Consider the following 202500-nt stretch of genomic DNA (forward strand, 5'->3'; position numbering starts at 1 on the left):
AAAAACCGAATGATCACTTGGCTCGCTGTATATATAACTACTTCTTGCAACAATCTACGTGCTCTCTTCTTTTCACCTTTTCCCTTCGCTTGTAGACTGCAGTGCACAACTAAACAGATGTCGGTGACTAGGCGAAAAAAAAGTTAGAAACTTACATATCATGACCGCTGACCGTTACGCACAGCCTACATCGTTATCACATCATAGTCAACATAGCTGGCTACTAGAACTAATGCCTTAGTAAACCCGCTACAATCATGCAGTACAGTGTACAGTCAGAAAGCAGTTTAGCAGTTACACCAGTGGGACACGGTGGCATTAATGAAACAAAAGCTTACCTTGACTTGGAAGAGTTTTAGTGTAGGATAGCCATAGCCAGTTAGCTAACATAGAATCCCTCTCTGTTTGAGCCGGGTGTTTGAGTAGGATAAACTAGCTAGCTGTGATCGCTAGCTAAGTGAAAGTTTTAAAAAATACAACCAAATATAGTTACCTCTCTCTCTCCTGCTTGTTCTTCATTTTTGAAGGAATGAATTTGTTCAAAACTGTTCAAATATGGTCTTTCTCTGTCTTTGAGTCAGCTGCTCATCACATTTTATGCACTGCAGTGCTAGCCAGCTGTTGCTTATGCTTTCAGTACTAGATTAATTATCTGATCCTTTGATTGGGTGAACAACATGTCAGTTTATGCTTCAAGAGCTCTGATAGGTTGGAGGTCGTCCTCTGGAAGTTGTCATAATTACTGTGTAAGTCTATGGAAGGGGGTGAGAACCATGAGCCTCTTAGTTTTGTATTGTAGACCTTCATTGCAAAACAGTGTGTTTTAATCAGTTATTTGTTGACGTGAATATATTTAGTATAGTTTTTATCTAACAAGGATCAGTTTTTTAATGTTTCTCTATTTTTATGAAATTCACTGAGGAGGATGGTTCTCCCCTTCCTCCTCTGAGGAGCCTCCCCTGCTGGCAATACAGATTATGCATCTGTTGGTCACAGATACCTTTTTTTTAAAGCAGGGGCGTGGATCAGAAAACCAGTCAGTATCTGGTGTCCACCATTTGCCTCATGCAACGCGACATCTCGTTCACATAGAGTTGATCAGACTGTTAATTGTGGCCTGTTGAATGTTGTCCCACTCCTCTTTAATGGCTGTGCAACGTTGCTGGATATTGGCTAGAACTGCAACACGCTGTCGTACATGTTGATACAGAGCATCCCAAACATGCTCAATGGGGACAAGCCTGGTGTGTATGCAGGCCATGAAAGATTTAAGACATTTTCAGCTTCCAGTAATTGTGTACAGATCCTTGCGACATGGGGCCGTGCATTATCGTGCTGAAAAATGAGGTGATGAATGGCATGAGAATGGATCTCGTCAAGGTAATTCTGTGCATTGAAACCGTAATTAATCCGTGAAGAGCACACTTCTCCAGCGTACCAGTGGCCATCGAAGGTGAGCATTTGCCCACTGAAGTCGGTTACGACGCAGAATTGCCGTTAGGTCTAGACCCTGGTGAGGACAAGGAGCACACAGATGAACTTCCCTTAGACGGTGTCTGACTGTTTGTACCAAAATTCTTCTGTTGTGAAAACTCACAGTTTCATTAGCTGTCCGGATGTCTGGTCTCAGGTGATCCCGTAGGGGAAAAATCCGGATGTGGAGGTCCTGGGCTGGCATGATTACACGTGGTCTGCGGGTGTGAGTCCAGTTGGATATACGTTGGAGGTGGTTTATGGTAGAGAAATTAACATTAAATTCTCTGGCTAAAGCTCTGGTGGACATTCCTGCAGTCAGCATGCCAATTGCACACTCCCTCACACTCCCTCCCTCCTGAGACATCTGTGGCATTGTGTTGTGACAAAACTGCATATTTTAGAGTGGCCTTTTATTGTCCCCAGCAGAAGGTGCACTTGCGTAATGAGCATGCTGTTTAATCAGCTTCTTGATATGACACACCTGTCAGGTGAATAGATGATCTTGTCAAAGGAGAAATGCTCACTAACAGGGATGTAAACACTTTTCTGCACAGAATTTGAGATAAATATATATTTTTTGAGAATAGAACGTAAAACATGTGACCAACACTTTACATGTTGCATTTATATTTGTGTTCAGTAAATGTACAGGTGGACTACAGATTTCCAAAGGCCAATGCTGTCCAACCAGCATCAGTGAGGGATGGACCGTGACAATAGAGAGCTTCTCACAGCAAAACGTTTGGCCTTGCTCCATCATCTACTGTATGCCCCTAAATCATGATGAAGAGGCATGACCTTTGACCAAATGAATTATACACATTGGAATCATGCATGGTGATGTGTGTCTTTGTGCATCAGTGCCAAGCAAATCATTTAGCTGAAATTACTTGTATCATTGTCACGTTCTGACCTTAGTTCCTTTATTATGTCTTTGTGTTAGTTTGGTCAGCGCGTGAGTTGGAGTGGGTAGTCTATGTTCTTTTTTCTATGTTGTATTTCTGTGTTTGGCCTGGTATGTTCTCAATCAGAGGCAGCTGTCGATTGTTGTCTCTGATTGAGAATCATACTTAGGTAGCCTGTTTTCCCCATTTTGGTTGTGGGTGATTGTTTTATGTGTCTGTGTTTTCCCACACAGAACTGTTTCGGTTTCAGTTTGTGGTGTGTTCAGTTTTGATAAAAAAAATATGACAAACACTTACCACGCTGCGTATTGGTCCGATCCTTCCTACTCCTCCTCAGAAGAGGAGGACGAAAACCGTTACAGAATCACCCACCACAACCGGACTAAGCAGCGTGGTAACCAGGAGCAGAGGGTTCTGGACTCCTGGACATGGGAGGAGATTTTGGACGGAAAGGGACCCTGGGCACAGGCTGGGGAATATTGCCGCCCCAGGGCAGAGCTGGAGGCAGCCAAAGCAGAGCGGCGGCATTATGAGGAGTTAGAACGGTAGCGCAACAGGGACGAGAGGCAGCCCCAAAAATGTATGGGGGGGGGGGGGGGGCACACGGGGCGTGTGGCTAAGTCAGGTAGGAGACCTGAGCCAACTCCCCGTGCTTACCGTGGAGAGAGGTGGACCAAGCAGGCACCGTGTTATGCCGTGAAGCGCTCGGTGTCCCCAGTGCGCAGGTATCGCAGGCTAGAGTGGGCATCGAGCCAGGAGCGCATCTGGTCTCCAGTGCGTCTACTCGGCCCGGGTTATATGGCACCAGCCCTACACATGGTGTCCCGGTTCGCCAGCACGCTTACCACGCTGCGTATTGGTCCGATCCTTCCTACTCCTCCTCAGAAGAGGAGGACGAAAACCGCTACAATCATAGGGGGGGAAACGGCAGGTTTTATAACATTATAAAATAGAGAATTTGTGGACATGAGCTGAGTATATTGTTTCATTTACACATTATCTGAACTCATAAGGACTGAGTGGTGTGAACTGTTGATCCCTGAACTGCAATGGGTGAGATGTGAGTTGGAACGTTATTAGGGAAAGTGTTTTTGTGTGTATCAAAGTTAAGATTTTATTAATCAAGTCTATATAAAATCACAACTTTCAAAAAGACCAACCTGAATTCCAGCACAATGCATTTGGTCTGAAAGGTAAATGAGAGACCTTTCATGACAAGGCAGATTCCAGCCCTACCAATCAAACAGCGTGAAATACAAGCCCATAGGAAATTCATCCCCATCATCTCTCCTCTCCTCTCCTCTCCTCTCCCTCCCTCTCGTTGGATCATTGAGACTGGGTGATGTCATGCTCGTGCCGTGGCACTCAGATGACTGTATTTACAAACAGGCCCCGGGGACTGGAGACTCTCATCAATCACGTCTGGTGCTCTTTAGCCCAGTGCTGTCTGAGTGGGACAAACATGGTCATTGTGGTGTGGGGGATAAATTTTGTTTTTGTTTTTAAACGCCTCCTCATAGAGACAAACTGGTGAATTCCATTGATATTAACCACACTTTAATCCCTCCCAACCAATCCTCCCACCCAATCAATCACTAGCGCGCTATGTCAGCGACCCCCCCCCCCCTCACAGCAGACAGGCAAGACCACATTCACTCCCCTTTCCACTGAGGTGCGTCAAAGCTCCACTCAACAACGCACGTACCTGGCTTAGATTTGGATTTCATTGGTGGTGGAACCGTCCTTACATTTGATTGCTGTTCCGTGATCATGTTTTTTTGTTGTTGTGGTACCATGCCACCTCCCGTTCCCATTTAGATCTACTGTACGTCATTTTGTTCCCCTGCAATTGACCCCCGACACAAACAAACACACTGCGCCAGTCTGAGGCGACTCTGTTGTTTTCAGTGGTTAAGCTGTCCGTGTTGAATTACTATGCCACATACTGTGCAGTGTGTGTCCAGACCACATGTGAGAGCGTTACATCCATGCCACTACAGTCCTTCTCCCTATGTCATTGGAGAGGGTCAGTGTGACGCCCCCGCCAGTCTAGTGACAGATATGTCACAGGACCCCGTTGACTTATTGATCAGTATCGGGAAATGCCCATTACCTTGAAACGCAAGGTCACAAACAATGATGGGGGTTCACTGGGCAGTGACCGCCACCACTGCATTGATCAATTCCCATCAAAGTGACCCGAGAGGAGCTATCATGATTACATACAAAAGTATTAATTTACACTAGATGAAGGGAGAATGCTGGCCTCTACTGATTCTGTACTGGCAATACAGATGGCAGCTATATAAATGCATTTTCCTCAGCGTAGGCCCCCTAACAGGCGTAATTGCTGAACTCATTTGTTTACTGGAGACAACAACAGATTCTAGCCACTGTAATCAAAGGCATGTTTAGAGAGCCAGCTTTGTGCAGATTTTTTTTGTATGCTGTAATTTACATAATTGAGGGATTTGAAAAGGAATATGAATGTCTTCTGCTTCTCGTCGTCTCCTCCAGATTGCCGGATCTAAGGAAGGAGGGGTTTGAGAATAACTGCAGGAAGCATAAGCCACGCTGGGCAAGGGGGAGGGGGAGGGGAAGAGAGGTGGCCGAGGAGGAAAGAGAGGTCCCGGAAGAGGAAGACAGCTCACAGATGACAGAGAGGAGCATCAGCACTGCCAGTATTTCAGTCATAGACTGTCTGTTACCCAGAGCTCTTCCGTTCCGTTTGACGTAGTTGCCCGATCCTCAGTGTATTGTGGTCAAATTATAATAAGGACAACTATCATAGCAACATTGATGATGAGGTTAAATTTAATGAGTGTGACAGAGTTCAGTTTAGTCAGCGCACTCTGCTCCGTTTCCACTATAACCAGATGTGTGCTGGTGCGTCGTGTGTGTGCCTGTGTTCCAGTGATTCTGACATTACCCCCCCCCCCCCGACACTCTGTCCCTGGTCTCCGTGGTGACACGGACTCATTTCCTGCTAACAAGGATTAGAGAAATTAAGCTAAATAATTTCCCCTGCTGGGATTGCCTTAATGAACTCTGACTATGCATGGGCACAGCTCTCAGGGAGGGTACAGTTGGCTGGGATATGGTATAGCTCTTGCTGCATGGTGTAGCACCACTGCCATGGGACCTGTTGGTGCCATGGAATGGCGTCATTATTTGTTGTGCTGGTCCTTTGAGGTCATTTTCTGGTGCCTAGTCTTCTATCACGGTCCCTGTTTTGGTCCTGTATTCACTTCAACTTCCCCCATGAGCCCTTGCCCCTCAATGTGGTGGATGACATCATAGGTTACAGTAATAACCTGCCCAAAACCCTAACCACAGTGGCTGCACCGGGGACACCAAACAATGGAGCCGAGAGCCCAGAGAGACTTGGGGAAAAGTCCTGCTGTAATTATGAGATTGGGGGTGACCTAACTCTAAGGTTTTCCCCTTTCACTGTGCACAAAAGTGCAGTACAGGTCAATACTTTGCTCTTTTTGGCAGATGTAAATTACCTCATGCATTATAGACCGCTATCGGGATCACTGGCCAGCCAATCATTAGAGACCTTGCCTGGTGGATGTAGGAGACAGAGGCTTAGAGACAGGAAGGCTATTGTATCCACTTACTGTAGGCCCACAGTCATGTACCCTTTCGACCACATCTCTAGCCCAAGCTCTCACAGTCATACAATGTACTCTACCCTCGGATGTTAGCAGGACTGGATGAATAGGTTCTGTAAAGAAGAAGTTTTCCCATGCAGCAAATGTTTATACGTGATACTGCGTTGGTGTATGTATTTGCATACAGTAACCCTGCATGTGTTCATATTAACTGAATTTGTTTAACAGACCATGTGATATTAGGACTGAGAGAATTAGACGTTCTGGCCCAGCTCCCACAATGCACTGTGCCAGCTGTGTTGGCTGACCTTCTGGTGGACTCACATTAAGTGGGAGTTTGAACTTGACGGAGCCAGCAGTCAGCGGGACTGAAGCACTCCCCCACCCAGTGCTAAATTATACCAAATTACCCGGGGTTAACAAGGCATCTAATGGAGGGGTTACTGTAGTCTAGTCCTCCTCCATGTGTCCCATGTGTGTGTTTATCCGTATACCTATGCGTGTGTACTTGTTTGTGGGCGCCTGTCCTCACTGTCTCCTCAATGTTTTTGGAAGTCTCCTGCGCTGGGAGTATCACATTGTCTGGCTCTGCTGGTTCAGCGCACGCTTGACAGTTTTATAGGAAAACACAGTGCAGACAGGGATGCTGGCGGCAGGGTGGGGCGGAGAGGGGGTGTCTGTCTGATTGTCTGGCTTTAGACAGGCGGATATGAGGAACGTGTGTGTGTCTGATCACCGCTCGGTGTATCTGCGGAGCATTAGATAGATGCTGGCTGGCGGGGTGTGTGTGTGTGTGTGTGTGTGGGGAGGGGGGGGGTAGTATTAAAAGCTCTATGTCTATTGCTGCAGGTTGAGGTTATGGCAGATGTGGCCAATTCCTTTGGCTCAGAGAAGCAGATCTGCCGGAGGCAGGCGGGTGAGGGGGTGGGGGGGTGGGGGGGGCTGATTATAGAGTCACGGCGGCTGTGAGAGTGCTGCGTCTACATCCCTGTGAATACGAAGCGGCAGGCAGGCAGACACGGGGTGACCTGGAGGTTAGGCGGGTTTAGAAGACACGTAGACGGACCAGGGCCTCTGACAGATTATCAGCCTCACTCCCACCATATCTTAACTCTGGACAAACGACACAGATAACAGAACATATACGGGAGGGGAACAGTTGTTAAAGCCAGCAGATACGGGTTACATTTTTACATCAAACACGATGGACGGAGGCTATTATGAAGAGCTTTTTGATGCGAGCACCTGTTGACATATCTCTGGGACGAATGACTGACCAGACATTCAGAACAAAAGGGGGTGAAGGGGCATATCTGTCTGTCTTGCAACCTGACCCTGGTCTTAAACTGGGTGTGTGGTCATCCTGGGAGAGGCACAGTGATGAAGACCAGGCCTGGTGAGTGTGCGTGGGTGAGTGCGTGTGTGGGGCTCCAGGTCAGTTGAGTGGTCAGGTGACAGTCCGGGAGTGTGGGTAGCAGTTACACGTTTTTAATGCACCAGATGTCTTAAAGACACAGAGGCTGAGTCAACTTCCTCCTGGAGGTATGATTTCATGAGCTCATAGTAGCAAGTTGCGTGCTCAGTGAGTACATTTACATGCACACAAATAATTTGACATTCAGCTGATTATGGCATTAGGCCGAGTATGGCATTATTCATTCAAACACCTCACTCTGGTTATCTTAACCCGGCGCACACGACGTACTGTCATAAAGTACGTACACGCCGATTAAAACACCTGGTTTTCTGAGCAAACTTATGAATCATTAGGACTTGTAAACGCCTTAGTCAGAGTTGTAGAGGTGTATTTGATCTGCGAATGTGCTAGCACAAACAAAGTATTCACCTTGGAAATTGTTTTCACATACAAACTTTACATGTCCGAACTCAAACAGGCTTCACGAAAAATAACATGGCCGCTGTGGTAGAACGTTTATTTTGATTGGCTATTTTCTGCATGTATCAGCGTCCAATCAGATGGTCCATGTAAACAGGATTATTAGCAAAATCGTTCTTCTTGCAAAGCATGTAAACGTTGAAATCAGACTATTACATTCCTCTGACTATTCACAATGATCATATTATTGTGTGCAATGTGACCGTACTCAGTTTAGCACATCCCTGTATCACTGTGTGACAGCTGTAATGCAGAACTGTCGGATGAGACAATCAAGGGAAAAACAAGGCAGGATACATACAAATGCAAACTCTATTACTACATACTCTGACCTTACATGTTGTTTACATGTGGTTGAGCGCTTCCACACAGTTTATTCAGAGTCCATTTGGACCTGTGCATGCCCGGCTTGTATGTCAGTCCTTCGAAGGGGCAATCTATGATCGCTAGAGCCATTTTGAATTTACCCATTGATTCTTGAAGAATATAACTTATGTAATGTCTCATGAGCTAAGATCGACTGTTCTACCCGTCAGAACTCAAAATGTACGTTTATTTTACTCCGATGTTTGGAAACAATGTAAATGTAAACAAACACTATATACCCTGGAAACATGGTTAAAACAATTATTTTGATCCCGTGAATGGTCAGTCCTTGTATCCATAGCTCTGTTTATGAATTGGAGAGTGATTGCACTTCTCCAGCCCCATTCCTCAGCTGCTTACCAAAAAAAAAGCTGGCTGTGTGTCTGCTTGGTCGTTGTTTGAACTACAGATTACCCTTTGAACTAAGAGACAGTCTCCTGGCGGGATCTCCCGAGCGTTTCCCAGAACTTGTCATAGAAAGCCTTAGTGAGGAATCCATAGCATGTCTCCTGGACTACAGAGCGGAGAGACAGAGGGGTGCCTGGGAGTGCCCATTCCAAAGGCATGATCCATATTCCTGTTCCAGTGAGAGGGAAAGTCCACCAACACACAGATATAAGGGATGTGTGTGTGTGTGTGGGGGGGGGGTCTCTGTGTGGTCCAGTCCATGGGGCCAGAGCGCCTAACACCTTTAGGTTGTCAGAGGTCAGTACCAGGGATTCTGTCCTATCTGACACTGAACAGGGCACCAGTCATCCTGCCAAAGTAGAGCTGGTCTGCTCTCACTGTCATGGTGACAGATAGGTTAGATAGTCCTATTAGGACAGATAGAGACTCAGCGTAGCCTCAGAGAGCCCCCCCCCCCCCCAACAGGGCACGTCCAGTACACACAGCCAGGACAGGTTTGCGTGTCCCTGATATTTCAAAGAAACCCAACCTGGCCCAAACTAACCTGTACTTAGCAGGGAATGCAGTGCACGGTGTGTTGTATCCTTGAGTGGGTTTATATCTCCACCTAGCTCAAAGGGTGCATGACAAGAGTGGATTAAGCAGAGTGGATAGAATAAATAGGTCTATAAATCTGCCCTGGCTGTCTCCTGTGGCGGGGAGGGGGAGGGACGGGGGGAGGTAGCTATCTGTTTGCATTCCAGAGTGGCACACAACAACACAATCAACACATACCAAGCCAGCCCGCAAGGCAGGGGAATCAGACGGGAGAGTGACGGGCAGAGAGGTGCCAAAGATGGCACCGTGCTCTCCCAGGGGAATGTCATTTAACTGTCCTCAAGCACGCATTCTCTCTCTCTCTCTCTCTCTCTCTCTCTCTCTCTCTCTCTCTCTCTCCATCTTCTGCCCTGTTTGTCTCTCATTTCGGTTCTAGCCACAACACCATGTGTGACACATTATTGTGCAGATTCACTCAGGGCTGCTCTCACTTCCACCACCATTCCCCCATGAGGTTCTCAGTACCGCCGTGCTGAAGTAGACCCAGCAGTTCTACGATCTCCATCAGTCTTCCACTCTTCTCTCCTCCCTTCCCACGCCAGCCTATCGGGGAGATATGGTGCAACTCTGTCATTTGTCTGGCTTATCTGACCTTCCAAAGACCTTTCGTCCGACCTCTCTCTCTCTCCCTCCCTCTAATCCCCTCCATCTCTCTGCTGATATGGTGCTTTTTGAGGAGTGCTGCTGCGAAAGATACCCAGACTCCTCTTTTCTTGTGGGGAGCAGACTTGGATACTTGTCTATCCACACCGAATCCATCCTTCTAATTCCCTTCGATGCCAGTCAATCGAGATTATGGCCAGTCCATAGTAATTATACACTGCCTTAGTTTATCCACGTTCTGTCCGTATTAACACGTTCCGCAGATGGGATCCCCGCCCACTCAGACAGAGTAACCGTCCTACCTTCCAGATACAGATCTCATGGCACAGTCGGGGGGTTGGGGGGGGATGACTTCTAATTAAAACCAAGGAGAGGAAGGGAGGGGAAGAGTGACAATGCATCTGCATGGCATAAATGAAATGACTTTTGAGGTAAAGAGGGATAGTCTCTACATTACTCTTCCTCCTCCTCTCCATCTGTGGTACTCCTCCTCCACAATACATTTGACTGTGTCCCATCGGGATCCGATCTGAGGGGACTGGATTCTTCTGAGGGTGTATGGTGGCCCTCAGTTGCAGACCTTTACTACCTGACTGCTGACTTCAATGGCGCCATTTTAAAAGAGCCAGCTGGGTGAAGGCAGGGGCATGCGTGCCCAGTGCTGTCCCGTGGGTCACAGAGGTATCAGGTATCAGATGAGGGGCTCTAAAGGAACAGATGAGATGCAATGTAGAGGGAGGGAGGGAAGGAGCGTGGCAGAAGGGCAAACGGCGGGGAGAGATAGGGAGGAACACTGAGGAGATGAAGAGAGAAGTGGATGCTGACATGAAATGAGAGCGTGGCAGGCATTGAAAAGCCCCTGACAGCGCTGAAACCACAATTGCCTTCATTGCTTTGAGCGTGCAGCCATTGTAAACAAAGCCCGGGACGTGAGTCTCTGTTTGGCATGTGCATCTCTCTCTCTCTCTCTCTGTGTACTTTATATGAGGCCCTCTGCACCTTACCTCATCTGGGTTGGGAAATAATGACACCATCTACAGAGCACCACATTCTCAGGGCTCTCCCTTCTTGGGAGACCCACAAATGTAGCCTCTCTCTGGGCAGTGTGCGCTTCCCCGCTCGGGGTCCCCGGGGCTGGTGCCCAAGCAGCTGCAGCAGGATCACCAGACATCACGGACAGGGAAGGTCTGACTAATCTCCTCTCCAGGCACCGAACCGACAGTGTGCTGCTGCTGCTGCTGCTGAGTCTGTGGAGTGACTCTCCGTAAACACACAGGTCTAGTGCTAACCCTCTCACAAACACACACACGGAGAGAAGCGAGCACGCACCTGTCGAAGTTATCTGCTTAGGATGTTGTCTGTTGTTTTCTGCTTCACCTCGGAGAGAGAGAGAGAGAGAGAGCGAGAGAGAGAGAGCGATAGAGGGAGATGGGGAGAGAGAGAGAGAGAGAGAGAGAGCGATAGAGGGAGATGGGGAGAGAGAGAGAGAGAGAGAGATACAGACAGAAACAGATAGACAAAGAGACAGAGAGCAAGATAAACAAAGACAGTTGCAGCAGTAAAGGCGTTTGTCATGGACATGGTGACTGGCATATGAGCAAGTGTGGAATCTGTTGCCATGGTCCCCTATACTAAGGCATTAAACAACATCAGTTGCCAAGATGAACTACAAAACAAATGGATTATTTTCTCCGCAAATGCCCATTTTACTAAACCCAATGGTATTTTGTGGCTCGGCCAATGTTTTGACGGGTCACCAAGCAATCTTCACAACACTAAATGCGCCATTACTTCCCTGGCCCAGTCGCATGCACATTGTGATAGCTTCTTTACGGAGAGGCCGTGTGTTCGCCACCTTATGACGTGAGCAGTAAGATTCCCTCATGGTGCTCTCCTCTTTAACTCAATCACACCATGTCATTGTATAGCCTTTCCTCCTTAGTACCGTAACGGGTTTGGCATCAGTCAGACCACGGTCTGGTTCTGCTCACTCAATCACCCAGGGGCCCAACACACACCTGTTCTATATACAGGCTTACTGAGTGTATCACACACACGCGTTTGCACAATAACTAAACACACACACCCACCCACATAACTACACAAGCATGCACATAACCACACACACGCACACACACACACACACACGCACGCACGCACGCACGCACGCACACACACACACACACACACACACACACACACACACACACACACACACACACACACACACACACACACACACACACACACACACACACACACACACACACACACACACACACACACACACACACACACACACACACACACACACACACACAGTGTTACAGGTTCCACTATCAGAGGGTGTGTGTTTAAAAGACGCTTGGTCTGTTGCCCTTCGTGTTCCAGGCTGATCCCTGAGGTAGGGTTGTGAGGCTTGTGTATAATGTGACATGGGGTTCTGAGGGGGGAAGACTTACCTCCTCTCTCCTAAACATAGACCTCAAATTGAACAGGGATGTATAGGGTTTAACTACACAGAGGAGAAGGAGTCTACGTCATAAAACCAACACATCAGGTCTACCACGTATTTCCTCAACCGGAGCCCTTTGTACGGTGTAAACACTAAATTACTCTGACAGATGACAACGTTCGTGCGGCCTTCCAGTTCATCTGGGACTTCGTAAAAAATGTGGTATGTCGTGGTAATACTGGGGAAACACAATCTGTGTAATGTGAAACATGCTACAGTCGCTAACTGTGAACTTCCAATACAGTTGTGAGGTCCGTGTCTCTCTTGAGTCCAAGGGCAGAACTTTCTCTCAGGAAAAAAAAGAGACCCGGATGGATCATGTGACCGTAACGGAGCCACTTCTTCTGACCCTGGACTGTATACGAACACACAAGCGTGGGGGACAATACGTCTCTGATGAGGGAAACACTACAGATGTACTGAGGATCACTGGTGGCCACCATGACTACAATCAACATTCATCACCCTCCCTTGAACCCTTCGAGTCATGTTTCTCTCCTATGCGTGCAGACCTTCGTGCATGCCTGCATGTTGAGCCAGGGGGACTTGAGTAAGCGTGGTGCTGAGCGTGGTGCGGGCCATGCCAGCAGAAACAGAGCTGGTGCACAACTGAGACGCAGACGCTGTTTACAAGGTAACAATCACCTAACTGCCCTGAAGCAGGTGGAGTCTAATCATGAGCAAGCATGGGCCAGATGTCACAGCTTGCAAAGTCACGATGCCTAAAAAGCCAAGAGGGACACACATTTCAGCACATTAAACACAGTGAATTTCCCTCGATTTACCCATATTCATCCAAGCAATCTAGACATAAGCAAATAGGACTACAGAGAAAGTGTATTGAGCTGTCGTTTAGGCCACAAACTGATCGAAACACATCTAAGGTTCCCATTCCATATGTGCAGTCTGTTTGCTCAAAGTCTAACACACACTCCATATGCATGTGTAGCTAATGAGTAATGGGTGGGTCCTGCTATGAATTGAGACATTTCTCCCTTTACTTTGTTTTTGCCAAGTGCCCAAACATATTATGCTACACCAGATGTTCTGCATATGACACCATTACCTCACTTTTTAACACTAAGAGGGTCGGCCCAGTCCAGTCACCCTCCAAATTCTGACTCGGAGAAATGAGATAGTAAGTCATTATTATGGGATAGTAAGTCTGGATCATGGGATATTGAATAGCCCTGCAGGTCGACACTATTTAAAGGGGTAATCTGGGATTCAAACAATAAAAAAAGTGTCCTCAACGCCACTTAGTTTGGTAAACAGCTGAAGAGTGGGGCAGAAGAAATGTAACCGCTCTCAAATTCATAGACGCAGGAACTGGATGCAAGGACTGACCATCCATGACATCAAAATGGCAGTTTTACCACGTGTTGAAGCTATACAATGTTTGTCTAAAATTACATTGTTTAAAAACAATGGAGTAAAAAAGCATATATTTTGGGTTCTGATGGGTTAAGGCCGTTGCTCATGGGGCATTTCTAAGTTGTATTCTTAAAGAATCAATGGCTACATATGAATCTTTTAAAAGTAAAAAAAAAAAAAAAATGTATGTACCAATCCCAGAATGCCCCTTTAATGAATTGAATTAATCAATGAAATAAATCGGATGTCAACCAGATGTCATCAAACGGGCACCAACTCACATCAACAAAACTCTCCAATCCATCCATATGGAACAATACCACCACAAACTCTCTCTCTTTCTCTCTTTCTCTCTTTCTCTCTCTCACACACACACACACACACACACACACACACACACACACACACACACACACACACACACACACACACACAATGTGTGATTTATGTGACAACGACTTACTATCTAATAATTCTGACTTAGTATCTCATTAGTAGGACTTACTATCTCATAATTATGACTTACTGTCTCGTAACTCGTAGTCAGATTTGATTTCCTTGGTGGCAGGATACGGGCTTCCATACAGTTAGACAAAGACAGACATGAAGAAATAGAAAGTGTGGTTAAGGGGACAGGGTAAGGATATACCATTTGCAATTCTTTTCAGAATATTAGGTATGAACTTACTGCTTGTATATATCATGGGTACAATAGCACAGTAACAGGTGGCATGTAGGCCTAACAGGTGTGTATGCGAGGTTAATAACAGGGTTTGTTTCAAGCTGTGGTTAGGTATTGCTGGTAATAATTAGTCCACTGCTCAGGGGAGCAGCCAGTATAAGTAAAGCTAATTTAACAACGCCAAGGCCAGGTCTCAATTCTAGGTAGAGGTCGGGAAACGATTAGAGCTCAGCAGGTTCAAAGCCCTGACAAGGCTTACGAGGAATGCATTAGCGGAGCTACAAAGAGGTCTGTTGCATTAGGCCACAATATGTAGCCATTTTGCGATGGTACCACTAATGCGTTCCTTATAGACCTATGGTTTGTTATCTTGCACTGTCACATGTAATTAAAACTGCCTACTTAGTCATTTATTCGCTGTAAACATTTGAATATAGATATCTAAGTGAACAGGATTGTGAATCTACAGTATATTTTCTGTGTCATGATTTGGATATAGGTTACTACTGTATAGAAGGACACTGGCTCTGACCAAACGACTGTACTTGCTTCCTCTCACCGCTGTAGTATTTGGGCTGTTGCTGCCAAATCTCCCTCCCATTTTCCCATGGTCCATGTTTCCTGGGCCCTGGTCACGGATCTTAGCTCAGGGACCGTTTGAAGAAGGGGTGGGACCATTGTCAGAATACAGTTTGTTTGTTTACTGAAGTCCTCATTTTGGGAATTTGACATTATGGCGGACACAATAGATCATGATCCCACAGCTTCTGTATTGGTGGAGTGCCAAGTCACATCATGAATAGGTCATTGGGATACTCGACTTCTTTGTTTTTCAGAGCGTTTTATTGTGTACATGTCCAGCATGGATCGTTAACACACTCAACAGGAGGTGAACACACACCGCAAATGTATAAAACCTTCACGTTCTACAGCAAAACAAAATAAAAACACACACGGAATGTTATTCAAAGTACAAAAAAAGAAATCCTACGAAGTTGAAAGAAGAATTCGGAGAAAAAAAACGGCACATAATTAAACAAACTGAATGAATATTCAAAATAATCATGATAATCACACAGACGAATTAACTTTTTTATTTTCATCCCATCAATGTTAATAGGCGTGGTGAGGTTTAAAAAAAAAAAAAAAACTACTCACTGAAGCATTACCCGGGTAGTAACTTTCACGCAACATTGCTGTAACGTTTTTAAAACATTTGTGAGATGTAACGCTGCGCCTAGTAGGCTTTTAGTTGCCTGGTTTTCCAAGGACCTGGGAGGAGCAGTCTACCGTAAGTCAGTTGAGAGTTAATAGCGTGTGGTTTCAGTTGTTCAAGCTCAGCTGAGTGAGTAAGGTGAGATGCACTCTGGGATAGGGATGCACACCCACTGAGTGTGTGTCTGGAGTCGAGACTTCGACGACTCAACTGAAGTGCAATGATCATTTCCCCCGCCAACCTCTGGATCTTGACAGACATCAAACAGAGGATTGAGACATCGAACGCAGGGATCAAAATGAACCCCTTTCTCTTGACATCGTGTCATCTTTCTAACAGATCTCTCTTTTTCTCCACAAAGAGCAGTCTGGCATCCTGTGTGGTTGTTGATGTTTGAATGCTAAATGACGAGACAGAGGCATTGATGCGAGTAACCATTGCAATGAATAACAAAACCATTTTGTCAAGCTAGTGGTTAACCGTTAGACACAATATGAAGCAACTGTACAGGATGCCTGTGAAATGCACTGGCCACAAACAACAACTAACGGAATATATAGAACCAACATAGTCTGCTGGGTTCCTCTCTATCTTGGATACAAAACATCAGACCGCCTTGGCTGCTCTGCTCCCTCCCTGGCCATGACAGAGCTGCGGGGAGGGACAGAGTGGGATTGTGGGAGGAAGGAAGCATCCGGATCCTGGCCTAGGGCTCAGCCTGCCTTCCTGCTGGGCCGCAGCAATGACAGCATGGAGGACAATGCTGCACTTTGTGAGAGAGACCATTGTTACAGTCCCCCTGGGGCCAAGGCAGGGCCTAGACGGGCTGCAGAGAAGACCAGACGAGCGCAGAAGAGTAGAGTGGTGTTGAACAGAGAGAGAGAGAGCAAGTAGTGATACTGTAAGGCTAGAGTAAAGGTACTAGAGGCGACTACAGAGTAATAGCACTCGAAAAAAACTCACACCAAACACATACACAGAGGGTGTTGATACCTCAATCAATCCCTGACATAATATTTCATAACTGTATTTTTCATTGCTGTATTTTTCATTGCTGTATTTTTCTTAACTGTATTTTTCATTGCTGTAGTGTTCCAAACAATTCTCATGGAAAACAAAAGAAAAAAGGAAAAAAACAAAGCAGTCTTGGACTCAATCCCAGAGTGCTCTTATAAAGGCTCTAGTTGCCTTCAAGCAGGCAGTTTCTTTGTGAAATTTCCCACATTTCCGTTGCATCTGCTTGAGCTAGTTCTACGGCAGGCATCGTTGGGGACTACAGTGTCTTATTGGGGAGACGTCTCAGACACACCGAGAAACAGTTGGAAACTAAATCCACACTAAGAGACAGACATACTAGGAACACAAACAGCCACAAAGGTCTGGGACTCGCAGTGATAGTCTACTCCATACAGGCACAAAGACACTAGCTATCCCAGATAAAGAGAGAGCAAGTAAGGCATGGACTGGGTCTCAGACAATGAGTGAGCATTTTTTGAGTTTGTCCAGATACCTTCTAGGCCTGCTGATGGTGATTTTTCCATTGATTTGGACAGGATGGGTGGGTGGATGGGGACGGGTGGGGTAGTCAGGGGGGAGAAGAGAGAGGGAAGGCTTTTACCTCTGATTAAGTCCCCTCTCAACCTCGCAGCACAATGAGAGGGCAATGGGCAGAGGCGGTCTCCTAGCAACCCCATCGAGCGGGGATCCATCACTGACACACGCAGGACCTCTCATGACAGTGATTCCTCTCCGCTGTCAATAATATTTATAATAGCCCTTTTAACTGGCCTTCCCCCATCTCAGTGGTATTATTGAAGCATCTCACGCATCCTCAGTGCACCTACCCCACCCCCGTCGATGCCCCAGACAAACATGTTCATCACAACTACTGTTTGACGGATGGTAAACAGTGAAAGCTGCCAGGTATCTGAGTGTAGGGAAATGACTTATCTCTACCTCACAGCAAATCCTTTCTCAGTATCTTTTGGGCTGCTAGTAAATCTACCAGACGTATGCATACTGTACATGCGCCTTTGTGGTCGAAGACAAGAGCATAGGGAATACATAACAATGTGAGAAATAAAGAAGTTTACATACACTGCGTGCTACTATTTCCCTTTGGTATCAGAGAATAGACTCCACAGTTCCTTCTCTGGAGCTAGTGAATGTGGGTCACGGGATACAGTGCCAATAATAATCCTTACAGGAAGAGCCCCGCAGTGAGCTCCTCTCCCTCACTCCCCCTACTGCCTTACTCAGCTGTAGGAATGGACCTCTGGTCTCTCACTCAGCCTGCCTTGCAGCCTCCCCAACCCCCTCCAACAATCACCAACATCTGGGTAAAACAATCCAGGAACAGACTGTAAGACTTCCCAAACACTTAACAGATAAGGTTTCTGTCTTTGAACTCCCTATGTAGATTTCTAGCCTCTCACGCCCTCTCTCGTTCCCCTTCTCCCTCTGGTAAAGTCTGTCTCTCCGTTTGGACCTCTCAGAAAATGAAAAGAAGCCTGGTTTGGTCCAGAGAAGGACTAAGATTATAGGCTGGAGGTTAACAATATTTTAAAACACCTGCTATTTTAAATGAGAGGATGTGCTGACATTTTCTGATTATGTTCAGAGGAATACTTCTCTAGACCAAGCTCAGAGCGAGAGAGAGAGAGAGAGAGAGAGAGAGAGATAGAGAGAGAGAGAGAAAGCCCTCCAATCTATTTAAATCTAGGGGAGTAGGGTATTACAGAGAGAGGGCTCATTGTGTGGTGCATTACTTGAATTATATTTATTAAAACATTTCAGGAGGCTGAAGTATCGCTGGTTCCAAGTATTTCTCAGATGAAAAGTGTCAGTCAATCTCTTACCTACTGGGCACAGACGTTATTTCAAACTCTAGTTTGATTTATATTTTGGTTGAGTTGTCAACTAACTTCAATTCAACATGAAATCAACAAAACATTTCAGCATGTCATTCCCAGCTAGCACATAATGTTCTGAGAATCACATTTCTTTGAGCTTGGTGAGAGCGTGGTTGTCCTCTGGTTATTTTGCATAAAACCTTCCCAAAATGTTCTGGGAATGGTGCAGGGTACCCAGCTAGCTCATAAAGTTCTGAGAACCTTATATTTCTTAGGTTGGAATGTCAGTACTGTTTCCTATAGGTTTCATCATGGTTCTATTTAAAGTAATGTTCTCCAATTGTTCAGAGAACGTTAAGAAACAAAGTTCTTCTGTGGGAATTTCGGTACTTCAGAATAACTTTTTCGACAGGTTTTCTCATGGTTCTATTGAAAGCTATGTTCTCAGAACGTCCAGAGAACGTTAAGAAACAACGTTCTTCCGTGGGAATTTCAGTACTTCAGCATAAAGTTTTCTGCAGGTTTCCTCAAATTTCTATTTAAAGTAATCTTCTCAGAAACATTAATAAAAGGTTCCATAAAATCCCACAATAAAACATTAGTAACGTTCAAAGAACGTTCTAAGAATGTTATTTAAAAACATACATTCCGTTCTCAGCATCAATGGACCTATAAGTCCATGGAGAGAGAGTAGAATATCATAAGTTCCTAAGAAGGTGAATTTCCATGTGTCCTATCTGTACATGGAGTTCAAAACAGTTAACCTAAGATAGCAGTAGTATTAAAAGTCTTATTTCCAGAACTTTATTTAATTACCTTCAAATAACCTACTATTTCCACCTTAGAACATTAATAAAACCTCACAGGAAAACTTTCAGGGAACCATAGTAAAACGTTCTCACAACCTCCCTGCAACCTACAAATGAACGTTCCCAGAACAGGCAAAATGTTCACTTCCATTCTCAGAACGTTTAAAAGACATTCTGTTTTACTATTCAGGAAATGTTTGGCTTCTTTCCCAGAACCAATGGATAACCAAAAACGTCTGTTCCCACAACCTCCAAGGAACCAAATGTGCTAGCTGGGTTGGATTTAGGTTAAAAGTTTGGTGGAAAAATTTGTTTCCCTTACGTGGTGACTTTTTGCAAATCCAATCATTTTCCCACCTTGATTCAACATCCTCACATTGAAATGATGTGAAAACAACATTGATTCAATTTGTTTATGCCCAGTGGATATTCGTTCAATACTCTCTCCTACCTCAGCACCTCAACTGCTCCTCCAAGTCCCACACAGAGGCATTTCACAGTGAATTGCCTTTGTCTTAAAAAAATAAAAAAAAAATAGGAAAGAAGCACCTTTCTTTTCCAACCCTTCCCTAATCATAACAACTCAAACTCTCATTACCACGGTTAATAGGACCGAAACAAGGTTAGAAATTAAAAAAAGGCACCACGGGACCATGTTTGGTTGAATGAGCCAAACGTTTGTGAAAGTTGTCTATAAAGTATGGACAAGATTTCCAATATCATCCATGGTGCCCTTGAATTAAAAACAGATGAGAAAACCAAAAGTTCAGTTAGTGGCTGTTCAACATGGAAGGTGTAGTGACAAAAGGCATTGGGTGAGTTGCAGTTCAAAAAGTGACACTATTTACACTGATCTCTCTCCTGTTGATACCTGACGTGCAGTAGGCCTGCTTCAGCTGTAGGAGTCCTGAGGGAGGAGGAGGTGGGAGGGAGGAGTGGGAGAGGGATGGGGGGGGGCTCTCTGCTTTTCACAGAATCAAACCTCCTTCACTCCCTTCATTCTGTGCTGCAGTCTCTCTCTCTATCGCTCTGTTAAGTCTCTGTTTTCCTTTCAAAGGCTAATCCAAGAACCAGATGGAAGTTATCTCAGAGAAACCCACTGTAACGGGCAGAGAGAGAGAGAGAATAATGCAGACACTTCCTGGTTTAGAAAAAAAGACTCACACACACACAATATGAACCAAACAAAAACAAAAAACAATGTGCAAACTTTCTGATATAAATAGACTACAGTCAACTCATTGGGTAGAGCACCATGGGAGGGGAACGAGTTAGGTGTATGTGTTTATGTTTGCTGTGTGTGTGTGTGTGTGTGTGTGTGCGTGCGTGTGTGTGCGCGTGCGTCATGTGTGTGTATGTATTTGCACGTAAGTCTCTACTACCATGTTTTGGATGAGAAGATAGAGATAGAGGTATGAGGGTAGGGTTCAGGTTGTGGGGGGGGGGGGGGGGGGTCATTAAGTGGGTCAGAGGTCACACCCAGTCCTGCATGGAGCGTTTGCAGTGGACCAGAAGTTTGGGAGTTCCTTTCCTCTTCAGTGTGTTGATGATGGCGTAGATCAGTCCCAGGATGCACAGCACCAGGACCAGGGGTACTGTCACCATGATGATGTTCATAGTGCGCGTCTCACTCTCGTCGATCTTCAGCACCACGTCCACCTCGTTGGTCTCCTCTTCTCTCTCGTCCTTATAGTCTACATCATTGGTACGGTCCTGATCCTTGTCCCGCTCCTTGTCCTTCTCCTTGTCCCGGCCTGCGTCAGGGTTGAAGGGCGGGCGATCCACTTCGGGGACCTTGCGGCCTGCGTCGGTATCCCTGTCTCTGTCTGGGTCCAGGTCCACACTGCAGCCCATGAAGTCCCTCAGGATGGATTTAGGGTAGCCCGGCTCACTCTTCATCCTGTGGTTGTCAAACTTCCAGTATTTGGATCCCTTGTAGAAATATGTATAAGCTGGGAGGGGAAGACAGGGGCAGCATGTTGAGTACTAAATACACTATTATGATAATCAAATACTTATCCACGGCATTGATTGAGGCAGTAAACACAGTACGGTTCTGGGGAAAAGAAAGGCAGCAAAAAAAACACCTTATTTTTCTTCATCCTTTCAAATTAATGTCACTTTTTCCCCCTACTCAGCTCATCAACCCTACACTAAGCTCTCTTTCTCTCCATCCCTCTCTCCCCCTCTCGCTCTCTCTCTCTGATTGACCAGACCCACCCTTCTCCTTTGTTTAGAGTGTTCATTACTGGCATTCTCTTGGCCCCCCTCTCGCCTCTCTCACCTCCATCATCGCTGAGGAAAGCCCCCTTGGGAGAGGACGGGACCGCAGAGCCCCACACACTGATTGGCTTGGGGTAGTCCTTGTCTACCGCACGGGACTGTTCGTTAAAGCGCCAGTACCTAGAGACGAGAGGGAGAGAATAACAGTATGTTAAACCCCTATACAGCATGCATGTTAAATCAGGCATTAATGTAGAACTCAGGGTGCATGTGTCTTCTAAGCCCCCCCCAAAAAAGCAGTCAGCACACGCCAAGAGATGATGTGATCGTAATCGTGCAAAAACATATTCCGTAGCCCCCCAAAAATAGAAGACAATTTACAGTAGTGAACGCATGATGGAAACTCCTTCGGTCAACATGGAAAAGGGCAAAAATTCACAGACAACTGGGAGAGTCCCTTCCTTACCAGTCTCCTTTGAAGAAGTATGTGAAGCCTGATGGTTCCCACCAGATGGCTGTCTCTATCTTGTCATAGGGGATGTCCCTGCCGTAGTCTGTCAGCTCCTGGGGGTAACCAGGCTCCAGGTTTGCCTCCCTGAACAACCAGTACTTATTCTCTACAGGTGGAGGAGAGGAAGGGGGAGGAGAGAAGTACAGTGGTGTAGGAGGGGTGGGGGAACAGATACGTCAGGAAAGGGAAGACAGATATTTTGTGGGACATAATAATTCAGGAGGGAGGGATGGATGGAGAGAAAGAGGGAGGGAGAAAGGCATTCATGGTTAACGGTACTTTGTGGAGCATAGGGACTTTCCCTTTCCAACAACTACCACTCACAAACCTGGAGATCGCTATGGAAACTGTTAACCCGCCATTACATTACAGTCTTGTTTATTTGCTGGCTAGCATGCACCAATAATGGACATAATAGAGAGTGAAATTGTGTTTATGCACAGCTTTGGTTAGATATAATCCATTTGAAGTGGTTCGAGTGGAAATGTCGAGGACATGGCGAGTCCTTTTCTTTTATTGTTTTACAGTATGTTAGACACAGAGGCACCATCCCGCATGCCCTGCTTTCTATTCTCCTGGCCCAGTTCTACATTGAAAACAAAACCTTTGCAGTCAGCATCTGGAGACAAACGGCTGATGCAACTCTCTCCCTCACATTTGCCAGATGTTGCAGGCCAACTTTTGGTCCCTTCGTTTCTTTGCTATGGCTGTCATCCAAATTTCAGAAGGCCTTGCCAATGACATCATTTGCCCTGAAGACTTTCTCAGGGAGAGCCAGCTGTCTTAAAAAGCTACAGCTCAAATGTCTCCCCAAAAAGCATTTTCGCTATCTTCATCTGTCTTTCACTGTTTCTGGTTACAAAATTCATGGAACAAAGTGATGCCAGCGGGATCTATAATAACCTCTACAGACATATCATATTGAGTAGGTTCTCCTAAGGATATTATTACATTTGTGGTTTAACAATTGAGGAGGAGGTGGGGGGGAAATCAATAGAAAACCGCAATGAAGTCTGGGCGAAAAATCGTATAGCAGCAAAAGCACTTTTTATGTCAACCTAATGAGGGAAAATGATCTAAATGAAAGTTAAAACCTAAAGTGTTTGGGGGCATGGGACGATTTCTATGGCAACGGCGCAGGGAGGAACGAGGTAGTTGTGACCGAATGAGGAGTCTGGGGAGGATTACAGCTTGAGCCAATGGGCATTCACTGCCACCAAGGAGATCTCATGTCTAGCCAAATCCGAATTGCACTGCAGCGCAAAACTCTAGGGATCTCCAGTCCTCCCATTTCAACTTGACGATGTCATTATCTTCTCCATTTAGACAGAGACATCATCTCTTCGATCAATCCAAAGACTGTTTGTCCGTAATATACTACTCGAGGTTACAATACATTTGGGGGATCCATGCTAAAGTGAATGTGGAGATCAAGGAACACTTACTATCTGCAGAAATAAATGTTGATTGTGGAACTAGCAATGTTTACTCACTGCTCAACTGTAATTCAATTGTAATGTGGAAAACACTAACAGCTTCAGGTTTGATCTCCAAGGCACACTGGTGTGAAAAGAAAATGCACACACTGCACACGCAGAGGACTGAAACAATGTTTGTGAATCTATTTTAGGATCAGCAACAATGCTTCATTATAGTGTAACCAAAGCATTCAGTTGTTTTGTCATTGCTGCTACTTCAACACATTAACAACCACTATTCCAGGCCTCTGAGTTGGACTATTTCTCCTCTGTTTAATCCTAATAAAAACAAAAAAAAAACAATGACTGACTGTGTGTGTGTGTGTGTGTGTGTGTGTGTGTGTGTGTGTGTGTGTGCGCGCGCGTTCGTATGTATGCCTCCGCGCCTGCTTGTAGTCTTACGTGTGCGTGCACGTGCGATTAGGAGAGTACAAATACCTTTAAAGAAGACAAATTTCCCATCGTGTCTCTCGTAGGCTGCATCGATGTCCCCAGGCAGTCCCCTCCAGAAGTGACCAATGGGCATTGGGTAGTTGTCCAGGACCCTGTTCCTCCGCACCCTCCAGAACCAGCGACCCTGTCAGAAAAGAGCGGGGAGAGCCGTTAGAGGGCACATCCACTGGAGCTCTACTGCTCAGCCTGACCTCTAACCTCTGACCCTGCCTGCTTGTGACATGGCTCTCTGGAGCTGCAGACCTAGCTGGGAGCTGCTGCCTGCACACCAGAAATGGACGCAACACTGCGTATCAGCAGTTTAGTACCATCACGCAGTCAGTAAACAGCAGAAACATATGGGAGATAGGAACAGAGAGTGCCAAACATGATGGGCCATGTGCCTGATAGTTCCTGAACCTCTCCTCTCTATCAGAGCCTGTTCAGCACATTGCCTGGAGGAGGAAGTCATCACAGCCACGTTCAACAGTTTGGATCAATCAATAGGAGAAATACTTCAATAACGCATTCACTACATACGCTACATACACATCTGCGCACACATGCTCTCTCTCTCTCTCTCTCTCTCTCTCTCTCTCTCTCTCTCTGTCAGTGCGTCCTCAATAAGTCCCTAGTCACATGGTGCGGTGGGCGTCCGAGCTTGACCTTCACATTCCCTCCATCTCGTTGGCTCAGGCCCAGAGCTTGAGATTATTCAGATCTGTCTAATATAGAAACCAGACCCAGGAACGCAGCCAAGGGCCTCTAAATTAAAACCGTCTGTTCTAACACCCAGCCCCCACCCCTCCCTCCTCCTCTACATCCACTAACCTCACCCCTCTCCACGCCCCCCCCTTTCCCTTTCACCACCATGGCACACTCTGCAGTGTCTAAAAGAGAGGGCAGGGTCCCGTCTATAGAAAGAGAAAGAGAGGCCACATTGAGTCCCATTTAAAAGGTGGGGGAAACAGCTGCACGCCCGTACTCTCTCTGTCACCTGACTTTAACACAGGCTCTGTTCCAGCAGCGTTTGGGGTTCGGGAGAAGCCTGCTGCTGGGTGGTCGGGCTCCCAAGCGCATCCGAAAGCCTGCACTACATGACAAGCCTGCCAGAACGGACAATGAAATAACTAAAGGCAATGCTAGAAGGCTATTAATACCCACGACCACAGCACTGAGCATATCGCGTGTGCCAATTACTGTTGGAACTGGCTTGGGCTTGCTGCATGTTGCACGAGGAGCATTTTACGAGTTGGACTTAAATAAAGTAGTTCAACTGGTTGAACTGCTCTGTTTGTTTTAAGTCAGCACAAAACACGTCTGAAACGGTACAAGAGGGAAAATCACGCTCTCAGTGTGGGACTCGGAGTGCTTTCCAAAAACGACCTCACAGGTCTGCAAACTCATTCATTAGCGGTAAGTTAATAGCATTGGCTGTCAGCATTAATGGTAAAAGCTAAGAGTTGCATCCTCCTGGCAGCAGCTCTTGTCTTTTGTCCTTCAAGCGGGGAAGCGCAGCCTGTTAGTGAGCAGAGCATCATTTAAAGCAGACCTGCCCTGCATCTAATCTACTCCAACACGGAGAGCCAGGAAGAGAAGAGAGATGACAGAAGTGTAATTACGATTCTGAAGAAGAAAAAAACACACCCGTACTAGTCAAATGTACCGACTGTGGAGCCTCACAGGCGCACAAGAGAAAAGAGAACTGACCAGATGCGACTTTCTGTGAACACTACTCAATGTCAGAGACATTCTGGGCTCCATGGTACCTTTCCTAAAAAAAAATAGGCCGGGGGCATCCGCAGAGAGACGGCTTTGTGAAGCTACAGTCTGTCGTAAAGCTGCTGTATACTACTTCAGATGAAGCGTGATGACGAAAGAGCACAGTCAAAGATGACTCTTTTCCCCCCTGCTCTCATGTCTACATAACCCTCCAACTCTATGGTGCCTGTCATGTACACCTCCTCTGCCCTCTCCCACAGAGACAGTTGGCCAGAGAGACAGATAACTGAAGTCAAGGCAAATGGCAGTTCTTGGGAAAAAAAAAGAGACAACCAACTTATGTAGATACAGTCGAAAGAAAGAGGAGTGCAGTAGAGGGAACATGGCTCTTTTCAGTGCTAGACTTGGACTGAAACAGGTGCCTGCCCTGTTTATATTTATATGTAGGTGCTAGATACCTTTGAGCTAATATTCTAAATGAAGAGCAGGAGCTTAAGCAGTAAAACATTTTAGGTGCCGGTACTCAGCAGCGACGAGCTCCCGTCCAAGTCAAGCACGGGCTCTTTCCATTCAAAAGAGAAGAGTCGACCACATCAACTGAAGCATAAACAGTGAAATCCTCTCCAGCTGTCGGCAAATGGCCCAACAAATGGTTCAAACGAGAGCCATCGCCGCAGCCCTGGACTGGTTGGTCCTGCAGTTGTTAAGGCACACCTGAGACCTAGAGAGTGCTGCTCCTCTCCTCTTTACGGGGCTCCATGTCATAAAATAGAACGTCTCTGAGGTTTTACAGCCTGCTTAGGGCCCAATTGAACCCAGGCCCTGAACCAACTGCCCATAAGGCTCTCCAGATGATCCTAACCTGGGGAGAGCAGATTTTACTGCACTACTGAGAGACACAGACAGACAGCATCATGGTTATCACGCCCACTGGCTGCAATAAGACCAGCCTTTGATCAAATGACCTGCGAGATCAAATCAAATCACATTTTATCGGTCACACAGTTAGCAGATGCTATTGCGTCTGCAGCGAAATTCTTGTGTTCCTCGCTCCAACAGTGCAGTAATATCCAACAGTACACAACAATACACACAAATCTAAAACGTAAAATTATGGAATTAAGAAATACAGAAATATTAGGACGAGCAATGTCGGGAGTCTGGAGTATAAATATAAATACATATGTATATATGTGATGGGATGTATAGACCATAGACAGTATATGGACAGAATATGTAGTATATCTGGAGAATAGTATATGTTTAGCAATAGTTAAATAGGATAGGCCTTGACTAGAATATAGTATATACATATGAAGGGGGTAAAACAGTATGTAATCATTATTAAAGTGACCCGTATTCCATGACTATGTACATAGGGCAGCAGCCTCTAAGGTGCACGGTAGAGTAACCAGGTGGTAGCCAGCTAGTGACAGTACTGTAAGTAGGTCATGCAGCCATCCAAGAGCAATCTGTTCTTTGCAGCCACGCTGAGACTGAATCAACTCATCTCATATGTGTAGGAAGGCAGTCGGAGGTCCTCACCTTGAACACAAACATCTCTCCCCTGAGCATGGTGACCGTGTCGAAGTTTCCTTCACAGATGTTTGGGCCGTAGTGGTCTGGGCGGTCAGTCGTGCGGGGCTTGTCTGGCCTCCGGGGTGGGGCGTTAGGGGGAGATCTAGGGGGAGGGTTGGGAGGAGAGTTGGGGGGTGACTTGGGGGGAGAGTTGGGGGGTTTGGGGTCTGGCTGGGCTGGCCGGCGAGGAGTGACAGTGGGAAGAGCCTGGGTGGGTGTACCGTCTGGCTGACCTAAAGAAGATAAAGTGATAAACGCATGAAATAAAAGCAGTTAGAGGCTACTCTCCACTCCAAAGTCCTAAAAGGAAATCAAGGGCTCAGAGATTTGTCCTCCAACTGATCTCATAATTGGTAGCTGTGTCCTGGTTTTGCCCAAGCTAGATAAGTGGATATGTGAGTCAGCAGGCTGATTTTCCACTTAGAGCTGTGGGGAGGAGGCATGTAGAGTGGAAACACAGACACAGACTATTCCAACTTCAATCAGGGTTCTAAACACAGGGGTGCCCAGGGCTGGAACTCCCCACTTGCAGTTATAGCTCTTACAGCCAACATTATCAGGTCCATATACCAGTAGTTTTGTCGCAGAGGGCCAACTCACCATAGATCTGTTGTATTCCTCTGAGGTCATCCTCGGGCAGTTGAAAGTCGTCCGTTTCCATCCACTGGTAGAAAGGAGCCATGATGGCCATTGGGTTGTTGGAGTGTTCCAGGCCCAGGGCATGGCCCAGCTCATGTACCGCAACAAGGAACAAATCATTACCTGGAGAGAAGAGAAGAGAGAGAGAGAGAGAGAGAGAGACAGAGAGAGTGAGCGAGAGAGAGAGAGAGAGAGAGAGAGAGAGAGAGAGAGAGAGAGAGAGAGAGAGAGAGAGAGGAGGATAGTCATTGTCATACTCAAGGCACTTAAGAAGTATAAACCTCGTCACGACTAAACCTGAAATCGACAGCGAGTGAGTAAAGTGAGAAGAGCAATGACCTGAGCTGTGGCCACAAGCAGGAAGTGTTAACAGAGTTACTGGGATCACCCAGGAGGGAATGGCAGACAACGAGCGATACGGGCCATTCAGGTAGCATCTCACGCAACGTGTCTTTTTTCATCCTCTCTCTCCACACGCTAACTAACCGTGTGTTGATTCAGGAGCCAGAACACTTCATTCATTCATGCTACAGACATGTAAAGCAAAAAGGCACTGAAACCACGACAATCTAGTAGTGTAGCCTTAGGAACTGGAATGAAAGACAGAAATGTACTGTACATCGCGTCCAAAAGAATGGTTCTAAAATGGTTGGAGTGAAATGAAGGACAGCTATATTTGGCAAGTTTAGCAAATAGAGTTGACTTGGAGAGCTCGGGGCTTGGGTTGGGGCTCGAACTGTGGTTGGAGCTGGGGCTAGGGTTGAACCTGGGACTGGGGTTGGACCTGGGGCTAGGGTTGGACCTGGGGCTAGGGTTGAACCTGGGACTAGGGTTGAACCTGGGACTAGGGTTGAACCTGGGGCTAGGGTTGGACCTGGGGCTAGGGTTGAACCTGGGACTAGGGTTGGACCTGGGGCTAGGGTTGAACCTGGGACTAGGGTTGAACCTGGGGCTAGGGTTGAACCTGGGACTAGGGTTGGACCTGGGGCTAGAGTTGAGGCTGGAGCTGTGGTTGGAGCTGGGACTAGGGTTGGAGCTGGGGCTAGGGTTGGACCTGGGGCTAGGGTTGAATCTGGGGCTAGGTTTGGACCTGGGGCTAGGGTTTGACCTGGGGCTAGGGCTGGAGCTGTGGTTGGACCTGGGGCTAGGGTTGGACCTGGGGCTGGAGCTGTGGTTGGAGCTGGGGCTAGGGTTGGACCTGGGCCTGAAGCTGTGGTTGGAACTGGGGCTAGGGTTGGGGTTGGAGCTGGGGGGTAGGGTTGGACCTGGGGCTAGGGTTGGAACTGGGGCTAGGGTTGGAGCTTGGGTTGGAACTTGGGCTAGGGTTGGAGCTGGGGGTAGACCTGGGTTTGGACCTGGTACTAGGGTTGGAGCTTGGGGTAGACCTGGGGTTGGACCTGGGGCTAGGGTTGGGGTTGGAGCTGGGGATTTGGGTTTTAGTTGGGGGTTGGGTTGGAGGTAGAGGTGGGGGTTGGGGGGGAAGTCAATGGGTCTTCCCATTTTGACCCTGGTTATTGTTCCCCAGTGCTGGCCAAGTGAGGAACACAGTTACGTCATTCTAACTGAGACTACATGGCGGTGGGGCAGTAGTCTGCACATTCAGACAGTAAGCACCTCCCATTGGGGTTATGAAGTCAAAGCAGAAAAATGTGCTTGTTCCGGGTTTTTAATGGGGTTAATGGTGTTAATGGTGCTCTCAGTAGATAAAGCGGTCGGTCTAATGTCTTCTGGTAAGCAACAAGACACGCAGTCCTCCTCGTACCCTGATCAAAGCCTGCCGTTGTCCCAGACCGACTGACAGTGACGCATTGTCACTGCAACAGAGAACACATCTGTGACACAGTGACTGCCACTTCAACCGCCCTCCACAAAGAACATCCTGTGGACACCCTCAAAAAAAGTAGATGGAAATTGCCTTGAATTGACCTATCCTATAGGTTCGCCTTTTAAGTTTGTTCCAAGTAATGGCATGGTACTTTCCCAGCAAATGACACATTATTCCGTTCCAGTATTAATTGACATTTAACCTGATCTGTGGGCCATCCTGTCTGAAATGAAGGCTTAGGGAGGTTTGTGAGATGTCTGTAGGGAGCACTCTATTATACTGACAGACAGCATTATGTCATATGGCTTCTGTCATCTGAGGAAGTTGAGATGTTCAGGATTCCTCCTTTTGCCAGCGTCATGCTCTTATCCCCTCCCCTTCCAACATCTCCTCCAAACACAACCTGTGACTTAGCTAGCTATCAGCACATCCAAGTTACTCTAAAAATATCCCACAGGAAACACACAGAGAGAGAGAGAGAGAGAGAGAGAGAGAGGGGAGGGGGGGGGGGTCTCTGTAAGGTAACCCTGACAACCATGTGGCTTACAGACTTCAAACGTCTCGGGAGAAGAGCCAACTTATCTCTCTTCCTCCTCTCTAAAATGAACACAGCAGCACATATCCCCATCTAAGAGCCTAATGAATAGACTTGCAGCTTTGTTGGATATCAGTGTGTAATAACCACAACACTTGTCAAGCGTGTTTAAGCTTTGCCAACAATGTCGTTAATGTGCCACGAAAACTTAGTTGACCTTTACTTTTAGAATTTCCGTGGTTTAAAAGACCGTTAAAAGTCATGTGTCAAGAGAGTTTTAAAGACCCAGGCTGCACGAGGATACAACAGTGTTAAAGACAGGGTCAACTCAAAAACCGGTCTCCCACTGTGGAATTACCTCAACACCCTCGCTGTGGCAGTTAGACTTCTCTCCGATCAGTCCAGTAACACCTCCTACTCTCTTGACCTCACCAAGCAGAGCCAGCCACCTGCCTCTGCTCTGACCTGGCTCAGGAAATGACAACGTTCACCTCCACAAGGCAGGGGAAAACCCTCAGTCCCTCACCAAGACCACTCTGGGCAACAGCAGTTTGGTTAATGATTGAAAGTATGAAAAGAGGGGGAGGGGGATTTAGAACAAAATAATTCTACCATTCCTGAAAACACGGCTTTGAGAGCCGGTGGAAGTTGCAGTATGATGTCATCAATCTAACTTTGGAGTTCAATGAAGGAGTGAAATTCGACAGATTCTCAACAAAACAAGTGACGATCTGGTTTGTCGTGGCAACTATGGTTGAACAAGTGGAAGGACAAACCAGCTGAAGTAGGTGAGGAGAGAGGAAAGCAGGGACATTGCATTTTTCTCATAGGTATGTACAAGAAGTAGCGGTTCTGGTGTCGCGCTAAAGAGACCGCTGTCCATCCACATCCATCACCTACCTTGCAAGTTCCCATTGCCGATGGTCCACGGCTCATCAGAGTCAAAGTGAGTATCACCACCCATACCAGGACCAGGGAAGTAGGCGTGGGCCAGGAACCCGCCCTCGCCATCGAAGGGTGAGCTGTCTCCATGGAAACCCGAGGCAAAGAAGATCATGATGTCAGGCTCCTTCCTGCGGCCATATTTGATCTCCTGGTAGGGGATCTCATCGAAGGTCAGCGGGGTCACCTTCTGCCACACCTTGAAGGCCCTACGGATGGCCTCATACGAGTTGTACTCCCCGATCTTTGGTGTGTAGTTCTGTATACTGCAAGGGAAGAGGAGGAATCCAAATGAAAACTCATTTGGAATTTGGTTATGGACGAAGATTGACCAAGGTGAAGTAAATCCTGTTATTTACCTGTAGGTGAGGTGGCTCTTGTTCCATTTGTGGCCAGTGAGTGCATAACGTTTGCGCCGAACGTTGGTCTTGATCTGACCCCCAAACTTGTCTGGGACTCCACAGCGCGGCCTCCGCATGGCTCTAGGAGAGGACGTCAGGGTTACACTATCCACTCCTCTACACAGTGTCACACTGGGGTTTTATGAGATACACTGCCCGTGACACCAGCCCAGGTGCCATAGCATAGAAAGTGTTAATGCGTTTTATGTGCAGTAACAGATCTGTGGGTTCAAGACGGGGCGGCGGGTAGCCTAGCGATTAGAGTGTTGGGCCCGCAACCGAAAGTGTTGCTAGATCGAATCCCCGAGCTGACGAGGTAAAAATCTGTCCTTCTGCCCCTGAACAAGGCAGTTAACACACTGTTCCTAGGCTGTCAATGTTAAAAAATAATTTGTTCTTAACTGACTTGCCTGGTTAAATAAAGGTTAAAAATAAAAAATAAAGATTGCTCCCAGTTGGGGATTTGATATCTACACCCCAGACCGCCTCACACTCCCATTAAACTTATCACTTATCGCTCAAATCCTTCCGTCTCCCTCACACTGTACAAATCCACTACAAACTAGGGAATGAATCCATTGACATGATTGGACCCATAGGCATGAGAGAGAGAGAGAGAGAGAGAGAGAGAGAGAGAGAGAGAGAGAGAGAGAGAGAGAGAGAGAGAGAGAGAGAGGGGTCTGGTTCAGGAGAATGGCATTAGGGTGACAGAAATGACAAGAGCACAACAGGGAAGGAAGTGTGACATACGTCACCGTGCCGTGGTCCATGGCCCCGGTGACCGCCAGGCCGTAGAAACGCTGCATGTCGCTGACGGCGTTGGAAAGGATGTGAGCTGACCGCATGGTGGACATCTGTCTGCTGGCCTGAGGTAGGTAGCCATACATCCGCAGCCATGACTGAGAGAGAGAGAGACAGAGAGAAACTTAACACCATACAGAGTGTACACTCTGAAGGCTGCAATTCTGAACTTTTGGCCAATCACATCAGATCTTTTTCAGAGCTGATCTGATTAAGTCAAAAGGCCAATTGGGGGGAAAAAAAAGATCAGAATTGGGCTGCCTGTGTAAACGCAGCTTAATAGGCATACAGAAGAGCGTAACTAATTGGCTCCTTATAGGACACGTCACTAAACTCTATACTCTTCTGTGAACTGGTCATCTCTGTATACCCGTGGCAAGACGGTTGATGCATATTTATAAAACCCTTAGGCCTCACTCCCCTCTATCTGAGATATCTAGTGCTGTCCTCATTCTTCACATACAACACCCGTTCTGCCAGTCACGTTCTGTTAAAGGTCTTCAAAGCACACATCCCTGGGTCGCTACTCTTTCAGCTCGCTGCAGCTAGCGACTGGAACGAGCTGCAACAAACACTCAAACTGGACAGTTTTATCTCAGTCTCTTCATTCAAAGACTCAATCATGGACACTCTTCCTGACAGCTGTGGCCGCTTTGTGTGATGTACTGTTGTCTCTACCTTCTTGACCTTTGTGCTGTTGACTTTGCCCAATAATGTTTGTACCATGTTTTTGTGCTGCTACCTTGTTGTGTTGCTACTATGTCGTTGTCATGTTGTGTTGCTACCATGCTGTGTTGTCATGTGTTGCTGCCTTGTTATGTTGTTGTCTTAGGTCTCTCTTTATGTAGTGTTGTGTCTCTTTTGTTGTGATGTGTGTTTTGTCCTATATTTATATTGTATTTTTTTTTCTAAATTAAAAAATCCCAGGCCCACGTCCCCGCAGGAGGCCTTTTGCCTTTTGGTAGGCTGTCATTGTAAATAAGAATTTGTTCTTAACTGACTTGCCTAGTTAAATAAAGGTTCAATTTCAAAAAAGTTCAAAATACATTTTTAAAAACTGCCGTGTGGGGGAGGAAGACATGATGGGAGAAACCTGATACAATCACAGACTTCAGATTGATCGTTCCACCTGTCAAAGGGATATTTAATACCACCACAGGCTGTGCCAGAGCGTCACGGCCGATAGATCTACAGATGGAGACACTCAACAGGGTGGCCAAGGAACTCTATCAGCTAAACCATCGTGAAAGAGAGAGACCAGGAACTAACCAGCCGCACCAAAATGGCCACCCCTCATCACTCAGCTGATGGGTAATGCCTGGGAGGCAGAGGATAAGGAGAGGTAGGGGTTGGCTTTTCTCTGAAGCCCATGCTACTGTATAGGAGGCTACTGATCTTTAATAATGTAATTAGCGTTAATTACGTAAGACACATATACACATATACTGTAAAAAACACAACTAACCCTAAACTGTGGTTGCTGAATCATCGCCATGCCTGCTGTAACCAAGGTGGAGGCGATAACAGGGCTAGTGACTGAGAGCAGGGTTAACACAGCGGATTAACTTTATTTATCTCCGAGTTCGATTACACACAGCTGCGCTGAGACACCATTTTGTTGACAGCCGTTTGTGTCCGAGAGAGGATAAATCACAGCATATGAACCAAAAAAAAAAGCGATATTTTCACTGAAGAATAAAAAAGACACGGAAAACACGTGGCTTACATTTCCTCATCTCCCGAAGAGCCATTTAACATCCACTGAGATGTTTTACCTCCCTGCCTTGAATCATTCTCAACCACTTCCAACTGTCAGAACATCTTTAGAAGCCTCGTGGAGGGAGACGTGAATGGCCACACTTTTGTTGATGCCACTCATCTGATATTTGTAAGACTGACCCGTGTGACTGAGTGTGCGAAGCGGCCACATGATTAACACGAGAATAGTAACAACCTCTGGCCCTGTAACACAAGCAACCATGGACATCTTGAGAAACTCTTAAAGACACACCTCTTCCCAGAGCAGTAAATTTGTGAATTACCAGGGGGGGTTGGGTGATTAAAAGTGGACCTATCCTTACCATACTGAGCAGAGAGCGGGGGAGGAGTGCTATAATGGCCACTTCACTTCTAGCTAAGGACCAGGCCTGGGTAGCTGTTCCTAGTTGCATGGGGCTCCCTCTGGTTTCTGGCTGGCATGATCTCCTGCTTCCAACTCCCCTGCTCACAGAAGACACAGGCCTTTGTGGTCCCCTCCCTCTGCTGTTATGCAGGACTGAATAGCCGGCCCTGTTTCTGGGCACAGGCTGAATGTAAACCCCTCTTTCTCCAGGGTACCAACTGGGGCCCCCAGATCCCATGCTGCTGCTGCTTCTGGAAACATGGCTGACGAAGAGCCTTACAGAGAGCTGAAACACTGCTCTGTCTCTGCTCTTTCTCCGCCGGCACTCTCTCCAGCCGCTCTTACTCTCTTCCCCTTCCCTCTCTCTCTGATATCAACTTCCTCTCTCTTTCCTGTCACATTCTCAACCCCCTGCTGGCTGGCTACCTGTTTTCGCTTCCCTCATTCTACATTTTTCTCTCACTTTTTCATACAAATTCAGGCAGATACTTATCCTATATTTTCATTGGCTATGGGTGGAAGCGGAGAATGGCTGGTTCATAGCTGGTTTAGGTGGGACCAACCTTATCTTCCAGATAAGGGCCCCGAGTCCGGGGTTCTGGAGGGTGTAGGAGATGATGGGGAGTGTTCATACAAGACGGAAAATATATGATCCCAGCCTGTGAAATACACAACAACCAGGTTTCTTTTCTCTCTGGCATCGTTCGGGATGGTATATATTGAAGGGCGTTGGAACAAGAGAAATAGGCTGCACCACGTTCTAGATATATGAAAGCACCCTTTTAAAAAGTAAAGTGCTTCAGTCTGTACCCTAGCCTCTAAGAATCCTCTGTACTGAATACAAAGCAAGGCTATGGTTCCAGGGGGGAGTGAAGCATAGGACGTATTTTAGTCCAATCAGCCACCCTGTCAGCAGCTCCTTCAATAAGACCTTGAGCCTACCTGCCAAAACGAAGGCCTCCTGGATCCAGCAATTCACAAAGAATTGCAAAATGAGCCTCACTCGGTGTGTGTGTGTGTGTGTGCGTGCGTGTGTCTGCGTCCCGCACAATGTCAGCCAAGACACTAACAAATGGAGAATGCTTTTATTCCCTGGACTTGGTAGCCTGCCATCTTTTGGTCCTAACCTCCAGCAGAGAGAGAATAAAAACGAAGGCGAGAGACAGGGGGAGGAAATAAAATACACACAGGCACTGTCCTACTCTGTAAAGGGAGTGTCTTGTGAGAGAGAGAGAGATAGAGATGGACGCAGACAGAGAGAGCGCTAGAGACAGGGCGAAAGAGAGACAGAAGAAAGAGAGAGAGAGAGAGCGAGAAACAGGGATCCAGAGAGATAAAAAAAACAAAATAGAAAAAGAGAGAGAGATCCGGAGGGAAGACAGTCACCATTTGAGGTTAATGGCATTTCCTGTTCTCATCACTACCCATTACCTCTCACCATGGAGATGAAACCTCACTGTGCCCATGGCGACGGGCAACCTCAGGGGAACACAAAGGAACTGGTTGGAATACATAAAGGAGGCATGCTGCAGATTCCATGGATAAGCAGAAATAGAGGGAGGCTGGCTCTGCCAACGTTAAGGGTTAAACTGGGGATAAAGATAAGGCTTCAGGACGCAAACAGTCGGCCTCCTGTGTCCTGCAGACTTAATAAACCCTGGCACCTCCCCCTTCTCCACCTCTTCTCTATGCTGGTCTCTCTTTCTCCCCCGTTTCTCTCTGAAACAGTCCTCTCCAGACAAGAGCTCTCATTGTTGCTCCTCAGCGGCCTGGGAGTCCTGCAGGCCTAAATGTCTCTCCACTGTTTGTGTCCCATTTGGAGAGAAAAAAAGCTGTCACACTTACCCATCACATGCGGCACAGCTGAGCAAGCCGCCTAGTTCACTCGTTCTTTCTCTCCCTCTCTCTCTATCATTTCTCGCTCCCTATCACTCCCACTCCATCACTGTTCATCAGACCGTGTAGGAGTCCAGTCTCTTGTGATAGGTCAAGCTGTAGGCTCAGGGTGGGAGCTGATGACCATTTCGTCAGTGAGAAAGTTCAGTAAAACAAACGCAAAAGGGAGAATCCATTCAAGACAGATCTCAGGTGAGCTTATATGCATATTGTTCATGCATGCTGATTAATCCCGTTACATTGAACTGAATGGAGAGAGAATATCAGATATAGTGTAACAGTTTAGTGAAGACACACACAGAGCGTGAAATTCTCAAGTGAACACCAACCCATCACCTTGAGGACAGACGTTGGCAGATAGGCATTAACTAACAGGCTGTCTGTTCTCGTCAGTCTCCACCCCGCCCCGTATTTATTTTAAACAATCCCTCAGTCAACAGGTCTCCCTGACTACACTTAAAGACCCCATTACCACCTAAACACTACAATGCTAATACTCTGCCAGGATGTGGCATGTCGGGACAAGAAAGTCCCCCCCCCCCCCCCCCCCCCCCCAGTCTTTTTGTCTGTTAAACAATGGCTGCAGGGTCAGCAGTAACTACCTGTGTTGTGAGCCTCATTCTTCATCGTAATCCTTCAGTCGAGCCAGTCACAAATCTGCCTCACTCAAGAGTGCACCCAACCAAAACACAAACATAAACACAACTCCGGTAAGAATGCATGGGCACGCATTGGCCGACCCATCACTGATGTGATCAGTATTGACTAATTGAATGATGACAATATTGATTTTCCCCAGCAGTGTGTCAATCTAAGAGTCTGTATATACTACATTCATTAGGGGATGATTTCTTATGACACAATAATGTGTTATACTCCTTTATGGGTTTGTCTTACATTGTCTCTCCTAAATATGCCATATTATAGTATTCTAATTGTATTATTAAGCTATAATATTGGTAATATACCTTGGGAGTCCCATAGGCCAAACACCATCATCATGGTCACTAGGGCTTTGAGAGTCTAGTGCCACATAAAATCACATTAATATAGATATATATATTTGGCAGTGGTAAATCTAGGGTGAAAGTTGGGACAATAAAAAGTAGACCTCATCTGGCCGTCTGAAAAAAAGAAAAATGGTGTTTCCCATCCATGACGATGCAGGAGAACAACTCCTGATCTCTCACGGCACCGGAACCTTCCAGCAAGCACAAAGGTGCTACGGTATAGATGTTACATCTGCCACAGGCCCCACAGGTGGGAGAAATGTGTATACAAAATGTGTTGGCAAAGGAACCAGGCAGATTGTGGTGGTTCAGACTGCCTCACATACGTGTTAATATTATGATTTCAAAGTGGCTTAACAATTTCGATAGTCACAACACAACAACCGACCTCAACTGCAGTGGCCCGTGAGAGAGAAAGAAACAACGTGTGCATAACTGACCCCTTCATTAAGCCTCGACCTGACGGGAGAGGCTAAGCACTAAAGTCAACACAGCATGGTTAAGTGGGTGCAGCTGGGACAAAGTCCACAAAAATACAGACCGATACAATAACAAAGGAGAAAGGGCATTACAAACATTCAATACTGCTCTGCTGGATTGAAACTGGCCCTCCACATTCAGTTGGTGTGTTGTAAAGAAAAACTAGAGGGGTATATTCTTCTCTACACATTTGTTGGGACATTTGATTCCCTCGAGCACACATGTTTATTGCTAAGCTCGCCGCCCCAAACATTATCCTACATCTCAGCTCCCTCTCACCTATCTCCCCCCAAACATTATCCTACATCTCAGCTCCCTCTCACCTATCTCCCCCAAACATTAGCCTACATCTCAGCTCCCTCTCACCTATCTCCCCCCAAACATTAGCCTACATCTCAGATCCCTCTCACCTATCTCCCCCCAAACATTAGCCTACATCTCAGATCCCTCTCACCTATCTCCCCCCAAACATTAGCCTACATCCCAGATCCCTCTCACCTATCTCCCCCCAAACATTAGCCTACATCCCAGATCCCTCTCACCTATCTCCCCCCAAACATTAGCCTACATCTCAGATCCCTCTCACCTATCTCCCCCCAAACATTATCCTACATCTCAGCTCCCTCTCACCTATCTCCCCCCAAACATTAGCCTACATCTCAGATCCCTCTCACCTATCTCCCCCCAAACATTAGCCTACATCTCAGATCCCTCTCACCTATCTCCCCCCAAACATTAGCCTACATCTCAGCTCCCTCTCACCTATCTGGAGCAGATCGGGAATCAACACTGCCTGCTGCTGAAGACACTGCAAAAGCATTTGCCTATTCCCCCCCACATTTAATCATTCAGTGGATTCATACTGCACGTCCAAAGCAGGGGGCAACTAGTGAGATGAGCATGACTCGGTCAGTGAAACAGATACCTTTTCAGGTACTGTTGTAGTATTTCAAGAAAGCAAAACAACTCTACCTGTAGGAAGGATAAAGTGGAGGACCAATACTATGGATATGCGCTTACAGAATGTGGTTATAACAGTGGGATGACTTAACCTGACCCAGATCTCCTCTAGGAACAGCAGCTTTCCACATATGGTGCTGCCTGCAAGAGTGTGTCAGTGTGTCAGTGAATTGAGTAAGATTTGTGTAGTTTGGCTAGCAGCATGGCCTTTTTGGGGAGAGGTTCCAGCGGCACACAGGGGATGGTCCTGTTAATATTGGAAGAGCTAGTTATGAGCAGGATATGCAGCTTGGTGTGCTGGATCGGGTTCCTCAGACCGAATGGGCTGGGTCATTAAGTTCAAAGTGTGTGTGTAAAAGTGACCCATTTGCACTCATGAATGAGCAACATGTATAATAATGAGCTGACTTTTTGTTTCAAGACTGGAACAGACTTGACCTAACAAATATTTTGGTTTTCTTGCAGGGTATCCAAAATGATTAGGAAGACCTGTCCCCAGCACACATACTTGTTATTTTGGCCAATTGTTATTTTGAGTGCAAGGTTGTCAATGGTATATGTTGTCAATGTTATATCTCTATTGAAATACAGGCCGTCAAAATAGCAAGGTCAGCAAAAGTTAACTGGAGTTTTGGTGAGAGTTAAAAAATATATATTTGTATGTGTTTTGCGGCATATTATGATACATTAAAACTAGTGTTTGTATTAACACTACAGCATTGTTGTCACACAGGGATCTTTCTGAACATTGACAGTTTCAGTGAAGATGATCCAATTACCTCTGCATTAAAAGCGTCATCCTCTCCTCCGTGTGTCCCGAGACAGGTGACCCAAAGCACGAGGAGAGAGGGAACTAAAGTCCGTCTCCAGAGTAAGCAAATCCAGTTTACCCATGAGGATGCCATAGCCTACTCTTGGCTTGCCAAAACGCCGGACAAGGAAATGGATACCTTGTCCAAGTGTCCACTGTGCCACTGGGTACAAAGACGTGCTTCAAGTTGTTAAGAATAGTTTATGTTGGTTACCTTCCAAGGAGTTCCTCAGAAATTCGATAAATGTTAAGAGGAACTATTTTTACATGTGCTACGGCGAGGACATCAACACAGACAATGGCATTCATCAACTCCGTCGGTATCGCTTCCAGAAAACAAGGTTCACTCGAGTAGCCAGAGGTGTTGCAGCTGTTCGAAAGGTTGTCCTTTTGACTGCCAAACTACAAGTCTGCTCCACAGTTCTGTTTGAATAGACCACAGCCCCAGGAGGGGGATCGGAGAAGTCTTGCACTGTTGCCAGGATTTCTAAAGCGCGTAGGTTGCCTATTATTGCTTGCGGGCGTGTCCCAATTTTACTCACAATTCCGTATCAGGATTAGCTGCTAAAAAGTAATTTCCTAACAACCAGCTTTATGGTAAGTGGCATGTTGGAGTCACTGCACCAGAAGCCAGCTCACAAAGCACGCATAGTGACTTTAATCGTAATATGTCAGTAATTTACTGGACTGCTTTGTGTAACAGGCTTAACATTGACAGAATAAACGTGCAATAAACGCGCAAATGAGCCCAGCGAAACGGAAAACGGTTGAAGGTTAAATAACGGGTCCAAGTTTGTTGACAATTATTTACAGAACCCGACAAAGAAGTTGAAGTCGGCTGCAGCTGTCCAACACTCGCGCAAATCTAGCGCGGGTGTCCCCGAAGCCTGTTTTGAATCGCGGAGCCTCTTGTGATTATTTAATATGATGGTTCTCTTCCCGTTAAAATCCAGAATTTTCTTCCAGTTTTCCTGGACTCTTTCCACTCTGTTCTGTTCCTCACCCGGGTCGATTTAAGTGCGTTTTATGGAGCGGGGCAAATCGAAGCTGGACTGGCTGCTTCATCAGTGACTCTGTACCTTGTGCGTCGCGGTCAAAGTCGTTCCTCCAGCTATCAAATCAGTAAGGAGAGCGGATGTAGCCCCCCTCCCCCTCCCCCCCCACCCCATTAGCGGATGTAGCCCCCCACCCCCTTGGATGCTATCGAGCTCGTATAGGCTACGAATTAGTATTTTGATGGCATTTACGTTTTCAGAGGTTTCACAAAACATTATATTTATATTGTTATTGGCTGAATTCATTCTGCTTCATAGTTGGAAATAACAAATAGTCTAGCCCTGAAAATGATTATATTGTAGGTCTACTATCTTATGTATTGATAGTCTATCCCTCAGTAGTGCCTCAGGAAAGGACTAGCAGCAGCCAGGCAGAGCACCCATGGTTGTCAACAACAAGCTAGTCGCAGAGGAAATGTGTGCCAACAGCTGGAAAGAGACAGGTGAGTGTATAGCAGCCCTCTCATTAGTTCTGTCACATTCAGCCAACTCCTTTGTCTAACCTATGTCCTGTCCTGACACCTGCCTAATGGCAGCTGGGGACAGACATATCTGTAGGGTCAATGGAGCAGTCCCCTCCAAAGGAAGGGGATACACACCTCAGCAAGCAGCCTAATACCTCTCGATGAGTAAGGGTGCTTTCCAACAAAAGAGGCACAATCTGATCAGGTAAATGGCTTTTGCATTTCGTTATCAAGTGAGATCAAAAGGGGGGTGATTTTGAATCCCTGTACTATCAATCACTTGTCACCTTATGTGTCTATCATCTGTTCTACAGCCTCTGGCTGGCTATATCCTCACCTGCCTAATAACAGGAAGTTCACCATTAGTGGATATTGCCTCAGCCTCACCGCAGAGTGTCATCGCATTTGAAGCACGGGATAGCTATAAAACAGCATACTTTTCTCTCTGCCCCATGGCAATGTGTGTAGAATCATAGGAAGTTAGCAGTTTTCTCCCGAAAAACACTCCTACCGTGCAGGAGCCCCCGTGAAACGGCGGTATGCCACTGGTGTAGCTACGTATGTTACTGCTTTTTTGGGGGGATGAATGAACTAGCCTTGCAAATATTATTTGGGGAGAGAACTCAAGTAGGCTAGTCATTTTAAACATGAGCAGATCGAGGACCTCTATGTCTTTGGTTTGCATATGCACCACCACCACCTGAGAATGTGGCCTCCTATCCCATTGTTTTAATGTTGTATTTATTTATTTATTTATTTTATTTCACCTTTATTTTTAACCAGGTAGGCCAGTTGAGAACAAGTTCTCATTTACAACTACAACCATGTATCCAGCCAGCCACTAAACAGGATGACTGATAAAGCAGTGTCCAGAGTGGACTAAGTGACAGAACAAATATGTGGCTGAAATGTATGTAGAATGAATGGGCACAGCTTTGCCCTGGGTAATGTCTGGCTATTGGGTAGCACTAGGACCTGTGTTTCTGTAGGAGTGCTGATAGAGGTTCAGCTTAGCCCTTTAGATCGTCGTTCATTTGATTATTATGGACAGAGACCACCTGATGCTAGATCAGCACTCCTACTCTGAGGCACTTGGTACATGGCGAGCCATGTAACTCTACCTTGAAACGACTTCAGTAGAGTTGAGAGAGATTTGATTATCTCTGGGTGCCCTCTACTGGCATTGATTTAAGTCAGATGTTATGTGTATATATATATATATCTTTTTTTTTAAAACATGTTTTCAGTCAGATGTAACCTGCGCCATTGGAAGGTAGTATCCATGAGTGATGGCTCGGCGTCATCGGCGTTGGCTGTCTTGTGTCATGGGTAGACATGTTATGCGTTGGAGAGGTTTTTGCTGGTTGGTTAGCAGTGTAAAATGAAGACTCTGTGGCTGTGACGGTGATGACGGCGATGCTCAAATTCGTCGTCATAGGAAGGATTTATTTTCGTCCGCTCCTAAGTGAGCGTTCACACTTACAAGTCAGCCAAAGCCTTTTGCAATGACCAATGAGAGCCAAAACGCATTACAGGATTTTGTAGTGAGCCTCAATAAAGGGAAAGTGTATTTTTATTGGAAAACATCATATCTCTCCAGTGGTTTAGTCCTCTAATCACTTTAACTCATTTCCATTTAAAAAAAAAGTTTGTTTGGTGTTTCCCGTGCCTCGTAGACCACATGACAGTGATGACACAATGTCAATGCACAGGCAAGTGTACAGCAAGGGTATAAGTTGAAACAACAGAGTCAAACTGTGTAACCCAGTATCTGCCATATACTGCATGTACTTCCTCTGTAATTCTATTTGCACACACATTACTTCCTTAGAATGCATGTAACCGCTCTGACCTCCCCTGCACCTCTTCGAGTGCTGTCGTTAGGACCCAAGATCTGTTCTAGTAATATTTCAAATATTTTACCCTGAACCTTGACTTCCCAGGTTGATAGGTGAGTTCTACTTTGTACTTTGAGACATATTGTTATTACTACATCCATATACGTTTTTCTACAATAATCATAATTGTATTCATCTTGATCAATTTCAGCATATCCAACCAGTATTCAGTGGTCCAACCAGTATTCAGTGGACAGGCATGTGAGTGGATGGGTTCTTTGCAAAATTATAGCAGCATTTCCTCTTTACTAGGTCACACAAAATATGCGTAGGCAATGAGATTGAATTTGGTTTTATTAAAATGAGTGTTTCTGATGTTAAAGGTAAGCAAACATTTTGTGACTGAGCATTTACGCTGCAGTATAGGTCCTTAAAACATTGGCTACTCTATTGGTGCAATACAGAGACAGTGTGAAGTTGGGTTAGAATATTTTGGGGATTGCAGCACCTGGATGATTGATTCAACGATTATGTGATATCAGATAAATAGTCCGAATAAGGGAGTAAGGGATGTCTTTCCACCTGGTGTTTGACTTTTACCCCATTAGGATGAAGTCCAGGTTGTTTTACATCATGGTTCTGCTCACAGGACGTCTCGCTATGAACGAAGGAAACAAATATTCGTGCTCCAACTACACTCAAGGTAAAAAATATGAGTTAACCTTCTGACTTAAAAAGATACATTGTTATGAACTTGATTATTATCTTGCTGATATTCTGTTGCCTAGTTTTATCACTTTGATTTCCTGAGTTTGCATCAAAATGTCCATTTTATTTTAAACAAATACAAGGACTCGGGTGTTTCGTGAATCGTATTGTTTGTTTGCACGGTTTCTATCTTACGTTCCGTCTGTAGTCGATGTGGATGGTGTAAGATGCTGGATGGAAGTTGTCAATGAGCAGTTTAAGACGGAGAACCTCAGCACTATTATTAAGTATGCATCAAATCATTTTGCAAGATGATATAGATGATATATCATACATTTCATACACTCCAAATGTGGTATTGACATTTGTACGTTTGCCAAACCTCAAGGAATATGTACTATGTTTGTCTGTGCTTTCCTTACAGATCTGTGGAGAAACTAGAAAGGGTTCTTGAAAACACAGCTTTGAATGAGACAACTTCAATCATTGTTGAGAGGCTTGTGGCTCACATATTCAGGGCCGAGGGCCACTTTACAGGGCTTAATATATCTGCCAGCCAAGAACGGGTAAGATGACAGTGACCTACGATGAAATGCTTGAGGAAGTTGATACACAGTCTTCTGTAAACCACGTACAGTTTGGCATTTATTGGGAATGGGGATGAATCTTGTCGTGGAGGCAGCTCTGCAGAGTGGTCACTAGCTGCCCTAGCCACAAAGTCAAAACATCTGATTTGAAACGTAACCCTAATCTTCACCCTAACCTTAACCACCCTGCTAACCTTATGCCTAACCTTCATTTAAGCCAAAACATTATTCTTTTGTTATCATGAAACATTTTACGATACAGACAATTTTGATTTTGCGGCGTGCCCGTCTTGTGGAAACTGCTCAGCTCCACCTCCAGGACAAGATTCACCCCAATAAACATCAAACCTGCGTCACATGCAAATAGATCATTTGAATGGAAATGCAAATGGGATATTTGAGGTATGACATTTGGGGTGGGTGGGTGATTTGAGATGGGGATGACATCATGACATCATTTTACAGCTATAGTGAACTCTGCCCGATCACTATCCTTGTGTCATTGTCCCTGATGGTACTGTTACCTAGGTAACATCAGACGGTGACCGTGTGGCCAACACTACCGTCAAGGTCCACCTGCCCAAAGAGCTCTTGAAAACCAACGAGAACAATACCATTATCTTCTGCATGATTACCTCACCAGAAAAATATGGGGTAGGTGTGTGTGCGTGTGCGTGTGTGTGTGGTGCGTGCTTGCATGCATGCGTGCGTGTTCCTGTATGGGTCTTTAATACCTTGCTTAATTATTTCAGTTTAGCTGTATTTTGAAATGTTCTTCTAGCAATTGGGGATTCTTGATGGCCGAATAGTAGGTCTGGCTGTGAGCAAGAAGAGAGTGTTAGGTCTGCATGACAAGGTCAATATCTCCATGCCTCTACAGCGCCCCACGCTGGAAAGTCAGGTGAGTGCAATATTAACTCTCTGCGACCTGCACCAGTTCCATGACTACGACAGTGGCAAGAATATAAACTCAAGACGCCTCGTTTGTGTTGTTGTTCACAGGCTGACAAACAACCATCGTGTCAATTCTTTAATTTTTCAACCAATAGTAAGTGCCAATATGAAATGTTATAATACTGATTATAATACTGTCATGAAACTTTTAATGCCCTTGAGGTATCAATTCATGTGACGTCACATGGCTGTGTTTCCTCTGTACAAATGAACGCTTAGAGTTCTACCAGGATGGCTGCACCACCGAGTGGAAGAGAGACGAGGGCCGTGTGGTCTGCTCATGTGACCACCTCACATACTTTGCTGTGCTGATGGTAGACGACTTTACAACTACAACAGTGCTTCCGTCGTTTCCTTATCACAGCATAGGCACACACTTTAGAATCGATTGAAAGTCAAATGGAAGAGAATACAAAACAAAGTTAAGTAAAATATACCCATCTACAAAAATACACTGGAGCATTAGTTGTATTTTCCTGCGTTTAGGTGTCTCCCTCCATCTCTGAAAGCGATCGGGAGATCCTAAGCTACATCACTCTGATTGGCTGCAGTCTGTCTCTGTTCTTCCTGGTGGTCACAATCGTTCTGTACGCCACTCAAAGGTATGTCACTCTCTGGGCATCATGGTCAGCTCCTCACAGGAACCGCTGGTTTGTCATAAGTTTGACATCATCAGAAAGTGGCATCAAGATGTACATGAACTGGAGGGAGCAGATTCAATTAACATTTTATAGCAACTGACCTTGTTTTCACCATACGCTTTCTCTCTATTCCATTGTTCAGAGGTGCAGGCACAGACATCTCCCTGAAGGTGCATATCAACCTGTCTGTGGCCCTGATCCTCCTCAACCTGCACTTCCTGCCCAGCCAGCAGGCAGCAGCATTATCCTCCTCTGGGCCATGTATCTATGTTGCTGTCCTTCTGCATTACTCTCTACTGGCCACCTTCACATGGACAGCAATCGAAGGCTTCCACCTTTACCTGTTGCTGGTCCGTGTCTTCAACATCTATGTCAGGAGATACCTGCTCAAACTGAGCCTGGTAGGATGGGGTGAGATTGCATTTTACAACCTGAAACTGGTCGTAAACAGTAAGCAAAACAAAACAAAATGGATCTTTTAAAAGAGGCATGGGTGGTGTGCCAACCTTTTGTCTGTCCTCTGTGAGCTTTGTTGATCCGAGCGGGCATACAGTATAATGGATAGCCTGATGTCTCATTTTGTTTCAGGATTCCCTGCGGTCATTGTCATCGTGATTGCTATCATTGACAAAGACACATACAGCCGTGTGACTCTTCATCCTTCTAAGACCAATGGTACAGCTGTGGAGATGTAAGACTGTTGTACCTCTTAAATGAATGTGGATGCTATGTTTAAACCCCAAAAACCTCTTGTCACATTTTATTACTAGAGTCTGTATTGAAATATGAGGACCCCCCCTATAGAGGGTAAGAGATGTATCTCTCTCTCGCTCTCTGTCTATCTGACTCTCTCTCTATATATATATCTCTATGTATCTCTCTCTCGCTCTCTCTCTCTCGCTCTCTGTCTATCTGACTCTCTCGCTCTCTGTCTATCTGACTCTCTATATCTCTTTTTATCTCTCTTTCGCTCTCTGTCTATCTGTCTATCTGACTCTCTCTATATCTCTTTGTATCTCTATCTCTCTCTCTCTCACTCCCTACCCCTTCTCTAACTCGCCTAACAAGGTGTTACCTCTCTAATGATGTGATGAAGCTGGTGACCACGGTGGGTCTGTTTGCCCTGGTGTTTGTGTTTAACCTCGGTATGCTGGCTGTGACTATGAGGCGCCTCAAGTCTCTGCGCACTGAACAGACGTCAAGGGAGAAGGGTAGGGCCAGGAGGGACACCTGCACTGTGCTGGGCATCACCTGTCTGCTGGGCATCACCTGGGGCATCATCTTCTTCTCCTTCGGCCAGCTTACCACGCCTGGCCTCTACCTTTTCTGTGTCCTCAACTCTCTACAAGGTAAGAGTCATTGTCATGACTCTCATTTATAGAGGCAGGTCAAACTGACTGTGTTTATTATTTAGTAGTAACCTAATGGGACTTCCAAAAACGAACTTTACTGCCATTGTGTGTATGCAATCAGTGTGCTATGTAAGTGAAGGGTTAAACATAATGTTGTTTCCTTGTCTTAGGAACATAACAACTGTGCAGTAATGCAAGAATGACCAATAGGTCAACATACAGGATAATCTCCTCTATTTGTATTTTATTTAATATTTATCTAACTAGGCAAGTCAGTTAAGAACAAATTCTTATTTACAATGACGGCCTACACCGGCCAAACCCGGACTACGCTGGGCCAATTGTGCGCCGCCCTATGGTACTACCAATCACAGCCGGTTGTGACACAGCCTGGATTCAAACCAGGGTGTCTGTAGTGACACCTCTAGCACTGAGATGCAGTGCCTTAGACCGCTGCGCCACTCAGGAGCCTATCTTCACATTGATTTTCTCTATGCACTTTTTGCTCTCAGTGGAGACTTTCTCTTTATTTATTTATTTGACTGAAACAGTACACATCGATTAACGTTTCTATAAATGTGCCAAATTTAGCTGGCTAGTTTTGTATCTGTAGTCCCTGGGCAGATAGATAAAATCATTTAGCATCACAACATTCCACATATTTCTTATTTATTTCAAATCCAGTCCCTAGATGTGTCTTAAAGAGCGACTGCCTTTAAAAAGCAATGAATCCCTTTGAAAACAGTGGCGTCGATATGAGCCAAAAACATTTATTCTAGTCTCAAAATTGACTACGAAGTTGTAAATAGGATCATTTTGGTCATAAAGTCACTCTAGTCTAAAACTGAGTTTGGAACATCTGTGTGTCACAATGGGTAAATTAAGGTTTTGATTTGATGATGTCGATTTTCCCACTAACATGGGGTGAACAGCTGCAGTGATTGCTCGATCCAGTAGCATAGACAGTGAGACAGACCTGTCCAGCAGCTCTGACATGTTTTAACTTGAGAAATACTGCACCAAACACTTTAGTTAGATATAAAATTGAACAACTAAACATCCTCGGCAAAAGCGTCAAAATTAATTACGGATTTCTTGAGTTATCTTAGATTCATTCTGGGGATTTTGAGGAAGTGAAATAGGCTTCCGCATCTACAGTGTCTCATAGGGGGACAAACATCATTAACCAAATGTGGACTCAGTTAGGAAACACCTCCAAGACTGAAATCTTGTTTTTTTAAATGAGCAACAGGACAAACACACACACCAATCGGCGTGCTCAGTGGCTCTTTAAAATAGTAGAAGTGAGAAGTAAAACAAATAATAGTAATAAAAAAGTAGAATAGGCCTAATTGTGAAAAATAAAAATCACATCGTATAAAATACTAGCATAAAATACAAACAACCAAATTGAACAAACAGCAACAAAAAAGGTGTTCCAGGGTATGAACTTTTTTTTGTGAACTCGCCAACACTAGCAACACATTTAAAACCTTCTGGAAGTCGTTTCCAGTGCTGAACAGCTTTTTACAGAAAATGCCAACTTTGAATAAGTATTGACATTTGGAATATACTGTGTGGGTTGTGAGAGGTTGAATGAATACTGTAATGAAATTCTGCCTCGAAGGGTAATATGTCTCATCTTCTTTTGTAGGTTTTTTCATCTTCCTCTGGTTTTGTGTGTTCAAATGGAAGACTGAGGACAGCCAACCTGGCAGTGACACTCACTATACCAATTCCAGATCTGCCTGAGGACAAAGTCTGTTGTCAACCAATCCAGCACTGTTGTTATCAATGTTCATTTCAAACTTGATTGCGATTTTTTTCTTTTGAGAATACGAGCCCTAAACTGTAGACCTTCGAAAATGTCTACAAACCACCCACATGTTTTGTACCAGTACAATATTGTTATTTTTTTATTTTTGCGATTGTTTAGTTATGGAATGAAGGAAGGTGTTTTCAGAATTCCTTTCGTATGTGGTTTGTTCAATTCTAAATCATGTGAGCCAACAGGATCTGATGTAATGTGCTGAGATCCTATCCCTCACTAGTTGATTAACCTGCAACAGAAGATGAATAAGTTTGATCTAAGCAAAACTGTAGCCTATTCATTGATACACCGCTCGAGCAAGCTGAAGTCCAGACTAGATTTGCATAAAACAAACGCAATGCCGCCATTTTCCTCCAAAGTTTACATAAAGATATTAAAATGTTGCAGTTATAAAATTTGACTATGAACAGTCATGAAATAAAACAGCTCCAAACATTAGAATAGACGTTTGTTCAAGGCACAGTTGGAAATACAAATGGGATGGGAGTTTACTCTGTCCAATGATGTGTTTATCTCTACAAAGCACACAGTGGTTTCACAGATCATTTGCTCACCCCACAAGGACATCAAATGTGAGTGAAATCAACTCCTAGCGTGTAAGTAAGTGTACGTGTTTGTGTGTAACGGAATATGAATCCATCCTATTTTGTCATTGTCAAGTTCAGCTATTGTGTTGATAATGTTGTGTCATTGTCTTACCTGAGTGACGGCAGAACGATATGTCTGGGAATAAGCAGAGATCACCGTGTTGATTATCAGAACGCATGGCTAGGTTTTGTAGGTATACCTTGTGGTATTAAGTAGTGTTAGCCTCGGTGTCAAGCTGAAATGAAATTCTCGGGCTGCATTGTGTACTTTACTGAGTGTGATGTTGAATGAGTGGCAAGGGCTATGGCAGTATGTTGAAAACAAGGATTACTTTGTAATGTATGTTTTTGGTCATTCATGTTTTCTACTGTTCTACCCTTAAAACAGCCACAATGTTTCCTCTGCGTCTACTTCTACTGATATCTGGAACACTGGCTATGAATTGCTCAAATTCAGGTACGAGCACATCTCAACTAACCGGTGCCCCACGCACACTGACTCTGTACCGGTACCCCCTGTATATAGCCTCGCTATTGTTATTTTACTGATGCCCTTTACTTATTTGTTACTTTTATTTCTTATTCTTATTTTTTTTGTAGCTATTTTTTAAATTTTTTAACTGCATTTTTGGTTAGGGCTTGTAAGTAAGCATTTTACTGTAAGGTCTATATACCTGTTGCGTTCGGGCGCATGTGACAAATACAATTTGATTTGATTTGACTAGTGAGCTCAAACTGTGTTTCGTTTTAATGCACTGTGGGACCAAATCAGTGGAGGCTGATGTGGGGAGGACGGCTCATAATAATGGGTGGAACAGAGCTAATGGAATGGCATCAAACACATGGGAACCATGTGGTTGATGTATTTGCTACCATTCCACTCGTTCCGCTCCAGCAACTACCACGATGCCGTCCTCCCCAATTGATATGGAGGGCTTAAGTACACTTGATTTGGGTTGATATTGGTACAATTATTTTATGCTGTTGTAATAATTAGGCAAAAAGCTGTATATAACCCCATTCATGGTTGTTGTAACTCATAAATTGAATTGTGGGGTATCAACCAAATAATAATAACTTTATGCACGGTCGAGATGTTTATCTATTGCTATTTCATTTCCATAGATGATACCTTTTATTTTAACACCACAACTGGGGAGATTTCAATGACAATAAACCTGCCGAACAAGACTATCACCATCAACGATAAAGCCGATGACGATCTGAAATGCTTTTGGTTCATTGAAAGCTATGTTGAGTGCACCTCAATGAACTTGACCTCTATTAACCTCACGGAGTGTCAGACGGCGCAGATTTCTGTCGTCCAGAACTCAACCAGCAAGTTGATCTTCAACATATGTGAACCTACCTTTTTTTTTTTTGTCTATTCGTAATCTCGAAAATTCTGAATGAAACGTGAAACTGTAGCTGTGATTCCTCTGTGATGTCAGAGGTGTTATATAGTCATAACAAAATGACAGTAATAACCCTTACTGAACTGTAACACTCTTTTTTTTGTTCCTCAGCTTCCTCCATGTGTGAGGTCACCAAGTGTACTGGGACAGCAATCACTGCCCTGATGAGAGAGATACAAGACCATCCCAGTGAGGGTCCAAAGGATCTTAAAAGGGTCCTGAACATGCGAAATATGTGTGCAGACCTGTTCAAAAACGATTGGACCATGAGGATGATGTTTATTGGGTAAGTGACCAGCCAACCTGTTTCCATTGACTTCTGAAAGAGACGTAACTTTGATGAGCTGCCCTGTCTCTGTGCTGTATTTGCAGCGTTGAACGGGGCCTGATACACAACATGATGAACATCTCAATCACCGGAGAGCCTGTGTACTACAACCTCAGGAATCTGGCTCTGACTGTGTTTAACCTGACCAACCTAACCAGTGCGGATGACAAGATGGTGAAAATAAAAGCCCCAGAGGTAGGGCTGCTGTATCTGGGTTTGTGTTTAGGCATCTTGTCTCAGATTGAGGTCAGAGAGGAACCCATCCTATAGAACATGTGTGAGTTCCAAATGTATACACTACCTTTCAAAAGTTTGGGGTCACTTTGAAATGTCCTTGTTTTTGAAAGAAAAGCACATTTTGTTGTCCATTAAAATGACATCAAATTGATCAGAAATAAAGTGTAGACATTGTTAATGTTGTAAATGATTATTGTAGCTGGAAACGACTGCTTTTTTATGGAATATCTACATAGGCGTACAGAGGCTCATTATCAGCAACCATCACTCCTGTGTACCAATAGCACGTTGTGTTAGCTAAATCAAGTTTATCATTTTAAAAGGCTAATTGAGCATTAGAAAACCCTTTTGGAATTATGTGAGCATAGCTGAAAACTGTTGTTCTGATTTTTTTTTTTTTATGTTTTTTTAAATGTACTTTTCTTTCAAAAACAATGACATTTCTAAGTGACCCCAAACTTTGGAACGGTAGTGTATGTCCTGAGTAAATATGTGGTCTGTGTATATTTTATTTACATATTGTAATACTCTGACTGCAGAAGGGGACCCTCTAATGATAATGAGTATAGTGTGTCAGCTAGGTATTTTCCTTTCTCGCTGAAATGATTCAGCTCCTCCCTGAGAACAACTCTTACATTCCGGAAACATGGATCCCTATTGACGCACTCCAGAACATCCCGGAGGAAAATAGGAGAGTGGGCGTGGTCACCTATAAATCACCCAATCAGTTCTTGGTAGGACTTCTCATATTGAGCATCTATTCTATAATTGAATTCAATCATTCTTCCAATTCAGTAAATTCAAAATAAATCAAACATTTTGTGGTTTGATGGGCTGGGCTTTCATGAAATCGCAAACCCTCATAATCCTCCATGTCATTATCACCCTCTTCTATCCAGTTTAAAGAGGAACTCGTGAGAACCATGGCCATACGGATAGAGGTGGATGGCGGCAGACAACTTCAGAACTTGATCACTCCACTCAAGATGAAGTTCAAATTGCTTGACCTTATAATACCAGTAAATTGTCGTCATAAGATTTAGGATGTTCCTGTAATTGAGACTATCTCAAATGTTTTGAGATAGTGACAGATTCTTGGTTGTTTTGGCTCTGTACTCCAGGACTATGAGGTTAAAGTGCAGACTGCCAAGCCCACATTTTCGGGTATTTTCATCCATATCGGGGGAACTGTTTCGAAATTACAGCCCTTTTTGGATATAGTCTCTCCATTTTAGGGGACCAAATGTATTGGGACTCATTCATTTATATGTGTATTGAAGTAATCAAAAGTTTAGTATTTGGTCCCATATTCCCAGCACACAATTATTACATCAAGCTTGTGAATCTACAAACCTGTTGGATGCATTTGCTGTTTGTTTTGGTTGTGTTTCAGATTACTTTGTGCCCAATATAAATGAATGGTAAATAATGTGTTGTTTCATTCTTTCATTTCATTGTAAATAACAATATAATATGTCTCTTAACACTTTAACACATTAATGTAGATGCTGCCATGATTACAGATAGTCCTGAAGGAATCGTGAATAATGTTGAGTGAGAAAGTTGCAGACGAACACGCATCATTCCCCCCAACAAAAATGCGAACCTCCCCTGTTATTGTAATAGTGAGAGTTTGGCATGTCTTGGGGGTTTGATATTTGTGCATCTGTAACTTTCTCACTCGTCATTATTATTGTTCTAAACGGTTCACCCGATATGGATGAAAAAACCCTCAAATGAAAGCGGACAGTCTGCATTTGAACCTCATAGTCATCACATCCAAAATACTGGAGTATAGAGCCAAAACAACAAAAAATGTGTTACTGTCCCAATAATTTTGTAGCTCACAGTTGATTCTATTAATGCATTACCGAATCAGTGATTATTTTTTTCTCTACAGGTGAATTACAGCCTGTCGTGTCAATATTTCAATGAATATGGTGGGTTGATTTCTGTTACAGTATGTAAACCTACAGTAACTGTGTTTACATAAAACTACAGTCCATTGCATACCACAGTCCTTTGCATAACATTCTGTTGTTGCCTCATATGGCAATATAAGCTGTACACGTACTGACTGCATTTGTGAATGACTAAAAAAGGGTACTCTCTTCCAAACAGGGAACATAAACCTCCCAGACACTGTCTTTTGGAAAACGGATGGATGCGTTACTAAGATCAACGACAGCGTGGTGGAGTGCATCTGTAACCACGCTACGCCGTTCGCCGTGCTGCTGGTGAGCCATTTATATCCACCAATTCATCTACATCATCCTATCATAAATGTCACCTGGTGATAGTCGTCACGCCGTATCCATTCTTGTCCCTTCCAGATCGCCGACCTATCTATTGACGGTGTGCACTGGCAGGTCTTGTCTTACATCAGCTACATTGGCTGTGGCTTGTCGGCCTTCTTCACTGCCATATCCTTCCTCACCTACGTCATCACCACGTATGTGACCCCCACCTCACCAAAATGCCGCCTGCCCGCTTTTCCCTTCGTTCTCCATTTTGAATTGGATCTCTTCCGCTGTATGTTTCATCCCGTGTCTATTTCAGCATGGCCCGTGTAGTTATCCCTGCGCCTGTATAGATGACTGCACCCGTACTAGTCATCTATCCCCACTGTTTTATCAGTTGTCTGATACGGTCATGCCCTTGCTTTAGGAACTCCAGGGCGGACAACGCCAACAGCATCCACGTGTCACTGAGCGGGGCTTTGTTCCTGCTCAACACCTCGTTCCTGCTCAACGAGTGGGGGGCCAGTCTGGGCATCAGGGGCGTGTGTGTCTTCATTGCGGCGGCCATTCACTACAGCCTCCTCAGCTGTTTCACCTGGATGGCCATTGAAGCTGTCCACCTGTATCTCCTCCTGGTCAAGGTGTTCAACACCTACTACCGACACTACATGGCCAAGCTGTCTGCCATTGGCTGGGGTAAGTGAATCAGTTCTAAACATGCTCATTCAGGTGAGAGACACAGTGGAACAAGAGTTTGCGGACACGGAACCGTGGTCGGACATGTGAATACACTCATCCTGTGTGTGCACTGTTCAGGACTCCCTGGTATCGTTGTGGGAGTTTCATTGGCGGTCAAGGATATCAAACCGCTATATGGACCTACAGAAATGACTATGGCAGACACTAACCGGACAAATACAATGTGAGTAAATGTTATCTTTCTCTTTTTGAACGTTCACTTTTTATCAGTACAATTTCAGGGGTGGCCCAATGTACAGCATATTGATGTTCCTAATGAACGTTCTATGTGGAGAATGTTGAGGACAAGGTGAATATGACAAGGTGAATATGATTATGTGTATTGGTAAAGGCCAGATGCAGTTTGTCCAGTCGAATCACAGTTTAATCACTGCGTCACTGCGTTTTAACCAGGGCTCTCTCCCCACCCCAGCTGCTGGATCACGGACATCCCCTTCTTCTACAGTATGAACCTGGCCTACTTCACCATCATCTTTGTCCTTAACTCTGGCATTCTGTTAACGGTGACCACCCGGATCTGCCAGCTGCAGCGCTATGGCAGTAAGGGCAAGCCTGGGAAGGCAAGCCTGGCCTGGAAGGACATCGGCACCGTCCTGGGTCTGACCTGCCTGCTGGGCATCACCTGGGGCCTGGCCTTCCTCAGCTACGGCTATGTCAACCTTCCCATCCTCTACCTGTTCAGCATTTTCAACTCCCTCCAAGGTGACCCAGGGAACATCACGAAAGACAGGGACAGAAAGAGATAGTAAAGCTGATGTTGAGGGGTGGAAGGGAAGAGAGTGGAGATCAAATAAGATTATGTACAAATTGAGAGGAGTGTCAGGTAGAGAAAATGTGGCCCTATGATCTTGAAAGCACCTATTATTGAGCACCTATGTGGGTGGAGTCTGAGTGATGATCTGTCTGTGTTTCTCTCTCGAAGGATTCTTTATATTCCTATGGATCTGTGGCACTGCCAGGAAAGACAGGGAGCGGGCGGCGAATACCAAGAGCACATCAGCAGCTCTGAACACCTCTACAGCCAAACCCAAGGAGGAGATGTTCCCTGGCAACAACCCCTACCAGTAAACAATGTCTGTCCACAATGGAGATCACCCATATCTTCTTAGATGGCAAGGGGAGTTTTGGCTTTTGTGTCTAATGGCATATGCATTGTCTCTTTCTTTCTCTTTCAAATTGAGTTATGGTTTCTACACCGGTTGTGTGCGTGTGAGTACATGTGCTGTGTGTTTTGGGCTTTTGTGGCCTTGTGGATGGAGCAGATGACTACGGGTCTCGTCCCGTGTGTTAATCATCATGCGCGTGTGTTATTTATTCAAGGTACTCCTCGTTCTTTTGTTTGGGTTTCAACCCTGTGTCTTTGTTACGTGTTTGTTTGGTCTTCGTCCCCGTGCCTTTACACGGCACGCCGTAATTTGGGGCTGAATAAAAAAAACTATTACGCATTCCTGCGCCTGTCTCCCGAATCCATTTATACCAACGTGACATGCATTTTCTTCTGTATCATTCCAATGTATTTATTGGGAAAGTGCTTTGAGGGAATCATTTTACTTGAAGTGTACGTTGTTTATGATTATCAACCTTCATTAAATATCCGATCTCAAGTTGCGGAACTGACTGGTGCATAATTAGTCAGGGGCAAACCAAAGGATTTAGTTTCCTGCATACCATTTAGTTTCCTGCATATCATTTAGTTTCCTGCATACCATTTAGTTTCCTGCATACCATTTAGTTTCCTGCATAAACCTTTTCACACCGCCTCATCATTATTAGTTTCACAATCAATCACTTGATTTTCTAACTCAACTATGTAAAGTGTGTTGCAATCTGGTAATGTTTTCTACATTTGAACTAATATCACTTCTGCAGAAAGTGTCTCACTGGGAGCACTAGGTTCTCAAATGCACACACGATTTTCCATTTGCATATGATTGTGAAACAGAGACATCCTCTTTTCTAGCAATTTTCTGGTGAGTGTCAGAATGAGTCTTAGAGATGCTGAGAAATGCCACCATATACGGCACTGTAGCCTAGTGGTTAGAGCATTGGACTAGTAACTGAAAGGTTGCAAGTTCAAATCCCCGAGCTGACAAGGTGCAAATCTGTCGTTCTGCCCCTGAACAGGCAGTTAACCCACTGTTCCTAGGCTGTCATTGAAAATAAGAATTTGTTCTTAACTGACTTGCCTAGTTAAATAAAGGTAAAAAAAAGCATTTTTTTTGTTGATGATTCTCACTGAAATGTTTTGATTATATTGATTTACCTAACATTAACCACCCCCCCACCCCCACCCAAAGGACTACAAAGGACAAAAGCTTTCAAGCTTTGTATCTGGAGACGTCTTATGAACAGTATGTTTTTTAACATTTATATTGTCTAATAAATATAAGTGTTGTATTCATTACATGCTGTGTCTACAATAGCCTACTTTTATTCACCCAGTTTTGTAATGCCATAGCCTACAGTATACTCAATTAACTTCCTGCACATTATTGTGTTATTCTTGATGATTTTTCTTAAATTGTATCTGGAGACGTCTTATGAACAGTATGTTTTTTAACATTTATATTGTCTAATAAATATAAGTGTTGTATTCATTACATGCTGTGTCTACAATAGCCTACTTTTATTCACCCAGTTTTGTAATGTCATAGCCTACAGGATACTCAATTAACTTCCTGCACATACAAATATGTCCAACCCCCTCTCTAATTATAGTAATGATATGAAACCAGGAAACAACAACACACGAGCAAAGATCAACTAACAAGACAGACCATTTGCCCATCAGCGGTCACAGACTGAAAGAGGGAGAGAGTGATGAAGACCAGTTATTTATTTATAATATTTATATGCATCCCTGCAACCCTGAGAACCAATGGTAAGCTCCTGTTTGTTTCTATGTGTCGAGCAAGTGTTAAAATGGATGGCACGTGTGGATGAGTATAGGTCGAGGTTATGTAAAGATTTTTGAACAAACATGGACATCAGTGAAAAGGGGTGGGCCAATTAATTGTATATCTGGGGTGGCCAATCCTGGCCTGGAGAACTATCATTTTCAAATAAGATACCTAATCAAGGTCTGTTAAAAAAAGATACACGATTAGTTCAACCAGGTGTGTCTCAACAGGGCTGAAAAAAAGCATGCACTCACTGTGGCTCTCGAGGACCAGGGTATGCCACCTCGGATTGACGTGGTCCCCACTGAGTTTTTGTCATCATCATTGGCTTTAGTGCCCGACAGTAGTTTTTCATCTGTTTGTTTTGATGTGTTTGTCTTGAGATGAAGCATTGGTACCTTGTATGGATTTTTGTCGTTTCCAGAGTGACATAAGGATTAACCTTGTCAATAACGTTTCCAGACAATCTTCCAAACTGTAAAGATGCTCTTCGAGATTGTCTTCGCACCGAAGTGGTGTGGACCAGGTACTCCAATAAAAGTCCTTATCCCCTATTGTAATGGGATTTTAATGTGCCACGGATATTTTTAAAAAAAAGCCAGTACCTGTTTATCCTTGTAACTACACAGTTAAACATCTCGCTAGTCCATATGGGAATGTCCATTAAGTTGACAATTTAGTCATTTAGCGCTTTCATCCAGAGCACCTTATAGTAGTGAGTGGACACATATTTGTCCTTTTACATACTTGTCCCCCGAGGGAAACAAACCCACGATCCTGACGTTGCAAGCACCATGCGCTACCAACTGAGCTATATGGGATTTGATAACCATTTGATATCCGTTCATTACATTGATTAAGTTGAATATAAGAAAAGGGGTTCAAATCATGTAAGATGATGTGTGTTTTCGGTAGGTGTTACGAGGATAGAATTGCAATATGCATTCCAATGACCAGAATGGCCATCCCAAACTTCTACAGATGGTCTGTCAACTCATCCAATCAGGTGAGATCATGAATTCATTGCTGTTGATCTCACAACCTTCTGGTTCAGCCATATATACCGGGGTGCAGCAACAAAGACTTCAGACACAGTCGAGTCTCTTGTTTATTTTTTTTATTGCTGCATATTGCAATTTTCGGTATTTCTGATGGATATGTGGCACTTAAAACTGCAATGTCCATTAATTCCACCATAGGCAGAAGAGAGCACGAATTCTGGACACAGAGTGCACATTCCTGCACATGCTCTCCAGAGAAGCAAGAGGAACGACTCTATTAGCACTGACTATGTGCAAATTACAATGGCTGTACTCAACAGCTCTCTATTCAAGGTTGGTAACTGACTCAAACAGTAGGCTATTCTTTGTTTTAGCTGAAACCAACCAATGGTAATGGACAAAATAGTACCACTATCCGGTATACAATTCAGCACTACAGTAAAACAATGAATATATTATTTAATATCATGAAGTCATTTATTGAGGAAGGGTTTTATGAAAGCGAAAGGCACATAAGACCTCTCTGAATGACGTTTGCTCGTCTGCTGCTGCTTTCTGTTGCACTTCCCTCCAATGTTACCAACAGCTTAGCCCGGTTCAAGGCTCTAGATCAGGGGAAGTCCTTGGGCAGTCTGTGCTGGCTGTGAGGGTGGGGGACCACAGTGTGAGTGACCTTGACCAGCCTGTCAGAATCGCCTTCAGAAACACAAATGTGGTGGGTGAATGGAGTCCACTTGAACGTTCAACACTTACTGGCGGAATGTGACTGTGCACCTACTGTATCTCTGAGACAAATATTAGTCTAGTCTATCCTTCAATGAACAGTGTGTGTTTTACATTGCCTTTGTTTCAGACTGAGAGAGGGACTTGTGTTTTCTGGAAGGACTCAGAAAATAAGAATGGCGAAGGTAGGGGCCATGGCTTGACTCATCTTTTAGTGGTGGAACCACTGCGGTGGACTAGCGTGTTCTTTTCCTGTGTGTGTGGACATTTGTGGGTGTGTGGGTGGGTGTTGAACTCTTGTACCTTCGCAATATGTGTGTGTGTGACTTTTGTGGCTTTTCTGTCTGCAGGGGACTGGAGCTCAGAGGGTTGTATTACCACCCTCATTCACGGAGAGTTTGTGTGCAGCTGTAACCATCTCAGCTTCTTTGCAGTGCTTGTGGTAAATACGTGATACAGTTGTTGTATAGGTCATTACTTTAGTTATTTGAATAACTCTATACAAATCATAACTGTGTAATACATGCAAAGACTGATATAGAAGTCTTCAAAACGCTCACTTTAAAGGGATAGTTCACTCAAATGACAAAATGTCATATTGGTTTCCTTACTCTATAAGCGGTCCATCGACAAGGTATGACAGAAATCCATGCTTTGGTTTGTTTACCTGGCCATCGTTACCAAATGCTAATGTTTTGGCACAAATCCAATGCAAGGCAACGATACAGATATTAGCATATTTTGCGCTTCATGTCCAAATCATCTACAAGTAACTTAATTGCGCTACGCAATCAATTGTAGATACTTTAAGATAATTTGGACATGAAGTCCAAACAATGCTAATAGGTACCATTAACTTGCATTGGAAATGTTAATTTCTTAGGGCTGAGATCCCGCTAACGGGATCGATATGACAACAGCCAGTGAAAGTGCAGGGCGCCAAAATCAAAACAACAGAAATCCCATAATTAAAATTCCTCAAACATAGAAGTACTTCACACCATTTTAAAGTTACACTTCTTGTTAATCCCACCACAGTGTCCGATTTCAAATAGGCGTTTACGGTGAAAGCACCACAAACGATTATGTTAGGTCAGAGCCAAGTCACAGAAAAACACAGCCATTTTTCCAGCCAAAGAGAGGAGTCACAAAAATCAGAAATAGAGATAGAATTTATCACTAACCTTTGATGATCTTCATCAGATGACACTCATAGGACTTCATGTTACACAATACATGTATGTTTTGTTCGATAAACTTAATTTTTATATCAAAAAACCTCAGTATACATTGGCGCGTTATGTTCAGTAGTTCCAAAAATATCCGGTGATTTTGCAGAGAGCCACATCAATTTACAGAAATTCTCATAATAAATGTTGATGACAATACAAGTGTTATGCATGGAACTTTAGGTACACTTCTCCTTAATGCAACCGCTGTGTCAGATTTCAAAAGAGCTTTACGGAAAAAGCAAACCATGTAATAATCTGAGTACGGCGCTCAGAGACCAAACAAGCCAAAAAGATATCCGCCATATTGTGCAGTCGTCAGAAGTCAGAAATAACATTATAAATATTCACTTACCTTTGATGATCTTCATCATAATGCACTCCCAGGAATCCTAATTTTAATTTTGTTAGCGCGTTTTGTAAACAAATCCAAACTCACGAAGCGCATTCACTAGGAGCTGTTCCGTTACAGTCCGTATAAACATGTGAAACGATGTATAGAATCAATCTTTAGGAAGTTTTTAACATAAATCTTCAATAATGTTCCAACCGGAGAATTCTTTTGTCTTCAGAAATTCAATGGAACGTGAGCGAACTCCCACGTGAACGAGCGTCAAGAGCTTGTGGCACTCTGCCAGACCACTGACTCAAAGAGCCCTTATGAGCCCCTCCTTTACAGTAGAAGCCTCAAACAAGTTTCTAAAGACTGTCGACCTCTAGTGGAAGCCTTAGGAAGTGCAACATGACCAATATCCCTCTGTATCTTCAATAGAGAATGAGTTGAAAAACGACCAACATCAGATTTCCCACTTCCTGGTTGGATTTTGTCTCAGGTTTTTGCCTGCCATATGAGTTCTGTTATACTCACAGACATCATTCAAACAGATTTAGAAACTTCAGAGTGTTTTCTATCCAAATATACTAATAATATGCATATATTAGCAAATGGGTCTGAGTAGCAGGCAGTTTACTCTGGGCACCTTATTCATCCAAGCTACTCAATACTCAAATCAAATCAAATCAAATTTTATTTGTCACATACACATGGTTAGCAGATGTTAATGCGAGTGTAGCGAAATGCTTGTGCTTCTAGTTCCGACAATGCAGTAATAACAAGTAATCTAACTAACAATTCCAAAACTACTGTCTTGTACACGGTGTAAGGGGATAAAGAATATGTACATAAGGATATATGAATGAGTGATGGTACAGAGCAGCATAGGCAAGATACAGTAGATGGTATCGAGTACAGTATGTACAAATGAGATGAGTATGTAAACAAAGTGGCATAGTTTAAAGTGGCTAGTGATACATGTATTACATAAGGATACAGTCGATGATATAGAGTACAGTATATACGTATGCATATGAGATGAATAATGTAGGGTAAGTAACATTATATAAGGTAGCATTGCTTAAAGTGGCTAGTGATATATTTACATCATTTCCCATCAATTCCCATTATTAAAGTGGCTGGAGTTGAGTCAGTGTCAGTGTGTTGGCAGCAGCCACTCAGTGTTAGTGGTGGCTGTTTAACAGTCTGATGGCCTTGAGATAGAAGCTGTTTTTCAGTCTCTCGGTCCCAGCTTTGATGCACCTGTACTGACCTCGCCTTCTGGATGATAGCGGGGTGAACAGGCAGTGGCTCGGGTGGTTGATGTCCTTGATGATCTTTATGGCCTTCCTGTGACATCGGGTGGTGTAGGTGTCCTGGAGGGCAGGTAGTTTGCCCCCGGTGATGCGTTGTGCAGACCTCACTACCCTCTGGAGAGCCTTACGGTTGAGGGCGGTGCAGTTGCCATACCAGGCGGTGATACAGCCCGCCAGGATGCTCTCGATTGTGCATCTGTAGAAGTTTGAATACTGCCCCCAGACATAAGAAGTTTTAACTATCACTTTAATAATTACATCATTTTTTTGTATGGTAAGTCCTAGCTGGTAACATACTCTTGATTCCTTATCCTATTTTCTCACTGACAGAACTCAAATTTGTCGGTAGACCCTGTGAATGCTGCCAACCTCGGCTACATCTCCTACATTGGTTCATCATTCTCTGTGGTTTTCACCACAGTAACCCTTGTCATGTACACTTGTCTTAGGTAAGTATTCTCTATTCATTGAAAATAAACAGAGTAGGTAAACCATTCACAATGCAGCTACACAATAGTACACATTCACAAACGTATGTGTCAAAAATATTGAGCGATAAAATAGAGGTAAGCAAGAGACCTCACTTCAGCCCTTTAATCTGTACACAGACAAAGGCAGAAATATAGCATAAATGGTATACATTATGTAAACATCTCTGTGGGCCTGAGCCTCTTCTTTTCTGTCCCCATAGGAAGGGGCATTCTGAACAGTCAATATCCATTCATGTGCAGCTGACAGGAGCGCTCCTGTTTCTACACCTCTCCTACCTCTTGAGCGAGTGGTGGGTGTGGCATGAGGCTGATGGGGCTGAGGGACATGTCTGTCTGGCCTTTGGGTTGATACTGCACTGGGCTCTCCTGTCCACCTTCACCTGGCTGGCCATTGAAGGCTTCCATCTCTACATGCTGTTAGTCCGCGTCTTCAACATCTATGTCAGGAAATACCTGCTCAAACTGAGCCTGGTTGGATGGGGTGAGATCACAAGTTCCACTCATAAGTATTTTTTTCTTTCTTTGACAGTTGAGCGATATTCTACACCATACAATGTATAGTCTAAATGCAGTCCTTGATTCCAGGCATACCCACTGCAACTGTGATGGCCTGTCGTTTCTCAGGAGTCTACGGCATACATAGCTTCTACATGACGGGGGCCAATAACGGCTCATCAACAGACATGTGAGGTTCAATTCACAGTATTTTGCCATAGGAAGCTAATATTTAAATATACTGTATGTGTAGCCATGAAAACAAGCAAAGGTTCAAATGGACTCTTGTCTAACTGCAGATGTTGGATAAGCAGTGCAACAGACAGCCCTGGAGTCGTGGTCAGCTACATCACAGTGAGTGGATACCTGGGCCTGGTCTTCCTCTTCAACACAGCCATTCTAAGTGTGGTGGTGGTGAAGCTGTGGGGGCAGAGAGGGAAGGGTAGGATGTGGAAGGACTGGGCCACGGTCCTGGGGCTCAGCTGTGTGCTAGGAGTACCATGGGGGTTGGCATTCTGCACCTACGGCCCCCTTTCTCTCCCTGGACTGTACCTCTTCAGTATATTCAACTGCTTCCAGGGTCAGTATCCTATCACACACAACCTCTCTAAGGAAAGATATATGATTGACTGCTTTAAATCTGAGTGATCGCTGAGTGATTTGTTGCTTTTCAATCCCTCCAAAATGATTACTACTACAGGTGTCTTCTTGTTCCTGTGGTTTCTTGCCCTTTCACGTAAGGGCCGCCCAGAGCACTCCTCTGTGAAAGACTCTTCCAGTCAAAAGATGATGGAGACAAACTTCAACTGATACTGTGGGACTTGCAACACATTCCAGCATACCTTTTAATAGTGTTTGCAGACCAAGTCCTGAGTATGAAACAGCGGGGAAAGTATAATTCATTTCTTCCTGGTACGGACCTCTTTTCCGGAAAAAAATGTATGGGCCTAAATATAGAATTGCATATAGAATCCCTATCAATTCAATAGCATTTATCTGGGCCTAGTGGTAAAGATTTGACATGAAACATTTCAAATGTATGACCTTTTATTATGGCATCAACAAAACATCATCATGATGTTTTAATCAGCTTGTCAAACATCGGCCCCTTTACTAGGCTACCCGAGCAACGTTTATCCACTCACAACATACTTCCAGCCCCCAAACAATGGTGAATTGAGAGAGACAGCTGTTACACAAAACACCAAAAAGTGTCATGACATTTGGCGTTTGTATTTAGGCCAGAATATATGCGTCCACTGCTGTCTGCGTGCGTCTTGGTGTCGGCCACTCATCTCTGCCGTGGCATAATTTCAGTGTTTTTGCATGACATTTTGGAGCATAGGCACCACCTGTTTTCATGTCCATTTGCAAAATGTTCATGCCTCTGCCAAGCGGTAATAATAAAAAACATTTAAAATTTCAATTATTGTGATATATTGTATTTTACCAGTACAGCAAACCCTCGCTATTTATTTTGTGGGGACACCGTACCAGACCGTACCAACTTTCAACTTTCACCCCTGGTGTAAACATGACATTTATGATAAAGTGTGACACATGGAGCAAATAGCCATTACCACACAGACTATCTACTGAATAAAATGGTGCTTGGTGTTGTGGTGTTAATCAGATAATTGAATTATTTAATGCTTTCTTATTGTTTCCTAAAAATAATCTACCAATGCTATTAGACCCATGATTCAGCCTTTTCCACAACGCGTTAATGATACATAATAGAATGTCACTTTGAACTTTAATATAATGTCATTTATTGGAAACAGGAGACAAAGGGCTGTGAGACAAAGGCTTAAGGGGCGGCAGGTAAACAAAGGGGAGGCAGGTAAACAAAGGGGCGGCAGGTAGCGGCAGGTAAACAAAGGGGCGGCAGGTAAACAAAGGGGCAGCAGGTAAACAAAGGGGCAGCAGGTAGCGGCAGGTAAACAAAGGGGCGGCAGGTAAACAAAGGGGCGGCAGGTAGTGGCAGGGAAACAAAGAGGCGGCAGGTAGCTGCAGGTAAACAAAAGGGCGGCAGGTAAACAAAGGGGCGGCAGGTAGCTGCAGGTAAACAAAGGGGCGGCAGGTAAACAAAGGGGCGGCAGGTAGCGGCAGGTAAACAAAGGGGCGGCAGGTAAACAAAGGGGCAGCAGGTAGCGGCAGGTAAACAAAGGGCGGCAGGTAGCGGCAGGTAAACAAAGGGGCGGCAGGTAACAAAGGGGCGGCAGGTAGCGGCAGGTAAACAAAGGGGAGGCAGGTAGCTGCAGGTAAACAAAGGGGCGGCAGGTAAACAAAAGGGGAGGCAGGTAAACAAAGGGGCGGCAGGTAGCGGCAGGTAAACAAAGGGGCGGCAGGTAAACAAAGGGGAGGCAGGTAGCTGCAGGTAAACAAAGGGGCGGCAGGTAGCGGCAGGTAAACAAAGGGGCGGAAGGTAGCGGCAGGGAAACAAAGGGGCGGCAGGTAGCGGCAGGTAAACAAAGGGGCGGCAGGTAAACAAAGGGGCGGCAGGTAGCGGCAGGGAAACAAAGGGGCGGCAGGTAGCTGCAGGTAAACAAAGGGGCGGCAAGTAAACAAAGGGGCGGCAGGTAGCGGCAGGTAAACAAAGGGGTAGCAGGTAAACAAAGGGGCGGCAGGTAGCGGCAGGTAAACAAAGGGGAGGCAGGTAGCTGCAGGTAAACAAAGGGGCAGCAGGTAAACAAAGGGGCGGCAGGTAGCGGCAGGTAAACAAAGGGGCGGCAGGTAGCGGCAGGTAAACAAAGGGGAGGCAGGTAGCTGCAGGTAAACAAAGGGGCAGCAGGTAAACAAAGGGGCGGCAGGTAGCGGCAGGTAAACAAAGGGGCAGCAGGTAGCTGCAGGTAAACAAAGGGGCGGCAGGTAGCGGCAGGTAAACAAAGGGGCGGCAGGTAGCTGCAGGTAAACAAAGGGGCAGCAGGTAGCTGCAGGTAAACAAAGGGGCGGCAGGTAGCGGCAGGTAAACAAAGGGGCGGCAGGTAGCTGCAGGTAAACAAAGCGGCGGCAGGTAGCTGCAGGTAAACAAAGGGGCGGCAGGTAGCTGCAGGTAAACAAAGGGGCAGCAGGTAGCTGCAGGTAAACAAAGGGGCGGCAGGTAGCTGCAGGTAAACAAAGGGGCGGAAGGTAGCGGCAGCTAAACAAAGGGACGGCAGGTAGCGGCAGGTAAACAAAGGGGAGGCAGGTAGCTGCAGGTAAACAAAGGGGCGGCAGGTAGCGGCAGGTAAACAAAGGGGCGGCAGGTAGCAAAGGGGTTCGTTTGTTGGGCCAGGAACTTAAAGGTTGCTAGATTGAGTCCCTGAGCTGACAAGGTAGAAATCTGTCGTTCTGCCCCTGAACAAGGCAAGGTGGCTTGTTCCTAGGCCGTCATTGTAATTAAGAATTAGTTCTTAACTGACTTGCCTAGTTAAATAAATAAATAATATCCTAGACGCATGAAAAGGGGAATGTATGTGGAGGGTATGGGTCAACAGAAGATGAACAGCAGAATATAGATGTTGTGGTGGCAGTTAGAGGACGTCCTCCGGAAGTTGTCACAATTACTGTGTAAGTCTATGGAAGGGGGTGAGAACCATGAGCCTCCCAGGTTTTGTATTGAAGTCAGTGTACCCAGAGGACAGGCTACTGTAGACCTTCATTGCAAAACAATATGTTTTAATCAACTATTTGGTGACGTATATTTAGTATAGTTTTATTGAAATAAGATAACTTTTTAAATGGGGGGAGGGGGGTGTTGGAACTGAGCACTGAAGCAGGCAGCGGAGTCACTTGAGTGAGGGGAGACAGAACAGCATGCTTGCACGTTGTGACAACTTTTTACCAGTTGTTGGTAGGCTATGTAAATTGTCATTATGGAGACACATATTTCCAACTCTTTTTCCATAAAACATAGGCTAACATGCTAGAACTGACACGCACCAAGACATAACCGGAGACAACAGGAAAACGACTTTAGGCGCTCTAGAGTGCATGAGATAAATTCGCTCTGAGGTAGTTTAAACAGCATTCTGATGTGGACTACTTATAGAAAAAAGGGTCTTACGCATGCTCAGGTCTTGGGTCTCGAGCGCAGCACGAGTGAAATCTTTAAATGGAAGTTATAGAACTCCCTAGCATGCATCCATTCCAGGAAAAAGTCCACAATGAAACTGATATTAAATGTAGAGAATGATACATTTGCATCTTCAGGCTACTGAAGCCTACCATGTTATACAATAAATATGTTGAAATGACGATATCACTGGAGTCATTGCAAATCAATTTGTGCCACTTGTGTAGCCTACCTGGAGCTGACAAATGGATTTAATCAGTGGTGGAAAAAGTAGGTTCCCCAATTGTCATACTTGAGTAAAAGTAAAGACACCTTAATAGAAAATGACTAAAGTAAAAGTGAAAGTTATCCAGTAAAATACTACTACAGTAAAAGTTTGAAAGTATTTTATATTATAATATTTTTTATTTATTTAACTAGGCAAGTCAGTTAAGAACAAATTCTTATTTACAATGACGGCCTACCCAGGCATAGCCCGGATGAAGCTGGGCCGAATGAATGCTGCCCTATGGGACTCAAAATCACAGCTGGATGTGATACAGCCTGGATTTGAACCAGGGACTGTAGTGACACCTCTTGAACTGAGATGCAGTGCCTTAAACCGCTGCGCTACTCGGGAGCCCTAAATCATAAATATACTTAAGTGTCAAAAGTAAATGTAATTGCTAAAATATACTTAAGTGTCACGCCCTGATCTGTTTCACCTGTCCTTGTGCTTGTCTCCACCCTCTCCAAGTGTCACTTATTTTCCCTGGTGTATTTATTCCTGTGTTTTCTGTCTCTCTGTGCCAGTTCGTTTTGTTTGTCAAGTCAACCAGCGTTTTGTTTCTCAGCTCCTGCTTTCCCAGTCTGTCTTTTCTTGCCCTCCTGGTTTTGACCCTTGCCTGTTCTGACTTTGAGCCCGCCTGCCTGACCTCAAGTCTGCCTATCGTCTTGTACCATTTGGACTCTGACCTGGTTTTCTGAACCCCTGCCTGTCCTGACCTCGAGCCTGCCTATAGCCTGGTACTGGACTCTAACCTGGTTTATGAACTCTCGCCTGTACCCGACCTGCCTTTTGTCTACGCCTTTTGTCATAATAAATATCGGAGCTCAACCATCTGCCGCATGTGTCTGCATTTGGGTCTCTTAAACAACTTCTTATGGCTGCAGGGGCAGTATTGAGTAGCTTGGATGAAAGGTGCCCAAAGTCAACGGCCTGCTCCTCAGTCCCAGTTGCTAATATATGCATATTATTAGTAGTATCGGATAGAAAACACTCTGAGGTTTCAAAAACTGTTTGAATGATGTCTGTGAGTATAACAGAACTCCTATGGCAGACCTGAGAAGATATCCAAACAGGAAGTGGAAAATCTGAGGTTGGTCGATTTTCAACCCAGACCCTATTGAATACACAGTGGGATATGGATAAAGTTGCACTTCCCAGGGCTTCCACGAGATGTCAACCGTCTTTGGAAACGTGAATGAGGCTTCTACTTTGTTGTGGAGCCGGATGGGAGCTCTTTGAGTAAGTGGTCTGGCAGAGAGCCAGGTCCTGGTCACACGCATTTCACATGATAGCGACCTGGTTTCCATGGCTTCTCTACAGACATAGGAATTCTCCGGTTGGAACTTTATTGAAGATTTATGATAACAACATCCTAAAGATTGATTCTATATTTAGTTTGACAAGTTTCCTCGACCTGTAATATAACTTTTTGATGTTTTTGTCCGACGTTTGGATGGACCTGCAAGAGCGTTTGGATTTGTGTACTAAACGTGCTAACAAAAGTAGCTACTTGGACATAAATAATAGACATTATCGAACAAATCAAGCATTTATTGTGGAACTAGGATTCCTGGGAGTGCATTCTGATGAAGATCGTCAAAGGTAAGGGAATATTTATAATGTGATTTCTGATTTCTGTTGACTCCAACATGGCGGATAATTGTATTTATTTTCTGAGCACCGTACTCAGATTATTGCATGGTTTGCATTTTTTTTTAAAAATCTGACACAGCGGTTGCATTAAGAAGAGGTATATCTATATTTACATGTCTAACAATTGTATTTATCAACATTTATAATGAGTATTTCTGTAAAATGATGTGGCTCTCTGCAATATCACCGGATGTTTTTGGAACTAGTGAACGTAACGCGCCAATGTATACTGAGATTTTTTTATATAAATATGAACATTATCAAACAAAACATACATGTATTGTGTAACATGAAGTCCTATGAGTGTCATCTGATGAAGATCATCAAAGTGTAGTGATTAATTCTATCTCTATTTCTGCTTTTTGTGACTCCTCTCTTTGGCTGGAAAAATGGCTGGGTTTTTCTGTGAGTTGGTGGTCACCTAACATAATCGTTTGTGGTGCGTTCGCTGTAAAGCTTATTTGAAATCGGACACTGTTGTGGGATTAACAACAATATTACCTTTAAAACTGTATAAAATACATGTATGTTTGAGGAATTTTAATTATGAGATTTCTGTTGTTTTGAATTTGGCGCCCTGCACTTTCACTGGCTGTTGTCATCCCGCCAGATCAGAGGCAATAGGGATGACCAGGGATGTTCTCTTGATTAGTGCGTGAATTGGACCATGTTCCTGTCCTGCTAAGCTTTCAAAATGTAATGAGTACTTTAGGGTGTCAGGTAAAATTTATGGAGTAAAAAGTACATTATTTTCTTTAGGAATGTAGTAAAAGTTGTCAAAAATATAAATAGTAAAGTACAGATCCCCCCCCAAAAAAACGACTTAAGTAGTACTTAAGTAGTACAAAGTATGATTACAATCATAAACCCAGATTTTAGTCAGTAAAGTGTTAATAATGGGATATGTAGGAGGGTGAGCCGGTCAAGGATCGATTCAGACAAGGTGGTCTATTGTATGACAAGTGACAGTTTAATTATGAGTAAAGATATCTGGTACAACGTATACGGGCCCATTTCATTCGGTTCTTAAGGAACCAGCAGAAAAGAGCGCAGATAACAGAGTGCACATGTCTCATATACAGAACAGAAAGTAGGTTGATTCTAGAAGATCGGGTCTTCGGGTTGGTTCAGGCTGAGGTGTAGTCTTCTTGGATTGGCCCTGTTGGGCCGTCCGTCATCCCTCTGAGTCTTGTTCTTTGTCACACAATGTTCAGCTAAAAAGGAGATTAGGTGTGTGCGCTGGTTTCTGCAAGTCAAGGCTGTCTCTTCCTCCCAATGTGTGGGTGTATGTCTTATCTGTGTGTCCTCGGCAGTTAGTGTGTGTAATGTGTGTGTGCTGTGTGTGTGGGTGTGGGAGCTATCCTGTATGGGACCTAACATGTTTTACTGTGAAAATACGTTGTCTCAGTTATAGCAATGTAATAGCAGTAGGCTGGTCACCTGCATAAGAAATAGCACTTCCTTACAAATCCCTCTCTTCACGTCTCCCCAGAGACGTGACACAACCTAACTAGATCCAGACACAAAAAGAAAACTTTTCCCAGAAGGAAAAGTTTTGTGATTCCCTCTCTTCACATCTCCTAAGAGATGTGACATAAACTAGGCTAACAATTACAAAGTTGAAAATACCTTCATGTTCTCCATTCGATCCCACTATGTACTAGATTGGCTACCAGCCACCTAGGAACTTGCAACCCTCATGTCAAAAGAGAACAACAGCTCATTGAAAAACAGAACAAAAGAAAATGATGTGAAATTTAAGCCCCCCTTTTTGACACCCACTAGGGTGTCACTCATTATCCCTTATTTCAGCAGTCATAGCATTTCATGAAAAGAAAAAAACAAAACCTAGTTGGCACTCTCAACCTCATCCTCAAATTCGGGCAGGTCATTAGCAAGCAGAGGAAACATCTGGGAAAGGGGGGAAGGGTCAATAGCTCTAGAGATAACCCTAGTGGTAAGGGAACGGATACATGGAATGCAACAGCATCCACAGAGAACCAAAATGGCCGCGAACACCGAAATGGAGACCAAAATGGAGGAGACCAGGGTTTTATATTTACCAAAGGCACTCATCCAGGAGTCCCACATTGAGGTATCAATCCCAGAATGAGATTTCATTTTACCATTAAGAGTCCTCAAACCTTCTAGGGCTATGGTCAAGCTACCATCGGAGGCTGTGTTATTAGGGATGAAAGTACAACACTGTTCACCAAACATAGTGCAAGCTCCACCTTTCTCTGCCGGTAGCATATCCACTGCAATGCGATTCTGGAATGTATTCTATCCACATTTTTATTAACAGTGCACCACCAACAAATGGAGGACTCAAACCCAGCTGCCACCTGATCCACCAACTTGTACTCGTCAGGAACTCCCCTTGGGACTCCAATGGCGTCTATGTACGTCGGATCACCACTAGATGGGGTGGTGGCACGCCTGGAACGTCCCCTGGATATTCAGGGTTCACCCTCTGGACCCTAAGGATGAGGTCTCCAGCCTCTGTAGGGTAGATAGAAACAGGCAAAAGGAGAGTAACAAGTGCACAGCTTCCAGTAGTATTGGAGGGTAATTTATCAAACAGGACAGTGTTGCCACACCACCACCTCACATCTGCTCTGGATATTGGACTGAAACTCCCAACAATGTTGATTGTATCCAGACACCAATTCCCAGGAACCTGTCCCACATTAGTACCGCCTCCCGTCATTTTGACACAGGTGAAATGTGCCCTGGCAACCTTGTTGGAAAACAATGGTTTCCTAGCAGTAGATTTAGTCATGGGATAGACAGCATCCCAGGCAGAGCAATTACAACTGGGGTTATCCGTAGTCATTAATGGGATTAAACATGTTAGAGTCACATCTGTAACAGACTTCTTAAAACACGGTATGATGCAAGCAGCACAACACATCAATAATAAAAATACAAGAATTAGGGTCAGAAATCCAGTAACCACCATACCAGTGTACTTACCAAACCAGGCTCCCAACCAAAAGAACAGTCCAGACTCCTCCACCCCCGCCATGGTCCTCATCTCAGCAGATAGTGCACCAAGCCCATTAAAGGCCTTAGCTATACCACCATCTGGAGTGGTGTTATTAGGAATATACGTGCAACATTGTTCACCGAACATCTTGCAGACTGTCTGGCAACCCTAGATGTGGCCTCAAGCTGTTCAGACAGACCAGTGAGTGCATCACGGGGGTAATTCACAAAACGCTGTTGATTATAGTAGATATAACTGATCCATGCAGTCTGTCTAGCATCCACTATGGCTGGACCTATAATAGGTAGTAAGTGCCAGAGTCCATCATTCCTACCCAAGGCCTGAAACTCATGAGGAACCCCCATTGGCACTCTCAACAGGTTAGTGTGTATGTCAACTACATCCTCTGTCCATGGAGCACTACATCTATGTCTCCCATGGGATGGAATGTTTTCAGGTCCCCTGGATACAGAACCCAACAGCTGTTCAGAAGTAACATCAACAATGGTCAGTGGAATTATCAAACTGGTCAGAGCATACATACCTTGCCAGTCTCCTCTAAGAATGGGTCTCAGTACTCTTTTGGGTCCACATATCCACCACACATCAGCCAGACCACTAGTTTGGTTTAGGCCTGTAACTGGCCAAGTGGCATAAATGGTTATGTTACTGCTGCAATCAGCTTCAGGCAATCTCCCATAGTCCATGCCATTACCTGTACCCGTGATGCAACTGTAATTGCCCCCATATGCCTTAACACCCCAAGGGGCCCAGTGAGGAGGTACTGTAGGAAACACAAGGCTCAAAGAGGAACAGAGGGTTGAATTGGGCTGAACCTGGTAAAAACCTCTCAGAATACACAACCACCCCTCTCCTTCTCCTATAGCAAATGGGTGTGTAGCCAGAACAAGTCTAGCATGACTACAAATAGTGCAGTCCTTTCTTCTCAGGGTTTTAGCTGTGTACCTCATATAAGACAGCCACAAATTGTCCCTACCATCAAACCCAGTCTCAGTGCCTAATTGATCAATAGCTGTGTAGTCTCTAACATTAATTACCTGAATAGGATTTTTTAACACAGTGGTGGTAGGTGGCAGGTTCGGTCCAGGGGTGGTAGAGGAGTGTGTCTGGCCCTGGTTCGTCTGGGACCTCTGGTTTTGGCAGCTCCCTAATAGAAAACACACCCATCGTGTCTGTCCCGGTCCTTTGTAGTCCGAGGGTGTAAGTGCCTGCATCAGAGAGCTTAATAGTTTTGATGGTTAGTAGGATTTCATCACCTTTACAAAGTTCAACAGTGCTCCCAGGTTTTCCCCATATGATGGAAAACCTATCCACCTTTGTGGGATCCCCTATGCTATAAGAATACCCTCTTCTCCAATCCTAGAATTGTCCCAAGTTGGTTATCATGTAATCCCCATATGGACACCCTCCCCCATTACACAGGTACACTGACACTCCTGTAAAGCCCCACCCTCTCCCAGAGAACACATCACTAGCAAGAGCCAGACACATCTTCACTTCTATGAACAAAAACAGGGGTGACAGGACAGGGAGGGTTACTTCATTCGAGAGATGGCCCCCGGAATTCTGTTAATTCCAGTTCTCCTCTCGAACACTGTTTTTTGTTCGACAGTGTCATGTGTCCTACCCTCCCCCGTGCGATATGAATCCGGGTAGCTCTTTCAGCTAGCTGTCACCAGGAGTCCTTGTATGGTCCCCCCAACAAGCCTCTGGGACTGGATTGAGTGACTTCACCTGTAGTTCACCTGTAATGCATAAAATCCTGGACATACAGGCTTGGTTAACAAACAGTTTCTCATATGTTTTATCTGATTATATATTTAGTTTCTTATCCAATAGGCCCCATCCTATCCTAGACCACAATTTACCCATCCCCCTTTTGATACCTGGCTCTGCCCAGGTAACAACCTTACCTACTCTAAATAATGACTTAGGTAAGATTAGTATATTATCCTTCTGTTCTGACATTATCATGTAGGAGCGCCCCTTTCATTTTCCACATGTCCAATTCTCCCTTTTGTCTCCACTCAGTAACTGTTATCTACACATTCTGTTATCTTTGCTCGTCCTGGCTCCCTTTTAAAACTTATCCTCTCTGCTCTCCAACCTTCAAGGTCTCTGCAGTGCAGGGGAGGGCTCTTCTGTCTGCCTTTTCCCCTTATCTGTCTGTAGCTCGTTTTCTCATGTTTCCAAATTTGAACTAAATGTCTCACTGTTTGGCTTTATCTAAACTCATAGATTTTTTTTTTTAGAAAAACATGTCTATGGTGGCACTTTCTAAAGTCCTTATATAGGTTAATTAAACCCCACTATAATTAATTTACCTTAAAAAATAAAAACAAAAACAAGCCGTATTACCCATGACCACAAATTAAATATTCAAATGGCACCCCCTATACACAGGTGTTAAAACCAAACACAAATATCTCAATTTCTTCCCTGCCCTGTTGGCTCAAAATATGTCCCAAATACTTAACATGAGTCTACCATAAATAAAACTTATCCTAGCTAAATTTTCACACCACGTTCATCAGAGAAAATATATTGACACTATAATGTAAATTTCACTGCCTTTTTGTATTAAATTACCTTAATATCAGTATTACAAATTACCCTAGATTCTCCATCCAAATTGCTTTCCAATGAGGCTGATCAGACCACAAAGGAAAGTTACAATGGAGGTCATAAGTCATACCACCTTCCCTGTGTTTGATTACCAATTTCAAACCAGTTGTAACTTTAGTTAACGTCAACCTGCTCCGCCACAGGAGTGCCATCTGATGCACTGTCCAGCTAGACCAGTCAGGACCAGTCTCTGCCACTAAATTCTTCCACGTCCATTTATTATACCCCCCTTCTGTCATGTACCACACTGATCTAGACCAACTGATTGCATGAGTACCATAACCGCCACCTGGGCTTCCAATAACACCCCAGGTAAGTATAACAGTGGTAGTAGCGTTAGGCGGGATACACAGAGTAGCTGACCTAATCAATTCTGCAGTACACTCAAAGTCATTATTCTGAACTTGACGTTTAGACAGAACATGCGTATCCGAGAATATTGAAGCATTGGTGATGTTTAGCTGGGTAGTCTGTTCCTGGTCAGTGATTATACGCTGGGCTGCCCATATCATTACTCCCAATGTCAAAACAACATTGACTATAATTAGGACAAACAATGGGCCAGAACAACCCAGTCTTTCCCATGGTCTCCTAGCCCTTCTAGCCCATGGTGCTACTCTAGTGTCCCTATCATCTGAGGATGGGAGTCTCCTCCACATGATCAGACGGGAGGGATGTCAGAATTTGAATTCGAATTGGATGTGAGTAAATCACTTCTTACTTCAGCCAGAGTTCTGGCAGGGGTTGGGGCTGGTGTACAATGTGTCAGGTGGTGCCAAGGTGCGCCTAATTTACCTTTGACCTGGACTGAGTGTGAAGTAACCTCCTTCACTTCGTACGGTCCAGTCCACCTGGGATCAGCCCACTTTCTCTTGTGGACCTTGATCCTTACCCAGTCCCCAACTTTTACCCTTGGTTGTTCCGGGACGTCAGTCAGCTCCCTCTCTGCGACACGGTGTATCTGTTTGGAGAGAGCTGCAGACAATTCCGTCAATTTCTTCACATAGTCAGACATCCCTATTTGGTGCACATCAAGAGGGGGCATATGACCTCCCTCTCTTGGTGGCCCTGGCATTACTCTACCTGTCATTATTTCATGGGGTGAAAGATGTGTCCCTGCACCTGGTGAGGACCTCATGGCCATCAGTGCCAGGGGCAGGGCTTCCACCCAGGTCAATTTGGTCCCTGCACACACTTTAGCTATCTTAGCTTTCAGATTTTGATTACAGCGTTCCACAAGGCCCTGCGATTGCGGCCTATACACAGAGCCAAACTTGTGTGTAATGCCAAACCTCTCCTCCACCTGTCTTAGGTGCTGATTTGACGTGTTTTTTTTTAGAAATATTTTGTACACTCTTTGGATATACTTAGCCCGTCACTGGCTCGTGCCAGTGATGTATTCTTAGGAGACACTATTACTCGTACTCTGTCTTAACTCAGAGCCTCTCCGTCATATATCCAGAATTTTAAACAATAATGTTTTAATGATTAAACACGAGCCACCAATTCAGGAAATGATTATCAACATAAACTATGTTTTAACAATTTGGATAATAGATTTTTTTTTTTTTTTTTGAATTTAGGAAATACTTTGCTCACAATAATTTTAAATAATGGTAATAATATCAGGGACTTGTGAAACGCCGTTTACATTTAGTCTATAGTCAACACACAAATATTATTACATGGACATAGTTTTAAACACAATTGTTCAATTAGAACATCTTATTCTATGACATCACACATTAGTACATTTATCACATTCATTCTGGCCACAACACAAAGCGGACTTTTCAGTCCAACATATCTTAATCATACATTAATCTATTGTAGACACCTCACCGGACACTACCAGCTATTGGATTTTAACCTCACCGGACACTACCGGCTATTGGTTCTATCTAAAACACTAATTGGATTTATCTTTTGCAGATGAATGATCGAATCATACTCAGATGTTAATGATAAAACTGATCACGCCCTTTTTCAGACGCCCGAACGAATATCACTTATACATAGAATATAATCCTGGTCACATCAATACTCAATAATAGACCACCTTACCAGACACAGCTGGACCGGTCACTAGCCGGACTATCGGTGAAAATCTATCCTAGACTATATTATTTATTCCTTACTGGTGTCTGCCACCAGACCGTTCACAGCCGGACTATCAGAATATTCTATTAATATTAGGTCTACTACTAAATATCCCTTACCGGTGTCTGCCACCGGACCGTTCTCATGCCGGACTATCAGAATATTCTAACTACTACTCATCCCTTACCGGTGTCTGCCACCGGACCGTTCTCATGCCGGACTATCGGGATATTCTAATTACCACATATGTTTACTTCACTGTCAATTTCAAGTCCATTATTTATATAAAATTTACACAAAAATTCTTACCCACACTCGGTACTACTGATCGTAATTTGGTATGACTATTCGACAATATGCAAAGTTTCATAAAACAGGTTTTGCTTACCTTATTTTGTGGTCGACCAGAGATCAGTTTCCCGAGTTGAGCAGAATTGTTGTCCACCCCCGAATGGTTTTCACCTGTCCTCCGGGAACCGTCCTTTCACCAACTCGCCCCCTCACACCCACATCAACCACTCTGGACTGGGTCGTTAGTAAACCATCCCTCTGCTACCAAGTTTCTGTTAATAATGGGATATGTAGGAGGGTGAGCCGGTCAAGGATCGATTCAGACAAGGTGGTCTATTGTATGACAAGTGACAGTTTAATTATGAGTAAAGATATCTGGTACAACGTATACGGGCCCATTTCATTCGGTTCTTAAGGAACCAGCAGAAAAGAGCGCAGATAACAGAGTGCACATGTCTCATATACAGAACAGAAAGTAGGTTGATTCTAGAAGATCGGGTCTTCGGGTTGGTTCAGGCTGAGGTGTAGTCTTCTTGGATTGGCCCTGTTGGGCCGTCCGTCATCCCTCTGAGTCTTGTTCTTTGTCACACAATGTTCAGCTAAAAAGGAGATTAGGTGTGTGCGCTGGTTTCTGCAAGTCAAGGCTGTCTCTTCCTCCCAATGTGTGGGTGTATGTCTTATCTGTGTGTCCTCGGCAGTTAGTGTGTGTAATGTGTGTGTGCTGTGTGTGTGGGTGTGGGAGCTATCCTGTATGGGACCTAACATGTTTTACTGTGAAAATACGTTGTCTCAGTTATAGCAATGTAATAGCAGTAGGCTGGTCACCTGCATAAGAAATAGCACTTCCTTACAAAAGCCTATGCCCATTGAAATGATAAGGCAATCTCGCAAAGAAGCCATTTGTAATGGTTTGTAGTCTTAACGTCTGGCACATAACGGCACAATTGCCAGAAAATAGTCTAACATTCGTTTAATAAGGGCAAATGACATTTTCTCTTGCGACATTTTCAAATTCCTTTATTATTCACATTAGGTCATAATTATTATTTTGATGGAAAACCTCATTTTGCTTCTTATGTCGTTAGAAGTTAAGTCGATATTCCTTTTTAATTCGATTGATAATGTTATTGAAAAAGTTTATTTGGCTAAATGTGGCAACTCCTCTCTTGCTGTGAAAAACTATTTGGGGCTAGTTTTCAGGCCTTGTGTGCGGGTTTTGAGTAGTCATTGAGGCTAGAAATGTAGCTAGACCAGGCAACCCTGCCTCCTGGAAGATCTTCTGACGTCCTTTCCCGAGAAGGAAGGAAAGATGGCGGAAGTGTTCAAAACAAAGAGCGCGTCGCGCAATGTTGAATGTTCTGAATGGACAGCAGTAGTATCGAAAACTGGAACAAAAAGGAAATTGTCTAAAATTGTAGTGGAGGATATGTGTATGAATGATAATGAATCGCTCCTTGTTGGGATGCTTTTGTTGAGTAAGGATGCATATGTGGGAGACCTGTTTGAGGTGTTTAAAACGGTGAAGTATGAGCTGGAAAAAGTGGAGTCTGTCAGCGTGACCAGGAGTGGTCTTATTTTGATGAATTGCATGTCTGAAGAACAGAGGAAGGTTGCAGTGAGCCACAAAAGAATCCGGACAACAGAAGTTTTGAACTTTGGAGTAGAGCACCCGTCAAAGGAGTTATCTCAGGGGTGACGAATAATGTTCAGGTTGAATACCTGAAGATAATTCCTGGTGTGGTTGGTGCCCGGCATCTGACCCTTTATTTTTCGAAAAATAGAAAATACCTACGTATGTGAAGCTTGGTTATGTAAGATACGTCGTAAGAGCTTTCATCCCCAAACCATTGCAGTGTAAGAATTGTAAAGTATTTGGCCATGTTTCAAGTGTGTGCAGACAGACAGAGTATACTGAAGAACGGTGTGTAGAAGAACGACGGTGTTGCACTTCAAATCAAATCAAATTTTATTTGTCACATACACATGGTTAGCAGATGTTAATGCGAGTGTAGCGAAATGCTTGTGCTTCTAGTTCCGACAATGCAGTAATAACCAACAAGTAATCTAACTAACAATTCCAAAACTACTGTCTTATACACAGTGTAAGGGGATAAAGAATATGTACAAAAAGATATATGGATGAGTGATGGTACAGAGCAGCATAGGCAAGATACAGTAGATGGTATCGAGTACAGTATATACATATGAGATGAGTATGTAAACAAAGTGGCATAGTTAAAGTGGCTAGTGATACATGTATTACGTAAGGATGCAGTAGATGATATAGAGTACAGTATATACGTATACATATGAGATTAATAATGTAGGGTATGTAAACATTATATTAGGTAGCATTGTTTAAAGTGGCTAGTGATATATTTGACATCATTTCTCATCAATTCCCATTATTAAAGTGGCTGGAGTTGAGTCAGTGTGTTGGCAGCAGCCACTCAATGCCTTCTGGATGATAGCGGGGTGAACAGGCAGTGGCTCGGGTGGTTGTTGTCCTTGATGATCTTTATGGCCTTCCTGTAACATCGGGTGGTGTAGGTGTCCTGGAGGGCAGGTAGTTTGCCCCCGGTGATGCGTTGTGCAGACCTCACTACCCTCTGGAGAGCCTTACGGTTGTGGGCGGAGCAGTTGCCGTACCAGGCGGTGATACAGCCCACCAGGATGCTCTCGATTGTGCATCTGTAGAAGTTTGTGAGTGCTTTTGGTGACAAGCCGAATTTCTTCAGCCTCCTGAGGTTGAAGAGGCGCTGCTGCGCCTTCTTCACGATGCTGTCTGTGTGAGTGGACCAATTCAGTTTGTCTGTGATGTGTATGCCGAGGAACTTAAAACTTACTACCCTCTCCACTACTGTTCCATCGATGTGGATAGGGGGGTGTTCCCTCTGCTGTTTCCTGAAGTCCACAATCATCTCCTTAGTTTTGTTGACGTTGAGTGTGAGGTTATTTTCCTGACACCACACTCCGAGGGCCCTCACCTCCTCCCTGTAGGCCGTCTCGTCGTTGTTGGTAATCAAGCCTACCACTGTTGTGTCGTCCGCAAACTTGATGATTGAGTTGGAGGCGTGCGTGGCCACGCAGTCGTGGGTGAACAGGGAGTACAGGAGAGGGCTCAGAACGCACCCTTGTGGGGCCCCAGTGTTGAGGATTAGCGGGGTGGAGATGTTGTTGCCTACCCTCACCACCTGGGGGCGGCCCGTCAGATAGTCCAGTACCCAGTTGCACAGGGCGGGGTCGAGACCCTGGGTCTCGAGCTTGATGACGAGCTTGGAGGGTACTATGGTGTTGAATGCCGAGCTGTAGTCGATGAACAGCATTCTCACATAGGTATTCCTCTTGTCCAGATGGGTTAGGGCAGTGTGCAGTGTGGTTGAGATTGCATCGTCTGTGGACCTATTTGGGCGGTAAGCAAATTGGAGTGGGTCTAGGGTGTCAGGTAGGGTGGAGGTGATATGGTCCTTGACTAGTCTCTCAAAGCACTTCATGATGACGGAAGTGAGTGCTACGGAGCGGTAGTCGTTTAGCTCAGTTACCTTAGCTTTCTTGGGAACAGGAACAATGGTGGCCCTCTTGAAGCATGTGGTAGGGATCATGATCCCGAGTTCCTGGAGTGCCCTGTAAGGTTGAATTGAGGTGGCAAAAGTTTGAGCGGTCAATCGAATCTCCTATGCGAAGGTGATTAAAATAATTGAGAAAACTTTCGCAAGGCACTGTAGCTACTGACAAAGAAGAACATCAACACAAAGCAGCTGCTTTACAAGTGGGATGCACTGTTGAGCTCTACATCCCGAGGGGTTCATGTTGATTGTACAGAGATTGTGACAGCCAGTAAAATGGCGTCCCTTGAAAGGGCAAGAACAAGAAGTGTGTCAGGAGAAGTGGAGTATTATCATAAGGAGACGGATACTTGGAATACGGAGAAGGAATTAAGGGAAAAAGAGAGGCAGAGGAGGACGAAGAGAGAGAAGGAGGAAGAGGGTGAGCTTGAGTCTGTTAAAAATGGCAGAAAAAAAGAGAGATTGTTTGTTAAAGAAGAATGGGAGAGGTGTAAGCAGATTGAGCTTTACAGATTTGAGTATTTGTGCTGAATGCATTACATTGTTACAGGTGTCAAACTTATGGGCATGTGGCAGTAGTGTGTAGGAGGGAGGTTCCTAGGTGTGAGAAGTGTGCAGGAGGGCATGAGACAAAGGAATGTGTAACATTGGGGAAATTAGTTATATGTGTTAATTGTAGGGGTGCCCATGGGGCTGGGGTTCAGAAATATCCTGTGCGAGAGAGGCAGTTTGAGGTTTCCAGGGTTAGAGTAGTGCAGAAGTTGTGGTACGCTGAGGCGGTGAAGAAAGTAGAGGAAGATGGGTCAAGGGGGAGGGATCTTGAGAGGAGTGGTGTGAGTACTAGATCTGTACCAGTACAGAGGGATAGGCCAACAAGTGATATATGTTTCAGTGAGGTTGGATTTTTATTATTTATAGCAATGGTTATCAACTGTACTGCAGGGATGGAACATAAGTCACTGAATATTGGTGGCAGCTGCAAAGAGTTATTTGGGTCAGAAGAGTTACAAGGTGTTAATTGGTGGTGTCCCAACCTTTTAGGCTGTTGGCTTGAGGTAGGATTAAAAATATGTATTTAGTGGAGTAGGGTTAGATGGTAGGGTATGTGTTGATTTATGTATTTTATGATTATTTATTTTAAGTATAAGGAGTATACTCCAGTCTAGTAGGTGGCGGCAATGCAACATTTGTTGGATGCCAACCGCCGTAAAACCTAATCGAAGAAGATACCATAGTATTGGGAGAATCCTGCCTCCTCTTTCACAAGTGCGACTATAGCTAGCTAGTTACGGTAGTGCCAGCTGGAGCAGCCATGGATCCAAGCACCACTATTCTCCGGGTGAAAAGAAAGAGAGGAACTGACCCTGCCGATGCGTTGCTGCTTGCCTGTAAACGTATTCGGCCAGAGACCACATCCCAGACCGCTGGGGAAACTGTGCCTGAGCCCGATGATGTAGAGGTTGAGAATTCAGTCTTCAAACTCGTGGCAACCGTAGCGTCACAGGTATGGGCCGCTGTCAAACCACGGTTTTTTGTGGGCGCTGTACACAATCGGCTGGTGCTGTGCAAGACACTCAAGTCTGCTGTTTTAGTTTGGCTAGCTAGCTACCTAATGTATTTGATGTTAAACTAACTGTAGTTAGCTTATCAGCTGGTTAACGTTAGCTATATACATTGTATTTTCTCTTCAGCTCAAGTCATCCTTACTTAGGTAACTGGCTAGTTCGCTTTGTGTTGATTAGCAAGCGAGCTAGCTGGCTAACAACACAGATAGCTTGGTAACTATCGTTCGCGAGCTGGCCTACGTTTTCGTTAACTTCACAGCACCAGTATCTGGTGTACCTGTCTCTTGCACATCTGCCATTTCAAGATCATGGGACAATTATACATTTGTATATTTAGCTAGCTAGGAGGAGATAATCCTTCGCAACACCTGTTTGGGTAGAAAATAAGTTTTATTGGCTCCCGAGAGGCGTAGCGGTCTAAGGCACTGCAGCTCAGTGCTGGAGGCGTCACTACAGACGCTGGTTCGATTCCAGGCTGTATCACAACCGGCCGTGATTGGGAGTCCCATAGGGCGGCGCACAATTGACCCAGCGTCGTCCGGGTTTTCCCGGGGTAGGCGTCATTGTAAATAAGAATGGGTTCTTAACTGACTTGCCTAGTTAGTTAAATAAAAATATGAGTTGGCTGGTCATGGTCCAGAGTCAGTCATAGCTAGTTTCATAACCTATTGTTTTATTTTCAATGTAAAAGAGATCTTAATGTTTTCTTAGCACTTAGCACAGTTCTTGGTAGCTAAGTTTAATTTAGTGAACCTTTTCATGTAATGCACTGCCAGTCTTATTAGTCTCAACTGTCTTTGTTAGGATAACTGTTTCCCTACATTGTCACCATTCTTAGGATGCCCCAGTCCAGACACAGGTTCGTGAAGCACTGGCCCGCCCCCGCATGGCCCACGCCCTGCGCCCGTCAGGCAGCTCCCAGAGGATTGTGGGAGATCTGCGGAGCGTAAAGTGGAGCACCAGGCGGGAGGAGCGATACAGGATCCTCTCCAGCCATCGAGCAGGGATGCCTGCAGAACAGTCCCCCTCAACGCAGCCAGAGCCCACAGAGGAGCCAGGGAAAAATGCCTGGAGCCTGGGTGAAGTTCAGGTGTTTGACATCATCCAGGAAGATGGGGACCCGGACAAAGCACCTAGAAAGGTAGGTGTGAGCTGGGCTCCCCTAGCTAGAGCTGGGGAAACGTTCTATGTAAACGTATCAGTGCCCAGTTCCCATATGATGAATTCAGTGGATCCAGATTGTAGCCTACCTGCCACTGACACATAGGCCTAGTATTTGGATGGCTTGAATTTGATGCTTATTGTGACTGTTTCCCAGTTGCTGACCCCTGACCCAGAGACGATCCTGTGTAACTCGATGAAGATGCTCCGTGAGAAGCTGAGTGTGTCTGGAGAGGGTGTGGGTGTTGAGCATCGTGAACGGGAGGACGACTACGTGTATGACCTTTACTACCAGGAAACAGTCGCTGCAGGCTGGATCCAGGACATCCTGTCCGTCAGGCCCTACTCAGACGAGGGAGAGTTGGTAAGGGTCAAAAGTGTATCTTAGAACTAGTTTTTACAAACTTTATGCCCAAACTCAATCAATTGGGCTTCTCAAAAATATGGTTGCTGTGTTTGAACTTAAAAATAAATTAATTCAAATACAGCTGGCTCTCTCATTTAGATTTTTCACCCACACCACTTTCAATTCAAGTCCCACCTTGTTGCGGTGTTTCCAGACTCTATACACAGTAGCAATTGAGCATGGGACAAGGTTAGTATCTGAATAACATAAAATTATGCAGGAGGAATAACCTTTTCTTGGATTTCCAGGTGCCTGACTTGGTGGTGAATGAGGAAGTGTATGAGAATGAAGAGGGGAACTGGAGGAATGACTACCCAGATGAGGATGGCAGTGACAGAGAGGAGCGCTATGGAGGTAGGCTAGTACATTTATTTTGATTGTATGAAGTTCACAAAAGCTTCACACAATGATTATCAAAGCTCCCATAGTAAGGATAGTTGCATTACTAGTTTCTCTCCGAAACCTAATTTTGCCGTTCTCATCCTGAAGGGTCCTGGGAAGAGCACTCATACAGTCGGAGATCCTGGGACCAATACCAGGGCGAGGTGATGCAGGAGTTAGATGATGATGATGATAATGGAGACAAGGATGACTCTGACTGATCTCCAACTTTGAGCATTGGTGGTTGTCTTTTTTTACTGTGCAAGTGTTGGTGTGAATGTGTGGTAGATGTGTCGCACATAACTATGGTGTGCTTCTGGTTTAACTTGTATGTTGGTGAGATGGTTTGGACTGCGTGTTTGCATGTTGTGCATGGTAGTACGTACGTGTAAGCGTATGGTAGTGATTGTGCATCTGAAAGTGTGATACTATGTGTGGGTCTACATTCCCTGTCACACGGGAGCTTGTACTCTTGATGTGTGATGAAAGTGACTCCAAATCCCTTCTGTAAATATGTAGATGTGTATAAAATAAAGCTTTCAAAATAAATGTAAGACTTCCCAAAGAAATTGTGCATTATTGCTGTAATGAATGAAATTATACTGCAAACTGGTTAAGAAGTTTTATTAATAAAACCAATCTTCCATGGAATTAGTATTCAACAGGCAAACTGACAGCCAACTCATTCCTCATATTTAACTTATTCATGGGTAACAGCGTCTTTCATATTCACTGAATAACTATAAATATTGGCCCAGGAGATCCTTTGCATGGTTAACTTACAGGTACAATAAAGTTAACGTTCTGTTTAATTCACTGCTGCTGCCCTAATAGGCCCATCAAGTGATCCCAACTGTTGGTAAAGCTGACATGGCCTCAGTCACCATGGTCTTTGGAGGGTTACATTTGCCGTTGCTGAGATGAGTTGGCTATTGTACATTTTCAAAAGTAGTACAGAAGGTCTTTGTGGGTGGGATTCGGGCTTATGGATAAATAGTTTGCATACTACATTAACCTTACTAAGGTCAGTCAGCAGTTCACAGAAAAATGAGCATCTCATTACTGAAGTAACACCAGAAAGGAGGGCTGGGAAAAAAACCCACTGAACAACCATGTAGCAGCAGACGTTGAGTCATTGGTTCCCTTTTTCCAATAAACCATCATCCATAACTCAAAAGCTCCAAGAGAACAAGACCGTAGCATCACCTTTAAGAAATACATTTTAATATTTACGAAAACCGGTGTATTTGCATGTCCCTTCCGGATATGCAGACATACACTAAGTGTACAAAACATTAGGAACAACTTCCTAATATTGAGTTTTTGCCCTCAGAACAGCCTCGATTTGTCTGGCTTGAACTCTACAAAGGTGTCAAAAGCATTCCACAGGGAAGCTGGCTCATGTTGACTCCAATGCTTCCCACAGTTGTCTCAAGCTGGATGGATGGCCTTTTGGTGTTGGACCATTCTTGATACGGGAAAACTTGAGTGTGAAAAACCCAGTAGAGTTGCAGTTGACACTCAAACCGGTGTGCCTGACAGCTACTACCATACCCCATTCAAGGACATTTAAATATTTTGGTCTTGCCAGTTCACCCTCAATGGCACACATGCACAACCGATGTCTCAAGAATTTAAAAAAATCCTTATTTAACCTTTCTCATAACCATCATCTACACTGATTGAAGTGGATTTAACAGGTGACATCAATAAGGGATCATAGATTTCACCTGGACAGTCTCATGGAAAGAGCAGGTATTCCTAATGTTTTGTACACTCAGTGTATATGTATGACAGGCACGGCATATTAAAAAGTGCATACCTATACCCTCTGACATCAAAACAACCTCTATAGGTCATTCCATCACGAGATAAGAGATGTGCTGCCATCTTACATAGATCTCCAGCCTCTGAGAAGGGAGAGAACAACTCCATATGCTCTGATGCAGATCTCACCCCATACACCAGGCAAGGGACAATGATATGTCAGGAGATGGGGAGAAGTGAAACTTTGAGTAGGATAATGACGTAAGGAGAGGGGATGTCCCAGAGTCCTGGCCAGATGACCATGGCTTTTCTTGGGATCTGTCCTTGCCAAATGCTTAACTTCACATGAACCATCAGGCATCAGGTTGGCGACAGTGAAAAGCAACTGGAGTCCCACACTGTCACCTCTCTATACCTGTCTGTGCGTGTAAACGTGTGTATAGTGTCCCAAATTGTAAACTACAGACTAACATAGTAGTGAGACATTCTGGTAAAATTATTAAATATTCCCAGCTGAATTTCCATGAGTTGGTCCCATGTGTCTGTTTGTGAATTGCAAAGGGTGGTGGGTAACATGGTGGGAACTGTGTGTCATGGTTGGGAGTGAGGTTTACCCACTGATGTCCATCTCAGTGAGCACACAGAAACAGGTGAGCTGGGTAAAGCGTGTGAAAGAACCTAGCACAAGTGAAAGAAAGAGGGTTAGCGCAATCATTAAATTACTAAAAATGAAAATACTGTTTCCACATCTTTCAATGGAAACATTTTCAACTATCATACAAGACAGGAATATATACAGTGCCTTGCAAAAGTATTCGGCCCCCTTGAACTTTGCGACCGTTTGCCACATTTCATGCTTCAAACATAAAGATATAAAACTGTATTTTTTTGTGAAGAATCAACAACAAGTGGGACACAATCATGAAGTGGAACGACATTTATTGGATATTTCAAACTTTTTTAACAAATCAAAAACTGAAAAATTGGGCGTGCAAAATTATTCAGCCCCTTTACTTTCAGTGCAGCAAACTCTCTCCAGAAGTTCAGTGAGGATCTCTGAATGATCCAATGTTGACCTAAAGACTAATGATGATAAATACAATCCACCTGTGTGTAATCAAGTCTCCGTATAAATGCACTTGCACTGTGATAGTCTCAGAGGTCCGTTAAAAGCGCAGAGAGCATCATGAAGAACAAGGAACACACCAGGCAGGTCCGAGATACTGTTGTGAAGAAGTTTAAAGCCGGATTTGGATACAAAAAGATTTCCCAAGCTTTAAACATCCCAAGGAGCACTGTGCAAGCGATAATATTGAAATGGAAGGAGTATCAGACCACTGCAAATCTACCAAGACCTGGCCGTCCCTCTAAACTTTCAGCTCATACAAGGAGAAGACTGATCAGAGATGCAGCCAAGAGGCCCATGATCACTCTGGATGAACTGCAGAGATCTACAGCTGAGGTGGGAGACTCTGTCCATAGGACAACAATCAGTCGTATATTGCACAAATCTGGCCTTTATGGAAGAGTGGCAAGAAGAAAGCCATTTCTTAAAGATATCCATAAAAAGTGTAGTTTAAAGTTTGCCACAAGCCACCTGGGAGACACACCAAACATGTGGAAGAAGGTGCTCTGGTCAGATGAAACCAAAATTGAACTTTTTGGCAAACAATGCAAAACGTTATGTTTGGCGAAAAAGCAACACAGCTCATCACACTGAACACACCATCCCCACTGTCAAACATGGTGGTGGCAGCATCATGGTTTGGGCCTGCTTTTCTTCAGCAGGGACAGGGAAGATGGTTAAAATTGATGGGAAGATGGATGGAGCCAAATACAGGACCATTCTGGAAGAAAACCTGATGGAGTCTGCAAAAGACCTGAGACTGGGACGGAGATTTGTCTTCCAACAAGACAATGATCCAAAACATAAAGCAAAATCTACAATGGAATGGTTAAAAAATAAACATATCCAGGTGTTAGAATGGCCAAGTCAAAGTCCAGACCTGAATCCAATCGAGAATCTGTGGAAAGAACTGAAAGCTGCTGTTCACAAATGCTCTCCATCCAACCTCACTGAGCTCGAACTGTTTTGCAAGGAGGAATGGGAAAAAATGTCAGTCTCTCGATGTGCAAAACTGATAGAGACATACCCCAAGCGACTTTTTCACGCCCAATTTTTCAGTTTTTGATTTGTTAAAAAAGTTTGAAATATCCAATAAATGTCGTTCCACTTCATGATTGTGTCCCACTTGTTGTTGATTCTTCACAAAAAAATACAGTTTTATATCTTTATGTTTGAAGCCTGAAATGTGGCAAAAGGTCGCAAAGTTCAAGGGGGCCGAATACTTTCGCAAGGCACTGTATATATATATATATAAAAATCCGTCCTCATTTGGAAACAGGCTGAGGAAAGGGTCTTATTGAGAGAGGGTAACTCACGTAGTAACTTGGTAATGTAGGGTGGGCGTTTGGACTCGGGCAGGTGGATGCCCAGGAAGTAGACCGGCACTCCGGAGAGGGCAATGGCGATGCCAATGAGAGAATTGATGGTGTCACTGTACAGTGGCACTGCCACGAGGAACACAGTGCAACAACAGAAGATGATGGGGTACAACAGGGTCAACTGCACACAGGAACACATAGGGGAGACAAGCACAGACATGGAAGGAAGAAGGAAGGAGAAAATAACATTTAAATTGTTGCCTTACATGTAACTACGTGTCTTCCAAGAGATTTGATCTTTAGTCTATTAATTGATCAAGTATGAACATATTAGTTCACAAGTTGAGACAGTCAAGTTCTCACCTTGAGTGGTCTGGGTCTGTCTGGTTCCTTCCAGCGCAGGTAGATCTGCCCGGCGATAGACAGACCCATAAAGAACCAGTAGCTGAAGCTGTAGTAGTTGATCAGCTGGAAGACATCCTCTACAGTCAGGTAAACCAAGGCCATGGCACACTGTGGATACACAACAACAACAAAGAAGACACTGGTCAACAGAGGCAGGACGTATGACTCACCAGCAGGGAGAGACATGGCTCATCAGCATCATCCACACCAGATAGTTAGGAAGCTGCACTGGGCATGTCCATCCACCAGGTGTCAGCACTGACAGCAGCTTTGAGTTGATGTGGACAGTGGAGATGTTTCTACTTTGTTTGTTTAGCATAACAGTTGATGAAATTGTTCTAAAGTGTGCGATGTAAGTGATGTAAGGAAAGGGGGTGCTTACGTTGAAGAGCAGAGCAGGGACAGGAGTATACCTCTCTGCATGAATCATTGATAAGGCGTCCGGGAGGTGACCTTCACGAGCGCCCACGAAGAACAGCCTGCCAACGGCAGAGGTATCACTTAGTGCTGAGCGATTAGTGTTTTTTGTTTTGGTCGGTTCAGTTTCGTGTAGATTTTTAAAAAGATATAGATTTTTTTACATTAAATGCACTATGCATTATGTGGGTTGAACACCACAGAATAAAACAATTAATACAAGTCCCATGATGGTAGTGACTGCCCATTACTGCTTATCAATTATTAAAATCAGTTATTCACATTATTTTACTTAATAAAATATTTCATTTGATTCCAAGTCATCTCAATCGAGCTGCTGCCTATGCAGACTGACAAAATCACAATTGTAAAAGTTCTTCTAAGTAAATAAGGGTTTACTTTTATGACTGCTAAATACCAACTATCAATCACTTTTGATAATGTATTTTCAGGTAGAGATACCGCGAAGCAACTGCTCTCTACCCCTTTCGATTGCGCCTCTTCTATCTCTTCTCTCCCTCTCCGTGGTCATTGTAGTTAATTATCACGTTTTCTGCGCCAAACTATGTAGAACATTGGCCTACTGGTAACTATAACTCACTGCTACGTCACACAGTCCAGGCATGATCTGAAATTATGACTAGTGAAACTGCAGCCAATGTGTGCATTGAGCTCACAGGAAGAAGAAAAAAAAAAAAGGAAAAAAAAACGAACAAAATGGAATTCAAATAATTGAACAGATGTCGGTCAATTAGTTATTTTTCAAACAACTGACATTTCGGTTAATCACTCAGCACTAGCAGCCACTAGAGCATCTGGACAACATAATGGTAAATCTGTGGCACACAGCATACACTGTGGAATTGGCTATTTCAGCCACACCCATTGCTCACAGATGTATAAAATCGAGCACACAGCGATGCAATCTCCATAGACAAACATTGGCAGTAGAATGGCCTTACTGAAGAGCTGTGACTTTCAACATGCACCATCATAAGATGCCATCTTTCCAACAAGTCAGTAGGTCAACTTTCTACCCTGCTAGAGCTGCCCCAGTCAACTGTAAGTGGTGTTATTGTGAAGTGAAAATGTCTAGGAGCAGCAACAGCTCAGCCGTCTGTCCTCAGTTGCAACACTTATTACTGAGTTCCAAACTGCTTCTGGAAGCAACATCAGCAAAATAACTGTTAGTCGGGAGCTTCATGAAATGGGTTTCCATGGCCGAGCAGCCACACACAAGCCTAAGATCACCATACTCAATTTCAAGCGTCGGCTGGAGTGGTGTAAACCTCGGCGCCATTGGACTCTGGAGCAGTGGAAACGCGTTCTCTGGGGTGATGAATCACGCTTCACCAACTGGCAGTCCAACAGACAAATCTGGGCTTTGCAGATGCCAGGAGAACACTACCTGCCCGAATGCGTAGTGCCAACTTTAACATTTGGTGAAGGAAGAATAATGGTCTGGGGCTGTTTTTCATAGTTCAGGTTAGGACCCTTAGTTCCAGTGAAGGGAAATCTTAATGCTACGGCACACAATGACATTCTAGACGATTCTGTGCTTCCAACATTGTGGCAACAGTTTCAAGAAGGCCCTTTCCTGTTTAAACATGACAATGCCCCCATGCACAAAGCGAGGTCCATACAGAAATGGTTTCTCGAGATCGGTGTGGAAGAACTTGACTGACCTGCACAGAGCCCTGACCTCAATGAACACCTTTGAGATAAATTGAAACGCTGACTACGAGCCAGGCCTAATATCAGTGCCCAACCTCACTAATGTTCTTGAGGCTGAATGGCTGTAAGTCCCCGCAGCAATGTTCCAACATCTAGTGGAAAGCCTTCCCAGAAGAGTGGAGGCTGTTATGGCAGGAAATGGGGGACCGACTCCATATTAATGCCCCTGATTTTGGAACGAGACGTTCGACGAGCAGGTGTCCACATACTTTTAGTGTACCTCCATAGCCACTACCAGAAAACAACTCCAGCTGGTGTTTATTATAGAAGGTCACTGTAAAAACCATCGGAGTACAACATAACCAGATGGAACAATCGAGGCCTTAGACTGAACAGCAAGACCATAAAGCTTAGGGCAATGTATGGGAGAGCGAGCGTGTCACAGGATTTACCTGGATGCGGCGATAATAGATGAGTTTAGCCCTCCGTAACAGGACAGAGCCACAGCGATGGGGATGGTCCAGCTCATCACTCCCAGAGTGTGGTCCGCAAACGTCTACAGAGGAGAAGATAAAACATATTTCACACAGGATATAAAAAAAAAAACGCACACTTTTACACATGGCTAAAGAAAGATCCATATCTAAAACGGGAGTCTGTCGGACTCCAATTAAACATCCTGACTGTCAACGGGCCAGGCGGCCCAGCCCTGACACAGTCGCCTGAGGGTGAGCAGGTGCTTATAGAAACAAAGACAAACAGGCCTAAGAACAGAACATCAACTCAATGTATACATAAAACATTTTCAAAAAACAAGCAAGGGCATTTATCACATGGTAATTACTTCAACGTGTGGCACATTCCCAGAAATCAGAGCAGTAAGTAATCTGCCTTTCAACAGAGACCCATTGGCCCAATAAACTAAATAAAACCCATTCCGTGATATAAAAGTGAGCGCTCTCAATTCTGAACTCACCACAGCCACAGCGTCACTGGCGAGGATGGCACTCATGTCCAGCACGGCGTAGTAAGCCACATTAGTCATGATATATATGATCGTGACGATGGGCATGGAGATGGCAATGGACAGAGGCAGGTTCCTATGGGAACAGGGTCAAGAGGTCAAACATGATCATTCACACAGTATACGTCTCTCTTTGCTTTGGCATATACTCTAGCCGGAGTTAACTTGCTTAAACAAAACAGTGCAACATGGTGGTAAGGTTACATGTCAATGGCGTTAATGTGTGAACGTACATACGGTAGGTTCTACTTTGGAATAACACCCAGCTGCCAGCAATCACTATGGCACTCCATTATCTACCACTGCATTCACACATCCTTGTTACCAAAGCTTCCTCCAATTAGTAATGGAACCCAGTTACCGTTCTAGCAGGGGAGCGGAGCAGTTGGTCTAGTTACTGATGGACTATAGAGGCGGAAATCAAGCGGTATGTTTGGTACGTGTAGTCAGGACGTCATGAGTACCTCTCTGGGTCCTTGATCTCCTCGGTAACAAAGTTGAGTGTGTCCCAGCCCGAGTAGGAGAACAGGGCAGAGTACAGGGCCAAGGCAATGTCTCCTGGGTCTGTGGAAGAGCCCTGGAATGACGCCTCAAAGTTCACGGTGGATCCTGAGAGGAGGCAGACAATAATTACTATACAACCTCTCATGCAATGGGATAAAAAACGGATACGAAAATGAATCAACCGTAATGTGTTGGCAGCAGTGTTACAGTGTCACTGACCTTGGCATAGCTTCACTACGCCTGTGATGATGATGACGATGAGGGCAAGAACTTTGGCGTAAGTGAAGACATCCTGCACCCTGGTGCCCCACTTCACGTAGGCCGAGTTGATGAATGTCAGCAAACCTAGGGCCAACCAAAGACAGGAGTGTTCACACAACATCAGACGACTAGTACTTAGCAGAGGGCTGTTATAGATCAAAGACCAAATACTTTTACTGTGCTGTGAGAGTCTTTCAAAATCACAGAGCACTCATTCAATTAGTTGCATGTTACAATTCACAGGTCACATGGAGAGGACTCGAAGCTTCTTAACTCAAGAGTAGTTCTGCCCTGCCCTGTTCTGTTCTGTTCTGTTGGGCTGCTGTCTGTACAGATGCACAGCGCAGTGAGTGCACACGCATGCATGAAAACAGTTAGTGTATCAGTGAATCAGTTAATGTACCCTGTAACGCAGGAACAGTATGTACTAATTCTGCCTGTTGAAGTCACGTAGCGTTACTGAAATGGGTATGAGGTAGGAAGGTACTGGAAAACCTGAAGAGCAAGTCCTACTAAGAGCAATTTGAGAGCGTTCTAAGTTACTCAACTGGAATTAAACGGTCTGCTAATGTCCTATTTGCATTTTCAGAGTGTCCTTTGATCCTTCGTTTGCCATTCGTGAGAGAAGGATAAAGTGAAGCAGAGAGTGCCTAAGCGCGTCATAAGGGTTTACTCACATATGCAGGCGGCTGCGATGAGGCGCGAAGCTGAGTAGGGTGGCTCACACGTGGGGAAGAGCGGCTGCACCAGGTAGTTAGCGAACGTTATGGCGATGACTGCCTGACTGGTGGGCTCAATGATGAGCAGTGATGTCCACAGGCGAATAAAGGCAATGAATGGACCAAAGGATTCCAGGATATAGGCATAGCTGGCCCCGGACTTGGTGATGGTGGTGCCCAGCTCTGCGTAACACAGAGCGCCGACCACTGAGAATATTCCACCGACGGCCCAGATGACCAGCGACAGGCCGTAGGAGGCGCTGTAGATGAGCACGCCCTTGGGAGACACGAAGATGCCCGAGCCAATCATGTTGCCTACGATGAGGCTGACTCCGTTGAGCAGGGAGATCTCCTTCTTCATCTGCATGCTTTCTTTAGCCTGCTCGGGGGCCACGGCGTCTGTGTCGACGGGGTGCGAGGAGCTCTCGTTCAGCTTCCTGGACTCGTCCCGGTTCTCCATGCTGGGACTGTCTGGGGGCCTGGCTACTTCTGGGAAGAGGGTCCCTCTGATTGGGTGCCACCTGCCTTAAGAGACAAGAAAGGGGAAGATGGAGGATTTGAGATTTGAGAGAGAAAGAGAGAGAGAGAGAGAGAGAGAGAAAACTGGTGTAGCTAATGCCTCTGAAGCAGGCAGAGAGCGTGGAGTGGTCTAATCCAAATGTATTCCATCTACTCTCTAGACCCACTCCCTGGTGTAGCAAACACACCCACAGCTCTGTGGGCCAATGCGCCCATCATCTCACACCTATGTCTAAATTGTATTACTTTTTATTTAAGAAATTATTTTGACAATAACCCAATTTTATCGTCTATGGCAATGTTTGACAGCCATCGTCGATGTTGACGACATTGCGATGTCACAAAACAACAGGTTTAGTCTATTTGAATTTGTGCATTTTATATATAAGTCAACAGATACATTATTTAGCCTATAACAATCTTTAACACTTGAATGAACATTGATTTAGGCAACAAAAAAACAAAACAAGGCCTATTTTGCCTGTCAAACTGTAAAAATCCTTTCATATAGGCCTCCAAATTAGAGAATAAATAAAGTAGCCTAAACACAATAAGTACAAAAAATAACCTAAATTAGTGCAAAAAAAACCTGTGCAAATAAATCATTCAAAGTTTGACAGAATATTCCAGCCTATCCTATAGGCTATGTCTTTCGATTAAGATTAATCTGGATTTGAATGAAAAAAATGAAATTGAAAAAAGTGTAATGAGTTTTTTTTTTTACCATGTCTCAGGCCCCATAAAAGGTTTCTGGCGAGGAACACCAGCATGTCCACCCAGTGGCGAACTCAGCAGGATGACGGACTTGTAAATACTTAGCCCAGAGTATTTTTTTTATACAGGAGTAATAAAGGTCTAGTTCACTCATTTTGTGGGGGGACCCTCACACCCCTACTTCCCACAGCTATGCTGATATGAGTATTTTTATGGACAATAGTACATGGTCCAACCAAAATGCAGCCTAGACTAAACCTTTAAATAGGTTTAACACCGTTTAGGCCTAGCAATGTGTCCTTTACATATTTTGGTTCTTCCTGCCGGTCAATTGACACCTCCGTGTGCACCCCCAAGAGAGAAAAAAAAAAGATACGATTGAATCTCCACAATATTTGTCCAGGAACTTGCAGGTGCCTTGGTGGAAGAGCGGGGAAACACCTCACAGCAAGAACTGGCAAATCTGGTGCAGTCCATGAGGATGAGATACACTGCAGTACTTAATGCAGCTGGTGGCCACACCAGATACTGACTGTTACTTTTGATTAATGTGTCCCTTTGTTCAGGGACACATTATCCCATTTCTGTTAGTCACATGTCTGTGGAACTTGTTCAGTTTATGTCTCAGTTGGTGAATCTTGTTATGTTCGTACAAATATTTACACATGTTAAGTTTGCTGAAAATAAACACAGTTGACAGTGAGAGGACGTTTCTTTTTTTGCTGCTTATATACATTTTTTTGCTGTTTATATACATTTTACGGACACGAGGTATTTCATAATCGTTGTTTTTTAATCCCATCCTTTAATCCCATCAACCCCTTCCATCCATCTCTGAATCTGTAATGTTTGAATTTCCCACTTTAATTACATAACAATTAAAAACATTATTGCGGCCAGCCTGCATTCTAAATAGCAGCATTGCGATACCGTAGGCCTGTAACTACGTGAAACATAAACGTTAGGCTTAACATTAGAAAATGACGACCAATTAAATAAAAATGTACCCATTAAAGCAAAGCTATAGGCTACTTCAAGCCCTAGCACCACATAAACTGATAGGCAGCAGCGTAGACGTCACAATTTCAGATCCATGGTGAGCGATCGGTAGTCTATACTTTGAGTGGCTGACGCAAACTCTAACCTGAGAAACTGCGCTATGCCAGTGGGCCCACTCATGGGCTGCATTCCGAAACACTTAAAAAAGACACACCCTATTCCCTTAGGCCTCAAATTGAATTATGGGGTGTTTCATGCCCTCGAAGTGAACATAATTGTACACTTGTAAACTCCGTTAAAAACGAGGGCTGAGGGGCTTACGTTAAAAACGGACGAAAAATACGGCCGCGGGAATTCCCCCAAGGGCATAGAACATTGTGTTTAGGGCCGAAGGCGGTCTACTTTGAGTTGTTTGAAATGCAGTCATGGTATGTATGATAACATCACATCCTGGCTCTTAATGCCCTCTACAGTGCAGTCAGTGCTGGGGCAGGGCTGTACATTCCATGTGATGAATGTGTGAAATGCATAAAAATAAATGCGCTTAACTGATTGCATCAATGAGGACAAATATCTCTGATATAACTGCACTCTGTCAATAACTAGGCATGACTTATTCTACGATTATACCATCTGCTTGTCAAGAGATTGACAATATGCTTGGCCTATCATGAGGGTGTCTGTGTGAGTTAGAAGTAACATTAGCGGAAAATGGCTAACCTTGGGTGTAGGCAGTTATAATGAGTTGCGGGAGACGCATACAGAACGTAGTGTAGAGAACAAACACTCTTTTGTTAGATAACAGGAGCCAGGTGTGTAATAACTGTATCGAGAGTATGAGCGCATAGATATTCTACACAGCTACAATGCCTGACCGCTGAAGCGCCTAGGGGGCTGGGACCAGCTCGTGCGCCAACAATCAACGATAGGCTGAGTGAGTTTAAACCACGCCCAGTCTCTACTCTGACAGGACGGCTCGGAAGCAGGAACTACTTCTGTCAGAGTATATTATAATAACTTTGTCAGGAACAAGTCAGTTCTCTGTTCTACCCTGCGTGGTGTTACAGCGGACCCGTGTATACAAAAATTGCATTTACCACTTATTGCTTAGCTAATAAAAAAGTACATAGTTTACAATCGGTGACTCAGTGTCATATTTATCCTGATTCCAGATTAAATTGACGCAACCCTTAACAGTAACCAAAAGGTTGCAAGTTAAAATCCCCGACAGGCAGTTAACCCACTGTGCCGTCATTGAACATAAGAATTTGTTCTTAACGGACTTGCCTAGTTAAATAAAAAGTTTTTTTTTTAAATATATTTTTAAATTAAGCATAATTACTTTTTACCATATCATTTTGATGAAGACAGGTGAGAGGTAAACAGACTTCTTTGAATGAAATTAAATGTATGAATTGCTCAGAAAGGTAACGTGAGTGTAAGGGTGGGAGCCCCATGCAGCCCCATGTGCTGAAAGTGAGCGCCTTGAAGGAATAGAGTTGCCATATTTGCATGGGACGGTCTGCAATATTCCCTCTAAACTGCGCAGGCACGCAGCTCCCCTCAGACTAACACGACAAAGAAATATCAGCACGATATTGAATTTCACTCAACTTTTCCCCTTTGGTTAACACCGTCAACATATCGCTCAACTGAGATGATTGTGGACTTCAGGAAACAGCAGAGGGAACATCCCCCTATCCATATCGATGGAACAGTAGTGGAGAGGGTAGTAAGTGAAGTTCCTCGGCATACACATCACAGACAAACTGAATTGGTCCACCCACACAGACAGTATCGTGAAGAAGGCGCAGCAGTGCCTCTTCAACCTCAGGAGGCTGAAGAAAGTTGGCTTGTCACCAAAAGCACTCACAAACTTCTACAGATGCACAATCGAGAGCATCCTGTCGGGCTGTATCACCGCCTGGTACGGCAACTGCTCCGCCCACAACCGTAAGGCTCTCCAGAGGGTAGTGAGGTCTGCACAACGCATCACCGGGGACAAATTACCTCCCCTCCAGGACACCTACACCACCCGATGTCACAGGAAGGCCATAAAGATCATCAAGGACAACAACCACCCGAGCCACTGCCTGTTCACCCCGCTATCATCCAGAAGGCGAGGTCAGTACAGGTGCATCAAAGCTGGGACCGAGAGACTGAAAAACAGCTTCTATCTCAAGGCCATCAGACTGTTAAACAGCCACCACTAACATTGAGTGGCTGCTGCCAACACACTGACTCAACTCCAGCCACTTTAATAATGGGAATTGATGGGAATTGATGTAAAATATATCACTAGCAGCTTTAAACAATGCTACTTAATATAATAATGTTTACATACCCTACATTATTTCTCATATGTATACACTGTACTCTATATCATCTACTGCATCTTTATGTAATACATGTATCACTAGCCACTTTAAACTATGCCACTTTGTTTACATACTCATCTCATGTGTATATACTGTACTCGATACCATCTACTGCATCTTGCCTATGCCGCTCTGTACCATCACTCATTCATATATCTTTATGTACATATTCTTTATCCCTTTACACTTGTATAAGGTAGTAGTTTAGGAATTGTTAGCTAGATTACTCGTTGGTTATTACTGCATTGTCGGAACTAGAAGCACAAGCATTTCGCTACACTCGCATTAACATCTGCTAACCATGTGTATGTGACAAATAAAATTTGATTTGATCTGTGGGAATTGCTCGAGTCAACCAATTAGCCACTTTCAATGTAACATACCAAAACAAAAATGAACTATGCAAGACTTAGTATGCAAATCTAACTGCAAAATATTTTCATGTAGGTAGAGCGCATCAGAGTAGGAATCTATTGCATTGAAAGGCATGACTCAGTACTCTCACCATAACCAATCAGAGCTGTAGTAGGCCTATATGCAAATAGCCATTGATGGATCTGTGCCGTTCACTTTGAAATACCTGTTTACAGCATGAGCGGCTGAGAATAGATGAACTTGTTTTGAGATTATGTAGCCACCTATGCACATTTGTTCATATGCTTTGCTAGTTCTTGAGTTAATTGCCCAGTTATAGCTCATTTCTAGTCAACAATGGGGTAGTGGTTGCTTCCTTCAAGAGCACAAAAATGTGTGCATTGCTAGCTTTCTTTGAAAAGTTAGTCAGGTAAAGAGCTTTTTTTTTATGTCTTAAAGGGGCAGTGATGTATTGAGACTGGCTACTTAACTTATTCAAGACAAAAGGCTACTAGTTTACTCCAATTAGGAGAGGGGTGGTAGGGTTAGGGGAAAATAATAAAGGAACCATAATTTGTATGATTCTCTGTAATGGGAATAATAATGCCATTTATTTTGTAAAGTGGTTTCTTGCATGAAAACAAGAACATTCAGCCACCTCCTTGTCTGAAGGACAAGTGGATAAACATGTTAATGTCAAGCCCTGCATTGTCCTTATGGAGTGTAGGCCTATATTGAACACCATCCATTTGCTACTGTAGACAATGACAGAACGGCTATTTCCATGTTAAAGTGTTATGGGATGCATTTTTCTCCATTGTTTTTGATGGTAGGCCACTCTGGTAGGCCTACATTAGGATCAAATAGCCACAGTAGCTTACTTGGTCACTTAAAACTAACTTAAAGCGGGTACAGCCTCAGTGTTCACACGCGGCAGAAGTTGCACTGAATTTTCACAACACTCAAGTTTGCGCTCAGCAGAGCTGAAATTTCCTGTCCTGAAAAAAAATTGAGGGAACATTGACTGTCATTCCACTAAGATATGCACTATACATGCGGACTGTGAGAGAAAAAGAGGTGTCAATATCCACATCCCCACAGGTGGTTATTTGAACCTGGAACAAAACAGGAGTTGTGTTTCTGAACCGCCCTGTCTGGAAGGGGCTCTGCTTTGGTTTCTCCTCATGAAATAATGTACAGATTCTCACACCGATGAGGTGTATACAGTATCAATGACATATCAAACCTTGGTGCTATATAATGGAATGGTTTCATTTTGAAGTATACCAGTATGGATTTTTACAATTCAGTCGATAAGGTTATTTTGATACAGTGCTAAATAAATGAAAAGTTGGATAACTTCACTGCCATTTCTGTCCTATGTTGGTTGGTTTGGTTGACTATAAAACAAATCAGAATGGAGAAAAAACATTTAAACCACTTTGAATAAAATTACATCCTAGGGTCATGCTGCAGTACTCTTGAAACATATTTAGAACTTCAATTATTCAGAAAAATGAAATACCGTCAAAAGTAAAATATTGTGGACATTACATGACCAAAAGTATGTGGACACCTGCTCGTGTCAAACATGTCATTCCAAAATCATGGGCATCAATATGGAGTTGGTCCCCCCTTTGCTGCTATAACAGCCTCCACTCTTCTGAGAAGGCTTTCCACTAGATGTTGGAACATTGCTGCGGTGACTTGCACCCATTCAGCCACAAGAGCATAAGTGAAGTCGGGCACTGATGTTGGCCGATAAGGCCTGGCTCGCAGTCGGCATTCTATTTCAATATGTTCAATGGGGTTGGGCTCTGAGCAGGCCAGTCAAGTTATTCCAAACCATTTCTGTATGCCATGTTGAAACAGGAAAGGGCCTTCTTGAGACTGTTGCCACAAAGTTGGAAGCACAGAATCGTCTAGAATGTAATTGTATGCTGTAGCGTTAACATTTCCCTTCACTGCAACTAAGGGGCCTAGCCAGAAGCATGAAAAACAGCCCCAGACCATTCTTCCTCCTCCAAAAGACTAATGTTGGCACTATGCAGTCGGGCAGGTAGTGTTCTCCTGGCATCCGCCAAACCCAAATTCATCTGTCAAACTGCCAGATGGTGAAGCGTGATTCATCACTCCAGAGAACGCGTTTCCACTGCTCCAGAGTCCAATGGCGGCAAGCTTTACATTACTCTAGCTGATGCTTGGCATTGCGCATGGTGATCTTAGGCTGCTTGGCCATGGAAACCCATTTCATGAAGCTCCCGACAAACAGTTCTTCTGCTGATGTTGGAAGTCGGTAGTGAATGTTGCAACCGAGGACAGACGATTTTTACACGCTACGCACTTCAGCACTCGGTGGTCCCGTTCTGTGAGCTTGTTTGGCTTACCACTACATGGCTGAGCCGTTGTTGCTCCTAGATGCTTCTACTTCACAATAACAGTACTTACAGTTGTACGGGGGCAGCTCTAGCAGGGCAGAAATTTGACGAACTGACTTGTTGTTAAGGTGGCATCCTATGACGGTGCCACGTTGAATGTCACTGAGCTCTTCAGTAATACCACTACTGTCAATGTTGGGCTATGGAGATTGCATGACTGTGTGCTCAATTTTATACAGCTGTCAGCAACAGGTGTGGCTGAAATGGCAGAATCCACTAACTTGAAGGGGTGTCCACAGATACACAAAAGTAATGTATTTTGGCCATTTCGCCCAGCACTATGGGATGGTGTATCACCCTGGAAACACCATGCCACAGCAGTACAGCCCAGTCAGCCCAGACACAACGGTGGTCGTCCTGATCACCGATGACGTTGAGATGGCCTAAATGGAGGAAGTCAAGATACCTGGCCGTGTGGTGCCAGAACAACCTCTCCCTCAAAAGTCAGACAAAGGAGTTGATCGTGGACGACAGAAAACAGAGGGCCGAGCATGCCCCTAATCACATCGACGGGGCTGTAGTGTAGACGGTAGAGAGCTTCAAGTTCCCTGGTGTCCACATCATTAAGGATCTATCATGGTCCAAACACACCAACACAGTCATGACGTGGGCACAACATCTCTTCCCCCACAGGAGGCTGAAAAGACTTTGCATGGGCCCTTAAATCCTCAGAAAGTTCTACAGCTGCACCATTGAGAGCATCTTGACTGGCTGCATCACCGCTTGGTATGGCAAATGCTCGGCATCCGACTGCAAGGTGCTACAGAGGGTAGTGTGTACGCCCCAGTACGTCACTGGGGCCAGGGTCCCTGCCATCCAGTACTTCTATACCAGGCAGTGTAAGATGAAGGCCCTAAAAATGGTTGAAGACTCCAGCCACCAAAGTCGCAGTCTGTTCTCTCTGCTACCGCACAGGAAGCGGTACCTGAGTGCCAAGTCTGGGACTAAAAGTCTCCTGAACAGCTTCTACCCCAAAGCCATAAGACTGCTGAAGAGGTTAATTGAATGGCTACCCGGGCTCTCTGCTTTTCAGCCCGTACATAGTACTTCAATCAATCACCCCAACTACCCCAGTACACTGACTCGGTACCGGTACTCCTTGTATATAGCCACGCTATTGTTATTTTATTGTATTACTTTTCTTTTTATCCATTTGTTAATTTTCATACTTTTTAACTGCATTGTTGGGAAAGGGATAGTAAGTAAGCGTTTCACAGTAAAGTCTACATTTGTTTTATTTGGCGCATGTGACAAATACAATTTGATTTGACAGTGGCCATGACACTGAATTAGACATTAAGTCCTGTGTTGCTGAGCGGGTGTGTCCGGTCTGTGAGTCATGTTCTTATGGCACAGGGCCAGCAGATCCTCAGTGCTTTGCACTTTGAATGGCTTCTGTACTGTTACTGCTACAGGATCTGATGGCTATTGTTTTGCTCTTGTTTTTGCAAAAAGGAGTGAGTTAGTGTTGCGAGTCAATGCCTGGATATCAGAGGTTTCATTTATTCACCCTGATATAGGGCTTAGCGATATAGCCAAAATATCAAAGCACAATATTTTTCTTATCTTTGACGGTATTTGATGTTTCTGAATATTAAAAGCACAAAATATATGTTTCATGAGTAGTGCATGACAACCAATTAATTCTAAGTGGTTTAATTGGGATTTATCCATTCTGATTGTCCTAGTTTGGTTGAGTATAAAACAAAGTTGACAGTGAACTAGTCCAATTTGTCCAACTTTTAATTTATTTAGCACTGTATCAAAAATAACTTTATAGACAGTATTGCAAAAAAAAAAAAAAATTATTGTACCGGAATGTGGATCTGTACCAGTATGCGGATCAATACCACTGTACCTTAAAAAGACACATATATATATATATATATATATATATATATATATATATATATATATATATATATATATATATATATATATATATATATATATATATATATATATATATATATATATATATATATATATATATATATATATATACATACACACACACACACATATTACACACACACACAGTGGGGCAAAAAAGTATTTAGTCAGCCACCAATTGTGCAAGTTCTCCCACTTAAAAAGATGAGAGAGGCCTGTAATTTTCATCATAGGTACACTTCAACTATGACAGACAAAATGAGAAAAAAACAGCACATGGCCCATTCATTCTTTCCTTTACACAGATCAGTCGTCCTGGTCCCAGCCCCGAAGCATGATGTTTCCACCCCCATGCTTCACAGTAGGTATGGTGTTCTTTGGATGCAACTCAGCATTCTTTGTCCTCCAAACACGACGAGTTTTTACCAAAAGGTTCTATTTTGGTTTCATATGACATTCTCCCAATCTTCTTCTGGATCATCCAAATGCTCTCTAGCAAACTTCAGACGGGCCTGGACATGTACTGGCTTAAGCAGGGGGACATGTCTTGCACTGCAGGATTTGAGTCCCTGGCGGCGTAGTGTGTTACTGATGGTAGGCTTTGTTACTTTGGTCCCAGCTCTCTGCAGGTCATTCACTAGGTCCCCCCGTGTGGTTCTGGGATTTTTGCTCACCGTTCTTGTGATCATTTTGACCCCACGGGGTGAGATCTTGCATGGATCCCCAGATCGAGGGAGATTATCAGTGGTCTTGTATGTCTTCCATTTCCTAATAATTGCTCCCACAGTTGATTTCTTCAAACCAAGCTGCTTACCTATTGCAGATTGTCTTCCCAGCCTGGTGCAGGTCTACAATTCTGTTTCTGGTGTCCTTTGACAGCTCTTTGGTCTTGGCCATAGTAGAGTTTGGAGTGTGACTGAGGTTGTGAACAGGTGTCTTTTATACTGATAACAAGTTCAAACAGGTGCCATTAATACAGGTAACGAGTGGAGGACAGAGGAGCCTCTTAAAGAAGAAGTTACAGGTCTGTGCGAGCCTTGCTTGTTTGTAGGTGACCAAATACTTATTTTCCACCATAATTTGCAAATAAATTCATTAAAAATCCTACAATGTGATTTTCTGGATTTTTTTTTCTAATTTTGTCTGTCATAGTTGAAGTGTACCTATGATGAAAATTACAGGCCTCTCCTCTTTTTAAGTGGGAGAACTTGCACAAGTTATATATTGAGATTAAGGTCAGCCTCAGCCCAGAATTATACTTTTACTGAAAAGAAAGGCTGATAATATAGTAGATCCATAGTCATTACTTTCCTTTGTGAAATATATATTTTGCCCAGCCTTACCACCATACTCACAAGGTCTATACACAAAGGAAAGTAATGACTATGGATCTACTATATTATCAGCCTCTCTTTTCAGTAAAAGCATAATTCTGGGCTGAGGCTGACCTTAATCTCTCATGGACAGACTTTGTAATCATAAATGAAGCATCTCACCAATGTTCCCTCAATTTTTTTCCCTGGCACTGAGCACATTTCCGGTCTGCTGAGCGCAAGTTTGAACGTTGTGAAAATTCTGTGCAACTTCCAGCACGCATTTACTGTGAACACTGAACCCGCTTTAAGTTACAGTTTCAACAGTGGCCAAGAAGGTTGTTGTGGCTATTTCATCATAATGTAGGCCTAACAGAGTGGCCTACCATCAAAAACAAATGGAGAAAAAGGCATCCCATAACACTAACATGGAAATAGCTGTTCTGTCATTCAGTCTACAGTGGCAGCAAATGTGTGGTGTTCAATGTAGGCCCACATTCCATGAGATCTTATTAAAGGTTAAAGGCTTATCATTAACCTGTTTATCCACTTGTCCTTCAGACAAGGAGATGACTGAAAATGTGTTTGATAAAATAAAATTCATTATTATCCCTTTTCATTATTATAGGGAAACAGACATATTATGCTACCCTCTGCCTATTGGCTACTTAGCTTATTCAAGACAGTCATAAAAATACAACACTGCCCTTTTAAGACATAAAAAAAGCTCTTTACCTGACTCGCTTTTCAAAGATGTCTAGAAATGCACACATTTTGTGCTCTTCTAGGAAGCAACCACTCTCCCATTATTGACTAGAAATGAGCTATAACTGGGATAATACCTCACTAACTAGCAAAGAATATGAACAAACGTGCACAGGTGGCTACATGCAGCTCTCTCTTTGTTATCAAAACAAGTGCATCTACTGGCAACCACTCATGCTATTAACAGTCCAGGTTAAAGTGAATGGCACAGATCCATATATCAAATCAAACTGTATTGGTCACATACACATGGCTAGCAGATGTTATTTTGAACTGTGGCACACCTTGATTGGATGTAAAATTATGCAGCACATCTAAAATGTTCCTCATTTATTTAGTGGTAATGACCTCCATCTCATCTGATCCATAATGCAATCTATTTTCTGTGACAATTTTAATGTAAATTGATTACATAGGGTTTATTTGAAATATTTTCATAGTTTTGATAGTTCCTTACTCATGATGGTCAATTTGTGTATACCCCTTTAAGAGTGTCATGCCAGAAAGAAGAAAATGTAGCTCAGGTAAAATCGGTTTGGGCAACAAATGACAAGGCCGTGCTTAGTTTGTTTGTTTGGCAGGCGCTGTGGAATAGCTACAGTTAGCCCAGAGCCATATATTAAGAAATACATAACTCTGGCTAAACCTAAATCAGATTTGCCTGTGCTAATGGTTTTCACAGACAAAGTAAAATTATACAAATTTAACAACAGCCTGAGCGCACTGGATACAGATGTAGCCATGTTCCTTTGAACGTATTATCGGACCAGCACTAGGGCGCTCAAGTCAAAATGACCTGTGCATTCCGCAAAAGTCTGCGGCACACCTGAGTTCCTCAAGCCACATCGGTGAACAGCGGCACACCGGTTGGAAACTACTGCTCTAACGTACTGTTACTTTACTCAAATTAAACTCAACTGTACGGTACTCTCTCTACTGTAGTGCACTTTACTGAATTCAATTAATTTAACTGGACTGTGCTGTCCAAACTTGTGAAACAGGCTTTTAAACATCCGGAAAAATAAGTATTCTAGGTGTCTTTTCAACGTAATTTAGCTTACTGAGTACATTGTTACCCTGGGGATGGTTGTCAGATTGTGACACCCCCATGCCAATTAGATGTTCGTTACCGCATGGCTTGATCTACCACATTTGTATCTTAAAATTATTACACAGCAAGCCCTGGATTTTGAGTAAACACTGTGACAACCAACCCCGGGTTCCCCTACAGGGAAATCGTGGATTTTAATTTGTGCCTTAATGAGATTGTTTTAGAAGCAGACCAAAATCAATATCGATATGTTTACTGTAATGTCCAGTGAACCCTATGGAAACGCAAAGGACCAGTTATCTTTTCCATCTTCTTGCCAGGAAATAACAACCCCCTTTGTCCTACATGGCAGGTAGGCTGTGAATCAGGCATTTACGCGGACTAGTGAAATTAGTAACAGCTACATTCGTATCGGCTATTTGTCTTACCTTTTTATTGTTTTCTGGTTATCGCGATAGACGACCTGCCAAGATGTGTGTGTGGTTGCGGCATCCTCACTGAGCACACAGCAGACTAAATTATCATAGTCACGTGACGGCGGCAATAAATGATCACGTGAATGGATACAGTCGCTGTCAAATACAGTGTACTAGAACACTTGTCTATTTATTTTCTTCAAAAATAAGTTTTAAAATATACATATATATATATATACACAGACTTTGTGTTCACAGTGTATTTGTTTGATTTACAACTGCACTGGACCAATAAACAAAAATGAAGAAAAACAAATGACCTAGAATGAATTATTCAGATTTCAAATGAAATTCATTTGGTTGGAGGGAAGTGAACTGATTCTCATTTACTGTGTAATTTATCTCACCGGTGGTAATTTGCAGGTGCCGTCAGGGTGAAAATAGCAATTCAACCAGTTTTGAAATGAGAAAACACCCACTGGGCACAGATGACAGTCGTGTATTCTACATTGGTTCAACGTAATTTCATTGAAATTGTGTGGAAACATCATTGATACATATTGATATATATTGCCCACTGTGTGTGTGCCCAGTGGGCAATATATTTGAGCGCAACAGTAATAGGCAACAATTCTACAAGTAGACCTACTTTACACCACTGGGTGGAAATTACAGCCTCTATTAAACATCTTCCTTTGTTTCTGAGTGCATGAACTCCAAAACCAACAAGAAAAGAGCTGCTTGAGTGTCAAGGAGGAGTCTTGATCTAATGTTGTTAGAGATTAATTTGCTTTATTATACAACTCCAAATATTCAGATCATTAGGCTATTCACATACAGACAGTGCTTTGAGGAAATTACTGTTTTCTGTTCTCTGCATGATGTTGAACAGACCAACAACAACAAAAATATGTACACTATGGCCAAAACTTCACTGGGCCTCTCATTTGACAAGACCCCTTTTTTACCCTTTTAGTACATAAACGTCTTTAGACTGTACTTACAATGTGTGACAATTGGTACTGTGTTAAGACCAGACATGCAATTAGACATGTACTGTTAAAAGGCTTGTTGCGCGAGATGGGCAACAAAATCAAAGGGTACCCTGAGGGGAATGTGACAATGACCTATAGGTTAAAGGATTGAACAGATATACAAACACAAACAATCTGCAAAAAATGAGACTTAAGTTCAGTTATTTTATCTGATAAACCAACAAATAATAATCTTGTTACAAGATACCAAGTCAGACACTGCTGAACAGGACAATCCAAACTATGTTGAACATATAGTTTTGTACAATATGTACTTTACAAACAGGCTGTCAAAAGACGAGCTAGATTGTGGCACCACATAATAACCCCACAGAGCAGAGAGAGGGCCAAAAGTCATGACACAACATAGAAAACGTAGCATCTAATATTGAACAAACTGTTTTCTGTGTGTTAGCTCAGTAGTTATCACTCATTATCGCTAGTGATGGGTCATAAACATGATCAAAGCAGATGAATCATCCACACAGCTATTCACTTTCATTGGTTTCTCTCCAACACTATTGTTTCTATCATTTGACTGTCACAGAAGCTTCCTCTAATCAAACATTTATTTAACATCAACTTCAGAGGTAGCATCACTCTGATTGAATACTCAAGAGTTAACAAAGGCATGGACAGGTGTGTCCCCAACATGGATCTCTATGGATATAGATGAGTCATTGCAGCTGTTCTGATGAAATTAGGAATCTCAGGTTCTCCAATGTATATTCACTCTGACTGACCGTGGTCTGTATTAGACTTGAGTGAGTATAGATTAGATTTGGTTAGGGTTCCTCAGCTCTTCACTCCAAGGCTCCAGTCTCAATTGACATTTGAGTCTCAATTGACATTTGATACATTTGGTTAGGGGCCTTTCACTACACAACCACCATTCTAATAACCATCCATCCACCTTCAGTGAGACATCTGTGAGGGGCCACGATTGGTGGCAATGGACATCATACCAAGGGTGGTAGCTACCAGGGAAGCTGCGTGTTCCCCTAAACAGGTACAGGTGTCCAGTAGGGAACGTGTGCGAGCGGTCAGTGTCAGAGAGGCAGAGATGACCTCATAGGCCTCCAGGGGAAGGGCCCGCCGTGAGATGAGCACATCCAGTAGGTTGTTGAGTCGTCCCTCCGTCATGCCTCGAATGATGCCCTCACGCCTCTCGCGCAGGATACGACAACAGCTCACCGCCATCGGAGTCGGAGACACACACCGTGCAGCTGCTGACAAGAAGGGAAGGTGAAGTTTCAGGGATGATACAAACACTAGGATATCACATCTCTCACACACACACGTATAAAACACAAATCATGTAGAGGGGACCTTGAGAAATATCAGTAGCTATCTGATATAAAAGACAGTAATACGTACAGGAGATTATTTCACTGAAGATTGAAATTTATAGCCCTACTAGACAAGTTACCCTCTTATTCAACACATTAATCACCATCATAAATGTCTAGTAGCCATGTATTGCTTTAAAATATATATATATTTGGACTCCAAGCATTTACTGGGACAACAGACAACTTATAGAGAGAAACAAAGATCCTCAAGGGAGGAAACGCATTGGATAAAGATAAGACTGTGAAAGGATGGCCATGCAGGAAACCAGCAATCCCCAAAACTGCTTACTGTGCACATACAAACACACAGAGGGAGGCACTGTTTGTAACGTCTACTCATTTTCATATTGCTTTACTTTGTCTTCACCTTTTTCAGCAACATTTAAGAAACATGCGGGAAAAAGATAAGTCTATTCTAGATAGCTACAGTCTGGGACTGTACTTAAGTTTGCAGACAAAACAGGGTAATAGGTGGGTGGTCTAAGCTTAAACACATTTCCTACCATGGGAGCTAGCAGTGGGCTGGTTGAGAGGGCTCTGTCTGAGGGCTTTGGAGGGGCTGGAGGAGAGTGGGGGTGGTGGGCTCTGTCTCTGGGCGACGCCTCCTGTCCCTCTGGGATGCTCAGGACCCAGGCCACTGCTGGGACTGGTGGAAGACACCACACAGCCAGTCACACAGTCTGAGGAGAGACACGTTGCTGTTAGACTGTCCACGATAAGGTATAAATGAATCATTACTTAACAAAGAAGATAAATAAGAGGATGGTTTCGCTGGCAACAAACTGAGCACATTCACAAACGGCTCTCATTATCGATCAGTTTTAAGTTCTTACCCTGACAGTGCCTCCTCTGGGATGCTTCCCCTGTATATATGGCTGTAGGGGGACTAGGGAGTGTTTCACTAGGGTAGGAAGTCTGTGGAAAGGGCAGTGTCTTGTTGCCCACACATTTAGTGTTTCCGGGACCAGTGCAGGCCTAGTATGAGATATGTAAATATTGTTTTCAATGTAATAGACATCACAAGCATTAAGTACAATCAGAATTACACAAAAAATGTGAACCAAGCTCACCTCTAGGTTGTTTATCTCAATGGGAATATCCTTCACAGGATGGGTTTTAGAGTCATGTAGCGCCCTCTCCTGGTAAAGGGACAGAAATCACATACACATGTTCGCTCATGATTAGTGACGGGTCTATTTACTGTTTTCAGTAGTAACTGTTGACAGATTAAAAGCACATGAAACATATCCTGATTCCCTCAGTCAAAAATAAAACCTGATAGCAGATCAGGGTTGTGGACATGGAGAAAATCGGACTTCGGAGTGTAATAGAACTTATTAAATGAGGATGATCTGTACCTTGCTTTCCCTCACACTGAGGGTAGCCCTTGTCATTGCATCAGGATCAAAGGTTGCTATGGCGCTCCTCAATTCCAGTGCACAGTCTGTGGACAGAGAGCAAGAGAAAGAAGAGGACATGAGAAAGATGTCCTGCCAAGTAAACATCACATTGACCATAAGGCACCAAAAGTTCTTCTTTTTTTTAACACCCACATGACAGTCATAAGCAATGAAATACATGGATAGGGACTAACATCAGAAAATAAACAGGTACACACAATTTAGATGAGAAGATTCAAAGAGTCTCATTGACTAAGTGGCAGAAGTAGGGTATGGGATTGTATCTCTCAGACTCGGCATATGGAACAGAGAGGAAGTGGGTGCTGCAAGTGGTTCTGCCTGTCACCTGTCCTTAACAGGCAGGTAAGTAACCAGTCAAGGACGGGGGTCTTGTAGGGAGAGATCAAAGTCCAGGCACAGCTGCTCTCGTCACCATTGTATATCTATACTCTGATTCACCCTCACAGACAGACTTACCCTCTGCTGTTGGACGGCTGTGTGGGTTAGTGCTCCAGCAGCTGGTCATCAGCCGGGAGAGTGTATGGCAGTGGGGTACATTCTTGGGTAGCAGCTCACCCTCCAGGCCTGAACCAACCCCATCCTCACCTGGGTATAGACAATGACATGATGTGTTACAAATTCTAAACGTAATACAATATTGAGACTGTATGATACACGGCCAGGTATAGCCTAGTCTCCGCTGATAGAAACAAGAGCTGTTCTTTGAACAGACGGAAATAAATAGAGACACACCTCCGCACGGTTGTCTTCTGTTCAAAGTCTCCCACAGCAGCACACCAAAGCTAAAGAGAGAAGATGTTAATTGGGTAGCTGCATGTTCATTAGTAAAGGCATCTGTAGAAGTGGTAAACCCCTCCTTCCCCACCTGGTAAAATGAATTGGTGAATATGACTGTTTGAAGTGGCAGGATCGTGAAAGGTGACCTCACCTGTACATGTCTGCCTCCACAGAGGGTGTGGTCCCCGTCAGGGCCTCAGGAGACAGGTACACCAAGTCCCTGAAGCAGGGCCCTTCTCCAGCAGAGAGAGAGGAGCCAACCCTCCACTCCCTGGGCAGGCCCCAGTCACTCAACTGGAAGTAGGAACATGAAGACCCACACACATGAACATAAACATCCACACACAAACCGACAAAAACACCTGCTCTAACACAAGACTCAAACACACACATGTACCTGTAACTGTTCACAATACACCATATCCCATGGATCATATACTATCAATCAAATGGAGTTCTTTCTCACATTAGTTTCACTACTCAGAGAGAAGGTTTTTGTTTCTGTCGTGCAGGACTGGGTCAGTTATCAGTCACTGTTCTCTACCTTGGCCCGGTACTGCTGGTCCAGGAGAACATTGGTGGGTTTCAGGGCCTGGTGGGGGAGTGGTATGCAGTGGAGGTGGCACAACCCCTCTGCCACATCTAATAGGATGCCAAGCCGGAAACTCATGGGTAGACCTGGATACAGCTGGGTCTGGCAGGGATAACAAGAGTTACAATCATTCAACAGATTCAGCATGAACTCGATTCACTTCAGTAAAATGGATCATAAATAAATGGGAACTGAGAATGACTTGTGGGGGGGGGGGGAAAGCACATGACAACACAAAGTTGAAATTGTGAACTGAAAATGCTAAAGAATTCAACATGGTCACGACACAACTTACTGTATGTAAACACAGTTTAACCACAGACAGTCTAAGTCACGTGCAGTGGAATGAAGTCACACGTCTACTGTCTGAAGTTATGTTCCAGCCAGGGCACTTTCTCCTGAACCAGGAAAAGCTCTTTGTGTAAATAAGGCAGTGATAGTGCTGATGACAGAGAGATCTATTTTTTGCAGCAGCCAGGGGCTTTCCAGACACAGTATGTGGGTGAAAGGACAGCACTGTTCTCCATGAAGACACAGGAATTGTAAATAAAGCAATCAAAAGAAGGGCATTATTTGATTCACTTTATATGTGTCTATCGAAGCTCTGACCAGCAATTTGTTGATATACACAACTTTAAGAACACCTGCTCTTTCTATGACATAGACTGATCAGGTGAATCCAGGTGAAAGCTATGATCCCTTATTGATGTCAATTGTTAAATCCACTTAAATCAGTGTAGATGAAGGGGAGGAGACAGGTGAAAGAAGGATTTTTAAGCCTTTAGACAATTGAGACATGGATTGTGTATGTGTGCCATTCAGAGGGTGAATGGCCAAGACAAAATATTTAAGTGCCTTTGAACGGGGTTTGGTAGTAGGTGCCAGGCGAACCGGTTTGTCAAGAACTGTGACGCTGTTGGGTTTTTCCTGCTCAACAGTTTCCAGTGTTTATCAAGAATGGTCCACCACCCAAAAGGGGGGGGGGGGCTCAATATTAGGAAGGTGTTCCTAATGTTTGGTATACTCGGTGTACACTGTAGGCCGCAACCAAGGGAAAAGTTGCAGAGCCAAGTTCGATTCATCAATTAGCCTACTGCCACACACTATACATGCACATTCATATTTTAGTTAGACTTAGTGCTCATATATTATACTGACCTGGTATAGTAGAGAGTGTAGAGAGCCCTCGGGCATCCAGTCATACAGCAGGCCCATCAGACACCAGGCCTTGTACACACCCAGAGGAACCAAAACTCTCTCTGAATGGACTTTTCTGACCACAGCCACATCTCCCATCCACTCACTCCACTCACTGTTTAGAATATACACACACATATGCAGTAAACACATAAAAACACACAAACCCTCAAAACACACACACACATCAGAGAGAGAGGCCGCTCTAGCCTGTCTTCTCTCGAGAGCCAGGTCTGCCTATGTGCCCACTGCCCACAAAATGAGGTGGAAACTGAAATGCAATTCCTAACCTGTTGCCAAATGTATGACCATATTAGAGAGACATATTTCCCTCAGATTACACAGGCCCACAAAGATTTTGAAAACAAATCACATTTTGATAAACTCCCATATCTATTACGTTTAATACCACAGTGTGCCATCACAGCAGCAATATTTGTAACCTGATGCCACAAGAAAATAGCAACCAGTGAAGCATAAGCACATGGCTAGTAATAACACTTTTAAAATAAATGTCTCTATTATTTAGAAACTTTTGTGAGTGTAATGTTTACTGTTCATTTCTGATTGTTTATTTCGCTTTTGTTTATTATCTATTCCACTTACTTTGGCAATGTAAACATGTTTCTCATCCCAATAAAGTCATTTGACTTGACTTGAGAGAGAGAGACTTTGTCATTGCATTTGAGTTTGAGATATGCCAATTTTACCTTCGACTTGCAGTGCGAGACGACAGTAGCTTGATTGACACCTGTAGCTCTGTTCTCCGGTAAGTACCCTGAAGACACCCGCCTGCGCTGGTTCGGCACAAGATCACATTTAGCACGTCCTCTTCACGAACAGTTTCCACCGCCATCTGATAGGAACAGAAACCAGTCGACTCAATAATAATACAACTTAGTTTTATTTTATCTTGCTTGTTGCTCTGCCATGGGACTAATGTATTTGTCTTTCACTGCACTGACAAATTTAATAGCGACCAGCCGCGTGTGCTATAATGAGTGTGTTTACATCTACACGATTGGCTGCTTTGTTCACGGAAATCCCCTGGCTAGCTACATAGGAAATATAAAATGAGGGATGAAGTCTTTTTCTTCTTTTTTTTTTTTTTTACTGTCGATGGTGTAACAACGGATAAAGGCGGCGGCATAACTTCAATTTGAGAGAGAGTAAGAGGGGGAATACATCACACCAGATAGATCTACAGCTAGGCTATAAATAGGCTTGAACAACTCCTGATTCAACTACCCACTGGGCAAAAACTGGGTGAATCAACGTTGCTTCTACGTGATTTCAACCCCCCAAAATCTACATGACAATGTTTAATCAACGTGGAAAACTAATTGGATTGACAAAAAGTCATCAATATAAGGGCATTTCGTCATTTTTCACCCAACGTTTAACCTAAATGCAATGACATAGTGAATATTTCTGTTGATTTCACTCTGAATTCATGTTAGTTGACAACTCAACTAAATGTAAATCAAAACTAGACGTTAAACTGACCTCTGTCCCTAGTGGGTACTGACTCCTGAACAACTCATTCCGTTGATAATGTGTGAAGTAAACTGGGAATTTCCCAACTCTGACCCCTAACAGCACTCTGCAGGAGGCATGAGGAAATCCTTTTCAGTCCTTTCACTTTTACATATGTCAGTCAAGAATTAAGTAGTTTTGGGAACAAAGTATCCTTAAGGCAATTATTCCATGGTAACCGAATTACGCTGAGATGTCACTTTAAAATGTACACCAAACAAAACCCATTGATTTCAAAGTTTATGTTACGAATACAGGTATCCTGTGTTCTTTTCTCTCCTTCTCCCCTTACAGGTGAAAATCCTCTCCCCAATCAGTCACCAATCAATCATCAATCAGGAGACACACCTCCTCCTGTTTCCTACCCAATCACAGTTCCTTTCCCTTGGTTTAAAAAATGCCATATGTCTGTAGATCACACTGGGTCACCATCTACTATGATGTCTCTCTATCGTGCTTTATGTATTGAGCTATCTTTTGTTTGAGAACCTCCATATCACTTTGTCCTCACCTGTGAGTATTGTTTTTGGTTATGGTGTTTGTTTGCTGGTGGGAAAAGGGGGAACCAAGACAAGTCGCCCATGGGCATACACTACCCGTAGGTAAACTTTGTTAACACTAGTTAGAACTGGGCTGTTAGCTGTTGTTGAAATAGGCTAGATTAGGGGTGTTTTGGATGCTTGTTTCTTTCCTTGGGTCCAGCTCAGCCCCTTTTCCTGCTCCCCCCCCCCCCCCCCCCCCCCCCAATTACTGTGTGTTTTCTAATAAAGCATGTGTTTGACGGTAATTTAGTTGTCTGTGGTTATTTCGTTCTCACTTTGACTTTTTCACTATTATAATTTGCATGAGTTACCATCTCCCCTAGACTGTTGGGCAAAAAGGGATTCGTAACAGTTTAACAAACCATAACTCTAAAGATACAAATTTGCTGAAAGGAATTGGAGAAAAAAAAAAATATATATATATATATATATACCAGTTTCGGGGGACAAAAATGTTGACAGCATCGCCATACCGGTTGCAAAATAAATGTGAAGAGATTTGATGTACCGATTACATGGTTTATGTATGCAAAAATGTATGTACAGTACTGGTCAAAAGTTTGGACACCTACTCATTCAAGTTTTTATTTTTTTATTTGTAGAATACATTGTAGAATAATAGTGAAGACATAACTATGAAATAACACCTATGAAATCGTGTAGTAACCAAAAAAGTGTTAAATCAAAATATATTTGAGATTCTTCAAAGTAGCCACCCTTTGCCTTGACAGCTTTGCACAATCTTGCCATTCTCTCAACCAGCTTCATGAGGTGACCTGGAATGCATTTGAAATAACTTCTTGGGGGCAGTATTGAGTAGCTTGGATGAATAAGGTGCCCAGAGTAAACTGCCTGCTACTCTGTCCCAGATGCTAATATATGCATATTATTAGTATTGGATAGAAAACATTCTGAAGTTTCTAAAACTGTTTGAATGATGTCTGAGTATAACAGAACTCATATGGCAGGTGAGAACTTGAGAAAAAAATCCAACCAGGAAGTGGGAAATCTAAGGCTTGTATTTTTTTTAAACTCGGCCCCTATTGTAGATACAGTGGGATATTGGTTATGTTGCACTTTGTTTGAGGATTCCACTGTGAAGTGGGACCGAATGAGAGCGGAATGAGCCAGGTGTCTGGCAGATTGCCACAGGCTCTGAGGCGCGGTCACAAGAGTTAGCTCTCGTTCCATTGCTTTTCTACAGACATAGGAATTCTCCGGTTGGAACATTATTGAAGATTTATGATAACATCCTAAAGATTGATTCTATACTTAGTTTGACACGTTTCTACGGGCTGTAGCGGAACTTTTTGAACTTTTTGTCCGTTCGGCTGGACCTGAACGCGCTTTTGTATTTGTTTACCAAACTCCCTAACAAAATAAGCTATTTGGACATAAATGGACATTTATCAAACAAAACAACCATTTATTGTGGAACTGCGATTCCTGGGAGTGCATTCTGATGAAGATCAAAGGTAAGTGAATATTTATAATGCTATTTCTGACCCAATGTCGACCACGCAATATGGCGGATATCTTTTTGGCTGCTTTGTCTGAACGCTGTACTCAGATTATTGCATGGTTTGCTTTTTCCGTAAAGTTTTAAATCTCACACAGCCGTTGCATTAAGGAGAAGTGTATCTCTAATTTCATGTATAACAGTTGTATTTTCAGCAATATTTATGAGTATACCTGTAAATAGATATGGCTCTCTGCACAATCACCGCATGTTTTAGAACTACTGAACGTAACGCGCCAATGTAAAGAGATTTTTTTTTATATAAATATGCACTTTATCGAACAAAACACACGTGTAACATGAAGTCCTATGAGTGTCATCTGAAAGGTTAGTGATTAATTTGTACCTCTATTTGTGCTTTTTGTGACTCCTCTCTTTGGCTGGAAAAATGGCTGTTTTTCTGTGAGTTGGTGGTGACCTAACATAATTGTTTGTGGTGCTTTCGCTGTAAAGCATTTTTGAAATCAGTCTGTGGCTGGATTAACGAGAATGTTATCTTTAAAATGGTGTAAAATACTTGTATGCTTGAGGAATTTTAATTGTGAGATTTCTGTTTTGAATTTGGCGCCCTGCACTTTCACTGGCTGTTGGCGAGGTGGGACTCTACATATCCCAGAGAGGTTTTAACAGCTGTGCCTTGTTAAAAGTTCATTTGTGGATTTTCTTTCCTTAATGCATTTGAGCCAATCAGTTGTGTTGTGACAAGGTAGGGGTGGTATACAGAAGATAGCCCTATTTGGTAAAAGACCAAGTCCATATTATGGCAATAACAGCTAAAATAAGCAAAGAGAAATGATATGCCATCAATACTTTAAGACATGAAGGTCAGTCAATCCGGAACGTTTCAAGAACTTTGAAAGTTTCTTCAAGTGCAGTCACAAAAACCATCAAGCGCTATGATGAAACTGGTTCTCATGAGGACCGCCACAGGAAAGGGAAGACCCAGAGTTACATCTGCTGCAGAGGATAAGTTCATTAGATTTACCAGCCTCAGGAATTGGCAATTAACTGCACCTCACAGAGTTCAAGTAAATGTGAATCAGGCTTTTATGGTCAAATTGCTGCATAGAAACAGAACCGTCCAGAGTAGTGATGCTAGTCGAATAAAACTAATTCTGTTACCAAACTTTGCATCTGGACAGTTTTTCCAGTAAATGTTTCTTGTTTGTTTTACTGAGTAACTTGTTCAAAGTAGTCAGTGCATAGTTGTATGGTTTGTTATTAACATTTCAAATAAATGTTTTTTGTTTGGCATACATTTAAGTGACAAAATGGAGTCTCAGTGTAATTCTGTTCCCATGGAATTGTTTTATTTCACCTTTATTTAACCAGGTAGACCAGTTGAGAACAAGTTCTCATTTACAACTGCGACCTGGCCAAGATAAAGCAAAGCAGTGTGACAAAAACAACAAACATACAGTCAATAACAATAGAAAAAATATATGTACTGTACAGTGTGTGCAAATGTAAGATTAGGGAGTCAATAAATAGGCCATTTAGGCGAAATAAATACAATTTAGCATTAACACTGGAGTGATAGATGTGCAAGTAGAGATACTGGGGTGCAACAACAACAAAGAACAATATGTGGATGAGGTAGTTGGGTGTGCTATTTACAGATGGGCTGTGTACAGTGATCAGTAAGCTGCTCTGACAGCTGATGCTTAAAGGTAGTGAGGAAGTTATAAGACTCCAGCTTCAGTGATTTTTGCAATTTGTTCCAGTCATTGGCAGCAGAGAACTGGAAGGAAAGGCATGCAAAGTAGGTGTTGGCTTTGGGGATGACCAGTGAAATATACCTGTTGGAACACGTGCTACGGGTGGGTGTTGCTATGGTGAGATAAGGCGGTGCTTTACCTAGCAAAGACTTATAGATGACCTGGAGCCAGTGGGTTTGGCGACGAATGCGTAGCGAGGGCCAGCCAACAAGAGCATACAGGTCGCAGTGGTGGGTAGTATGTGGAGCTTTGGTGACAAAACGGATGGCACTGTGATAGACTACATCCAATTTGCTGAGTAGAGTGTTGGAGGCTATTTTGTAAATGACATCGCCGAAGTCGAGGATCAGTAGGATAGTCAGTTTTACGAGGGTATGTTTGGCAGCATGAGAGGAGGCTTTGTTGCGAAATAGGAAGCCGATTCTAGATTTAATTTTGTATTGGAGATGCTTAATGTGAGTCTGGAAGGAGAGTTTACAGTCTAGCCAGACACCTAGGTATTTGTAGTTGTCCACATATTCTAAGTCAGAACCGTCCAGAGTAGTGATGCTAGTCGGGCGGGCAGCTATCGGTTGAAGAGCATGCATTTAGTTTTACTAGCATTTAAAAGCAGTTGGAGGCCACGGAAGGAGTGTTGTATGGCATTGAAGCTTGTTTGGAGGTTTGTTAATAAAGTGTCTAAAGAAGGGTCAGATGTATACAGAATGAAGTCTTCTGTGTAGAGGTTGATCAGAGAATCACCAGCAGCAAGAGTGCATTGATATATACAGAGAAGAGTCAGCCCAAAAATGTAACCCTGTGGCACCCCCATAGAGACTGGCAGAGGTCCGGACAACAGGCCCTCCGATTTGACAGACTGAACTCTATCTGAGAAGTAGTTAGTGAACCAGGCGAGGCAGTCACTTGAGAAACCAAAGCTATCGAGTCTGTCGATAAGAATGCGGTGATTGACAGAGTCGAAAGCCTTGGCCAGGTCGTTGAAGACGGCTGCACAGTACTGTCTTTTATCGATGGCGGTTATGATATCGTTTAGGACCTTGAGCGTGACTGAGATGCACCCATGGCCAGCTCGAAAACCAGATTGCATAGTGGAGAAGGTACGGCGGGTTTCGAAATGGTCGGTGATCTGTTTAACTTGGCTTTCGAAGAGTTTAAGGCAGGGCAGGATGCATATAGGTCTATAGCAGTTTGGGTCTAGAGTGTCTCCCCTTTTGAAGAGGGGGATGACCGCGGCAGCTTTCCAATCTTCGGGAATCTCAGACGATAAGAAAGAGGTTGAACAGGCTAGTAATAGGGGTTGCAACAATTTCAGCGGATCATTTTAGAAAGAGAGGATACAGATTGTCTAGCCCAGATGATTTGTAGGGATCCAGATTTTACAGCTCTTTCATAACATCAGCTGGGAGGAGGTGCCCTTATTCTCCATGGACTTCAGTGTTCCAAAACTTTTTGGAATTAGTGCTACAGGATGCAAATTTCTATTTGAAAAAGCTAGCCCTAGGTTTCCTAACTGACCGTGTATATTGGTTCCTGACTTCCCTGAAAAGTTGCATATCACGGGGGCTATTCGATGCTAATGCAGTACGCCACAGGATGTTTTTGTGCTGGTCAAGGGCAGTCAAGTCTGGGGTGAGCCAAGGGCCAAATCTGTTTTTAGTTCTACATTTTTTGAATGGGGCATGCTTATTTAAGATGGTGAGGAAAGCACTTAAAAAATAAATGTGCCTAGAGTAATCATTGACTGCATTGGCATTCATGTGCTCAATACCAACATTTAATAAAAGTTGACATAATGTAAACCTAACACAGGCCTACTTTCCCCCTCCTTCCAAGCAGGAGGGCTGCAACCAACTGCCTTATATACCATCTGTGTCAGGAAGCCTGTGCTAGTGGAATATACCATCTATCCTTATATAAACAGGGGGCTTCGAGGTAAGTAGTCCAATAGTCTACCCACTTTTCTCTTATACACTGTTCAGACAGAATTGATGCAAAACATTTTTTGGGGCCAATGTTTATATGAGCACCTTTCAAACAGCTCCATTTTTACCACATTCTTGCCAGCATAAGCCTTTTATGCATCCTGTTCGCATGCCGGCACCTATTGGTTATCAATGGGAGTATATACTGATGTGGGTGGGAGTCTATTTGAATAAATCCATTGAATATACACCATCACAAAGCAATCCATTATGAATTATTTTAGGCAGGTTCTAAGAAACATAAGACTAAGAAAAATAGAATAGCATATTTTGAGTTTAATGATGTTACTGGTCTGTGCAGCTTATTGGCTGCATGGCTGTGCCATGCAAATTAAAATCAATAGTTCATTATTTTGTTCATTAAACAGACAAGACACATGCCCCTGCACTGATCAGTCAACACACATATTTTAAAGTAAGAAAATAATGGAATATAACAATCAACTTAAGTGTCACGGGAACAGAACCGCTGTCATAACAAAAAAAGTGTGATTTTTGTTTGTTTGTAGGTCCCTGTAACTTAGAATCTGCTCCTTCCAATCATGTTAAGAAATCTGACCTGAATGAATTGCACACAGGCTCATCTGAAAAGGAGAGGTTGTGTGTAGCTGAAGAAGCTCATTCATATTAACCCATCATTCGTTGGCTAATTGCCTAATAGGCTACTGCAGTAAATCAGAATCAAATCGGTCTTTATCACACCATCACCCGCTTTATTTCCTTTCAAACGCCCCACCAGTTATTTTGGCTGAAGACAGATTTGTAGTTTAAGTGAGACTGTATTTAAATGGAGAGATAAAATGCCTTAAACATCTTCTGTTAAGCTTTGTGATTAACAGGGAAACGTTTGATGTCAGACAACTATAGAATGATCATGATTTAATGTGTGCCGAAAAGCTCCTGCCAGCCAGAATTGACCAGTAGTGTGTGCCACAGAAAGTATTTGACTCTAGCCACAAAATTAAGGAAATTAGAAAATAACTGGTATTGTATTTGTAACATTGGGTTTACTTGATAGCTACCTACACAAATAGCTAGCTAGAACAAAGTGTTAATAAGATAAATTCATTTAAAAAGGATTAAAAGCAATACAAGTTTGAAAGACATAAAGCGGGCGATGGTGTGATAACATTGACTGGTGATGATCAATTTACTGCAGTAGCCTATTAGGCCCAATAATTAGCCAACGCATGATAGGATAATATGAATGAGCTTCTTCAGCTACACATGGCATGCATGGTGAATCGTCAGGCTATGTTATCTACTGGGATTGGTCAACAATGTAGAGCAGAAGCCAAAGGGCTGTGTTGGAGAGGATCAAAACAGCAAGGTATCATGGGTAAATTGTGACCGACTTACAAAAGAATAATGAGTTGTTATTTATGATGCAAGGTAATTTGTTAATCCGTCAATCGGCAGTCACTTTGATGCTCTCGGACGCGGTCATTGTCCTTGAAATGAATATCACCACTGCCTAGGCTTCATTGAAAATGGAAGGGCCACCATGTCCGCCGAGCGCTTTATGTCAGCGCCTTAGAGAGCCAGCTTGAAGTTCTAACCTCTTGCTCGTTCAGCATTCCTATGGTGAAAATGAATGGGGGAAAGAATAGGGTTTTGGGATAAATGTCAAAAATAGGGTATAAGGTTGACACAAGCTAAGGAGATGGTATACATTTTGTTCTACGAGATAATATCAATAAGTTAACCTGACCGTTATGAATTTTGAAGCCTTTGCTTTTCGGAATCACATATGCTACATATTCACAAAATGCGACTAGCTGATGAAGATTCTCATAGAACAAAACGTATAAGATCTCCACAACTTGTTGACCTCATACCTTATTTTCGGCGTTTATCGTAAAATCCTATAAAAACATCATTCATTTCCACATAGGCTTTGTTCAACGAACCATGGCAGAGTTAGTGCCTACAAAAAAGACGCCATTGCTATTTCTCTCTGGATTCACTCACTTCTCAAACCTGCGCTCCTTACACTGTAAATTGCAGCGTGCCGCTTAGGCTGCCTAGAGTGGCTCACTTGTGGCAGTATATGGCAGCACGTTCGACTGTGCGTCAATAATTCAGTATAGCAACTGGCTATGATAGCTGAGGTTCTTAGCTAGGTTCTGAACTAATGTGTATACCAAACATTTTACGGTCCATACACAGATTGGCTACATAGCTAGCTACACAACCATAGGCATATAGGTATTTTTTTATCCTCCACTGCACAATAAGCAAGACAATAGTTAGCTAGCTATGTTACTTCAGCTGCATTGCATGGCAAATATCAGCAAGGCAAGCTTACAAAATTGTACATTACATTCACAGTAAAAATTTTAGCTAGCTAGATTTTTTTTTTTACATCCACTGTTTCACAAGAAGACAGCCTGGTTAGCTGGTTGTTTCAGGAGTCCCTAAAACATTAAACAACCAGAATTACAATTTCATACATGTCACAACACCCATAAAGCTAGCCAGCTAGCTGGCTAATGTTAGCTAGTCAGCTAGCTTGCTAAATAGCGATTTTTGTTAATTATCTTTATGACAAAAAAAACATGGCACTGTAGCTAGTTAGCTAATAATACATCGTTTTCTAAATGTATTTACTTACTTTAATATGTTCTCCCAGCCATGTGGATGATTGTAAACAAGGCAGCAAAGTTTGTCACCTGAGTGTTTTAGAGCATATTACCTGTGAATAAATTCATGAAATGGAGAATAGACTATTTACCCATTTAATAACCAGACCTTCATACAAATTTGCTATGCTGAATTCTTAACGTACGACCGAACGTGCTGTCATATGCTGCCAGCACGCCCACAAGCGAGCCACTCTCGGCGGCCTAATCGGACCGCAGCAAAAAAAATAACACCACCCTACTCCACTATTTAAATCTATTTAGTGTTATGTTTATTCCTTATATAATGACAAACTGGGGCGTAGGTTTAACTACTTTTAATGAACATATACTTCAGCTAGAAAACTCCATGTTTAGCCATGCATGTTTAGCCATGCATTCCTTAACCATCCGCATAGCCTGCTGGGTAACGTAGTCTAAATGTTATTAACACATAACAACACATCTTCTTTCCTGTAAAATAAAACTACTTTTCTATATAACTATACATGTCACATCACATTTGTTTACTCAACCTGCATAACATGCAATTTTCAATAAAACATTTCTTTCCCCCAATTCTTTTCAACTAAATATAGTCTGTCCAACAATACTCTATTGTGGCTCTATTTCTTTTCACAATAAGAAAACATTCGGTCCAGGTGCCCCTTTTATTTATTTTTTTAGCAATTCTCCATAAGCATTTCAGGGGCTCTGACAGCGTTCATTGTCAGTCAGGGTGTTCTGACTGAATTGTCCATTTCTAAAGGCATTTGACGCTTCAGCAGTATCCTCCTGATGATCCTCAGTCCCTTGAGTGAATGGCTGCAGCCTTAGATCCACTCTGTTTCGTCTCAGTTGTGATCCATGCTCCGTTTGGATCTCATAGGATCGAGGTGCAACTTCGCTCTGTACACACCCTTGCTGCATCCAGGTTCCTGTAGTGATGTCTCGGAGTCGTACATGATCTCCAGGTTTCAGTTCAGGTAAGTGTCTTGCACTTTTGTTGTGTCTCTGTTTTTGTTTCTTTCCATCGTGTGCCTTTTTCATCAGACCTTTGACAATTTTGTAGTAGGGTCTGTGGGTACTGGATGAGGTATTTGCGGCTCTGCTTGCTGCTTTGGCCTGTAGGTCAAACACAGTTCACATGAAGTAGTGGCCTGGCTGATTTCCTGGTTCATTCTTGGCCAGTACATTACTTCTCATGCTCGTCGTTTGCATTTTTCCTCACCCAAGTGGCCCTCGTGTATTTTCTGTAGCATTTCTTTGCGTAGTGTCATGGGAATGACAATCTTGTTGCCTTTGAACACTATGTCATCCACAACGGTGAGCTCTGCTCTGCACATCCAGTAATCCTGTATTCTCCTTGGACAGTTTTTCTGTGCAGGTCATCCTATCAGTGTTATTTCTTTCAACTCTGTCATTGTTCGGTCAGCTGCAGTCTCTCTTTTGATCTGCTCCACTCTCTCAGAAGACACAGGAAGTGATGCTACGATCATGTCGAGGTAGGCCTGAATCGCAGCGTTTTTCTGTGTGTCAAAGCTCTCCTTGTCGACTGCTCGAGAAAGAGTGGAACATGAACTTTCCCGGGGTATTGATCATCTTCACATCATACTTTTGCAGTCTGATCAACATTCTCTGGATTCTCATTGGACAATCATTCAGTGGCTTAGACATGATTGACACCAATGGTTTGTGGTCGGTTTCTACTTCGAAGTCTCGTCCGTAGACGTATTGGTGAAACCGTTCGCAAGCGTATGTGCTTGCCAGTAGTTCTTTCTCTATTCGTGCATACTTTTTCTCTGCGCCTTTCAAGGCTCTGGACACATAATCAACAGGTTGCCATGTGTCGTCATGCTGTTGCAAAAGAACTGCTCCCAGGCCAAACTGTGACGCGTCTGCAGAAATCCTTGCTTTTCTCTGGATCATAGAACCTGAGCACTGGCTCTTCTGTGATTGTCTTCTTTAGGTTTTTGAAGCAGTTTTCCTGTTCATGGGACCATTCCCATTCCTTTTTCTGTTCCCGAAGACATCTGAGTGGACCGGACTGTGCTGACAGTTGAGGTATGAACTTTGTAAGGTAGGTGATCATGCCCATGAAGCGTCTCACGTCGTCCTTGTTCTTCGGACGTTCCATGTTGTTGATGGCTGATGTTTTCCTCTGGTCTGGTTTGACTCCGTCCTCAAAGTACATCTCCCACGAAGGTAAGTGTTTTCACACCAAACTCGCATTTGTCCTTGTTTAGGTTGACTTTCCGTGTCAGGTCCAGCACTTGTCTCACTCTCGCATCATTTTCTTCTTTTGTGGACCCCCAGACGATGATGTCATCCATCATAGTCTCCACTCCTGGAATGTGCTCGAAGATCATGTGGATTGTCTTGTGGTAGACCTCTGGCGCTGAGAGAATCCCATATGGTAGAAGAAATCTGTACCTGCCCTCAGGTGTGTTGAATGTGCATAGCCTTGAGCTTGCATCATCTAGCTTCACTTGCCAGAATCCTGATGAGGCATCAAGCTGAACCCCTTTGCTCCAGCAAACTGCAACATTATCTCTTCTCTGGTTGGCAACTTGAAATGCTCTCTCTTGATTGCTTCGTTGAGATCTCTCGGGTCTAGACATATCCTGAGATCGCCGTTCTTTTTCACCACAATAACCAGTGAGCTTACCCAGTCTGTAGGATCATCCATTTTTGTGATGACGTCCATCTTTTCCGTGCGTCCGAGTTCCTCTTTGAGCTTTTTCCTCAGTGCAAAGGGAACTTTTCTGCATGCATGCACAACTGGAGTCATTTTGTCATCAGTACATATTTTGTGTTCTCCTGGTAAACCTCCAAGACAGACCCTCAAACACATCCTCATACTCAGCCAGTAGTGATTCTTGGTCATTTTCAGTCTGTCACTACATACTCTTTTCAACGAATGGAGCTTTTCACATGCATTGATTCCTAGAATAGGCTGTACACTCTTTTCCACAATCAGCAGCTGTGCTCTGAACTGTTTTCCTTTGTGCTGTAAAGTTACTATGCAGCTACCTTTGACTGGTATGTTCTCCCCAGTATAACCAGTAACCTTAATTTTCACAGGGTGTATTTTGCTCTTCACCGTCAGTGTTTTGTAGTCATCCGGCGACAACAGGTTTACCTGTGCTCCAGTATCAAGCTTGAATGGTATTGTAGTTTCATTCACCTTCAATGGCACAATCCATTCAGCATTTACTGCATTGCATATTTCCACAGAATCAACAAAGAATTCTTCCATCTCCTCGACTGTGTGAACCTTTTTCTTAGTAGCCTCAGCTTTGCAGCATTTTGAGATTTTTTAATATTTTTTTTTACTACAGTTGTTACATGATTTGCCATATGGAGGGCATTTTTTTGGCTTGTGGATGAATCCACATTTTCCACATGTAGTGTTTTGATTTCTCTATTTTGCTTGTTTTTGTTTTGTAAGGTGTGTGTGTGTGTGTGTGTGTGTGTGTGTGTGTGTGTGTGTGTATTGCTCCTCTCTTTTTATTACATACACTGACGTCCCTTCCCTGCACAGCTCTTTAGCTGTGGTTTCAGCTGCTCGACACACATTCACTGCTTTATCCAAAGTTAAATCTTGCTATTGTAAATGTCCAATGCATCCTCTCCAATAACATGCAGAAAAATGGAAGCTTTCAATTTGTCATCATCTCCCCCTGCACCACTAGGTGCCTGCTAGGTAGATATTGAATCTCTGCTTGAAACGTTTCCAATTGTCAGCTAAATTGCCTGTTAACTGCATAGGAGTAGAAGGACTAAGCCTATCCATGACGGAGAACAAGAACAGTGTCAATTTCTCTTACTTCAGTATGTTGCTCATCAACTTGCTCGTCAACAGATTCCAATGCAGCCTCCCTCTCGCTGCTGTCACTCTCGCTGCTGCGGCTCGTTGTCCTCGCTCTTGCAAGCTAGCATCTTCGACTACTCACCTCACTTGACTTGTGGTAGAATGTTCCATTTTCGTCGCGGAAATTTGCAGAGTTACTCCTTTCTTTTCTCTTTGTCATAGCGACTACCAATCTGACACCATGTTATGTTTGTTCCTTATATAATGACAAACTGGAGCGTAGGTTTAACTACTTTTAATGAACATATACTTCAGCTAGAAAACTTCATGTTTAGCCATGCCAGGCATTCCTTAACCATCCGCATAGCCTGCTGGGTAACGTAGTCTAAATGTTTTTAACTCATAACAACACATTTAGTCCGACCTCATGCCAACAACCTGAAAGGATGGGACACCACCACTTAACCCACCCTGTAACTCTTCTGATGTCAAGTCTCACACACCCAAATACCTCTCTGCATCTGCCAACACAATCTAAATTTTGTACAACTTACATTCTATTCCTGCAGTACAGTTGATAACCATTGCTATAAATGCAAAAAATCCAATCTTACTGAAACATATATCACTTGTTGGCCTATCCCTCTGTACTAGATCTGTACCAGTACTCACACCACTCCTCTCAGGATCACTCCCCCTTGACCCATCTTCCTCTGCTTTCTTCACTGGTTCAGCATATGACAACTTCTGCACTACCCTGGAAACCTCCACTTGACTCTCTTACACGGGATATTTCTGATTCCCAGCCCCATGGGCACCCCTACAATTAACACATATCACTACTTTCCCCAATGCTACACATTCCTTTGTTTGTCTCATGCCCTTCTGCACACGTCTCACACCTAGGAACCTCCCTCCTGCCACATGCCCATAAGCTTGACACCTGTAACAAAGTAATGTGTTCGGAACAAAAGCTCATACAGAATAAATTATATTCTAACATCACTTTGTTGGGGAAAGACTCAACATCAAAACTCAAAAGAACAAACAATGACTCTTCTGTTTCACCACTCACACCACGCTGTCTGCGATGTACCACACGACGAGCATCACAAACACTGGGTATCTTCCCCTCTAGTTGGTCAACTTTTACATTTACTGCTACCCCAGTAATCATTACTTTCAATGGTGCCCTTTTCTTGAGAGCAAAACAATTCACATTTCTTGCCCCCATTCGTTTTAGCCATTCTCCTGAGCTGGGTTCGAATACTCATACTAACCCTACTATTTGTGACGTAAATTGAGTATGTAGTATATATTCATTAAAAACTTCTACGGAATCTGTGTCCCTAAACCGGGACAGTTGTTGCTAACGTGCACTAATGTGACTAGAATGACTTTGTATACAACAGCCAACTTTCCGGGACACAAACATGTCTTATATGGGCACAAAGCTTAAATTCACATTAATCTAACTGCAGTGTCCAAATAACAGCTATTACAGTGAAACAATACCATGCTATTGTTTGAGGAGAGTGCACAACAACAACTTTTATCACTGCAACTGGTTTGATACTTTCACCTCAGAAGGTAAATAATGTACTTACATTCAGTAGTCTTGCTCTGATTTGTCATCCTGAGGGTTCCAGAGATAAAATGTAGCATAGTTTCGTTTGACAAAATCAATTTTTATGTTCAAATGTAGGACCTGGTGTCTACAGTTTGACCCAACTGCTGTCTCTGGTTCCACAGCCACCCCGTCCCCGGGCCATCTAGATGTGTGAAAGTTGGTGAATAAACTAATGATTCATCATGTATGACATTCCTAGGAGTGTAAACGACATTTTTTTGTATGTTCTCTATAGTTATGTACCTGAATGTATCAATTGACCAATTTGGCACATTTTGAGCAAGCTCCTGGCAGACTTAAAACAAAATATTGTGCAGTAATGTAATTCTTCACTGGATCAGTCTGAGACTTTGCACACGCACTGCGGCCATTGTTAAAATGTTATGATCCTTTTAGTGTGTAGTATACAGTATGTTAGTATAGTTATTCGAAAACAGCTCTGGTCTGGAGAACAGCGAAGTGGTAAAGTCTAAAATACTCAAAGGCAGATAAAATACCGACATTACTGTAATGAGCTTCCTGGGAGTGGATATGTTTCAGCCAATGTGTAGACATTCACTTTTACAATTTTTTTTACAAGTCGGTGTCTGACTGTCTTCAGCCAGGTGAGAGAGTTTAGGAAATGGCACGCTATAGTCACAATGCACATGGACGTGGTCATCTCTGGGCTCATCATACACATCATCGATTTGAATCTATCTGACTTGGATCATAATTGTGTCAAGATGAGTTTATGACTGGCCTTGATGACTCAGACACAAAGGAAGTGATGTGTCTCTTTATTCTTGTTTCCATTTACTTTAAGATGTGGTTAGGGTGTTACGCTATTTACAATGGGTAGGTTGAAATATTTGTGGGTATGAAAAGAGGACGGTGTCTTATTAAACACTATGTTTTACTCACACTTACCTTTGTGCATTAAAAGCACAGGGATATAGTGTGGACACAATCGGTTTGCTGTATCTAAGTCTGGTAACAGTAAATTCTAATGTAGGCTAAATATAGTCAATCCTCTACTTAGGAATGGACATCTCATTGACAGCCTAAAAGAAGCATAAGTATCAGTTTGATGGCTTACTTCCTCATTCTGAGGGAGAATGAGTGCATTTACCCTGCTCCCTGTCACTCTGAAGTAACCCAGTGTGTGGCCACGTAAAAACCCTGTTGTGCAAGTTTCCACACTGTCACTGTAATCATCCTTCAATTAAGCAATCATGATACACTCAGTGTTTTCCCTTTGAACCTCTGCAATTTACTGTAAACCAAAACTACAGCATCAACATACATTTGTACACTCAGTGTTAGGAACCCCTTCCTAATATTGAGTTGCACCCTCTTTTGCCCTCAGAACAGCCTCAATATGTCAGGCATGGACTACAAGGTGTCAAAAGTGTTCCAGAGGAATCCTGGCCCGTGTCGACTCCAATGCTTCGCTTCCCACAGTTGTGTCAAGTCGGCTGGATGTTCTTTGGGTGGTGGACCATTATTGATACACGCAGGAAACTGTTGAGCGTGAAAAACCCAGCAGCGTAGCATTACTCGACACACTCAAACCGGTGCGCCTGGCACCTACTACCATACTCTGTTCAAAGGCACTTCAATCGTTTGTCTTGCCCGTTCACAATCCATGTCTCAAGGCTTAAAAATGATTCTTTTAACGTGTCTCCCCCGCTTCATCTGCACTGATTGAAGTGGATTTAACAGGTGACATCAATAAGGGATCATAGCTTTCACCTGGATTCAACTGGTCAGTCTGTCATTGTAGTTGTATACAGTGCAGATATTTAACTTATGGATTATATAGACATCAATTATTATATATTTTTGTAGTTACACATTCAAAGTAAGGGCCTGGTGTTCTTTTCTTGTACAGTAAACTTTAATTGAAGCAATACACATTTACATTCATACTAATATACAAATACAATACTACAATACGTTTTCAAAAGTTGCAAAATATATACACACAATGATGTGAGCGACACAACCAGTCATGTTTTCAAAAAAATAAATATCTGTACGAGTGAAAAAATAAAGTGCAAAAAAACAGTCCAGTAACTATGATCTGAATGTACAGTGTGTCGGTCACAGAATAGAGCAAGTTGCCAACTTCAACCAAATGTCATAGGCCATCATCTGAAAGACACTCAGCAGACATTCTACAGAGCGCCACTTCTATGAGTCCCTTTCTAGGTAAAGTAGATGGGGAAAAAAATCACTGAAACAGTACATAGTTTTAGAGACGTTGTAAATTACAAATCACCTACCGATTTATCCACCATCTGAATTGGAATGTCTCCCATACAGCACATTTCAGTTTCATCTAACTTCTTCTAACATCTGTATGACTGATGTATGGGCTGCCATTCTCTTTAAAACTATGTATGAAAGTTTGTTACATGTGGGATTTGACAACATGATGGGTAATGGGTAAACAAAAACGATGAGGCTCAAGTTTGGAATGACTGATATCTATGAGATAATAAACGTACACAGAATAAAACAACCATTTTAAGGGTCGCCCTGGGGCTTAAAGCTGGACTCCATAGCGATGAAACTGCAACGTCCGTTTGCAATATTACAACAACAAGGACGTTACTTCAAACAACGAACACCCGTTTTGTTTTTTTTTGCCTCTGACATCATCGCACATGCGATAGATCAGCAGAGTACTATATTATTTTACCACGATGCAGGATGCATCTCTGCCCTGTTAAAAAAAATAAAAAAAATAACAAATGCGCCTGGGGCGACCAGTGGCGCTGTTTCACCTTATGCAGATTTTAGCTTTAAGCTTTCATTTTGACAGTAGTTTTTTTACAGTCACTCAGATATGTGTATGGAAATGGCTTGTGCAGTACAATATTCTGAATCTCAACCCCAGAGTTGGAATGTTCTGAGTGACAGTGTTTGGTACATTGCTCCTCCTTTTACCCTACAAAAATTTGGTATCCCATGTACCCCAGCTCAGCTCTACTCCTGTAGCATGTGTTGCCTGGTGGAAGATGCTGTGCTACTGCTACCATCCAAACTAGACCCCGATTGTTTCTGCATCCGATCAAGAATGTAGAATCGAAGCATCAGGAAGAAACCTATGGGACAGACCACAGAATGTTTCAGATTAGTTCTGTGATGGGCCAATAACACCTTAAAGAAGCTAGAATCTATGCTCCAGAATTAGATTCCAGATTCTGATATCAAAACAGCCTATAACCAACATCATTCTAAGCGATCTGTAACAGCTAAACCCATATTGAATGTCACTTATTTCAACAGTTGCGGAACAAATGACATGGAAACAAATCCATATAGGTATCTTAAAATGGTCACACCATAAAGTACAGCTTTATGGTGAACTTCTAGCAGACTGGTTGCAGGGAGGTTTTCTCCTGATACGCTGCTGAAACAGAACACTTTTACAGGGCATTGTTTCAAAGCAACACAATGGACGGTTGGCTCTGACAGCCTCCTCTGGTCATGTGACCATATGGACCTTTTGTTAGACTCAACAGAGGTGGACCTACCCTGTAGGGAGTTGAGGATGCAGAAAAGGAAGAGGATGAACTCAGAGAGCTGTCCAAAGTCCAGGAATTCCAGGCCCCATGAGGTCCCAAAAAGGCAGCTGAGACCCCAGATACTGATGAACGCCACCTTGTTCTTTCTCCACTCGTCTCGGTTCTGGATTTTTCTCTGGACCAGGAAGAGCATGATCAGACCAGAGAGGACCACTACAGCCAGGAAGGTCAGGTTGATGAAGTAATGGGCTAGTAGGCCCACAGAGTCTGGAGAGACATCCATCCAGCACCTAGAAGACCATGGTGAAAAAGTATGAATCACTGGGCTGACTTACTCAGCACCTCAGTCAAATGTCCAAACTTGAACTACTGTTCATCTTTCAGGTGCAGTAGATCCAAAGTGCACTCACATCAAGTAGGAGTTGTCGACATCATCAATGGACACAACCTCTATCACACCATAGACTTTTCCAATGGCAAGCAGTACAATGACCGGAACAGCTGGGACACCTGGACAGAGGATGAAAATGATAGAACAGTAACAGTCAATGGCTTAAAGTTGTACTCAAGTCAATTGTATTCATCTACCAACAATGAGCAGTGGAATATAAACCAATTATTTGCGTATGTTTCCACTCACCAAAGCCAACCAGGTGCCAGACGTAAAGACTGGGGGAGGGGCTGAACACTACATAGACCAACCAAAAGGTGTGTAACCCTTCAATAGACATCCAGGAGAAGGAACTGAGCAGAGCATAGTGGAGAGCCGCCCCAAAAACACAGCATGCCTTGTTCCCTCCCACGTTGGCCACAATCCCTGTCAGGAAGAAGAGGAAGCTAAGAAGGAACAGTGCTATGGCCAGACCTCGATGGACCGCAGTGGATGGGTTCATCCTTCTCCTGCCACAGTGCAAAAAGAGGAGAGAAAGTTAGGGAGTGAGAGGGAGGGTTGGAGGGAGGGAAGGGGGGATGGAGGGAGAGAAATAAATAGACAAAGAGAGAGTGGGTAACTGTTATGAAACGAATATCACTCATATCTTGTTTTTTTTAAGACATTTAGGAATTTCCCATGATGACATCTGAGATACTTGCACAACATGATTAGGAAGTATTGTCACATGTTGAGGCCTGGTAGGAGATATTATGGGTAGGACGGGCTGCAGGGAGACAGACCCTTGCGCGTGAGGAGAAGTACCTCTGTTTGTTAAGGAAGATCATGATGACAACACAGCTCAACGTAGAAGCGGCACAGCCCATTGATGTAATGACCGTTAGAGCCTTCAGATGGCGCACTGGTCGTGGTTCCAATTGCTGAGGTGAGTAGAAGACAAAACCAATTTTAGGCCTACTATTACAAATCTACTTGAGATTAGTTATTATTGATTTATTCAAATGATTGCCCATGGAAATATTCCATGATAGAGGTTATAGCTCACCACTAGGATGGCAAAGTATGTGAGATGATTACAGTGGCATTCTGTGTCCTCTGCACCTTTCTGTATGGTCTCACAACCTTCCTTTTTCCATGTGACCTCTGCTGGATCTGCAACAATTAAACCAATACCAATAGCCTTAGCAAGACCTGGAAATGCTAACCCTGCATAATTAAGAATTAAGGCCCGAGGTGGTGTGGTATATAGCCAATCTACCACAGCTTAGGGCACGACGCAACGAGAAGTGCCTGGATACAGTCCTTAGCCATGCTATATTGACCATACACCACAAACCCCAGAGGTACCTTATTGCTATTATAAACTGGTTACCAACATAATTAGAACAGTAAACAAGTAATTTCGCATCATACCTGTGGTATATTGCCTGATATACCACGGCTTTCAGCCAATCAGCATCCAGGAGTCAAACTACCTGGTTTATAATTTCTCATTTACCACGGCTTTCAGCCAATCAGCATTCAGGGCTCGAAAGAACTGGTTTCTAATAATTAATAAACATCCTCTATATTCAATACAAAAAAGAATAATACAAATAAGTACGCTATTATTGCAACAAATATTAAACATGTTTCTTTACAAACCTTTCTTTGTGTCCCAAGAAACACATTTTCTTGAGTGACTTGTCTGAAAAAGAAAAGTCACAAAAGGGAGGTGAGAGGCAAGTAGGGACTAACATATTTAATTCACCACTAGATGGTGACCTGGATACTGAACAACAACACATACCAAATACTGTATATCTGTCTGGCATGCAAGACGAGCTGCAATCATATTTTACAAGTGTTACTGTTGACCGACTCACATACTGAACAGAAAGGACCAAGTGTACAATGACCTGAATAAAACATGTTCAATTGAACTGAGGTACCAGTATCATTCAAAATATCTAAAAGTGATAACACTAAGGGCCATGCTGAGATAAAGTCCAGAAACACTAAACACTACAACCATACAACAGAAAGTTAACTTTACTCTAACTGTACAACTGTTTAAGAATACAAATCTACTGTACTCAGTGGCAACACCCCTGTGATGTACAGTATTGAATAAAAAGCTACTTGCTACAGTACAATTGCTAGAGTGACTCATTCTGAGATAAGAGACATTTTTTTTCTACAAATCTTCCACTTTTGTTTCCTTTCGCTTCTGAAAGGGGTTTGTGCTCGGAGAGTTTGAGACAGCAAAATACATCAAGGAGGGGAAAAACGGCGGCACTTCAAGTCTAACTAAGACACACACATGCAGCCAGGCACACACACACACACTTACTGGTATGACAGAATGATGGAAACCAATCCTGATTGGCTCTGTAAGGTTGGTGATGATCTCGTTCTCCACGGTGATTCCCACCACATCTTCTAGAATCCTGACGCCATTGTGGTTTGCCTTAGAACGCCACTGTGAACACACAACAACCAGAATCACAACTACACTTCATAGTCTATGGACAACGATTAAACCCAGTCTCGGACTACGACTGTTTTGGTGCTTTAGTGTAAACTGTCATGTACAGCTTACATAGACTAGGGTAGCAGCCAAGTGGAAAACCCCATTGGCTCTTACCTGGAAAAAGGTACTGTTTTTGAAGTAGGTGCAGACAACCTTGACCTTTTTCTTTTCTGGAGGTTTCAGACAAGAAGGCAGGTGAACTGATGGAATCATTTGAGGAGGAACTCCTCGAGGCGCCTGCACAACACCAACACACAAGTTATTTATACAAATCCTATAACTGTGTGTGTGTGTGTGTGTGTGTGTGTGCGTGCGTGTGTGCGGTCTTACAGGCAGAGTGATGTTGTAGCCCTGAAAGCCTTCCTTCATCTCCACCACAGTGCTCATGGCACAGGGCAGCACCACGTTCCCCAGCACCTTGGACCTCATCACTGTCTCCTCTATCCTACAGACCAATACAGACACAGTATTTTTTAACCCAATCTATCTCATACAGGTTGTTTCTATGCATTACATATAGGCTTTATTTTTGGGCATGTGATGGTGATATAGAAACTGCTGTACAATAGATGGAAGTTTTGTGTACAAACCAGACCCCACCCATTATTCACACTGAGCTCAATTTTTTTGGGTTTGTGGCCTAAGCTCTGCGGCTCACTCATAATAGATGGCGTCATACTTCACTACTGCCCTAAACATGTTTTACAACAACATCTTGTCATGCTGGTTAGTCAACTCAAGAGGATATGCATAGACACAGAGGATAAATGAGTTTGAGAGATGACATGGAGGGGTGTAATTCAAAACAAAGAGGTACAACTTACATGTTCACTTTATCACCGGATCCCTTACTCGCCTCTTCACAAAACTCGTTTTCTGAAAGGCAAAGGATCCATTCAGAAGCAGTCTAGTATTTATATTGTCAAGACTGTACAACACACCCAAAGTGTAGTTAGATTAACAATAACTTATTAAAGTTGATTTCCTCATCACACAATATAACTGACAAGATAACTCAACGGCTTGCTTACTGCAGTTGATCATTCCGCCAAAAAACCCATAGGCTGGGTGTATTTTGTAACTTATGATATCATCCTGTTGTGTCGCGTTGAGTATCCCGTACATCGAAATCCCGTATTTTTTGCCTTGGGACAGGTCAGTGCAGCAGTTCCCCTGTAGACCAGACGACCAGCACAGAGTGTGGTTCTTTCCATTCACCTCTACCCAGAGGTGGTCCAGAAGTGGCTCCCAGTACATACAGAAGGGTCTCTCTCTTGCCTCTGGGCTCGGGCCCAGCTCGATGACAGAAGAGTTCTGACATTGGGCCGTTATCTGACCATGAATGGACAGGGAGCTCTCATTGGCTGAGATGGTGATGTGGCCACAGCCCCTTTTAAAATCGTGAGCCAGAGTTAATTTCCCATTGCCATGGCGCCAGGTTCCACACATTTTGAAGTTCCTGTCGTTTTCCCCTGATCCTGTTTGGACAGTTTTTGAGAATTATTTATGTTTTACTTTTGGAATTTTAAAGAAACAGAATCCCTCTCAATTTATACAGTATTTAGCATTATTTGTAGACCATTGCAAATAAAATGTTCTCTTACCTGATGCAAAAAGGGTAAAGAGAAAGATCATCCACAGGGTCCCTCCAAATCCCTGGTTGGGCCCCATTGTTACTGTATGGTTTCACCTTTGACCTCTATAAATAGCAAGAAGAACAACACAGTTGTAAAACATGAGTACAACTCAACTTTAATTAGTGTTCCAGACACTTCTCTCCGTGAAAAGCAGGATAGATCTGTCCAAGGGTGACTGCAGCCACTCTTTCAAACACATATCTGTACCATTCCTTCCAGGGGCAATTATCTCATTATTTATCCTGTCTTCTCGAAACAACACATCTCCTAGACACCATTCCTCTTCTTAGATACACTTATTCTTATTTATTTTTTATAATTAACTATTTCCTGAAACATTTGTTCAGTCCTAAAAATACATTCGGTGTCCTTTCTTGAGTTCTTATCAATGAGAACACTGTTTTACTTCCATCAGTCCCGTAGACACCATTCAGTGTGTCTTGTTTTCACTGTCTTCGATGACAAGTGTGTGTGTTCTGAGGGCTCACAGATGCAGACTTACCAATGAATGCAATGCTAATTCACTGTATTCACACTAATTCTCTGTCTGAGAACGAAAATATATCACATTAGCTATTCTGCAGAAGACGTGTACAACCCATGTGGCTGCTGCCGTGGTGATCGAAGCATCTTCCCACAGACACACGCCACAGTCTTTCATTTCAATTCCAACTGAGCTGTAGTGGCAGACATGTGACCTACCTGTGTACAATTTTAAGTGTTAGTGAAGCTTCTTAAAAAAAAGGGGTTCAAAAGGGTTCTTCAGCTGTCCCTAAAGGATAACTATTTTTGGTTCCAGGTAGAACCCTTTTGGGTTCCATGTAGAACACTCTGTATAAAAGGTTCTACATGGAATCCAGAAGGGTTCTACCTGCAACCAAAAAGGGTTCTTTAAAGGGTTCTCCTATGGGGAGAGCCAAAGAACCCTAGAGAGCACCCTTTTTTCACAGAGTGTATAGAAATGTCCCACTGGAAGAAATGAAGCTACACTAAAGCTACCCTGAAGAAAATGATAGTTTACTTATTTAAAGTTACTTGGGAAAAGTAGTTCACTACATCCAAACTACTTTGTGAAAAATTATTATATGTAAATCTGAAATGTCATAGACTACAAATTGCAAGAACAGATAACTTGGGTAAAATGTAACAATGTTTAATACTTCACCCATATTTTATTTTATGCTAAAAAGTGTGTATTTCCAGTCGGTAACTACACATGGAAGCTAGTTAAGGGTGAATTCTGCTACATTGGTAGATCTATCTCTTTTCAACATCAGATTACAACTTTTCTGTTCACACCAGCCTCATATGTGGTTACCGCTTCCTGTGTGAGTGCAGCTATTAGCATACCGTAAATACCATAGTGTATAGACAAACAAAATAAGGAAAACCAATTCAAACTATACAGGAGCTTCTCATCTAAACCATATTGTGCATAGTGTTGCACACTTGATGATTAATGCAATTATATTATTTACAAATATTTGTGTGGATATTTTTAAAGCCTTTACTTTACAAATTGGCTAACATACAAAAATGCTGTCTACTGGTATTAAGTTAAGGTAATACTTGCAGAGACATTATCTTTATGCTGTATGACTCAGAGGGGGGTATGTGGTGTAGATGTCTCCCACAGGACCTCAGTGTGGAAGACATCTCTTGAAGACAGATTTGAATCTAGATCTGTCTAGAGATATGTCTAGAGATATGTCTAAATATACAAAAGTATATTTCCTGGGACTAGTTTGCGTCGTCAAAGTAGTGTAGTGTAAAGAGGACTAAGATTGAGGGGGCTGGACGGAATTTTGGCTAGCTAACGTTAACGATGCTAGCTATTTTTGATCAACTTTGCTAGCTGTACAACATACATCAGAAACCTGTCACCCGCAAATGCTACACACCAACAAGCACTGAGCTAAATGTTGACACAGAAAGGTTTCCTACGGATGTTCTCAGGGACGCCAAAATGTATTTCTTATGGCATGAGCGTGAGCACCAACACGAGTGAGACATCAATCGATCCCACAATTGGCCTCCTGTAAAAAACAGCATCATATGATGATATCATATGAGAGATGTCACAAACAGAACAGTGAATGACGTGTTCTATATGTCTTGATTGTGGTCTCTGTATTTCCCCTATGTGGTGAGAGAGTCACAACAAAAGTGTATTTTTAATAAGGCGTATCTTCCCCGACTTCCCCGTTTCAGGTGTTGAGGAACTTCTCCATTTCCACACACTTTTCTCCTCTGAGTGGAGTTTATAACCAAGTCTTTACCTATCTTGCCTCCCTACACAATATTTGTCCTATGCTCAGAACATATCTCACACATAATCTAACACAATGGGGTCCGGTCACACAAGTCTGCAATACTACTCTTCTCCATTTCCAACCACTCATTCTTCCTCTCTGAGCGTGGCCCTCTTGGCAAACAGATCATACTACTGAGAAGCTATACTACGGTTTTGTACTTTTCAAGTAGTGCATTGTGTAATTCCAGTTAGGAATTTGTTGGACTATACTTATAAGAAATGCACAGTCCCCCCCCCGCCCCCCCCCCCCCCCCCACCGCATAATCAGACTTCACATAATCAACAAGTGCACACAAGGTGCTCAGTTCTCGTCTGTTTGAGAAGGGCGAACCCGACCTCCACCCAGTCTCTGCTCCCACCCCCTCTCCATTGTTCAAGCCGAGGGCTTCAACGCAGTGAAAGAATGTCCCTTTTCACTTCTCAACTTTGTGTGTGCGTGTTTGTGTGTGCGTGTTGACAGTTCATACAGTTATAAATGCTCAAGGCCAAAGCATGTTGTATAGTAGCTAGCCACATAATGCATGAGCTTGGTGACAAGAATTAGACATACCATTGTGTAAGAAACTCAAATTTCCATGTTGATCATTCTGATGAGACGGGTAAATTCGCACACGCAATTTTTCACACTTCCCCACTCTTTTCGCCCGTTAGTTTCAAAGATGCTGCATTTGTGACACTGTGGCTTCAATTGAAACTTGCCCTATCCAATGAACTCTGGTTCAAAATGTCTTTAAGCTGCAGTATTTTGATGTCTTCAACATCAGTGATTCACCCTGTCTGTCACTGAACGCATCTGTACACCACTTCAGAGTAGTATAGCTTGGAGTGGCAAAGCAGTCAAAGCAAGTGAGAGTCAGACAGACATGCAACAAGTACTGAGTAAGCGGTCTGAATACTTATGTAAACGTAATATTTCCTGTTTTTATTTTTAATAAATTTGCAAAAATTAATAAAACCTGTTTTTGCTTTGTCATTATGGGGTATTATTTTCTAAATTGTTTACTATTTTCTACATTGTAGAATAATAGTGAAGACATCACAAATATGAAATAACACATATGGAATCATGTAGTAACCAAAAAAGTGTTAAACAAATCAAAATATATGTTACATTTGAGATTCTACAAAGTAGCCACCCTTTGCCTTGATGACAGCTTTGCACACTCTTGGCATTCTCTCAACCAGCTTCATGAGGTAGTCACCTGAAATCCATTTCAATGCACAGGTGTGCCTTGTTAAAAGTTAATTTGTGGAATTTCTTTCCTTTTTAATGCGTTTGAGCCAATTGTGACAAGGAAGGGGTGGTACACAGAAGATAGCCCTATTTGGTAAAATACCAAGTCCATATTATGGCAAGAACAGCTCAAATAACCAAAGAGAACAGTCCATCATTACTTTAAGACATGAAGGTCAGTCAATCCGGAAAATGTCAAGAACTTTGAACGTTTCTTCAAGTGCAGTCGCAAAAACCATTAAGCACTATGATGAAACTGGCGGCTTGAGGATCGCCACATGAAAGGAAGACACAGAGTTACCTCTGCTGCAAAGTCTAAGTTAATTAGAGTTAACTGCACCTCAGATTGCAGCCCAAATAAATGCTTCACAGAGTTCAAGCAACATCAACTGTTCAGAAGAGACTGCGTGAATCAGGCCGTCATGGTCAAATTGCTGCAAAGAAACCACTACTAAAGGACAGCAACAAGAAGAAGAGACTTGCTTGGGCCAAGAAACACATGCAATGTGCATTAGAATTTTGCAATGTGCATCCAAATTTTCGATTTTTGGTTTCAACCACCGTGTCTTTGTGAGACACAGAGTAGGTGAACGGATAATCTCCACATGTGTAGTTCCCACCGTGAAGCATGGAGGAGGAGGTGTGATGGTGCTTTGCTGGTGACACTGTCTGTGATTTATATAGAATTCAAGCCACACTTAAACAGCATGGTACCATAGCATTCTGCAGCGATACACCATCCCATCTGGTTTGTGCTTAGTGGGACTATCAATTGTTTTTCTACAGGACAATGACCCAACACCTCCAGGCTGTGTAATGGCTATTTGACCAAGAAGGAGAGTGATGGTGTGCTGCATCAGATGACCTGGCCTCCACAAGCAACCAAGCTCAACCCAATTGAGATGGTTTGGGATGAGTTGGACCAGAAAGGGAAGGAAAAGCAGGCAACAAGTGCTCAGTATATGTGGGAACTCCTTCAAGACTGTTGGAAAAGTATTCCAGGTGAAGCTGGTTGAGAGAATTGCAAGAGTGTGCAAAGCTGTCATCAAGGCAAAGGGTGGCTACCTTGAAGAATCTAAAATATATTTTGATTTGTTTAACACTTTTTTGTTTACTACATGATTCCACATGTGTTATTTCATAGTTTTGATGTCTTCACAATTATTCTACAATGTAGAAAATAGTAAATTAAAGAAAAACCCTTGAATTAGTAGGTGTGTCCAAACATTTGACTGGTAATGTATAATGTATAAGGGGAAAGGGGGAGACCTAGTCCGTTGTACAACTGAATGCCTTCAACTGAAATGTGTCTTCCCGCATTTAACCCAACCCCTCTGAATAAGAGAGGTGCGTATTAACCAATTTTAGAATAAGGCTGTAACGTAACAAAATGTGGAAAAAGTCAAGGGGTCTGTATACTTTCCAAATTAACTATATCTCTCAGATATAGGAGAGACACTTCAGAACAAACTTCCTTTAGATTTTTGGGGGGGACTATCTGTTGTTCCATGTAGTGAATCTGTTACTCAATGCATTTGTATGGGCTAATGGCAGTAAGGCCACATTTTATTTTTCATCAAATAATTTTTAACATATTTTTTTTATACTTAAAATTCTAATTCAAATAGCTAAATGATCATTGGTATGACCTTCTTAAAACAATTCCATATAGCTTATTCTGAACTGTATTATTTTGCCAACCTGTCAAGGAAGTGGGCAAACATTAAACTGCACCAAAACCATCATCCAAGCATTGTTGAAAATACTAGCAGCACCTCATCCTTTGATTCTGCATTTCATAATAGTAATAAGTAATACCATTACAATTACGCCTACTAAAAGTAAGAACAGATACAATTCTGAAGAAATTTAGCCAAAATCAACTGTCACATACTTCAGAGCAATTTATTTTTGTCTACTGTATCGGTCAATCTGACAAAGAAATGAATATGTTACCTTGACTTGATAACTATCAACAACACAAATGTAAGAACTGGTTTGTAACGGGTTGTAGCCTAATTTAGCACAATGTGAAGCAGGCCAAATCTGAGGTTCACTATTAGACCTTTAAAACATAGAAACACTTGCCTCTGCTTTGTCAATACATCCATTGTCTCCACACTGAATGTATTAACCGGTAGGCTACACACACGTTATGGTGAAATTAGGAAAGAAATAGAATATCACAGATTAGTGCTGTAAAAAAAAGTTGTACCTTTACACAGTCGGGAACCCGTCTGCTCCTCTGCTAAAAGTGTTGGTTATGGTTTTCCGTCGATGTCTAAAGATGTTTGTCTCCCTATGAACGGTGCTCTTCACAACTGCCCACGCGGACTATAGGCTTCGCTATACGATAGTGACAGAAACAGAAACGTGAAGTGGAAGGCGAAAAGAAACCGCATTCTTCCCAGAAACTCAGACAGCCACAGCAGCGTGTGAAAAGGAGCTCAGACATACATGACTGGAAGTTTATCTTTCAAAGACTCGGCTATTTTTAAATGTCATTTTGGCAACTACCAGACACTTCAGCACATCAGACACTGCACCGGCACCCGGGCTACACAGTACAGCCACATAGAAAAGGTTCCAGTGTTTGAGCTGCCTAACCCTGTATATAACCCTTAGAGAATAGCTGTCAGCACTGACAAGGTGTGAGCGCCAGACTGCCTGTGGGTGTTTGGTAAGAGGAGGGGCAACTGTTGTGAGTTTTTTCTCTAGAAGAAGAATAGAAAATAGGCCATTCACTACAAAATCTATTTTAGGCTATAACGTGTTCCTAGCTCTGGCTTTCTGTACGTTTTCTTAGAGAACTTCATTATCTAAATGTAAAATGTACTTATTTATTTTGTTATGCTCTGTTATTTCCCCAAGGTTATCAGCAGTAGGCTAGCCAACTGTGATATTGTGCCAAGTTAATGTTTAACCATGGGTAACAATTACCTGTAGACACTTTGACTTTGACATTTGGCATTTTGGCAAGTCACATTTCTCAATGAAAAACCTTTTCACAGGAAGGAGAGAGAGAGAGAATGATGTAGAGTCTTCAGCTGTCCGCACAAGAGGATGTGCGCATGGGAAGACAAAAAGCCAACAAAGGGATACTTGTCTGATATGTGGAGTGGAAGAATTTGACCGTTTTATTTTATGGCTGTTGCCCTCAACGAGATACGGATAAGTCCCATTTCGCTGGTGATGAAAACGGCCTGCTGATTCTCTGTGGCTAGGACAATACAGGACAATACAGAATACATATAGGAATAGGGGGCTACAGTTGAGGGTCACAACTGGCCGCCCGTCCAGCACTGCATGCACCCCGACACCCCAATAACTGTCCAGCCTACCCCAGGAGTTAAAAAAACGGAAGCAGAAATGTGTCACATCTCCATGAGCGACAAAGAGGAAGTTTAAACAGACAATGGTTATGATGGTTGATGATGAGGTTTTTTCACTATTAACTCCGCCAGTCAGTTAAGTAACAACTTCACAATGGTTCCTCGGCGCTCACACACAACAACTTCACAATGGTTCCTCGGCGCTCACACACAACAACTTCACAATGGTTCCTCGGCGCTCACACACAACAACTTCACAATGGTTCCTCGGCGCTCACACACAACAACTTCACTAATGGTTCCTCGGCGCTCACACACAACAACTTCACAATGGTTCCTCGGCGCTCACACACAACAACTTCACTAATGGTTCCTCGGCGCTCACACACAACAACTTCAATAATGGTTCCTCGGCACTCACACACAACAACTTCACAATGGTTCCTCGGCGCTCACACACAACAACTTCACTAATGGTTCCTCGGCGCTCACACACAACAACTTCACAATGGTTCCTCGGCGCTCACACACAACAACTTCACAATGGTTCCTCGGCGCTCACACACAACAACTTCACAATGGTTCCTCGGCGCTCACACACACACACAAATGCCTATCATCTGTTATAGAAGGTCTGTAATTTGTTAAAGAGTTGTAAACCAGTAATGGTCTTTGTGAAATGTTAAAATTGCATGTTGGTGTAGTTTTCACTGGGAGACCAATAGGTAATGATGAGTCAGCTCAGCTACAAGCCTTTATAGGTTTGGCTGGACTCCAACATCCTGCAATTCTGGTTTTCACCTTCAATCTTTTATTTAAAAAAATATCAAAACACAAATGTGCTTTGATTTTTCCCGCTTGTGAAAATATTGTCTGTCATTTCTAAAAAAAAATTGTAAATAAGATGTGAACTTGGTGTTGAAAGAAGCTACACTTCCTCAAACCTTCCTTTGAACATCATGTCATTTGTAGGAGGTTACATTCAGTCGTTAATGCTCTGAAGCTCAAAGCTTAAAACATACCGTATCACCTCAGAGAGTATCAGGTAGATTTCCTTCGTAAACTTACACACCCACAGCTATGGCTAAAATACAGCAGGTGCCTTGTGCTCCGAGATACTTTTGTTACACTCCTCACACCCTTTCTCCCTCCCTCACTCCTGGAATGCCATGGCGCCCCAAGGTAATAACACTGATGCATTGTGCCTAGGGTTGCACGCACACACACGAACACACAACAATGTGTCTTAGGTCTTACCCTATTAAAGATTTGATGGATGCAAACTAAGACACTTGGACTCCCCTCCTCTGAGACCTCCTCTTGTTATTGTCCAAGTCAATGGTTTCATAGCAATTTGGGTAATTTGGGGCCTCAACCACTAACTCCAGTCAATGGTTATAGCACCTAAAGCCACATCAAAGCCACATTCACAGCAAACAAAGATGTAACAGTATTTTGGACCTGTAATACTGAGTTCACTACACTTTGGTATCACATATTTTTGGCATCTCTTGAGTTTGTGTGCCCTCATTGTCCCCACAGCCCCAATTATGACTACATATGTATGTATTGTAGTTGTTATTCCATTGAGACTGGCTGCCTGCCAATGAGGTGCCAGCAGACTTCTTAAAACCATCGCCTGTATCCCTACTCCCACGCCTGTTTTGCCTAACTCCTCCTACCCACAGTGACTGTGGGGGAAATCCAGGTGGTTGCCCCAAAGGAGAGATAATATCTGTTTACGTGAGAGACTCCACACAGTTACAGGTCCTATTGTAGTGTTTCCCAGACTGTAGCCTATGTTCTTCAAAATGTCGTTGAGTGTGTACTGATTATTGGGGGCTGTTTGTACCGTTCCTGGCAGGTGGAGTTAAACAGTCAAATGCTGATAAGAATCTCTTGTTTTAGATAGAAGGCAAACACTTCCCCTCTAGTCTACATGATCTGTGTGTAATTTATGATATGTGTCTGGTATGATGTAACATTTGAATAAAGAAAGACAATCCTGAATTCTGCTCCAACATGTTCCCAAGCATCAGTTTAAGAATTTTCAATGAAAGGTCATTTGATGTTTTCATTAGGTAGCTTACATTTTTTATCTTCCATTCTTCCGCCCCTGTTATCTTATTTAAAAAGCAGAATAACAAATGTTCTTCCCCCTTCCCCACCCTCTCCTGTTGAGAATTTCTGTCCTGAGGCGGCAGCTAGCATCTCATCTCATCCATGTCTCCCTATCCGTCCTTTCTCCATTCTCTGGATATGCCTTGTCTTTCTCTTACACACACACACTCTCTCTCTCTCTCTCTCTCTCTCTCGCTCTCTCTCTCTCTCTCCCCTCACTCTCTCTCTCCCCCCCTCTATGTATTTTTCTCTAGGTTCGTCTGTGTCTGCCCACAGAGGGAAGTAACATTGTAGCTGACTGACTGTCTGGTGTGGTTTGCCCTGTGTTGTGTGTTCAGTGGCATCTCTCACAATTACAACCCACTGTAGACAGATGGCAAGGGTTTTGCTTGGGCTGACAAAGACTTCCCCTGCATTATTAAAACGATTTTAACTGAACATAGGGACTCACTAGGACCCTGAACGACCCTGCGATTACATAAGGTTATCATCTGCTGTGTCCTGTCACCAAGGTGACGGGTGGGTGCCCAGGGACTAGCTTGTCATTGTTGCTTCTCCCCCAGGCTCTCTCTCTGCAGTCAGTCAGACACTGAGCTGCCTCATTACAGCCATTACCATATAGATAGAGTTTGTTTAGCCATTGAATGACTGTATCACTTATAATAGAGTACTGTATCATAAAAATAAACGAATCTCACAAAATAGTGATATTGATAGGATTTTACTTTGGTCCTTATGATAAAAGAGTAATTTCATCCGAATGCTATGGTTTATGGCTACTGAGTAGTGTGTATGTTTCAGAATCATCGGACCTGGAGGAAGATGTAAGAACGTGAGGAGACCAGCTCTGTTGCTAGTAAGAGAGTAAAGTCTACATGATTACAGAGTAAACATGCAAACGTTTCCATTATATCACTCCATACTTACTCACTCACTCACCAAACTAATTTCCTCATCTTTCCCAGCTGCCTCACTGTGGTGTGCTGTTTAGTTAGGTTATATGAAAAACATTACATTCTGTGCTTAACTGATCAATTATCTGCTGTTTTTCGATGGCCTTACTTGATAAGGATCCTGACACCCCTTACAAAAAAACTTGTTAAGAAACATGTGGTTTTCGGACCTGTGTAAAGATTCATACGTACATTTTTCAATTGTTTTTTTCCTCATGTGAAAAATAAATTCCAACACATTTATTTTGTATATGTTAATTTTTTACCAATTCCATCTACATCTTGTGTCCCATCTAGGGACGACCCTGCTTAGCTTCAGCGGCAAACCAGCAGTGGGATGCAGGGGGTTATGTTGCTGGAATTAATATGCCAGAACTTACACCTGGAGAAAAGGCAGTGAATGCAAAGGCCAGGGTAACATAACCAGAGATAGGGTTAATTGCATTTTCATTTTGAAAAATTCACTGAAAACATTTTTTTTTTCAAATACAATTAATTTGCTCTGGTGTTTAAAAATAATTTCCATGCAATATTTTTTTTTGCTATCAATACTTTGGGGTTTATCTTTGTATTTCTTTCAATATCATTATTTTTGTTTGCAATATTAATAACAAATTTGTTCTCGACTTCTGCTTGATGGCACAAAAGTAACTCAATCACAAGAGGATTGGAAAATCCTTAATTTAAACATTAACACAGTTTTGGTAAAAAGCTGAGGGAGGGGGCTGGAGAAATACAACTCTCAAATCCATAGACTATGCTATGGATGCAAGGACTAACCATCCATGATATCAAAAGTATAGGATTGTGGAAAATCTCAATTCTGTAAGTTTATATGTGATAAAGAAGCAGATGTGAAAATCAAATTCAATTTTTTTCATATGTGAAAAACTTTTCATATGTAAAAAAAAAGTTCACATGTGATTGATAGATTTTTACATGTGGAGTTTTCTTACATGTTAATCTGCAAATTAGATGTTTTTTATGTGGAGTTGTTTTACATGTGAAATGGCAAATGTGATTTTCACATGTGCAACTATATCTTGGACTTCCTGACGTCCCTGGTGGTGAGGGTATCCAACAACACATCTGCCACGCTGACTGTCAACACGGGGGCCCCACAGGGTTGTGTGCTTAGTCCCCTCCTGTACTGCCTTTTCACCCACGATTCCAACACCATCTATCAGGCTTCAGGTAGGACCCAGATGCAGACAGTGTCGAAAAAAACAAAAGCTTATTTCTAGTACAGGGGCAGGCAAGCAACTAATTAAAGGCAGGCAGAGGTCAGTAATCCAGAGAGGGTGCAAAAGGTCCAGAATGGCAGGCAGTCTCAGGGTCAGGGCAGGCAGGGGTCAATAATAAAATAAAATCAAACTTTATTTGTCACATGTGCCAAATACAACAAGTGTAGACTTTACCGTGCAATGCTTACTTACAAGCCCTTAACCGACAGTGCAGTTCAAGAAGAAGAAAATGTTTACCAGGTAGACTAAAATAAAAAGTAATAAAAAAAGTAACACTAAGAATAACAATCATAAGGCTATATACAGGGGGAACCAGTACCGAGTCAGTATGTGGGGGTACAGGCTAGTTGAGGTAATCTGTACATGCAGGTGGGGGCGAAGTGACTATGCATAGGTAACAAACAAATAGCGAGTAGCAGTGTGCAAAAGGGGGGGGGCAATGTAAATTGTCTGGTGGCGATTTTATGAATTGTTCAGCAGTCTTATGGCTTGGGGGTAGAAGCTGTTGAGGAGCCTTTTGGTCCTAGACTTGGCGCTCCGGTACCGCTTGCCGTGTGATAGCAGAGAAAACAGTCTATAACTTGGGTGACTGGAGTCTCTGACAATTTTATGGGCTTTCATCTGACACCGCCTATTATATAGCTCCTGGATGGCAGGAAGCTTGGCCCCAGTGATGTACTGGTCCGTTCGCACTACCGTCTGTAGTGCCTTATGGTCATATGCCGAGCAGTTACCATACCAAGCGGTGATGCAACCGGTCAGGATGCTCTCGATGGTGCAGCTGTAGAACCCTTTTGAGGATCTGGGGACCCATGCCAAATCTTTTCAGTCTCCTGAGGGGGAAAATGTTGTGCCCTCTTCATGACTGTCTTGGTATGTTTGGACCATGATAGTTAGATGGTGATGTGGACAGCAAGAAACTTGAAACTCTAGACCCGCTCCACTACAACACCGTCGATGTTAATGGGGGCCAGTTCAGCCCACCTTTTCCTGTAGTCCGCTGTCAGCTCCTTTGTCTTGCTCACATTGAGCGACAGGTTGTTGTCCTGGCACCATACTGCCAGCTCTCTGACCTCCTCCCTATAGGCCTACTCATCGTTGTCGGTGATCAGGCCTACCACTGTTATGTCGTCAGCAAACTTAATGATGGTGTTGGAGTCGTGTTCGGCCACGTAGTCGTGGGTGAACAGGGAATACAGGAGGGGACTAAGTACACACCCCTGAGGGGCCCCAGTGTTAAGGATCAGTGTGGCAGATGTGTTGTTGCCTACTCTTTCCACCTGGGGGCGGCCCGTCAGGAAGTTCAGGATCCATTTGCAGAGGGAGGTATTTAGTCCCAGAGTCCTTAGCTAAGTGATGAGTTTCGAATGCACTATGGAATTGAACGCTGAGCTGTGGTCAATGAACAGCATTCTCACATAGGTATTCCTTTTGTCCAGGTGAGAAAGGGCAGTGGGGAGTGCGATTAAGATTGCGTCATCTGTGGATCTGATGGAGCGGTATGTGAATTGGAATGCACTAAGGGTGTCCAGGATGCTGTTGATGTGAGCCATGACCAGCCGTTCAAAGCACTTCATGGCTACCAACGTGAGTGCCACGGGGCGGTAATCCTTTAGGCAGATTACCTTCACTTCTTTGGGCATAGATACTATGGTGGTCTGCTTGAAACATGTAGGTATTACAGACTCAGTCAGGGAGAGGTTGAAAATGTCAGTGAAGAAACTTGACAGTTGGTCTGCACATGCTTTGAGTACACATCCTGGTAAACCGTCTGGCCTAGCAGCTTTGTGAATGCTGACCTGTTTAAAGGTTTTGCTCACATCGGCTACCGAGAGCTTTACCACACAGTCATCCAGAACAGCTGATGCTCTCATGCATGCTTCAGTGTTGCTTGCCTCGAAGCGAGCATAAAAGGCATTTAGCTCATCTGGTAGGCTCACGTTACTGGGCAGCTTGTGTCTGAGTTTCCCTTAGTCCGTAATAGTTTTCAAGCCCTGCCACATCCGACAAGCGTCAGAGCTGGTGTAGTAGGATTCAATCTTAATCCTGTATTAACTCTTTGCTTGTTTGATGGTTCGTCTGAGGGCATAGCGGGATTTCTTATAAGCGTCCGGATTAGTCTCCCGCTCCTTGAAAGCTCGATGCGGATGTTGCCTGTAATCCATGGCTTCTGGTTAGGATATGTACGCACAGTCACTGTGGTGGGGCAAGGTATGGAATGGCAGGCATGCTCAGGGTCAGGCCAGGCAGAACGGTCAAAACTGGGAAGGACAAGAAAACAGGAGCAGGGGAACAAACCATGGTAGGTTTCACAAAACAAAATAAACTGGCTACAGACAAACAGAGAACACAGGTATAAATAAAAAAGAGGATAATGGGGAAGATGGGCGACACCTGGAGGGGGTGGAGACAAGCACAAAGACAGGGGAAACAGATCAGGGTGTGACAGCATTATTAAGTTTGCAGATGACACGACGGTGGTAGGCCTGATCACCAATGACAATGAGACAGCCTATAGGGAGGAGGTATGAGACCTTGGCAGTGTGGTGCCAGGACAACAATCGCTTCCTCAACGTCAGCAAGACAAAGGAGCTGAAAATGGACGGCCGGAGGGAAACGGAGGGCCGAGCACACCTCCATTCAGGAAATGGAGGGTTGAGCATGCCCCCATTCACATCCGAGAGGCTGTAATGGAGCGGGTCGAGCGCTTCAAGTTCTTTGGTGTCCACATCACTAAAGATCTATCATGGTCCACACACACCAACATAGTCAGCTTAGTGGTTACAGCATTGGACCAGTAACAGAAAGGTCGCTGGTTCGAATACCCGAGCCGACAAGGTGAAAAATCTGTCGATGTGCTCTTGAGCCAGGCACTTAACCCTAACTTTCTCCAGGGTGACCCTGTAAAACAACATATGCACCTATCTGGTGTATGTGACAATAAAAACTTTGAAGAAATTGGTATGGGCCTTCAGAGTTCTACAGCTGCACCATTGAGAGCATCTTGACTGGCTGCATCACCTCTTGGTAAGGCAACTGCTTGGCATCCAAACGCAAGGTGCTACAGAGGGTAGTACGTATGGCCCAGTACATCACCGGGGCCAAGATAAACCCAATCTGCAACCAACATGACCCTGAACAGCTTCTACCCCCAAGCCATATGACTGCTAAATAGTTTAAGTAGTTAACCAAATAGCTACTCGGACTATCAGCATTGACCATTTTTGACTCATCACATACGCTGCTGCTACTGTTTATTATCTATCCTGTTGCCTTGCCACTTTATTCCTAGTTATATGTACATACTGTATCTTCCTCAATTACCTCTTACCCCTGCACTTTGCCTTGGTACTGGTACCCCGTGTATATAGAAAAGTTATCATTACTCATTGTGTTTATTATTATTTCTGTTATTTCTATATTTTATTTATTTCTGCATTGTTGGGAAGGGCCCGTAAGTAAGCATTTCACTGTTAGTCTACACCTGTTGTTAGACAGGTGCTCCTAGACCTTAGTGCTGCTTTTGATACCATCGATCACCACATTCTTTAGGAGAGATTGGAAACTCAAATTGGTCTACACGGACAAGTTCTGGCCTGGTTTAGCTCTCATCTGTTGGAAAGATATCAGTTTGTCTCTGTAGATGGTTTGTCCTCTGACAAATCAACTGTAAACTGCGGCTATGGAACCCTGACCTGTTCACCGGATGTGCTACCTGTCCCATACCTGCTGTTTTCAACTTTCTAGAGACACCAGGAGCGGTAGAGATATTCTGAATGATCGGCTATGAAAAGCCAACTGATATTTACTCCTGAGGTGCTGACATGTTGCACCCTTGACAACCACCGTGATTATTATTATTTGATCCTGCTGGTCATCTATGAACATTTGAACATATTGGCCATGTTCTGTTTATAATCTCCACCCTGCACAGCCAGAGGACTGGCCACCCCTTATAGCCTGGTTCATCTCTAGGTTTCTTCCTAGGTTCTGGCCTTTCTTGGGAGTTTTTCCTAGCCACCATGCTTCCACACCTGCATTGCTTGCTGTTTGGTGTTTTAGGCTGGGTTTCTGTACAGCACTTTGAGATATCAGCTGATGTAAGAAGGGCTTTAAAAATAGATTTGATTTGATTTGTTTACAGAGCATGTGATGAATACAATTTATTTGACATGTTATTCTCCTCACGTGAAAAATGCAATGCATATGAAAATATGGTTTCACATGTCAAATTTAAGTTCAACGTGTCAAAACAGATATTTCACATGTGAAAAAGCAAATCTGACGTGTTTTTTGTAAGGGACATCGATTTTAAGGAAGCCACATGGGGAAGAGGGGGATTGGGAGGCAGAATAATTTATCTAAATGTAAATTCTTTGTGCCTTAATAAAAGCGATTCTTTCTGACTCAGCTGGGATTTAATCTCTTTTTGGCCAGTGTGTATCACCTCTGACTTCCTCCCCTTGCATCCCCTCAGCATTTTCTCCCAATCGGTGTGATCAGGCGTCTGTGTCTGACTTTGATTATTTCCGTTCTCATATGATAGTGAAAGAGTAGAAATGTGTTTTAAATCATCATTATCAGTCTAATATATTGTATGTTTCAAGTTTAACTTGAACCCTAAATATGTAATGGGAGTATTGTTCCTCATTACAAACAAATCATTGTGACTCAGATTTTACTGGATATTGCTCATCATACTAGGTAGGGGCACTGAGTCATTTTATGGTTTTCTAATGTGAACACAAAACCATTGAGACTGTTTCAGTACCAGATATAGACTTTAAAAGATTGCCTCAGATTAGAAACAGTATTGAGGTGTTGACTGTATGTATGTCTACATCAGGCCTGGGCAATTATTTTCCATGGAGGGCCACATTAGAATATTTTTTTGCCATCGCGGCCAGAACCATATTACAGGATTATACATCATGTGTATGACTGTGTTGACAGATATATCTACTGTAAATCACATCCAGATATGCTACTTATTTAACTTTTTTAACATGCACAGAAATAAACCACATCCATGTTCTCCTTTTGGTAGGTATTTTCATTATTAAACAAATGAATGAACTACACGGAGGGAAAAGTACACTGTGCATTCAACACCACGGACAGAACTCTTGTTAACGGGTATGCACAAAAACACAAGATAGAGAGAGAGCTCAACATTACATTTAAACTACTCAATCAGTGTGAGGAGTGAAGTTTCTGATGGGCATTGACTAGAGCAGGGATGTCAGGTATAGTTTCTGACGTCGCTATGCACAGGATTTCTGAGAGGTGAGAGTCAGTAAGAGATGATCTGTGCCTTGTTATATTTCATCACTGAAAATATCTGTTCACATACTGTACATAGGTTGACCCAAACAGTACAAACATCTTCTGAGCATGACTCCTAATCTTTGGAAGGTTTTGTTCATCGAGAGATGCATAGAACCTCGTCAGTGACATTGTTTTGAATAGTTCTCCAATCACTGCATCAGACTGAAGACCGATATGCTCAAGTTGCAGGTCAGGGGGAGCGTTATCCACATTGAAGGTGAAAGGAGATGAAACCAACAACATGCCATTTTCCAACACTTTGAAATCCTCCAAAATGACGAGAAAACTTACCGTTCAACGCATGCAGCATCGTTGTATTCTTCTCCCGCTGATCATCTGATAGGGAACAGACTAGTAGTGTCAGTAGGTCATCTGATAGGGAACAGACTAGTAGTGTCAGTAGGTCATCTGATAGGGAACAGACTAGTAGTGTCGGAAGGTGGGTGAGATTGTTGGCTTCTACTTGGCGCGTCAGGAGGAGTAACTTTCCCTTGAAGGCTTTGACAAGGCTGTACATCTGATGTGCAAAAAGGCCCTTCCCTTGTAGTTTGGACTTCAGTTAATTCATGAGGGCCATGATGTCCACGGTGAAGGCAACATCAGCCAACCATTCTTTATCTTGCAGTTGAGGGAAATCCACATATTTTTCTTTCATTTGCAAAAGCTCAGCAATCTGGTCCCACATTCTTTTAAGCACCTTCCCTAAATTCAGCCATCTCACGTTTGTGTGGTAGGGGAGATCTTCATGACCCGACTCTGTCTCTACTAACAGTGTAACGGTTTTCTTTGGGTGAAGTAGAGTCGGACCAAAATGCAGCGTGGTTGTTATTCATGATTTTTTAATGAAGAAAAACTATACATGAATAAACTAAACAAAACAAGAAAAGTGAAAACCTAAACAGTCCTATCTGGTGCAAACACAGAGACAGGAACAATCACCCACAAAACCCTAAACATGGTTCCCAATCATAGACAATGACTAACACCTGCCTCTGATTGAGAACCATATCAGGCCAAACATAGAAATAGACAAACCAGACACACAACATAGAATGCCCACCAAGCTCACATCCTGACCAACACTAAAACAAGGAAAACACACACGAACGATGGTCAGAACGTGACAGTACCCCCCCCTCCAAGGTGCGGACTCCGAACGCACAACCTAAACCTATAGGGGAGGGTGTGGGTGGGCATCTGTCCGCGGGGGCGGCTCTGGCGCTGGACGTGGACCCCACTCCATAATTGTCTTAGTCCACCTCCTTAGCGTCCCTAGATAGGCGACCCTCGCCGCCGACCTTGGCCTAGTAGTCCTCACCAAGGGCCCCACTGGACTGAGGGGCAGCTCGGGACTGAGGTAGCTCGGGACTGAGGGGTAGCTCGGGACTGAGGGGTAGCTCGGGACTGAGGGGAAGCTCGGGACTGAGGGGAAGCTCGGGACTGAGGGGTAGCTCGGGACTGAGAGGAAGCTCGGGACTGAGAGGAAGCTCAGCACTGAGAGGAAGCCCAGGCAGGTAGTTGGCTCTGGCAGATCCCGGCTGGCTGGCAGTTCTGGCAGATCCTGGCTGACTGGCAGTTCTGGCAGATCCTGGCTGACTGGCGGATCCTGGCTGACTGGCGGATCTGGAAGATCCTGGCTGAATGGCGGATCCTGGCTGAATAGCGGATCCTGGCTGACTGGCGGATCTGGAAGATCCTGGCTGACTGGCAGCTCTGGCTGCTCCATGCTGACTGGCAGCTCTGGCTGCTCCATGCTGACTGGCTGCTCTGGCTGCTCCATGCTGACTGGCTGCTCCATGCTGACTGGCGACTCTGGCTGCTCCATGCTGACTGGCGGCTCTGGCTGCTCCATGCTGACTGGCGGCTCTGGCTGCTCCATGCTGACTGGCGGCTCTGGCTGCTCCATGCTGACTGGCGGCCCTGGCTGCTCCATGCTGACTGGCGGCTCTGGCTGCTCCATGCTGACTGGCGGCTCTGGCTGCTCCATACAGACTGGCAGCTCTGGCGGCTCATTGCAGACTGCCAGCTCTGGCGGCATCCTGCAGACTGGCAGCTCTGGCGGCTTCCTGCAGACTGGCAGCTCTATGCAGACTGGCAGCTCCTTGCAGACTGGCAGCTCCTTGCAGACTGGCAGCTCCTTGCAGACTGGCAGCTCTATGCAGACTGGCAGCTCTGGACAGGCAGGAGACTCTGGCAGCGCTGTAGAGGCGGAAGGCTCTGGCAGCGCTAAACAGGCGGGAGACTCCGACAGCGCTGTAGAGGAGGAAGGCTCTGACTGCTCTGAACAGGCGGGAGACTCCGGCAGCGCTGTAGAGGAGGAAGGCTCTGGCAGCGCTGGACAGACGAGGCGCACTGTAGGCCTGATGCGTGGTGCTGGCACTGGTGGTACTGGGCCGAGAACACGCACAGGAAGCCTGGTGCGAGGAGCTGCCACCGGAGGGCTGGTGCGTGGTGGTACTGGGTAGACCGGACCATGCAGGCGCACTGGAGCTCTTGAGCATCGAGCCTGCCCAACCTTACCTGGTTGAATACTCCCGGTCGCCCTGCCAGTGCGGCGAGGTGGCATAGCCCGCACTGGACTATGCAGGCGAACCGGAGACACCGAGCGCAAGGCTGGTGCCATGTAAGCCGGCCCAAGGAGACGCACTGGGGACCAGATGCGTAGAGCCGGCTTCATGGCACTTGGCTCGATGCTCACTCTAGCCCGGCTGATACGCGGAGCTGGAATGTACCGCACCGGCACTGGAGACACAGTGCGCACCACAGCATAACACGGTGCCTGCCCGGTCTCTCTAGCCCCCCGGTAAGCACAGGGAGTTTGCGCAGGTCTCCTACCTGGCATAGCCATACTCCCTGTGAGCCCCCCCCCAATACATTTTTGGGGCTGACTCTCGGGCTTTCTTCCGCGCCGCCGTGTTTCTTCGCCAACTCCATTCTCCGATAACCTTCCGCGCACTGCTCCATCGAATCCCAGGCGGGCTCCGGCACTCTCCTTGGGTCGACCGCCCACCTGTCTATCTCCTCCCAAGTAGTATAGTCCATACTCTTGCTGTCCATAACGACCTCACATGTCCATTCCTCCAATTGCTGCTGTTGCCCGTTACCACGCCGCTTGGTCCTGTTGTGGTGGGTGATTCTGTAACGGTTTTCTTTCGGTGAAGTAGAGTCGGACCAAAATGCAGCGTGGTTGTTATTCATGGTTTTTTAATGAAGGAAAACTATACATGAATAAACTAAACAAAACAAGAAAAGTGAAAACCTAAACAGTCCTATCTGGTGCAAACACAGAGACAGGAACAATCACCCACAAAACCCAACACCAAACAGGCTACCTAAATATGGTTCCCAATCAGAGACAATGACTAACCATATCAGGCCAAACATAGAAATAGACAAACCAGACACACAACATATAATGCCCACCCAGCTCACGTCCTGACCAACACTAAAACAAGTAAAACACACACGAACGATGGTCAGAACGTGAGAAATAGTGAGACAAACTGCCCGTGGTTTAAAGATTTTGCTCTTTTGAAGTTTACCACTTTAAATGACTGTATCCACAACATGTCTCATTTTCAGAACACATTGAAAGAGCACCTCCTGATGAAAGATACAATGCAGGAAAATCATTTTCTGATCTCGGTTCAGCTGAGCTACTTGATCTTGTATCCTTTTCAAAAGGCCAATGTTTTTTCATGTCAAGTTTGGGCACCCATCATTGGTCACGCTGGACAACTTTTCAAAACTCAGTCCCAGCTTTGCCACACAGTTATTAACCTCCTCCAATAAATATTTCCCTGTGGCTGTGCTCTTCATTGACTACACTGAGTAGTCAAAGTATGGGGCTATGCCTCATAAGAATATCAACAACTGCACGGTGTCACGTGCATCACTGCTCTCATCCAGGGCCAAGGAGAAATATGTGAAATCCTTTACCTTGTCTTTCAACTGTTGTTCCATATTCTTTGTGATGTCCTCAACACGCCGTGTCACTGTTAGTCTTGACAGGTAAACATTATCTTTCTTGTCAGGGCAAAGGATTGCTGCAGAGTCAATTAAACATTCTTTAATGGATTCGCCCTCAGCGAATGGCTTGCCATGTTTAGCAATTTTGTTGGACAGTACATATCTAGCTCTTGCAATTCCGTCGTTTGCTGAATGCAGTTTTGTGAAAAGTTCTTTGTGCTTTTGCAACTGAGAAAGCAACTCTTTCGATGCACTTGCCCTCTGCTCAGAAGACATATTCCTATATTTCTCTGCATGTTTCGTCTGGAAGTGTCGGGACAAGTTGTAGTCCTTCAAGACAGCGATGCTCTCTTTGCACACTAAGGACACAGCTTTCCCTGATACCTCAATAAAGAAATATTTCAATGTCCACTCTTGCTGGAACACCCTACGTTATTTATACGTGCCTTCAAAATAAATGTCCCGCAAGTGGTGGGAGTGAAATCATTACACAAAGGCAAGTATTCATTGGGTTTTTAATTTGAATAGCAAATACGTTTTTCAAAATTTTACTATCGCAAATGATTTATGTGATCTGAGCATGATTCCTCAGGCCGTATTGAAACAGGTCGTCGGCGTCATACGGCCCCCGGGCCGGCCTTTGCCCAGGCCTGGTCTACACAGTGAATGAAGCAATTGCACTGAGGCTGCAGTGAACTTGAATATATATAGCGCCACGTTTGGTCAAAATGCATATTGCATGTAATTAACTAGGGAAAGAACAGAGATCAACATTCCACATAAGGCTTGTCTACTATTATATGATTGATATGTTTATATGGTCATACCCTACAGTGTGTTTGTAGGTAAAGCACAGCTGACAGATGTGGTGTCCAGTGATACAGAGGAAGAGAGCAACATTCCAGGTCCCACAGGATGGGAAAGAGTTGATTGTGCAGAAAGTGATTATCTTATTATCAGCAAAACCATATTCCTCCAGTTTCTCACATTCCAAACATGGCCTACATAAGAGAGCTCAGTCTCTCTGCACATTCAACATCTCTTTGAAGTTAAAGCTGAGAGAGAGAGAGAGATTTCAAACACAGGTTTTCCCCTGCAAGACAGAAAAAAGAGGGATGGTGTGGAACATTTGAGAACAGAGTAATTGTTGTGATAGCATATGCACACTCTGATACACTGACTCACAGGCAGATAATGCTGGGCCAATTGTGCGCCGCCCTATGGGACTCCCGGTCACAGCCCGCTGTGACACAGCCGGGATTCAAACCCAGGTCTGTAGTGACGCCAGTGCCTTAGACCCCTGCGCCACTCTGGAGGCCCAGTGACTTCCTATTTTATGCCCCAATTCTGCAATACTGGTATAAAGTGAACTTGTGTAACCCTGGGTGGGGAGCAGAATCTAAGTTTGTTAGCTAGCCCTGGAAAGTCCCTGTACTCTGCTGTAGATCTGTGTGTATTATTTTTGTGTGGTCTCTCGGAATCCTTGTTTGAAGTGTACATCACCCTCACGCTAATTCAAACAACTCAGAGGCTTGGCTTCTCTCTACGAGCTCTACTTTGAGATGTCCCCTCTACTTACACTCTCTCTCTCTCATACTCTCTCGCTCCATCTGCACCCTCTCTCTCCTTCTCTCCTCCGCATATCCCTCCTCCTCCTCTTGGATGTCTCCCTGCTGTGACTGGGCAGAGCTTCAGTGAAAGTTTCCTGGCTTTAAAAACAACTCCAGGGTTACACAATGTGATGTAGCAATAATTTGTTTTCTTTGGAAGCGACCTGTGCATGCCTTTTTTGCGTTGACTTGTGTGTGCTTGTTTGTGTGGGTGTACTCCGAGGGTATGTTTTTCAAGCCATAAGATTGCTGAACAGCTAGACGAATCAAATGGCCACCCAGACTATTTACATTAACAGCTACTAGCTGTTTGTTATCTATGCATAGTCACTTTACAAATTACCTCGACACATTGGTACCGGTACCCCCTGTATATAGCCTTGTAATTGTTATGTACTTGTCTCTTTTTTTTATTTCTTTTTATTTTTAAACTTTAGTTTATTTAGTAAATCTTTTTTTAAACTCTGTTTCTTTATCTGCATTGTTGGTTAAGGGCTTGTAAGTAAGCATTTTGCCGTAAGGTCTACACCTGAGCATGTGACAAATAACATTTGATTTGATATGTTTGAGTAAGTAAGAGTGTGGGTGGAATATTCACTCATGTATACATGATGATGACTCCTTCCGTGGTTTGTATGACTTCTCATGAACCAGATATACAGAAGACATGGTGATCTTTCAACACAGCGAGCCCCAGAGACTAGCTGCTGGGCTGGGGAAGAACAGGAGGAGAACCTCCTGTCCCCATTTACCCTTTTCTCCCTCTCCGCCTAGCCCCATCCTGCTCCACACGGCATAAACTAGGCCCGTGCCGATGTGCTCGACTGAAAGTGCGATTGTATTACATGCATTTTCCCAAACATCTGAGAGAGCTGCTGGCTGTGCCGAGGTAGGCAGGGGAGAACAAGAAAGACTCGTTCTTCCTTTCTTGCTGTTCACAGGGTATATTAGGCTCTCTACCTGATTAATCCCCTGCTTGATTTGTGTGGATGGTCTTCTCCCATCCCTGGTTCAAAGCTGATGACTGAATAGAAGTGACAGTGCAATTGTATGTCCTGTTATGCTTTACATGTTGCTAATGTAAATAATGCACACACTTCCTGTACAGTCCAGCTGAGACTTGAAAAAAACGAAAAATCAGCCAGGCAAACAAAACGTAGGCAAATTGAGTAGCAATAAAAAAAGTTGGTTCGAAAAAGAAGGCACTCCCCCTTTCATAATTTCTATCAGTGTCCTAGTTTCAGAACTTTGAACAATGTGTTTCCCCTTGCCCATACCGTCTCAAATTCAAATCCTCAGTCCCCCCACCCAGACCACAGATATGTGAGTCTCCTGGCTGTGTGGAGTCTGAGAGGAAACCCCAAAGGACGTGACCTCATTATCAGCTATTACCAGTTATCCTGAGAGGGCCTGTGTGTGTGGGGAGGGGGGGGGGGGGGGGGGGGGGGGGGGGGGGGGGCTGGTCCTGCTCGGCTCCCTAGGGAACATGAGAGAGAGTGCTGTGAGAGAGGAGTGCAGTCAGAGCGCCCGCGACAATGCACATGTCATTCTGTCTTTGGCCTCCATATTGTTGAACTCGTCTCTGAAGTATCATTCGCCACCCCCTCTTCCCCCACAGGGTGAAGAAAAGCTGCAATTGTTATAACAGATAACAGTTAGACAGGATTATCGTTGAAATCGTTGATTTGAAAGGATGTGCCTCTTTCAGTCACTCACCTTCTCACCTTCACCTCATCCTTGACCTCTAACCCCAGGTACGCTCAATACCACACCTTATAGGTAGAGTCAGGAGATTTTCCTGACCACTTGACCCAACCAGGAACACCCCATACCAAAGACCACTACTCTAATATTCTAGTATAGTGTAATAGAGGCTAGTATCCTCTTTGCATTACTCATGGAATAGATTTCTGCAAAATATGAAACGCTCCTCTTAAATTAATACAATACTTTTCTGGCAGGGGTTTATAGTCTCTCTCCTCAGTCCCTCTGGTTTCATTTACCCTCTCTCTGGCTCAACGGTTGTCTCCCTGGGAGGGGGTGCAGACCACTCCACACTGATGGACTGGCTCCCACAGACAATGATAGGCTAGGGAGAGAGAGTTACTTTGGCACCAGGCCCTTTCTCTGTACCGTCTCTGTACCGTCTCTGTACCGTCTCTGTACCGTCTCTGTTCTGTCTCTGTACCGTCTCTGTACCGTCTCTGTACCGTCTCTGTACCGTTTCTGTACCGTCACTGTACCGTCTCTGTACCGTCTCTGTTCCGTCTCTGTACCGTCTCTGTACGGTCTCTGTACCGTCACTGTACCGTCTCTGTACCGTCTCTGTACTGTCTCTGTACCGTCTCTGTACCGTCTCTGTACCGTCTCTGTACTGTCTCTGTTCCGTCTCTGTTCCGTCTCTGTACCGTCTCTGTACCGTCTCTGTACCGTCTCTGTACTGTCTCTGTACCGTCTCTGTACCGTCTCTGTACCGTCTCTGTACTGTCTCTGTTCCGTCTCTGTTCCGTCTCTGTACCGTCTCTGTACCGTCTCTGTTCTGTCTCTGTACCGTCTCTGTACCGTCTCTGTACTGTCACTGTACCGTCTCTGTACTGTCTCTGTTCCGTCTCTGTACCGTCTCTGTACTGTACCGTCTCTGTACTGTCTCTGTACCGTCTCTGTTCCGTCTCTGTACTGTCTCTGTACCGTCTCTGTTCCGTCTCTGCACTGTCTCTGTACCGTCTCTGCACCGTCTCTGTACCGTCTCTGTACCGTCTCTGTACCGTCTCTGTACCGTCTCTGTACCGTCTCTGTTCCGTCTTTGTACCGTCTCTGTTCCGTCTCTGTACCGTCTCTGCTCCGTCTCTGCACCGTCTCTGTACCGTCTCTGTACCGTCTCTGTACCGTCTCTGTACCGTCTCTGTACCGTCTCTGTTCCGTCTCTGTTCTGTCTCTGTTCCGTCTTTGTACCGTCTCTGTTCCGTCTCTGTACCGTCTCTGCTCCGTCTCTGCACCGTCTCTGCACCGTCTCTGTACCGTCTCTGTACCGTCTCTGTACCGTCTCTGTTGTGTCTCTGTACTGTCTCTGTACTGTCTCTGTACCGTCTCTGTACCGTCTCTGTACCGTCTCTGTTCCGTCTCTGTACTGTCTCTGTACCGTCTCTGTACCGTCTCTGTACCGTCTCTGTACCGTCTCTGTTGTGTCTCTGTACCGTCTCTGTTGTGTCTCTGTACCGTCTCTGTACCGTCTCTGTTCCGTCTCTTTACCGTCTCTGTACCGTCTCTGTACCGTCTCTGTTCCGTCTCTGTACCGTCTCTGTACCGTCTCTGTACCGTCTCTGTTCCGTCTCTGTACCGTCTCTGTACCGTCTCTGCACCGTCTCTGTACCATCTCTGTACCGTCTCTGTTCTGTCTCTGTTGTGTCTCTGTACCGTCTCTGTACTGTCTCTGTACCGTCTCTGTTCTGTCTCTGTTGTGTCTCTGTACCGTCTCTGTACCGTCTCTGTACCGTCTCTGTACCGTCACTGTTATGTCTCTGTACCGTCTCTGTTCCGTCTCTGTAAAGTCTCTGTACCGTCTCTGTACCGTCTCTGTACCGTCTCTGTACTGTACTGTACCGTCTCTGTACCGTCTCTGTACTGTACTGTACCGTCTCTGTTCTGTCTCTGTACCGTCTCTGTTCTGTCTCTGTTCTGTCTATGTTCTGTCTCTGTACCGTCTCTGTTCTGTCTCTGTACCGTCTCTGTTCCGTCTCTGTACTGTACTGTACCGTCTCTGTTCTGTCTCTGTACCGTCTCTGTTCTGTCTCTGTTCTGTCTATGTTCTGTCTCTGTACCGTCTCTGTACCGTCTCTGTACCGTCTCTGTACTGTACTGTACCGTCTCTGTTCTGTCTCTGTACCGTCTCTGTTCCGTCTCTGTACTGTACCGTCTCTGTACCGTCTCTGTACCGTCTCTGTACTGTACTGTACCGTCTCTGTTCTGTCTCTGTACCGTCTCTGTTCTGTCTCTGTTCTGTCTATGTTCTGTCTCTGTTCTGTCTCTGTTCTGTCTCTGTACCGTCTCTGTTCTGTCTCTGTACCGTCTCTGTTCTGTCTCTGTTCTGTCTCTGTTCTGTCTCTGTACCGTCTCTGTACCGTCTCTGTTCCGTCTCTGTACCGTCTCTGTACCGTCTCTGCACCGTCTCTGTACCATCTCTGTACCGTCTCTGTTCTGTCTCTGTTGTGTCTCTGTACCGTCTCTGTACTGTCTCTGTACCGTCTCTGTTCTGTCTCTGTTGTGTCTCTGTACCGTCTCTGTACCGTCTCTGTACCGTCTCTGTACCGTCACTGTACCGTCGCTGTACCGTCTCTGTTCCGTCTCTGTAAAGTCTCTGTACCGTCTCTGTACCGTCTCTGTACCGTCTCTGTACTGTACTGTACCGTCTCTGTACCGTCTCTGTACTGTACTGTACCGTCTCTGTTCTGTCTCTGTACCGTCTCTGTTCTGTCTCTGTTCTGTCTCTGTTCTGTCTCTGTACCGTCTCTGTACCGTCTCTGTTCCGTCTCTGTACCGTCTCTGCTCCGTCTCTGTTCTGTCTCTGTACCGTCTCTGTACCGTCTCTGTACTGTCTCTGTACTGTCTCTGTACCTTCTCTGTTCTGTCTCTGTTCTGTCTCTGTTCTGTCTCTGTACCGTCTCTGTACCGTCTCTGCTCCGTCTCTGTTCTGTCTCTGTACCGTCTCTGTACCGTCTCTGTTGTGTCTCTGTACTGTCTCTGTACCGTCTCTGTTCCGTCTCTGTACCGTCTCTGTACCGTCTCTGTACCGTCTCTGTTCCGTCTCTGTACCGTCTCTGTACCGTCTCTGTACCGTCTCTGTACCGTCTCTGTTCTGTCTCTGTTGTGTCTCTGTACCGTCTCTGTACTGTCTCTGTACCGTCTCTGTTCTGTCTCTGTTGTGTCTCTGTACCGTCTCTGTACCGTCTCTGTACCGTCTCTGTACCGTCACTGTTATGTCTCTGTACCGTCTCTGTTCCGTCTCTGTAAAGTCTCTGTACCGTCTCTGTACCGTCTCTGTACCGTCTCTGTACTGTACTGTACCGTCTCTGTACCGTCTCTGTACTGTACTGTACCGTCTCTGTTCTGTCTCTGTACCGTCTCTGTTCTGTCTCTGTTCTGTCTATGTTCTGTCTCTGTACCGTCTCTGTTCTGTCTCTGTACCGTCTCTGTTCCGTCTCTGTACTGTACTGTACCGTCTCTGTTCTGTCTCTGTACCGTCTCTGTTCTGTCTCTGTTCTGTCTATGTTCTGTCTCTGTACCGTCTCTGTACCGTCTCTGTACCGTCTCTGTACTGTACTGTACCGTCTCTGTTCTGTCTCTGTACCGTCTCTGTTCCGTCTCTGTACTGTACCGTCTCTGTACCGTCTCTGTACCGTCTCTGTACTGTACTGTACCGTCTCTGTTCTGTCTCTGTACCGTCTCTGTTCTGTCTCTGTTCTGTCTATGTTCTGTCTCTGTTCTGTCTCTGTTCTGTCTCTGTACCGTCTCTGTTCTGTCTCTGTACCGTCTCTGTTCTGTCTCTGTTCTGTCTCTGTTCTGTCTCTGTACCGTCTCTGTACCGTCTCTGTTCCATCTCTGTACCGTCTCTGCTCCGCCTCTGTTCTGTCTCTGTACCGTCTCTGTACCGTCTCTGTACCGTCTCTGTACTGTCTCTGTACCGTCTCTGTTCTGTCTCTGTACCGTCTCTGTTCTGTCTCTGTTCTGTCTCTGTTCTGTCTCTGTACCGTCTCTGTACCGTCTCTGTTCCGTCTCTGTACCGTCTCTGCTCCGTCTCTGTTCCGTCTCTGTACCGTCTCTGTACCGTCTCTGTACTGTCTCTGTACCGTCTCTGTTCTGTCTCTGTTCTGTCTCTGTTCTGTCTCTGTACCGTCTCTGTTCCGTCTCTGTACCGTCTCTGCTCCGTCTCTGTTCTGTCTCTGTACTGTCTCTGTACCGTCTCTGTTCTGTCTCTGTACCGTCTCTGTTCTGTCTATGTTCTGTCTCTGTTCTGTCTCTGTACCGTCTCTGTACCGTCTCTGTACCGTCTCTGTTCCGTCTCTGTTGTGTCTCTGTACCGTCTCTGCTCCGTCTCTGTTGTGTCTCTGTACCGTCTCTGTTCTGTCTCTGTACCGTCTCTGTACCGTCTCTGTACCGTCTCTGTACCGTCGCTCTACCGTCTCTGTACCGTCTCTGTACCGTCTCTGTTCCGTCTCTGTACTGTCTCTGTACTGTCTCTGTACTGTCTCTGTACTGCAGTACACACCTGCCATCATCAATCAGCTGAAGCATTTTTTTGTGGATTTAGCCCCCTGGTAAGTGTTATCTCAATGGATACGCCCAACTTTTGGGGTAATTAAAGTTTGGTGGAGATATATGTTACATCCATTGAGAGAGTGCATAATGAGTAGAAATGTTAGCCTCACTTCATGTGTTTGCCACAAATGTTCTGGAGAACGGAGATCACATACATCATTTATCAAAGGAAGATGTTTGAGTTCCAACAGTGCAGCTGATGTAACGCACTGAAAAACCAATTACTGGTGAGAAAGCACACACCCCATATAGGTTTTACTCTGTGAAGTCGTAGCCTACATAAAAAGAGAAAGCTTGGATCCTCTTCCTTAAAAAAAAGTTGAAAGAAAAACACTTTTAATCTGCATTGTTTTCTTTGATTTGTAATAGACATTTGGAATTCAGTAAAACGTGTTACAGTTACATTGGCTGTTTATTTAACCATGGACATGATTATATAATCAAGGCTATTCTTCCCATACTTCAAGGGTTAAGCTACAAATATTTACAACTGGCTGCATTATGTCCTTACATCTTTTTTCTTATCTCTCTGACAGTGTAACAAAGTATCCCTGACTCATAAGAACAATGTTGCAAAATGTGAGTGATACATTCACTCTGCTAATGGAAAAAGGACGGAATTAAACGGTTTACAACCTTTTTGCACACGTTCGTGATACATGCCCGGTCAAAGTGGGAATGCCCAATTCGATTGGCCTTTTCAGCAACTTCTCAAACTGTCAGTAGGCTAGATGGATGGTTTCAAAAGCGCCGTCGTCGACACCGCCCTCATCTCCAAGTCCCACCCTTTTTCGCTTCCCCACTCCGCTAACGAACCTCCACTTCCCGAGGAAAAATTCCTGTAGGAAGAATGACGTGAAGACTATCGAAGAGAGAATAGCGACTTCTACCCGACACATATCGCATCAAGTGGCATTTAGAATAAGCTGAACTTGTGCCATTATAAAAGGTATGTGCATATATGTATTTTTATTCTGCTGTGGACAGCTAGGTTCACTGTGGGGTGTCAAATGACAGACAACACGGTCGAATTCCATGCAGGGAAAGCCCAGTCTGATCCCTTTCTGTCCTTGTGTGTGTGTGGATATTATTCAACATTCGTGAATAAATATAGTACAGACGTTTGTCTGTTTGTTGACTAACTTGACAATGTTAGTTGCAAACCCATTGTTGCTCGCTTTTACTACAGAATCACCACACCATGAAGTTGATATAATGGAATCATTTTTTTTGTCACTCCACCTAGTTTACTAATAGTATTGTAGCTGTCAGGAGTGAATTATTCTCTGTTTGAGTTGACCGTCATTTCCCCTGTGAAATGGCCTTGCTGATGAACTGCAATGACGCACTTATAACTCGTTTATAACGAGGCGCGTGTGTTACAATCTCACAACAGAGTTGTGATGGATACTGTAGCTCTTATTGAAGAAACAATCATGCTACACTACAGTTTTTGCTACGACACGTTTAGGGGACTGTTGAACGAGACCGCGGAGTGACACCGAATAATATAAGTTGGTGGTATGACACATTTTTGACATTGAGTGGCATCATTCTTGGTGAATCCATCTGCTGATAAGTATTGTGCCCTCATTGATGTCGCAGCACTAGCTCTACTGTGTTAACATCAGCATGGAAGTTAGTTCTACAGGACTGGACATCTCTGCATGATCTTTTTCTAAATATAAACGTTTGTCTCGGCCTACTTTGTTGAAAACTCCGTTGTTACACGGCTTGCGTGCAACTTTTCCCTTCTTTTTAGTTGTTTTTGTTTGTAATGAATGGGTGTATCCCAGAAGATGATGCCAGCTCTGTAGCCTTCTTTTCCCTGCATTACATGTTTTTGTTATATTTTCGATAATACTGTGAAAGTCACATTGAATCAATGGGACATGCTTATTATGCTTTGTTTTCAAGTGAACTCTATTCCTCTTTCTATCTCCATGCATCTCTCTTTCTCTCTCCTTCATCCAGCTCAGCTGTCATTCCCTCATCTCTTCTCCCCTTCACAAACATACCGAGCGGTTTTGATTGAATAGACACAGCGTTTAGGTTTTTCAAAACATCATGTGGTTTTCCTCCAGGCTGGGTCTAGGTCTGTGCCCTCTGCCTTGATACCCAGCTTTAAAAATAAACACCCTTGGCCTTCCACTTCAAAACGGTGTTAATGTGAGGGCAGACACGTTTCATGAAACCCAGGTCACTCTCACATTTTCCACACTTGTTATAGCAACTCCAAGGCCGCAGCAAATGTTCTTCCACCATAAATCCCACCATTCTAAATTATAATGGTAGGTTGTCATCTTTGCGTATTGCTTTCCGTTTTTAAAATGGTTACAATAGAGAGCAGTTAAATAATTGTGTCTTGCTGAAAAGTGAACATGGATTCATAGGACACCCGGCCCTATACCTCTCACCATGTTCCCCTTTCTCCACCTCCACCTTTTTTCAAAATAATCTTGAGGCCTCTTGTCCCCGTGATTCCGCTTCTTTTCTCAATGCTCCTGTCTTGACTAACCAGGCTTGGGGCTGAATGAGACATGCTCACTGAAACCCTGGCCGCTCTGGCTGTAGTCCACCCCCAGTGATGTCCCTGTTTAGCCTACTATAGTCTGCCTACCTACTGGATAAAGATGACAAGAATGAGGATGATGGGGATGAGTCCAACTGATCTTTTCTTTACAACCTTACTCCCCACATTCAGGCACATAACCCCCTGAATGAATGTCCGAACACTAACTGGGCTTGCTTAAGCTACTTAATGGATACGTGATGTTTGGGTCAGCTAAACAGACAGACCCAAATACTGAGATAATTCACATCTCGAGTGGGTTTCTTCTCACACACACACACACACACACACACACACACACACACACACACACACACACACATACACACATGCACACATGCACACACGCAGATGGACAACTCCACTGTGTGTGGTTGTCATGGCAACGGCACATTTTTAGGATGGCAGAGACCCATCTGCTTGCCTGCCACATGCAGCACGCTGTGTGTCTGTGGACTGACATTCTGAATCGGTGTATGTGTGTGTAATAACAATAACTACACAGGATTGGTGTACTGCTTTTCTGAAAACCCAAAGACTCCACGCTACATGTAGAGTAGACTATGCCTTTGGCTTTGAAAATACCTCTCCTTTTTCTTACTTCCTGTGTGGAATATCAGCATCCTCCAATACCTCTACACCCATCTCAACACTTACATAAACAATGTCAGAATATAACAATGGCTCATAGAGTACTGGTGGTTAAGTGTAGCACTGCTACTCTTTTAGTGAATGTCCAGGATAAATACTGGAGGTTATACTGTGTTTATTTTTGGTGCAATCAAGAGCAATTGGTATGTAGCCTGCCTGCCAAATTGACAGTGTACCTACAATCATTCTCGCTAAATGCATTCCATTCCTCCACACCCAGCTCTTTACCCTCTCATATTGTTTGCTCTCCCCTCAACCCCCCTTCTCCATTCCCTTTGCTCTCTCTCTCTCTCTCTCTCTCGCTCCCCCCTCTAACCTCTCTCTAATCCAGTTATTTGACTGACATGTCTTTGGGCTTTGAAGTCAAGTTGCTGTCAACAGGAGATCCATAAATATTGCTATATATTCCCGACTGGAAGACGTCTCCAGAAGAAAAACAAGTGACCAATCAGAGCTGACGTCAGTAGAACTCTGTGGCACTGGGTGTAATAAGTAATGACTGTTATTAACAGGAGCCATTTCCTCTATCAGCTCTGGGCTGGTAAGTTCATGGTCAGGGACAGAGACCCTATGACCGATTGTTGTCTAGAAGCTCCTATTGCAGTGCTGTCACAGCCCCATGACCATGCTTGTTGTCATATCATCAGTGTTAGGATGGATGTACAGTCTGAGGCTTGGCTTAATGACTGATCCAGAAGCTCATTAACGCTTTGACACTTACCAACACACGGGTGTGATCATTCTAAAGTGGCCCCTGCAGCGTATGCTCAAGCCGGTGTGATTAGAACGGCTATTTAGAATTTGCATAAACACAGTCGTTACAACATTATGTCCTGAATGTGACCAGTTTATTTTTGGATGCAATGTTCAGACATTCACAGAACACAATCGGTCATATTTAGCTAACATTCGGGGCTGACGGCAACCACAATATGAATGAGCTAATAGCAAATACTATTTACAATTCATCACATCACGGGTGAAATCACCATTGATCAAAAGAATTGAGTAAAAAACATTTGAAAAACAAAGTAATCCGCCGATGGGTAGTTTGTGCCCGCCGCCGTATTCGTCTTTTCCCCCCGTGCCAACCAAAGATAGGAAGAGGAGACTAGATGAGTTTGGTCTGTTTGCAGTATGCATGTTGAAGGGGGTGTGTCGTCTACTATCATTGACTTCCCTTCGTTCACTCCCGGAAGTTTACTCGAAAGATGCGTGTACTATCCCTTCGCCTCCTTTTGTTATAACATCTTTGGCCTGACAGACGTGACCCCCAAAATGCATTGTATAATGTCAAGAAACATGGCGCGACAGATAGCTGGCAAATAGCTTAGCATAAGCTGATCATAATCAAAAAAGTATTTTACATACGTGTTCATTACAATCTACGCAAAAATCTGAATGCATGATTTGTCACCAGCACTTGAAAACATGTGAATAAAACAGTAAATACATTATGCTCCATACATACGGTATGCTACAGTAGAAACTATAGCATGATATATAGAAAATAAGGCACTTACTTTGATAGGAACACACACACATGTCCAAAGTTAATTGTAAGGAAAACAACAATAAAGGAAATGCGAGTGCCAGCCAGAAAATGTGCCAGGGAGAAAAAGTTTGTGCAAGATGTCTGCACACTTGATCTGTGGAAACACTGGGGGAAGTGCTTGGGCTCTCTTCAAAAAGAGAAGTTAATATAGCTCTAAAGCCTCAAACATAAATCGTCCGCAACAGTGAAGTGGGCTACTTCTATGTGAATTAATGAGGAGGCGGAACACACCTCAATTCAAACTGTTGTTAGAAAATATAGAGTTTTTGAAAATAATTAGAAATTGACCATTAGAAACATAGCCTATAGATAATCAGCAGCCAGCAGGTGCCGTGGTTTGAGGGCAGTGCAGGTTAACTGGGGCGGCAGGGTAGCCTAGTGGTTAGAGAGTTGGACTAGTAACCGGAAGGTTGCAAGTTCAAACCCCCGAGCTGACAAGATCTGTCGTTCTGCCCCTGAACAGGCAGTTAACCCACTGTTCCTAGGCCGTCACAAATAAGAAGTTGTTCTTAACTGACTTGCCTAGTTAAATAATAATAAAAAAAAACAACTGTCTAGTTGCGTAACCATCACATTTTGGAACAGTGAGTGTATTCTGACATCTCACGCGTAAAGAAACTCACGCTGGGGCGACCGTTAGAGATATTTAGAACTCACACTTGAGAAGGTTAAGAGATAAGAGACAGTTTTTGTTTGCGTGATGGTATCCTAATCTCTCAATTGAATGATCCGCCTTCTGCAGAGCTAACTTGTGACACACCACTGTGATAACGAATGATATGGCTGACATCCAGAGATCTGCATAGTGTTCAGTATGGCACAGTCTCACAGATTTAGATATTATCTTGTATGTAGAGGATAATATATCAATAACCAGCATCCATCACTATTTTACTTGAGATCATGAGACAGTTAGGGTTGGTTCGCGTAATTTGCTTTTGGCTGTCCAGTCAGTCGTGTCTGTCCATGCTCTGAGCAGCTAGGTTGGTGAGCTGTTTACCCTTGCTGTAAGATTGAGACTTGTGGCTCTGATGAGGAGCTGTGATAAGACAGATGTAGATTTAGTGTTAGCGTCTCTCTCTGTATTTCTCTCTCTCTCTCTGTCTCTCTCTCTCTCTCTCTCTCCGTCTCTGTCTTTCTCTCTCTGTCTATCTGTCTTTCTCTCTCTGTCATTCTCTCTCTCTGTCATTCTCTCTCTCTCTCTCTGTCTTTCTCTCTGTCTGTCTGTCTGTCTGTCTGTCTGTCTGTCTGTCTGTCTGTCTGTCTGTCTGTCTTTCTCTCCCTTTTTCTCTCTCTTTGTTGCTATCTGTCTCTCTCTTTGCCTGTCTGCCCGTCTCTCTCTCTGCCTGTCTCTCTCTCTGTCTGCCTGTGTCTCTGTCTGCCTGTCTCTCTCTCTCTGTCTGTCTGTCTGTCTGTCTGTCTGTCTGTCTGTCTGTCTGTCTGTCTGTCTGTCTGTCTCTCTCTCTCTCTTGTAACCTGTCATCTTAATTGAGAGTCTTGAACAGAATAAAAGTGCCTTCTCAACACTTGTTGTTTGGCCTTGTCATTCTGTAGCTCTGGCCAAACCTGGGAGAACGGAGGGAAGAAAAGGCTCTGTATCAACGATGAGGGAATCTAGGAGGAATTTGCTGGCCTTTGCATAGTAATATATTTGTCCTATTTCACACATGTACAAGTGTGTATTATACGCATGTGTGAATTGGAAGTGTGTTTTTTGCATATCCCAAATCCCCAAAGACACACTCGGAGACTGCATATTTCACTGGAACACAGTGGAAGAATGACCTTGCTTGCAATGCATATGGGCTCAGGGGCACATGGCTCCTGTGAACGTTTTGATGACATAACATCAGCTGTTACAGATAGTCGTGGATTGTCTCAATATTGCTCCGTTCTGAGTTTAAGCATTAAATGGAATAGTGCATCACAACAGTTTAGAAAACGCTCTGATTCAGAGGCTATTGATGTGAACTCCGTACTGCCTGCAAGTCTTTCCATGTGAATCTGACAGAATGCCTAACTTTAGCTTTATATAAAACATTGTAATTACTGTTTGGCAGTAATGTTACATTTGAACAAGGCATGGAATGCCTTTGGTCTGGTCTGTCAATGGGGCATCACTATCGAGCAATCTTGCTGTGGTTGCTGCCGTTAAAGCAACCTTCTGTTTAACTCTAGCGTCTTTAACCCGAGTGTGTGTTGTGAGAGAGTGACTTTAACGTTGTTTTCAGAGATTGTTATGTTGTTGTCCAGAGACCACAGGAAGGAGCTTTGGGTGGAGCAGACAGCATAGTTGGGGGATTGACTGACCACCACTGACAAACCCCCTATTCCCTTCCCTCTCCTTCCAACCTGGAAACAAGTTTGGCTGCTCTCTCTCCAGGGAGTGACCGTAAGTCATCCTGTAGCCTTTTGGGTGGGACAAACGGACTGACATCATTGGACGATCTTTGCCTCTCTAAGCAGTCTGCCAGATGCACCAGAAGCAGCTGCTAGTGGCTTTAGGTTGAGAGGGACTGTGGCATGCTATGCGCTTCATTATTAGAGAAAGAGGCCCCTATTTACGCCCACAGAGTGCAGACATCAGACCTGGTTTGGTCCGTCAGTGGAACGAATGGTGAGGAGGACCAGGCCTCGGCTACATTAAAGAACCTAGCTCTGCTCTCCCTAATGTTATAGAGCCCAGATTCCATTGGGCGCTGTGTATTTATGAGTGTGTTTGGTGTCTATTAAAGACACAAGTGTGTCATGCAAACCAAATGTAGGTACATGTCTGTAATAAAAGCACTGATGCAAAACACGTCATAGGCAGTCTGTGTTTATGGATCGTTTATTGAAATTGAATTCATCTCTTTAACTTTTCATTGGTGGAGGCCAAGACTACCATCAGCCTTGACCAGACCAATAATATGAGCTCATGAATGCTGGTATGCCTTCTTTTATTGTCGTCCTGTTTCCTCTGTGCATGTTGATGAGAAGACCATGAGAGGGTTTTATTTTGGGCTGGCGTCAGTTCGGCCTTTCATAGTGACGTGAGGGAGGACTATGTTCCTATGTTCCTCACATGAAGGTCTCTGAAGCCTCATCCAACTGCTGTGCAGCACTCAAAGCCAGTTACACAGAAATACCCATAGGTAGTCGGACCACACTGACCACACTGACTGAATGGGCTTTGTTGTGATGATCCGCCACCAACTGGGACAACATGTGAGTCTCAGACAATAACGTTCGTCAGCCTCTGTTGAGCTTCCTGGAGATATTCGGTTTCCCTGTCTTGGCAGTTGGCGTCACAGTAAAACCATTCCTTCTGGGAGAGCCTATCATAATGTCTGATCTTGTAGTTTCTCTCCGTCCGCCCATGTGCAGACAGATTTAGAGAGCTTTAATGCTCAATTACTTCTGCCTTACAGCCGCCACCACTTACTCATGATGCCCGGCTAATAGGGTTGGGCCCCCTGTCAGGAACAGGACCCTCTGATGTAAAGTAAGAACAAGTAACACTTAAAAAATCTCTGCACAGTTTCTCAGCACAACGCCAGGCATCTCTACCTATCCCTTTGTCTGGCAGAAAGCTGTGATACATGCCTAAATAAATTACAGTCAGATCCATAGAGGGAAGTCCTTAGTACCCATTGCTATTCAACGCTATTCAACGCTGACCAATCAGAATCCATGCTTCAAGACTGTTTTGATCACGCAGACTGGGATATGTTTCGGGTAGCTTCCAAGAATAATATTGATGAATATACTGAAACGATAACTGAGTTAATCAGGAAGCGGATAGGTGATGTTGTACCCACTGCGATTAGATGGCAGCATTCGCGCATAACTGCGAGCGCGAACCACCACATGGCAAGGTGACTGGGAATATGGCAGAATACAAACAAAGTAGTCATTCCCTCCGCAAGGAAATCAAACAGGCAAAACGTCAGCATAGAGACAAAGGGGTGTCGCAATTCAACAGCTCAGTTACGAGATGTATGTGGCAGGGTCTACAGACAATCATGGACTACAAAAAGAAAACCAGCCACGTCGCGGATACCGACGTCTTGCTTCCGGACAAGCTTAACACTTTCTTTGCCCGCTTTGAGGATAACACAGTGTCACCAACGCGGCCCGCTACCAAGGACTGTGGGCTTTCCTTCTGACGTGAGTAAGACATTTAAACGTGTTAACCCTCGCAAGGCCTTACCTTAGACCCACTATAATTTGCTTACCGCGCCAATAGGTCTATAGACGATGCAATTGCCATCACACTAAACACTGCCCTATCCCATCTGGACAAGTGGAATAGCTATGTAATAATGATGTTATTTGACTATAGCTCAGCATTCAACACCATAGTGTTGTCTGAACCCCGCCCAGTGCAATTGGGTCCTGGACTTCCTGGCGGGCCGCCCCCAGGTGGTGAAGGTAGGAAACAACACCTCCACTTCGCTGATTCTCAACACTGGGGCCCCACAAGGGTGCATACTCAGCCCCCTCCTGTACTCCCTGTTCACACATGACTGCGTGGCCAAGCACGCCTCCAACTCAATCATCAAGTTTGCAGACACTTACACTACAACAACGACAAGACAACCTACTGGGAGGAGGTGAGGCCTCTGGGAGTGCGGTGCTAAGAAAATAACCTCTCACTCAACATCAACAAGACAAAAGAGATGATTGTGGACTTCAGGAAACAGCAGAGGGAGCATCACCCATCCACATCGACGGGACAGCAGTGGAGAAGGTGGAAAGTTTTAAGTTCCTCGGCATACACATCACTGACAAACTGAAAGGGTCCACCCACACAGACAGCGTGGTGAAGAAGGTGCAACAGCGCCTCTTCAACCTCAGGAGGCTGAAGAAATTTAGCGTGTCACCTAAAACCCTCACAAACTTTTACAGATGCACAATTGAGAGCCTCCTGTCAGGCTGTATCACCGCCTGGTACGGCAACTGCACTGCCCACAACCGCAGGGCTCTCCAGAGGGTGGTGCGTTCTGCACAACCCATCACTGGGGGCAAACTACCTGCCCTCCAGGACACATACAGCAGCTGATGTCACAGGAAGGCCAACAAGATCATCAAGGTCAACAACTACCCGAGCCACTGCCTGTTCACCCTGCTATCATCCAGAAGGCATCAGTACAGGTGCCTCAAAGCTGGGACCGAGAGACTGAAAACAGCTTCTATCTCAAGCCATCAGACTGTTAAATAGCCATCACTAGCACAGATAAACTACTGCCTACATACACAGACTTGAAATCATTGGGTACTTTAATAAATGGAACACTAGTCACTTTAATAATGTCACTTTAATAATGTTTACATATCTTGCATTACTCATCTCATATGTACAGTATATACTGTATTCTATACTATTCTACTGTATCTTAGTCTATGCTGCTCTGACATTGCTCGTCCTTATATTTATATATTCTTAATTCCATTCCTTACTTAGATTTGTGTGTATTGGGTACATGTTGTGAAATTGTTAGGTATTACTTGTTTCATACAGCTGCACTGTCAGAACTAGAAGCACAAGCATTTTGCTACACCTGCAATAACATCTGCTAAACGCCTGTATGTGACCAATATAATTTGATTTGAAGGTGCTTTAATCCATACTTAACAGCACAGCCTGTATCCTTTTACTGCAACTAAACACCTACTACTAACTGGACTGAGGATCTGTCCCCACACCAGCTTTTGTGACTAACCTCTTTTACCCCACCCCACTGTGTTACAGAACTAGTATGGACTCAATCCTGTGGTGAGGGTTTGGGCGTATTGCACTTAGCGGCAAAGCATAGCGAGGTGCCTGCTTGACGTTACGGCCACAGTATTTACCATCCCATTGGATTTTTTCCTTACTCCTTGACACTTGCCGCGAGTTAAACGAACTAACTGAGAGTCTCTCTCTCTCTCTCGCTCTCCCTTGCTCTCCTTGACACCTGTCTGCCCAAACAATTTATTGACTTAACCTTTAAGTTGTGTGTAAATAATGGCTCTTTAGAGGCAGCTTGTACACTCATCCACTTGGCTGATGTGTTCATGAGCACACTTTACACTGAGAGTGAAGGAACACTGAGACCCATCCTAGGAGGTAAAGTCATCCCGTGACGTTCCTCAACAACATGTGATGTGGTACATTTCCAATTTTTATTAAACCGTGCAAGCTGAAATTGTGTTATTGCAAATGACTCCTGATTGTGGTGGCATGTTTATCGATACTATTTGAATGGAAAATAAATGCTGTTTTGGGGACAGGAATGATTAAGGAAAGGGGAGCCGAGAGGCAGGGGGACAGATGGGAGGGTGTGGTGGCCTAGTGGTGTTTTCGTCTGATTGAAACAGCAGGACTCCTCACTGAGCTGACGGGCCCTGCAGAGAGGAGCAGCTCCACTGAGGAGGAGAGGAGAAGCAGGATTCACTCTGTCGCTCAGAATCTGCTCTAACCACCGTAGCCCCAGTAGTGACAGCAGAGAGGCAGGAGGAGGAAGGGGAAGATAGTGGGAAGAATAGAGGAGTGGTACCAGTGGACAAGGAGAGGGAATGAGGTGATGGTAGAAGAGAGGAGAAACTGACTAAACTGAGGGATAGTGGATATATTGGGATTGTTTATTTTGCACCTCCTGACAACCTACTGTGACGGGTGTCTTCTCCCTACACCTCCAGCTTCGTTCAAACAAATGTCCTAATCCTGCTGGGTCATTGCAGTGCATGCAGGAGATGCCTGTAAGGGGGGTTAAGTCGTCTCATCCCCCGGCCCACAGGACAGGTCTGAGCCTTGTGTCACTCTGCTCCAACAAGGAAATAACCTAAAAACGGACCAGATGGCCTTTACAACCAACTTTATGTGTGTTTCTGTTGGAGTTTGTATGGGTGATTTGCCCCTCCCTCTCTGCCCCCTAATCCCAGAAAGTTTGACCCCCCCCTAATGCGGAGCGATAAATTGGGGTTTGTACTGCGTCCAAACCAGCCATGTCAGTATTCGACGTCCATCCGTGTCTGAGGACGTCGGGAGGTGATGTGGAAACTGGGCACTAGGTGCACCAGTGAGCACCGTTACCTTCAAGTAGGTTTCAGTTTTGCTAGGGTGTTGTGGACGGGAATGGTGAAGCATAGGACCAGAAGGTTCCAAGTTCAAATCCAGTGATAGAAAGCCATTTTAGAATGTTTTGTTTTAAGCCTATCCTAAACATTAACCATTACCTTAACCATTCCGAGTTAATGCCTAACCTTAAGGTAAGGGTTAAGGCTTGGGATAGGCTTAATACAAAAATATGTATGTGTGTATATATATATATATATATATATATATATATATATACAGTATATATATATATATTTTGCTGAATTCAAACTTGCAACCTTTGGAATTAGAGGCAGAATGCCTAACCTTAAGAAAAATAACAATTAATCCTTAACCTTTACCTTAAACATTTAGAGTTAACCCTTACCTTAAGGTTAGGCATTAAGGCTTGGGATAGGCTTAATACAAACATTAAAAAACCTACTTTCTATTGCTGGATTCAAACTTGCAACCTTTGCATCAGAGGCAGAATGCCTAACCTTAAGATTTCGGAGTTAATGCCTAAACTTAACCCTAACCTTAAAGTTTATGCAGCAATTGCCCATCAAAATGAATTCATTTGTTTCACGCTTTGAAGCTCGTACCCTGCAGTCAGATGTGATCTACTCTTGGCTTAGGAGCTGTAACACAGGGCTGAAAGATATATAGTCTCACCAAGCTGCAGAGAGCAGGCAGTGAAACATGCAGTCAAACAGTATCTCTCCAGCCCTCCATCACTTCCTGGCCTGCCTGGGCTCTGGGCTGGCTGCTGAATAAATGATGGCTATTTGATACTGCACCACATTGTGATGCAGAGCTGCTTTAGACTCAGGACACTCAGTCAGCAATACACAGGTAGAGACAACTCTGAGACAGAGCAAGGTCACAATGCTGAACCCAGCACATCATTGCAACAACACCTGCACCAGGTAGCCTGGAGCGTTGGGCCAGTAACCGAAAGGTCGCTACCTCGAATCCATGAGCTGACAAGGTATAAAATCTGTCGCTGTGCCCTGGAGCAAGGCATGTAGCCCTAATTGCTCCAGGGTGTGGCTGGCTGTGATTCCACTCTGCAAGGGTGTCTCAGGGGGAGGTGGGATACACAAAGTACACATTTCCAATTCACACGTGTGTAATACACTCTTGTACATGTGTGAAATAAGACAAATAACTATACCAAATTATTATTACATATCAGTGAAGCCTTTAAGATATGTTCAATATGTGTGTTGTGTTGCGTGCATTTGTTTATGCAGACATGTACAGTCGTGGCCAAAAGTTTTAAGAATGACAAAAATATTAATTTCCTCAAAGTTTGCTGCTTCAGTGTCTAGATATTTTTGTCAGATGTTACTATGGAATACTGAAGTACAATTACAAGCATTTCATAAGTGTCAAAGGCTTTTATTGACAATTACATGAAGTTGATGCAAAGAGTCAATATTTGAAGTGTTGACCCTTCTTTTTCAAGACCTCTGCAATCCGCCCTGGGATGCTGTCAATTAACTTCTGGGCTACATCCTGACTGATGGCAGCCCATTCTTGCATAATCAATGCTTGGCGTTTGTCAGAATTTGTGGGTTTTTGTTTGTCCACCCGCCTCTTAAGGATTGACCAATAGGATTAAGGTCTGGGGAGTTTCCTGGCCATGGACCCAAAATATTGATGTTTTGTTCCCGAGCCACTTAGTCATCACTTTTGCCTTATGGCAATGTGCTCCATAATGCTGGAAAAGGCATTGTTCGTCACCAAACTGTTCCTGGATGGTTGGGAGAAGTTGCTCTCAGAGGATGGGTTGGTACCATTCTTTATTCATGGCTGTGTTCTTAGGCAAAATTGTGAGTGAGCCCACTCCCTTGGCTGAGAAGCAACCCCACACATGAATGGTCTCAGGATGCTTTACTGTTGGCATGACACAGGACTGATGGTAGCGCTCACCTTGTCTTCTCCGGACAAGCTTTTTTCCAGATGCCCCAAACAATCGGAAAGGGGATTCATCAGAGAAAATGACTTTACCCCAGTCCTCAGCAGTCCAATCCCTGTACCTTTTGCTGAATATCAGTCTGTCCCTGATGTTTTTCCTGGAGAGAAGTGGCTTCTTTGCTGCCCTTCTTGACACCAGGCCATCCTCCAAAAGTCTTCGCCTCACTGTGCGTGCAGATGCACTCACACCTGCCTGCTGCCATTCCTGAGCATGCTCTGTACTGGTGGTGCCCCGATCCTGCAGCTGAATCAACTTTAGGAGACGGTCCTGGCGCTTGCTGGACTTTCTTGGGCGCCCTGAAGCCTTCTTCACAACAATTGAACCGCTCTCCTTGAAGTTCTTGATGATCCGATAAATGGTTGATTTAAGTGCTGGAAGCAATATCCTTTTCTGTGAAGCCCTTTTTGTGCAAAGCAATGATGATGGCACGTGTTTCCTTCCAGATGACCATGGTTGACAGAGGAAGAACAATGATTCCAAGCACCACCCTCCTTTTGAAGCTTCCAGTCTGTTATTCGAACTCAATCAGCATGACAGTGGAGTGATCTCCAGCCTTGTCCTCGTCAACACTCACACCTGTGTTAACGAGAGAATCACTGACATGATGTAAGCTGGTCCTTTTGTGGCTGGGCTGAAATGCAGTGGAAATGTTTTTTTGGTGATTCAGTTCATTTGCATGGCAAACAGGGACTTTGCAATGAATTGCAATTCATCTGATCACTCTTCATAACATTCTGGAGTATATGCAAATTGCCATCATACAATCTGAGGCAGCAGACTTAGTGAAAATTTATATTTGTGTCATTCTCAAAACTTTTGGCCACGACTGTATACAGTATATGTGTGGTAACCAATCCTTAGCTGATAAAACGATGTACACGCTTCAATGAGGCAGAAGGCCGTGTGTTGTTGTTCTGGATGGCCAGATACCGAGCAACAATGACAAAAAACTGCCATGTGGGGAATCGTAAGTGGCTGGTTTCAGTTAGTATTATCTTGTTCTTGATACCTTGAGGTGTTTTGACTCATGTCACGTCTATGCTTATATGGCAAAAAAAAATGCTAGCTAGCTAACAATCAACTGTAACGATGTATTTGAGAAACAACAAGTGCTCATTGTGCAATATTATTTATGTTTTCAATAAACATTGGAGACGAAATGTAGTTAACATGTTGTTAACAATCTAAGCCAACCCTGTCTGTTTTGCTCCATAGCTCCTGGGTCTCTTTCATGGGTTACATGGCTGTGTCTTATTTCCCCTCTGCTGCTGCCCAAACCTCCCCCAGAACAAAAGAGCCACAGAGCCGTGGCCCACTGGTGAAAAACTTTTATAGCGTGTTTATTGGGATGCTAAACAAGCTTCATTTAGTTTCAGCAAAAGAGAGAAAGCGTCGGGTCATTCAACTACACACACACACAAACACATGCCTTACACCCACATTTTGTACACACAAAAGGATTTTCATAAGAGCCCATAGTGTCAGAACGGGTAGTGAAAAGGAGTGAACATTCGCTCTGCACTCCAACCCGACACACGTTACCACAAGCGCTCACACGATGAGTCACACACTCATTCACACATTCTTCCATGGTACTTCCTCATACTTACACAGCCGTGACATCTCCTATTCATTCCCCTGCTCTCCTTTCACCTACCCTCCCATCTCTCATCTGCCTCTCCTCTCTAATGGGTAGTGGGGCCGGTAGTAAATCACATGAGTGTGTTTGTGCCTGCATGGTGGATGGCGGAAGGGCAGGCTGACTCTGGGCTTTAAATAACCTGTATGTTTTTATATCCAGAGGGGGAACCCCATCAATAGAGGCCTCTCTCCCATCTGCTGCCCTCTGAAAAGCCTGTTACACCCCCCCCCCCCCATCTACGGCTGAGTCGGCTGCCATGTGTCAAAGGCCTCCTCTCCTCCCTCCTTTTCTCCGCCTCTCCCTCAGCTACTGCCTCACATGGTCTGCTCTGCTCCCTCCCTAATTATCTGACTGAAATGTCTCTCACTCACCACATCTTTCCCTATTCCTTATCAAGGCTGCCGCTTTTCTATCAGTCGGATCTCAGTAACCACATGGTCTATCCAGCCACTGAAGCTGTCCATTTCCTTCACAAGTCTCGGCGTGCTAGGCTTCACAATCTGTGAATACTGGCATTTCTACCTCTCTCCAGTTCTCCGTCTTTGTTTCTCTGCAAAATCCCTTTCCATAGCTCGAGGGAGTTAAGGCAATGCACGTCGTTATTCACGTCATATATTATCCTTCACATATGTTTCCCATTGCGAGGCACCAGTGATTCATACTGTACAACATATTTAACATGGCAAGTTAACAATGATCCATGTGTCGCCATACAATCCATAGAAGCCGTTTAATCAAGCACATAGGGTTCAGCGTTTGCATTTTGCACTGACCCATCACCCACGCTATTTTGACCTTCAGTCGAAGCTCTTCTTTAAGCTTTCCAGTCTTTTATTGCTTTACCATTGCCTCACTGTTTACCAGCCCTCTTTTTCCTCAACCCTCTATCTTGCAGTCCAGTGTGTGTCCTTGTTAATGGTGCCAGATGTGACTGTTGGAAAGCTGCTGTAACTCTGTTAAAGCGGCGATGCCAGGTGTCCACAGGCGCTATGTCCTGTACAGTGACAGGATGATGAAGTGTAGTGAGGAAGATTCAGGACAGGGAAATGACCACCCGGCCACAAACTCGAGCTCAGAATAACTCTGCCCTTCAGGAAGACAGCCCTGGTCATAGGGAGGAGAGAAATACGCGTGTAAGCAAATGATTGAAAGGGAAGGGGGCGATTACGGTTAGCATATTGTATATTGAGTTAAAGACGGCTCTGCTTCCCTTCGTGAATTATTTGTCAGGCTTGCTGGACGGGTGACAACACTGCAAGATCAACGTAGCCTGAAGGCAGCTAGCTTCTCCCCCTCAGATCCTTGGTTATTGTTAGCAAAGGAGACAACATGATGTAATCCCTGTAGGCGGTAGAGCAGAGCCCTGTAGCCAGGTGCTGTGGTGCTGTGTCATTAGCATGATCAGCTCCAGTGTTAATTAGCTGGCTGCTGCTGCTTAGTCATTCATGTATTCAGGCTAGCTGCAGGGTGGCACTGCACATCACCTCCTATTGCCCCCTAGTGTCAACCTGAAGTGAAACTTCCAAGACACAGCAGTTTTCCTGCAGATTAAGATTCCCTCTCTGGGTTTACCTTTGGCTGACACATAAATGGTATGAACAGCTTTGGTGCAATTCTCTTGATTCTTCTTTTGGGGCTCCCGAGTGGCGCAGCTGGACTAAGGCACTGCATCTCAGTGCTAGAGGCGTCGCTACAGACCCTGGTTCGACCCTGGGCTGTATCACAACCGGGCGCGATTGGGAGTCACATAGGGCGGTGCACAATTGACCCAGCGTCGTTAGGATTTGGCCGGGGTAGGCCGTCATTGTAAATAAGAATGTGTTCTTGGCTTACTTGCTTAGTTAAATAAATAAAAAAAATATCCTCCAGGGTGACTGAGGCGCAACTGATTGGATTTTTAATGAATGGTGTATGACACGTCTTCTAACAAATTAAATATAAATCACATCAGATTAGACATATCAGAGGGAGACTGCAGGAAATTCCTGATGGCCATTAAATACTTAATTCTTAAACTCTCTCTACTGAGACTCATTATCGGCAAGGTCGGTACTTTCTGAGCAAACAATACAGTGCCTTCGGAAAGTATTCAGACCCAGAATTACTTTCTACAGTGGAGTTGGTGTCCAGTGAAGGAAACACTATGTTGGGGTTCAGTTATTTACACAGGGAAGTTCTGCCGCACCTCCTAAACCCCCACTTCCACATGGTTAGCACCATAAAAACTGAATTAGTCATATTTCTATGGTTAGCACCATGCACCTTGCCCTCTACTCACTGCCTACCTCCAGTCTGAGGGAAGGGGTTGGGGAGGGAATCCATTCAGCTCTCATATTGTTGTAATGAGTCGGAGCGGAAACCAAATAGTCTCTGGGCAGTGTCTCAAAAACTCACAGGCAGGGACAAAAGATGGGATTTCTTTCTGCCTAAACCCATCTTTGGGAGTGAGTACATGAACATAATATATTTATGTGTCGATACATGTGTGAGAGAGTGAGTGTAAGCCACAGGTCTCTGGTTAGTATGTTTGTGTGTGTGTGTGTGTGTGTGTGTGGGTGTGTGTGTGTGTGTTTGTGTGTGTGTGTGTTAGAAATACGTCTCTGATACTTTTATGTCCCCTAGGGCCCCTGAAGGTCATGGTTCTTTATTTGATGGCTGATTTGTGTTGAAACATCCCCTCTCTGTGCCGTGTCCCTCTTGTGCTCTGACGCCAGCTAACAGGATTAAAACGGCCAGCTTCTTCAGTCAGCCTCACACCTCTGTCAGCTTCTATTCTATCAGTTTCCCCCGCAGTCACCAGCCCCCTCCACACACACACACAGTCTTGTATAACTAACCTTGTGGGGACATACAATTCAGTCCCATTCAAAATCGTATTTTCCCTAACTAACCCTAACCTTAACTGTAACCTCAATCTCAACACCTAACCTCAATCCTAAAACTAACCCTAGCTCCTAACCCTAATTCTAACGTTAACCCCCCCCCCCCCCCCCCCTAGATATAGCAGTTGACCTTGTGGGGACTAATAAAATGTCACACTTTAGTGTTGACCTTTACGTCCTCAGTGAAAGCAAGCTTTAATTTGAGATGAACCCGGCAGACTCCCCTCTCTCTGCTGGTCAGCTATGCCCTGACCCTCTTATTGTCCCCTCTCATCCTGCTGGGTGGAAACGCTATTAAGAGCACAGTCACAGCCAGGGCAGGTTGTTCGGATCATTGGTATGTAGAAGATGGAGACTGCTATACCAGCTGTGTGATGCTCCGATCCCAATTCCTGTCACACAACAGGAAACAAGCCCTAAAACCCATGGATTGTTGTTTTACTGTCTAGAATTTTGTGATTTTTTTTGCTTGCCAATGCAGTTAGGCACTACAGACTGAGAGATTTTAATGAGCTATGACACAGTGTGCAGTATTTGGACAAACTTCACTGAAAAAAAGATTGATCAGATTAAATATGTTCGGCCATCTTGTTTAAGTCTCTAGTACTTACGTTTTGCAAAACGCTTCCCTCTGCTGTTGCTATCTGAAGTAGAGGTTGACCGATTAATCTGAATGGCCGATGAATTAGGGCCGATTTCAAGTTTTCATAACAATCGGAAATCTGTATTTTTGGACGCCGATGTTGCAGATTTTGTTTCTTCTTTTCTTTTTTTTCTTTACACCTTTATTTATCCTTTATTTAACTAGGCAAGTCAGTTAAGAACACATTCTGATTTACAATGACGGCCTAGAAACAGTGGGTTAACTGCCTTGTTCAGGGGCAGAACGACAGATGTTTACCTTGTCAGCTCAGGGATTCAATTTTGCAACCTTACGGTTAACTAGTCCAACGCTCTAACCACCTGCCTCACGAGGAGCCTGCCTGTTACGCGAATGCAGTAAGACGCCAAGGTAAGTTGCTAGCTAGCATTAAACTTATCTTATAAAAAACAATCAATCAATCATAATTAGTAGTTTTAAGTACACATGGTTGATGATATTACTAGTTTATCTAGCGTGTCCTGTGTTGCATATAATCGATACGGTGGGCATTCGTGAAAAAGGACTGTCGTTGCTCCAATGTGTACCTAACCATAAACATCAATGCCTTTCTTAAAATCAATACACAGAAGTATATATTTTTAAACCTGCATATTTAGCTAAAAGAAATCCAGGTTAGCAGGCATTATTAACCAGGTGAAATTGTGTCACTTCTCTTGCATTGCACGTAGAGTCAGGGTATATGCAACAGTTTGGGCCGCCTGGCTCATTGTGAACTAATATGCCAGAATTTTATGTAATTATGACATAACATTGAAGGTTGTGCAATGTAACAGGAATATTTAGACTGATGGATGCCACCCATTAGATAAAATATGGAACGGTTCCGTATTTCACTGAAAGAATAAATGTTTTGTTTTGATAGTTTCCGGATTCGACCATATTAATGACCTAAGGCTCGTATTTCTGTGTGTTATTATGTTATAATTAAGTCTATGTTTGATAGAGCAGTCTGACTGAGCGATGGTAGGCACCAGCAGGCTCGTAAGCATTCATTCAAACAGCACTTTTGTGTGTTTTGCCAGCAGCTCTGCTGTTTATGAATATAAGCCTATCATTTCCCGAGATGAGGCTGGTGTAACTAATGTGAAATGGCTAGTTAGTTAGTGGAATGCGCGATAATAGCGTTTCAAATGTCACTCGCTCTGAGACTTGGAGTAGTTGTTCCCCTTGCTCTGCATGTGTAACGCTGCTTCGAGGGTGGCTGTTGTCGATGTGTTCCTGGTTCGAGCCCAGGTAGCGGCGAGGAGAGGGATGGCATTACACTGCGAGTAGAGGGATGACAATCATTACACTGGCAATACTAAGGTGCCTATAAGAACATCCAATAGTCAAAGGTTAATGAAATACAAATGGTATAGAGAGAAGTAGTCCTATAATTCCTATATTAACTACAACCTAAAACTTCTTAACTGGGAATATTGAAGACTCATGTTAAAAGGAACCACCAGCTTTCATATGTTCTCATGTTCTGAGCAAGGATCTTAAACGTTAGCTTTTCTTACATGGCACATATTGCACTTTTACTTTCTTCTCCAACACTTTATTTTTGCATTATTTAAACCAAATTGAACATGTTTCATTATTTATTTGAGGCTAAATTGATTTTATTGATGTATTATATTAAGTTAAAATAAGTGTTAATTCAGTATTGTTGTAATTGTCATTATTACAAATACATTTAAAAAATCGTCCGACTAATCGGTATAGGCTTTTTTTTGTCCTCCAATAATTGGTATCGGCATCGGCGTTGAAAAATCATAATCGGTTGACCTCTAGTCTGAAGATTTAATATCATGAGACCAAGATGACCAAATCATGACCCATTTTCCTGATGGTGTTGGATTTAACGTTAGTGAGCCCGAAGTCACAGTACAATGATTTTCTCCATTGAATAACATGAGCTAGATTAGAATGAACCAGAAGTTCTGTCATCACCCCCTACATATATAGTCAGTGAGACTATTGTTCTGTACTTTTTAGGTCACTTGATGTAGTGAAGTGAACTGTTTCCTCTTATGCTGATTTACTGTAAGTGTTTGCCCCAGAGTCTCGTCCCACCTACAGTAGCACCAATAACACAACATCTCAAAGCACTTAGAGAAAGTGATAGCGTCACTGTCTGTGTTTGACTACCTCAGATCTGCTCCTGTGGCTTTCTGCACTTTTAAGTAAAGAGATGCAGAGACAAGCACTCAGGTTAATAGATACATGTTTGTTTTCAGATCAAAACGAATGGCGCAGTGACAAAATAAAATGCTTTCCGCTTCACCAAGATGGAAGAAAGATAGAAACACTGTGGTTGTAGACCCTAGGCTACACATCCTGTTTGACTTCCTTCTTACCTTTGGCAGTTTCAGATGTAAAACCGCAAGGTGCTGGAGTGTAGCCAACTGGGATATGCGCTTTCAGACATTGCACAATACAGTCTGTAACAACTAAAGCGGTTGTGCTTTTTATATAAGTGGGGGGGGTGGTCCGTGACAGCATGTTTCCCACGTGGGTAGAAATCTCTGCCTGCATCCTCTAAATGGCCCTGGCAGTTCTGACAATCTCGTCCTCAATTTACGTCACTGTCTCCCCTCTACTTCTGATGGCAGAACACCGTTTTCTCACGTCGACACCGGGCTGTGTGTAGTGACAGCACTTTGTCCTTGTTATTCCCTAACAATTTTACCCCACATAGATACACGTCTAGATGGAATAGAATTTGCATATACAGTAAATGTCATGGTTGTCTTACAGTATACATCGAATCCAACTTTATTTCAAGTGCATTTAAAATTGCAACACACTTTATAGTAAAACACATCTATTCACATTTGTTTCTGTTGCTTTGAGTGGTGGTGCATCTCTGTGTTAGGTTCCAGTGAAGGCTACTCTACTCTCTCTTTCTGTGTTTCATTTCTCAGTATACTGCAGCTATCGGCTGGATTCCACACATCCCACATGAGCGTGGATCCTCCAGCTGGAACCAGTTCCCAAAGGAAGTTCCCCAGAGTAATCGGCTTGTTTATAGAGGCATTTCATTTTGGGATCGCTGACCCCTGATACTACTGTCTTGGAGCAGATTGTATTGAAATGCAAAAACTCAGCTCCAGCTTTAACTTTGTTCTTTTCTTTTCTGGTTTACAGTCTCTGTCCATCTCTTCTCTCCATCTGGAGATGGATAATTTTTTTCACTCCCCCGTTGTAGAGCCAACGCTGATTTGCCCCACTTTTTGTCTCTTGAAGTTCATTGACTAGACTTTTGTTTGTGTTTATTGTATCTGTCTGCAGTAGTCACTCAGTATTAGGATCACTTCCCGGTCCAATACCTTGATCCGCTCTTTGATGTTTCCCTACAAGACTCAGATCAGTGAAGGTGAACAAATACCCCCTGGAGCCATTCAAACCAATGAGATAATGAATAGAACATCAGCTGACCTTCTAGGTCATGGATGGGTCCGAAGATCAACTTGAACTTTTGATTGGCATGTTGACAAGTGTTAGTCTGTCAGTCGACTTTGACATTGTTTCGATGGGTCTTTGAGCATTATGTAGCGAGACGCAACAGCCTAGCCAATTATCTCAGCACCCATACACACACTGCGATATTCCAGAAAGAGACGCAAACACTCTTCACCCCTGACCTCTGAAATGGGGTGACAGGAAGAGCCTGCTGTCTCTACAGATAGAGTAATGTATCGGTTGTTTTTTTCAACTGCTCTCCATTTGAATGTATGCATGTTTCCTTTGTGTAACCACATTTAAGTGCAATGTCTGTCGCCTCATTCTCAAACATAGATAAACCATGCTGTCACTGCCTCTGGGAATCGGAAATTCATGATCTGAGTTTCGGTTACTGCTCTTACAAGAAACCAGCTATAACTGTCTCATCTAGCCCCCTCTCTCTTTCTCTAACGCTCTCTTTCTTTCTTAGGGCTCTCGAGTGGCGCAGTGCTCGAAAGCCCTACATCTCAGTGCTAGGGGCATCACTACAGACCCTGGTTCAATTCTAGGCTTTATCACAACTGGCTGTGATTGGGCGTTCCATAGGGTGGCACACAATTGGCCCAGCATCGTTAGGGTTTGGCTGTGTAGGCTGTCATTGTAAACAATAATTTATGTGTCTGTCTGTCATGTCTACCCTCACTATCAGCAAATGTAAATGTGTTCTTGATGTGGTTGACAATAGTCATGACCCTGCAAAAATGTCTCTACAGATATAATACTGTAGCTGTGGTGTTGTCAACTGCGCTCCATTTGCATGTTTGCTTTGTGAACCCACATTTAGGTGCAATGTCTTGTCTGTCTGTTTGAAATAAATGAATTTTAGCATACTGTTCAACCTCCTTTTACACTCAAAGTAGACAGTTGCTAACTAGGACATTACTACGCAGGAGTTCTAAATAATTTTCTTTGCAATCCTGATACTGAGGAGCAACTTAGTGCTTGATTGATTCATTGAAGCCATACGGTACTGCCCCCTCCATGTAGGCCTAGGTCTAAACTAGAGGTCTACCGATTAATCGGAATGGCCGATTAATTAGGGCCGATTTCAAGTTTTCATAACAATCGGAAATGGCTATTTTTGGGCACCGATTTGCCGATTTTTAAAATTGTAATTATTATTTTTTTACAATTTTTTTATATATCTTTATTTAACTAGGCAAGTCAGTTAAGAACACATTCTTATTTTCAATGACGGCCTAGTAGCGGTGGGTTAACTGCCTCGTTCAGGGGCAGAAACACAGATATTCACCTTGTCAGCTTGGGGGATCCAATCTTGCAACCTTACAGTTAACTAGTCCAACGCAATAACGACCTGCCTCTCTCTCGTTGCACTCCACAAGGAGACTGCCTGTTACGCGAGTGCAGTAAGCCAAGGTAAGTTGCTAGCTAGCATTAAACTTATCTTATAAAAAACAATCAATCATAATCACTAGTTAACTACACATGGTTGATGATATTACTAGATATTATCTACCGTGTCCTGCGTTGCATATAATCTGACTGAGCATACAAGTATCTAAGTATCTGACTGAGCGGTGGTAGGCAGAAGCAGGCGCGTAAACATTCATTCAAACAGCACTTCCATGCGTTTTGCCAGCAGCTCTTCGTTGTGTGTCAAGCATTGCGCTGTTTATGATTTCAAGCCTGTCAACTCCCGAGATGAGGCTGGTGTAACCGAAGTGAAATGGCTAGCTAGTTAGCGCGCGCTAATAGCATTTCAAACATCACTCGCTCTGAGCCTTCTAGTAGTTGTTCCCCTTGCTCTGCATGGGTAACGCTGCTTCGATGGTGGCTGTTGTCATTGTGTTGCTGGTTCGAGCCCAGGGAGGAGCGAGGAGAGGGACGGAAGCTATACTGTTACACTGGCAATACTAAAGTGCCTATAAGAACATCCAATAGTCAAAGGTTAATGAAATACAAATGGTATAGAGGGAAATAGTCCTATAATTCCTATAATAACTACAACCTAAACCTTCTTACATGGGAATATTGAAGACTCATGTTAAAAGGAACCACCAGCTTTCATATGTTCTCATATATATCCACTCAGAGTCAGAGACAGAGATGGTTTTTTCGACAAGATCTTTGAGAGAAAGCATGGTGTACGAGCTTGTGTTACTCACAGGAACTGGTGAGTTTGCTGCTCAGTGTTTGGGACTAATGTGTTGGCCTATAACTGCAGAATCATTGCTATGTTTATTCCGCTATTTGCATCTTTGTACGTTTGGCGTGCCACACACTAGTAGCCTACGGTGGGTGTATTTTTATATTTAGTCTCTCTCATCAACCAATAAACAGCTTCCCTTAAGCCAGAGCAAATAATTATGGCTCAGCCATGCAATTGATCCGTTAAATGAGTCTCCCTCACACACGCTGTGTTATAGGTCTGGTGTGATTAAGTTGCAGTGAACATGTCAGATACAGGCCCTCTGAGGGTGATCAGCCGAGGGATTCTGTACTGGACTCCAAGCACATCTCGTGTTTTACACCCCCAGAGAGTTTGTTTGGGGCGTTGATTTGAGAATTCATATCCTTTTACACCAAAGTCCTCCCAGACTCTTCAGTCGCCTCATTCTCAAACATATATAAACCATGCTGTCGGTGCCTCTGGGAATCGGAAATTAATTATCTGAGATTCGGTTTCTGCCCTCACAAGAAACCAGCTCAACCGGTCTCATCCAGCCCCCTCTCTCTTTCTCTCTCTCTCTCTCTCTCTCTCTCACAGCGCTAGAGGCATCACTACAGACCCTGGTTCGATTCCAGGCTTTATCACAACTGGCTGTGATGGGGAGTCCCATAGGGTGGCGCACAATTGGCCAGCATCATTAGGGTTTGGCCGTGTAGGCCGTCGTTCTAAATAAGAATTTGTTCTTAAATGACCTGCCTAGTTAAATAAAAATTCAAATAAATTCACTGTCCTCTCTTCTTTTTCTGTCTGTCACATCTACCCTCACTGTCAGCAAATGCAAATGTATTCTTGATGTGGTTGACAACGGTTTCCTGTAATTCTAAACATTTTTGCCATGGCATGCCATTCAAAAGCTATCTGGGGGGCCCCCTACCTTCCGGGGACTGTTGGGTTGTGTGGTATGCTAGTGATGACCTGTCTGTAGAGTATTTGTCTTTCTGCATACTTTCCTGGTAACCGATTCATCGGTGTCTTTGGACTGCAAGTTGCCACGGTGTTAAGCCGAAGTCTGAATCTGGACATGCTTGAAGTCAATGGGTTTACCGGGTTGCCGTGGTGCTAGTTGAAGCTTTTTTTTTCTCATCATTGGCTGTTTACAAATGACCGTTGCAATTTTCTTCAAGATGTACTGGCTCTAGGTAATCTCCAACATGTGACCATTCATCTGTAACCTCCTGTTACTGGCACCAGAACAGTATGAAGAGGATGGCCTATTGTATCTCGCCTACTCAGACTGGTCCCAGAACATATTTCTGAACTCCACAGGGACATTGGACTTTATGTTACTTTTTTATCGACCAGACTGTTTTGCTGTGGCAATTGATGATCAGAGGATAGGAGTAGACTAGCGCGTTGAATTCATTTCATCAGCTGGTGATTGTCAAACAAATAACTGTCGGTCTCACTGTAATTGACCGTTAATTAACATGAACACATTTAGCATCTCCTGGCTTCCACACAAAAGTCAAATACATCCATGTAATGTAGCCTACAACTTCACAAAAAGTCCATTGTTTATTTTAGACAGGTCTAAAGAAGCATGAAATGAAGGAAATGTTGTCCATTTCAGAAGAACAGAATAGCAGGCTCTGAGTTGTCTTTATGTTAGGTCCTGCCTGATGTGGCTATGCCTAATGGCTGTGGGCTACGCTAGTTCATTTAGCAGACAAGATTTGCTCATAATTCCGTGACGTTATTTTATATTATTTGATAGTATTCAAAATACTATTTTGCGAAGGCTGTACACACTTCAATAGTCTCTCATTCACAATTTGACAAGCACTTCATAATTCCTCGAATTTCACGACAGCAATCCCCTTTGTGGCCGTAATGCACCCTAAAAATGCCTTTTGCTGTCCGCGGGGCTGCATTGTGCCCTTCTCCGTGTGTGCTGCGCAATCCGAAGCGTCTCTCCCTCACACTGCTCTCTGTCACGTGATCGGGTCTTTCTCACAGGCTACAAGTTAAGACAGACACGTCGGGGACGCAACTGCGCGCGTCCCAATCCAATTCCGAGGTGCATATTGAAGATGTTTTTTTTCGTCAGCCAACAAGATGCGTAGGCCTAACGAACAGCAAAAGCACTAGCCTATGTCAATCTACTACCCCCCACAGTACAAAAGTCGACCAATTATATTCTGTGCGATAAATAAATATTCCAAACATAGTCTGGGACAGCTGTGGGATGCGATAGATCCCAAATGAATACAAACCTTTTTATGAAATGTGGCTGACTCAACAGATCAGAACGTTTAGCTTCAAATGTTGATAGACTAGGCTATTTCTTCACATTATAAGCGCAGCAATGCTCACATGGTAGTAGGCGAATGTTCCATTAGCGGAAAAAAGACTTGGCCGCAAATGCAATTATGCATGTAATGCTTTTTAATATAAAGGTGCATGATGGTGAAAATGATCTTCCCTAAACTTGAAACTCACACGCTGCTTATGTATGCCAGTTAGGCTCTACACCCCTTGTAAAGCGGATTCATGTGTTTCATTTTAAGCAGTTATTTGCCCACTTTAGTTATGATACAAAGCTTATTAAAACATATAGGCCTATGGGCTAGGCTGCATGAGGAGTGTGACTATGATTCGAACAAGTAAAAAAAAAAAGCCATTGTTTCTTATGCTGGGCGTCTTACGCGGGGGAAAAATACCTGTCATCTATGCACTTAAATAGCGAATGGAGGACGCTTTTCCCCATGGTTAATTTTCATGCCAGCCAGGTTGGCTATACTCCTGTTGTAAATTTAAGCAATATTAGGGGAGTTGAGAAATAAATATAGTAGGCCTAGCCTATAGAAAGCTGATCCTCCTTTCTTTAGTAGAGACCATCACTCTGTTTTCTCCCGCATTTTGCATAGCCTATAGAAATGTTGCGCAACATGAGCTCATGGGCTCTCATGAGGTGTTTGATTAGATGTTCGATTCGATTTGCATTGATGTCAGAGTGATTAGAGGGACAATAGAGTGCCAGGCAGTTAGCAAGTTTGGCAGGCTACTAATGACCAGCAGCAGCATCAGAGCTTGGAGAAGCCTAATTATAATGACTAAACAGTCATGTGGAATTTGACTGCCTTCATGACTCGTGACCGTCGGTGTGGCGGTAATAGTCACCGCAACAGCCCTAGTACTGTCCAACTAACCAGTGTCTCTGTTTTGTGTTTGAATCTGCAGGTAGCCAACTGAGTAAAGATGACCATGCACTCCTGAGTGCACAGCATCGCTCGTGTTTCCTGCTTTTTCCTGGATCATCATCGGCTCAGTGATGAACCACACCCCTAGCCCCCACATGGCCGAGGCCGCTAAGTCCGGGGCGGGCCTGCTCTGTGGCCTGGGCCTGGGGCCGGACAGGGTCCGCTCTCCTGATAGCCTGACCCACACGCCCAGCCCCACGGGGGGCACCCCCAGCTCCAGCCCTCCTCTGCTGCTCTCCCCTGGCCTGGGCGAGTCTGGGGACTGGGAGAGCCGTGAGGAGCTGCGTCTGAGGGAGCTGGAGGAGGCCAGGGCGCGAGCTGCCCAAATGGAGAAGACCATGCGCTGGTGGTCGGACTGCACAGCCAACTGGAGGGAGAAGTGGAGCAAGGTGCGCTCCGAGAGGAACCGGGCACGGGACGAGGTGCGGCAGCTCCGACAGAGGCTGGACGCCCTGACCAAGGAGCTGACAGGCGCAAGGCGGGAGCGGCAGGAACTGGCCTCCGAGAACGAGACACTCAGACAGGAAGCACTGTGTCTCCGTGCTGACCAGGCCTCACCCTCCCACGCCCCCTCAGCACCACCTTCCTCCTCCTCCACCCCATCCTCCTCCTCCTCACAGCCCCTTGTGGACAGTAAGCAGGACAGGGTGGGCGAGGGGCACGGGTCACCAGAACAGGAACCAGTGAGAGATGTGGACACAGATAAACCTGACAGACAGAAGGTGAGAGAATGGTCACACACTCTAGACCCAAACAATGTCAGTAAGAGACACACTCCAGTACTCTATAACCCAGAACAGTCAGAGAATAGGTTGCACAGGGGAAGGTTGGTCTGAGGTCTTGGTAGAAGATAGAGCATCAGTCACTTATTTAGGCCAGTGTTTCATCTTGTTAATGAAGAGCCAGCCAGCAGATACGTCTCAGAGCTTAACCTCCAGCATTGTGCTTCAGTGGGAGCTCTGCTGAAGTGTAGCTGTTGTTCTTAAAATATAATCCCCCCCCCCCCCCCCCTCTACCCAGGGGGCACAGATTGGGTACTGCAGCCTTGGAACCCAATTCCCTCTCTATGAGCCTCATATTTTCAGACATTTTGAAGGGAAGGGATAATTCCCTGTTAGACACAGGGAATGAAACAAGCTTGCTGTCACAGAAAAGCCTGTCATCTTGCATGATTGGAAGGCATTGTAGCTGTTGGTGTCCTCAGATGTACCGTTGTAAATTAGACACACAGTCAAAATAGAAGGAAAAAAAACCTCCCTGAGCTGTGGCTCATCAGGTGTATTCAACTCTTTTAAAACTCGTCATTGAGAGCTGGACAAGATGAGGTTTCTGTTTTTAGGGAAAACGTGAATTGTGGCAATGGGTGTTCAGCTGTATGCATCTCAAGCAGCAGTGAATACAGATCAGTGTCATTAGCAATCTGACTTGACCTTCAGCCAACTCACACATGGGGGGGGGGGGGGCTTGCTGTTTCCATGGAAACACTCGACAGACACACTTTCACACCCCAGAGCAGGAGGTTCACTTCAGGCATGAAAGGCAATGGCGATAACCGTGCTCATTTTCCCAGTCTGGAGCCAAAGGGAACACAGAAAATAAGTGAATAATGAGAAGACATACAAGGCAACCTGGAGGAGAATGTCCAGTCAGATTCTTCCTCAGTGGCTCACCATGGGCCAACATACACACTGAGCTCTCCCTAGGCAAGCAGCTGGCCATTTGTAATAACTCACCGTTGGATAAACAGCTGCATGAAGCTGAGCTGGGCATTGTGGGGATGCTCACATACAATCCCATTTCCTGCCCCTTCATTGTTCTCTCCCTCAGTCTTACATAGACACGCTGATTGCTTCCACATGTGGCGGGCTGAGCGAGAGGAGCGGGCGCTACCCGCTCACCTCCACCTCATACATTAGCCTCTAGGTCCCCCTGCTGGCCACCACCGGTAACAGCCTGTGTTTTCCCCTCCCGTCTGATGGTTGTGCTCTTGTGCTCAGCTCTCCCAGTAACAGGAAGTTGGCAGGGGGTCCGGAGCCCTGTGTGGCTCCCAGAGACATGAAGAGACAGAAAGAAAAAGGCAGTGTTTGATTACTCAGTGAAACGGCCCGGGAATTACTTTTTTACAGACAGGAAATTGGGATAGGGGATAATATGATAGCTGCTTTACCGGTTCTGTTGAGCTAGGAAAAAACCTGGCTCCCTGGTGGGGTTTAATTAAGAAAAGTAGGAGTCTAGGAGTCCGCTTCGCTCTCCAGCCTTCTCGCTTGGAGTGGAGCTGTGATGGCTGACGTTGTGGTTTCAGAGTCGGGTGACTCCCCTGCATGGTTCATCTCATCAAATCAAATGTTATCTGTCACATGCTTCGTAAACAACAGGTGTCGACTAACAGTGAATGAAGTTGCATAGATCCCTCTTCCTCTTTCCTCTCTCCTTTCTGGTCATTCTCCCGGATTCTCCCGTTTACTTACGCCCTCGGTCCCTCACTCCCTTCCACTTTCTCTTTCACCTGTCATTCTGTTCTTTCTATCGCTCCCTTCCCCTAGGAGCTGGAGCTGTTGGAGTCCGTGCTGAGGTCCAAGGCGGAAGGTCCAGACTCGTGGGACGCCCGTAGTGCCAGCAGCCTGCGTTCTGCCCTGAGTCGTCAGGACCGCAGCCGGCTGCTCTGGGATGACATCGCTGCCATGGAGGAGGACCCCGGCAAGATCAACGCCCTCCAGCTCCGCCTCGACGAATCACAGAAGGTCCTGCTCAAGGAACGCGAGTAAGGAGAGGGGATCAAGGGAGTAGGAAGGAAGACCATGTTTAGAGAGGTTGAGGGATGTTCAAGTATGTGAAGGTGCTTTCCTCAGACATACAGTGGGGAAAAAAATATTTAGTCAGCCACCAATTGTGCAAGTTCTCCCACTTAAAAAGATGAGAGAGTAATTTTCATCATAGGTACAGGGGCGGCAGGGTAGCCTAGTGGTTAGAGCGTTGGACTAGTAACCGGAAGGTTGTGAGTTCAAACCCCCGAGCTGACAAGGTACAAATCTGCCGTTCTGCCCCTGAACAGGCAGTTAACCCACTGTTCCCAGGCCGTCATTGAAAATAAGAATTTGTTCTTAACTGACTTGCCTGGTTAAATAAAGGTAAAATAAAAAAAAAAAAAAAAACTTCAACTATGACAGACAAAATGAGAAAAAAAATCCAGAAAATCACATTGTAGGATTTTTAATGAATGTATTTGCAAATTATGGTGGAAAATAAGTATTTGGTCACCTACAAACAAGCAAGATTTCTGGCTCTCACAGACCTGTAACTTCTTCTTTAAGAGGCTCCTCTGTCCTCCACTCGTTACCTGTATTAATGGCACCTGTTTGAACTTGTTATCAGTATAAAAGACACCTGTCCACAACCTCAAACAGTCACACTCCAAACTCCACTATGGCCAAGACCAAAGAGCTGTCAAAGGACACCAGAAATAAAATTGTAGTCCTGCACCAGACTGGGAAGACTGAATCTGCAATAGGTAAGCAGCTTGGTTTGAAGAAATCAACTGTGGGAGCAATTATTAGGAAATGGAAGACATACAAGACCACTGATAATCTCCCTCGATCTGGGGCTCCACGCAAGATCTCACCCCGTGGGGTCAAAATTGATTGCAAGAACGATGAGCAAAAATCCCAGAACCACACGGGGGGACCTAGTGAATAACCTGGAGAGAGCTGGGACCAAAGTAACAAAGCCTACCATCAGTAACACACTACGCCGCCAGGGACTCAAATCCTGCAGTGCCAGACGTGTCCCCCTGCTTAAGCCAGTACATGTCCAGGCCCATCTGAAGTTTGCTAGAGAGCATTTTGATGATCCAGAAGAAGATTGAGAGAATGTCATATGGTCAGATGAAACCAAAATATAACTTTTTGGTAAAAACTCAACTCGTTGTGTTTGGAGGACAAAGAATGCTGAGTTGCATCCAAAGAAAACCATACCTACTGTGAAGCATGGGGGTGGAAACATCATGCTTTGGGGCTGTTTTTCTGCAAAGGGACCAGGACGACTAATCCGTGTAAAGGAAAGAATGAATGGGGCCATGTATCGTGAGATTTTGAGTGAAAACCTCCTTCCATCAGTAAGGGCATTGAAGATGAAACGTGGCTGGGTCTTTCAGCATGACAATGATCCCAAACACACCGCCCGGGCAACGAAGGAGTGGCTTCGTAAGAAGCATTTCAAGGTCCTGGAGTGGCCTAGCCCATCTCCAGATCTCAACCCCATAGAAAATCTTTGGAGGGAGTTGAAAGTCCGTGTTGCCCAGCAACAGCCCCAAAATATCACTGCTCTAGAGGAGATCTGCATGGAGGAATGGGCCAAAATACCAGCAACAGTATGTGAAAACCTTGTGAAGACTTACAGAAAACGTTTGACCTCTGTCATTGCCAACAAAGGGTATGTAACAAAGTATTGAGAAACTTTTGTTATTGACCAAATACTTATTTTCCACCATAATTTGCAAATAAATTAATTAAAAATCTTACAATGTGATTTTCAGGATTTTTTTTTTCATTTTGTCTGTCATAGTTGAAGTGTACATATGATGAAAATTACAGGCCTCTCTCATCTTTTTAAGTGGGAGAACTTGCACAATTGGTGGCTGACTAAATACTTTTTTGCCCCACTGTATTATAGCTCGTATGGAATTTGGAGCCATGCGAGACACCTTTCACAATGCATCCGTCCATCATATTTCATTATCAAATTTGCGTTAATGTTGAGTGTATGGAAAGTGTAGACTCGTAACTGCTCTGTCTCTTCTCTGTTCCACCCCGGCTGAGATGCCAGTCTCATCATTTACAAGTAGAGCCTCCTGTTTTTTTGGCCTGAGCTCAGCTCTGGCACCGCTGCAGCTTCCCGCTCTCGCCAACACTACCATCAGCCCCATTATCTTTTCCATTAGAATCATAACTGTTTTCTGAGCTCTCTGGAGGCTGCTGATTTCCCCGCTGGTGATTGGTCTGCATCTTCAGGTCCACCAATCTGGCAGAGCCCGTCTGTCTGTAAGACTGGTTTCTGTAGGGCTATTCTGCAACATTCTGGACCATTCATTCTGTCAGTGCCATAGGCACCCTGCTGACCTCAGGAGAAGACATTTATATTCGCCCAGAATGTTGAAGTCAGCTGTCACTTTTAGCCAACCACGACATCTATCCAACTCGGTGTGGATGGCATCATGGTTACATAGGATTTTGGGGACACCGGTTCTGTCAAGTCTCTTCCTTCAAAAAACATATTGAATAGGCACAGCTATTTTCCTGTATTAAATATTCAGAACTAATAGTGTGTATGTTTTCGATGGTTCTCTGAAGGTTTGGGATCTATCTCTGTTGAATAGTCATCACCTATGTTGCTAGAGCAGTATTTAACCAACTCTCTTCTCTCCCCAGGGATAAGCATGCACTCAGTAAGAGCATAGAAAAGCTGGAAACAGAGCTGAACCAATGGAAACTCAAATACGAGGAGCAGAACAAGACCAAGCAGGAGGCCATGAAACAGGTGAGATTGAGGGTCACTTTCACCTTCCTATCCCCCCAACACCCGTCCAGGGGACGTATACATCAAACAGGGTAAAGGCATCAAACGTCAGCCCTTTGATCCTGGTGGCCTTAGAAGTGTTGACATCATATTGGCCATATACCCCCCCCCCCCGTACCTACGTCAATACAGCCTGGCAGACTGGCACACATCCACCTCACACAGACACACCTGCTGAGACAGCAGCTTCAAAGAGCCAGAGCCGCCGGCTCAGGGTGTGTTTACAGGAGACTGCCACTAGGAGGCACTCTGTGCTCAGAGCAGACTGTGTGTGTGTGTGTGTGTGTGTGTGTGTGTGTGTGTGTGTGTGTGTGTGTGTGTGTGTGTGTGTGTGTGTGTGTGTGTGTGTGTGTGTGTGTGTGTGTGTGTGTGTGTGTGTGTGTGTGTGTGTGTCGATGTTATTGGAAAACCATGAATGGACTGGCAGGGTAGTCAGTGAAGGCTGAAGAATCTCTCCGGATATCATCAAGGGAGGAGAGGAGAGGAGAAGAGGGGGTAGAGGAGATTAGGAGAGGAGGGAGGAGAGGAGAGATAAGAGGGATGAGAACAGTGAGAGCGGGAATTAATATTTGATGAGAAGGAGAGCGCAGAGAAGGAGAGGTGAAGGTTGAGCTGTGGCAGGTGCGCATTATGTGCCTGGCCCATGGTGGGATCTCCGAGGTTAAAGGGAGAAACCACTGTAGTCTGCACAGCTGAGTGAGAACGTCATGTTGTATGGGAGCGTATCAACCTTGAAGGCGTCTCAGTTTATAGGAGGAGAGTGAACTAACACTAAGACCATGGATGCCAATATTTTTACCAAGGAGCTTAACACCTATAGATGTTCCTGCTGTCTGGCTGTATCCATCTCCCTCCCTCTCTCTCTCTCTCTCTCTCTCTCTCTCTCTCTCTCTCTCTTTCTCTCTCCCCTCTCTCTCTCCCCTCTCTCTCCTCTCTCTCTCACTCTCCCTCTCTCTCTCCCTCTCTCTCTCTCTCTCTCAGCTCAACATGTTGAAGGAGGTACACCAGGATGAGTTGGGTCGTATGTCTGAGGACCTGGAGGATGAGCTAGGAGCACGCACTAGTATGGACAAGAAACTGGCCGAGCTACGAGCAGAGGTGAGGCTTAAGCACACAGCCAGTTGGCTTTTAAGCATCAATAATGGGTTGGAATGGATCTGAAATCCATTTACACTTAATGGGGGTAATTCAGCCCATTCAACATCAATTGAACTCAAGTTGACACTTGTCTCTAACTGTGACCCACTAGTTGACATGGTGGAAGTGGGAGCTGGCTGGGTGGTCAGTGTGTCCCTCACGTACTAAGTTGTCATTTTTGGAGAGTATATTTCACGTGGCTTATGGTGGAGTGGAACGAGTCCTCTCCTTTGAAGTGTTCTTTTAGAGCGCCTTCCTCCCATCGCCTGTCCCCCCTCAGAGGAGCGGCCCCCGGGGGCCCGACACCAGTCCACTGTCAGCCCCACGTGCCTCACGCCTCTCCTCTCTTTTCTCTCCCTCTCCTGTATTCTTCCTCATTGCCCCAGCAGCAACTTCCTCCCGGCTCAACGCCGCTCAAATATCAGCCGTGAGAATACACCCTGAGCATGTTTAATGGCTCTGCTCTGGTGGCTGGCAGGCTCGGGCTGAAGGAAAGGAGAGTATGATAAAAATGCTAATGGAGAGCCCCTTCACTTGTCGAACGTTTACAAAGGGCTTTACTGTCACGACCTGGACACTGGTGCTCTGACTGACTGACTGACTGTATATTCCCCTCTGGTACAGCGATTGGTTGATTCAACGTTCCCTCTGACCTCGTCCTCTCCCTCTGATTTGACATGGTTTTCCCTCCTCCTCCCACTCCTCCTCAGATGGAGCGGCTGCAGGTGGAGAACGCTGCCGAGTGGGGCCGGCGGGAGCGCCTGGAGACCGAGAAGCTGGCGCTTGAGAGGGACAACAAGAAGCTGCGGGTGCAGACGGAGGACCTGGAGGAACAGCTGGCCCGTAAACGGCGGCAGGCGGCCAGTGCCCTGGACACTGACCTCAAGACCATCCAGACTGAGCTGTTTGAGAGGAACAAGGTGAGCGCAGAGAGCAGGAACCCCCCCCCCCCCCCCCCCCCCCCCCCTCCGTGCACCTCTGACTCCCCCCTCCGTGCACCTCTGACTCCCCCCTTGTGTGCACCTCTGACTCCCCCCTTGTGTGCACCTCTGACTCCCCCCTTGTGTGCACCTCTGACTCCCCCCTTGTGTGCACCTCTGACTCCCCCCTTCTGTGCACCGCTGACTCCTCCCTTCTGTGCACCTCTGACTAAGGCACATATGGGAGGTTCACTAGTGTGGTCTACCCAGGAGTGGTTTCATACACCCGCCGGCTTTTACCCAAGTACCTACAATTTCATGTAGCTGACTAAACTCCACTTCAATGGTGAATGGAGTTTCTGATGAACTCCACCAAGAGAGTGCCGGAATTCAGCTACATCGATTCGCCCAATGTCAATAATTCCAAAAATGTAAATGATCAAACGCTAACCTTGTACCTATGTTTGCCCTCTAGTTGTGTGCTTTTTCTTTGTTTGCTGAAGTCCATACTTTCAATAAAGGTGAATCAAATACAACCACAGGCTGTTTCCTTGTTGAGATTCAATTGGCACATGTGCAATTGCACTGAGTTGCCATCTTACAGCAACAGCAATGAGCAAACAGTCGGTGGTTGTATTTGATTAACGTTTCTTGAAAACTAAACGACGAAACAAAACCCCAAAGAAAAGTGAAGCTTAAAAGGTGTGTTTTAAGATCTCTTTAAAATATGTCCACAGTGTTGTCCCCCCTCAGGGTCTCTGGCAGGCTATTCCAGAGGCTGGGGGCATAATAGCTAAATGCTGCCTCTAGGCTCATGAAATAATATCATATAGATTTCTTATTTAACTAGGCAAGTCAGTTAAGAACAAATTCTTATTTTCAATGACAGCCTAGGAACAGTGGGTTAACTAACTTGTTCAGGGGCAGAACAACAGAGTTTTACCTTGTCGGCACAGGGATTCGATCTCGCAACCTCTCGGTTACTAGTCCAACGCTCTAACCACTAGGCTACCCTGCCGCCCCCGATATTTGACACCAGGTATCAATTTGTAAATAAATAAAAAATATATAAAAACGTGTCAGAACAGCCTCAATTCGTCAGGGCATGGACTATAAGGTGTCAAAAGCATTCCATAGAGATGCTGGCCAATGTTGATTCCAATACGTCCCACATTTGTGTCAAGTTGCCTGGATGTCCTTTGGGTGGTGGACCATTCTTGATACACACAGGAAACCGATGAATGTGAAAAACCCAGCACCGTTGAAGTTCTTGACACACTCAAATCCGGTGCACCTGCCACCTACTATCATACCCCGGTCAAAGGCATTGAAATACTTTGTCTTACCCATTCACCCTCTGAATGGCACACATACACAATCCATGTCTCGGTTGTCTCAAGGCTTCAAAATCCTTGTTTAACCTCTCCTCCCCTTCATCTACACTGGTTGAAGTGGATTTAACAGGGGACTTCGATAAGCGATCATGGCTTGCACCTGGATTCACCTGGTCAGTCTATGTCATGGAAAGAGCAGGTGTTCCTACTGTTTTGTACACTCGGGGAGCAACATGTTCAGAACATCAAATCGCCTCAGCGTCATGATAATATCATAAGGTCTGTGGTAATTCTCCGCCCTACCTGCGACTAGGACATTTACATGCGAGTCATTTAGCAAACACTCTTATCCCAAATGAAATACAGGAGTAACGGCACATCAACAGCTTTTTGTTGTTGCGTGTATTTCGTCGGCTCAGGGATTCCAACCAGAGACCGTTCGCTTGCTGGCACAACACACTTAACCTCTAGGCTGTAGGATTAACACACGTCATGCCTTCCACCCCGGGGGATACTTATCTCCAAATAGTCTCACATGAACTGGGAGACAGAGAGAGGAGTGGAAAGGAAAGTGAATGTGGAGCACACAGACCGGCAGATGGAGATGGGGGGGGGGGGCCTTGAAATCTTCAATTCAAATCTGTCCCCGCCATGCACAGTGCTACACTGCCACAGGACCCAATTATCCCGTGCTGTCCATAAATTCTGCCCATGTCACAGAGATTAAGGACCCTTATCCGTCAAGAGCAGGTGGCCTGTTCCGACTGGGTAGTGTCCTTGTGCCCTAGATGACATGAATGCATCGTGTTGGATTGGGCTCAGTGCACTGCATGGCATGTAGCCATCCCACCAGTGCTAACACGTTACACGCTGTACGGCTGTGAATAATCTCTAGTCGTTAGGTCTCTGCCTGGTTGTTGGACACGTAGGAAATATGCCTCTCATCGGGCACGTACGAATCATGTGTTCATCAGACAGGGTCTCTAGCTGGCTGCTGTGGAATGAGAGCGCCGCACTCTGTGGCAACTGATCACGGGCGACAGCTCGGGTCACCACTGAGAGAGAATAGAGGAGACGAGAGGATATGCTGCTCTCCCTCCATCTGTCCCTCCCTCCCGCCATTCTTCCCTCTCG

At 44.2% G+C, this 202500-nt stretch overlaps 9 protein-coding genes and 1 long non-coding RNA gene across 18 annotated transcripts in view; 5 read left to right on the top strand and 5 right to left on the bottom strand.

Moving 5' to 3' along the window:
- Window positions 1–15261: 15261 nt before the first annotated feature.
- Window positions 15262–40053, bottom strand: LOC110526932 (matrix metalloproteinase-15). Its single transcript, XM_036980588.1, has 10 exons — window positions 39652–40053; window positions 32354–32502; window positions 31562–31684; window positions 31161–31468; window positions 27862–28023; window positions 27229–27494; window positions 23968–24106; window positions 22007–22157; window positions 21602–21720; window positions 15262–21269 (listed from the first exon to the last, which is right to left on the bottom strand). The coding sequence occupies exons 1-10, from the start codon at window positions 39775–39777 to the stop codon at window positions 20791–20793; spliced, it is 2022 nt and encodes a 673-aa protein (XP_036836483.1). The 5' UTR covers window positions 39778–40053; the 3' UTR covers window positions 15262–20790.
- LOC110526234 (adhesion G-protein coupled receptor G5) lies at window positions 40048–50098 on the top strand. 6 transcript variants are annotated; one of them, XM_036980591.1, is made up of 16 exons: window positions 40048–40179; window positions 41066–41181; window positions 41275–41407; window positions 43252–43301; window positions 43649–43743; window positions 43957–44035; window positions 44173–44314; window positions 44864–44989; window positions 45117–45236; window positions 45338–45383; window positions 45509–45603; window positions 45776–45891; window positions 46073–46341; window positions 46519–46621; window positions 46999–47279; window positions 48937–50098. In XM_036980591.1, coding segments are annotated over exons 4-16 (1572 nt in total). In that variant the 5' UTR covers window positions 40048–40179; window positions 41066–41181; window positions 41275–41407; window positions 43252–43299; the 3' UTR covers window positions 49035–50098. The 6 variants fall into 6 exon arrangements, with proteins under 6 accessions (XP_036836486.1, XP_036836485.1, XP_021462700.2 ...); XM_036980590.1 differs by lacking the exon at window positions 40048–40179 and adding an exon at window positions 40713–40805 and having other exon boundaries at window positions 41078–41181; XM_021607025.2 differs by lacking the exon at window positions 40048–40179 and adding an exon at window positions 40713–40805 and having other exon boundaries at window positions 41078–41181; window positions 43690–43743.
- On the top strand, window positions 49566–57298 carry LOC110526233 (adhesion G-protein coupled receptor G2). Its single transcript, XM_036980586.1, has 14 exons — window positions 49566–49685; window positions 50089–50157; window positions 50826–51059; window positions 51227–51401; window positions 51488–51638; window positions 52292–52414; window positions 52580–52699; window positions 53581–53620; window positions 53802–53917; window positions 54014–54132; window positions 54348–54616; window positions 54737–54842; window positions 55092–55381; window positions 55602–57298. The coding sequence occupies exons 1-14, from the start codon at window positions 49589–49591 to the stop codon at window positions 55745–55747; spliced, it is 2055 nt and encodes a 684-aa protein (XP_036836481.1). The 5' UTR covers window positions 49566–49588; the 3' UTR covers window positions 55748–57298.
- A 120-nt stretch (window positions 57299–57418) lies between these two features.
- Window positions 57419–64736, top strand: LOC110526235 (adhesion G-protein coupled receptor G5). Of its 2 annotated transcripts, XM_021607030.2 has the most exons (12): window positions 57419–57560; window positions 58042–58105; window positions 58495–58585; window positions 58779–58913; window positions 59167–59295; window positions 59434–59488; window positions 59654–59745; window positions 62513–62631; window positions 62874–63154; window positions 63259–63358; window positions 63468–63748; window positions 63869–64735. In XM_021607030.2, the coding sequence occupies exons 1-12, from the start codon at window positions 57500–57502 to the stop codon at window positions 63976–63978; spliced, it is 1518 nt and encodes a 505-aa protein (XP_021462705.2). In that variant the 5' UTR covers window positions 57419–57499; the 3' UTR covers window positions 63979–64735. The 2 variants fall into 2 exon arrangements, with proteins under 2 accessions (XP_021462705.2, XP_021462706.2); XM_021607031.2 differs by lacking the exon at window positions 59167–59295 and having other exon boundaries at window positions 63869–64736.
- Window positions 64737–74894: 10158 nt separating this feature from the next.
- On the bottom strand, window positions 74895–77263 carry LOC110524145. Its single transcript, XR_005052173.1, has 2 exons — window positions 75973–77263; window positions 74895–75903 (listed from the first exon to the last, which is right to left on the bottom strand). It is a non-coding gene; the product is annotated as an uncharacterized LOC110524145 (long non-coding RNA).
- A 4398-nt stretch (window positions 77264–81661) lies between these two features.
- LOC110526238 (probable RNA polymerase II nuclear localization protein SLC7A6OS) lies at window positions 81662–84808 on the top strand. Its single transcript, XM_021607033.2, has 5 exons — window positions 81662–82242; window positions 83142–83444; window positions 83622–83828; window positions 84119–84224; window positions 84360–84808. Exons 1-5 carry the CDS (start codon window positions 82051–82053, stop codon window positions 84470–84472), a joined length of 921 nt encoding a protein of 306 aa, XP_021462708.2. The 5' UTR covers window positions 81662–82050; the 3' UTR covers window positions 84473–84808.
- A 53-nt stretch (window positions 84809–84861) lies between these two features.
- slc7a6 (solute carrier family 7 member 6) lies at window positions 84862–106446 on the bottom strand. The gene is made up of 10 exons (XM_021607032.2): window positions 106320–106446; window positions 93426–93992; window positions 92707–92832; window positions 92448–92592; window positions 91936–92059; window positions 91412–91515; window positions 89251–89347; window positions 88827–88976; window positions 88461–88644; window positions 84862–86696 (listed from the first exon to the last, which is right to left on the bottom strand). The coding sequence occupies exons 2-10, from the start codon at window positions 93925–93927 to the stop codon at window positions 86629–86631; spliced, it is 1500 nt and encodes a 499-aa protein (XP_021462707.2). The 5' UTR covers window positions 93928–93992; window positions 106320–106446; the 3' UTR covers window positions 84862–86628.
- A 636-nt stretch (window positions 106447–107082) lies between these two features.
- On the bottom strand, window positions 107083–126768 carry LOC110526239 (receptor-interacting serine/threonine-protein kinase 2). Of its 3 annotated transcripts, none has more exons than XM_021607036.2 (12): window positions 126429–126768; window positions 113391–113536; window positions 112642–112795; window positions 111436–111585; window positions 111043–111185; window positions 110847–110896; window positions 110571–110699; window positions 110052–110137; window positions 109764–109832; window positions 109527–109668; window positions 109197–109373; window positions 107083–108570 (listed from the first exon to the last, which is right to left on the bottom strand). In XM_021607036.2, the coding sequence occupies exons 2-12, from the start codon at window positions 113534–113536 to the stop codon at window positions 108257–108259; spliced, it is 1560 nt and encodes a 519-aa protein (XP_021462711.2). In that variant the 5' UTR covers window positions 126429–126768; the 3' UTR covers window positions 107083–108256. The 3 variants fall into 3 exon arrangements, with proteins under 3 accessions (XP_021462711.2, XP_021462710.2, XP_021462712.2); XM_021607035.2 differs by lacking the exon at window positions 126429–126768 and adding an exon at window positions 114187–114490; XM_021607037.2 differs by lacking the exon at window positions 126429–126768 and having other exon boundaries at window positions 107083–108567; window positions 113391–114153.
- A 3131-nt stretch (window positions 126769–129899) lies between these two features.
- LOC110526240 (adhesion G-protein coupled receptor G5) lies at window positions 129900–142294 on the bottom strand. The gene is made up of 14 exons (XM_021607038.2): window positions 141861–142294; window positions 136065–136159; window positions 135492–135938; window positions 135285–135336; window positions 134791–134905; window positions 134575–134697; window positions 134281–134409; window positions 133593–133635; window positions 132994–133100; window positions 132753–132868; window positions 132198–132457; window positions 131968–132067; window positions 131567–131847; window positions 129900–131134 (listed from the first exon to the last, which is right to left on the bottom strand). Exons 2-14 carry the CDS (start codon window positions 136129–136131, stop codon window positions 131016–131018), a joined length of 1959 nt encoding a protein of 652 aa, XP_021462713.2. The 5' UTR covers window positions 136132–136159; window positions 141861–142294; the 3' UTR covers window positions 129900–131015.
- Window positions 142295–165303: 23009 nt separating this feature from the next.
- LOC110526933 (coiled-coil domain-containing protein 102A) overlaps window positions 165304–202500 on the top strand; it is a 64823-nt gene continuing 27626 nt past the window's right edge. The window contains exons 1-6 of the mRNA XM_036980595.1: window positions 165304–165463; window positions 192385–193126; window positions 194948–195165; window positions 197828–197936; window positions 198957–199073; window positions 199823–200032. Of these exons, the coding sequence (XP_036836490.1) occupies window positions 192476–193126; window positions 194948–195165; window positions 197828–197936; window positions 198957–199073; window positions 199823–200032 (1305 nt within the window). The 5' untranslated portion in view covers window positions 165304–165463; window positions 192385–192475. The remainder of the gene's footprint in view (window positions 165464–192384; window positions 193127–194947; window positions 195166–197827; window positions 197937–198956; window positions 199074–199822; window positions 200033–202500) is intronic.

This window comes from Oncorhynchus mykiss, chromosome 6, assembly GCF_013265735.2.
Source record: "Oncorhynchus mykiss isolate Arlee chromosome 6, USDA_OmykA_1.1, whole genome shotgun sequence".
Lineage (NCBI taxonomy): Eukaryota > Metazoa > Chordata > Actinopteri > Salmoniformes > Salmonidae > Oncorhynchus > Oncorhynchus mykiss.

What these genes read in the sequence shown, in the direction of transcription:
- LOC110526932 (XM_036980588.1), bottom strand. Translation starts at nt 39,777, where the DNA reads ATGGCATCCTCATGGGTAAACTGGATTTGCTTACTCTGGAGACGGACT. An exon ending in CGGCAATGGGAACTTGCAAG is followed by an intron (nt 28,024 to 31,160) that starts GTAGGTGATGGA and finishes TCTTCTCTCCAG; the next exon opens with GTAATGATTTGTTCCTTGTT. An exon ending in TACTTCTTCAAAGGAGACTG is followed by an intron (nt 21,721 to 22,006) that starts GTAAGGAAGGGA and finishes TCTCGTCTCTAG; the next exon opens with GTACTGGCGCTTTAACGAAC.
- LOC110526234 (XM_036980589.1), top strand. Translation starts at nt 43,611, where the DNA reads ATGTCTTTCCACCTGGTGTTTGACTTTTACCCCATTAGGATGAAGTCC. An exon ending in GCCCCACGCTGGAAAGTCAG is followed by an intron (nt 45,237 to 45,337) that starts GTGAGTGCAATA and finishes TGTTGTTCACAG; the next exon opens with GCTGACAAACAACCATCGTG. An exon ending in GTTCTGTACGCCACTCAAAG is followed by an intron (nt 45,892 to 46,072) that starts GTATGTCACTCT and finishes TCCATTGTTCAG; the next exon opens with AGGTGCAGGCACAGACATCT.
- LOC110526233 (XM_036980586.1), top strand. Translation starts at nt 49,589, where the DNA reads ATGGGATGGGAGTTTACTCTGTCCAATGATGTGTTTATCTCTACAAAG. An exon ending in ACCCCACAAGGACATCAAAT is followed by an intron (nt 49,686 to 50,088) that starts GTGAGTGAAATC and finishes CCCTTAAAACAG; the next exon opens with CCACAATGTTTCCTCTGCGT. An exon ending in GCTGTCTGCCATTGGCTGGG is followed by an intron (nt 54,617 to 54,736) that starts GTAAGTGAATCA and finishes TGCACTGTTCAG; the next exon opens with GACTCCCTGGTATCGTTGTG.
- LOC110526235 (XM_021607030.2), top strand. Translation starts at nt 57,500, where the DNA reads ATGAAGACCAGTTATTTATTTATAATATTTATATGCATCCCTGCAACC. An exon ending in TCAACAGCTCTCTATTCAAG is followed by an intron (nt 58,914 to 59,166) that starts GTTGGTAACTGA and finishes TGTTACCAACAG; the next exon opens with CTTAGCCCGGTTCAAGGCTC. An exon ending in ACTGAGCCTGGTTGGATGGG is followed by an intron (nt 63,155 to 63,258) that starts GTGAGATCACAA and finishes CCTTGATTCCAG; the next exon opens with GCATACCCACTGCAACTGTG.
- LOC110526238 (XM_021607033.2), top strand. Translation starts at nt 82,051, where the DNA reads ATGGATCCAAGCACCACTATTCTCCGGGTGAAAAGAAAGAGAGGAACT. An exon ending in CGGACAAAGCACCTAGAAAG is followed by an intron (nt 83,445 to 83,621) that starts GTAGGTGTGAGC and finishes ACTGTTTCCCAG; the next exon opens with TTGCTGACCCCTGACCCAGA. An exon ending in ACTCAGACGAGGGAGAGTTG is followed by an intron (nt 83,829 to 84,118) that starts GTAAGGGTCAAA and finishes TTGGATTTCCAG; the next exon opens with GTGCCTGACTTGGTGGTGAA.
- slc7a6 (XM_021607032.2), bottom strand. Translation starts at nt 93,927, where the DNA reads ATGGAGAACCGGGACGAGTCCAGGAAGCTGAACGAGAGCTCCTCGCAC. An exon ending in CCAGTGACGCTGTGGCTGTG is followed by an intron (nt 91,516 to 91,935) that starts GTGAGTTCAGAA and finishes TCTCCTCTGTAG; the next exon opens with ACGTTTGCGGACCACACTCT. An exon ending in TCCCTGCTCTGCTCTTCAAC is followed by an intron (nt 88,977 to 89,250) that starts GTAAGCACCCCC and finishes GTGTATCCACAG; the next exon opens with TGTGCCATGGCCTTGGTTTA.
- LOC110526239 (XM_021607036.2), bottom strand. Translation starts at nt 113,536, where the DNA reads ATGGCGGTGGAAACTGTTCGTGAAGAGGACGTGCTAAATGTGATCTTG. An exon ending in TACACTCTCTACTATACCAG is followed by an intron (nt 111,586 to 112,641) that starts GTCAGTATAATA and finishes TATCCCTGCCAG; the next exon opens with ACCCAGCTGTATCCAGGTCT. An exon ending in CAGAAGACAACCGTGCGGAG is followed by an intron (nt 110,700 to 110,846) that starts GTGTGTCTCTAT and finishes GTCTATACCCAG; the next exon opens with GTGAGGATGGGGTTGGTTCA.
- LOC110526240 (XM_021607038.2), bottom strand. Translation starts at nt 136,131, where the DNA reads ATGGGGCCCAACCAGGGATTTGGAGGGACCCTGTGGATGATCTTTCTC. An exon ending in CTTTACCCTTTTTGCATCAG is followed by an intron (nt 135,939 to 136,064) that starts GTAAGAGAACAT and finishes CTGTCCAAACAG; the next exon opens with GATCAGGGGAAAACGACAGG. An exon ending in CATACTTTGCCATCCTAGTG is followed by an intron (nt 132,869 to 132,993) that starts GTGAGCTATAAC and finishes TACTCACCTCAG; the next exon opens with CAATTGGAACCACGACCAGT.